This window comes from Cygnus atratus, chromosome 11 (genome assembly GCF_013377495.2).
Source record: "Cygnus atratus isolate AKBS03 ecotype Queensland, Australia chromosome 11, CAtr_DNAZoo_HiC_assembly, whole genome shotgun sequence".
Lineage (NCBI taxonomy): Eukaryota > Metazoa > Chordata > Aves > Anseriformes > Anatidae > Cygnus > Cygnus atratus.
The window spans coordinates 10,922,263-11,202,626 of NC_066372.1; the positions used below are offsets into that span (position 1 = coordinate 10,922,263).

The 280,364-nt window shown below is 48.4% G+C and overlaps 12 protein-coding genes, 8 non-coding genes and 1 pseudogene across 31 annotated transcripts; 6 read left to right on the forward strand and 15 right to left on the reverse strand.

Moving 5' to 3' along the window:
• Positions 1-9,937: 9,937 nt before the first annotated feature.
• SEC11A (SEC11 homolog A, signal peptidase complex subunit) lies at positions 9,938-155,574 on the reverse strand. Of its 2 annotated transcripts, XM_050713117.1 has the most exons (7): positions 155,557-155,574; positions 18,635-18,725; positions 18,424-18,533; positions 15,855-16,004; positions 12,040-12,159; positions 10,384-10,441; positions 9,938-10,224 (listed from the first exon to the last, which is right to left on the reverse strand). In XM_050713117.1, the coding sequence occupies exons 2-7, from the start codon at positions 18,683-18,685 to the stop codon at positions 10,174-10,176; spliced, it is 540 nt and encodes a 179-aa protein (XP_050569074.1). In that variant the 5' UTR covers positions 18,686-18,725; positions 155,557-155,574; the 3' UTR covers positions 9,938-10,173. The 2 variants fall into 2 exon arrangements, with proteins under 2 accessions (XP_050569074.1, XP_035422636.1); XM_035566743.2 differs by lacking the exon at positions 155,557-155,574 and having other exon boundaries at positions 18,635-18,767.
• Positions 18,912-60,877, reverse strand: ZNF592 (zinc finger protein 592). Its single transcript, XM_035566737.1, has 10 exons — positions 60,777-60,877; positions 59,739-59,850; positions 53,413-55,751; positions 37,677-37,855; positions 33,102-33,278; positions 32,154-32,313; positions 27,511-27,789; positions 25,998-26,110; positions 22,115-22,250; positions 18,912-20,804 (listed from the first exon to the last, which is right to left on the reverse strand). The coding sequence occupies exons 3-10, from the start codon at positions 55,741-55,743 to the stop codon at positions 20,277-20,279; spliced, it is 3,903 nt and encodes a 1,300-aa protein (XP_035422630.1). The 5' UTR covers positions 55,744-55,751; positions 59,739-59,850; positions 60,777-60,877; the 3' UTR covers positions 18,912-20,276.
• Positions 76,440-104,718, reverse strand: LOC118258134 (mucosa-associated lymphoid tissue lymphoma translocation protein 1-like). Of its 3 annotated transcripts, none has more exons than XM_050713109.1 (15): positions 104,569-104,718; positions 103,458-103,561; positions 102,857-102,975; positions 102,368-102,521; positions 101,534-101,712; positions 99,947-100,043; positions 97,637-97,663; positions 96,615-96,818; positions 91,659-91,836; positions 88,011-88,085; positions 87,277-87,404; positions 86,874-87,005; positions 86,595-86,746; positions 80,258-80,383; positions 76,440-78,721 (listed from the first exon to the last, which is right to left on the reverse strand). In XM_050713109.1, exons 2-15 carry the CDS (start codon positions 103,465-103,467, stop codon positions 78,395-78,397), a joined length of 1,908 nt encoding a protein of 635 aa, XP_050569066.1. In that variant the 5' UTR covers positions 103,468-103,561; positions 104,569-104,718; the 3' UTR covers positions 76,440-78,394. The 3 variants fall into 3 exon arrangements, with proteins under 3 accessions (XP_050569066.1, XP_050569067.1, XP_035422629.1); XM_050713110.1 differs by lacking the exon at positions 104,569-104,718 and adding an exon at positions 103,974-103,992; XM_035566736.2 differs by lacking the exon at positions 104,569-104,718 and adding an exon at positions 103,729-103,890.
• On the forward strand, positions 111,002-145,208 carry ALPK3 (alpha kinase 3). The gene is given in 14 exon segments (XM_035566784.2): positions 111,002-111,034; positions 111,036-111,241; positions 124,270-124,391; positions 131,399-131,516; positions 132,776-133,805; positions 136,913-138,917; positions 139,889-140,036; positions 141,497-141,624; positions 141,896-141,931; positions 142,039-142,313; positions 142,653-142,741; positions 142,974-143,191; positions 143,392-143,440; positions 143,603-145,208. Coding segments are annotated over 14 exon segments (4,779 nt in total). The 3' UTR covers positions 143,925-145,208.
• Positions 145,633-156,848, reverse strand: LOC118258106 (sodium/nucleoside cotransporter 1-like). The gene is made up of 18 exons (XM_035566683.1): positions 156,826-156,848; positions 153,663-153,753; positions 153,491-153,588; positions 153,294-153,385; positions 152,670-152,859; positions 152,172-152,313; positions 151,303-151,416; positions 150,832-150,909; positions 150,429-150,509; positions 150,001-150,081; positions 149,742-149,867; positions 148,414-148,544; positions 148,039-148,207; positions 147,661-147,858; positions 147,139-147,220; positions 146,535-146,633; positions 146,063-146,174; positions 145,633-145,769 (listed from the first exon to the last, which is right to left on the reverse strand). The coding sequence occupies exons 1-18, from the start codon at positions 156,846-156,848 to the stop codon at positions 145,652-145,654; spliced, it is 2,025 nt and encodes a 674-aa protein (XP_035422576.1). The 3' UTR covers positions 145,633-145,651.
• TRNAH-GUG (transfer RNA histidin (anticodon GUG)) lies at positions 155,536-155,607 on the forward strand. Its single transcript has one exon. It is a non-coding gene; the product is annotated as a tRNA-His (tRNA).
• Positions 156,065-156,136, reverse strand: TRNAH-GUG (transfer RNA histidin (anticodon GUG)). Its single transcript has one exon. It is a non-coding gene; the product is annotated as a tRNA-His (tRNA).
• Positions 156,849-166,666: 9,818 nt separating the features above from the next.
• SHF (Src homology 2 domain containing F) lies at positions 166,667-185,328 on the forward strand. Of its 4 annotated transcripts, none has more exons than XM_035566716.2 (7): positions 166,667-167,149; positions 174,860-174,989; positions 176,008-176,226; positions 177,658-177,795; positions 180,652-180,823; positions 181,159-181,278; positions 184,548-185,328. In XM_035566716.2, the coding sequence occupies exons 1-7, from the start codon at positions 166,667-166,669 to the stop codon at positions 184,732-184,734; spliced, it is 1,449 nt and encodes a 482-aa protein (XP_035422609.1). In that variant the 3' UTR covers positions 184,735-185,328. The 4 variants fall into 4 exon arrangements, with proteins under 4 accessions (XP_035422609.1, XP_035422612.1, XP_050569070.1 ...); XM_050713113.1 differs by lacking the exon at positions 166,667-167,149 and adding an exon at positions 167,265-167,331; XM_050713112.1 differs by lacking the exon at positions 166,667-167,149 and adding an exon at positions 167,438-167,563.
• A 7,683-nt stretch (positions 185,329-193,011) lies between these two features.
• LOC118258148 (mitotic-spindle organizing protein 2-like) lies at positions 193,012-204,456 on the forward strand. Of its 6 annotated transcripts, none has more exons than XR_007708747.1 (7): positions 193,012-193,177; positions 193,259-193,404; positions 194,738-194,885; positions 195,024-195,108; positions 196,402-196,567; positions 196,904-197,534; positions 197,624-197,741. XR_007708747.1 is itself a non-coding variant. In XM_035566761.2 (7 exons), the coding sequence occupies exons 1-7, from the start codon at positions 193,047-193,049 to the stop codon at positions 204,348-204,350; spliced, it is 912 nt and encodes a 303-aa protein (XP_035422654.1). In that variant the 5' UTR covers positions 193,012-193,046; the 3' UTR covers positions 204,351-204,456. The 6 variants fall into 6 exon arrangements, 5 of the variants coding, with proteins under 5 accessions (XP_035422654.1, XP_050569071.1, XP_050569072.1 ...); XM_035566761.2 differs by lacking the exon at positions 196,402-196,567 and adding an exon at positions 204,193-204,456 and having other exon boundaries at positions 197,503-197,534; positions 197,624-197,835; XM_050713114.1 differs by having other exon boundaries at positions 197,503-197,534; positions 197,624-197,834.
• Positions 204,457-207,230: 2,774 nt separating this feature from the next.
• Positions 207,231-207,302, forward strand: TRNAM-CAU (transfer RNA methionine (anticodon CAU)). The gene has a single exon. It is a non-coding gene; the product is annotated as a tRNA-Met (tRNA).
• A 285-nt stretch (positions 207,303-207,587) lies between these two features.
• On the reverse strand, positions 207,588-207,661 carry TRNAI-AAU (transfer RNA isoleucine (anticodon AAU)). Its single transcript has one exon. It is a non-coding gene; the product is annotated as a tRNA-Ile (tRNA).
• Positions 207,662-207,788: 127 nt separating this feature from the next.
• TRNAM-CAU (transfer RNA methionine (anticodon CAU)) lies at positions 207,789-207,860 on the reverse strand. Its single transcript has one exon. It is a non-coding gene; the product is annotated as a tRNA-Met (tRNA).
• Positions 207,861-213,836: 5,976 nt separating this feature from the next.
• Positions 213,837-214,799, reverse strand: LOC118258107 (olfactory receptor 10A7-like). Its single transcript, XM_035566684.1, has one exon. The coding sequence runs from the start codon at positions 214,797-214,799 to the stop codon at positions 213,837-213,839; it is 963 nt and encodes a 320-aa protein (XP_035422577.1).
• Positions 214,800-231,458: 16,659 nt separating this feature from the next.
• Positions 231,459-232,437, reverse strand: LOC118258108 (olfactory receptor 10A7-like; annotated as a pseudogene).
• A 6,685-nt stretch (positions 232,438-239,122) lies between these two features.
• Positions 239,123-251,537, forward strand: LOC118258109 (olfactory receptor 12D1-like). Its single transcript, XM_050713045.1, has 4 exons — positions 239,123-239,141; positions 241,471-241,503; positions 241,643-242,573; positions 251,468-251,537. Exons 3-4 carry the CDS (start codon positions 241,645-241,647, stop codon positions 251,535-251,537), a joined length of 999 nt encoding a protein of 332 aa, XP_050569002.1. The 5' UTR covers positions 239,123-239,141; positions 241,471-241,503; positions 241,643-241,644.
• LOC118258110 (olfactory receptor 6B1-like) lies at positions 247,012-247,986 on the reverse strand. The gene has a single exon (XM_035566686.1). The coding sequence runs from the start codon at positions 247,984-247,986 to the stop codon at positions 247,012-247,014; it is 975 nt and encodes a 324-aa protein (XP_035422579.1).
• Positions 251,538-254,098: 2,561 nt separating the features above from the next.
• On the reverse strand, positions 254,099-254,170 carry TRNAQ-CUG (transfer RNA glutamine (anticodon CUG)). The gene has a single exon. It is a non-coding gene; the product is annotated as a tRNA-Gln (tRNA).
• A 1,119-nt stretch (positions 254,171-255,289) lies between these two features.
• Positions 255,290-255,361, reverse strand: TRNAG-UCC (transfer RNA glycine (anticodon UCC)). Its single transcript has one exon. It is a non-coding gene; the product is annotated as a tRNA-Gly (tRNA).
• A 430-nt stretch (positions 255,362-255,791) lies between these two features.
• TRNAM-CAU (transfer RNA methionine (anticodon CAU)) lies at positions 255,792-255,863 on the reverse strand. The gene has a single exon. It is a non-coding gene; the product is annotated as a tRNA-Met (tRNA).
• A 2,779-nt stretch (positions 255,864-258,642) lies between these two features.
• On the reverse strand, positions 258,643-259,581 carry LOC118252049 (olfactory receptor 5V1-like; the record flags this gene model as incomplete). Its single annotated transcript, XM_035554858.1, has 1 exon — positions 258,643-259,581. A coding segment is annotated over one exon (939 nt), but the record flags the coding sequence as incomplete, so codon positions are not given.
• Positions 259,582-272,524: 12,943 nt separating this feature from the next.
• On the reverse strand, positions 272,525-279,014 carry LOC126913106 (olfactory receptor 11L1-like). Its single transcript, XM_050712972.1, has one exon. It carries the CDS (start codon positions 273,894-273,896, stop codon positions 272,958-272,960), a length of 939 nt encoding a protein of 312 aa, XP_050568929.1. The 5' UTR covers positions 273,897-279,014; the 3' UTR covers positions 272,525-272,957.
• Between the last annotated feature and the right edge of the window lie 1,350 nt (positions 279,015-280,364).

Consider the following 280,364-nt stretch of genomic DNA (forward strand, 5'->3'; position numbering starts at 1 on the left):
GACAGATTCTGCCAAATTTACAGCTCCACGACTTTGCAAGGGGGTGCTGGCTTGTGGGGGAGGAGATGCCTGAGATGACCCAGTTCTCCTGGGAGGTGGCACAGGGAAGGCTTATTAGCAATGCCCTTCTCAGGTTTTACTGCTGCGAAAGAGAAAAGGTCTCAGGGAGATTCATTCCTCTGCCACAGCAGGGGGTAGAGACAAAACTGCAAATGTAGTTTTAATGTTACAAGAAGAAAAAAAAAACACTGATATGAAATACTCCTGCACAAGACATGCATACTTCTTAATTGTGTGTGTGTATCCCTGGATGCCAGCTGGCTAGTCAGAAGGTGCAGACCTCCCCCAGCGGCGGCTTTCCTGTCATTGTGGGATCCCTTTCTGTCAGGGAGGTGTGCCGTGCTGATGGGCCTGCAGGCCAGCTAGGAGACATGCCCTTCCAGTGGGTCCCATTGGGGAGGCAGCTGCCTCCGCCAGCCCCGTGCCTGTGTGTGCTGGAGGCCCTGGGCCGCAGCAGGGAATCTCGTGCCTCTTTCTCCCCACGCTCCTTCCCTGACTCTCTGCAGCCGGAGCTCTCCACTGGATGTTCTCCTCCACCAGGAGAGCTGAGGGAAGAGCCAAAAAGCCCTCAGGCTGCTTTCCTGACGTAGCTAGGTGGCTGTGACCACAGCTTTGGCTCTGATGTCCCATGTCACTCCTCACAAGCCCTGTGGGAAGCTTTCACTAGCATTTGAGCTGCCTGGGGTGATGTGATCCCCGTGATCCCACCCTGGTCTGATTTTAACTAGATACAGTACCAGAACCGACACAGAACTTTCCTCCGTTTTAACTGGCAGCTGCAGACTGCACACGTTATCTCAGTCAGGGTGCAAGAGGAGGAACAGGTATTTCTGATCCAAGGTTGCTCTGTACAACCCCGGCTGCACCACTGCCTCCTTGAGAAGGCAGCAGGAGAAGGCAGGGCAGTTGCTGCTGCAGCCAGTGCTCCAGCTGCACACGCAGGCTTCTTACCCCTTTCCTCTTGCAGCCTGTGTTCCTCCTCCAGTACCCTGCGCTGCCACTAAAACATAGCTCAAAGCATGTTGTTTCCGTTTTAAAGTCACCCATGGATGCAAAAGTGCTGGAGATTTGTGGTGTTATCTGGGAAGCAGAGCTCGGTTCCTCTGCGAATGCTTTGGTGCTGCTGGCTCCATGCACGTGCAAATGATTCTTCTACTGCTTTCCCCCCAGATACCAAGGCTTTACTGGGGCAGCTGTGGTGTGCTCAGCCCAGCGGTCTTGTGGAGGAGCTGCACAACAAAGGTGTGTGGAAAATTCTCCGTGTGGCAGGGTCCAAACCCAGCAGGACTGGGTCTGGCACTTGCATCAGCTGCTGTGTCACTGCACGCGAGCAGCAGCGGGTTAGAGCGAGACAAGGAGATACCTGTAGGATTACGGAGGATGAAGCTGGGGATGAAGTGATACCAATTACAGAGAGGGCAGAGAAACAAGTCGTGGGCAATTACAGCACCTACTGAAGTGTGACAGGGTTAAGTCCTGCACCTGCAGGGCAGCGCAGTGCTTCTGGGAGATTAACTGAGAGGGGAAGGCAGCCTGAGGGACAGGGACTGTCACCTTCCAAGCAGCAGGAATCAGCACAGCATTTCAAACAGCGTGAAGGCTTTTGTTCTGATCTGATTTTAACTAGGTACACAACCAAACTGACAAAGATCTTTCCTCTTTTTCAGCTGGCATCTGCAGGTGTTATCTCAGCCAGGGTGTGAGAGGAGGAATGGATATTTCTGATCCCCACGCTACTGATAAGGGACTGCAAGGCACAACGTTTCAAGCCAGGCTTGGGAAAGGCTGGGAAAAGGAAAGTGGGGAGCTTTCCCATCAGAGCATAGTAACAAATGCTCAGAAACTGACGGTACACTGTGTTAATTGCCGAGTACTGAGGCTTGGCCAGATGGGGTGTGGGGAGGTTTAAGTGACACGGGCCCACAACCCTGCTTTCAAGCCGGGGAACAGCTGCCCAGGGGCTTGGTGCAGGCTGGAAGTGGGAGCACGATTCATGGCAGCTAGTGGGGTTTTATGGAAAACAGTTTGTGAAAGTGACCCGAGCTCACTGCTTGCTGAGCAGCTGCGTTGGTGCTAAAGGAAGCTGTGCAGGCAGGGTTTGAGAACACCGACTTCAGCCTCTGCAGTGGTCTTGTTAAAATCGAGCATGGGGCTGGGGTGAGCTGGTCACACTGCAGCAAAGTCACTCCCTTCCTGAGCAGGCAAGAGGGCTGCTTCCTCCATTGTCACCATGAGACTGAACAAATGCAGCTTGAGAGGTGGCTGCAACAAAAGTGACCTTGTTTACAAATGGAGACCAGGTTTCCTCAGGGTGTTTTAATCTGCATCGTCTCTGCAAAGAGGTGATGTTGTTCCTAATTCAGGAAAAATAACTGGCACCTACACCTGAGGGCACCTGCCTGGGGAGGCATGGCGACCCAAACTCCTGTCCCCAGCCACCAGCCTGGTGTGGTTTGTGATACATTTTCTGCCTCTGCCTTCCTTCAGCTTTGGCGTGTAGAGCTGGGCTCCCCAGGGGCTGCACACCCCTCTGCTGCGCAGCGGGGCAGCCAGTGCTTGGTGGCAGTGGAGGCTGGAGCCTGCTGATGGGACAGCCTTCGTCTGGGCCCTGCTGGGACCTCCAGCAGTTGGGAAAGGAATTGTCACGCCAGTGCTCCTCCGTGGCTTGCTCTCTCAACTCAGCAGTTCACTTTACCAACTGCTACCAGCCGCCAAAGAAATCTTCCCAGCTAATATATTAAAAAAAGGCAGTACAAATTCTATTTTAGAAATTGATTTTGCCAGCAAAGGTCACCACACTGGCTTCCGCAGGTGGTTGCCTGTCAGCCACCAGCTTCCTGCAAGTGCCTTGCAGTGGAGCCGGGAAAGGACAGAGGTGACTCAGCATACGCTGGACTTCTGATAGATGGCTTTGTCCGTGAGGCAGCGTGTCTGCACAGAACTCACCATCCCCTTTCCCAGCAGGATTAACCCCCAGGGCTGGGCTAGAGCAGCCTGCAGGCAACTCTCTGCAGCCCTACATGGATCCACACCCTCCAGGAGCTGTTCCATCTCACCCAAAGTAGCCTAAAGTCTCTAAAGATCCTTCAGCTTGCACCGTTGGCTCCCCCTGATGCCTCCAGTTGGAGGAAACAGAGATGGTCTGTTTTGCTCTCTATTTTTCCCTAATGATTCTCACTTGTGATTTATTTTCTCGATGGCTACTGACCACTGAAATGACATTTTCATAGCACAGTCTGTTACAACCCCAGCGTTCCAGATGGTAACACTTAACTCAGAACCCGTTGTTTTATAAATAGAGTTAAAATTGTTTTTTCCCCATGTGCACCATTTTATATTTATGTACATTAGAATTTCATTTTTTTATTGCCCAGTCTCTTTGCACAGTTGGCCTTCATCCACACAACCCTGAAAAACTTTGTATCAGCACCAAACTTCAATATTTGCCTTCTTTTGCTGATCATTTTTGAATATGCTGAGCGCAGTCCCTGCACAGCTCCCTGGTGTTTTCTGCTACAGAAACAGATTGTTTCCTCCTACCTTTTGTTCCTTACCTTTTAGCAAAGGATTTCTCCCTCTAAAGACCTCCCCTCCTATTCCAGGTCTGCTTCCTTTCTTTAGGAGCCTTTGCTGATGAACCTTGCCAAACACCTTTGAGAAATGCAGGTGGATGGTCCCAGTGGGCTTACTTGCCCACACACCTCCTGAATCCTTCAATGAGCTCTAAGCTTACTCTGACAAGAAGTCCTACTTCTTTCCAGCCCACAGATCTGGTTTATAGCCTGCAGATCCCCATGTCTCCAGCCCAGCCATCTCTCTGTCCCCTGGTGCCATGGTGGATTTTACAGGACAGGTATTTGCCACCGCTAATAGCTTGACACTTTCAGGTTTGTGTCCCATCTGAGCCCACGCGCAGCTCCATCCAGGCCTGGGTCTTTGTTGTTATTCTCTCAATCACTGATTTCTTCTGCAGGTTCTTCTACTGCTGGTGTCCAGAAGCTGATGGCAGCACACTACACCTGGGGTGTCCCCTTCCTTATCAAAGAGCAATGTTTGTCTGTGTAGGGCTGATGTGAGTACTAACAGACCTGTGAAACAGGCGCTAGTAAAAAATCCTCCAGATGCACCAAAGACAAAGCAAGTTTTCACCAGGGAAAGCATAGCTACCTTCCCATAGCTATGCAAAACAAACGTATCAAAAAACTGCACAGCTAAGAAGGCCTTGCTAACACTGAGCTAAGAGCGGGCAAACTTAATAGACCAATCTGGAAATGCCATGGTTCATAGGGTTTAAAGCAAGGTCCATTTTGTGTCTTCGCTATTGAATTACACTTTGATACTTTGGCATTGACTAATGCATCTCCCAGTGAGGTGGCCAGTCTGGCCTGGGAGGGACTCTGAGCTGGAGAGCTCCAGAAACGCAGTGCAGATGCTCCCAGGCCCTGCAAATATCTACTGGGCAGGCAAATGCATACTCAAAACCGATGGCTCTAATAAAAAACAAAGAGAAAAGGCCTCAAATCCCCCTATACGTCTCTCTCAGAGCTCCTGGTGCCAATAAAACTCTTAGCAGCAGCTACATTGTTTCGGCTTCCTCTTCACTGCTGCTCCAAAGCCAGGTCAAATTTAAAGTCCTGTCGTATGCCCGAGGGTCTGTTTTGATGCATTTGTCTCTTATTTACAAAAGATTAAATCCCTCTGTTACATTCATTCTTCCACAGGCAACAACTGTTGTTTATAAAAGATAAATCTTGAAATCTCGCACATCTTGTTTTCAACTCTTTTTCAATTTTCATTAAAGCAGTAAATGAGTTGTGGTTTTCCCTGAGGTTTCCCACTCACTCCACACCCACTGGACATGGTACAAATAACGGCTTTGCAAGAAGACTTAGAAGAAAATCTTGTTTTCTTGCAGGCAAATCCAGGCCTAGCTCAGAAGTGTCCCAACCAGAATTACGTGGCAGAAGTCTGACATCCCTGTTTGACTGAAGTGAGGCTTAGAGAAATTAAATTGAAGTTCATTTTCTCTACATTATTTTTACTTTTGTCTCTCTGGAAACTAAAGCCCTCCAAGGCTGGTTTCTATAGGAGAATGAGAGATTGGAGAGGAAAAGCGATAGCAAGATACTCAGCAGAAAGTGCTCCAGGAAGTGCTTTTAAATTATTAAAAAGAATGAGCAGAAAAGTCAAGAGATGAGGAGCTCGGCAGAGAGAGCAAGAGCTAGCGAGTGTGTCTGCGCAGTCCTGGATCACAGGGGGTACATTTCTAATCTGTCCCTAATTAGGCAGCTCTCTGTGCAGAGATTTGATTTCCCCCAAGGTTTAGGGAGCTCTGCTAGATCAAGCATTCAGAAGACCTGCTGGAACTGAACATGTGCATGAACTGCCCTGTGAGCAGGACAGCTTCCACTCCTAACACACGATGTGCTCAGCCAGCAGGACCCACAGGCAGGCTGTGCACCGTGGTGAGGTGGGACTGTGCGCAAAGGAGCATTTGTTGCAGGACCTAAGAGGCAAGTGGGGCCAAGGACACAGCACCAGCAAAGCCACATGAGGGGCTTCTCATGGCTGGGCAGGACACCAACAGCGGTGGAGCCACCTGGCTATGGCTAAGAAGATCCAACAAGATCCACCTTGCTCCTTCCCACACGCTGACTCCAGATCTGCTGTTTTCTGGTGGGTGAGTAAGTGGAGTGGCTGCGTGCCTAGGGCAGAAAGGGATGGAAGTATTGCAAGGGAGGGCAGAAGGTAAAGGAGACAGGAAGCTATTAAATTGGCCCAAGACACAATGTAGGTGCTGTTTCTCTTTTCCCAGCAGCCAGAGCTGAGACATGCGGACCAGTCATCTACTACACATCAGCCAGCACCAGGATCTGCTGACATGGATGGGAACTGAAGGCTGTGCCTGTCTGGCATCACCCAGGTGCACCTGGCAGTCGGAGGACTGGAACCAGGACATTCCTCATCTGATTCAGCCACTGAGTCACCCACACCGTGTGGGTCCTCAGCTGGGGAGATGGACGCATCTGCTCTGCGTTGGCACAGGAGCTACCTCTGAGTGATGAGCTCTGCCTAAGCCACCTCTCCTTACTTGGTACCTCTGCTTAGCTTGTCCCAGGAGCTGCACGGTGGGTTTGCGGTCACGCATTTCTCTAGCAGGAAGCTGTCTTCTAACCATACACAAACAAGGCTTTGCCTTGCAGAGTCTTCTCTGAAGAACTAAGGTTGACCTCTTCTGGTTATAAAGGCAGTAAAGCCACTATGAGATCACCAGGTCTTTTTAAAGAAAGCACGCAACCAATCACCTTACAAATCCAACCTCTAGAACCACTCTGCTAAGCAATACGCCGTGGCAGATCTAGATAAAAACAGGGTAAAGCTGATCACTGCTTAACCGACAACCATGCATTCAAGCATCATAAACCTACAAAGACAGCCTTTGTCTCAAAGAGCTTCAATTTTCAGCATGTTACTCCTTCCAGCTCACTTCCCATCCATCGTGCTTTCGCTTAAGCATTCAGTTTTCATTTGAAAAAAGAGTTCACCAACAGAATTCTAGCAGTGATCAGAAACACTCCAGCACTGCTTTGCTCTGATGAGACAGCTCCTGCCCATGAAGGAATCTGTACATTGCAGAACTGTGCCCTGAACTGCGGATGTGAGGGAGCAGTAATTAGGCAATGACATTGTCTACCAGAAAACCTGCTCTGTTTGGCTGTAACCACAACAGAGCCTGTGGCAGTCTTAGACCTGGTGGATTTTTTTCCCTTTTATTTATTTATTTATTTTTGGTCTTTATAAACCAGACCTTTCAACACCCACATACTTTACAAACAAATCCCATTCCTGCTGTGACACAAAGGTCTCCACGTTTCCTAAGCCGCCCTGAGATCCTCAAGTCTCAAAGGTTTTGCTGCAACCGGCCAGGCAGCTTCACCTTTAAAAGAAGAATAAAACTGAAATAAGACACAAAGACACAGCATGTTCTAGCAGCAAAACCCCTGGCTCTGCGGGAGCACAACAGCACTCACCAGACATTTCAGCATTAGCACCCAGCTGAACCAGAGATCCTGCATGCTCCGTAGCTTTTCTGCTCAGCAAAGCAGAATAAGAGACGGGGACAGAGCCAGCAGCAACTCTTTGTCATCCTGCCCCCACGTTCCCAGTTTCCAGCCTGTGCAGGCTCGTCCCCAGTACCTTCCCTTCTCACAGCGGCAGGAGAGACATTACACGGATGCGGGATGTGATGTGGGAGGCAGTGCGGGAGCTGGTGGGTGTTCGAGCTGTGAGTGGATTAACTGCTTATTTATCCTCGCTCTAATTAGAGTCAACACTTCATTTCATGACTGCAGATAACACAGAACCACGTTGTCAGCTACACTGAGCTGAAAATAGGCAGAACACGGGCCATAGAAGTAATTTCCCAAATGGCCCTGACAAACACTGAAGCTGGGGGCTGCAGTGGGAAATACTCCACCCTTTACCCCAGCCACCCTGCGTGTTTGAAACTCTTCCTGCTCAATTACACCGTGTGGCACCATGCAAGAGCAAGGCTGGGAAAGGCACACCTTCCTGCGAGAGCCCAAGCGTGGCCTTGCACCCACGTTTGCAAGGAGCATGTCCTCAACCGCACTGACTGCTGACACCTGCTGCCAGCAGCCCGCAACGCCAGCGGGGTGACCACGCCACAAGCAGGACAGGTGTGTTGTTATTTCCAAACAACTAAAATGACCACTTCTCATCTCTCGGAGCTGGGATTCTGCAGATGCTCTTTCAGAGCAAATCCTTACTTCCCCTACAATCAGAATTCCTTTGCATTTTAGCTTTTTTTTTTTTTTTTATTAAATTCTCAGTGACAGTAATACAACTGCTTCTGTGTGCTCAGGTTTTTGCAAAAGGTGTGAAAGCGAGAGGACTCAGAGAACAGCACCTGCAGCACTTTCAGCAGGCTTTCACTGAGAGGTGTTGATTAGCAGACTTCAGGAAAGCTTGACTCCGTCCTTTATATGATACCAAGTTAAAACAATCTTTGCACAAAGCAATTCAAGCCAAAAGCAAAGTGGGGAACAGAGCCTCAGCTTCAACGCTACCTGCAGATGCAGAAACGTTGCTCCAAGTCCTCAGGAAGGTGCTCAGCAGCCCTCAAAGAGAGATTTTATGTTCCCTCACTGCTGCCTGGGTTTGTCTTTGACAAAACATCCCCTCCCTCACTCCAGCATCTTGTACAAACTGTGTCCAAATTGTCTTCTCAAGGACTCCAACACTGGAGTGGCAGATACGGATTTTTATTACTGAGTAACATAAGTTAGAAAACACAAAGAGCCACAAGGCCCATGGCTCAGTGCTAGTGGCTGGACCTTTTTGTAGACTGTTAGCACTGTCCTAAATATAAGATACTTCCTTGCTGCAGCCTACCCAGGGAACAAACCACGTGGTTAAACCAACTGTCTCTACTCATTTTGGGATACCACAGGTCAGCACAGCTACCGAGTGTTAAACAAATGGCCCCATGGTCACGGCTAACAGCACAATCCACCTCTATAGGTGGCACAAGCCTAGCAAGGTACATATGCAAGAATCTGAAAACAGACCATAAATGCCCTGTTGGGTTTTGTCCTTACCCTTCCTGACTGCTTTTACCCTACACAAGCTGCGTGTGTGACAGCAGTAATCATCTTCAGTGATCCCTGTTGCTGTGCAGTCCTAGAGCAGTCATGAAGAAGAGGAAATAGAGGATGTGGTGAAATGCACCTGAAGTAAAACCTGCTTTGAACTCTCAGCAGGTTTTGTAAGATTGAGAAGAGAGCTGTTGATCCAGGGAGAGCACAAGGGGGGAGGAGACAGGCTCCTGCTGCCAGGGGAAGCTGTCTAGTGAGGCAACCAGTAAGTAAACTGCACAAGGGGTCAGACAGCCTGAGCTGGAGGCAGCAATTGCAGTGCGATCCCAGTGGCTGTTCTCATGAAGATCTGCCCTAACAAAGGGAAAGTAAAGTCTTTCCATAAGTCAGTATAGATAGCACAGAGGTAAGTTATAATGGTCACACACTCCGTGCAAGTAGCACAAATTTGCTTAGAAGAAGATAACTACTGAGCCTCTGCTTTATACCTCCTCCTCAGACTCTCCTGTGACACCACATCTACACAAACACGATCACTAACCAGACTGGGAAGCTCAGAAAACAAGCAATTGCACGTGGCAATGAGTGTTTTCTTCTTTAAAACCTCTGTGCAGTTGGGGTTCAGCCAGAAAGTAGCTTCCAGATGAGCTGTAAGACATGGCCAGCTGTGGAGACCCAAATCCCATTTCCAAAGTGTAAAAAAAAAAATGCCTATTCCATCCTACTAAATCATCCCTGCTAAACAGCTGTGGATATTTCCCATCACAATTCTTCTGTTACTTAGTGCCACTCTGGAAGCTTGTGCACAAAGTAATCCTTTGTCATCTTCTGCCCAAAAGACACTGCAGTCCTTAAGCAGATTATTTCGGTGTGATTTACAGGAACGCAAAAGTTGAACGGATCTACAGCTCAGGACTGCTTATTCTCCAAAAACAAATGAGAGGAGCAGCTGCCCATCTGTAAAGAGAGGACAAGTCAATTCACTGGGCTCTAGGAGTCAGTCTGCAATGGCAAAGCCCACCCCCCTCACAGGGAAGCTGGGCAATAACGAAGAACATGGCGGGCTTATACTGGGCAAGATGCAAAATCTTTATTCCAGTTCTGAATTGGAAAAAAAAAAAGTCACCTCCACATGTCACTACTTGACAGTTCAGTCAGCATGGGGAGAGGTCTTGCCCAGTGGAGGCACAGACTTAGAGGACACAGTCCTGTAGGCACTTGGAGAGGAAGCTCAGCTTCAAAGTACAAACACTGAACAGTTTGGCTTAAACTTTTAATATAAAAACTCACTAAAAATGCTAAAATGTGACAAACGATTGGAAATACTGTGACAAACATTTGCCCTTACGCAGTATAAAACAAAACAAACCCAAACTTGCAAGAAGCTTTGAAATGTATGTTTTCTTCTTCCTCCCAGCACACTGGACCATCGCCTACTTAAAATGTTCCTCTACAAAATCCATGGCATCTTCGCTGCGTACTTCACTGCAACAGGCTACTCTCGATGGACCAGCACAAATAAACCCAGTAGAAAGAGGACTGCATACTGCAAGAGAAAGCAGAAGAGACAAGAGTGTGCACTCACATCTAAAGATGCAGAAACAGCAGCAAACATACAGGGCAAACAGCACTCTGCATACCAAGTTCTCATGAGGTAATTTTAGCTGGGGTGGGAGAAGCAGGGAAAAGATGAAAGAACTCTTACCTTAAATTTTGGATAATCATTCATTAAGATGGTCACTATTCCAATATAGGGCACAAATCTACAAAGATAGAAATAAAAATAAAAAAGAGAGTATTCAAGGTTGCATACGGAATAGGCACTGCCCTGTACAAAGGAAGTGTTTGCTGTACAAGCATGCTTTGTATAGCTGGCTGCTATGGTTAAACATCTTGGGATTCTTCCTGACAAGCAGGGAAGCCACAGCAGCAGGCACTGAGTGGATATGCAACCCCAGTGCGTGTTTTAGCCTCTGCCTTCTTCGGCAGAGGTGCAGAAGCAGGCTGCCTTTGTTCCTGCCTGATGGGGTTCTTTACCTCTACTAACATAACTGGTGATTTTCTCCTATCAACCCTTTAGGTTCTTGGCCCTCAAGAGCTCAATGGCACCTTGGAGCAATCAGACCTATTGAGGTACTGCTGGGAAAAAGGTTACCCATTTCACCAGTGCTCCCTTGCTTGCATCTTCAAACAGGCTAGCTTTCCTGAGGGCCACTGTAAAAGGAGCAGAGGCCTGGCCAAAAGGCAGGTTCCCTTGGATCAAACAAGGCAGTCAATCAAATTGCTCATTATGCGTGGTGTGCTGCAAGGCAATTCAACCAAGTTCAGCAGTCACCACCTGCAGCTTGTCACTGGTCCTGTTTCTCCAGCTCCTTTCAGCACAGTAAATCCACATCCAGGTGCCAGCAGGCTCCTAACATCAACCACTGGAAATAAAACATGGGTGTAATACCGGCTTGTTTTCTGAAGAGGGAGGGAGGGGTAATCAGTATCAGGTTTGCAAAGAATCGATTTAAAATAAATGAACAACAGTGGACCTGCCTTGGGATAGATGGATTTGGCACAAAAACAGTTTAGCTTGTAGAAACCTTAGTGACTGCTATAGCGAAGAGCAAAATCTAAACAGCCCTGAGTCAGCTATCTAATCCCAATTATTCTAATACTCTTGATGGCTAACTAAAGTGACATGCTTATGCATGATCTGGGATGTGAAAAAAAGCTTAATGGCAAGGGGAGGGGTTTTGTTTTGGTTTTTGTTTGTTTTTGTTTTAATTTTAGTGCAATTATCAGGAAGACCAAGTTCTGTCAATATTGTGAGTACTGGAGCTCTTTTGTCTAACTGAAGGAAGGTCCTCAGGAAAAAGGACAACTCTTAGAAGAAAAGGTCAAGCAAGCCATGGAGATTAGAAACAGGTGGTTGTTTCCTCCTATGAGAACGAAGAAAGAAATACTGAGCAAGCAGGCTCTCGGGCCTCCATCAACTGATGATAACCTGTACCACTTGAGAACCTTATCTTGCACACAGGGGATTCCACATTAGAAATTTGGATTTCGCTTCCCTGGAAAGACTCTGACTTGCAAAATAATTTTGATAAAATTCTCATCGTGCCTTAATGCCTGAGCATGCACTGCCTTTGCATTGGTGTCCACTCAATGTCAAAATCTCAGGATGCAGCTCACAGCTTGATGCCTTCACTTAAACAAGCTCAGAACTGAATTACCTTCGTCTTTTAAGTCTCACTGGTACCTTTTGAAATGGTCACAAAAACCCAGCAAGGTGAGTTCAACGAGAGAGGGAGATTAACAGCCGGCTTTGGGGAAGAGCAATGCAAAAAGCTGCAACTTCCTCAATTTCACTTACCCTCTTGCTCTTCCTACTACGTCCTTTTTCTCCAGCCAATGTTGCCCTCGTTTGTACAGCCCTCTGTCATCAACAGCATTATTGTCTCCCTTTGTCAAAAATTTGATGTCACCGTTTTGCCTAGCAAAGATAAGATGGACAGATAAGTCAGAGAAAAAGAACTTTTCAAGAGCTGTTTTAGAGCAAGCATGTTGAGACTAACACAAAGATATTAAAGCAATTGTGTTCTCGATGTTTGAGTAGGATGAAAGAGGGAAACTCTTGAGTGCAGAGGAAAGAAGATTGTTTGAGGGAAAAAAATGCAAATGGAAGAATGAATTCTGGCCCTAGCCAAGCTTTTCTGCAGAGTTTAAGAACAGAACCAGCAGGATGAGCCATTTCTAGTGAAGGTGTAGCTATTGTCTCTTTGCTTTTGACCTCTCTCATGTTGATCCTTCTCGTGCTTTATATACATACGTTGGACTCTGGGCTCTGCACTACCATCCAAAATGTGATTCTGGGGTTCAAGGATATAGCTCTACTCAGCAGCAGTCAGAAGCAAGCTGAAGCTTAGAAATTATTAAGAAAGGGGGACAGAACAAAACAAACAATACCATTATGATACTGTATGAACTCACGATGTGCCTGCATCTTGAATGCTCTGTGTAGTTGTGAACCCCCTACATCCTTTTCTGAAATGGAGAGGAAAACTGGCAAAGGTTCAGAAATAGTTAACGAGGTCTGGAACCATTTCCATACAAGAAGCAACAGACCAGGACTCTTCAGCCTGGAACAGACAGGACTGATGAGAGATATGATGGTAGTCCAATTTAAATGAGCAACTATCAAGCAGCTTTTCACTGCCTCTTCTGATACAACACCTAGAGGACATCAAACAAAACTCAGAGGTAACAAGTTAAAACAAGTAAGAGAAAGTGCAATGCATAACTAACGCAGTGCAAACTAAACCACGTCTCTCTGTGGTGGGATAGTTTGGATGGCAAAAAATTACATCAGTTCAAAAAGTGACTAGATATCCCACATAAAGGAGTAAGTGGGGCCATTAATACAGATCTATCACTTCTTGCTTGAAACCGTAATTTGCAGAAAGCAGGGAAATTGTCACTGCACACTCTCCAGTTTTTAGTTCGTCCTTAGGTGAATTAGTTAGCTTGTCAGAAACAGGATCCAGTGGTAGACAAACCTTTGCTCTCACCCGGAAACAGCTGCTGTTATGCTCTAGCCTTACACACCATGCTTTGCACACTTCCCCAGGCATTTCCATCCTGTTTGCTGGACACCTGGCAATGCTTGTTTTGAAGCAGCAGCTTGTGCCACCGCCCAGGGATCAGCTGGCCCGTCATCTCCCTGTGTCACCCGAAGGCAGATGCTGAGCGGCAGCGTTCCTGTTGCTCGATTCTGTCGGCTTCCTCACAGAAACAACAGACCAAATACAGCACGGGAAAGCAGGCAGACCTTCAGAGCTCCTACCGTTTTCATCACATCCAAATACCAATCTGTGTTACTTGACATGAGAAGCTTGGAAGGGAAAAAGAGGAGGAAAAAAAAAGGACAGATCTCTCTTCAAAGCACATCTGGCTCACAGTGTGGGAACAGCAAAAACCCTAGGAGCTTACAGATAAGGTCTGGAAAAAGATGAAGATACCCAAAGGTGCAGATAATGTAGTTTCAATCCTGAAGACTAATGGTGAAGGAATACAACATCTTACTGAAAAGGTTCAATGCTGTATCACGAACCAGTGTGAGAATCTCTCAGTAGTCTGCTGTCCGAAAGGTGAAGTGAAAGCTGGTCTGGCTTTCCTGCACCAAAACCACTAAGTACATAACTTCGCAGACTCTGTGCTTAGTGATAAAGAATGAACCCCATTTCACTCTGAACATGAAGAAAGGCTAGCAAGTAAAAAACATTTTTGCACTGAAACAATACTGATGTGAACTGGAACCCAAGTTGCCACAAAATCACAGGCAACAGGGTTGTCCTGTTTTCCTTCATTTTGACACTCCTGTTAGGTTTCACATAGACTTTTCACAGTTTTCATACTGTCCATGACTACAGAAAGAAACTGGACTCTGCCTACTCCGAGGACACTCTTGAATTCCAAATTCTCACCAGAAAAATATTCTTCGATTAGTGAGAGAAGCAACTGATACCTCAAGAGTATGAGCTGCTTTCAATGCCCAGCTTCAGGTCACAATACTCATTTTTCAGTTTTATCTTTACTAACCCAAGGATTAGTTTTGGGTTTGTCTTATTTTAAAATGAAAGGAAAAATACAGGAGAATGGCTTGACTTCACAAAATCTAGGACTGGTACTATGGTCCTGTTACATTTTAATAAAAAAAAAAAAAAAAAAAAAAAAGAGACGCTGGATATCTTAAGACCTAGTGCTGAGATAAAGCCAGGCAAAAAAGAAAGGTGGTGATTATCTGGAGACAAACTGTCACACCACGTGTAGATTTCTGCTCCTCCTTCCCATACACTGAGAGCAGAGAGAGGACCCTGACTTTTCTCGCCTCTTCAATCATCAGTCCAAGCAGCAGCACTGGAGCCCAGATGAGGCTTTTGTATGTAACAGGGGAGAAGGAAAGTAGTGTTTCACTTAAAAGCGCTCCCAAGACATCTCAAAAAGTGCATGTGCAGCGTTAGATACCAGATTTACCACATATAATGAGCTTATTTTGATTTTTAAATTAATGGTATTAAAACCAGTACTTTGAAAACTGACTAAACCATCATTGCAAATTTTGGGTGCAGAACAACTCGGTACAGCAATCTGTTCTGTCAACTGGGGGAGATGTCACCCTCTCTTAGCCAAGATTTAAGCTGAACTATTTACACGCATGAAGCTATTTGAGCTTGAAATTGGGTCAGACAAGCGGTCTGCATGTCCCAGTAGCTGTGGCTGCTACAAATGCTTGGGGAAAGGGAACCTCCCCATCCCATCAACCTCATTTGTCTACAGCAACCCTCAAATGCCACCTTTACACATGATTCAGGTGATTCACTAAATCTATGAACAGATCTCTGAGCCCTGGTACTGCTCCAGTCCATTCATAATGCAGCAGGCATTTACTTAGCAGAAGCAGGTGCTGGGATGCCATCCAGTTGTTGCCCTCTTCTCAGAGCTTGCTTGAAGAAAGAGGGATTTGGTTCAAGGTTTAGTTTTCACCCGAATCCCTCATGGGGCTGGCTCATATCCCCCTGGACTGCGCTTGAAGGCCCACAACTGCAGAGAAAGCCTTGCTTGGAAAACCAAACCGGAATGACATTGTTTCAGTCCTTCAGACACGCACCCTGCTAAACATTTTGAGAATGAAGAGTACACAAATAGTGCAGTGCATCTAGAGGCCCTAAGCATAGCAATGCAAAAATTCCTACAGAAACACTCTGCCCCTGTATGAGAGCAGGAACCTGGACCAAAAAAACAAGCTTTGAAATAGTAGTATATGCTACACACAAAATGCCCTTCTTCCATAAAGTTCTACCTCTACAAACAAGAGTCACTTCACACACACAAACCCAGCCACACCTAGAGGAGACAACACAGCAATTTGGGGTGGAAACCATGGCACAGGAGACATTAAGTGACACAGGGAGCTCGGGATACTAGTACAGACTCCCCAGCTTGTGAATTTTGCCAGCTGACCTTCATAAGGAAACCAAAGAGGTTAGATTTGGTCTGTCTGAAACTTCGATGTTACTTCCGACAGCAGGATATCTGTTACTGAACTTTCACCGTTCGTTTAGCCAGGGAGATGAGGAAAAATACAATTAATTAGATAACTGCAATAAAAGCCAGCAAATTTTGACATACTTCTCATGAATTTTCAGGACACGATGGACTATAGGAATTTCCCTTCCTTCTATCCTAAAGACCACGATTTCTCCCACTCTGATTGGATCTTCAATTCGGTTTGTTAGAAACAGGAGATCTCCTCTGTGAAACGCAGGCTCCATGCTTCCACTGCAAAAGAGAAGAGGAGCAATTGAGCAATATTTAAACACTCAGAATCAGGCTTTGGAGTTTATAGTCTTTTAAGAAAGATCTTGCAATGTCCTTAACTTGGACTTGTTAGGAAAAGAGCACTGCCAGAAGTCAGTGTTAAGAACATACCAAACAGGAAAAGCCTTCTGCTCTCTTCATAATAGCTGGGCTGACGACAAGTGGCAGCAACTCTGCTTCTGAACTCTCAGCTCGTAGTGCTACACTGGCACTACTACAGCGGTGGGTAGCATTTTAAATTTTATTTTTTTTACAGGTAGATACACGGTCTTTGTGAGCAAAGCACTGAAAACATACAGGCATTTATATTCCCATCTGGAACAAACAGACAGGCGTGCTAAAAATTTGTTACTGTGATTCATCACTTTGCTTAACTGTCTCATCCCAGGCACTGCTATTCAAGTTATTTTTCTCCTGTCTTGTAAATGGCAATTGTTACAAAATACTTAACCTTCCTAATTCCAAATAAATAATGCAGCACAAAAGGAAACGATGAACTTTAAGTACCGCGTGTATTTCTGTTTTATCACAAGACAGTGCAGAAGCTGCTCTTCAGAAGATAAGATCGCATTGCCGAAGAAGGGATGTGACCTAACGGCCCCCGTCTTACTCACTGGGAGGTGCAGGGCGGAACGTCTCCCCTGAACTTCACAGATCCATCAGGAGTGCTGCTTCCTTTAATTTGTATGAGTCTTGCTAAATGGCACGCTGCAATTAATGCTGATGTAGAAACGCACCGAAAGGCCAACGCAGCTACAGAACATGACCTGTGCAATATGCATGCAGCGCCTGACAGTGCCAGCACCCAACGGCTGCCTGAGAACTCCAGCAACGGGAATTTGTCCCAGTAAGCAGAAGGACACGAATAACAGTGGTAGTACCCACGGCATCATGCTTTTGTGAGGCAATGTGCAACATCTGAAACACATCCACTGACGGTGATATCCCTTATTTTCAGCCACATGTATATGAGGGCATGGCTACAGCTCCCCTTTTCCTGGCACTGCTACAGCTCACAAGAAGGCCAGGGAAACAAATGAGCAGCCGTGAAAGGACAGTTAGTGGATACTTGTGAGGATGCAACGTAACACTAATAACGCTCACTGGGTATTTTAGCAGCAAGCCAGTTCCCATTCAAAGATAAACTCCTCCTCACTGTAAGAGTTTGTTTCCTGGCATCTCAAAGATTTCAACCTCTTTCTACATTAATCCAGACTCATCACATACTTCAACTATTCATGTAGCAGCAACAAGAGAGACAGGCAGGAGGTAACTGCGCTGCGATGTCCTGCTGCTACAGCCTGTACCAGGGGGACTGTCAGCCATTAGCCTCATTGAGAAGGCGAGCTCTGCCACAAACTCCGCTTTCATACAGCGGTGATGCCCCAAGCAGCAGCTCTGTCACTGGTGCCAGGCCCCCTGCTCCAAGGCCTTCCTTCCCCACGTCTGCCTTCACCCACGCTGCCAAGTGTTTTTCCCCAAGATTCAGCAGAAGCGGCTGGGTGGAGCTCCTGACGTATTTCTTTGAAGTCCTCCAGTTTCTTCTGTGTCCCCTTCCTCAGGATTACCCCCGTAACACACGTTTACCAGCTGACAGAAGCAGAAAAGTTAAGATGTTATTCTTACATCAGGCAACACATTCTGCCTACCTACTCCACAGAACCACAGAATGGCTGAGGTTGGAAGGGACTTCTGGAGGCCATCTGGTCCAAACCCTGCTCAAGCAGGGACACCAAGAGCAGGTCACCCAGGTCCATGTCCAGGTGGGTTTGAAGATCCAAGAAAAGAGACTCCACAGTCTCTCTGGGCAACTGTGCCAGTGCTCAGTCACTCACACAGCACAGGAGTGCTTCCTGATGTTGAGAGGTCCTGACACTGGGCACCACCAAGAAGATCCTGGCACCAACCTCTCTGCAGCCTCCCTGCAGCCTCCCTTCGGGTATTACTTCTTCTTCCCTCTTAGAGAGGCTCTTGCGCAGCCAGGTCCCGGCAGCTGGGCTGCAGGCAGGGTCTGCTGCTGCCCTGTGTCTCTAGATAATGTCCTCCAGCGGGGCTGGAGAGCCTGGAGCACCACCACCACGACCATGACCACGACCACGACCACCCTGAGCAGGACCATGACTGTGCCCATGGCCATGGCCATGACCACCACCACGACCATGACCGTGACCGTGCCCATGACCACAACCATGAACGACCATGACTGTGACCACCGTCACGACCATGCCCATGCCCACCACCACGACTGTGCCCATGACCACAACCACGAATGACTGTGACTATCTCCGTGGCCACCACCATCACCCCCACCATGACCGTGACCATGACCGTGACCACCACCACGCCGACCCCCCCGCCCGCAGCAGGCCCGCGGCTGTACCTGAGCACCACCACGATGGGGCTCTCGCTGCCCGTCACCACCATCAGCCCCTTCCAGATCATGAGCGCGGACGAGACGATCATGCCGAAGTTCAGCACCTGGTAGTAGAGCTGGGGGGGGGGGGAGGGGGGGGGAGGCAACAAGGGGCGGCGCGGTCAGCCCGGGCCCTGCCGGCGCCCCCCGCCCGGCCCCGCCGCGCCGCGCCCCGCACCTGCCGCCGGTTCATGCGCCGCACATCGTCCAGAAAGTCCAGCGACAGCATCGCCGCACCACGCCGGGCCCCGCGCCTCTTCCGCTTCCCCCCGCTTCCCCCCGCCGCTTCCGATCCCGCCCCGCCGCGGGGAGGAGACAGGGGCGGCCCCGGGGCCTCACCGGAGGAGGCGGGGACGGGGCAGGAGGCGGTCGCCGCCCGCCCCTCGCCCCTCGGCTCCCTTCATCTCCCCCGGTGCCCCCCCGCCGCCACCAAGCAAGCACGGAGCGCGGGCGGGCACTGTTGGATGCTTTTATTTGAAATACTTTGAAGTAAACATCGTAGCAAGGCACAAACGCCGCTGCGGATTAAATAGATTATGTGATGGCTTGGGAGTGCCCCCCGCTATCGTTACTCTACGTAGGCTACCTCGTAAAACATTCCCTAGGCTAATGTACACAGTATCAAAAAATACAAAGAGTCCAAACTGTTCGTATCAAAACACATTGAGACAAGAAAGTGAGCAATTCGAATGCAATAAGATAAATAGTTCTTAAATTATTTAAACATTGTCATAGTAAACAATAACGAGCAGGATTCTGGCTCAACATAAAAAATGGTACAGGAGATAATTATATTACACGAAGCATGTGTGTGCCGGGGGGACGAGCGAGGGAACAGCAGGGACAAAGTCAATATGACCACGGGGAAATAAACGCCTCCGAAGAAATGGATGACACCGAGCTGGGGGGAAAAGCGCTATGGAAGGGGCGTGAGCCCAAGGGTGAGGTGGCAGCGGGGGCAGCCCGGCTCTGCCAGCACCTCTCCGGGGAACCTCTCCCCACTGAACCCCGCCAGGACGCAGGCACCTCGGCCACCCAGAGACACCGTGGTCATGGGCAGCCCTGGGGGGAAGATTTTCTGCTCTGGGGACCACAACGCCCCGTCCCCATTGCACCTCCCTGGCGCAGAAGCAAAGTGCCATACCCACCCACTCTCGCACAGGATGACAGCGACTGCGAAACTCTCCTTCAGGGCGAGTAAGATTTGTGACATTTCATTAAATTACCTTTTAGAAAATAAGATTGTTATTAGGGCAGTAAAATAAACGGAAGCTGGAGTATAGCTTGAGCCTGTCCTGCGGAACACAGACGACCTCAGATCAGCCAGTGCGGTCCTGACGAGTGTGTTCTGCTGAGACAGCATTATGAATTAAAATGAGTAAAAAAAGGCAGGATGGGAAGAGAAAAATAAGTCATAAATAGGAGAAGAAAGAAAGCGAGACAGGGAAGGCAAGGCAGGGGCTCTGGGCAGAGGCTGAGGCAGTGCACACTCAAAGGAGGAGAGCTCATCTTTAGGAAACTGCAACTGCAGAAAGTGCTCCTTGATCCTCAGGAGTTGGACAAGCTCCAGTGAGGATTCTCGCCCTGCTTTCCCTTTTCACCTCTCTGATCTGGCAGAGAGTTAGTGCTTAGGATGAAATGGCAGGGTTTTTTCTTTTTTAAATTTCCCTTACAAATGGAAGTTAACGGAAAGCAATGTCCATCCCAAGAAATCAACAGAATATTTCAATGATTTGCCCCATCCCCACCCAGTATTTTAAGTAAAAACCCCCGAACAAAAAACCCCAACAGACCAAAAGGGTTTTTGTTTCATTTTGTTTTTAAGTCTTAAGAGACTTCGAATGATTGTTCTGAGAGGTGCTATTAGGACCCTCCACACCACACGTCTGCCTGTGTTCACAAAGAGCTGAGTCAGTTTTGCACTCTTTGCATTTCAGGTATTCTTCCACCGTAGTGTTCATCTCGCCATTATACCCCTCATGTCCGTTCTCATTCATCTCTGCTTGTAACTTCTCCCTTTCCTCTTCTTCCTCCTCCTGCTCCTCCTCTTCCTCCTGCTCCTCCTCCTCCTCTTCCTCCTCATCTTTTACTTTGTGAACGATGAAGAGGTGTCTGTTCAGAGAGATGTGAGACGTGTAACACAAGCCGCAGAACAAGCACTGATACGTGGAGCTGTCTGTCTTGTGCTGAGGTATGTGTTCCTGAAACTCAGTACTGATGTCTGTTGCAAATCCACATTTAGCACATTTCCAATGCGCTTTCAGTTTTTTGGCTGACGGCGCGTCTGAACCTGCAGTGGTCTCTGCCTGACCCAGCTCATCCGTTGCCATCCTCTTTGGAGATCTTGCCTTAAAATGTAAGATGGAAAAAATTACATTATTGTTCGAAACCATGTAAGAATAAGTGTCTTAGGTTGCTGAACTCCACACATGCATTTGAAAACGTCTGAGGGCGAATATATGTATGTATTTTGTTACGAACTAAATAATGGCATGCCTATGGGCTCTTCTTGCACTGTCTTCCCTAACAACACCTAAACACCTCAGGGTTACTACAATGCCTAGTCCATCCTTCATCCCAACACACAGGATCTCAGCTGCTGTCCTGCAAAGTGAGATGGGAGCTCTGGAAGGGGCTGGCTGGGCAGAAACATGATGGGAAGGTGAACTTGAACATTTTCCCCTCTACTCAGGCTTTTTCTTTGTGCCATCTCATTAACTCATCCCCTCTGCCTTATAATCCCGCAGCGTGCTTTTCCTCCCACAAGGATGGCTCGCTCACATATGTCCCTTCATGTGATTCTGTTATCTCCTTATCCAGCAGGATTGTGCAGTCTTTGTTTTGCACACACTTAGGCTTGTATTTGCAGACACAGCTAGAGCTGTATGAAGCAAACTGCCCTAGACACATGGGCTCTGCTTGGAGGAAGCAGCCAGCAGCTCATGGAAGTGAATTCCAGGTTTCCCTTTCACTATGCCTGTGACCACAATACAAATACAGCATAAATACAGAGGGGACTCAGTCTTGGTTGCAGTCCCTCTGTGCTATGGTACTGATGAATGACAAACAGCAGTAATAAGGAAAACCTACTTCTATTGTTAAAGTAAATGGAACAAAGAAACCCAGTCAGGCAATCCTCCACTCCAAATCAACACAAAATAAAATCAGTTGAACATTTGCTGAAAAAAAATTGCATAGTCCTACTTAGGAGGAACACCATACAGTAACATATAGTAAAAAAAACAAGGGAGAAAACAGAAAAATGTACCATGCTCATACATCTAAACAAAACAACACCATGGCAAGGGAAAACGAGTGTAAAAACAGACCTAAATTAGTTCTGGTTACAAAGCAGCCTGGAAAAAGGTCAGTTAGAGACAGGGCCACACATTCAAAAATAATGCAAAATACATTGCAAAATTTGCAAAAATGCAAAATACATTGCCCTGGTGCTGCCACAGCTCAGCTGTGCTTTCAGTTCAAATCACAACACTTCGAGATAGCAACAAACTGTATGGAGTTTACAGAAGAGGAGGGCAATCTGCCCAATGGACGTGAGAGGGCTTTACTGCCGCAAGGCTGCAGCTCGACACAACACCCCAAGTGGACAGCTGCTCGCTAGGTACACTTATTTTTTTTTAACAAAAATATCAGTTACTTCTGCTGCGTCTCTCTCTGGAGCTTTTGCTTTGGCCATCTGGGATAAGTCTGGGTTTTTGATGCCATGCATGAGGCTGATGTGATTCTCCAGCATGAATGGCTGAGGAAATGTCTGATTTTCATCTGTGCAGTACCTTGGAAACAAAAAAGGAAGAAAATTTATTAAGGGAGATGCCCAACTGTTCATTTCATCCTAACAGCTCTTCGTTATGTGCCAAACCAAGAGGTGTCGTTGAAGACAGAAGCTGGTGAGTAATGTACTATTAGATTACCAAAAGAGGCAGCAAATCACCGTTTTAATAATAAAATGTTATCCCTAACAGAAATCTAGAACAGTTTAGAGTTTACCACAGGAAGTATGAATGAGAACGAAAGTAGGACACACATTATTTACAGTACAGTACTTAATAAAAACAGGGATGAGTGGAGATCAGGCCCACTGTGATACATGCCACACAAGCACAAGGTAAATAATCAAGATGGAAAAAGAATGGGATAAGAACAGCTCTCAGTTGAGAGACCTCATGACCTGTGGAACACAGAGGAGCCTTGCAGCAGAACCAGGCCTGCACCCAGAACTCCCACGCACCAGTGCAGCATCACATCCACAAGACCATATTTATCACAGCACACTTAAAATTCTTACAAAACCCCTGCACTTCCAGCCTTGATAACAAGAATCTAGCCAGGAACACTCACAAATGCATCATTTATGCGTAATCGCACCTTAAAACTTGGAAGGCTTCAAGAGGTGCCAGAAACCACGGTGACATTTCAAAAGGAGATGTGGAAGGGTTGAGCCAGCTATTCACCGGCCCTCCTGGGTGACCAAGGTCTACTGCAAGTAAGTGCCAGGTCTCGCAGGCACATAAACCACCCCTCTGCAGCACGGTCAAGCACGCAGAGTAGTACTCCGTTAGCAACTGGGACACCCAAGATGGACTTTGTGCTCTTCTGCAGACTGCCAGCACGACATAGGGAAGGTCCGTAAGCTATGCATTGACCTGAGCAATGAGGCAAGTAACATCAGACTTCTCTGAAATGCACAAATTGCAGTTGAAACGTAGGCAGCAGGGGATGAAAAGCAGCACATCGGAGATTAAGTGTCTCTGGGCAACAAAGACATTTTTAACAGCAGACAAGAAGATGATTACTACTGATCTTCCAGCTTCTCTACTGGATGGAAATTAAACAACTGTCATTAACAATATGAAAATACAGAAGTGCTCACTGAATATTTCCGTTTTTTAACAGGAACTGTTTGGATGATAAATCAATATTTAATAATGATGGAATTCTTCTCCCTCATGAAGGCAAGACAAGAGGTTATTAAGTGGCATTTATGAAAAACAAACAAGTTGAAAACCAAGCGTTCCAGACAGTTTGTACTTAAGACTTGGAAAATAAGAGCAAGTTCCAATAACAATAACCAAGTGCATTATGAAAGAAAATACGTAAAACATCAGAATATTTTGCAATTTGTTTTAATTTGGAATTCTTTTCACTGGAAAAGATGCTAAAAGATGGGAAAAGTTGCTAAAAGATGCTTTCCTAATTATTCCAGTGACAAACTTGGCATGAGGGTGTTTAATCAAATCCACCAGCACTGATTTCTCCCTACGAAGTTAACAGAAGGCAGAGGCCTAAGCATGGCCGCGGGAGAAGGGGAAATCACAGCTTGAAATGTTAGAAATGAGAGGGCAACTACAAGACAGCACACTGGAGTCTCAGAAATACTTGACTAACGGATTCAATAACAAATTTCACTCATTCTTCTGGCCTTCATGTGGAAATTTAGGAGTAGAGGATGACGTGAAGTTAAGGCACCACGACTGATACAAAGTGCTTGGTGGGAAAAAGAAAAACAACAGCACTCAAGCAAAAAGGAAAGCAGCAGCAGAGACGTGATGCGTTACAGAGTGCAGAAAGGAGCCAAAGAGGAATTCAAAGAGATGAAGGAATCACAAGTGGTAGTAATGAAGATGATTTTTATAACAGCACTCTTCACAACCTAAAAGGGATTGAACCAGTTCAGAAACAGGTTTTAGAAAAGACCCAAGGGACGGAGAGTCTTCCGCATCTCCTGGTGTAGAGGCTGTTCTCAGGTCTAAGGCACACAGGCATGAAGGCAGCTGGAGGAGACACCAAGGGCAGACAAAGACAGGGCAAGTAGATAGGGAGGAACATGTCCACAGAGGCTCGGTAATGAGATGCACTGAGGTCAACTAGCTGACAAAGGGAAGACCATCCAGAAGACCTTGGATCCAAATAAAGAGCAGCTGTTGGAGACTCTGGCATAAGATTTTCAAGGAAGAGACCTAATGTGAAGGGTGCTATGATTTCAGTAAGTCTTCCGCTAGAACAATTAAAGAGGGCACCACCACTGTCCAATTACGACTTCATCAGCAGATTTTGAGAAGGAGCAACTACAAACTTGAGAATTAAATACAACCACAATTCACTTGAATTTGTAGCTGTGTCTGCTGTAAATATAGAATGACCACAAACCCTTGGGTAAACTATGGATTCACATGCTGAGAAGTAACAGAAAAACTGGATTCTAGGGTCTGTACAAGTTAACGCATCTAATCTAGTAGGTTGGCACACCCCAGGTAGTTATTTGTACACAAATCCTTCCCAGCTAGGCCTCATGTTCATTTTGATTCTGATACACCCCACTTTAAAAACAACCGATCCAGAGAGAATAGATTTATACAAACCAAGTGCACAAAAAGACCACCTCCAAAGACTCCAAAGACCATCGTCCACAAACTTAAGGCAGAATGAATACGGGGAATACTGGGAGCCAATGTTTTATTTCCTCCAGAGGTTGCAAGTCACAGCACAGTTACAACAAATGGAAAATTTAGAAGTCCTGGCCGGAAAATGGGTTGGGAATTTACTCCTATCAGGCCCTGTGGTGATGCCAATACTTCATCCATTTTTAAAAAAGCTACTGTGGCTCACTATGCAGTCCACAGACAGAGTACACGAGAGATGTACTCTTCAGAATAGGCTTTTAGTAATTTAAGTGCAGTAAAGCTATAGCACACTCTTCAGAAACACTTGCATTAAGCCAAAATTTTAGTTAAACAAAAAAAAATCCCCTACCCTACATCACTGCAAACTTCCTTTCATACACAAATGTGCTTTAATTCTGTGTTTTTTAGAAGTATATCTGAGAACCTGAGACAGGAATCAAGTCTGCATGATTGCTCACTGTATGACTTATTCTGCAACAGTAGATGAGAACAGTTGCAGAGGCAGTTTTGTAACCACTGGGCTCTGTCCTTAACTGACATTGTATTCACAGTTAAAATATGTTCACCGGCAACAACTTTCATTCACTGCTGATTTACATAGTTCATCTGAAGTCTCCAAATCCATTTTCCAATTTTGAGGTGCATCTGCTGAAACAAACCCAGGAAGCTTAATTCTCCACCGCCCTGCAGTTTGTGCAGTCAGTTCTGCCTGTGCAAAGTAGTGGCAAGACCTAGTGCCCTGATTCATTAGCAGTTTACACTTTTTTCCAAGGGGAAGGCACAAGAGTGACGCACAATTACACAAGCCACAAAGCAGCAAAGGATTGGCCCCAGATTTTATCAGCTGTTCCACAAGGCCATGCAACATAATTCTCATTTTGCACCTGCAGATCTCAAATCAAACCTTACCCTAAGTTTCCAAAAGGTATTATGCAGTCCAAACCAAGGACTTATTTTAGCCACCAAGTCTCTCATGTTTAAAATAGTCTTCTCATTCTCTCTCAGTAATTTCTATCCTGGAGTAGATAGGAGCGGACACGATCTATTACAAATGGCTCTGGACTTGAAAGATTAGCCTGCCATTGAGTAGAAATTTGAAACGTGGTATTCAGTACGTACCAGCAAGTGTAAACTTTCTTTGCTGTGTCATGATTATTGCGGATGTGTCTACGCAGACTGTTGGAGGCATTAAATGAGCGTTCACACTGTCGACAGGGATACCTCTTCACAGCCTAGCAGAAGAACAGAAATATCTTTTAGTAACAGGGAGACAAAAGGTACTGACCGGATTCTAACTTTCCAATCCTGTACATCTGGACCTTACCTCTCAGGTGCAAAATATTCCTCTTCCACTGATAAAGATAATTGATATTTTGGGGTTTCACTTACTCAGCCCAACAGTTGGTTAATTATAAAAACCAGGACTAGTTAAAGCATATGCTTGATTTTTTATTATTATTATTTTTAAATGGGAATTGCATTAGATGTTTCTGCTGTGGGCTCATTTCACTACAGGACCCTCTGCAGAATTAATTCAGGGGAAGGTCCCTTCTTACCCAGAAAAAGGCAAGACCCCAGTGCGAAGTACAAATCTGCCAAGTCTACCCTTCCCTCTCCTCCTAACTCAGAAAAACAAAAGGGCAGGATGTTAGAGAGCATCACACAATATTGCTCGTTATCCATTTATGATACCCATGTTTTCCTACACAACTCTGCCTTGTAGCTAGCCTTCTCCTCCTTTCCCTACAGTCCTTCATATAACCTGTGTGCATTCCATTTAAAATCTCCTTAGACTTTTTAAATAAATACATGTATTTATTGAACTGAAATATTTGGCAAATCTCCTACACCTATAGAATTCAAATGGCACTCTCAACCTACCCTAATCTTCTTCTCTTGATATTTATCAGGTGGACAACCTAGCATTCCATTCCCCCAGTCAAGCTAGAAGGAATCAAAGACAATGATCCAGATTTTGACAGCCTCTGCTCATGGGACTCAAAACAGGGTGACTCAGTACATCAAACAAGATGTCCTGATGCCAAAGTACTACGAAATCTGGTGCACACAACATCTTGGCCTGTGTTCTGCAAGCAAGTTAAGAATTAACTTGACAGAACTAGGTCAAGGCAACACAAGGCCTGAGCTGGATAAAACCAACAAAATTGAGATTTATGGTTCCTATAATGATACCTCTGCACACTGCATGTATCTGTTACAGAAGTCTTCCCCAATTAGATGTACTGTGATATCTACCAAATAATATGGTGTCACTAGAGAGGAACTGTATGTCCTTCTGCAGCTTTGTTTAGACCAGACTGTTGAACCAGCAACTGGAGAAGACACGACTTTCCATCCACTTACCCAAACAACGAAGCCTGGCATTAGATGTAGTGGGAGAAGGAACAAAAAAAAAACCAATAAGGTACACAGGTTGTAGAGTATATGATCAAGGACAGAAAGTATGCTTACAACAGGCTACATCGTTTTTTTCTTCTGGCTCTGTTCTTATTCCTCAGTGAGCTGGCAAACAGATTATCAGTTTCTTTTTGCCTCAAATATTAGTGATTATCTGTCTGGTTTGCTAAGAATTTTGTGTTGCCTAGCTGAAGTGTTTCGTAAGAGTCCTTACCCTTCCATGACTTCTCTTCATGTGGGACACGTAGGTTTCCCGATCAGGAATCCACTGTGAACACTCCTTGCAAGTCCAACCAGTTCTTCTCAGTCTGGACTTGGATTCGGGATTGTGTCCTCCCATCCTCATGTCCTTCCTCGGCAGAGACAAGTGGGAAGTCCCATTGGCTACTGACAGCTCCTTTGGTAGGTTATGAACCTGGTTCCTTGATGACTTCTCAGACTTCTGGCGAAAGCTTAAAAGCTCCTCAGGATTCTGGGGGACTCCATGAACACCCTGGATAACAAAAATAATCAAATCAAACATAGCATTAATATATAATTTGTATTATACACCTTTATCTCTAAATAACACCTATTATCTAAATAAATAATTTAAGCCCCCCTCCAAACGCTATGTTAATGTCTTACTGTTGTATATTGTCCCATTTCCCCTTGAAGCTGGGGAAAGCACTGCAGCCAACAAGAGATTTTCCCAAGAAACATGAAGCTTCTATTTATGTTTCCTGCGTGACAACAGCAGCTCCTTGGTGCTGTCTGTTTAACATTTTGGATGAGCTCTGAGAACTCTGGTTAAAAAGGGAAGATGTAATGAGAGAGAAATGCTAATTGTCATTATTTCAAGAGCCTAAGCTCTAAAAACACATTGCTTTGGTAAATGCTGAGTGAAACGTTTGCTGTTATCTTGGGGGCTCCAAAGCTGCTTGATCTTTGCTCAAGGGAAGGGAAGAGACAACCTCTCAGTTTCTCCAACCCTATTTTCTTTAATTCCACAATGCTTACTGCTATTTACATTTTCACAGTTCAAAACTTTGCTCTTGACAAATAAAAGCAAGCACAAAGCCAGAAACCAGCCTTATATGGAATATGTTTTCAGGCTCTTTGGTTGTTCAACAGGCCAAAATCCCTGTCCCCCAAAAAGTTATTTTAACAAAGAAAATTGAACATAAAGAAAATAATCCAGAATTGAAGAGCTGTGGGAAAGCAAAAGGAAATAAAATAGCAACATACCAAAGAAACCTCAAGAAATTCCCCTAGGAACAACAACAGTTCATCCACACAAAAGGATAATTTAGAGGTTTAATTGTGCACAGTAATTAATAACGGGTAAGGTTTCAACACACGAAGGCCCCAGGCCTTTGGAAGTCTTTCCTTGGGTTAGACACCAAACACAAACTTCAAAACACAAAATCTCATCTGAGAAGACTGCGCTTTGCACCTGATCCAGCTGCTGTCCGCAGAAGCTCCCTCACGCAAGCGCAGGGCAATGGCAGCTGCTCCGCAGCATGGCCAGCTATTTAGGGTAACATGAACACTTCACCTTTATCCCCATCTGGAACTCTCAGGAGTGTTTTATGAGCAAGGAGTACATTAGCACCCATTACTCCATTCCTCCTATTATTACACCACTGGAGGAAAAAGAAAGGAGCACAGAAAAGTGAACTGACTTCACTGCAGAATCAATAACAGGACCCAGACCTTCCAACTCCTCTTTTATGCTTTAACAAGGGGAAGTCAGGAAAGATGAGAAGGCACATGGTTTCGTTGTTTTTCATGTGGGCACAAATCAGACAACACCTCCTACAAACGCTATACTGCATAAAGGACTGGGATCAAACAGGAGAAGTGACGGGTTAATGCAATTACTACCCTGCCACAGCCAAAAAGCCTTTTTCAATTAAAATCTCAAAGACATGCTGATGGCCAAATACAGCCCGGTGGTTAAAATGTTTTACAAGTTTTGTACTGTCGATGTCAGGGTGCTGGTGCACAAACTGCTGCAGGCAGGTCCCTGGGCCTGGCATCTGCAAATGAGCTGCAACAAGCTGAGTACTTCAGCTCAAGCCCAGCCATCAGCATCGGGGCTGAATGCCTCTTTGAAGGTCCCAGCCTTAATCTCAACTCTGTTTTCCCAGCTATAATACAGGAAGATTAGCAATCATCAACTTCACAAGAGGGCTTCAAGTTTTAATTCATTAACACATGCAAAGACTTTCCAGATTTGCAAGTTAAAGGCAAAGGGGGAGAGAGCAAAGTAGTAGTTTTGAATGTTTTTCTCTTTTAGGAGTGAGCTAATGAATCTTCTGGCTTTTTTAAGTGCAAGTATAAACAAAGTCACGAATTAAAAAAAAACGAAAAACAAAAAACATGTCACTGTTTTTTCTAATCAAAGGGAAATAACACTTTGCAAGCTCTTTCTTCAGAATGACACCAGCAAGTCTTCCAAGAGGATTTTCACTCCAGTGTTGTTAGATACCGTGCACAGAAGTATACTGACTAAAACAACAGGAAAGCGTGGTGCTCACATTCATGGAATAATCGAATCTGCAAGCCCTCATATGCATCCTGCTAAAAATCACCACCAAATGGGCAATAACATGCTTTTCATACATGTATCATAGAATCACACAACGTTTTGGGTTGGAAGGGACTCAAAGACCATCTGACTCCACCCCTCTTCCGTGGGCAGGGACCCCTCCCACCAGCCCAGGCTGCCCAAATCCCACCCAGCCAGGCCCTGGGCACTGCCAGGGATGGGGCACCCACAGCTTCTCTGGGCAGCCTGGGCCAGGGCCTCACCGCCCTCCGAGTGAAGAATTTCTTCCTTACATCTAATCTAAATCTACCCTCTTTCAGTTTAAAGCCTTTACCCCTTGTCTTATCCCTACACCCCTAACAAAGAGTCCCCCCCATCTCTCCTGCAGCCCCTTCAGGCACTGCCAGGACACTGTGAGGTCTCCCCAGGGCCTTCCTTTCCTCAGGCCAAGCACCCCCAGCTCCCTTAGCCTGGCTCCATAGCAGAGTGGCTCCAGCCCCTGACCACCCTCGTGGCCTCCTCTGACTTGCACCAATAGGTCCATGCCCTTACGCTGGGGGGTCCCAGAGCTGAACGCAGGACTCTGGGCGGGGTCTCACGAGCGCAGAGAAGAGGGGGACCATCCCCTCCCTCCCCCTGCTGGCCACACTGCTATTGTTGCAGCCCAGGATGTGGTTGGCTTTCTGGGCTGCAAGCGCACGTTGCTGGCTCATGTTGAGCTTCCCATCAACCAACACCCCCCAGGTCCTTCTCCTCAGGGCTGCTCTTGATCCATGCTCTGCCGAGCCTGTGTTTGTGCTTGGGTTTGCCCCAGTCCCCGTGCAGAACCTTGCACTTGGCCATGTTGAACCTCAAGAGGTTTGCACAGGCCCGGCTCTCAGGCCTGTCCAGGTCCCTCTGGATAGCATCCCTTCCCTCCAGCATGTCAACCACACCACACAGCTTGGTTTCATCAGCAAACCTGCTGAGGGTGCACTGTCCATGTCACCAACAAAGATGTTAAACAGCACTGGTCCCAATATCAATCCCTGAGGAACACCACTCGTCACTGGTCTCCACCTGGACACTGAGCTGTTGACCACAACTCTGAGTGCAACCATCCAGCCAGTTCCTTACCCACAGAATGGTCCATCCATCAAATCCATGTCTCTCCAATTTAGAGGCAAGGATATCATGGGGAACAGTGCCAAATGCTTTACACAAGTCCAGGTAGATGATGTCAGTTGCTCTTCCCTTATCCACCAATGCTGTAACCCTGCTGTAGAAGGCCACCAGATTTGTCAGGCATGATTTGCACTTAGTGAAGCCATGGTGGCTGTCATGAATCACCTGTTTTCCATGTGCCTTGGCATGGTTTCCAATAGGATCTGCTCCATGGTCTTGCTGGGCACAGAGGTGAGACTGACTGGCATGTAGTTCCTGGATCTTCCTTTTGTCCCGTTTTAAAAATGGGTCTTATGTCTCCCTCTTCCAGCCACCTGGAACTTCACTGGACTGCTACAACTTGTCAAATACAACGGACAGTGGCGTAGCAACTTCACCCACCAGTATAACCGGACTACGAATGGCAGTGAAATTTTGCTCATATTGCATTGCTTATTGCAATATGAGCTATTACTGTGGGAGTGCAGGTTTGGAGCGCTCTCTGGACCACCACTTCCACCAAGTTTTTGGGCTGACCCAGAACTATCAATCTTCAGACCATCTCCTTAAGCATGCCATGCTGTGCTTGGCCTGCCATGGAGCGGTGCCAGCAGGGACACACAGGGCAGGGGACCCTAATCCCAAAGGCTGGCAACTCCAGGGCAATTATTTCTGCCTTGGTCATTCCCATCTCGTGATCCACTGTGATTTTGCAGGCAAGTGGAGCAGCTGGGGAAGTGGCCAAAGAGCCAAAGCTCTTCTTTTTTTCTGTTTGAGTATCAGAAAGGGGTGATCCAGCTTTTCTTATATAAATCCAGCAATACTGTGAGCAGAGAACACTTCTCCCTGCCTCCCAAGCAAAGATAAAGCTTCCTACCAAGTTTAATCACTTCCTTGGGTTTAATATAGAATACTTGAACAATCAAAAAGATTTACCTGTAGAAAGTAAGCCTTTATCACAAAGCTAAATTAGATATAGATGAGAGTAACTGCCTGCAATATTACCAACTAATTGCTCAACTGATGCATCCAGATAATACTGTAAATTTTTGCAGTCTATTTTTCCACTATTGCTCAAGAACCTTCCGCTTCTTCAACCAATTTCCTTTAACAGTTGACACAAACTCTACGTGAACTCAAAAACTAGGACCTTGTATCAGTAAGTGGTGGGAGTTACCTACCTTAACATGCTGCATTAACTGCTGTTTCTGCATATACACCAGCTGACACTGCGGACACTTAAACACGCCCACTAACAACTTGTTGGTATTCTGCTGAAAGTGCTCTTGGAGCAGCTTCTTCTTGTTAAAGACAGTCTCACAAGAACATTTGTAGATCACCCTGGAACAATTTAAAAAAGAAAACTCACTCTCTCTTCGTTAGTTATCTTGAGAAGACAGCAGAAGAAGTTATCTCAGCAAGTTAACTTCAAAAAGGGATGGGCTTCTAATGAGGGCTGCGCTCTCAACGTATTGTCAACATACACCCACGTGGACCACCAAACCATTAACTCAACTGGGAGGAATTACAAAATGCCCCAGGCACATACCACAGCTTGCTAAAAATAAGTTTACTTATACGCATAACTACCTACACGTTTGTGTCAGTAAGTGCAGACGGAGGGGAGCAGACTCAAAAGTATACTAGCTACACATTACTTTCAATCCTGCCTTTCCACGGTTCCTCCCTTACACATTCTTGGCACTAGCTCAGGGCTTGATACAGAGTGGAAAAAACAGGAGGTTTCTCTCCAGTGATTTTTTGGGGCAACGCTGCATGGCACAGCTTTTTCTTCCCTTTGAGTGCCAGATTCAGCAGTTACCCTGGAGCCATCTACCACGAGGTGCCACTCTGACTCCTGCTGGACAAAGCGTAACAATTAAGACCCTTTTAGAGATGTAAACAAAACCTGGAGCCCAAACTCCTCTCCCCCTACCGGAGCAGACTGCATTCGTATCAAGGAGAGCACGCTGCTGTTAGGAACAAACCTCTGCCAGCAGACAAAGTGGCAGCTCTTTGTCTGATATGAGGACAGAAACCAAAAAAAAGGAAAAAAAAAATGGGATGGGAAGGGGGAGTTCTGGAACTACCCAGCAAAGGAAAAGAACAGATAATAACAAAATACTCACTGAGTCGTCTTGTGAGGCTCTCCTGGGTGCTGGCTGGTCATGTGAGCCGTGGTGCTGTCCGCTGACTTGAAGGCCATTGGGCAAAAAGAACACTTGTGGAAGACTTCGCAGTGTTTCTCATGAATGTGCACTTTCAGCAATGCGAGGGTCATGAAAACAACGCCACAATGGATGCACCTGGGGGACACATGAAGAAGAAGTTGAGTTACAGCTGAAATATTGCTTCCAAAAGGCACACACCAAGGGAAAGCAGCACAGAGGGAGGCAAGCACCAGGCTATGGCAGGTCCTCATTTAGTCTCTTCAGTAACAGCACAGAAGAATCAAGGAGGAATACGATACAGGAATTCACAAGCTGGGCAGATCTTACAAATTGGCAAGTGAATGCATATATAAAAGAAGCCTTCAGAGACTACAATGATGCAGAAAGAACAAAGGAAGATGTGGTACAGCAAAATGCAGTCCTGTATCTCTGAAAGCCAATTCTGTTACAGGTGCAAACAAAGAACTGCAGTAGAAGTATCTGATGAGGTCTCCAGGTAGTAACAAGCATCATAAACAAAGTTAATCCCCAGCACACTCACACACACACACGAAGATTATTCAGCTAAGAAATCTTCAGTAACCCTGCACAATTGCTTTTCTCATACGACACTAAGCAACAGCAAATGATGACAGCAACAGCAAAGGTACTGAAAACAGCAACAGAAACTGATTAGGCTCATTAAAATCATTAAGACCCAGGTGCTGCCTGGATATTGCTTGTCTGGGAGCTGGGGGGACGCTCTGGGAGGACTGCGACGAAGAAGCAGAGGTTGCAGGTGGAGCCAGAGGATTCTTCTCGGCAGCCTAAAACAAAGCCCTGGGGCCAGGAGGAGGGCCAGGGTCACCCAGCACGCTCCTGTGACAGGCCTGCCCCGAGATAGCAACAACTGCCTGCAGCCGCACTATATTTAGGCTTCAGTGCTCCTCCCGAGCACCCACCCTGCTGCTGGGAAGCCACATGCCGACACTTCAGGGGCACATGAGGATGCAGGCACCTGCCCTCGCCTGCGCCAGCTGCAGGGGTCACCATCCCCATGGCAGCACCCACTCCGGCCCTGGGCCAGAATAGCTGCTGCTAAGATTCAGTCAAAACGAGCAGCAGCAGAGCTCTGCTCAAGCCAAACGCTGCACGTCCTGACTGCAGCAACGAAGGAACTTTCCCGTGAGGAGGCCGGCTGGGCACATGTGGGGCCAACTCTTGTGCTGGTGGGATGCGAAAGGCACGTAAGGGGTAATTTCCTCCAGCGAGGCTGGAGTTAAGTTGCTTTATGAATGTTTTTTTCCTTCGTTCTGAGGTTTGCCGTTGGCCCGTGGTGCTGTTAGCGTTCATGCGTTCAGCAGTGCCGCGGCACAAACGCCACACCAGCGGCACCGCCGCAGATGGACCCCAGCTATCTAGCAACTGGAAGAGCTCCAAGCCCGTATCAAAAACAAACAAGCCGCTAGATTATCCTTCCCTCCAAATGAGCCTCCCGACAGCGCTTAGGAAACCAGTCTGCGCTTTGAAGTTGTACTTCAAAAGATCCTTAGGCAGAAGCCAGCCCAGAGGAGTCGAACCCTCTCCCCCCAAAATACACACAGAAACACTCTTTTCTGGAATTTAGAGAGGGAAGCGGTGACAACAGCTGGTATCGTCCTTGGAAAAACATGAAAATATTCTGCTTGGGTAGTTCTGCCTTCGAGCCTGATCCTCAATCATGTGAGCCAGGGAGAGAGACTTCTATTATAGTAACACCAAGAACCCTGTTATTATGGAAGAATAAATTTCCAAGTATAAATGGGAGAAAAAGCACTAATCCTGCCAGTAAGCTCTAGCTGGTACACCCAGGAATATTCAACAGGCTTCTTCTACAAACACTTCCCGAATCAACAAGAAATGGTTCTGCATTATGTTCGGTTTTGGCAAGCACTAAAGACTTCATAAAGAATTAGGGATGAAATAAGTTCTAACTTGGGGTCAAATGATCACAAGTTAATTTAATTTACAGTAAATGGAAGTTTAAACAAAAGCCACTTTGTAATCAAGAATCCCAGTGCCAGAAGGACAAACTCTGATAAAGTAAACTAATTAGCAGAGCAAAGTGGATGGAGGATGTCAGAGGCTTGCCATGTAATTTCTGTAAATTACAAATTCTGCTATCATATCCCAAGCACGGGGGAATAGCTTGCAAGAGAAGACTCCAGGATAGCCTCAGGGCAAGGAAGGGTGGCGTACAAGTCTTGGAAAGAATCCTGTGAGAGGAGATAAGGCTACAAGATGTTGTTTTAACCTTCTGAATATTTCCTACACTGTCATCATCCAGCCCCTGAACACTCCTGGTGGCACCGAGAAGGAAAACGGGTACTACATGGTGCCACATCTGTGGGGACAGCTGGACAGTGCTTGGAACGGGGGGGAGGTGACACTTGGAGCCAAGTGGAAAGCAGCATTTAAGACAGTCTTGTTAATTTTAACATTAAACTGCAGAAGACCTTTCCCATCTTCAGTGTAATCCACACGTAAAACTCCAATTCAAACAACCCTACTCCAAACTTCACTGGATGCATTGGGATATCAGCAGAAAAGAAGACAGAACAAGGACTGATCAGAAAAACAAAACCAAACATATGTATCAGAAATTCAAGAAAAATAGATATATATTGTGAAGCAGCAAAAAGCTGAACTGACCCTGGAGAGGATTTAAAAGAAATCCTTGACTTTGCAGTTCTGCAAGTAACAAAAACAAAAAGAAAAAACAAAAGTCCCTACGTGACCGTACGACAGATGCCACGGATTATCTAGATATCGTTCTACAACTTGAATTTATTTCTTCTGTTTTCAACAATGGCAATGACATCAACCCCACAGCAGAGACAGGAAGGGTAACAAGGATGGCACAGCCAGACGTTCATCTACTTAGTGGATTCAATTTTCAGAGGTGAACTTCAGAAGACACAAATTGGAGAAGTTAAAGAAATTTAACTTCTAGAGAAATCGGTTAAACCTCAAACACCGTAAGTACCATTCTTGAGCTCTGTCTTGTTTTGGATCTTCATTACTGTCCCTAGCACAGAAAGCAGATATTTGCTTATGACATCTGTAGATGGATGGAAGCTGGCATTGCTCTCAAGCATTAAGGAGGCATCATAAAGATATTACCGCATACATCTGGAATGAATAATGTTTAAAAAAAATGCAAGGTCACTTAAGAATCAGGAGCAACCTCTGCTGTTGGTTGCTGTTGACTGTGAGCCCGTTAACTGGAAACAGAAGAGAAAGGACTAGCACTGGATCCTTGCTAAAAGAGCAAGCTCAGGCCAGAGTAACCCTGTGACCCATTACTGACCTGGGCATTTCCAGAGATGGGGATGCTACACAAGTGGCTCAGCACAATGAAGCTATGCCTGAATTTGGGATTCTCAAGTGCCAGTGAAGTACGAACAACTACATTAAAACCACAGCTAGTCTTCTGACATCTACTCCCATTCACATTTTTCCATCTCAGGGAAAAGTTTGTTTGTTTGTTTTTTCCAGCATTCTTCCTTCCCCCTTCTCACAAATTAATTCATTTGTCAAAAAGCCTCAGTATCAGAGCCATTTAATTTGCAATGGAATTAATTCTTCATTGTGGGCTGTGCACCCTCAGATCAGATCCCACATAAAAAAAAAAAACTATCTGTTTATAATTAAATTCAGAATCAGCTGGATATGTCTCTTGTCTTCATGGTCGAAAGAAAACGCCCTTGAAAACTTAAGTGTGATTTTAGAAGAAGCCACACAGTGGAAGCTTCCTGAATTTGTAATTTAAAAGAACAGCTCCGAGAGCAGAAATTGCCCTACGCACTCTACATTTCATAGTATTTAACAGTAATCGGAGAAAAAACAGGACTTTAAGGAATCTTGAAAGGTCACCTAGTCCATCGTTCATCTCCTGAGCAAATCATCTGCATCTCAGCATGAGCCATATTGCAGCTGAGGTGATCTATACATACAGAGCAGGAAAGGCTTGTAGGGAAAAGTAATGTCTTTTATTAAAGCAATCAATTTGGCTGGAAAAAAGACAGCACGAGCACACACACACACCACCTTGGGAGCCTTCCTCCATTTCTCTCAGCTCATGAGAAGCATTTGCAGAGTTCTAGGGACATACAGCAAAATAATCTGTGCCTCTCCTGTGAAGGCACACATCCCTCAGTCCATTATAACTGACATATATATAAGTTCTACCCTTAAAGAGATTTAGAGGATTAAGTTTTGCAATCTTTTTGCTGTAAATATCAATCCTGAGAGGACCGCCTGCAACTTGAAGTTAATATAAGCATCTTTCAACTTAAAGCTGCCTCAAAATCATTTCTGTGCTCAGAAACCTCCCCTTAAATTCTTTTAGTCATTTCCCGTTCCAAATGTGTTTCGCCCCATAGAGAACCACGTGGTCCTGTGACACATCCCCTTTTGTTTCTGCCACAAGCAAGACACATTTCCAAAGACCTAAATCCAACTTCCCCCTCCCTCTTGCCGCCCCGGTGCAGACCTTCTGGAGCTTGCACAAACCTGAATCCGACTTTGCGGGAGTAATGCAGGCAGTTCTCTTTGACGTGAGTCTGGAAATAGGCAGAGCGGCAGACGGCCCCGCACTCCGGGCAGCAGTACGGGGACTTGTGAGCGTGGATCCTCTGGTGAGCGCAGTAGCTGCACTGGTTGGGCAGCATCATCTGGCACACTTGGCAAGTCTGATGGAAGAAAGGTTATGTTACGTTATTTATTTATTCTCTATTTGCTTTCCCTCCCCCTAATTCATCCTAGAAATCTTTCAGGTTTAGGGGAAGCTCCAGCACGTTCCCCTACCTACCTGGCATTAGCTCTACGACACACTTTGGCCTGCCTTTGTCATCTTTTTCCACAACAAACCTAACAACTTTCCTAATTAGCCATTTCAAGTGTGTGTATCCATTCTAAAACCACACCCTCTATGATTTATTTTCCTTTTTTCTTCTATAAAAAGAAAACAAAAACTTTCAGCTCTTAGCTCTGAAAACCCACGCAGTCACTGCCCTCATTTCAGCATTACGACATTTGAGAAGGAAAGCACTTTCCTCAACATGCCCACGTCCTGCACCAAAATCACCAAAAACGCAGACAACCTCCCCTATACACTGGCTCAGAATGCTTACCACTGAACGCAGCGCAGTGCTGACGTGCCTTCCCTACCAAAACCACATTTAGGTCTCCTGCAAAATTTCTTCTAACTGGACCAAATCTGAACTTTTAAAGAACACGAGCCACGTGTGCTATGACATCCTTATAGGTGCTTCTTGATAACCTTGTATTGGAAATGATGCAAAGACGCTTTTTCTCCCTGTTTCTGTGCCTCTTATGAAATCCAATTTTTTCTTCCCGCTGTTAGAAGGGCCACACTTAATAGCAATACAGATCTGCAGAACAAGCATCATTTACATGATACATAAAGTTCAGTACCATAACAGTATGTACATATGAACAGCCATAATAGATACCTACCTTCCGATCTGAGCCCTCTAGGAGCTTAAACTCTCTTCTGTCATTAATAAACACATGCAAAATTATTCCTCTGCTCCTAACTCCAGCTTAAGAATGAGCTACAGCAAGCAGCTAATTATGGATTATCGAATTGGATAATTTAACTGCATCATTTCTTCCACTCCAGTTAAAGAAGGCTCTGAAGAAGGGAGTATGTCTTCGTGGCCAAGTGAAGCTTTTAATGTAGCATGTGCACACACAGGTGGACCAGCCTAAGTCCTTCAGACTTCACTGCTGGAAACCAGGGTAGAAACCTGGGAGAGAATCCCCTAAATCTGACAAAAAGTAAAATAAAACCAAATGCCGCGAGGGTCAACTATGTTTTCTACACCGTTGCTACTTCATGGAACATCTCTGATGCTCCAGTACATAGTGCCTATTAGGGAATTGTCAAAAGTACTGCAGGTATCAGAAAACATCATTTATAATAAAATGCAAAGCTACAACAAATCCAAAAAGGATTTTTATTTTTTTTTTTGGAGGGGGAGGGGGGAATAAAAAATTAGGCCCTCGAGGAAGGAGGAAACTTCAGAAATTGCCAAACTATCCAAAAGACATGATTTGAGATGTTACAAAATAAATTTAAAGCAGAAAAGATTTTCATAGGAAAGAGAAGAACGGCTGGAAGGAACTATATCGTAGAATCCCCATGCAGACACCCAAACCTAAACCACATTCAAGGGTATTTTAGCCCTTCCCAAAATGCCCTAATTTCAGCAAGGAACAACAGCACTACTCAGCCATGGTCTGAACCCATTAAATATAAATGGCAATGGGAAAATGGGAAATTAAAATACCCCCAGGACTTCTAGGCAAGGAATATTTTAACTTCTGAGCTCAACTTTAAATTCTCCAAAGCGCTCTCAAATCACCAAAGAAGAGCTACAAGTAGAAACTGATGTTCAGGGCAGTCTCAGCTTTCTTTATTGTCTTTTACAGAATTTTTTCTAACCGGGTTTCGATTTGCAGTGGGAAATGCCACTTTTTGGTGCTGTTAGAAGAGGACTCTTCAACTTTGATCCCACCTAGTATTTAAAGCAGACTCAGCACAAACACAAGTAGAAAGCACCTTTGCCCTCATGTTGTAGTGAGAAATACCTTCTCCACAAATCCAAAAAACTGCCTTGTCAAGGCTGATTAAATTTTGATTTTAAGGCAGCAAAGAGACAGTTCGGGGCTCACCTCTTGCATCCCAACATGCCCTATCTTGCACCCCTAAAGGCTCCCTCGGCCCCTGGGCAACCAACACACAGAAAAACCTGAATCTTCACTGCCTAGAGTGCTTGTGCTTGATCTGAAACGTGCCCCAATCACCCTTCTGCCTGCAGCATTTAATGGGCTTTGTATCGGGCAGTGCTGCCTGGGGATGCGCAGGCTACACCCAGAAGCAGGGAGCTTCCCATCTACGTGAAAGGCTGTCAACAACCCAAAATATGCTGACATAGGATAGAAATGTTTGGGGGCCAGCTAGCAAGAGGCATCAACGCTAATGGTTATCTTCTTCAGACCCTGCAAGAGCAGGAAGGCTGCCAGAGAGTGCACATGCATGATAGGGGAATAAAAAGCAAGAGTCTGGTGAGGATAAGGAGAAATGAATTTATTGCGTCTACGAATGCCGTGGCAGAAGCTGGAAGGATTCCCACACTGACACCATGCTGCGGAGTGGGGACAAAACAAAAAAACAACAAGCCTCCGAGTTCAGATTGTCTCATGGAAGAGACGAGAATTTACGGAGCAAACAGACAAAATGAAGAGCAATGAGTCACGGACAAATTAGTAATAATAATGAAAACTGTCATCTTTAACCAGCACTACTTGTACTGTACTTGGGAAAAGTCAACACAGCTTCTCCCTCCCTGCTTCATCCAAGTTCTCCAAAGGACTCCAAAACCACAAGGGTAAGGAAGACGTGACCTCCAGATGGGTCAATCTACCTGGATTTCCAAAGAGAGTTTTGCAACGCCCTTCTCCAAAGGCTTTCAAGGGAACTAGCTGCTAGGGAATAAACGAAGAGGACTTATGCATGGATAAATCACTGGTCAGAAGACAGAAACAAACAGCTCTTTCATGGAGGAAGGGCTCTAGGAAAGGTCTGCTGGAATTTGGGCTCTTCAAAATACTCACAAAATATCTGGGAAAGGGAACAAACAGTAAAATGGCAAAGAACGCTGATGATATGCTGGTTAACTCAGAGTATTACAAATAACAACTGGCCACAAAAAAACTGCAAAAAGACCACACGGGACTGAGTATCCAGGTAAGCACATGGCAGGTTACATTTGGCTATCGAATCAAAGTGAGGTACATGGGAAAAAGCAGTCTTAGCTTTACACACGTAGTGACAGCCTGCAAGCTGAGCATTGCCACTACAGGAAGGAGACGCTTCTGAGAAAACATCAGCACAGTGTTCTGCAGCAATCAGAAAAAAAATTATGTCAGGATTGAATAAAAAAAGCAAAAAACAGCATGGGATGAGACAGAAAACATCTCCCCCCTGTACATAGTTCCCACAGTTCACTTCTGTATGAATCGGGGTCACCTCCTTCACTCCAAGATATACAGCGGAGCTGAAAAAGGTTCAGTGGAGGAAAATAAAACCAGTAACTAACACCTTTAAGCTTATTCTCATCCTTTCCTTAAGGCCTGCAAAAGACTTGAGGCCAGAAATCCTGCCATTCAGCTGCCCAGAGGCAGTGCAGGAGCACGTACCCATCTGTTTCAGACCAGGAGCGGCCGCATTTCTCAGGAGCAAAGGGGCAGCCCCGTTTCAGCTCCCCACATCCCAAAGGCTTTATCTTGGAGCCCAAGTGGCGTTTTCTTTTCAAACGCTTCTGCTTTGTACGAGAAATTTTAACTTGGTTCCAGATGTCACATTTTTATCTCTCCCCTAGTTTTCCATGACTTTTCAAAGAAGTCTGGCAGCAATTTGAGACATTCATTAGTCAGTTATTTCTAAAGCGTGTTACCAGGATATGATTTTGAGTTGTGTAATGTCTGCGTTGCTCATATACTCCCATAACCTACACTTTAATCAAGAGTTATTTATTACAAGTTTTATTTAATTCTGGTTCGCCTGCCACACAGCATTCGGGCTTTTCTTTCAGAAGTCACAATCACACACACACAGAAAAATGCTCAGAAGCTCACACACTTCAGAATACTTAATTTTATTCCCATTTCTATTTATTAACATCTTCAGAAGGGAAAAAAAAAACACCAAATACTCAATGAAGTAGAGTTACGGTTAAAAAAAGCATACTAGATCAACTCTTTCAGAGTGCTAACTGCAATCCTGAAGCCAGAAAGGTATTTGTGAATCAGGAAATTTGAAGATAAAGCCCAGTTTTGCTGTGGGAAGTGCCTGCATAGAGACAGCGTCATTGACCCTTCTGCTTCATTAAAACAATTGACTAAATGACTCTGCCTCACATTTGATCCATTTACAAGCATGTTTTCTTCTAGCCCAGCTGTGCACAGCACACCGGATCAGAAAGTCAGAGCAATCTCCCTTTTCACACACAGGCATCACCGCAAAATCCCGGCGGGCAATTTTCCCGATGGTTACAGGCTTTGTCTGTAACCAGCCAGGGCACGATCCCATTAACGCCCCACTGGAGGCTGAACCTGGGGCACTAAACCCTTCGCTTTCACTACTCCTGACACAAACCGAAAGGGAACCAGCTTCAGTGCAAGCAAAGACACTTCACATTGGGTTCAGACCCTCTTTGCTGCTATAGAAAGTTAAGGGATGCCGACAAAATTCACATCTATTTAATGAGAAGCCCCCAGACTCCTTGACGTGACCATTGTGTAGCTTCAGCTGAAAACAAGGGGTCATGCTGACTGCAAGGCATGGAACCTAGGCTACAAAAGAGGAAAAATTTCATAAGGCTAACAACCTCTACGTTACAAAAAAAATCATTAAGGACTCAGAATGAAACAGTTAGAGGGGAAGAGAACTGATATTTTTGGAACACAAGTGTTTTAAAGAGCACTTGTCCTTTACATATTCATACCAAAAATCCCCCACCAGAGGTGCCCCAAAGCCCCAGTCCTTCCCAAATCCAGCCTTTCAATAGCTTTTATTTTTTCTGCTTTAGCAGAACTGAAGGGACAACCAATACTTCTGGCAGCCAAGGGACCACAGGCAGTTTGAGCAGCGCAATGTAGATTAGCAGGATGTTTCTGCTATAAGAAAAAAAAAATAGAAGGGAATTACCACTTAGAGTTAACCGTTAACTTTGCATTAGCTTTCACTTACTGCCTCCCTGGGCTGAATGCCAGCAACCTGCATCCTTCAGCACGGCTGTGTGGTGCTGTGTGGCACGCTGGCTCCGGCAGCCTGCAGCTCCAGCCCTCACCTCCAGCTCCACACCTCCCGCCTCCTGCGGGCACAGCTTTCTGCCAGCCCACCCTGCAGTCAACGTCTCTGAGCAAACCAGATGCCTGGAGGGTGATTTTTCACTTGGATGGTTTCAAGTTTATAATGTTGCTACACAAAATTTTACCTATGCGAGCAGAAGTGGCCAGCAGAGAATTTCTTCTGCAGTCTTTGTGATAGCTAAGCTGTATCCTTCCCCCAGGCTTTCTTTAAATGAACAGGTATCATTTCATTAGCACGTTCAACTTAAAGATCTGAAAAGCTACAAGAGAAACCTAAGTTATTAATTAAAAGAAAAATCTGGAACCGAACTGATATCCTAAGACCAATGCATTCAAGTTTTGGTGAAGGAACATGCAAGTCCAGCCCTAACATGGACATTTTTAACCTAATTAACTCCATACTCTCAGGGAGTACAAAGATACTTCTGTTTCCTTGGTTATAGCTGCCTGTTTTAACGTGTCAGCCTAGAGGGCCAATGCCGCCACGGGAACCTGCCTGGCCGTCAGCCTAAAGGACTTAATTACAATTCAATGCGGAACTTTTCCCTCTATCCCCTCTTCTGCTCGCTCTGGCTCACTCCCCCTCTCCACCGCACGTCTGCTCTTCTTCGTTGCATCCCACCTCCTCCCCTGTTCACTCTCATCAGTGCTCCTGCACCTCATCCACCGCCCAATGCTCCCAAACCCAGCGTCCTTCTCACACCCCCACCAAGACTTACCCCTCCACACACACACCCATAAACATTCCCAAGACACCAGGGTGGTTAAGCCCCAGTCATCTAAGGCATTCAAGTAAAAACTGATTCCCTGGAAGTTAAGGCTCTTCAATAACCACAAAATGTTTTTGCATTTGCAGAAAAATGTGTAGATCTAGGAATTGACAGCTGTAGGAGACAGTGGAATTTCAATGAAAATGAAGTTTCACACTAGTATCCCATGTATAGACAATGCTGCATCAAATAAACTTAATTCTGAACCTTCTCAGTCTGCAGAACTTTTCTCCTGATGTCAGCCATAATTTTAAGAATTTCAGTTTCCACATCTTTTCTTCTGAGCCACCAACCAACCACTCTGCCTCTCGCACTGCGACTCGAAACCTGAACTCCCAGTTACTAAAATAATCCCTTACTGGATGACACTGGGCTTTCACATCCCCACTTTCAAGTCACCAGTACGTCCCCGAAGACTACATGGCACTTTTCCTTCTCCTTTCTTATGACAGTAACGTTAAAGCCCTCTGCTTGCCCTCCACCCTGCAGGGCAGATTTCCACCCATCCATCGGTTGATGCCCATCTGGCCTCTCAGCTCTGCTTCTTTCTTCTCACCCTGCATTTCCTTGTGCTGTGTGTCCTATCAAAGACAGAAGGATAGCAGTTCACGCACCATTTTTGCTGTGATCTTCACCACTTTGCTTTTTCACTGACTCCCTTCCTACTTCACCAGCCAAATATTCGCTAATCCCAACTACAAGATCCCAGCCCTTGCCACAGAAGGAAGGTACGTGGGATCACCTCCCTCCACCTGCAGTGCTTTGCCTGACACAGCCCAGGACACCATTTTACTCCTTGGGCACGTTGCTGGTTCACGGTCACCTTGGTGTTCCTCAGGACCCCCTCCAGGCCTTCTCTGCTGGGCTGCTTCCCAGCTGGGTGCCCCAGCACGTCCTGGGGCTGGGTTTTGGTGGTGCTCCCCAGGGCAGGACTTTGCACTTCTCCTTGGTGAACCTCATCGGGTTCCTGCCAGCCCATGTCTCCAGCCTGCCCAGGTCCCTCTGGATGTCAGCATGACCCTCTGGTGTACCAGCCACTCCTCCCAGTTTGGTTGCACCTGCAAAGGTGGTTAGGGTACAATGTACCCCATCACCCAGACCATTAATGAAGCTGTTCAACAGGCCTGGACCCAGCACTGACCCTTGCACACTGCTAGTAACTGGCCTCCAACTAGACTTTGTACTTGCACACCACCCCTCCAGGCCTGGCTACGCAACCAGCTTTCAGCCCACCGCACTGTTTGCTCATTCAGCCCATACTTCACAGCTTTTCTAGGAGGTTCCTGAAGAGGACAGCAACAACAGCTGCACCAAAGTCAAGCTGGACAGCATACACTGCTCCCCCCTCATCTACTATGAGGGAAGGCCATCCGCTTGGCCAAGCACGAGCCAGCAGCGCACCCTTGCCGGGAAGGCGGCAAGCAGCAGTCTGGGCTGGAGGCAGGGGACGGATCCTGCCCTGCTCAGCTCTGGGGAGGCCATGCCGGGAGCGCTGGGTCCCGTGCTGGGCTCCTCAACACAAGGGAGACCTGGACAGACTGGAGAGAGTCCAACAAAGGGCCATGGAGATGACAAAGGGACTGAGCACCTCTCCTGTGAGGAGAGGCTGGGACTGCTCGGCCTGGAGAAGCGGGGATCAAGGGGAGCTTAGCCATGTCTGTACCTAGCTGAAGGAAGGGTGTAAAGAGGACTGAGGCAGGCTCTTCTCAGTGGTGCCCAGTGCCAGGACAAGAGGCACGGGGTGCAAACTGGAACACAGAAGCTTACGTCTGAACATCAGGAATGCTTTTTTACTGTGTGGGTGACAGAGCACTGGCACGGGCTGCCCAGAGAGGTTGTGGTCTCCCTCCCTGGAGATCTTCAAAAAGCCATCTGGACGTGGTCCTGGGCAACTTGTTCCAGGTGTCCCTGCTTGAGCAGGGGTTGGAGCAGATAGACCCTGAGGTGCCTCCAACCCAAACAATTTTGTGACTCTTTCAAGCAGATCCTAACGAGGCCTAAGTCTGCTCCCCTGAAGTCCAGATTTGTAAGCTGCTTCTTCACACTCTCCCTGCCCTCAGAATCCTGAGCTCCACAATCTCATGGACACCGCAGCCAAGGCTGCTTTTGACCTTCACACTTCCAACAAGCCCCTCATTGTCAGTGAATATGAGATGCAGCAGAGCAATGGCACCCCTTTCACTTGGGTCAGGAGGTTGTCACTGATGCTGTCCACGGGTCTCCTGGACTGCTTATGCCCTCCAGCGCTGCAGATGTTAGGTGGCTGCAGTCCCCCAGGAGGACCCGGTCCTGTGAGCGCGAGGCTGCTACCAGCTGCCTGTACCGGGCCTTGTCTGCCTGTTCTTCCCATACAGTCAACCTGTAGCAGATATCCATTACCATGTCATCCTTACTCATCTTCTCTTTCATCCTAAGCCATAAGCTCTCAGTTACCCATCACCAGGAAGAGCTCCAGGTGTTCCAGCTGCTCTCTCACACAAAGGAGAGCTCTTTCCCTTCACAGCCTCTTCTTCCCACAGCACCTGTATCCCTCCGATGCAGCAATCCAGTCACGCAGGCCATCCTACCGTACCTCCATGATCCCCACGGGGTCACAGCCCTGCGACTGCACGCACACCTGCAATTCCTCGTGTATTCTCCCCGTGCTGCGTGCGTTGGTGCACAGGCACTTCAGAAGGACACCTCCTCCTCGCACCCTTCCCTGCACCAGCAGGATTTGAGACCACCCCCACCACCCGGCCCTTCTGCCCCCGGCGCTCTGCCAGCGTCACTGGTGCCCATATGGAGGAACAACGAGGGAGAAGGAGCCTTCCATCTTGGTGCCAGAAGCCATCAACTTCCAGCCTCACAGCTTCCACGCACCATCCTGCTGGGGACAGACTCTGCCTCCGATCCCCTCCTTGCTCTCATGCTGGTTCCCCTGCGTGCCCCTTCCTCCGTGCTGACCTCCGTCCCCTGGGGGCTGTGGGGCTGCCAGGGCTGGGAGACCAAACGAGGGTGGGATTCTCACCCTGTGTGACAGCAGCCCACACGCTGATTTAAGCGGACCATAGAGCTGCACCCTAACCTCCTTCCTCCCCAGCCTCTCCTCCTCCTCATCTCAACACACTGTTCTGGCCTCAGGCTCTGGCTCCTATCCTGCCACTCATCTCTTTGTCTGCGCTCCCAGCAATCCCTGCCTGCAGCTTCATTCCCTCAATGTGCTTTCACCATAACATCCTCCAACTCTTTGCTTCCATAAAATCCAGAGGGAAAACCTCCATATAAAAACAAAACAAACAAAATCAGCCTTTGCTGGTACCTAGGAACTGCATTAATCACAGTTGGTTTGGGAGAGGAAGAAAGTAGTACTTTACAGGGCCATGAGAATTTTTATTGATTTTCAATCTTCTTGTTTTCCAAATTAAAACATGAACATGCAGGGAAAAAAAAAAAAAAAAAAAGGAAAAAAAGCAGAGATATAGCTGCTTTCTTACTTGCTACTTTACTGCTGGGAGATTACCAGTGCAGCATGTGGTCCTACTAGCTTCTGGCAAGTTTTAGCCAATAAATTATAAAACACTGATTTAAGAGGGGGAAGGAAGAAGAAACAGAAAAGGCAGCCATAAAATTGCTTTTAAGTAACTCTAGTGTAGGTGGTGCATAAACAGGATACGTCATGTCTCACTGAAAAAATCTTATTGGACAAATAAAGAACAACAGAAGAAGAAAGAGGGGGGGAAGAACAAAAGCACAGAGGAAAATTCAGAGGTCCTTAGTTTACGTGTTGTATTTCAAGTCTTAGCTACCTCTGTGGATTTTGGATGGTAACATCAAAAAAGACAAAAAACAAAATAGGAAATATCTCTGGTTACTACTAGATGGACAATTATGCCCAAGAGGGTCAGAAAGTACTTTGAATTCTTGCACATTATGGTGCACTGTTCTGTCCTTGCCAAAAAAAACAAATAAGCTCTGTCTCAAAACCAGTTTGTATCCTTTGTTCGTTACTTCTGCGGGAAACCTTTTCCAGAATTCATTCCTCTTATGATGACAAACCATCTCCCAATTTTCCATGTAAATCTATCTGAGCCTGTTCTCGCATCAACGTTGCCTGTAGGTTTAAAAAGCTCCACTCTGTAAACATCATAGCGAATACAGAGCAGCCTCACACACTCTCACTTTGTGAGGAAAAGCAGACCTATAATGAAAGCATGAGGATCTGCATGGTTTTTGTTCATCTGGAATTTGAGCTCAGTTCCGAAAAGGCTACAAGAACTGTCTGATGCTGACAAACTACAGAGGGTGATCCCTGAGGGGCAACACTTCATTTTTGAAGATTTGATTTCTGGAAGAAAGTGCCACAACCCTCACCTTTAATATTCTGTCTTGTGTGGTACTGAAGGAGACCCATTGTAATGTTTCAGTTCTTTGCCAAGCTAAACTCATAAAGGTCTTTTAATTTCCCCTCATAACATCATCTTTCCATTTTCCCCAGTCGTTCAGTCTTCATTTATTCCAGTTTCTCCCTGATAAACGTGGAACAATACATGTTTCTCCTGGTAAGTAATCACAAGCAGCGACAGGGAGCATTAACAAGACCCTGGCTGGTACTGCAGGTTAACTCGAATCCCTTGCACAAATCGATTGTTCAGAGCCTTCCTGTGACCAAACACATATCCTGATTTTCAATTGCTTCTTCCGATTCCTATGCAGTCTTCATGACCACCTAGGTCCTCCTGTAAACATCCAGTTTTCCCCCCGATGACTTCTTACTCTGTTGGTTTCACAAATTTTACCAACACATTCAGCCTCCAAGGTCCTTAATACGACCATCAGCTAGGATGTTTGAGCTGGATAAAGCCACCCCTAGGGGAGTCCTACAGGCAACCTGTCCCAGCTGCAGTTCCCTCCTTTTTTACCTGATTCTGCTCCAACCTCTTAACTTTACTTCTTCAGTACAGCCGTTCCCCACACAGCACTCTTGTCAGCCATTTCACTGAACATCTGGACAATTAGGATCTACCTATTTCTCCAATCCAAAAATAAATTGTAGAACATGCATATCAGAGTAATTTGGCATAATCTAGCAACTATTTAATCAGACCTCCCCCTCCCAAAAGAAACAACTTGCTCTAGAACATAACACTGCCATAGTCGGACCAAACAGACCTGAAGTTACAAGAAACATCTGCTTCCACTTTTTGAACAACTGGACAAACATAATACCTGCATGCAGCACAGCATCCCGTGTGATCAAAATCCAACCTACCAGATATCCAAGTTTGCATACTGTTTTCTTCTTGTGCTTCTGCAACAGAGGAGGAGTAAATAAATCCTATCAAGTGACGATTGCAAAAATGGCCTCACAAGTCTCCAAAAAAAAAAAAAAACGTAAAAATAACTGAGATCCATTAATACGATCCACTTAAAGCACACATCCAGTAAGTCCTGTTCTTTCTATTTCTGAAATGGATTAACTCATAACTCGCAATCCTATATCCTCACTAAAAGCCAGAGAGCCCACCTTGGTATTTAGCTGCCTTCATCTTACGCATATTCCATATGAAACTAAGTCCAGTATGATTTCCCTGCTGTACTTTGAGTAACTGCAACCATGTAGCCACTGAAAGCCCAAAATGTAATATTACAGTCAAGCTCTCAATCATTTCTCTAAAGGTCTTTCCGCTCCACCTTCTCAATCCCAGCATCATCGCCTTCTCATCCTCATAGTTGCTCCCAATCTCCTCCTTTCCCCACTGTCCGGACCACATCCACGTTCCTCTTCCCTTCCCCAAAACAACCAGGATCCACCTATGTCATTCCCATTTTGGCCTCACCTAGGAAACTCATTTACCTGTTATCAGTCCCATTAATACGGACTTTACCCAAGGCCATTCAGAAAGATAAGACACGGTATTTTCCAAACCACTGGCAGGAACGAACAAACCATTTGCCTTACTTTCCTTTTGAACAGATACAAGAAACATGAAGATGTCTAAGTAATTCAAAAAGTCGCGGTAAGAAATTCCAATTAAAGTGAGAAGTCTTAAGTATCGATACAGGATAAGTTTTCTCATGGAGCGAAGCCAGCTTAAGCTGTGTCCGCTCTCCAATCCAATCATTCCTGCCTCTCGCTGCAGCTCACTTGTCCTTCGGTTATTTCACAGTAGCGTGGAATTGGGTGACTGGAAAGTATCATACTGAAAAAATTAGCCTTCTACTTCTTTTCTTGAACAGCCCTGCTGGATAAGACATCTTCCCTGCCTTCCAAACACGGTGACATTCTTGTTCCATACCAAGCTAGAAAGCTTTTTATTTTCTTGTTTCTCAGGTTATGCACACATTAGATGGGCATGTGTCATAGTTAATAATCCATATTTAATGTCATTTAACACAAGAGCTGTAAAGAACATCAATCAAAAAATCAACCCAGCTTACTTTCCATTTGTCAGGGCTCGCCATCCTTTAGTACAGACCTGGGAACAGCAAATATGCCACTGCCACCCTTTGTCTTCAGCCACTGACCTTTCCCAAGAATTCCCTTTCTTGGGATAATCTGGAACCAGGTACCTGAATAATCACTAATGATAACCTTTAGGCAGTAACACAATGGGGACCTGCTCTGCTACAACCAAAGTTAAAGGGATTTTTTTCTGTTTCTTGAAGCTCTTTAGAATATGTAAGCCAAGCCACAGCTTTACTTTGAAAATATCAAGATACTCAGTCCCAGAATTCAGACACAAGCTCTTCTCCACGCATCCTGAGGAAGGCACAGAGCAAGATACTGAAAAACACCAAAAAAATCCAAAATACTATAGTGCGATTTCTGCTAGCTTTAAGAAATGATGACAATGTTTCTCCATCCCAAAGACAGCTGTTTCTAAATCAACGTCTCAACGCACTGAGAAGAACGTCAGGGACAAAAGTAGTACACAAGAGTTTTTGCTCAAATGCTTAAAATTACAACAAATACTAGATAATTAGTCTCTTGAGACATGGGGATGTGGTTCATGTCTGAGGTTGTCCACAACTGTTTATACCACCTCTGCATGTTGGCATTGTCCCGCAACAGGAGCACGCTCCAGATCAAGCACGAGCACACAACTATGTGCTGAATTCACTGGAGCATACAATATGGAAATTATGTCAGATTTAGGCTTCCACATTACCTGCAAGAGGGCAGAAAATATCTCAGGAGTATTTTGTGGCTGCTTCTACCACCTAAGAAAGTGTTTGTGAAACTAGTTGTTAGGTCATCTCCTGCTCCTACCAACGTTCCTCTTCTTTTTCTGATCTATGTAAGAGTAGCAACCTCAAATAAATGCAGAGCTGGTGGTATCCCTGCCCAAGGGGGCTGGAATTAGATGACCTCTAGGGTCCCTTCCAACCCAAACCACTCCATGAAATGTAAAACCTTCAGCTCCTTCCTGCCCCAAGCACACCATGTCGGCACCTTTTCGCCGTGATGACTCAGAGAAGCTGAGTGTGCCACCCACCTCCTGCATGGACCCCCTCCAAGACTAATTCCACTAACGCTTTCAGCTCTCAGTCCAGTGACACAAAATACCTTGGGGACTGCTACAAGGCAGAGGGACGTCTTCCATGAGCTACTACTAAATCTGGACACAAACAGTAACGGGCATACAGGCCCAAGTCCTTTTTTCCTTTAGAAACAGTCTTGCTGAAACGGATGTTCTGTTGGATAGGTTGGTTTAGGTTGGATATTAGGAGAAATGTCTTTACTGAAAGGGCTGCGCAGCTCTGGAACAGGCTGCCCAGGGAAGTGGCTGAGTGACCGACCACCCATTGAGGTCTTCAAGAAACACGTAGACGTAGAACTTCACCGCATGGGTTATTGGTGGACTTGTCAGTACTAGGCTCAAGGTTGGACTTGGTGATCTCACAGACCTTTTCCAACCTGAATGATTCTGTGATTCTGGGAAGGGCACAGAGCACCAGGGGGTAACGGGGAGCGATGACAGGAGATGCGCTGAAAAGGGACTCTCAACACAACACTGCAGAGAGGATGAATGCACCCCTTCGAGTATAAGCAGGGGAAGACCAAATAGGGAGGAGAGGGCTTTGCAAGCTCTCATGTCCCCTCTTTTTCTAGTTTTTCAACAGTTATATTCAGAAAAGCACTTCAAAAAAAAGATCTCACATCTAACAAACCTAACTCAAAGTGAGAGGCATAAACTTTTCTTGGTTAAGTTATGGAATAAATTATTTGATTACAGTCTAAAAATACTATCAGACATTTGTTCTCTCTTTAAGGAGCTCTTGAATTGATAATCCCACAACAAGAATAGGAAATACATTTTTAATGCCACTGATTAACATTTTAGCTCACTTAGGAGCACTCACTGTATCCCCTCACCTGAAGGCTTTTCATTCCAGACTGCTGACATTTCCTAGAAATGTATTATAGTTCAAAAGCAAGTTATGGTGTTGATAAGAGTACAGTGCTTACTGGTCTGCCTCAGGTAAGAAATGTGATTATGTGGCCACGTCAATCCCTTCTGGCCTTGCTATTTTTCATGACAAAACCATTCAGCCATAATCTATTTTTTGCTGCTGATGAATTTAAGAGAAAAATAACAAAGCATCGAAACGGGGCCACTGTATGCCCATGCTAGTAACCTCAATGTTCCTGGTAGACATTTAACAAGCAAAGGGAGGCTCTGGAGCATGCAGACACCGCAATGGCCATGGCAGAAAACGGTGGTCAAACCCCAAAAGGTCACTTGGTGGCATGGTGTCCTCATTCACAGAACTCATGGAGGAGAGCACTGGGAGTGGAGCTGGCAGCCAGATGCATGTGGAAAGCTTTCATTTCACGCAAAGAAACAAGCAAAAAGGATTCCTCCTCCTGTTCAATTTCAGGGTGGTTTATACTTAAGTGGGATTGACCATCTCCTCTAAAATTAAAAACAAACAGCAACCACAACAAAAAACCCTACACACACACACACACACACCAAAGTGTATCGTCGTGGTATGTAATGAAGAGCATCCCCTTCCTACTCATCAGTAGAGGCTGCTAGCCTCTCAGCTAGTTCCATCCCAATATACGCTTTACCAGTCTAAAAGTAAAAAAAAAAAAAAAAAAAAAAAAAAAAAAAAAAAAACAGCACCAAAAGTTCAAAGTATAAAGCAAAGATTTTGGCACATATTCTAGGAAAGGTAAAATTAAGCTCTGTCAGATTTCCTGTACCCAAGCCTAGAGCACAAAAGCCTGTTCAAGGCACTGCTCAGCACTTGATGTGCTTGCTGGTGATCTCTGATCTCCAACACCATCTTTCTTTGATGCTCAAAGATCTCCATAGTTTCCCTCCAGCTCTTTTCTTGTCAACCCCATAATTAAAGACACTACCCACTTTTTACTGGCAAAGGGTAAAAAGAAGGTAAGCAAGCAATGCTAAGACATCTCTTCGGATGCACACATCTGGGCCCACACATATCCCAAACGCTCCCTGCAAGCACTTTTTTTTTCTTAAACAAAACAACTCATTTGCCACTATGACACCTACTTTTTTCCTAGAGGACAGCGTCTTTAAACTCAGATTTAACTAATAACATTAAAAATGATGACTTACCAGTCTCTCACTATCTTCTGAGGTTCTCTGGTAATGAGCCGCTAAAGCAACGTAATCCTGCGCCTGCTTGTTACATTCTAAACACTTAAGTCCTTGACGGATTAGTCGCAATGGGTCCGTGTACAGAGGCAAAGCGGGCTGAGTGTTAGTAGAAATTCCTACCCCGTTTCCTGAAGTAGCATTGGGTTTACGTGAAGGAGAGGGCAAGTGCAAAGTCTGAGGAGCCACAGATGCTGAAGAGCTTGTAGAAGGTGAAAACATTTGGTCTAAGGAAATTGGTTTCATCAACAGCTGAGAACACTGCATGATAAATCCTTTGCTCTTATGATCTCTTGCATGTTTAAGCAAGCTACACTTATTAAAAAAAAGTAGCATAGTTGAACACTGAGTGCACATGACTTCAATGTGAACGCTTCGCCTACTATAGTGTTGAGTCAGGCTTTTCTCTAAGGCAAATGAATCCCCACATTCCAGGCAACAGTACCCAGAGGCAGGTAAATTAATACTGGTGTCAGGTGGAGGGCTAAGGTTTGGAGTATATATTGGCACCGGATTGGCACTGTGCAGTACTTTGTTAAATGCCTCCACAATGACAGGAGCAGCTTTCTTTACTTGATGCACCAGCGGCACAGACATTTGAGTCACCTGAGGCTGATTCCGCCTCTGCGCCGATGACTTCGCCGTAACAGAAGCAGCAACACTGTGCGGAACTAAATTGAGATTTGCCAAGTGCACAGCTTTGGGAAGAAGGCTGGAGGTGGTCACGTTGGATGGCTGCACCACGATACTCTGCTGCTGTCTCTTGCTCAGCTGCTGCCCAGTGATACCTACTTTTATGGCACCGCCGCTGCAGTTTGGCAGTGGAGATAAAGACACGGCAGATGTGCTGTTTCCAGCAAGATCTGTTTTCATACTATCTGTGTAAGGACTCGCTATGTTTGACAGCTGGATAGCCAAAGCAGCCCCATTTTTGGTTGAGTTCTTACTAGCCTCACTTTCCATAACTGCACTAGTGTCAGGGGAAGGGAAGGATTTAATAAACTCTTCAGCGGATGAGGTTTCTGCAGGTGACTCTTCTAACGATTTACCCAGCTCATCGTTTTCTGGCAAAATTCTAGTTACAGTTCTTTTGATTTCACCAGAGGATGTCTTGATAGTCTTTATTCTAACTTTGGGAATAGCTGGCGGAGAGCCGGCTGCCATGGAAGGCGAGCCTTTCCCACTGCTGTCACTGCACACGCTTCGAGGACTCTCGGGCTGCTTGCTGGCCTTCCTCACCACCTCTAAGGGGCTTCGCGGACTCTTTGGCGACTTGGGCATTTTTGGACTTCCCTTTGTCCCATCTTTAAAAGGACCAGGTTCCTTTGTAAGATTCGGCTGATCGCCTTTTGGAATACAGGCAACCTTTTTGGCCTGAAGAGCTACTAACGCAGCCACGCAGGATGACAACTTTGAATGAGTTGGCTTTAACCTCTGGCGAGGTGGTACTGACGAAGACATGTTCAGATCGGGCACAGACCCTTTATCTTCTCCTAAATTATTGTGAGGGAGATCTCCAAACACCAAGCCTTCTCCAAGAAAGCTATTAGTATCTACCAAGTCCTTGCTTGACTCCACAAACCTCTCTGCTGCTTTGTCTTGGTCTCTCCTGCTCACTTCCAGCCTACTATCTGGCTGGAAGTGGATCTCCATCTTTTGATCCTTTTTACAGTATTGATCAAACATGCTTAATTCAGGCTCTGGTACCTTCCTAAAATGATCTAGTACTGAAGCTCCTGTTGGTATATACATGGAAGGTGGTGGAAAATACGGAGTTTGGGCATGTTTCAGTTTATCACCAATACTGTTCTCTTTGAATGCATCCTCTGGTTCAGGGCTGGAAATCGGGCTAAACTGACTAAACGTTGGCAAAGGCTCTGATTTGGACTGGTCCAATTTTTCAGAGTAACTTCTTGAGCTATCACCATTAATAAAAGTCGACTCAAACTTCCCATAATTATGCACTAAAGCATGAGCCTCTGATGGCAGATCAGACCCACGAAACCCGTTGTGTAGCAGACCAGTCCCCAGGTGATTTCCCTCCTTTTCTGCTTCAAAGGACTCCTGGCGACTTGTGTTCTTCACTATTACACTCACAACAGGAGCATCAGAGGGAGGCAAAGAGTGGGACAAGGACACATTTTCATCTATACAGATTCCCGATGACTTCAGGTGATTCTCGTTCTCCTCCCCAGCTGACGGGATGGTCTCCTTGGCATCAAGGCTTGTTGGATCAGGGATGTCAAAAGCAGCCAAGAGGTCATCAAAGTCTGGGGTTTTCATGTCCCCCATGATGAAAGCTACAATTAAAAGCAAAATACGTTGTCAGTTGTTATGGAATAATTGCCAGAGGTGACTTAGAAATTAAACTTATATTCACATTTTAAAGAAAAGGTACAGCATTGAAGAAGCCTCCAGGGCAGAGTGTAGCTGCACTCCATAGAAGTTCCCCAGGCCTCCAACTTTAGATGTTGACCACACCAGAGGAACCTGGTGTGGTGACTCTAAGAGGAAATGTACAGAGGGTGGAGTGGAGTGGAGACGCCGCAGCCAGGCTCTGTGATAAGATGGGAACTTGAAGGTACATCAGAACCGATAAGCTGCATATTTGCTACCCTGGGCCAACAGCCTGCCATGTTTTTGACAAAATGCTGTCCTTTTGATAAACTTTGTCCATTACAATACCAAAACACACCCCCATCCCAAAAGCTACCTGCCTCCAAGGTGTAACCACGCCTCCCTGGGTTATGCCGAGTACCTCCCTGGGAAACTTAGAAATCTCTGCAGAGTCACTTTATATCTTTTCATGCGTTTGTAGCCAGGCAGTGTTACTCATACTCTCGGTATTTGCACGTGCTTTGCAGACAGTGAATTTATCACCAGAAATCCAAAGAACCTGTGCGTCTGTTGCTTTAATAAATTGCACTACTTGTTAATCTAGCCATGGTAGTTCTCACTGAACATGACCAAACTCTTCAAGCGTGGCCGTGGTAGCTCATGGAACACGACTAGATTAAGGGTGTATTACGCTATTTGTGCATCTGTAATCGTGATGGTTCAGTGCTCTGAATGCGACCGGATTTATAACAACGAATTGAGCATCGCTCCCAATAAATTTAACCTTCAATGCAGTAGGTGTATTTCTCTCAAGGACAAACTTCGTAAGATGTTGATGCAAATGAGTCTTATGTGACAAAAAACACAACTACCCAAAACACTAACACAGCATGGTACAAAGGCTAGGAACACTCTGCTGCAGACACTTCAACTTCCATTTCAACTACTCCAAGATTGACTGTTTACACACAAAGATATTCACTCTGTGGGACCCACCTTTTTTTAAACACAGCTTGCTTGGCACAAAGGTATTCAGGCCAAGCAAGCTCTCTAGGGAGAGGAAAACCCACTCTGGCTCCTCCAGGCCCATCAATGACCAGTATTCGTTCAAACTGCGGCCACCAGGCAATTTTCACCACACCGAGGGGCTCCCACTAGCGTCAGTTCTCAGTTTGTGTCATCTTTACCCCTTCTGCCGTGCTGCTTTGGAGGGCAACATGGGGAAGGAACCTCTTCGACCTGAACTGCTCCTGGACAATCAGCGAAAGCTCAGTTCCCCTCCTGCTCAAGCCGCAGGGGCAGATGACAAATGACAGGAGCTGTTCATCTACAGTCCTGCAACACCATCTCTCCTCTCCAGGTTGTCTGCAGAGCTGCTCCTGGTGTTGCAAGCAAAGCAGTGGGAGATAGCATCCCCTTCACCTCTGGTCCAAACACAACCTTTTAAATGTCACCAAGCCCACGCGGAAGACGTTCTCTCAACCTGATACCTCACTGCTCCAAGAACAATTGTCATCATGAACTTCAACTGAAAAGATTCAGGAGTACATTACTGCCTTTTTTTTTTTTTTTTTTGAGAGCTAATAATCTGAAGAATTGAGTCCTCCTTCAAGGAGGAAAAGCTAGAGGTAAACAGGTAGGCCAAGAGAAATAGGCCTGAAAACTGAGATGACTCTCTACCCTACGCAGGGCAATTTAAATAATACAAGTCTTCAGTAAATATTTCAGTACAGCAGCTCAAAGCACTGTAAACCAAGCGGGGGTTATTTGAAACAGGGGGCAATCCTTAATTAGGTAATGATGCCACCAGGCCAAAACTGCCCAAAGACAAAGTAAAGGATCGCATCCGGATCATAACAAGAAGTGACGTTCCCAGCCAGTTCTCTTCACAAGCCCTCCAGAAGGGAGCGAGGCTTAGACACTAGCCACAGAGACCTACGACAGCAATAATAAAGCTCTGATGAGATGCATGATGAAAACTGACAGCACAGAATTGCTTGAACATTTATGCTCACTACTGTACGGAATACTGGGTTTGCCCCCACATTTAACCAAAACGTTGGTGAAACAGACAGACTTCCCAAGCATTTAATGAGCCATCATCTTAACACATTTCATTTGAAAGCCACATTTACACAACCTGATGTATGAGGGGAGGAAAAGGCCCAAAGAGCACCAAGTAAGCTTGCAGAGCACCAGTTCCTGCTTGGCAAGGAGCACCCACAGGCAAAGTCAGTCCCGCCACACTCACTTGACTTGGGCTGCATCCGCACTGCCAAAGCCAGCAGCGAGAGAGACGGAAGGAGTGGCAAGAGCCCAAAAGAAGGAGGAAGAGCTGAAAGCAGAGGTGCAGGCAGGGAGGAGTAAGCACCCTGGGACGAGGGAGAGAAAGTAGCTGTTTGACACCTCCCCCAACAGACTGGGAGCTGCTAATTGAAGGCTGTTTTCATTATTTGTGACCGGGTTAAAAAAGTTCATCAAACGCCACATTTAAAAGCAAACAAAACACAACTCTTCCTGCCAGACTGCTGGTACATTTCTATTTCTAGAGCTGGGCCAGGAGAAATCACCGCAGCACAGAACAACAGGGCATACTGGTCTTTGAGCGTTAGTTCAGTTGTGCCTACAGACAAGCCCCGGAGGTGTTGCTTTGGTTAATCTACTCCAACACACTTCTGTGGAAATTTACTTAGCTTAAAAGTGGCTCGCTGTGGTTTAGCTTAAACTTGTTCTCATTCTTAAATTAAACCACAAATATGAGTGTCCAGACAGGGCTCTGCAGTAATTTACAAGTCCCACCCCACAGCAAGGTAGGGCAACGGTGCTTTGAGTCAAGTCCCCAAAGCCCAGAGGATTACCCGTATGCTTCAAATCACCAGCACTTGATAATGAGTTTAGAAACATCACAGATTATCACAGTTGGCAAGGAGCGCAGACCTGAAACCTCCCTTTCCTTTGGGTGGGAAAACTTGTGCCAGTTGGGCAGGAGCTAGGCATCGTTCAGCTGCTGAGATTTCTGGCACACAAATCCCTACGCGAGGAAGACATTTTGTTCCATAACCTGGAACGCCCAAGTTTTATATACAGAGAAATCAGCTTGCCAATCACTCGACCCTTCTCTTCTCACCGCCAAACACCTATCCACATCTCTGGATGCATATTTTAAAACACAAGGCAAAATAAATCCAAGGTATCCGCAGCATTACAAAATAAGCTTTTCTTGGAAGAAACCCTGCATTTTCAGATTTCATGTACGTCTTCAGGCCTATAAAAGACCGGTTTATGCCCTTTGCTATTATGAGAAGAGGCCTCTATTCAAGCATTTCTACACAAAACTGCATCTTAAACTTGTCAAAGCTACAATTCCTTAAGAAAAGCAAAGTTGGACGCAAATTCTAGAGACGACCACATATGCATCTTGCCAATGGAAGAGACTTTAAGTGACATAAATTTAAAACTCTGATTAAACACCACTTATTTCTGCTCTTAGACAACAAACGGGACAAGTATATTGAAGAAATTCTGCCCAAACTTTCCATGAACTGGCTTGTGAGGAAAGCAGAAAATAAGGACTTCCATCCTTACTCCATCCTTCCATTGCTAAAGACTTGCCTTAGAAACAAAGCTCAGAAGCCAAGTTTCTCTCTCTACTTGCCTATAAAAGACATGGAGGTTGAGACTTGCAAAGCAGCGGGTTAGATCAGTAACATACGGAGAGAACAAGGACTCACAGAGTAAAATACATGTATTTCACTTTGCAAAGCCAACCGCAGAACAGCATGTTTCTCCAGGAGGCAGGGAACCTAGATGTCTCCATGCCATCCCCAAAATCCATGAACTTGCTGCACGCGCTATGGCAAAGCCTAGGGCCTTCTGCTCTGGCTTAAGCTTCCCAACTCTGCAGAGGTACCTCAGTACTGGCATCTCCCACACACGCGTTATATACAAACCTTTCAGCAGCAGCGTTATTCCTGCGGACTTTGGGAGATCCGCAGCGGCTCCTCTGCAGACTTCAAACCAGCGTGTAACATGCTGCTCAAGGAGGAAGTTCAAGATTGCCACCTAATATGAGTGAATGAAAATGCAATTACACGAGGCTAGGCGTCTTCAAACAATAAATATTCATAAATCCGCAAGACAACAGTTAGGTACAACGGAAAACATCCGCCACTGGCAGCTCCCAGTGCGACTCCGGGCCCAGAAAAAGCAGGCTTTTCCTGGAGGGGGTGCGGAGGCAGGCCGGGACTGCTCGCCAGGGGAAGGCTGGGATGTCAGGAGCAGGGAGCGGGGAAGCGTGGGGAGCACACGCCAGCTGGCAGCGGCGGAGGCAGCCCCAGCCTGCCGAGGAGCGCGGCCGGCCAGGGGCTGTCAGGAGGGAGCGCGTTTGAGGAGGCTGAAGCGCGGCAAACTCCGCCGGCCGGCCGAGGCTCCGGCCAGGGGCACCGACGCGCAGCCGGCACCGGGGGCAGCGCCTTCACGCGCACCCAACTTTGAGCAGCCCCGCGAGGGGACGCGGGGCCGAGGCCGCGGGGGGCAGCGGGGGGCAGCGCTCAGGCCCCGGCCCCGCCGCCCCCGGCAGCGCTCGCTCCCCGCGCGGCCCGCCCGACACAAAGGGCAGGCGGCGGCCGCCCGCCCGCCCGCCCGCCCGCTCGCCCCCGGCCCCGGCCGCCGCCGCCGCGCTGTCAGCCCCCGCCGCGGCCCAGCCCCGCGGCCCCGCACGTGGGCGAGCCCCGCCGAAGTTTGCTCGCCAGGGCCGGGCCGCGGAGGCCGGCCGGGAGCCTCCCGCCGCCGCCGCTCCCGGGGCGGGCGGAGCGGAGCGGAGCGGGGCGGCCCGGAGCGCCGAGAGCCCAGGGCTCCGGCTGCCGGCGGCGGGGCCGCCCGCCCTGCCCGCGGGGCGGCAGCAGCGGCGGCGGCGGCGGGAGGCACCCGCGGGGAGGGCGGAGGGCGAGCGGGAGGGGCGGGCCCCGGCGCGGCCGGGCGGCACTCACCCACGCAGGCGGCTCCTCCGCGGGCCACCGCCGCCGCCGGGGCCCCGCGCAGGCCTCACCCCGCACCGGGCACCAACGGCCGCAACATGGCGGCGGCGGCGGCGGGCGGGGCCGGGGGCGGGGCGGGGCCGGGACGGGGCACGGCGAGACCGCCCCCCCCAACCCCCCCCCTCCCGGCCCCGCGCCGCCGCCGCCGCCGGGGCCCCGCCGCCGCCGCCGCCCCCGCCCCGCCTGAGGCGCCGCGGCCGGGCCGGGCCTGCGGGGACGGGGCCTCGGCCGGGGAGGGACCCGCCTGGCACCGGGAGGCCCCGCTCCGTGCCCGGCTCCCAGGCAGCAGGCCCCGCTTCGAGGCGCTCCGTGCCTCCGTTGTTAACGTTCGCTCGCCAAAACCCGGCTTCTAGAACGGCAGGCTGCTCGTTAGCACCTAATTAATTCCTTATTTTTTTCCTTATTCTACCCCAAACCGACATTTACATAGTTTTATTTATGGTTCTTGTTAGGTTAGTGGGTCTAGACTTCACATCCTCCCACTTGCTTTTCACAAATGCGAGTACAGGGGTGGGTTTTTCCCCTGATCCTATGGAGCTTGCATAAGTCGTTAGGATTTATGGACTACTGATTTTAATTGCTCAGTGACTTCCTTAACTGCTAACACTTTTGGGTACTCGTTATTAAATCCTACAGTTAAAAAAAAAAAAAAAAGTTTATTGTAATGGCTTGTGCTCAATGTTTTCTGCAGTTACAGATAGATTTGGAAGCACCAGTTAGCCCACACCTGGAGCGCTGGGTCCGGTGCTGGGCTCCTCACCAGAAGAGAGCAACAGGCGTACTTCACAGAATCACAGAATCATCTAGGCTGGAAGAGACCTCCAAGGTCACCCAGTCCAACCTCTCACCTAACACTAACAAGTCCTCCACTAAACCACGTCACTAAGCTCTACATCTAAACGTCTTTTAAAGACCTCCAGGGATGGTGACTCAACCACTTCCCTGGGCAGCCCATTCCAATGCCTAACAACCCTTTCGGTAAAGAAGTTCTTCCTAATATCCAACCTTCAGAGAGTCCAAGGAAGGACATGGGGAAGCTGAAGGGCCTGGAGCATCTCCGCTGTGAGGAGAGGCTGAGAGAGCTGGGGCTGCTCGGCCTGGAGAAGAGGAGGCTCAGGGGGCGCTCACCAATGTCCGTAACCACCCATGGGCAGGGTGCAGAGAGGTTGGAGCCAGGCGCTTGTCAGCGGTGCCAGTCCCAGGAGCAGAGGCACTGGGCACAAGCTGGAGCTCGGAAGGCTCCATCTGAACATCAGGAAGCACTCCTGTGCTGTGCAGGTGATGGAGCACTGGCACAGGCTGCCCAGAGAGCCTGTGGGGTCTCCATCCATGGGGATCTTCAAAAGCCGCCTGGACGTGGTCCTGGGCATGCTCTTGAGTCACACAGCTTGAGCAGGGAGATTCAACCAGATGACTTCCAGACTTGCCTCCAACCTCAACAAGTCTGAATCTGTGAAGCATTTTGTGTTAAGGTGTGACTGTGCCATTCTCCTTCTGTTGTAAAGAAAAGCCAGAAATAATTATTGTGTTTGTCTTCCTTGTGACATGACAACCTTACCATCTATATCGCGTACTGCATGTACAGTACTGTTCACATTGCATTTGTTTCTCATTCAGTTAAGTAATTTTGTTTTCCTTGTCCCCCGTCCAGTGGGTAATATATATACATATATTATAGTTAGACGTGTATATATATTATATGTAGACATATATGTATGTGTACACTCATCGCTTCACTTCCTTCATTTCTGAATTGGTGTTATCACCTTTCTCCTTTTGGAGGTGACAGTCAGTCCCTTGAAACTAATGAAAGGGCAAAGGAAGTTGCACTAAGAAAAGAGTTTCAATATCACGACTGGTACCTATATTTTTAGCACGTCTTTTTCTCTATAAAAAGCTACTTGGGAGCTGTAAGCTATAACTACTAAGATAGCTGACATTTCTTATACAATTTATGAAGACCTGCCACAGTCCTGAACACGTTGTGGCTTGCAGGGAAGCCACTGTAATTTGAGTGATTGTGCTAATTAAGAAATACAATGCCAATGGGAATTTAGCTCCATCCCAAATGGATGAGGAGGAAAGGCAGCCATAGAGTGTCTGGCTGAGAGGCTAATTCCTCTCCACATGACAGCAGAAACTCAAAAAGGATTAAAAGATGCTGCAAAGAGCAGCTTCCGTGGGCACAGCTGTGCTCTGGTGGCACCTGGATGGGACCTGTGCTCTGGTGGACCTGGATGGGGCTGTAACAGGCAGCTCCTGCCCAAGGGAATCACGCTTCCTACTACAGTATGAGCTGGCTTTAGGAGCAGGATGAGGAGGAGGATTCAGAATGGGGTTTTTACTGGTCTCCACTCCATCCACTTGGCCAAGGTGGGCTGACAAGTCAAGCAGCTATCCATCCCAGTTTTTTGGGCAGAGAAAGGAAATACTCTTGCAAGTGATGTCCAGCTATGTCTGAGAGCCTCGCTTTCAACTTTTTTTCCTGCTTGAGGTTGTTTGAGCTTGCATTTGGCTTGGCGAGGTGGGCTCTTCCCAGGTGCAAGCTGTGTCAGAGGGTGTGCGTGTGCATATGTAGGCAAGCGGGCTGGCAAGCACGGTGAGACCCATTTTATTTATTCATAACAAACATAACAAAGTCTTGAGCACTCATGCCTAGGCAACTGTCATTTTTCAAATCAGCGATTAATTTGTTTCTGTCAGAGCGTGGTGTTATAGAGAATTACCTTGAGCTGGTTGCAAAACTTGTGTGTTACAAAATTGTAATTAATGTTTCAGAAACTCCAGGGAAGGTTTATTATTGGCAGGGTGAGAACGAATCCCCAGACGCAAACATTTCTCTAAGATAACAGCGTAGCCTTCGGCATTATCTACACGCACACACACAAAAAAAAATCAGTGTAACTTAAATCAAGGTAATTAATTATACAGATGTCATCTGTATGCATTTAAAACCATTTACACCTTTCACTCTGGCTTTTTGGTCTCCCTGACTCCAAGGACATGCCCCAAACAGATTTTTCTCCCTTTGGCTTCTTGGCACGTACACCAACGAGCCAACATGACTCCTCAACAAAGAGCGCCCCGTACAACCACTGATCAACCACCAACATGGAAAATCTTGCCCTTGCTCCAGGTCCATTCCTGAATCAAATCAAAGAGAGCAAAGCTCTGTATCCCTGGGAGTTTGCAAATTGCAGTGAGAACCCTAATTTGGGTTCTCCCCGTTAGATTTTGGGTTTAGAGAAGAACTGTTTTGTGCCCTGCCATTCTTCTGATTCCCATTTACTGGGGTTGGAGATGTGATGAGACTGGCTGATTTTTCACAAGGAGGTTGTAGTCAAGGGCTGCTAGAATAGCATCGTGCAACTTTCCTGTACCAGCTATCACTGGCGCAATATCAAACACATTTTACTACTCAACTAGAAAACTGGAGGAATAACTTCCAGACAGCCTTCTTCACCCATGAGAGCTGCAGGCTCCGGTGCAGTACGGACATGCTCCAAGGCCTGGGCAGGCAAAGTCCCTTGCACAATCCTCCGTGCTGACAGCAGAGACAGTGCAAAGCCCTGCGCTCTGTGTGGCTTTGCCTCAGTGGTGCTGACACAGCCGCTTGTGGGGCTCTGCACCTGATTGCTGAATGTGAACCGGGTGCAGAATGACCTGGCGACAAGGCTGGCTTGAGCTGTTCTCACCTCTGTGCCCCCAGTGGAACAATGTGATGGCAGCTGGACCACTCTACGGACAAGAGAGAGCTGATCCAGATGTTATAAATCTCTCTGGGGAAGAAATTAAACTTCACTACTTCCCCCATCATCTTTCATGTAGTCCCATAAGTGGTCATGTGGGCAAAAATGAGGAGTGGGGCATTGGCACCCAGGTGGGAACCAGCCCTAGTGGGAGCTGCTGGGGCAGGAAGGCCAGACCAGCAGCATCAGAAGCTGCAGCCCACGTCGCTCCTGGAAACTCTCCTGAGCTTTGCCGAAAAGTTTAACCAAAGCTTGAAAAAATGCAAAAAGAATAATTTTGCACGGGCTCCCTGTCCTAAATTGCCTGTAGCATGTTCACAGCATTTTTAGTGCAGTTGTACCTAGAAAAGCATTGCCAAGAAAGCTCAAAAAGTTGCTTTGCACACTCACAAGCAGGAGAGAGCAATGTAGGTGCAGACGTGGGGACACTCTGTGCTGCTGGTGTGGGATTTTCCTCACCAGGGACTGGCAGGCACCTGAGCAGTTTGACCTCCAGCCGTACTGTGCTGGGCAGCTTTGTGCCCACACCAAGGCCTCGTCCCACACATAGCATGGCTGGATGTAAAACCGCTCCCCATCTGAGGCAGGGGCTTCTCCTCGTAGCTAGGGATGAAAACAGCCAAGAGGATTTGTAGCTGGGCAATACAACACCTTCAGCCTCTTCTTGCTTTCCAAGCATTGCCAGTTTCTAGGAATCCCACGGGAGGCAGAAATCCTCCGTGCTCGATCTCTCATGGAATCGCAGGATCACAGCATGGTTGAGGTTGGGGGCACCCCTGGGTCTAACCCCTGCTCCCCTGTCCAGGGCTGCCTCCAGACATTTTTGGAAGATCCCTGTGGATGGAGACCCCTTCTGCCCTGCCTGTAATGCTGCTGGGTTTGGCACCGCCAGCCCCACGTGCTGTGGCAGGGCAGAGCTGTGTCAGCTCGGGGCAGCCCAGCATGAGGCTCGGAGCTCCTCCGTAGGCCTTACCGAGAAAAACCTCGAGCAGAAGGCTGGTGTTAAGCAGCAATAATTACATCCCTGGAGAGGTCACAGCCTTCAGCAACCCCTATCAGCCCTGCAGTACTTGCATGTGAGATGCAAAATCTGTTTCCTAAAAGTTGATCTTCACTTGTCAGTGGCTTTCTCCTCCTTCTTCTCCAGACCTTTGGTTTTGCAGTCCCTAGGGAGAGAAGGACCTTGGGAATTTATCCTCCATATCTTTCCATTCTTGTTTTGCTTTGTCCTTAAATTCAAACCTGATTTTAAGTGAGATTACTGGTGGTGTGTCTCATGTGTCCTGGAGGCTTTCGCTGCTTTGTTTAACAATAGAAGCTATCTTGTCTGTTTACAAGTCCATTATGAAAGAAGAAAGAAAAAAATAATACTGTGAATGAGGACACAGCATCTCATAAGAGGTGCAGGAGGCTGAGTATTTTTTGCTCAAACCAAGCTGTGGTAGGAAAATGAAGAAAGATAGGAAACTAAAAGGGGCTGTGACAAACAGGTTTTTCAGAAAGAAAAAAATAAGAACAATTGTAGGATTTGTTGTGGTGACTTTTATTTTTTATTTTTTTATTTAATTTAATTTAATTTTATTTTATTTTGTTTTGTTCTGTTTTGTTTTATATTTTTAATGCCTTAAAAACACTAGGAACTCTGATGATAAGAAAGCATTGTACTAGCATAGTCAAAAGTCATCTGAAGATATAGTTGTCTACAATAGGCCTCCTTTGACCCCATTAACTGTGGACATTAGAGTATTTCTTGTTCTTTTTTATCCTGTTAGGCATCCACTGGGCCATCAGTTATGCTGTGCTGTCACTCAGGGTGCTAAGTGATGGGCTGTGGTTGCTGTGATATGTCAGTGAAAGACATTTAAGGGTAGGACAAACAAATGTCTCTGGCCTTCAAGAAACAATTTTCCAAAGGTTGAACTCACATTGACTCATTCCAGCGCAGCAGAGAGCTGTGCTAAGCACTCTTGTTGCAGTCTACCTGGAAGCAGAAGTGTTTCCTGCAAGAGAAAATTGTGGAGAGGAGCCAGGAATGAATAAGCTGCCTTGTTTCATTGCTGAATTACAGAAAAAAAGAAAAAAGAAAAAAAAAAACACCTTTTCCAATGAAAGGGCCAAGTAGAACTCATTAAAACATTGATAAAGTCAAAGAGTAAAATTACAGTGGGGTAGACAGGGCAAAATTATAACGCATGGCTTTGAGGTAGGAAGGAAACAGGCAATAAATGAATTGGCCTGAGTGGGAGGTGGAGGTTTCTCAAGTCTTCCCCTGGAGCATCTTGCCATGTCGCATTGCTGCAGGTGACGAACTGAGCTGAAAGCGATCCTGGTGACTGTCCTTTCCATTCCTGTATCCCCTTTCCTTGGGGCATCTCCTCCCAGGCTGCACGGAGTCCTTTCTGAGCATCAGTGCTTTGCCCTCTAACACCACTGCTACCATCACAGTTTCCTACAACCCCCCAGATTTAAGGCACTTTTCAAAGGGGGGGGTGGGGGATGGGGGTAGAGGGGGTTGATCTGGTAGGTCCCGTGTCCAGGATCAGCACCCATTCATCATGGCCAAAACACGTCTGTACTCGAAGCATGGTGAGGAGGGTCTGGAGTGGATGGTGGTCTCTTTTCAGACCTACCCTTCTGCATTTCTCCACAGTGGTCACCAGGGCAGGGAGCAGGAGCAATGCATTGCTCTGCAGCCAGGCTTAGGCCTGTTTTGGGTCAGGCCCTGCAGAGTCAGGGCCAGCAAAAAGGGGTGCACGCTATGCAAGCACTTCAGGACAAGCACTTCTGCGGGTTGCGTGGGGACTGCTGGTGTCTGAGATAGTCCTTTTGATTCAGCCACTTGAAAGGAAGCCTCCAGAGCCTGCTGACATGCTGTGGGATTGCAATGCGTTTGCTGATTTCCAGCTGGAGGAGTTGAGGTGCGTTGCCTGCTCTGACGTCAAAGGCAAGAGCGTTAAACAGGCTCTTGCTCTGTCTCACTGAGTGATAAGCATCCATCACCTGAGGTACTTTAAAGTCTGACAGGCTAAGCATGCAGACCACTTGGAGGGATCGATTTTATGCCTTCCATGAATTGTCTCTTTATCTGAAAAACCAAGATCCTTCAATTTTTCCTCATGGAGTGCATTCTCCAGCATTCTTCTTGGTGTTCTCTATCACATCCTCAGTAGCGCTGTCCCAAAACAGTGCCAAGACTGGACCTCCAGATGAGATCTCACCTCTCATGTGAAGTTTCTAACTTTGACCCTACCGTTTCACGAGCAAGATGCACAAAAGAGTTGACGGTGCATGGGCACCCAAAATTCACTGAAATTTGAGCCCTGGGTGGGATTGCTCCCTGCCCACAGTGCTGCTCCAGGGAGCTGGCTGGAGCTTGGTCCATCTTGCTGCTCCTTGTGATCTTGTGGGTCTCAGCAGTCTTGGGAGGGAATTCAGTGGCTCTGTTATGTCAGCAATGCAATTGAAAGGATGATCTCAAGACTGGAAATGTTGAGTTAATAATTAGATTTCAGGCTTTCTTTAATTAACACAGGTGCCGGGGAGACTCTATTGAAAGATGTATAGGAAAAGAAAGGATGAGAGCAACTCAGCAGCAGTGGGGCTTTGGGAAACAGTGTAGGGAATGAAGGTATTAATTTAGCAGGAGCAGTGGTGGTTTAAGGACATAACTTGGCAAGGGCTGTCTGCCTTCTGAAGCCTTTTCCCTCCTCTCCCTTCAAACACACCAAAACGATCATCCAAAACAGCCTGGTGGGGAGCAGCAGTCACACAGAAGCACACGAAAACTGTCCATGCACTTCTGCAGACGCGGCCAAGATCACGGCCTGTTAGGGTACGATCGAACTGTGGGCTTCCCCTGCTGTGTGATTCTCCAGTCTGGGAGGATTCAAACGGTCTCACTGAAGTTAGGTGAGAAATTAGGTGAGAAAACCAAACCTATTATCTGAATTTGCATAGCCAACGTGCATCAGAAACCCCCCATCGGCAGCAAGCGGTCTGTCCTCCCAAAGCAGCTGCTCTGCGCCGTCTCTGACCTCTCAGGCATGATCCTCCAGGGACACCAACAAAATAACTTCGAAAGAGAGAATTACAACTTTTAGCAACAACATTTACAATTCGTATCTCCGTTGAACCCCAGGAATGCATCCGTTTTGCTGCCCATGCTCTTTGCTAAATGAGCAAATGTTGCTCTTTGCAACACGCAGTGACAGCCACCGTCTCTTTCTCTTTTACAGATGTCATCCTCGCTGTCCTACCTAATGTGCCCCCCTGCTCTCCAGGACCTCTTATTCCTCTCAATCTAATGTGTTAACACAATAAAGTTACACTTAGAACAATTGTTCCCAAAGTACCATCTTCCTCCCACCACCTACACCAAAGGAACCAATAAAAGAATTTTTTAGGAAAAATGTGAATCCCCATCCTACGGCTCTGGCAACCCCCAGGGTATCAGCACAAGCATATCTGCCACTGACTACCGTGAAAGACCCAGAGCAACATGAAGTTTTAGGTGGTATGGGCAGGGAATGGTGTCCTTGCCTTGGCCACATACTCGGTTTTATCTTCTCTTCATCTCTTCCAGGAGAGCATACGAAGGCAGGAGACCACAGCCAAGCATAATTTTGCAGCAATTTTTCTAGATTCCTCGAAGGGCCCAGGGTGGAAGGCCACTCTGGAGGTCCCCACGCCAACCTCCCGCTCAAAGAGAGGCTGCTGACAGAGTGACAGCCGCTTGCTCAGAGCCTGATGCCTACGAGGTTTGTGACCCCATCCCTCACGACAGTGCCAGCCTACAGGAATGCATTCATCAGCCCACACAGAGGCAGGGCTGGGAGGGTTCTCCAGTGAGAAGAGATTATTTCCTGACATTTCTGGTGTTGGAAATTATCGCAGAATTGTAGAATGTCCTGAGTTGGAAGGGACCCACAAGGGTCATCGAGTCCAACCCCTGGCTTCGCACAGGACCACCCAAATTCTGACAGTCTGTCAGTACACTGCTGCTCTCTGGAAAGCAACACGGCTACCAGGCCACCACAAGCCCTCCGCATGTCACTGGGATGCTGTTGGGATGCAAGGGAGTGAATTGGTAAAAATCAAAGGCCTGGGCAGAAAAGCAAAAACAAAAAAAATGGAGGAAAATATGCATCTGGAAGCACCCTCCCAGAGAACAGAGTGAAGGGCACTCCACAGTTACTTCTGCAGCTGTCTCTGTCTCATGAGCTATGCTTCTTACTCAGCCTGTCGCTTCTGCACGCTGTGGTGAAGGCCCGTCTAGACTGGAGGTCGCACGCGAGGACCGTGCCGCGCTACTTGCTCATCGCAAGAGCCGCGTGCGCTCATGCGTGCATCCTAGCACAGGCTCACAGACAGAAGCCTCCAAGAAAGCAATCCAGGAGACGGAGCCCCAGGCTGCACGTGTGGACACCGGTGCGCAGACGTACCGCAGGAGCACGTTGGGCCCATGGGTGCAAGCTCCCAGATGCTCATAATGAAAAATGCAGAAGGGCATGTAACCTAAGGCATCTAGGCACACACATCAAATCCTTGCCAGACGCCCAGGACTCTCTGCTCCGCCAGCTCTCCTCCAGATCTCTAACGTGACAGTGCAGATACGTTTATCTTCTCCATGATGTTCCCCCCCATACTCAGCCCTAGGACTCTGCAAGTGAGCACCTGAGAAGATACATAGGCCTTATACCTGGAGATAAAAGCAGTCACTAAAAAGGCACAAACAAAGGGCATTGTGACTGTTTTGCCATGTCTCCAGTCTTGAGAGGAGGCTGAAATAACCTTTATATAATCCCATTAGCATTTCCAGTGAAAACAACAGCATTTGAGGAGGGAGAACAATGTATTTTCTTATCATCCAGAAAGGCCAAAGGTATTTATCTGATTTAATATTTTATAATTGATATTAAGCAACACAGAAGGATCCGACAGGCAGGCTGGAGATGGCTGCAGCCCTGCAGTGGCATGGCAGAAGCTGCCCTCTACTTTTCAAGTAATGTATTGCCCAGGTCGGGGCACAACAGCCCTCCTCTACAGACCCCACAGAAAAAAAGGATTTCCCTCAAGCCCATCTGTGGCAAGGACCCAGATTCAGAGGCAGACTCCTCCAAGCTCACACTGTCACCACATAGCACTGTGCCAGTGTCACATCCCTGCATGAGATGGTGCTCCAGCCGCTGCAATCCCAGGGGAAGAGAAGTGCTCAGCCTGCCTGTGATCTGCCCTTCCCCTGGTTAGGTACGGTCTGACAGCCCTGGCCAAACTGCTGCGTCCTCGACGGTGGGAAGGGTGAGACAAAATCGAAAGCTGTAGAGAAGATGTGCTGCAGATGGGGGAGGATGAGAAAAGAGGCAGGGCACAGAGGTGGGGGGGGCTCAGAAATAGGTGGTGATGCCCAGCAGGAACCAAGGCACACACCTGAACATCCAGCAACACTCTTCACAATGATGGCTTTGCCTCCAAGGGTAGCAGCAGGTCAGGACCAGCACCCCTTCTCTGGGCCCACTAACTGCTCCATCAACTGCTTGACCTTCAAGCAGAGGCATTACAGTGGGTGCAAGTTGGCCCCACTGATGCACGAGATCTGCGACCGCACAACGCTTGGACAAGTACCTCGTATCTTTCATCTCCAGTAGGGAATGGAAATTAGGTTATTCTTTGCTGAAACATTCTGGAAAGTCATAGCTGAAATCTCTCACTTGCCTCTTCCATCTGTTTATTTTTACCACTTAATAACACGTCTGTCTCGTCAACTATTCCTGACACCATGGCAAGAAAATCAAACTTGGTGAAGACAGCTTTATCAAAGAGACATTAGCTCATCGTTACTGTGTGACACCACGTCAGTGCTTCTCGCATATAGGAAGTCTGGTCTGTAATTTCAAAGAGAGTCTTCCATCTCTTTAGGAGCTGATATGACCAATACATTTGAAATTGTTGATTACTATGCAAAAGGTTATCCAAGCTGTGAAGATAAGAAGCAGCTTCAAGCATTTCAAGGAGTCTCATTTGTTCGGTGATATGCTTTTCTCTTCACTGCCACATGATGTCACAGACCCAATTTCAAGCGATTAGTAACAATGGCAAAGCAGTCACTGAAATAATCTTTGATAGCGGAGACAGCTCTGTGACCATGTGAGGAGGCTGTGCTATCAATAATTTTATCACCATTGATGAAGTCTTAGTATGCAGGCTTTACCATGCCACCAAACCTGCCCCTGCCTTTGCTTTCCAAAGAGGCATGCCAGCACTCTGCAGAAAGATAGCTTGCCTGAATGCAGAACAACCCTTTTAATTTGAGCAGTCTTGGGTTTATTGCCTTCATGGTGGATGACTTCACTCACCCTTTACTTAAAACCATCCTCCTGGCTTCATTACTGAACAATCTGCTTCTTGAGGAGCCTGGAATGACTGAATCTGAACCATCTCACATTTTCAAATGAACTGTTTCACCACCTTTCCCTTGTCTTCTAGACCTGATCTATTTTTATTTTTATTTTTATTTCTATTTCTATTTCTATTTCTATTTCTATTTATTTATTTATTTATTTATTTTATTTTGAAACAAAGTTTCAGAACCAGTTGAGCTGAACCCATGTCCTTGTTTGCCTTTTGGACAGGCAGCAGGGATATTTCAGTCTTGCATCTCCCAGCCCACCTGCTGTTCGGAGTCACCCAGAACATGTATATGCTTTTGGACATATGATCTGGTAGGAGAATCACAGAAGCGTTGGTTGGAAGGGACCTAGTCCAACCTCCTGTTCAAAGCAGGATGATTGCCAGCGTTAGGAGAGAGGAGAACACAGCCGTGGGTGTCAGCATGTGCAAGGCATGACAATTAAAGGCCATCTGGGACATGTTGCCTTTGAGAGTACCACCCGAATTCAACGATTCAAGAGCTCCCTGCTAGTCCTGAGTCTGCTGTCTTTGATTACCATCTTGTGTATGGTTCTGCTGTGCCTATAGGAAGTCGACTGCCACTGCCTCGTATTTCAGAAGTGAGCCTCAGCTCACGAACTATGACAGTGCTTTAGAAATAGAGAAGTTCCTCTATAAGATCAAGTCATTATCTTATTCAATCCTTCTCTACAAGAAAGGGACTGTCACCACTAAACAAAATGATATACTGTTCTTTTGAAAACTCCTTTCCCTGGGAAGGAATGACTAGCTAATGTCTTCAGGATCCTTCCTGGCTACATGAGGAGCTACTTCCAAAAACTAGGGAAAGAGGACTAACCAGGCATTCTCAAGTCTTGCAGTTTGTCAATTCGTTCTTCCATATGTTCTACTACACTACGTGCATCCTTTCCATATGGTGCTGTCAAGGCCCGGACCGACTGGGTTGCCTGCATAGCAGGAGGCTGGAGTAAAAGAAAGACAATTCTCGAGGTTGCAGAATGGTGGGAAAGGGCAGAAAACAGCCTGAGGTTGGCCCATGACACAGAAAATTTCAGCTCAACAGTTTGAAAGCTATAAGCAACAGTTAACAGTGTCTATGGTGGGAGATAAATGAGCAGGTAAGTGAAACAGCTCAACATTCCTCCATATAGATATTTCTCTCCCTAGAAACAGCTCTTGAGGTGTCATTATGCTTTAGCCAGTGCCCCGGGTGTGCTGACACGCTGCTGCATGGCAGACATTTTGTGACCCCGTCTAGGGCTTTCCCTCAGCTCCCAGGAGCTACTCTGGGCTGCTCCCTTGGTGCCCTGCCACCACCCAGACCTGCACATTGGCAGCATCACCCTGGGAAAGCAAACAACGAGCAGCTGCTCTGCATGAAGGATACATTTCCCCCTGTGTTGAAGCCACTTTGGCAAGTCCATGCAACTTTCAATGCTCTCAAAAATGTGGTTTGATTATTGGGTGATCCCGTGTGGAACCAGGAGTTGGACTGGATGATCCCAGGGGGTCCCTTCCAACGTGGGATGTTCTATGGTCCTGTGATCCATCAGTCTCATTTGCACAATATTTACCACTCTATAAGGTATGCTTATTATTTTCACTTTATGCTGACAGCATACATGCTGGTCATTTTTCTGTGTCCTACCCAAGTCATAGCACAGCTTGCAAATCATCTTGGTCAGCTGGGCTGTTGAAGTTATAAGCAGTCACCTAAGTATCACTGTTTCTTACTGGATAGGCTGCAGAACTCAACTCCAGGTGAACACAGCTGGGATGTGAGCTTTTTGTTTCTGGTCCCACTAAGCTGACTGTGCTGAGAGGTGACCCAGGAGCTGGTGGAGGCATTTTTGTCCCTCTGTTGCACACTGTTGATATGTAAGAATGAGAAGAACCTGCCTATGCACTACAGAGGATGGGAATGTTCACAGGCAGGCATCAGTGGATCCCAGGCTCTCTCCTGTGCAGTTTTGATGAGTCCAGTAGGAAACAGCTCTTACCCAGAGCAAACGGGGATGAATCCAGACAGGATTAGCAGCCAGTGAGGGGCTGTTCTAACCCAGAAACAACCCACGTTCTGCCCCACCTCCACACTGCTTCTTGGGTACGTGGCACTAATGCCCCAGTGGTGTGGCATGCTGATGTCTCAGCTACCCAAAGGTGCCAGGAAGATCTGTTTGGCATGGGGACACGCTCCGTAGAGCTGCTGATATGGAAGGCCCAAAGCTACCGGGCATGATATGTTCATCTGGATGAAGAGAGCTGGTGATCAGATGCAGCTCTTTCAGAGGCAGCTCCCATTGCCGACACATGGCAGCAGCAGCTCGTGCCACCAGACAAGAATAGCTGGTGTCCCTATCCTGAGACATGAACCCATTGCTTCTGCTCTCTTCTTATCCCTAACTTGGGAGTTTACAGGCATGATCAGTTCTTCAGGTGCAGAGAGAGCTGCCTTACACTTAGCTCCCTGGCTGAGTCTGGAGAGTGGCTGATCTGGGACAAATCTACCCTTTCATTGCTTCATTCACAAAAAAGCCAGCTGAGACCAAACCTTGAAGAATCTGCTGCCTATGGAAGCACGCCAGGTTCGGGTATATATGCCAGCCCACACAAAACACAATTCTCAACTGCGTGCTAGGCCAGTGATTTTCCAGCAACTAAATAAAACAGACAAAATGGCATTTCCCTGCTTTTTACTGCCTTGTTTTCTCACTCTATTTGGGTGCATCTGCCTTGTTTTGTCAGGAACTGCCAAACATCAGTGGAAAAAAAACTGAGAACTGATCCCAGACAAACCGTGTAGCACAGGACGAGCACATCAGGCTGTTGAGCAAGGTCCTTCCCTTCAACACATTTGTATGAAGAGAGAGGAAAAAAAGTGAAAATTAACCCCCAAATTACTGAACATTTAGATGATGCTATTTTCATCAGAGTTTAATGACTGTTTAAAGCTTCAGTTTGCTTGTTAAAGAAAGCGTAGCAGACTTTGGCAAAGGGAAGGCAGCTTTATTACCTACTTAAATGCTTCAAAATGCTACGCTCAAGTTGTTGTTCTTAGCCCCTGGGCATGAACTGGCCAAGGATCAGCCCCAGGCAGAGGGTGGTGGCCATGGTTGTATGGAGGTATGGAGGCAGAGCGGGAATGTAATTGGAGCTGATCTGGGGTCCCACCTTGCCTGTAGCTGTGCAGCTAATGAAGGAGTCCAGCCTTCAGTGGGTCTCGTAATCCTCGGAGAAACAGACTAAGTCATGGAGTGGTTTTCTCAGTAAAGGTAGCGTGAATTAGATAGACAGGTGAGCCCACCCGTACTGCTCAGCCATAGGATCTGCCCAAGCTTTGACCCCGTAAAGAAATGCAGTGGGATAGCATCAAATTTCCAGGTCTCTAAGCTTGGAGGTATCACCAACTACTTCAGAAAATGTACAAACAGGCATGGAAATCTACTCAAAACTGATGGGGATGCAGGGATAACCTGAAATGACACAGAAAGATGGGTGGGATACGTGCTGTCAGGTGAGAAAGGGATGCAGTAAGAGGAATGGCCACAGGCCGCAGGGTCAGTGCTGGGCCAGGATCAGGATAAGCAGAGGACGACGGTGATGGAACCACAGATTGAAGGGAAAACTTACTGGCACTAAACACTTATCCCACCACAGCATTTCATGTGTACGGTAGGGTACGCTACGGTAGGAATACAGAAACAGCTTCACCTTTTCCTACAATGAATCCAGGCCTGCATGGGAGTGACCATCAAGGTGGCTGGGGATGACCCTGACCTCTGGGTGAAGCAGATGCAGGACCTCCTCGAGGGTGAATGCAGAGTGCTGGCAAGACTGAAGAACAGGCTAATAATGTTCAGCTCACATTGTAGACAAAAATGGGCAGATGGGAAGGATCTTCCAGTTGCAGAGGCTGATCGCTGACACAACTGGCGGCAGGGGAGCAGGCTGTCATAGTCAGAGGTCCAGGATGCAAACTCCACCTCTGCAATTCAGCTTTGCAAGTGCTTGCAGTAACACACTGTCAACTGAGGCACGTGGAAACATGGTGGTAGGGCTGGGCTTGGCTCCACGGTCTCCTGGAAGCAGCAGGAGAGTTGCTGAGAGAGACAAGTCCCCGTCCTACAGTTGGCACCAGGACAGGAGGCCTGCTAAGCCTGGCTCTGCCACCTGAGGGCCACCCTTTACAAAGGTGAGTAATTCACGATGAATGCTGACATTATTTTATCTCTACATTTCATCTGACATTATTTCATCCTATCTAATGGCATTTGATCCACTTGCTAAATCCACACTTCAGTATACAGTTACCTAAAGGAAGCAGTCCTCATGCATAAAATCCTAGAAGACACAGTTCAAAGCATAAAAAGCATTAGGGCAAGATTAAATCACACATCACACCCTGGCACTTAGAGGGAAAAACAAAGACCATTAACTTAGAGCCACATGAAACTATGCATTCAAAAACAGCAAGTGTTTTATTTAGAAAAAATAAACAGCCTTGCTTTGAATGAGATTAACATTCACATGAGATGACATCTGCCATAATTACACGAGCCAGAGACACACTTTGCCCCACCGGTATAGAAGGGTGTGTATAATCCCTCCTTTTGAGTACTGTACTCCTCCTAAATGGCTCCATAGCAATTCCCACTGACCTGTCTTAAATTTCTGCTGGTGTTGATTTAATCTTTGGTTCTCCCCTCAGTTAGTTTATTATTTTCTGGTTTAGTTTCTCTATCAGTCCATCTTATTTAAACTTCATCCTGTAATTTATTTTTTTTTGAGCTTTACTTTTTTTTCCTAGAAGACTTTCTAGACTTCAGCCAGATGGGGCCTCTCTTCTTTCCCTTGGCTCTACTCACTGTGAGGAGAATAAAAGCCTCCTCTGTTCTCTTTGGACAGGCTTCCAGCATTTGTAGGATGGTTTATCTGGAAGAAGCATTTCATATTTTTCCATGCTGCAATAAGCAGTCCCCACTGTACACTGATATGCTGTTATCTTCACGGCCGAAGAAGAACCAAAACTCAGAAAATGTTCTCCCCACCCCTCTTTTAGAACAAGACAGCAGAGAGAGCTCAGGCACTCTTCCCATCTCACCCCACCATCCCTGACTTCTCAAGAAGTCTTTGAGCTCCAAATTCCTTCTGCCACAGGATCACAATTGCCAGAAGAGTTGTCTGGAGCTCTCTGGTAGAGCTCCCTGCTCCAAGCAAGGCCAACTTCCATCAGCTCACCAGCACCTTCTCCAGTCTGGAGTGGACTGTCTCCAGGGATGGAGAACCCACACCTCACTGGGGTCACTGGCCTCTGTGTGCTTTTTGATTGTCCTCCTAGGCCCTTATTAAAGAAAAATTAGAGAAGCAGGCAGGGAGGAGACTGCAACCACTCAGGCTGGGCCTCCTCACCTGTGTTCCTCCCTGGACGGCTGGTTCTCCACAGAAAGTAGTGCTTCAGGCTGCCCACAGTGCACGCACACTGAGACAGGCACTTACAAAACAAAACAAAACAAACAAAAAAACCAGTTGCAGTAATAACTATTTTTGAGGTTCTTCCTCCTCCATCCTGGTCTTTTCCATCTCCCACATGTAGAGATTCTGCATCTGAGAGGAACTCAGGACCACGCAGAATTTAACACCCTTTTATGCCCCAATGTAACATGCTACAAGGGGCATGCAGAAATTTACCTGCCCAGGGGCTACTACTGATGGAAAACCAGCCTCCACTGTAAACATGCACCTGACAGGACATCTGAGCCTCCTTTTCCTAGCAAGCACTCTTCTTGCCTCAAGTATAAATACATTCTGTAGAAATATATAAACACATAATTTAAAACCTGCTTGGACACAAGCAGGACTTGCAAGGAAGGAAACCCCCAGTGCAACCCCAGGAGAAAGCTTACACATTCACACAGTTTTATCTGGGTCCCTTGGTCATTCCTTGTGTCCTTGGCACAAGCAGTAACAGCAGTTGTGGGCTTTGAGATGGTGCCTCTGCTGTAGTGCAGGACTGTAGTGTTTGTGGGTTTCTCAACACAATTAATGCTGCAACGCTTGCTTTCAGGCACTTGCTTCGCAAACTCTGATTCGCAGAAAACACCATCCCGTGCCCTTGACTGTGAGCACTGTTGGGTTCTGTCTGGCAATATTATGACTTGTCGGGTGGCCGGGTCCTCCGCCAGATGTGACAGTGACTCCTTGGTGATGCCTACAGCCTCATGTGGGACAGGGGTCGTTTCTAGCAGGCTTCAGGACCAGATGGGAGAAGCCTTTCCAAAAAAGCAGCCTTGGCCTCATTTGGACAGGGTGATCGCTGAGGCTGGGAAGCAGATAAATTCTGCCGTGTTCAGCACTTGAATAACTGCTGCCTCTACAAGGCAGCCACCCCTCAGCTGCACACGCCAGCCTGCAGGGTCACGGATGGTCCTGCCCGGGGCCAGCCCGCAGCAGTGCCGAGCACAGCTCGCTCAGGCTGCTCTCGTCATTCTCCTCCGGCTCGCTGCTGGAGTTGGAGGGGTTGCTGCTGGGCAAGCTGTGGCCAGCACCTGTCCTCAAGGATGCCTGCTGCCCCTTCGGGTCTGCCCAGGCAGGAGTGTTCTGGTACTTTGGCTGGGCATAGTTCCTCTGGCTGAAAAACTGCCCCAGCAGAGATTTTGGGAGGATTTTCTGAAGGCTTTCACAAGTCCTTTTCTTTGTGCTCAGCTGGGTGTAATGCAAATCCAACTGCAGGACCACATCCACCTAGAAGGGGAGAGCAAAGGACACAAGGTGAATCGGAGACCAAGACTTGAAACAGAGCTTTTTTGCTCAGTCAAAAATCCTGACGGACTCTGCTGGCTGTTCTGCAGGCTCACAGCCCCATGCTGTGGTGTGCTGGAGCAATGCTGCTGCCACAGAAGATGAGCTGTTACATACACTTGTGGCATTCGAGGGCCTGAGCCATGGTTTCTGGATTTCAGGACTTCTCCTGAGATCAGGCCACCTCACTTAAGACCTTATCAGTGCAAGAGGGCGTCACCCCAGGGCACTGGTGCAGGGGAGCAGGAGGGGACAGGGACTGCACCCAGGCAAACTGCACCCACACAAGGAAGGCCATGACATCTGTCCTGGTCATGATGTCCGTCCTGGCCACAGTACAGCACTGCACACACAGAGGGAGGCATGCAAGGGCAGGGATATGAATCACTTATATAAAACACACATCACAGAGTGAAAAATGAGAGTTTAAAACAGCAATGCTCTGCAGGGATCCATTTGCGGTCTAGCACTACTTTAGATCTCTATAAAATAGGGTGAAAAAAAAAAAACAAAAAACAGAAAATAGCAGATTCATGGCAGCCAAATCCCTGAACGTGAAACCCTAGTGTGGGGCTGTGCCTGAGATGCCTGGCTGTACAAAGCAGGGAAATGTATCATGCAGCAAGGAGATTTTTCCTGTGTGCCTGGCAGGCAACACAGGGTCCAGCTCTCATATCTGCATTTAACAGCTTGGGAAGGGTTCAAGAAAAGAGCTCCAGGAACAATCAAGGGCTGAAAGAGCTGCCATATGCCAAGGCACGTACTGTACTCAGCAAATGGAGCTCGCTATAGGCAGATCCACACAGCAGCTCGAGAGCAATGTTCAGGGTGAGCCTGCATGGAGCAGAGCAGATAAGCACCTGGCAAGATCCACTGGCTGGGTGATAGAGGGAGAAAAAAATAAGGGAGAAACCAGGTGCATGCTGCTATTTGCAAAGACAGAATCTGTTGGAAGAGACAAGGCAGGCAACCAGCAATTCTGCCTTCTCATGGTCTTTAAATAGTTTGAGAGTCTTTTGAAGTGTGCCAAAGAGGCACAGTTTGGCTCAGGTTTGGTAGTATCACTGACAGCAGGGGATAAACTCTCCTGCTGCTCAAGCTCCTGGCCAGCCTATGTGCCCATCTCTCAGGCAAGCACAACGCTTAGAGAGATATCCTTCATCCAGAACATTTGGGTTAGTCCTGGCCTCTGCGAGGTTGCTACAGGCAAGGAACAGCCTCTCTGGCCAGACAGCACAGAAGGACAGGATAAACCAAGAGAAAGAAGTCAGCTTTTGTGCCCTGGAGACCAACAAGCTCCTCTAACATCAATATGGGCATTAGACTGCAACACAGGAGGGTCTCAGCCCAGATGCTGGCCACTTTCCACATGGAGCCAAGAGATGCATGGTCAGAGGGGCACAGCCAGTGGGGATGGGGAGTACCAGTTGTGTGAGGGGGAAAGGGAACAGCAGAGATTTGCACATGGCAGCCCTCTACCTGAATTTTCTGTAGTCCACAGAGCTGGAAGATGCAGTCCTGCTCCTCCTGCTTGCAAACAGATGCGAGCAGAGATTCCACTTGGTCCGGGCGGCTCTCCTCCAGGTTGGCCACATCATCCACCTCCTGGGTCAGAAAGACAAAGGAAATGTAAGGAAATTTCAGTGTCAGCTTAGGCCTGGAGGAACAACTGCCCATCAAACATGCTGCTTCTCTACACAGCAGGGACCAGGGCTGGCCTGTGCCCTTGCCACCTGGGCTAGTGGCAATGCTGCGTACCCTAATGGAAGTACGACAGAGTGCAAACAGCAGAAATACAGAGATTTTACACACTTGCCTTGTGTATATCAACGGGAAAACCTAGCCAAACATCCCCTGAGGGCAGCAACAGGAAATCTGTGGTGTAATGGGATTTCCAGCAGTATAGATAGCAGCAACAGCCCGTATCACAACCACCTGTAGTGTAAGGGGTGTGTCGAGGAGGGAGGAAGGAGTTTTCTGACGGCAGATCTGGAGGAAGCTCTGAGCTGTGCTGGGTGCTGAGCTAGCCCCTGCCATCTACAGAACTGTCAATTCTTGCCTAGTTACTCAAACTTTTCTAGAACAGCTCCCTCTCTATGAGATCCTCTTCAGAAACCATCATCTCTTGGAGCCTCCCCTGAACCGCTGCCTGCAAAAGCCCAAAGCAATTTGTTTCTGGCCAGAATACTGGGGGTGGAAGCTAAAATGTTGGATCCCAAGTGCTGGCTGGGATCTACAGGCATCAGAGTCACCTTTGCCTGCAAGGCTGGCAGAACAGGAGTAAACAGTCCATCATCTGTCCGTTGCCGATCCAGCAGGTCGACCAGAGGCAGGCTGAAGAAACAGCATTTATCTCTGGACAAAGCAAAGCCAAATCCCATCTCTGCACTTGGCTACTCATTACTGGAAAGATAAAGAGAAACTGGAGGGTGTTTAGGAGAGATCAGGGCAGCAAATGGAGTTGCAAAAAGGGGGATGGCTGTGCCAACAAAGGGAGGGGACAGCTCACAGGAGGATGGAACAGCTCTCCTGCTCAGGGAGCCTCATCATGGTTCCTTCAGCCAGCATGAACTGAGTCTGAAACAGAAGACAGACTGCAATGCAGAGCACCTTCTGCAAATGAACGCTGCCCTCTCCTGCCCTCTCCTTCTTTGGCTCATCGCATCAGGTATCTGCTCCAAGCTCCCTCAACTCAGCCACTGCTGTGCTGCGCTCGGCAGCCGGGTTAAGCTAAACCTGGAGACCAAACAGAGGGACAAAGCAGATCAGCCTGGAAGCCACCAATGCAGGGCTTCAGCAGGAGGACCGCAAAAAGGAGCAGAGTGCTCCTACCACACCCAGCCAGCTTCACCTCACCTGATGCTGCTGACATTGCACTGCAATGGAAGGACAGGGCAAGCATGCAGTCAGCCCTGCCTTGGGTAAGCCTACCCTGCCAGCCTCCTGCCATGGGAAAATCACCAACTTTTCGAGTTAAAGGTTGTGCCTGTGCTTTCAGTAGCATCTCTGGACTGTTACAAAGGTGCCAAAGTTATCTTTGAACCTTGCTAGACTTCGTAATATACAACATCCTAATAACTAAGAGAAAAATAATCCAGTTCATGGCCAGAATTCCTCCTCAGTCACCTACCACTAGTCTCCTCTCCTCCCCATACGTGGTCTTTGACGTGTCATTCTCCTCCAGCCTTCTCCACAGCTGCCTCACTGTTGTTTCCACAAGCGATTTTTGACTTCTGCAGCCCTGCCTTCCCCAGCGCATCCCCACATCCACAACCTCTGTCCCAGAGTGCCTCCTCTGGGATCCATCAGCCTGTTGGAGCTGGGGTTGGGCCATGTTCCCTTCTTTCTCCTTGCAGCCACGGATGTGCTGTGGATCAGATGACTTCTAAGTGCCTACTTCTGCAATTGCATTACCAGCCTTTGTGGACACTGTGAATCCTTGACGATTAATATCGCAATTTGGTTCACACTAGCAGGGCAGGGATGCTCAGATCTGTTCTAATGCACGGGACTCTTCTCCTGAACATCTATTGTTCTGCATTTTCAAGCCCCTTGCGGCTGGGCTACCCTTTTTTTCAACCTAAGAAAAAAGCAAATATTGCAGATGTGACTAGCAGGAATACAATACTCCAAGTTAAATCTAGGTGCATGAAAAGCCAAGGAGCACCAGGAATCTGGGATGGGGAGAACCACGCAGCCTCCCTGAACGGGATAAAGCCATTCCTTAGCGTTGAACATCCAGATTAGATGTGCTGTTTCTCTCTGGCACAGACTGGGAGAGCAAATGGACCCAAACGAGGACCCAGTGCTCCAGCTTCAGCAACACTGAGGAGAGCCAGAGAGGACTTCACACAAACCTGGGAGCTCTTGGCAGAGTTTTCTGCCCTGCTTTGGTTGCACCAATCATTGTGGACTGACCAGTGCAACTGAGTCATTTCCCATCCCATGCTTATTCTCATGCTTGCTTCTGCCTATGCGCAGGACCTTGCACCTGCCAAGTAACAGCCTTGCTGTCAGATTGCATCTCCAGCTTTTTAAAAAAGCATTTTTTTTGCATCTCCAAATCTTTTTAAAATCCAACCCTGTTTTTTTAGCACATTGCAGTGCTCCCCATGTTACGGGATCTGCACATTAAATAAGCTCATGCTATGGCACATCACTGATGTCATTAATGAAAACAGAAAGTAATGCCACAGCCCTGGTTTTCCAGAAGAAACATATTCAATCACCCTGAGAGTATGAGAGTAGAAAAGTTTTCTGTGAAGTTTAAATGGAGCCCCCCATGCTCCAGCTTGTGCCCAGTGCCTCTGCTCCTGGGACTGGCACCGCTGACAAGCGCCTGGCTCCAACCTCTCTGCACCCTGCCCATGGGTGGTTACGGACATTGGTGAGCGCCCCCTGAGCCTCCTCTTCTCCAGGCCAAGCAGCCCCAGCTCTCTCAGACTCCCCTCACAGCGGAGATGCTCCAGGCCCTTCAGCTTCCCCATGTCCTTCCTTGGACTCCCTGAAGTACGCCTGTTGCTCTCTGCTGGTGAGGAGCCCGGCACCGGACCCAGTGCTCCTGGCGTGGCCTCCCCAGTGCTGAGCAGAGGGGCAGGATCCCCTCCCTCCTCCTGCTGGATCCTGCTCACCTTGGATCCCCAGGGCCTTCTCCACCAGGCTGCTTCCCAGCTGGGTGTCCACAGCATGTCCCTGGGCCGGGCTGGGCTGGGCACTCACAACCTCTTGAACCTGGCAATTGAGTCTGTTTTCAATCTACTTCACCATCCACTTATCTAGTCTGTTATCTCATCACCATTATCTCAGCATGTCTATGAGGAAGTTATGTGAGAGACTGTTAAAAGCCTTTTGACAAAGGCTATCAGGTTATCAGGCATGGCTTCCCCTTGGTAGTCCACACTGTAGTCCACACTGCCTGATTACAGTTGTATACCTTGTCCTTACTGTGTTTGGAAATGGCTTCCAGGGTTATTTGCTCCATCACCTTCCCAGATCTTTACTCTTGCCCTTCTAAAAGACAGGAGGGACGCTGGCTTTCTTCCAAGCCTCAGGAACTTCCATTGACCACCATGAGCTGACAGTGGCCTCGCAGTGACATCTGCCAACTCCTTTAGCACTCGTGGCATAGTTTATGTCCTAGTTTCTTTAAGTGCTCCATGATCTGATTCTCCTCCACCAGGGGAAAGTTCTCCTTGCCCCAGAGTTCCCCTCTGGTGTCTGGGAGTCCTGAAGGCCACTCTGAACAGTAAAGGTACTAAGGCAAAGAAGGTACAGAGTACCTTGTCCTTTATCATGTCCTGTGTCACCAGGGTCTGTGCCCCATTTAGCAGGGGGCCTGTATTTTACTTGCCTTCTTTTGCTGATGTAGAAGCCCTTCTTGCTGCCACCAGATTCAATTCCAGACAGGCTTTGGCTTTCCTAACCCCATCCCTGAATCCATGTGTCTACAGTCCTCCTGTGCCATCTACCCTTCCTTCTACCTCTCGCATTCCTGCTTGTCATGTCTGAGCTCAGTTAGGAGCCCCTGGCACATCCATGCAGGCTTCCTGCTGCCTTTGCCTGCTCATTGGGATTCCTGAGCTTACAGGAGGGAAAAGAAAAAAAAAAAAAAAAACCAGCAACAAAAAAACCCACCAGCTCTGCTGGACCTCTCGTCTCTCCAGGACTGCGTCTCACAGAAAATAGCTCTTGAGCCTGGTGACCTTCAAGACATTCATCTGGGCAACGAGTGACCTAGTCTCAAGGGATCAATTAAAGCCTTGACATACGAGACTCAGAGCTTCTCTGCCGACAGCAACTTGTTATCCACAAGTATATGCACTCTGCTAAATTCCCAGCCTCTGTAGCCTCCTGCGCCAATGACTTCCACAATCTAATTACAATGCACACAGGCAAGTATTTCCTTCCATTAGTCTCCTTTATCATTTCTGGCTGGGTAGGAGTCAGGAAATGGAGAAAAGGATTTTCTGAATTAATATTTATATTCCATTCATAATTACAGACAAATGTTTCCCCATGATGGAATGTATTATTTAATGAGGATGATGTCCCGGAATTGGCAAGGCCAGAGTTTTGGTGGGCCCAGAGATTCAGATACTCTAAATAATATGGGGAGAAGGTGAATGGGGAGACCATTAGGTCAAACAGCTCCAGATCAAGTGACTTGACTTGAAAACATGGAGATTCAACATAAAAGTTTAAAAGAGTAGGCATTTAAACAGTACAGAGGAAAAAAAAAATGGAATGCCGTAGCTCTCAGCATCACTCATTTCCACCTATGTCCTAAAATAGCTTCTCTCTCTGAGGACAGTGAAAATGCAAGACAAGGGACAGGAAAGAATACTACCACTGGACAATTAAAGAAAATGAAACAATGCTAGAAAAGCCCATCATAATTATCTCTGACAAGCCCTACATCAAGCCCAGGCTCTCTGCTGAAGTCACTTTGATAGTCAGAATATGGCAAATGTTATAAAAACTGCCATTTCCTCAGCCAAACGGCTCCCTGGACTCATTTCCCAGGGCTTAAAACATACACCTCACATCACGCCTGCGTTTGCCTGCCTTCAGCCTCCAGCTCCTGCATCTCAGCAGTGTGGCTCAGACAGTCCTCTGGCTCCTCTCAGTGTCCCTGGCAAGCAAGGATGCAGTCAGAGTGCCCAGATCCCCAAAGGAGCCAGGTGCCCTCCTACAGACACCCCTGAATCTCTGGGCTGGTCCCAAGGGTGAGTGTGGGTGGCCTCACTGTGGATGGCTAGCGTGCCATGAACTGCAATCGTGTGATGATGTGCTGCCATGTCAGCAGACACCACTGGAGGTCAGTGTAGGCTAGCACCGCCATGGAGCAGGACAGGGACACGGGATCCTACCACTCCAGCGTTCCTGGGTCCCATTTTTGTCTCCCTAATCCCTCTTGCACTAGTCTGGGACACAGGAGCAAGCAGATGGGTCTCCCTTTTCCCACAAGTGCTGCTGTGGCATGGATACACGCACCCATACAGAAAATTTTCAGGTGTGTTTCAGGAGTTCACAAGAGGAAATGATGATCTGGTTTTGTAAGGGGCAGGATCAGGCTCCAAACCTCCTGCTGGACGCACTGCTCCGCATCAGTGACCACAACGTACTTAGGGGCAGCATCCCTCCATGAGCAGCAAGGGCCAAAAGATCCACCACAGTCATGCTACGCTTCAGCAAAGGGACTACAGAAAAATGAGGAAGATTGTTAGCAAAAAGGATCAGCAAGAGAATTAAATCCTTAGCAATAGCGTGGAGGCCACTGGAAAAGACCACGCTGTGAGCACGGTCTGTTAGGAAAGGCGTGAGAAGGGGTATGAGGAAGCTGCTATAGCTCAACAGGGAACAAGTCCATGAGAATATATCATTGCGTTGAGATATTTTAGCACAGCGGGTTAAGACGGGATCATTCAGAAAGCCAGACCTGCTTCCAAACACAGAAAACAGACAGGCTCTTCATCTCAATCAGATTAAATGCAATAATTTAATCAGGCAGGCCAGAAATCAGTCTGAGGAGTAACTGGTTAAAGGCATTGAAACTGGCACTAAATCCTTTTCACAATGCATTAGGAGCAAGGCAGGCAGTCTGCCAGCCACTGACGTGTGGAAGGAGCATTTAAAGAGCACAAAGCTCTTGCAGGGAGGTGGTGTCAGCAGTAACAGTGGTGGGGATCCTGTTTCACATGGGTTCAGCCTTTTCCAGCCCCTGGAACTCCTCGGGCTCACCATAACCCCCTCTCCCTCTCCTGCCCCAGTGGGAATCGAGGGGAACGGGACCAGCATCTCCCCATTCAAGACTCACGGTGGGCTGGCGGAGCATGAGGTAGGCATCAGTGACATGGGCCGGGGGGTCCTGCAGCTTGGCGCAGACAGACATCACATTGGAGAAAAGGTGTTGGAAGCGGAGCTCTGCCCGCACCCCACAGGGGAACGTCACTGTTTCTCTCGGTGGCTCTGCAAGGGGAAGCAGAGTGGGGTCAGCATTCAGTGCCTCCAGTGATCCCACTGCTGCCTCCCTGCAGAGAGGTGCCTCTGAGGGGCACAGCGACCCCCCTGCTCCCTCCATCCCTGCACAGCTCACCGTGGCCACATCCCCAGCGCTCCACGGCTGCTCCCAAGGGACAGATGGGGTCTGTCAGGGAGCGGGCTTCCTTCAGAGTGTGTTTGATCTCCATCACCTGCTTCCCAGTGACCAAGGGATCCCGGCCAATGTCTGGAGGAGACAATTTAGAGGCACAAGGGTCACTCCAGGTTCCTTACTTGCCACCCTGCCTTTCAGACCCTACATTAGCATCCTGGTCCCACTGCAAGGTTACTAAAACCTTCCATGGGGCATGGCCCGCAACTTGATTTTGGGGGCAGGGGGAGTGTGGGTGTTCATCCTCCCTGTCCCCCTTGCTGGGACTTGGCTTCTGCTGATCTCTCTTCTCATCCCTGCTGCTGAAATGAATGGTTTCTAACTAGGGTTAAAAGCACTCCTTTACCTTCTAACACATCCTCCAACATGTGTGTAACCTTCTTCTCCTGCAAAATATGTTTCTTCAAATATTTCATGAAGATCCCAGAGCTGAACTCCCCATCCTGCAACTCATAGGCTTCCGCATCTTCACTCCTGCAAGGGTAATGATTCATCTTTACCTTTCTGCAATGGGGAGGAAGTCCTGGGGGTGAATCAGAGTTTGTTGGCTGAGTCTGAGTTAGCTCCTCAAGCAATACTGCCAAGTGCTTGACGTTAGCCCCAGAGAGGATGAGAAGGGCACGGGATGGGAAAAAGTAGTGAAAGGGGACAGGAGAAAAGAGCACAACAACTTTTGTCAGCCTAGCTGGGTGACAGCAGCTGAGCAGCCTCTAAGGCTAGCACCAGAACAGTAAGCAATGCTCATCTTCATCTCAGGAGGCTTCTGGTGACCTGCTCATGGCACACATGCCTTGGGAATCAGGCTCAGGTCTAGAAGGACAGATGACAGGAGCTGATGCCACCTTCACAGGTAACCTGTAACTGATAAACAGGCTACCACTAGCAATGTCAGGAGGAAGAGAAGAAGTGTTCAAATGGGAAATGCTGGAGATAAGGGTAAGAGCCAGAGAAAACATGAGAAAAGCAGTCTCAAGCCTCCAAAGCCCCCAGGCATGAAGGCATGAAAATAGCCGGGACAGTGCCAGCTCCTGCCAGTATTTGGGCCTGTGTCACAGTGTGGGCACAGCAAAATACACTTACGTGGCGTAGCCATAAACAATATTGCCCCAGGGCTCCAGCGGCTGTACCTGGGAGAGGGCACACTCTAAGTTGTACCTGTAAGAGGAGATGAAAGTACCAGTCAGTATTGAGAGCAACAGCGTGTGCCTGGAGGGGAGAGCCAGTGTGCTCCACAAAATCCACCTCCTGTGGTTGGCAATAATATTAACACCCATGTCAAATATACTGATGTTACTTGGGCAGCAACCGAAACTAAAGGTAGGAGTCCTAAGAACCCAAACCATGGGAAAACGAGGAGATAGGGCCACCTCTGACCTATCTACGCTGGTAACTGCTCTCCATCCTGCAAGTGAGCCTAGAGCTGTGGGTGCAACTGTGCCTCCTCCCTTCTGAGGCTAGTTTTTCACAAATTCAAGCAGCAGCACACTGCAGAGAATGCATGGGCTTACCATGGTGCAAGGGACTGCTGTCTCTGAAGGACTTGGAGGTGTGCACCGAAGCACAGCTTGTGGCTATGGCTTGACTGCCTGTCTCAGGGTTCTGGGGTGCTCCACAGCTCTCTTCCAGCCCACACACATACCTTCTGCCCCAAGAAACCAAAGCTAACACATGGCCAGGTCTCACTGAGAGATGGGATCAGTACAGCTGGAAGCCCAGTGTTGGTTCTGACACCAGGGTGAGCACAGGCCTGTTATTTTCAAAATCAGTTATATCTGAAGTGATAGTCCTGTTTTCCACCAAAACAGGTGTCCTGGTAGCACCCTTGGCAAGCCTTAGCTAGGAGCTCGCCCAAATCAAGACATATTGGAGAGCACACGCACTGGTTGCTTCTGAGGTAGGAGGTCTACACCAGTGATTTGGAGCTGTTCCCAATCGCACAGGGATAAAAGCCAGGCACAGAGATGGCATTATTTGGTGTTATTCAATTCCAGCATAGCTTGCTGGGGCTGAAGTTGGCATGCTAAGGCGAGCAGAAGGGACCATTGTATTGCCAGCAGCCAGTGAGTTACCTACTACTGGTGGCACAGCCTGTAGAAGATGTTCAATGGCAGTATTCATCTGGCTTGTGTAAGTTTTCTAAAGATGATCAAAAGAGAAAATGTTGAAAAGGAGATACACTTCTAAATATGAACACTGAATGGAGAGATTTATCTGCCTCCCAGGTGCTCCTAAATGAATATAGAAATCTGGGATGCCAGGTCCAAGAAATGAGACATCACATCCCAAAATAAGCCTGTTGTCCACATGCTGGGGACATCCGCCCGAGGCTGCACAGACAAAAGTTGATGCAAATCTTTTGTGATGGCATCAGCAGGCATCCACAGCTCCAGATGCAGCTGGTGCATGCAGCAGAAGTTCTGGCCATGGTTCCCTGCCCCATGAGAAGACAAAGTTTTTCCAAACCATGACTAAACACAGGAAGATGTCTGACATCAGAGAAGGTGGCAGCGCTGCCTCCTGCCTCAGGCCCCAGTAGAGGCTCATTCACACAGCACTTCTCATACAACCCAGTTCTGATCTGCACCCCGGACAGAAGACAGTGTCCTCCTCCTGTCCTAAGCAGCACACTCTAGAAACCTTCATAAATCAGGGAATTCCTGGAAGAGGCAATCGCATCCACCCAAAACGAACACATAAATGTACTAGGTTACACATAGGCTCCTTGTTCCTGGTTCGTCCTGTGCTGAAGCTGAACATCTGCCACCACTTGGCAAAGGAATATGCACTTCTCATTGCCTTGGCATTTCTGATGCCGACATATGGGGCAAAGAGATACTCTGCGTGAGATCCCTCTTAGCACACACACAGCTCCTCCTGCTTCACGGACAGCTGGGCAAGCCACCAAAAGACAACAGCTACCTGCAATTCACAACATCAGTTTAACCAAAAGGGCGTTGGGAAAGGAGGCCCTGTGAGCCCTGTTTTACTGAGTGATATAAACACATGCATTTATGAAATCCAGATGCTTTGCTGAGCTGAAGCAGTGACTTCTTAAGAAAAACAAGCCCAGAAGAGAGCTTCTGCAGCAATCCCCTGTGAGCCCAGGGATAACACCTTCTGCACTAAGTGCTGCGCTTGCTGTGGGAAAGGGTAGAAAAGAAGTGTGAGATTGGGGGAGGAAGAGAGAAAAACAGCCACATAGCCACGCCTAAACATCACAGCAGATCTCACATCGCATCCTTTTCCCAAAGCGCCAGAAGAATTCACGGAGCATATAAACAGCCAGCAACACCAAGGACGGAGGTATCAGCTCTAAAGCCACTTCATGGATTATCGCTGTTTGTGTTAGAAATCCCAGTGCAGTACTGCCCTGCTCTTTCCAGGTGGAGCATTTGACATTTGGGTGAGTTCCTGGCCTAACCTCCGCCCTCAGATTTGGCAGGAGCTGCGCTGATGATTCAGCAGTGCCCCTCAGCAAGGGCTCTCAGCAGCACGGGGCAGGGAATCAAGGCGCTCTGCTCCCACTGTGTGCTGGCAGTAGCAGTGAGACAGCAGGAGGAGAGGGATGCTTCGCTATGGGGCTTTTGGGGCATGTATCACGGGACAGCAAGCTCTATCAACGTTGGCAACTCAGAGCTGCAAAATGCAGGATAAGTCCCAGTGCAACCAGCTTGCCAGCAATTCAAAGCAAGTGTTCCCACCTCTGCAGCTAAAAGATGTCAAAGATCTAATGTCTTTCCAGGGGCTAGCGGTTCTTTCGGGACAGCGCTATCAAAATCTTTACTGTCTTTCCGTTGCTCAGTGCAGGGACCGCAGAAGGAAGAGGGAGAATTTTCTGCCTTTGACCTCCAGGTCCTTCCTGTCCTGTAAATCCACCTCAGGAGCCCCAAATAAATGAAACTATCACAGCTTCTTCTAGCTAAGCCTAACTACCTCTGTTGGAAATGGGCAAGTAGTAACTTTCTGCAGCCCACAAGATGCACCATGGAGATCTGCAGGCCAAGGCAGGATGATAGGTTTTCTACACTGAGAAGAAAAAAGCTGATTCCTGACCTCAGCAGCAGCCTTGGTCCCACTTCACACGATGACTTCAGAAGCCTTTAAGGCCAGTAAAATCAAGTGGCATGGCTTAAAATATTTTCCACATTGCGTTGCACTTTTCTTACTGAGATGTTAACAAAAACACAGCCGAGAGAAAGAGATGAGCTAAATGGCCCCAGGCTGAGCATGCGGGGCAACTCAGTGAGATGACATGGGGACACTGCTACAGCCTGCCTGGTCGGGTGGGTCAGTGCAGGTGGCTGAGTCATAAAAGGCCAATCTGTACTATAGCTACGCTGAGTTTCAGCTAGCGCTTTATGCCAAACTAGAGCCAGCCCTTTGCAGACTGCAGTTGACTTGCCTGAATAGCCTGTATTTGTCAGGCTTTTTCATCCCCCTTCTCTCCAGCACATCTCAGGCAGGATCTGATGCTTACAAAACTGCATCTAGCACGTGACTGACTGTGCTTCCCATGAGACCCTGCAAGACCTGACAGCCTTACTGATTTTATGACACAGACGGATAACCTTTCACAGGGGCCTCAGCAGTGCAACAGAGGACAAACATCTCACGTGGCTGTGCAGGAGCCCATTGCTGAAGGGGGGATGAGGCTGGCAGCTGTTTCCCCAAGCCCTCGAGATGCCACAATCTGCCTGTCCCACTGAGGAAGGGGGAAGAGCACCCTACCATTTTCTGCAGGTGTCCAGCAGGATGAGGTTCAGGGCCGTCTGCTGCTGCTGCATCTTCTGGAGGATCCTCTGCACGCTGATGCAGTTCTCAGGGGCATACGGTTGTGGAGCATCAATGGGGACCATGTAGTTCCTCCCCAGATGTTCATAGCCATGCCCAGCGTAGTAGAATATTGCTGGAAACGAGGAGAGGAGAGGATGAGTCACAGCGCAAACCTGTAGGCCTGTAACCAGCTTCCCATGGCCATCTTCCACCTCCTGCGCTGAAGGGATACTGGCGTGGGACAGACACCAGTAGCACTTACAAACGGAAAACTTAAGCCATGTTGACCTCACAGTTTCAACTTTTTTCAAATCCATTCCCTTCAGCAGAGCTGACAGTAGCCCCAAGAAGCTCTCCTGTACTTGCGGTTTCCAGCAGTTCTTCAGGAGACACCAAAGTCACTGGGTATACATTAGCTAAACTGTAATCATTTGTGCTACAACACATTAACAACCTTTTAAATAAGAAACACCTCAGCTTCCTAGTTTTGGAGGAGAGGCTATCAACAGCTTAGGTGATGGGAAACATTCCTGTGGTTTCAAAAGTCTGCCTGTATTTATACAACTATGAGCCAGTGAAAAATGAGATTTAGAAAGACAGAGAGAGATGAGTTCTCCAGATGTCCAGATAATGTGAACCATGTGCTTCAACAATCTCAAACCAGATACCAGCCCTGTAAGGTGGGAGAGGAGTCAGGACTCATCCAGGCATTGGCGGGAAGTCCAACATCCAATGTGAATTTTGGTTTTGAGTTTTACTCTTGAGCATATGAAACATAACAATGGTTTCTACCTTTACAAGAGACAGCAACATGGGAACACCCAGCTTGGAAAGCCAGCACTGAGGAAGGTGACACAGCCAAAGCTGGTGCTTCTCCAGCCCCTGCACACGTGCTCAGGGATGGGCTCTCCTTCTGCCCAGGGACCCCCAGGTGGGCTGTAGCTTCCCAAAAGGAAGCTGCGCAGTGGCTGTCTACCCCTTCCCAGCACTGATAAAACTGCTTGTGGGATGCTGTCGAAAGACAACTTGGGGAACTGAAATCTGCTAAAAATAGCTCCACGAGGTGACGCAAACAGTTGCACTACCGCAATTGAGGGACAGTGAAGAATGAGAGGTCAGAAATGGGAACAAGCAGCTAAGAGGCAAAAGTAAGAGAAATTCATAAGTCAGATTCCCTCTGACTTATGTAACCTCTCCTCTATTTTCCTTCCCCTCTTCCTGCCCCTGTAGTTTGCAGGAAATTCACTTTGATCTCTGATGCTGGAAGGGATGCAATGAGTGGGGCAGGAGCTGAAGGACTGAAAGCATGATCTCATCGTATGGAGGCCTAAAGTCATCAGGGGTTTCCATTCTCAGGGTACAATGGAAAGTTACTCAAATAGATGTTTTCACACGTGCCCACAAGGTTTGGGTTCCTCTTCTTATGGATTGCCAGCCAGAGACAGAGGGCTCTGACTTGCAGAAGTTTAAAACTTTCATAACTCACAAATCAAAGCCACAGAAGCCTACTCCAAAAAAGAGTATAAAATGGGAAGCATTCTGGAAAAATCAGATGCAGGCATTTCAGGCTTGGACTCTAAAGTAGTCAAGCACTTCTGGCTTTTGTCTGTCTGCCTCCATTTCTGTACATAAAATGGAGGTGATGACATCCTTTACCTGACAGTGTCACTGACACTTGGAAAAACCTGAAATATTACAGAAAAGCCCATAAGGGATCATTAAATCCCCTAACTTTGGGGGTCCTGTTTTGCACCCTGAATACACTGTTGAATGCTCCCTGTGCTATATAAACCACAAAGACTTAAGTTCAAACAGAAAGACAGGTTCTTTATATCAGCTGAACAACTTTGCTGCAAATCTTTCCTAGACTTAATCTCTCTTCCTGAACAGGAACATCAACATTTTGCCTAGAGAGGTAAAAGGTATTTTTTCATTTGTTTGTTTTTTGTTTTGTTTTGTTTTCCCTGAGTTACATTTCAGTGCTCTTCCCACATCTTGTGAGTCAAAACTGCTGATCAGAGACAAGCTTCCGAGTACCAAATTAAAAAGGGGAAGCTCCAGGCACCGCTTATAATACAGGAAATGTCAGCATGCTGCTTAATTAACGCATGACAGCTTATTCCTAGTATTTCACTTGTAACTTTCTGCTCTTATTGCATTTCCGACATCATTTTTTTGACTCAGGACTTTTTAGGACGCTTGAAATAACCACTAGGGAGATTCCTTGTTTATCTGAGGACTATATAATTAGACTATTCAGGGGATGTCTGGGGCCTTCAAAATCATCATTTCTAAGAGGAGGTCTGGAGGAAAAGCAGCCAGATGAGCCACCACCTCCATGCAGTGAATTACAGAAGCCTTTGAATCACCTCCAACATCCAGACATACGATACCTCTGTGCCTAACAACGAAGCCTGGTTTTGTTCTGGGATGGAGAAATCTCAGATGAGGCTCAATAACAAAAAAGCACAAAGTCCAGCACTCGGGCAGGTAACCCCAGGCAGTGCTTTGTCCGGGGCTGAGCACTGATCGAACAGCGACACTGGAGATAGGGACCTGGGGTCACAGCAGACACCCTGCTGAAGACGAGCCAGCACCTGGGAACAGAGCTATGTTAGGACATGCAGGACCAGCAGGGCAAGGGAAGTTCTCGGCACTCTCCTTGGCTCTAAGGAGACCCCACTTAGGTCCTGTGTCCAGTTTTAGGGACTTTAGTTCAAGAAGAAGGTGGAGAAGCTAGAAAAAGGACAGTGGGAGCTACTGAGATGCTGGGGTCCAGGGCCTGGGAAGAAAGCAGGGAGAGATTGGGGTGGGATGGTGACATGGAGGTGAAGGGAGGGTCTAACAAGAGCCTGCAACTGCTGTAGGAGCAATTAAAGAGACAGCAAAGCCCAGCTCTCCTCATCGGCACAGGCCATACAACACAGGGCAACCTCAGCTCCAGAAGGTCAGGAAAGACTTCCCAGGAGGAAGTCTGCCCTGAAAAGGGAAGGTGGAGAAGTGGGGGGCTCCATGCTTGGGAGTCTCCAAAAAAGAAAACACCCACAGGTGGAGGCACTGAGATGTCTCTGTGCAGGTGCACATCCAACACACCCACGTGGATGTACAGGACTGGTTCCCACGTGGGCACCCCTGGGATCTTTGAAGTTTTAACAGGCTACCTAGATTGTGACTGGAACTGCAGCCTCACCACCATCATCCAGCATGTACAAGTTGCATGAAACCTGAATTTCTCAATCAGATCTAGGTGTTTATCCTGGAGCTAGTGCCTTGGAAAATGGGCACATAGGGTTTAGGAGGAGTTGTTGGCTTCCTTGTAAATATGCATTAACAAGACAAGTTAATTTAAAGGACTTGTGCTTCACCTGTTTTTTTAATCTCATGCAAGAAAACAGCTGAAAAACTACTGGAAGATGCATCACAGGGAGATGCAGCACAGTTCAGGTGGAGAAGCCCTGGGGCAATCAGCAGGCAGACTGACCCAACACCCCACCCTAAGCCTGGATGCCACCCAACTACTGCAAGAGTCTTCCACTCAAATACAGTGCTGGGACCAGCCTGTGCCAAGGTTCACTGCCTCAGAATAATAGCAGACCACTCAGCTTAGAAAGCTGTAAAGAAAACTACTATTTGAAGCAGGCTATGCCTAGCAAACACTTGAGGATTATCAAGGTTCAGTAACTCAGCTGTTAATGCTTTCCTTGCCAGTGCACAAAATCAATTTTGCCAGGAAGGATCAATGGCCACAAATGCAGAAAAGCACTGGAAGTTTAAATAAGGCATGACAGCATGAAAGGTTTGCCATTTCCAAATCTTTTTCTTCTCCATTGCTTATGAAAACAGGGGAATTGCCGTGGAAAAAAATGCCGTTTGGTCCTTGTGTGCTACAGATACCAGGTAGGAATGGCAGTGCCTTACACAGACATGGAAAAAGCACAGCACCTCCCCAGGGAGGACACTGGCCCAGGAGAGGCAAAGCCTGAGATGCAAGGGGATTTCAGACAGCAACCACAAAAGGAAGCTGCAGGTGAAGTCATAGGAATACGCTGTCATCAGATGATACACGGCTGGAGCAGCAATAACTGCATGATGCCTTTCCCTGCCAGCTCAGCCTCCCTGAGTGAGTCAGTGCCTCCCGGAACAAGGTAGCTTTGCAATGTTTCCATCTGTGGCCTTGTCCCTATCCATTGCACAACCTCCCACCGAGTGCTGGAGTTGGCCTGTGTTGACTTTTGCTGTCTCAATACCCTGGTTCACCACGCAGCTGAGAGGGTGGTGACAATAAGCACTTTCCAAAGCAGGCTGTGCCTCATGCTGAGGTTTCAAAGAAAAAAACAAACGAACATCTGCCAGGTGTTTTGGGGGTACCCATCAGGCTGGAAGACCCTTAGAAACCTAAAGGAAGCTACTTTCACCACCAAAATCTGAACACCTGCTTTAAGACCCACAAGATCTGCTCTTTGGTTTTATGTTTAAGGAACACTTCCCATTGAAGCCCAGCCCCAAAGCCATCTGCAGCTAGGAATATGTGCTTCTGCAAAAAGGCTGTCAGAGGCTCAAACTGGACCACGAGGAATGAGAAACAAGCAAATTGTGGCCAGCTGTAGCCATGACAGATCAACAGGAGCTCCTGTCCTGGCAAAGGACCAGGTGGGGCAATCAACAATCTCCTGAATTTTAAAACACCCTCTCCCATTCACAATTGGAAGCACTGACTCCCCAAAACATCAGCAGAAACCCATGCTAATTGAGCCAAAGGGTAGCCATGTGACAGTGAAAAACCTGTTCTGCTTGCCTGTAACCTAGACAAAACGTTTACCTGAAGAGAAAAGGTATTTTTTTTTTATATTTTATTTTTTTGCTCCTCCCTTGTATCAACCACTGCTACATGTACATAAACTGATGCCTTACCATAGACTCCTTTTCCCAGGAGCTGCAGGAACCGACTGACTGCTGTCACCATCTCAGCTTTGTTCAGGTCCAGAAGAGAGACAACTTGGAAGCCCAGCTGCTTCAGAAGAACACTCAGCTCAAACACATCTGTGACGGGAGCCATCAGGTTTGGATGATGCTGGTAGCGGTTGTTGCCCACTAAAAGTGCTATCTTGCCTGTAGCTAACAGAAACACCAAGTGAAAAAGCTGTAAGCACACAGCAGGTGGCAAGGTCTCACTTCCTTCGGTGGTGTGAGGACAGGGGAAATTTTTCTCACTTTTAGGCAGGAAGGTTAGACCTTAACCTGTCACGAGCCTGGAGTGCCCTCCAGAAAGCACTCAGCTTTCTGAACGCTTTGACAAAACATGCAAGGCATCATTTTGAAAGAAAGACCTGAGAAGTTTCCATGTGGAAAGCAAAACCGCAGGAGTGGAGGAGGATCTGCACTACTGAGGTTATTTGGCACCAGCCCTACTGTGACTGTTTCGCTTGCTGGCGGCCCCTGGGAGGGGGAAGCTCTCAGCCAGAGGTCCTTTCCCCCCACAGGCCTGAAGGAGGGAAAGCCAAGCCTCTTGCTTTCATTTCAGCCCCCAGCTTCCCCTGTAGGAAAATCAGATTGGCTTTCAGCAGCTGTGGGAGAAGGAGCTTTGCTCTGGTCCAAGGAGGTATTTCAAAGAAGGGAAAAGGCGTTGTGTGACCCAGACTTCATAAAGTCATTTGGCAAGTGTAGAGGTTGAGATTGGGTTACTCATTAGGAATAATCTTACTCCACTGGCTGAGACTGATCAGGTCTTGGCAGGGAAAAAGACTCTCATCCTGTGCCTCACAGCTCTGATCCCGAAAGCACAGAGCCAATGGAGCCTGTGACGATGTGGCCATAAAGGCTTGAAGTGGCCTCTGCAAGAAAAGCACCCCTATGCCCTGCCCTCCCATGCACCCTGGAGCTTGCCTTTTAATTAAGGGAATAATTGCTCAGGAAGAAATGATGACAGTACTCACCAAAAAACTTCTCTGAACGACAGGAACCTGGAAAAGAAAGAGGGGAACGATAAGCCAGTGCTCAGCACTCAGCATCCCAGTGCCAGCCCCCACAACAGGTCTGAAACCTGTTCCCATGGCCCCTGGCAATGCAAAGCTGGATCATGCGGTGCATCTGCATCTCATCCGCATCTGTAGAAGTAAAACAGGCTGCTCCTTGGGCAAGTTTTTCACTGGCTGCTTGGTAACCTTAAAGACACTTGTCTGCTGATTTCAGGAGCCTGCCTGAGCTGGCCTTTGGGAGGTACCTGAAACCCCATGCCAGCAGCAAACAGGAACAGCAAGTGGTTAGAGTTGAAAGGCAGGGCATGCAGGAAAGGAGGGTGCCTGTGTGTGAGTAGCCAGGAAGCCAAGCTGAGAGAAGGGGCAGGCAGGAGAGCCAGCGTGGAGGAGCTGGTGCCTATCAGGACATCTGTGCTGCTTGGATCAGCCCTGCCTGGACTGCTGTGCTTCCCAAGATGCCGGTGCTGCTCCTTCGCTGCAGTGAAAGCAAAGGAAACAGGATGACTCCAGGAAGAAACTCAGTCAACATAAGCTTCAGAAGTGAGAGCTGCTCCCCACAAGCGGGAAGGAAGCTAGCTGTTTGCTCTTGGTGGTGATAATATTCCCAGCACCTTCAACACCCTGGCTTGTCTTTTCCTGCCTTTCAGCAGTTCCAGCTCAGGAAGGCCACCCCAAAATGTGACTCACTTTCATGAGCTTCATCAGCTCCCCTGTCCAAGCACTGCGCTTTGTGGGTGCTGGTGTGCCTGTGGGGCATCCATGCAGGAATCCCACCCCTCAATGCTCCCAGCATGCAGTCTCTGAAAACCATCGCTACCCTGACAGCTCCAGATTTCCCTATTTAAAAAAAAAAAAAATCCAGCACAGGAGAAAAGCCTGAAACCCTACAGGCTCTAAATGAAGAAAGAGCATATTTTTAATTGTATAAATCTTCTGAGTCTGGAAGACCTTTAGCACCTGAACACACAGTGATGATGGTGCTGGTAATGCTCCAGGGATGCCTGGAAATCCATCAGAACAAGCCTAGTTTTCCTTTTCTGCCTCTGACAGAGCCACCTGTTGCATTTTAAAGCTACTCAGCCATAGCATTTTGAACCCAACCCAGTCTGATGTCCCTTTCATGCTGACTGTTACTCCTGGGTGCTGTTTTGCCAGACGCAAGAAGGCAGGGAGAGTACACAACACTCTCTGATTATACAGGACCAGTTTGCTCCCTGGAGAGGTTTTAAAGACAGACTGTAAGGCCAGATGAGAAGTTTATAGCATAGAAAAATCTCTAGATGGAGTAAAGAGCCCACAAAGCTATTCCTGACTCACTGCAAAGGCAGATGGCCAAAGCAGCCATCACACTGGAGGTGGAGCATGCCCGAGGCTCCGGGGATCCATCTTCTCCCCAGGATCCATCAGGTCACACAGCACGCGCTGCAGCAGCCCCGGGCTGCCAGCCCGATGGGCCTGAACCTTCCTGAAATAAACACCATCCTCTCCAGCTCCATGCATCTGAGCACATCACTTCGTCTTGGCAAGGCTGTGCATTAGTTTTAACGAAGGACTCCATTGCAATTTGTTGAGAGATCTACTAAACCCGCACCTCGGCAGGGCAAGAAAAACTGCAGTGAGCATCTGAGAGCGCAGCCTAATGTGGCTGTTTTCCTACCATCTGCAGGACCCAGCAGCATCCCAAGCCGCAGTACAGCCAGGCAGACAGAATGCTGCTTTTTTTCTTTTACAGTTGCCACTTCCCTCGCCAAATCTGAACCCCGTTATCAAGTAATCCCGTTTATCATGGGGCAGGCATCGGCCTGCATTCCCAGCTCAGTGGGGTTTACGCAGCTCTGCTGAGATCATCCAGTATATCCAGGGTGTGAAACTGTGCTCTGCAGGCTGCTCCCGTGACAGCTGCCACAGGACTGCCAGGACACTCCAATGTTGCTGCAGAGCCCCACGCTGCCTCTCCACTCTGAAGTGTCTCATGTTCGGCTCCCCACATCAGTGTTATTTAGAACCAATGGTATTTTTTTGTGTTACTAAAAGTCTGTTCAAGCTGGAGAAAGGTGTGAGTGGCAGAGCCATGCACCCTACTTCTCCTAATCCCACACCCCTCAGCCCAGCTTCCCCTGCACAAAGTGAGCCCCAGGGTAACACCCTGGCACTGGCCTCCTTGTCCACCGGCCTGGCATTTCCAGGCAAGAGCACTGAAATCCTCTAAGTACTTCTCAAGCTAGAAGATGATTTGCAGCAAAGCAGATGTGGGTTGGCTCTGCTCACCTATGTGAATGTCCACTGCGTTGGTCCAGTGCTCTCCATGGCTATTGGAGGCACAGCAGAGGTACGTGCCGGAGTCACTGACTTTGGCGTGGGTGATCTAGACAGACCAAAAGTTAAATCACATTATTTATGGTGACAGTTTGCATCCTCTCAACAGTATCTGCCAAATGCACCCTTGTTTCTGGCATAAAATATATTTTTGTTGCTGTTTCCTGCAACCTCATTTATTGCCTCAGAAAGATATCTAAGATAGCTTTTCCATGACTTTTGTCTTTCTAAGAAGCTCAGCAAGGCCACACGCTAAGGTCTGCTGCAAACCCCAGCTTCTAGAGAGCAAGAATGCTCTGCCCAGATGCCCTCTTTTCTTTATCCAGCAGCCCTGAAACGCTGTGTCATAGCCATACTCTGCCCCATGAACAACACTAGCAGGACAGCACATGGCCAACTTCAGAAGGTTGCCCATTTTTCCTCTTAGGTGGCATTTTCTAGATATCCATCGTGCCCATTGCTCTCTTCTAGCAAGTTCCTAATTCATATCCATCCCTCCTGAAGCAGGACAAGAATGCCAGCAGTTCTGGCTGGCAAGGACCTCTGCAGTTCTCCAGCCCAGCCTAGCCTCCTGCTCAGAGAGGAACTAAAGGCACAAATGGCCCAAAGCAACTGTGGCTCTGTCTAGACAAGTCTTAAAAACCTCTGAGGACAGAGATCTTGTGGCCTCTCTGTGTACAGGCTCCACCACTGCACCCACCCCAAAGTGAAGAATCTATTCCTAGTCCCCATGCTGAACTTCCCTGGGAAAAGATCTGTTTGAGGCCACTGTCCCTCGTAACACCACCTAAGAAGAGCTTGGCTCTCTTTCCACACTTTAAGTGATGCCCCAGGAGGAAGTCCGCCTTTCTTGCACAGAAGACAGCACTGACTAGACAGCACATTCAGCCAGTGACCGACCATAAAACCAGACCTTTTTCTGACTCCCTGACTCTTTCCTGTTGTAACTAACCACTTTTCCTTCTAGCTTTCCTGCAGTCAGACACTGTTCCTGCAGCTCCATCACTTTACACCCGCAGCCCCCTGCACGTACATACAATAGCTGTTCTTGTGCCACTGCAAAAAAGCACAAGAGGCCTGCTGAGAGCCCTCGATGCCAGCACAAGGCATCAATCTCTTATTTCTTACAGAAACATCCACAGCTTTGGAAGAAGCCCATAAAATGTATTCCCTCTTCAACCATAGTCCTTCAGTCAGGGCTATCAAAGCAACAGGAGTAATCTGTGGACTGCAGGGAAACACGGCTGAGCATGAGGTTGTTTCTCAAGGGCTGAAGAGACGGGGAGGACAGGCAAGGAGAGACTGCTTTCTGACCGCATTCACCTGATCGCACAGATCAAAGCATGCCTGAGCCTTTACACGCAGTTAAGAGCCAGGCTTAAGGACTGTGACCTGTCATATCAAGGATGACAACAGCATAGAATTTTCAGCAGTCTCTCCAAGGCTTCTGAAGCTCTCTCACACTCACCGTCCCATCGGGCTTCTCCCATCACCCAGCCCAGTAGCCAAAGTTTCTGAACCATCCCGAGGTAACATTACCCAGAGCTTTTTTTTCTTCTGGTGTTCCAGCACGTTCCCATTGCAGTACCACTGGTAGCTGGGGGCTGGGACCCCCATGGCAGCACACTGCAGCAGTAGTGGCTTCCCAACTTCCACCTTCTGCTCAGTGGGGTTGAGGATGATGACCGGTTCTCCTTGCCAGAGCTGAGGGAGCAGTCCTATGAAGCAGGAACACAAAATTGGTTCCCCATCCATGAGAAGAGAAAACAAGGGTATTTTTGTACCCTGCAGTCTGTGTGCATTGCCAGAGGAGTGAACATTTTCCATCCGCACCAAGAGATGCCATCCCATGGGATGGCTGTAGTTGCAGCATCACCGCTGCACCCTTCTGCAGGGAATCCTTGAGAGCAACACCCACAACAGAACGTGACACACCAAAGCACTGCCTCTTGCTTCCCAGTCCCAAACATGCCCTGACTCCTGGTGATGCTCACCCTTTCCTGTCAAGGGTGCAGTCAACACCCAGAGGTATTTTTGCCAGATTGCCTCTTCTAGTCCCTCTGTCCAATGCAAAACAACACACACCCAGTATAACCTCCCTCTGGTAAACCCATGGCGAGTGATCAACAGGAGGAGCAGGTAAATACAGCTGGGGTTATTGGGATCATGACAGGGACCTGAAATATCCACAGCATGGACACAGTAGTCTGGCTAAGACCTGCAGGCTCACACCACTGGGGCGATCTTTCTGTATAGTGCTTTTCAAGCTGGGAGGACACACTGTCCCAGGAACCACAGAGGACCACTGTAGTGATGTCTGGCAATATCTGTGCAAAGCAGAAAACAGAGAAAAGCTGCAAGACATGTTAGTACCTCTGGCAACACACGGATGGACCTCCACCTTCACCCAGTCAGAGAAGACGGCATTTCTGTAGAGGTCATTGATTCTGCAGGTGTAGAGTTGGGTCTGTTGTGCAGTGATAGGCAAGTCTTGCTTGGTAGCACCAGGAATCTGGCAGCAGACAGACTAAAGGGAAAACACAGGTGGTGGGCAGCGAGTTGCCACTCACTGCTGGGAGCAGAAGGGACCAGCAGGCTCCTGCTAAAAGCAGGAATCCCTGGTTTTGTCACCTCCTCCAGCCACGGGGATACAGGCAGAAGGATGTTTTCTATGGCACTCCCCATGGCACCTGCTGAAGCCCTTAGCATGGTCATGTAACCGCATCCTGTCCCTTCTCCTCTTTTCTCTTCTAGCCTCCTGCTTCCCACCCAGTCTACCCACAGAGGGCTATCTCCACCATGCCGCAGGGCAGGGAGCAAGCCCGACACAAGAACTGGGGAAATCTCTGCTCACAGCATTACCTGGCGCTGACAAAACCACTGGTACTGTAGCAATGTACGAGCCTCGGCTCTGCACCGCAGCGTGAAGGAATAACCAACGGGGACAGAGACGGAGACCGGCTGCTCGGTGATCACAATGGCTACGAAGAAAGAGGTGTGAGTTTGCAACAGGAGCATGGACACAACCCAGGAGGCATTGCATAGGTCACTCCTTCTCCTTCAGAGGAGAAACACTCCAGCATAACCCACGGTGCTCGACCACTCACAATAGGAGTGAGGCCCCCAGTGCAGACAGGGCCTATCCTACCAAGGAAGAGAAATTTTGGAAAATGAGGATGCTTGACCCCCCGTGGGTTGCCACACTGTTTTAAAAGTGGCTTCTGGGAGCTTAAACGCAGGCAGCGGCACCCTGCGGTGCACGTTTTGTGCCGCGGCTGGATGAGCGGCATCGCAGGCGTTTCTTGGGTGCAGCTCACCCAGCCTGCCCAAGCGCCAACCCGCGACCCCAGCATCACTGATGCCAACGTGCTGGTGGCTCCCTGCCGGCGCGGCTCGCTGAGAACCACAGAACACCCCGAGCTGCAAGGGCCCCGCCAGGGTCACCCAGCCCAACACCGCTCACCTGTCTGCATCGCTCTACCGACGCCTCGTCCCCCGCACCGCACCTGCCCCGGCCGCCCTCAGCAGCCGCCGGCCTCGCAGGCGGCTCCTCGCCCCACCGAGCACCTGCGGAGGGGAGAAGCAGCGGCACGAGGTCGTGAGGCGGCCCCCGGCCCCCGGCCCGGCCCCGGGCGGCGCGGCGGAGCCCGAGCCGCCCGCTCTCCCCGCTCCCCTCGGCGGCGGCTTCCCCGGGCCGGGCCGGGCCGGGCCGGGCCGCGGTGCGGGGCTCTCACCTGCCGGCATGGTGGCCTCCGAGGAGCCGCCGTCCTCGGGGGGCAGCGCCGGGCTCAGGCTCCCCGGGCCGGCCGGGCTCCCGCGGGCCCTGCGGAGAGGCGGAGGCGCTCACCGGGGCTCGCCCCGCCGCGGCCCCCGAGCTCCTCCAGGGGCCACCCGGGTGTCTCCCCCTCCGGGCTTAGACCGCGGTGCCGCAAGCCCGGTGCCCGCAGGCCTGGGCCCGGGGACGCGGCCCCGGACTCACCTGCCGCCGGCCCCGCCGCCCGGGGAAGGCCCTGCCGGGCCCCAGCTGCCGCACTTCCGCGCCGCCGGGCCCGCCCCGCAGCCCCGCTCCGAAAGCGAAACGGCGCCCAGCGGCTCCGCCCGGGGCCGGGGCCGGGGCCGGGGCCGGGCCGGGCCGGGCCGGGGCTGCTCCGTCGGGGGCAGCGGCGGGAGGCGCCGCCAGCCGGGCCCCGGGCTGCCCACGGCTATTGTCACCCTGTGCCCACGGGTACCCACACCCTGTCCCCACAGGTGTCCGCAGTCCTGTCCCCGTGGTTGTCCTCAGCCCGTCCCCTCAGTTGTCCTTGCCCCATCCATTCAGGTGTCCTCATCCCCAACCCCTCAGTTGTCCGTATCGCGTCCCCTCAGTTGTCCTCGTCCCCATCCCCACACAAGTCCTCACCATTGTCCCCATGGGTGTCTTCACCCGTCCCTACGCCAACCCTTGCTTTCATCTTCATCCCCACTCTTGCTTCCACCCCCATCCCCACCGCCTCCCTCGCCACCATCCCCACGACCACCCTCATCGCTGTCCTCACAGCACCCCTCCCCTCATCCCCACGGACGGCTGGCCCCACCTCTGTCCCCAAGGCCACAGCCCAGGGTCTCATGGTGGAACCCCAGATGTGCTGTCCCTGCTCCTTCAGCTGGGAGAAGTGGGGCGAGACCCAGCCCGCGCTGACGACAACCTGCCAGGCTGTTTCCGCCGAGAAATCCCCTCCGCCTGGGCTGGGTATCACGAGGGCTCTAGGGGAAGTGTCGCTGGGCCAGCCCACCCAGAGGTTGCACAAGACCTTTCAGGACAGGGCAGAAAGATGGGGACAACTGGGAACAGCCTGGCCCCACAGCCCAGCCCCGCAGGGCTGGTGCTGTGAGCTCTGGAGCCTGGGCTGGGAACTGGCCCTACTCATAGTCTCCGAGTTATTTAATTTTCTACTCAAAGCCCAAACTTAACCTTTCTGGTGAAGGAAAAATGTGAAATTGCTCCCCTGGTTCCTGAAATCTCCCTCCTTGGCCATGGAAATGGGTCTGAGGATTCATTAATAAAGCAGCCAATTGATTTAGGAGTTAATTTCAGAGAGGCCTTCTGAGACCAGAACACTTGTGCCTGTCGGATTTCTATCGCAAACAGTCCTTTATAGCAGGATGAGAGATCCTTCGAGCCCTTCTAGAGCTACAGCTTAATGAAATGAATTACACTCGGATGCAGGCTGTACTTGGAGAAGCAGAATGTACGGATTGTTATCGCTGTGCTGTGACTTTTATTTACACAGTTAGGACAAAAGACAGAATCTCCTCTGCTGCCAGTATCTCAGGTGAGGCTGCAAATGTGTCCAGAACAATGAAATAAAAAGGATTCACCATCATTATATTTCGTTACATTTAATTTTGCTACATGGCCCTATAGCACAACCAAGTCGTGGTTAGTTGCTCTCCCTTGCAGAACGATGCGGTGGTGTTAGAGAAGGTACATGAAGCGTGATGAAGGCGATGTGAGGTCTGGAGTGGCGTCTGTAAGAACAGACTCACTAAACCAAAACTCACCACCTTTCAAAAGACCGGACCAAGTGGAAAGGAGCTGGAGCTGAATCCTAGCTCTGTGCAATTGTGAATGGAGAGAACACAGGGAGAAGAGGGGGTGGCTGTAATTCCCAACAAACTTGTTGTTACTCTCCGATGTGACCAGGCAGGGAATGTGACACAAAACCAATGGGGATTAAACAGGTCTGGGCTCAGGACCAGCGTGGACAAATTCCCACCAGCAGACAAATTCCCACTGGGTCTCTCCCTCAGCTCTTGCCACAAGCACCTTCACTAGCAGTATGGAAGGATGCAGATGGATGTCTGGATGGCAGGGGGAAGCTGTTATGGCTGAGAGAAAAGGGATGGAGAGAGGGTGTGCTGGAGAGGAGACTGGGCACAAGGGGGGACCACCACCATGTGCTTACCTGGGGAAAGAGCAAAGCTGAGCCATGCCTCTCCAGGGATGTGACTCTTCCTGCTGCTTTTCTCTTCAAAAGAATGGGGATGCAGTTTGTAGGAAAAAGCTAAAACCAACAGAATTGGTGGATGGAAGAAGGATGTTCTCCCTCCACATATATTTAGAAATACACCCTACATGTTTAAAATACAGATATTAATGTATTGCAAATGAAGGTTCTGTCTGAACGTGTTCCAGTAGCTCTGTCACATCTCATGCAGAGTCAACATAAATACAGCACAGGTAGCTAATAAAAGTGATCATTAAATTAACCTGAACACTTTCCGTGAGCTAAAGATGACACTTCTGATTGATGCAGTGTCTTTTCAATCAGCTAGAGGTTGCTGCATTCGCCATAGATCGCTTCTTTGGGTTTCAGGGCTAACATCCTCTATTATATGCCTAGTCTGTTCTGCTTGTCCTTGGGTCATTAAAAGCCCTGCCATGGCACATTCTGCATGAATATCTGGTCAAGAATACGTTTTTTTCTGCATGCCAATGGTGGTAGTTTGTTGACATTGTGCTGGAGAGCAGGAAGAAGCCTGTTATTTTAGAAAGGGAGGAACCCATGTGTATGTGTGCAGGATGGGAAAGGGAAGGATATACTGTGTGAGAGGAGTGAGAAAACATCTGTGACGCTTGCTGTGAGTCAGCGCTGGATTTGCAGGCAGAGGACAAAAGCTTTGCTAACAAGGCTTGAAGCCTTGTGGCTGACTGGCTTAGACTTCAAAAACTAAATGCTGCGAGAGCGAGTTTCCAAATGGAGACAGGAGCAGAGGGCACTGTCACTCTGCAAACAGAATGACTAGAGAGCAAATGCTGTAAGAGAAAGCTCTGTCTCAGCAGGGTAACTGGCACAGGAACCATACAGAGCCTGAAAGGGCAGAAAAATATACATTCGCCATGTGTCTAAGGGGAAGGCTCAAACACTGCAGCAGGATTCATTCCACCGCACTTAAGTTGGTCGGTGCTAAACCTGCTCCTGCCACCCAGGTTTCTGTTTGCTAGTGGGGTGAGGTGCACAACCACAGTATAACTGGGGTGAGAAGGAGCACCTCCAGGTCTCTGATTCAGCCCCTCACTCCAAGCAGGACCCGTATCTGCTGCCCAGCATCTTGTTCCATCCACATTTAACTATCTCCAAGGATGGAGATCACTTACCTCTTGGCCTCTGTCGCATTGTTTGATCCCACTCACGGGGCAATTTATTTATTTATTTTTCCTTAACATCTAATCTGAATTGTCCTCCTTGCAGCTTGTCTTTGTTGCCTCTCAGTCTATCACTCTGGACCTCTGGGAAGTGGCTGGCTCTGTTTGGTCTGTGCCCACCCACGAGGTACTGAACACAGCAAGGTCTCCATTTAGACCTCTGGTTAAGATGTAAGCCTAGTTCCCTCAGGCTCTCCTTGTATGGCACGTGCCTGAGATCCCTTAATTGTCTTGGTGGTCTTCACTGGACTCACTCCAGTATATCAATGTCTCTCCTGTATTGGAGAATCTGAAACTGGACACAGTTTCAGCCCCAACACAAAGACTCACCTCTTCTGCACACCCTTCTCAAGATGAGTGTCTTTTCTATCAGGGCAACACCCCGAAAGATAGGGCTCAGTGTGATTGCATGGTGAAATGACATACGTAATTCATATCATGGGACTTAAGTTCAGGTTTCCTGAAGCTGTGGGACCTGAAAGTCCTCCTTTCAGGAAAAGAAATGGGGACAGGAGAATGACACATTGGGCCTCCCAGCCTAGCATCCTGCCTGTCACATTGGGCAGCAGCTGAAGCGCAGCATAGGGTGTGAGGTTGATGCACGCACACAGCACATATTCTTCTTTCATAGCTTGAACACTTCTTTAAGCTTTTTAAAGCAAAGCTGGTATCTTTGTCCTGAGGAAATCTCAAGAGATTTGCCTTCCACAGATTTGTCCTATTTTTTTTTGTGCCCACTAACATTCAGCAACCACAGCAATGTATGGAAGCAGCTTAATGCCAAGGTGCGTAAGGAAGCACCTCTCTTTTACTGACTTTACCTCCTGCTAACTTCACTTGATGCCCGTGATCTTATTTTGATAGACACTCTCTCCCTGTCCCTCAGGACTGTGCGTACCTCTGTCATATACACCTCAGTTGTTCCTTCCAGGCTGAGGAGCCCCAGCCTATGCAGGTATTCTCCAAGTGGCAGCCAGTTCTGGTCTCTGATCGTCCTTCCTGCCCTTCTGTGAGTTGTTGTGTTTTTTGTTTGTTTGGTTGGTTGACTGGTTTTGGTTTTGGTTTGGTTTGGATTTTTTTTTCCCTTTTCTTTTCAGGTCTGCTATATTCTGTTTGAGATGGATTCTTCCTGAGTGGCATTAGCCCATGCAGACCCCACCACTGCCTATGGAAAATGCCTGTCATTGCTTCCTCTGTGAATCATGTTACATTTGTCATCATGGACTTCCATCTGTTATTTTACTGCCTGGTGAGATCTTCAGTCAGCCCTCTCAGACCACCCTTTCTCCCCATATTTCCTAGGAACAAATCCAAAAGTCTGATGGGGTCCATCTCCTTTGCATTTGCCAAGACCAAGTATGCTCTCTGGTGTCACACATCCAGCTATTTACATGCTTGATAGCACAATCACCTGCTACAGAGATCTGCAATAAGCAAACTCCAGTACCTACACCTGAAATGACACAAGGCTCCTTCCAAAACACTGCCCAAATGCAAGATTGTCCTGAGATCTGAGCTAAGAAATGTATTTCACCACGGCTTGAGTGGAGAACTGCAAGTCTGTTCAGGCCACTATAAAACAACTGGATGTATCCAGATCTGGGTTGCGTAAGACCAGAGTATAACTTCTGTAAGCATAAAAAAAAAATTGTTGACCCAGTATACACTGACTCTGACAAGTTAACAGGATCCAAGAAACCTTATATGAGAGAAAAATTCACCTGGGGGTCCTGGCTTTGGATCTGGTGTTGTCTGCAAGTGCTGCTCTACTAGACTGCATGTCTGGATTCCCCTAATACTCCTTGCAACCTTCTCCCCGCACCTTGGCCCACAGATGTCACCACCCTCCCCTCTATGCAGGCTTGGGCATCTGCTGGGCTTGATAACTTCCTTGGGGGCCATCAGTTTCTCCACATGCATATCTGGCTCAAGTTGTAACCTCCCTTTCCACCTGGCTCAAGGTTTGATATACCAGTGACAAAAAGCATCTGAGGTCCAGACTGAGTTATATCAACCTGCTGTTGCTGCACATCTGTGTTGTGGCTTCATGTCCAGGCGTCACCCAGCACCTTTGCTGTTTTTAGTGTCCTTTCTGGGGTTCCTGGCTGATCGGGGCCTGTTGACTTCTCCCTTCCATGTGCCACGCACACTGATACTGTGTTTCCATCATAAACCTCGGGAGAAGTAAACTATCCATGGGACTCCAGAACAGGATAACAGGGCAGGAACGTTTCTGCCTGAATAAACCAGCCAGGGGACCCCAGCCTGGTTCCTTCCAGGGCTGTCACAGGACAGTCGCCAACCCCATGGCCTGGGGGTGGCACCAGTCATGCTGAGAGGTAAGAGACTCATCAGGGAATGCAAGGGAAAAACATGTGGGAACTATGCAAGACTTCATGTGGGATGCTTAGGGGAGGAACTAAAGGTGGAGGAAGGGAGGAAATCAGGGTGGTCTGGGGAAGCACAAGTGTGGGAAAACACAGGGTAGTAAGAGAATAAAAGGGGCTGTTTGCACCTAAACCAGAGTGGTCAGTATGCTTGTCTGGCCATGCCCTGTGCCTCATCAGTGCAGTCCAGCCTGGCTTCTAAATAAACTCCTTTTCCAACTATTCATCTGGCTGAGGGGCTCTCTATTCTGTGTGGATATGTGCATACAGGGGACTAAGTGCCAATAGTAAGTCACACTGGGTAACAAGGATTTGTGTCTGTGATGCCCAGACGAACTGTAGGTAGATGTATCAGAGACCTGCTTGTGTGTGTGCATGTCTCAGTGGGAGGCAATGGGAAAAAGAGGGTGCAGGTGCCAGCTCCTGGCACGCTGAGTGCATGAGCTCAGGTCCTGGAGGGATCCGGGTGTATAGTTGACGCACGCTGTCATGCCAGTCCCTATCAGAGGTCACCTTCCAAACCACAGTGTTTGCTGGGGATGAGGAGCTGGGGATGTCCTGCAGCAAGTGACCCACGCAGCCCTCACCTGCCTCGCTGCTTGCTGTCACATTCATTCTCTCTCCTGCCCAGGCAGGGATCAGCTCAAAGCCTGTTGTCTTTCCCAGTCTGGACCTCTCTGCCACGATCTCGTCTCTTTTGCAGCAATGCCTGCTGTTGTTTTCTTCTTGCAGACTCCAGGCACACAGCCGTGGGCAGACCGCCGATGCACAGCCAAGCTGTTCTATCCGTCAATCCCGCTCCACAGAGAAGCAGTGCCACCAGCGACGTGCCTGCGGCGCTCAATACAACCGCTTGACAGGCAAGATGAAGGTGGAACAAGAGGAAATTCAATTCTATTATGGGTTATGTTTTCATCTGGTATTAAATCACTCTCACTAATCTTTTGTGACGTGTACGCACCTCTTACAGCCCTGTTTCACGCTGTCCTCTTCAGGGAGACTGAATAAATACCAGCACCTTGGGAACCCAGGGGAAAAACAGCTGCCAAAGCGTGAAACGCTCCTGGGACCGACACCAGGACATGACTGCAACGATCGCAGTGCATAGCGCTGCCAGCCAAGGCACAACGATCGTGCCTTTGAAGCAACAAGGCATTTTGCAGCCGATCCTGAGCTACCTTTGAGAAACCCCAAACCCCCAAACTGACCAACATGTTGGGGGCAGGGAGGGAATTACGATAAAAAAAAAAAAAAACAACAACACTTGAACGTTGTGCGCTTTGTCCCCAAAGGGGGAGGACGGGTGGAGGGGTGCCGGGGCCAGGCCACCTCACGCCGAGGGACCCGGGGCTGGCGGGGGGGAGGCCCCCAGGCCCGGGGCCGCGTCACGGCTCCGCCGCCCGACTGACAGCGGCATGTGCGGGGCGGCTATAAATGCCGGCCGTGATTGACAGGGCCGGCAGCGGCGGCGGCGGCGGGCAGGGGCAGCCGGAGCCCGGCCGCCGCCATGGGCTCGCCGCGCCGGGCCCTCAGCAACTCGTACGCGGGTAACGGGAGGCTGTCGCCGCCGCTTCGGCCGGGCAGCGTCGAGGGCGCGGAGGAGGCGGAAAGCGCGGCCTGGGCCTCTCGGCCCAACCGGCGCAGCTACCTGCTCAGCATCCGGCCCCAGAACAGGTGAGGGCGGCCGGGGGCGGCGGGGCCCTGCCGGGGGCGGCGAGCCCGGGGTGCCGCGGGGAGCTGAGGAGCTCTGCTCGCCCCGGCCGGGGCCGTTAGCCCTGGGCTCGCCGCCACCCGAAGCCAGGGAGCGCCCGGGGCGGCCGCGGGGACGGGGTTGAGTGCTGTGGCGGGGACCCCCCCAGGGCTGGCACCTCTCGTGTTTGCCCCCTAAGCGCTGGGCAGGGCAGTGGTGCCTACGGACAAACTTCCAAGGACGGCGGAGAACCAAAATGACTGAATAAAGAGACGCGGGAGCTGGGGAGGTGAAATCGAGCTGTGTTAAAAGGTGGAGCAGAAGGGCTGCCGCCAGCACCGCACCAGGGGCGGAAGGCCGGGCTGGTGTCCCGGGCAGCGGGCGGCCGTCCAGCCCGGAGCCAGGGCCGCACCGCGGGGCACACCCGGGTGGCGAGCGGCTGGAGGCTGCCTGGCGCTCCTGAAGGCGAAGGCAGCACACAAAACTGGAAGTGCCGTGTCTGCCTGCCCCCGGAGACCCTTCCAGGGTTAGAGCAGGATAGCAGAGGCGAGCTGGATCGATGGGATGCGCTTGGGTTCTCAAAAGCGATGTGGTGTGTGTTCGCTGCAGGAGGGCTGGCTCCTCGCTTCCCTGAAGACGGGGGTGTATTTTTGTGGCTGTTGCTGGGGCAGGGGTTGTCAGCATCGTGTGTCTTTTTATAACAGGGCTGAGTTGACTTTCATGCTGTGAAATCCTGACAGACACAAGCTTCTGTCTTTCTTCCTTCTTCTTCCTTTTTTTTTTTTTTTTTTTTTTTTTTTTTTTTTTTTTTTAAACCTCAGAATATTCGAGGTTAAACTTGCCTGCAGGATACTGCCCAGCCCTTTCTGGCTTCATAGTAGTGAAACTGCTTGTGTTATCTACACCAGACTCCATGCAAGGGGCCCGCTGTGCGGGTGCCTTATCTTATTGCCAAAAAGGCATTTCTACTATGTAGATATGGGCTGAGCAGTGACAAGAACTACATTCCTGGGTTAGAAATGGCCTCAGGCAGGAGGTCTGTGGTAGGAATGAGGCTTTGTTCTCAGGGGAGAAGGTATGATAAACATGTTGTTAACTCAGACCGGTTGAGGTTAGTGAATACAAGGCAACATGCCAGTGAAGGCAAAGGTGTTGGTTACAGCATTAGTTGTTCAAAATAAAGCCTTTAAATTACTTTGAATTTGCTATGAGCACTTCTGGACCCGTAAGCTCTTGAATTGAGTGTGCATCTTCCTTATTGACGATTTATAAAATAATCCATTTCCAGCATGTCAAAGGTTGGTGCCTCAAATAATCTGAGATTTGTGAAAATAAATACAGCGCCAAAAGAGACGGAAACATGCTGCCTGGCAGTCAGGTGTTAAAGCTGGGGTAATGCCAAAGTTAAGTTGCCTTAATTCAGTTCCTTTGTGCTTGTATTGTAGTGTGCAATCTAATAGCAATCTGGCTGTGTACCCTAGCGTCTTCAGTACCAAGAAATACACATGCAGCATTCACAACCAACCTGTGACCTCAGACCATGCTTAATGTTGCAAAGGAAATGTGTAATTGAGTCCAGTACCTCCATTCTACAGATTAAAGGTAGAGAGTCTTTAATAAGATGTTGAGGACTTTTGTTTTCCTAGAGCTTGATTCTCTATTCACCCTTCTCCCCCCTCCAATATGTTCAAATTGCAGCTTTAATCTGTTTAGCCATAAGGAAGGGTTCAGCAGTCCTCAGCTAATACTTCCAGTGTTCCCAGCTGGCTTGCCCAGATCCCAGAAATTTTGCTTGAGGCCACTGAGGAAGATGCAGAGTGATGTGATGTGGGCGAGCCTGGCATCTCCTGGATGTGTTGACTCTGCTGCTCAAGCACAGCAATACCGCTCCATGACTGCAAAGCTCCTAGCCCTGAACACCTTGATTTTGCCATGCTAGCACTGTGTGTTGGCTGCGCCGGTTTCTATTTGTAGGAGCCTTATGCTTTTGCAGAAAAAGTGACACTGTACTGCAAAGATTAAATTGGCAGTGGATTCGTTTTCCACAAATTGTCCAATTCCTTTTTCAACCCATTCAAGTACTTGGTCATCAAAGCCTATGGCAAGGTAATTTCATTTTGCCGTTTAACTTCAGTGGCTGCCCCTTCTGTTGTAAGAAGCAGGGAATAGATATTTGCTAAATAGCAAAACTGACCTTTCCCTGTATTTGTGACATCTTCCAGTTTCCTCTAATGAATAGGGGAAGAGTAATATAGAAGTCTTGCTCCGTGCACAGCCTAGAGTATGTCTACAAGTGCAGAAGATTTGAGCGAGGCTGTGTGGAAACTTGCTGTGAAACTGCATCGCTGTCTATGATGCAGGGCAAGGGTTTGAATGAAGTGGGGCTTTTTGTCCTGTAATTAAATAATGTATCATAACAATTCTGGAAAGCGAGTGAGTGGGAATGATGTAGCGAGGAGGCTTTCAGAAAGCAATTATGAATTTAATTAAATCCAGGAACATCTGGAGAGCTTGCCTGGGAGAACTTGAAAAGCAAGATGAGTGATGTGCAGAACAGCAGATAACATTCAGCAGTTTTCTTTAATGCAGAATGTATTTGAATTTGGTGGGTTTGAAGCTGACAAGCATGGGACAAGTGATACAGACACAGAATTGCAGTGGGAGGCTGTTCTGGTGGTTGGAAAGCAGAAATGGATACAATGATCCAAAGAAAATGTGTTTTTTTCAGGCTTCTCTATTGCTGTCTCTGTATGTATTTGTAGAGTGTTTAGCTGAAATACTTGCCTGCTCTCATCACCAATTCCCGAAGGAAATTACTAGAGAGAGTAGTAACATGACAAAGGTACCTGCAGATGAGGAAATCTTCGTGAAAATAAACTGAGGTTAGGAACCCGTACTTTGGGACAACACATGAAAAAGTTTCACCAGCATACTTGCATTAATGAGCCATGTAGAGAATAGTCTGGATGGTCTTAGTTGGCCTCCCTAAGCCCATAGTAGGAAAGTGATGTGTAAATTGAAGAATTCCTGTTTGGAAACTGGTATGTGCTTTTTCCGTTTTTTAACTTAGAGAAATCGTTGGGGTGATGCTATAGAATTCAGAAGAACAGAGGTGTTGAGAATGACTATATTCATGGACTGTCCTGAGTTGGAAGAGACCCACAAGGATCATGGAGTCTAACTCCTGGCTCCACACAGGACCACACAAAAATCAGACCACGTGTCTGAGTGTTGTCCAAATGCTTCTTGAACTCCAGCACACTCAATGCCTTGACCAGTGCCCGACCACCCTCTCTGTGAAGAACCTCTTCCTGACACCCAGCCTGACCCTCCCCTGTCCCAGCTCCATGCCGTTCCCTCGGGTCCTGTCGCTGTCCCCAGAGAGCAGAGCTCAGCGCCTGCCCCTCCGCTCCCCTCGTGAGGAAGCTGCAGGCCACCACGAGGCCTCCCTTTAGCCTTCTCTTCTCTGGGCTGAACAAACCAAGTGACTTCAGCTGCTCCTCGTACATCTCGCCCTCCAGACCCTTCATCATCTTTGTTGCGCTCTTTTGGGCACTCTCTAATAGGCTTATGACCTTCTTATTTTGTGGCACCTCAAACTGCACACACCTCTCAAGGTGAGGCTGCACCAGCGCAGAGCAGGAAAATCACTGCCCTTGACCGCCCAGCAATGCTGTGCCTCATGCACCCCATGATAAAGAATATCATCCCTTTATTAAAGAGAGTATCCAGGATATTTACCTTTTGTGCACTTGAGAACTGGTCTTTTAAGAGGAGTCTTTCCCTTTGAACAGACAGTTCAGAGACCATAAATTACTGGCTCTCCTCTGTCTTCTTTTAATTTATCTGATAACGGACAACGAGGAGCAGCAGGTATGGTGACTTACCTTGCCCTTGCAGTCACCAAGTGGTTCTGTTTGTGTTGTTTTTTAAACTCTTATGTCTTAAAGCACTGGACTATAATTACTTTACAAAGTGAGAGGAAAAGCTGCCAGTCCTGTCCAGGATCTGCCTTAGCTGCATTCATGGGCCATGACTTCAAGAAGTCTCTATTACTGTCCTTTCTGTAAGAACTAGCTGACTTTGGAAGACATCTAGTGCGGAGAGATACTCTTTTTTTTGTAAAAACTTATGACAAAGGCTTCATTTGAGTGCTAGGCCAACTCTTCTCTTGGTAACGATCAGTACCTCTCATCTAGTGCAGATGTCTGCTACTAGGTCTTGTTAAAGCATTGCCTCCTTGCTTAAATATCTTTCTGCTGTCATAGCTTCGTCATATGCAGATATTTATAGAGTATAGTGACATTTCCTCTGATCTTTTCTTGGACAGCCGTTTCTGGCTGTGGTGGCAGTTGAGTTTAAGAGAGTGCCTTGCCATCGTTTTTCTATGCACCTGGCTTTTCTGGCTAAGAACAGTTCCCTATCTTGTATCTCTTGCTTTGCACATAATAACAAATTAAGGTGAAAAGAGCTGTTAGTATAATAAAGTGAGCTGAAAATGCAGGGCTGCTTAGCGCCTGAAAAGCATGGTTAGCTTTCTTAGTTCAGAGGAATTCCCTCTTCAGCAGCTGGGCATCTGTAACTTCTTGTGAGACCTCGCTCTTGGCAATGATCTGTATAAATTCCTGATAGGAAACCCACTGTGGCTTCGGAGAGAATTTGGTGCATCTCTTGTCTAATGGAAGTGTCCCAAATTTTGAAGGAAGCTCATCCAATACTTGCTCAAAAGACAAAAATGAAGGCATTAATGGGCCGATCTCCAGTCTGTAGGCTCCTGAGGGTAGAGGTGTCACTTTCTTATAGGTACGACTGTATGTGCAGTCATGCCTGGTTTGAGTGGGCTCCTTGACAGCTGTATGCTATGAATAATAATCCCAAGCTGTGTTTTCTTCAGTCCTTTCTAAGGTGTCCTGTCCTCATCTGCTAGAAAGTTAGGTAAAGCTGGTTGTGTAGACTGATAAGGCGATAACCTAAGCTGAAAGATCAAGATGTGGAGCTGAACAAACAGTGTCCTTCAAGAGCACTGCTCAGATTTAAAATATATCACAGGTATGAACTTCGCTATTCTCCAGAAACCTCGTAAATGGAGACGTTTCCCAGACCTGCAATCCCCTTTCATTGCGTAGAGGGGGGTTGCGTTGTCTCCTCCAAAACAGAGGCAGATTCCAGGAGAAGAAATTAAAATCTGCTCCGTCTTCGCGCTGTCTCAGCTAGGGAAGGAAGGGCTTGGATGAATGAGGCTGTTATTTCACACTGTCTGTCTCTCACGTCTTATCGCGTCAGCTGGTCTGAGAAGGGGGAGATAGAGGAGCTTTTTGTCCTTCTTGTTTCTTGATGTCTTTCTAGCTACGAGTTAATTTGGATAATAAAGGCAGTGATACTTTGGAGTTAAAATACACAGCATCTTCTGAGTGTTACAGCGGTTGATACAGGAACATGTAACTCAATTTATTGTTTTCCACCTTCCCTGTTAATGAAATCTAGCTCTGAATTGTAACATTCTAGTCTGTGTTCATTTGTCTCGGAGTAAATTACTTGCAGAAAAATACCATATTTCTCCAGCTCTAACATCGATTTGTTTTGTTCTGTGACCTTGACAAGTAAAGACTCAATACATCCATTTTCCAGTCTGTAAAATAACAACGTGTCTTGTACAACTCCGCAGCACTCACAGCTAGTTTATCACCAGATAGCTGATAATTACTGCCACAGTGTATGAAACACAAACACACTTTTTCCGTGTGTGCATGAAGTGCTTGATAAGAAGCGGGACACATGGCAGGAAAGAAGCCTTAAGCATAACCACATGTACATGAAAGCTTCATTGTTGTCTTTCAAAAATCAAAAATGCTTGGCTACTGACAGCTGAGAAAATGTTCAGAGTGGCTTGTGTTTGTCTCAAGTAGTATTAACCTTGGAGGCAGAGAAGTTCATGTGAAATGTTATCCTTGGGAGACTGCATGTGCGAAACATGCCCAGTAATATCACGGGTCAGAGGGGCAGTGGGAGGGAGCGTCTGCACGGGACTGTCAGGGCAGTCCCTCTGTCCTGGGGGTGTTCTGCCCCATTCTCCATGGGTTCTTTTGCAGAGTTTTCTGCAATGCTATTTCCTTCAAAACGTGACTCGGAGGCCTTGGGCTTGCTGTCATTGATGCATTTCTCTGTTCCAGTGCTGCACTGGACAGCTAGTGCAGCTCAATCTTCGTGCTGTGGAAGAGCACTGAAATGTATTAGTGACTGTTGCAGCTCAAGCAGATCCAGTCCATGTCCATGTGTGGATGGAGCTACTGCAGGGCATATTGCAGCGTCTCATGAGCTCCTGTTGACTTCCATATGAGGACCTGAGCTGGAAGGAGAATGCTTTCTTCACCCCCAGATAAAGAAATAGAGAAATGAGGATTTTGTGCAGTGAGTGCATGAGAAGGATTAAAAAAAATAGTGGATTTAAAGTCTGTTTTTAAAGCAATTAACCTGTCCTTCCTAGTGGGGTGATGTACCAGACTAGGGCATCAATTTGAGCAATATTTTTAGTGATTAGGAAGTGAGTGGTGTTGACAGTTCTACCTCCTGCCCTTGCAGCAAGACTGAAATTTGGCAAGTGCATGAAAAATGGGGGAGACCGTCTTCATTTCTGAAGGAAATTGCAAGCAGGTGAAGGGCTAAAACCTATAAGAGGATGATAAATGTCCAAAGAAGTTTGAAAGCATCTGAAAGGAAATCTAAGAAGAGCTGAGGCTGAGCAGTGGGGTGTAATTCTTATGGGCTGGTGCAACAGCAGTTAATAACCAAACCTGTACTTTCGGGGCTAGCTCTTACCAAGCTGTCCCTTACCTCATAGATGAGATGCCTGCAGAGACTTTCCTCCCACCAGTGTTGGGCATGCATGGAGCAGACCTCTCCAACCTAAGCATCCAGAGCCCCCTTTCTCCAGTGGAGAGAAACCAGTGCCTTTAGACCTTGATTCATCTGCTTTAGGCTCACAATAAGCTAAGCTGCTGCCTTCATCCTACATCCCTCAAGCTTGCTCAGAGGAGGTACATCCGCTGTAGATGCTGCATTTAATTAGCAGAATCCTGCACTGTGTACACTAACAAGTCTCTGGAGAGCTGAGGATACGGACAGCCCAATCCCAAGGCATATCAAGCTAGGCGTGCTGGGGCATCTGTCGTGCCTTGCACAGGAGTCCCGCATTTCCAAGTTAATAGGTTTGGTTTAGACTCTGATGTAGTTATGCTGGTGCAGCTCTGTGTGGGTATGCTGTAAACTTAATTAAAATGAAGTGAAACGCCAGCTGCCTGCAGGCAGGGCTGTTGTAGCTGGAGCTTTTAGAATTTGATCTTACTCTCTCTGGGCTTAAATCTCCAGTCTGTTAAAAAAGAAAAAATTTGCTTAGTTCCTTAGCGTATTGAGGTTAAACTTTAGTCAATGCCTGTGCTCTTAATGGTGGTGTCTTTCTTCTTTTTGATAGCATCAAGGCTCCTCAAGAGACCATCAGTCCAATATTTAGCATAATGTTCCAGGACATGCAGTGAATAAAGCCTGGGCTGCGTGCTGTACGCTGGGAATTAAAAGTGCTGACTGTGTTCACTGCTTGATCACGTACGTGAGCAGAAGGGGGTTGTGTCACAGGCACCCTTCATTCTGACTCTTGCCTTTTGAATGATTTGCTTTACGTTGGAGACAAGGCACCTCCCCGTTTGTCTTATGCAAGAAAGCATGATTGAAACGCTGCTTCTGCTTATGATAGCACTCTCCAGCGGCATTTTAGGATCTCCTGGCTCCTCAAGCAATGCCTGTGTCCTTTATATTTCTGGAGGTCAAAAGGAGATGGTTTCCCTTTTAGTGGGTATGCAAAACATTTTTGGGTTCCTTTACTGTTGGAAAGCAGCTCAAAGAGGAATTGGAGCTCTCCTAAAGCGTTGGGCTGGGTAGGAGTGGTGAAGGCAAAGCGATGTGCTGGTCAGTAAGGCAGGTAATGCCAGGGCATGCCTTGTAGTGCTGGAAAGGGCTTGGAGCTCAGAGGGATGCCCCAGGTGCTGGAGCTCAACTGCAAAAGCCAAAGGCTGAAGTTCCTTGGACTTCTCCCATGGACCAACCCACCGCATGCAAGGTGGATCAGGCAGCTGATCATCGACCTGTTCTGGTTAGTGTTTGATGCTTTTTCCAGCCAGATGGCTCCTGATCCACTCATCCTCTGGTGGCATGAACAGCCGTATTGGCACTGGGAAGGATCAGGATCATGTGGCTGGGGGTGGAGAGGGTGAAGCTGCTGCTGAAAGGGCAAGTGCCACCCGTGTTTGTTGGGTTAGAGCTGCTCCTGAGTGGCTGCCTAAAACTTCTTCTGTCTGATCTGTCCTTGCTCCCCTGATCTGAGCAAAAGGAGTCAGTGAGCTCTTCAGAAGGCTTCTAGTAAAAGTCTCTACGCATGCAATTAAAGTGCAGGGCCTTTAAGCTGAACTGCTTTTTTAGTTGTTATTTGCATGGAAGTTCTTCAACCACAGGTGGAAGTGCTGCAGGGTTGGCAGTAGCAGTTCTCAGAGGCCCTCTGTAGTCATTTTTAGGACAAGACTCTGAGTTCTGCTGACTTCTGCACAAGTCCCAGTTGCACAGAGCCCGGATGTGGTAATTTGGGTAGGAGACCTGGAGGTGTTCACCTTTCTTAGCTCTTCATGCTGTCCATCATCATAAAGCACAGCAGTTTGGTTGTTCAGTCGTGCTCCACAGTGTCCCAGGCTGATAAGGTCTGATCCATCTGCATGTACCAGTGTGGGAATGTGATGCCTTACAGCCCACAGGGCATGTCCCCGCTCCAGTCACCTCTGAGGCCATATGGCGAGGTTGTAGTAGACATAATGATCATATATTTCAGTGTGATTAAGTCAGTGAGCTTGCATGCTGCAGACTAGCTGGTACCTAGTTTCAGACTTCTGATTCTTATGTAGATGGACTCAGGGCACAGTCTGATAAACCACTCCTGGCCGCTGTGGGTCTGCACTGAGTTTATTTCCTACAGCCCGCAAGGGCTGCTGCTGCCACAAAATGACAGTGTGGGTATTTGGCTGCGGATGTGAGCCCCTGAAGACACTCCTCTGGGAGAGCTGGTGGCTGTTGGTAAGTAACTCACGTGGGTGCCTCTTGTGTAGGGTTTGGTGTTGGATTTTGTTCCCTGAAATGGCTGATTTTATACAATGTTCCTGCAAAGAAGACAAAACCTGTGGATTCCTGAAAAGTCTGTATTTTATTTTAGTGTTTTGTTTTTAATTTAATTTTATTTTATTTATTTATTTTTTGGCCAGCCATTAGTGACTTGGCTGACAAACCAGAAAGCAAGCAGTGTATAGTGACCAGAGCATTTTCAGCTTCTCCAAAACTCTGGTACCTCTGTCCTTGGAAGCAGGGAGGCGACCAGCTCAGGCCACCTGCTTGCGGGCAGACAAGCGGGTTTGCAGCAGGCTGTACTCTTGAGGGCCATTTAACTGAATATCTCCTGGGTGGAGCTGCCTGCTTCGAGCACAACGCTGCAGATGGTGCATGGAAGGCTCAGGTGCTGCTTCTTGGAAACCTACTTGTATAAATGTCCTTACACTTATTCTCTGCAGTTAACGAATGTTTCATTTTTACAGCCTTTGATTTCAATTTACAATGTGGCTTGCTCGTCCTGGCAGTCAGCCTGAGTAAGGCAGCTGTACCTCCTTTTAATAGGAACTATGACCTGTGCAAAACAACTCACATTAATACGTCTCTGTAACAGTTTATTTCAGCTCCTTTCCGTGCTTTTTTGTCTAATGGTTTTTATGCTGTTTTTTGCTTAGCTTATCAAGCAGCAGATTCTCTCTCTCCAGTTTAGGAAGGTAAAACTACATTGCATTAAACTTCTCTGACCAAACACTTTGCTGAATCTGGCTGCACACGATTAATCTGTAATGCTTTAGTACTAATTAAAGAGAGCCCTGGAGTGGTCTAACAGTTTTATTCTGCATGAATGCATCCCTAATACTTGCCTGAACTGCAGACAGCAAAGTGAATGTTCATTGTAATTCCTGTGGTAAGGTGCAAGAAATATTCATATTCCCTAGCCAAAGGATGGGTGTACAGTTTGTTCAGCTACTTCTTGATATTAAAGTGAGACTTCCATACAGAGACCTTAAAAATTAGATGTTCCTGCCCTGGAGCTTTCAAAGAAGGAATTTTCTTCTTTCCCCATCACCCTCTGCCTTATCATGAGCATCCTCTTTCATTCGGACTCTGCCATGAAATGCACTTGTACAGTTGAACTTTAGCAAAAGAGCACATTTGGAAGTCAGTGGGCATTCCTGGTTTGCTGCAGAAGCAGGTAGAGGATTGACTGTGGATGGAAAGGCCTCTCCAGAACACCCCTGTAGCTGTGGGATTGTTAACCAAAAGGTCAGGAAAAGAAAACTGTGATGAAGAAGAAAACACTTCTGAGATCTTGTTTTCCTGCAGACTACTTTTGTATGGAAATCCCTCTTTAATGTAAAAAGGCTACTGAATTGCTGGTGTCCTCTTCCCAGTCTACAGGGCTTTTTCTGCAGCAAAGATGCCGCTTCAGGAAGGCTCAGAGGAATAGTGGCTGCTGCCTTGTATCAGATTTCTTGAATGCTCTGAATTACTGGTTTAGAAAGCAATTTGAATTGGACAAGTCTTGTTGCAGCTGGAATGAGTCAGCTGAGAGCCCCACAGTGCTGCAGTCTCTAAAATCTGCCTGTGACTAATACAATGGTTTCTTTGAAAGATTAAAGAGACTTTCCAGGGCTCTCTGCCAAGTGAGCATTGGGCAAGTCTCGTCTGATTCATCTACTGTGCCTGTGGAGTCCCCAGCTTCTGGTGATGCTGCTTTCCTAGAGCATTCAGTAGCCTTTGCTGTATTTCTCCTGACTCTGGGATTTGCACTGAAAGGACCAGGCTTACTCACAGCGCTGCAGTGGCATGGTACTGGGATTAAACTTGGTCCTGAGTGTGTCACTATGTGTGTGCACATCACCTTTTATTTTTTAAGATGCTGATCCTGTTGCTCTCTTGCTGGTGTATGAAATGGTCATTGATGCTTGGGACATTTTAACTTCAGTATGTGGATCTAAAAAGGCATTTACTGGTCTAGGGATAGGGATCCTGAATGAAAAGGCCATCAAACCCCAACAGTAACTGCCTTGGCACTGGATTTTCTGCCTTGCTCTTTGGAAATGGGAGTTATTTTTCTCCTGGGTTTGGGGTATGGAAAGGTTTCTCTGCTTTGGCATCCACAGCCCTTTTGTGGCCACATGGCTGGGTAGAGAGTTGCTTGCCAGGACCAGTCTTTGGGGACCATTGATTTCTGCGGAAAGGAGTCCAAGCTGTGGCATCAGCTTTTTACCCTCTGTCCCACAAGTGTGTTTGGATATAGCCAATGCTCATAACCCTTGCTCAAGTCAAGTTTGCAACAGCCCTAGCTGCTGCCCCCTTCCCTTCCCCTCGCCCAACGCAAAGTGCCTGGGAGCTGGGTGAGGCTCGCGCAGCATACCAGCTGTTTGCTGCTCAGGGATTCATCTCCCTGCATCTCTCATAAACTGATGCTGGTGGGAAGCCAGAGTGAAAATCGCAGCACTGCAACCTCCAGGTAAGTTTTCTGGGTGGATGAAACAAGCGGTTGCTGTGGCTGGAGCTCTCCTGGCACCTCCAGCCGTGCGTGCAACTCATTCCATGCTGCAGTGCCTGTCAGCGCACCTGCCCTTGCTGGGTTCATGCTAAGTGTGGATTTTGTTTTCTCCTGAAGCAGACTGCTTCCCCAGCAGGTAGAGCATGAGTAGCAACAGTGCCAGCATCCTGCCTGCGAGCTGGGGGCTGCTTGTGAGGCTGGGGTCTTCCTCATGGAGCCCTCACTATGTGCTGAGAGCCCTTCTGCTCGTGGTGGAGCTGTGTCGGGAATGATCTGGGGGTTTGTTCCACCTCTTGCATGTCTTTAGAAGCTGATCATTTGTGTAAGGAATGTGTCTTCCACCGCTGAAAATGATGTTAGTAGAGCTGCTGGCTACCAGTTACATTGCAATACTTGCTGTTTCTCCTAAGGTCCTGGTGCTTGAGAACTTGGGGTCCTCTCTTACAGTGTGAACATGTAGTGTGTTAATTGCAGAGGAGAAAATGAAAGAAGTTCTTCCCTTCCCAGAGAGCCAGAGTACTATCCAAATGAAGATCCAAGTCGGAATTAAATTCTTTCCCTTTTTTTAAGGAAGACCAAATCTTCTGGAGCCTCTCTTGGTGACGCTCCAACAGGGTTGGCTGTAGGAATACATTTAGTGCCACCCCCGAATAGTATTTAAATGACTGGAGAATCTATGATTCATTTTCATGAGCTTCACAGATGGTACTGGCTATTTGGATGGTTCTGGCTACTTGCTTGTCCCAGCCTGAACTTTGGGGGCAGTGCATGGACTCATGGAGTACGTAGCATGAGTGCCTACCCGCAGCAGCAGGTGTCAGCTTTGGATATAGTTCCGGAGCTCAGAAGGGTGCAAGCCAGGTTCAAGTGCCACGTGTTCAGGAGCCACGTTCAGTTCACACTTGGCCTGAAACTGCAATATAAAATCTTCACAAATGAAATAAAATCCCAGTAAAGAGCACAACGCTTGAAATGCTGATAGTGCAGTATCAGGACTGTGAAGCTAACTTTGTTAGTGTCTTAGTTTGAGCCTGCTGGCTGATCAAAGGAACGCTCAACTGTAATCCAGAACTAAAATGATTCTTGACATTCATTACCCTGATAGCTTCATATACAAAGGGGTTGTCTCCCAAATGACACTTTAAATTGACAGAATCATCTTAGGAGTGAAAAAACAGTCAAATACCATGCCTCTTGACTTGACTTGTAAAAAGCCTACTGTAGGGATGATGGGAGGGAAGGAGGGCATCTGTAGCAAGAACACAGCACAGACATATTTCTGAGACGAGATAGGAAGGGGGACCCTTTGATTTCTTTCCAGTACTTTGGTCTCTAAGAAATGCTTCTTGAATCTTCCAGGAGCACCTTCTGCGCAATCATTTCTCAGCTGACGGAGGAAACCCAGCCACTATTTGAAACCACTATCAAATCCCGTTCTGTGTCCGAGGACTCTGATGCTAGATTCACGTGCATAGTGACAGGTAACAGTGTCTTCAGTGAATAACCTGGTCCTGCCTCACTTGCTGGACTTGTGCTAGTTAAACTCTAGAGCAAGTGATAACAAGGCAGCACATAACAAGCCCAATGTTGTCAGGCTGCCAAGTAAAGATTCAGCAATTGCATGGTGATTGCAGATGATTTCAGCTTTGATGTAAGGGGGGAAGGTGGGGAAACACTTGAGATTGTAAAGAAGCAAAGGCATAACGTAACATCTTAAGCAGAGCAGATTAAAGACCAGAAAATGGAATATGATGATTACTTCTTGGGCCAGTGACATTTTATCGTCCTAATCTCTGCTTCTTTCCTAATCCTGGACTCCATAACTTAGGAATGTGCAGTTCTAAAGACTAAATCTGTTATACTGGAGCCACCTTCAACTCTGGTTGCTGGCTGTAAATTTGCATTGGTGACAAATGTCTGAAATAAAGACCAGTTTCTACCCAGTGAGCTAAAATCTAACCCTGAGCAGGAATGGTTTAGGCCAATAAGAGGGGAAAAGGGGGAGACTGAAAAAAGAGGGTATTATGGTGATGGGGCATGGCAACGCACTGGTATAAAGGCACGCAACTCCTTTGCTGGTGAGCTTTTGTCTTTTAAATACAGGGATGCTAAAACCTTTTTTTCATAGTATTTCTGTTTATGACACTGATCCTTCCTGGTATTGCATATGTTACTTATTCAGACAGGTTACTCAGGGAGAGAACAAGCTTGCACGTTCTGGAAGGAGGAGGTTATCTCCAGTGAGCCTCTTAGTCACAAGTACCACAACTTGCTTAAGATTTAGGGGATCTGGTTTGCCATTATAAAGATGCTGTAAATAAGCTGTATACAAAGACGAGCATACTGAAGCACTTCTCTGAAAGACGCCTGCTTTGAATTCTTGGCTCTTCTCATATGATACACTTGTTTTACAGGTCTGACTTTCTGAACTTGCAAGGCTACAACTGGTACATTTACTTCATTAATGCTTAACTTTAGTAGACCACTTCCTGCTTCTGTGGTAAAACTGGGCTGCTAGGGATGCCTCCAAGCCATGCCCTTCAGTGCTTCATTACAAGGGCTTTCCGATTGAAGTTATTTAAAAGGAGAAGCTTTACATATTGTGCAGTGGCATGTAACTCACCAACTTGCAAGCCAAGAGTATCACAGGTCAAAAGCTGAGTGATGTTTGGATGCGTTATGAAATCCTGAGTAATAGCAGACACAGTTCTCTCCTCCTCCTTGCCTGAAAGTGGGCAGGTGTGCGAACCCAGGGCATGCCTGCTTCCTGTAGAGACATGCAATAGCACTGCTTTACCTTTCAGGATTTCTTGTCCCTTTTACAATGCCTAGTCCTGGCTTAAGTCTCCACCAGCTGCATTTTGGGGAGGACAGTTGCATCTAACAAGCGTTGTTTCTTCTGAAGTCCAGATGATACTTTCAGCTCCGTGTGGGCCCTGCTAAGGTGAGAGGTGCATGTGTGCAGCTGAGCTCTAGTTCAGTTCTAGTTATACTGGAAGTTGGCTGTCAGGGTAGGAAGTGCACTGCGCATTTGAGGACAACAACCTGGGTGTGATTTTAGGAGGAGAGGGGAGAGATGCTTCAGTCAGCCTTCTAAAGGCCACGTCCATATCCTTTCCAGCATCTCTCCTGGAATAGCTGGGGAAACTCTTCACTGTGCAGGAAACATGCTGCCAAGGAATAACTGCGTCTGCTTGTACCAAATGGAAGTACATCTACAGACAGACATGGTCTTTCTCCTGTCTATAGCCTTTCCTGTGGTCCGCCCTTGCTGTCTGTAGGCAGGAGGCTGCCTTCCTGCTTTGGCTGACCTCCTGGTGCTGCGTAGCACAACCTGACGTGTTACACCAAGTTGAAAACTTGACCCGCTACTTGTCTCACTTCCTAATAAAGTGAAGGAAAGCATCAAATGAACACCTTCAGCATGTAACCTGTTGCAGTATTTTTACACCTAGTAAATTAGACTGGGGAGCATCTTTATGCATTTAAATGAAGAGACGCCCTTCCCAAGTTAGGAATTTTCACAGAATAGCCCTTAAGCAGCTTGGACCACCTGTTCCACTTTGAATGTCTTGCATGTGGGCTGCTCATCTTGGGATCTCTTTGGGACAGAGGGGCATGAGGTGGAAATCAAACTTCCATTGTAAAGTCTAATCAGGAGTTCAGATATCTCCCCTGCCATGATGTTTACATTCAGCTGGGAGATACTACAGGGAGAAAGGAAGTGGCAATTGCATCCCTGGCCAGTGACCAGTGTGGAAACAGCTCAGTCCTACTGCTGTGGCTGGAGTCCAGGGACACTTTGGTTCATAGCCTTACCGGAGGCAAAGGGCAGACTGTCAGCTGCTCCTGTTGTGACTCTCAAGCCCCATACACAGATGCGTGACCTACAATAACATCTTAATATTTTTTGCTGCTTCTTGACTGATAACAAGTTCCAGGGCAGTCCCACATCCGTGAATACCAGAGACTCGCTGGTCACGTCCTAGGAAGGCAGTGTTTGAAGAATCAGCCTCCAAATTTGCTGGGAGCTGCAAGCAAGAAAATAAGTCTGAGGCAGACTTCCTGATGCTCTTGGGTGGTCACACAACCCCTCCTTTCCTCCAGCACTGTTCTGCCTGCTACCAGAGTGCCTAATAAGTCTGACGTGATTGTTTTGGGTCAAATCATGCATCAGTTATGACATATTCTCATTTTTTTAGACAAAATGAGTTCAGCCTTTATTCTCTGAGAATAAAGGGAACAGCAACGCTTCCTTTTGTTGTGTGATTTCTTACAGAGCAGAGCACACCCTGCTTCTCTGCACCAAGTGGTTTCCTTGGTGGGTCTGGCTGGACTTCAAGACCTCAGGGGTCTCATCCCGCAGATCCTTTCCTATCAGTAGCCATTGGGCTCTTCTCTTTAGAGAGTGCCCTTTACTGAACGTAGCGCTACAAGGATTTTACAACTTTTCTGTTATACCCTGTATAGGGAAGGGCGGTGCATGCTGATGAAGTGTAGGGGCTTGGATGAGGGGGCCTGGGTCTGTAACTGCTTGTTAGGGAGCGAGGCAGTGACTGCCTCCAGCCAAGGCCGTTACGTCAGTACTAGGGAGTGCCAGCTTACAGGCAGTGCTGTTCACTTGCAGCGCCATTTCAGCCCTCCTTAAGCAGGTTCTACCCCTCTGACCTTGCTGCCCAAATCAATGGCTCAGGAGCTCATTCCCATGGCTCGTTCCGTGGGTCAGTGCTTGTGCTGAACAAGTGCCCGGCCTGGTAATTCACCCGCGCTCTGCAGATGCTGGATCAACGCTGCCATCTGTACTGTGGCACTTGTGCAGGGTGGCCCATCCCCAGAGGGGATGGGAACAAAGCAAAGTGGCCAGAATCAGTGTGGTTTCATCACAGAGCTGTGGAGAGGAAAGCGCCCTGCCTGCAGCTTGGGGAAGGGGGCTGGAGGTAGAGCGGGCGGGCAGTGGAGTGGATGGGGGATGTAACGAGCACCAAGGATTTCAACTTGTTGCGTCTGTGGGAGCCCTCCTAGGGAAACTTCTGTCTCGTGAGAGGAAAGTGCTTGGATCAAGGATGTGTGGAGAGACACAGGGGCTGTGAAGAGGGGTGGACGGGTGAGTCTGAGGAAGGGGTAGGTGATGAGCAGAGGTGGGAGATGCAATGCCTGGGTTTGGGACAGCCAGCAAGAGAGAAGAATGGGGAGCAAGTGGCACTCACAGGCCGGGGGCATGGAGAGGTACTTCTTTTGGTGAGCGTCTGTCCCCCTGTCAGCATTACTGGAAGTCTCCTAGCCTTGGGTAGGGATGGTGGGGATCTTTAAATTCATGAAGCCAGAAAGGGCCAGATCTTAGTGTTACTTTTCCTCTCCAAACTGCCTGAAGCCCTCAAATAGCTTGCGTAGAGCAGAAACAGAAAACCAAGATTATGTGCAATTGTTTCCAAACTCTTTTCACCTTCCCAAGTTTCAGAAGCTTAACTTCCCCCTCCTCTGCCCTGTAAAATAATAATAAAAAATTGCTTTAAACATACTCTCTGAGTGATTTTGGATGGCTGATTCAAGAGCTGTTTTGGATAAGGTCACAAAAGCTTTGAAGGCTTCCCAGACTTTAACAGCTTCAGGAAAAAGAGCGTTTGATCTAAACTTGGCAATTTCTCCATGAAAAATCCCTGCTTAGAAGGTCTTCCAGGCCGTGCAGTGCAGTGCCTGGCTGTCACGCTGGAGCAATGCCGCCGGAAGACACACTTCCCAAAAGCTTTTGCTGGGTTTGAAGACACCCGGGGAACGCGGCGGGAGCCTGCCCTCCTCCCCAGGAATGTGTGGCACCTTTCTGTCTGTAAATGCGGGCGCTCGCTGGTGAATGCAGCAGACCAGCTGCTGGCAAATCCCTCTGAGCACCAGCTGCATGGGGGCTGCGAGAGGGACAGGCTTGGGGCAGGAGAGTGCCTGGTTTGTGAATGGCTGCTCCGTCTTGAAAGGGGCCGTTTGCAGCCGCCGCCGCGCTGTGGATGGATGTTGTAGCTGCCGGCATGACCAGTGGTGCAAAGCACCTACCGGGGCCAAAGCCTACCCTAAATTTATTAGCTTGTCTGACAGAAGATGGATGCCTGTGCCTGCAATGCCAGCAGCAGCTCCCCTCCCCAGGCAGGATTAGGCTCCCTGGCGTGCCCATCTCACCATCCCCTGCTTGACTCCTGTTACAGCCCCTGGGGAGGGACGGCTGGCGGTCACAGGCAGGCAGCCGGGCTCTGCTGTTCCCAAATGCTCGACTGGGCTGTGTGTGGGGTCGGGAAGCCTTTCAGCTTGCGGCTTTCCAACCAGTGCTTGCCTGTAGCTCCATTTTGCTGCCAGCTGGGGTGTTCAATGGGGGCTGGTCCCTCGCTTTGTGGGCTGGCACGGTGGTAGCTCCTGGTGGGGAGCAGGTAGCCTTGTGTATGCAAGTGCAATGAGCCAGAGAGAGTTCAGACTTAACAGAAGGAAAAGCCTTTCATCGAGGCACGGTGCAGCTATAGAAATTATCGTTCTTTCCGGCAGATGTCAGCTGGGAATGGGAATCAGATGCAGAGGCCACGGGGGGACATCACAGGACTTCTTGGAAATGATACCTTTGCAGTTCCCAGAATGAAGTGCTGTGGTGGCTGTTCACACAATATTAGGAAAATCTACCTGCCAGCTAGCTGTGCTAATAGCCATGGGGGCCCCCTGAAAGTCTTGTGTGCAAGACAGCCCTTGGGAAGGGTAGGATTGCCCCGGATGAAGTGTGAACTGTGTATGAAAACTATTTTGTTCCTTGTCCCTGGAACAGAAAGGAAAGAAACCACCATGGGCTCGTTCGGTCCACAGCTCTGCTGCCAAGTGTAGTCAGTAGCTAATATTTATGGAAAGTATAAGCAGCAGGGTCAATCCATGGTGATTCCTTTGCTAGGATACTCTTGTGGCTTCCTGCGGTTAGCAGTTTAGGGTTCGTTCACTTCAACCACATGTATGTGAGGGTCTAGGGGAGAGCTTTGCATGAAGGGCTTTGGGGAGAAAGTCATGACTTGGCTCTCTGCAGAAGAGGAGGGAGCACTAATGAACACTAACCAAATGAAAACCAGAGCTGCTGATGGCAGCAGTGGAGGGTGAATGAGGCAGTGAAGGGTGTGAGAGATCTAAGGGCAGTGAGGGTGGAAAGGGATTCCAGAGGCAGTGCAGGGTGAGAGACCTCAGTGAGGAAAGGAAGAGAACAGAGTAAAATCTGGGCTGTGGGAATGACTGGGTCACAGGGATGGCTGCTGTTCTCATCTGATAGCAGAGCAGGAAAGGAAAACTCCTCCAAGAGTATTTCCCCAGCCTTATTCTGGTTGGAGCAGGATAAGTCCTTGGAAAGGCCAGAAGATGGTGGAGAGCCCTGATGAGTGAGGAGATGGGAACAGGGAGTGTGTTGGAAAGAGGATGGTGAGGAAAACAAATGATAAATGGGGAGGAGATTTGGTACATCCTGGTTTAGCTCTGTCTGGTCAAAGGCGTTTTGAGTCAGCCAACACTAGAGCCAATTCATGCTGATGAGTCTTTGCTCCCACTTTTTGCTCCTGCTGTGGGACCTTCTTTATGGGAACAGATGTAAGCTGGGCTCAGGCATTGCTGCAGGTTCACGGCTCTTCTGGCTGGTGCAAACAGGAGGCTTCTCACCCTGGAGATTAAAAGAGTCCCAGCCAGCCCTGAAATCTGTGGGCTAGCCATTGGGAAGCATCCAGGAATGAACGGTGGCTGCTTGCTCAAGCAGTTTTTCCCTGAAAAATGCGCTGCTCCTGTTCTGAGCTAGCGCTGCGGTGGGTGAGAGGCGCTGGCTGTGGCCAGCTCTGGTCTGTGTGCTCACCCCTGGTGATCCACCACCGCCGAGTGCGGTGGGGAAGGTGGCTGAGCGCCCAGCTCGCTGGCCAGCCAGTCACACACGTCATGATGTCATTCTACGGAAAAGGCAGGTGACATCTGTTGTCAAGTGACATTTGTAGGACACCAAGCTGGCTGTGATGCAATCAAGGTTGCTTCTGTTCAATGGAAACTTTTGGATCAGTTTACAGGCTGTGACACTTAGCAAAATGTTGAGGGCTTCATGGAGGGGCGAATGCCTGTTTTTTAACCTTAGCCTTAATCTCATCAAAACATGCCTCTTCACCTAAAAGTGACAGTGCGCTCACCTTCTGCTCCCAGCCAGTGTTACAGGAGATGGCCATGTGATTCACTCTCCTCTGTTCAGGAATGAAGTGTTGGGATTTTTTTCTCAAAAATAGACCTATTCCTAGGAGTGATAAAAGACTCGGATAAGCCCATCTGTTTTCCACTCACAATACTTTTTCTGCTGTGTGATTTAAAGAATGCGATGAGCCCAGAATAACACATATCCTGTTCTGCCAGAGCGTTTTGTTTTGCTGATGATTCCTTGTCCCTGCAAGAGCAGACTTGCTGTGCGGCTGGTTGCAGTGTTCCTCATGCTGATGTCCGTCTGTCTTCTCCGCAGGGTACCCGCAGCCAGAGGTGACATGGTACAAGGATGATGAAGAGATGGACCGCTACTGTGGCTTACCTAAGTATGAGATTTTCCGCCATGGAAATCGCCACACCCTGCAGCTGTACAAGTGAGTAAGGAAGCTGGAGAGTAGTTGGATTTGCTGGTGGGAGCATGTTTTCGTGACTTGGAGAAGCTGGCTGTCAGCAGTGATCCCCCCCAGTGCCAGTGCTCCCCATTGCAGTGTTCCCAGCCAACCCTTCCCAGTCAGCTCTTCACTCTGATGACTCCCAGATCACATCAGGATGAGGTCCATTACTGCATCCAGGGATAGCAGCCATGCTGGAAGCAAGAGGAAGGTCGGGAGAAATTCCCCTCCCTGGAGCCTTCCAGTGCTGTAACAGTGTGTGCTGTTGCTGCAAGAGACGGGAGCAGAGTGTTAGGACTAACCCCAGGTGAGCGAAGGGAAAGCACTGGCTACATCCAGGATGATGATGATGGTTCAGGGATTAGGCAGGATAAGGACAGAAGCAGTTCATACAAGTGTCCTGAGCAAGGACAAAAGAGGGAAAAGGGCTGTAGCCCTGCCCCAGGAGGGCCTTTCCTAGCTTCCACTGAGAGGACAGGGAAAGGAAGGGCTGCTTTGGCACCGTACTGAAAGAGTCGAGGGCCTCCCTTATTCAGCCCAGGCTACCAGCTTCCTTTAACTTTAGACAAGGACTGTGTTTCTGGAGAGCCAGGGACATTATGTCCTCAGCAAGCAGAGACCTGTTGCAGCTTGAGTCCTGGATTTGGGATGTCAGACAGAGACCTGTATTGCTGATAGTCCTGTGATCCTTGTGATTCCAGCGTGGGCTTTTCTGACGCTCCAGGTTTCCACGTGGCTCAGTTCTTGCAGGAGCGGGGAGCTCCGTGGGCCAGGAGTTCCAGGGGGCGAAGGCAGAGGTGTGCATGTACTTGTGCCTGCGAAGTTAGGTGAGAAGGCTCTGGTAAGGCAGCAGGATAGAGGAAGAGCAGGAATGTAAGAAGCAAAGTTAGTCTGTGAAAAGCTGAGAGGAGAAGATCTTGTGGAAGAATGTGGCTGAGAACAGTCAGGAAGCATGGTGTTGGCCGTTCCTCCTTCATCTCAGCCCTCTGTTACCAGAGTTAAAGCCCAAAGGGAACTGGGCACTGGTTTACATCCGGGTTGCTTATCTGTTAGTGCTGAGAGCAGGCAGAGCCTGGGGTGGAGGCCAGCCCCAGGCCTCCAGACCTACCGCAGGCGCCTTGGGCCAACATCTGCATCTTCTGGCCCCTCTATGGCAAGAAGTGGGAGAGGGCATGTGTGTGTACGCAGCTGTAGTGCTTGGGGAGGACGGGCAGGTCTCATGCAGAGCTTTTGGTTTCCAGGTGCCGAGAGGAAGATGCAGGCATTTACCAGGCCTCAGCTAGAAATAACAAAGGCATCGTGTCCTGCTCAGGCGTGCTGGAAGTGGGAACCATGACGGAGTTCAAAATCCATCAGAAGTGGTTTGCCAAAATTAAGAGAAAAGCTGAAGAAAAACTGCGAGAGATAGAACAGAGCAAGAAACGAGGGAAAGAGAATGTGGAGGTGGAGAAGAATGTGCAGGGAATGAGCCCCGATCGGCTCCAGAGAAAGCGGAGGCTGGCCAGGGATCTGAATCTCCGGTCGGGAGCCTCTCTGTGGGAGAAAGAGGATGCAGCAAAAGTGCATGTCGGTGATTCTCAGTCCAGATTCCACGAGGCTGAGTTGAAGGAACAGTCAGTAAACACGATGACTGGCTTACCAAACAAACTGGTAGCACCTTTGAAAGCAGAGGTGACCACCAATGGAGATGCTTGTTTGGGAAGTGCAGAAGAGAATGGGAATGGCTTTCTTGCGTACATCTACGAGACAGTGGAAGACCTAGTGGCTAAGCCAATGGCCAAAGACTCCGCAGCTAAAAAGAAAAAGAAAGTGGAGGATGCTCCAGCAGCAAAGCAGGAAGTTTCAAAGCGAGAGGAAAGTGGGAGAGACAGGACAAAACCCTCAGCAAATCCAAGGTTTGCCCCTCCCGTCCCCTTACGCAGGAGTGCACATCTGAGGGGGGCAAATGATCAAGAAGTGGAAAATATTCCAAAGATCAAAGAGTCTGGGAAAGCTGTGAATCAGGATGCTAAAATTAATGGTGATGTGCACTTCTCTTTGAAAGAGATGTATTTTGATAATCAAGTGAAAGCAGCAGCAGAGAAGGAGGAGGCAGGAGCCAAGGAAGAGGCTGCGAGAGAGGCTGCCCTGCAGCCCGCGGGTGTCAGCAGGCAGACAGAGGGTGCTTCACCATCCTCAAAGGTGTCAAAGGCAGGACCTGCGCCACCTGAGGGAAGGAAGAGCCAGCACACAGCACAGAAGTCGGAGGGACATAAAGCCGTCGGTCCAGAGGTAACTAGAACAGATCTCAGCCAACGTGGTAGTGGTGCAGCACCAGCCCTGGGAGGCTGTGTGCACCCCAAGGGAGCTGCTGCTGCAGCTTCGCAGGTCTCCTCCAGCAAAAACACCCAGGAAACTGTCTGGGATTTGTGTGCCCAAGTGGCAGAGCTTCCAGCTGAGCACCCCATCTCCGAATAAATGTCAGACGAGGTGGCGAGGAGAGATGTACGTCAGGCCCTGCGGCTGGACAGCTGGTTGGCGAGCGGCCCGGGGCGTGCTGCGAGCTCTCCAGTTTAATCGGCAGCCTGACCTCATGCAGAATGCTTCCAAATCAGTTAAGCAGGGAGCTGTGAATGGCTATTTATAGCTGGGGGTGGATGCCTTGTGTGTACGTGAGACTGATGACATCTGTTCAGTTTAGCAATTGAGCCTAAGCTTCAGCCGGCGTTTAATGAGCCCCCCATGCAAATGAGCGCAGCGTGCCAGGTATGCCACGTGAGCTGTGCCGGGCAGGGCATTGAATTTTGTTTACAGTGCAACATGTATACAGTAGATCTGGGCTATTTTTTGGCTCTCCCCTGTTGGAAAAACTCTCTTGCAAGACTCATTGTGGTGGCCATGCAGAGCCAGAGCACCGCACCTGCTCCTGACCCTCACTACATCTTTTAGTCAACTTCTATTTTTGTCACTTAACCGCTTAACCTGAAGCATTTTCCATAAAAATATTAGACTGGAGGCTACCAGTTTTTTGTTTGTTTGTTTGTTTTGTGTTCTTTTTTAAATTGGATGAAGCCTTCTGTGGTAAAGGGTTCTCTGAGTCCAATTCGCAGATGCCATCAGGATCTGGCATCTGAGCAAGGGTAGGTGCACACTCTCAGTACAGACCAAGGCTATCGGGCGATGCACTCTGGGTGTAGCACGTCTCCCTCAGTAGGTAACGCAATACGTCTGGATGTGGGGACATCCATGGTATGGAAAGTGGGACTGCCGGCTGCTCCAGTAAAAAACAAATCCTTTCTTCCTCTTCTAGATGTCTTTAACCATAGATAGGAGCACTTTTTATTCTCAGAAATATGCTGCTTTATGCAGTGAATTGAGTGTCTGGGTCCTGGGCTCAAAGCAGTGAAGCCCACTTTAACCCATCAGCATCACACATTGCTGCATTAATTATTGCTGTGTGTGTAAGCCCATGGAAAAGCAATTCTTTCTCTCTCTCTCCTGCATTATTCTGCCCCTTGCTCTTAAGGAGGGTGGAACTTTGTGTATGGCAGCCAGGCTGTCATCCCTCAGCTTTTGACAATACATCAAGGTATTTTCCTCTTCAAAAACCCACTCACAGAGGAAACCTGTAACTTGACAGCTAGCGTGCTTTTTGAGCAGACAAAAAGCTTTTGATTTGAATTTGAATGCTTCAGCTAGTTAGTGTTGCTGGGGGAAGTATTGAGGCTTTTGTGTGACCAAATAAGCCATTTTAAAACCCTTTGAAGCTGACTCCAAGTGTGTTTGAGAATACTTATGCTCTCCAGGACAAAGATTGCTTTTTATTTTATTTTTTAAATCTTTCCCGCAAGCCAGACAGAGCCTTAGCAGTGTTTTCCTGGTTTTGGGACCTATCTGGTCTTTGTGCTTAGGACTTCTCTTTGAGCTGGATTTATCTGTAGCAGAAGAACTTTATAAAACGTCAGCCACTAGCCAGGTTCTGAACATCCACATGCACAAGGGCAGAGGTAAAACTGGGTTTGAATGAAAATCACCCTTGCAGTAGTTCTTGTATAATTTTGAAAATGGTGTTTTTATCGTATTTTTTTTATGTGCCCCTAGTTTAGGTGTTTCACAGTTACTTTAGGAGAGGTGCTTTTCTAAAAAGCCCCCAGCAAGCTCTTCTGAATGAGCTTTAGTTCCTGTGCCTCCAAGCCCCAACTCCTCTTCAGGCAAAGAGATGCCTCCCTTGGCAGCACTGTGGCACAGAGCTCACTCTGAGCGTCCATCTGTGAACCTTGTTTTCCCCAAGCTTCCTCTGTGTGCCGTGATCCTTCACACTCTTTGCATTTGAACAGACGGACTGAGGCTGTGCAGTGACCATCCCCATCCCTTTCTGTGCCACTGAGGACCAAAAACTTCAGTCCTAAGTATGAAGTGCCACAACCCTCTTTACCCATGGACCTCATTTTGGAGGCTTAAAAACTCCTTCAGGAGAAAAACTTGAGCAGCTCTCATCCTCTGCAGGCAGGACATCTCTGCAGAGATGGGGAGGACAGGCAGGTCTATATATAGGGGATGGGGAAGCTGTTGTATGACTGCCCCATTCCCGTGCTTTTGTCCTGAAGCTGCTAGCTGAGCACCAAACAGGCACAGCATATATCGGCGGTATCGCTACCTCCCCTGAGCCTTATCCTACAGAAACAGGTAGTGTCCCTTGGCTGGAAGAGTTCACCAGATCTCCTCGGGATAAAGCTCAGCCATCGCAGTGGGCAGCTCGCTGAAATGTCTGCTAGTGTGCAGCTGCAGTCGGAAACATTTGAGCTTCCCGAATGTCAAAGAAACAGGATGGTCAAATAGCACAGATAACGTCAGGGTGTACAATTTCGCTATAAATCATTTAGGCAGCCTCATCCAGATACTGTGTGACATGCCGATCGCCCCATCTCAGAGTGGAGATTGCAGATATAGTGTCAGGGGAGTACTGACTCTTAAAAAAGAGCATGAATTTTATACAAGGTCTTAGCAGTGGCTGTTGAAAACGGGAAAGCGTTGCTCCTTGGAAAAGGGCTGTGTTGAAGGAGCTTATATGTAAAGCCACTGAGTGTTTTCTGAGATCTGAGAAGCAGATCTCCTGCCTCTTGGTTGTACTGCTGTGTGTTGAAAGGCAGCAGAGTTGGAGCTGACAATGAAAAACCACTTTGTGCAGTGTGACAGGGTGCTGTGGGACTCACTACCATGGGATGATGGCGAAGCAGCAAGGCCCTGGATGAGTGAGTATCAGCAATACCAGGTTTGCACAGTTAAGATTCAGGATTCAAGCAGAGGCTGGGCAGTGCTGCATGGTACAGATGGACCATAAGCACCACTGAGCAGACCCAGACAGTAAAATAATGTTTCCCGTTTTCTTCTTTTACTAGGTTGCAGGAGCAGTGGGACGGTGTGCTAGTGACCTAAAACATCCAGTGTCTGGCCCAACAGTAGATACCGGTCAGCAAGCCAACAAGTTAGAGGAGTCCAAGAAGGAGACTCCGGTTTGCCAGGAGACCAGGGGGTCTGGAAAAAGGACGAACCCCAGGCTGAGGCCTCAGGAGCCACCAAAGCCACCACCAGCAGACCACACACAGCCCCACAAGGAGCATCCTCCCTCTAGGAAACAGTCAGAAGGACATTCCCATACTCTTGAGGGCAGAGAGGCCCAACAAGGACTGTCAAATCAAAATGTCAAGAGCCAAGGTAATAAAGAGCCATTGCCAAAGAAACTGAGTCCTCCAGAGCCTGGAGAAAATACTCCTCCTGAGCAAAATGCACATCAGACGATGGTAAAGGATGGGAAGAGCAAAGAGGCAGGCTTAGAGACATCTGGGAGTGAGCCCTGCACAGAGGCAAGAGGGAGCAGTGTAGCAGAGTCATCCCCTGTGGTGGGAGGGACACGTCTGGGGCTTCGGGAGACTGAAACACCAGCTCCTGCTTCAGTACGAGTGGCCAAGGAAGAGTCGTCCCCTGTGGTGGGAGGGAAAACTCTGGGGCTTCGGGAGGCTGAAACACCAGCTCCTGCTTCAGTACGAGTGGCCAAGGAAGAGTCGTCCCCTGTGGTGGGAGGGACACCTCTGGGGCTTCGGGAGGCTGAAACACCAGCTCCTGCTTCAGTACAAGTGGCCGAAGAAGAGCCAGTCCCCACTCTTGCAGCGGGGACGTTGGCGGCACAGGAGGCACTGCCTGCAGCTCACAGCAGTCAAGGGAAGGAGTCTGCTGCAGGGGAGGCCCCGTCTGGAGCCCAGCTGCTGCCTCCTGCGAGCAAAGCCACGGAAACCAAAAAGGCAGATGGATCTGCCCCACAGGAAGAGTTTCCAGCTAGTGCTTCAGGGGAGGAGAGTGCCAAACAGGTGCCTGTAGTACCTCAGAGGAAGGAAGGAGCAGAGCAAACAGGTGCAGCTCCAAAACAGGAGCCAGCAGCACCTTCGGGCACTTTTGAAAGAGGCACTGAGGTTCAGCCACAAGCACCACTGGTCCTGCCAAGCCCCGAGAAACCTCAGGAAATGACTTTGGAGGAGAAGATGCAGCACAAAAACCTTGTTTCCTCCTTGAAGAGCTACCTCCTGCTGCTTTTAAAAATGTCAGATAGCAGCAACAGTGACACAAAAGAAGATGCTGAGCCCAGGGATGAGGAGCAGCCCACTGCAGAGGAAGCTGCGCTCCCAGAGATAGGCATTGCAGGCCTGAGCCCCCGCACCTCAAGGAGAGTTTTGGAGAAGGTACAAAACAACCAGCTCTTCCAGACAGCAGAGAATTTGCCTCTGACACCCAGGACAACCAGGCGGATCACAGGCCTGATTCATGAGGAATTTGTTACCAGCAAAGAGATGCTGGCTTGCAGGCCTGTGCCACCAAAGAGACGTACAAAGGTGGCTCCTGAAGCAGAGGGGTCATCCCAGCTCTCTGTGCCATCCATCGTGGTGGGCAGCATGCCAGCAGCAGGAGCGGGACAGCCTCCTAATAACGCTCCCAATTTGCCTCCAGTGAGCCCTGAGAAAGAGAGCCCTAGTGACCCTTTGGTTGCGCTACCTTGTGCCACGCCAGAGGAGCTTGCTTCTGGGGCGCGTCGCAAAATATACCTGCCAAAAACGAAGCAAGCTGGGGAGGAAGAGGAGGCAACCCCGGAGAGCCAAGGGCATGCAAGAAGCCCTACTGTTTCACCGCGGCAATCCAGAAAGAGCGCAGCCCTGTTGCAGACACCTGCCCAGGCTCCATCCCCTCCAGCAGAGCAACGCTCGCCAACCCTCATGAGGAAGATGGCCACGTTGGAGGTTCCTAAGCTGTATGATGAACCCACAGGTGACAGCAGCAATGATCCCGAAGTCCCTGAAGATGCTAAGCTAGAAGGGCAGCCAGCAGAATCCAAGAAAGCAAATAACCCATTTAAAGGTAAGGAAAGAGGTAATCCCCATGCAGCACATTTCCCTGTTGCCTATGAAGGGAGCCTGGCCAACCAAGCTGGTGAGAGCCACCTGGGGCCATGTGAGTTTTGTGCATTTGCAGGGTTTTCAACATTGTCTTTTGTCCGCATGAAAGCCCAAAGTGTGCTCCAAGTATTTGCAAAGTCAGATGTAGCTGGGTAAGATGGGCCAGATGCTCATCTGCCCGAGCACAAGAGATGCACAAGCACATCTGCTGCCACCGTTCCCTGCCGCAGTTAGCACAGAGGAGTCAGAGGAAGGCCAGAGGTAGTAGCGCTGAGACTGGCTGTGTCGACAGCCTGGACTTCCCAACCCAAGGGAATGACAGAACTAACTCTCTTGTTCTTGGCCAGCATGCCCCGTTCCTCATGGTGCCTCGTGCTGGTCAGGGCTCCAGTGGGTGTAAGCAGGGTGCACATGCCTCTTCCGCCTCTGTGGTCCATGCTGATGTGTTCCCTGGTGGCAATGACTTAGAAAAAGCTTAATCCTGTTGTTGAGGTGCTTGCAGGAGCCAGCTGATAGCCTCACTGAAATCAGCACTCTTAGAATCATAGAATCACTTAGGTTGGAAAAGACCTCTAAAATCATAAAGTCCAGTTCTTGCAAAAGTAAGGGTAACCTTACTGAATACCTACCTTAGTAGATAAATGTTTCCTCCTACATTGCCTAGTGTTCTTCTGCTTTGCCTCTGGCTGAGCCCCACTAGGCATTGCAGTGCTGTGCCGTTGAGAATATTTGTACCACTTACATCCCATCATATTTAGAGCTCCGAGACCTTCTCTGGGAAGGCAACGTTGTACCAGGCGACGCTGTGCTGATGTACTTGTGATACCCACCACCTAAGTCCGATGCAGCAGCGCTGGGGTAGGCTGGCCTGTCCCCAGAGCTGCAGCCAGCATTGTGTGTCTCACCATCAATCTCTTTGCACCCTGTCCTTAGCTCCGCAGGTGATTCGTAAGATCAGGGCTGAACAATTTTCCGATGCATCAGGAAACCTGAAACTTTGGTGCCAGTTCTTCAATATTTTGAGTGATTCTAAGCTGATGTGGTACAAGGACGAGATCCCTGTAGCAGAAGCACAAAGGAGGTAACCTGCCAGCTCCACTTCATTGTAGTCCTTGTGCATAGCCCTGGGTTCATGTGTTAAATCCAGCTCTGGCCATTGTGTTTACTGTGGTAAAGGTGCCCCTTTTCTTAAGGCTGCATGGGAAGCTCATTGCATGGCACGGTATGTTGTGAACTTTATTTGCTCAGTGCCCTGGGAGGGAGGATTGCTCAGACAGGGAATTGCTGCCCTACTTGTCCTATTGATGCTTCATCTAGAGTCTGGCTCAAGGGCTGATGCTTTGAGTCACGGAGCCCAGGGGAGGGCAGGGGCTGATCCAGACCTTGGAGAGTGCAGGGAAAGTGTTGTGCCCATCTCAGAGCTTGAAAGCTGGGAGCAAACTACAGAACTGGGACCCCAAGTGATACAGGGGAGGGGAGGGCTGGTAGCTGTGCTGGGAGGGCCTGTACACTGCACTTCCATGCAACCAACACTGGCAAGCACCAAAGGAGAAAAAAGTAGCTCTGGTTTTGCTCTCCCTACCCCTTGGCACTGCCCTTGCACAGGAAAAGAACTTCTGTGTGGCTTGTATCTGGGATGCTCCTTTGGGTGTGTTATGGAGAACAGCTTGTGCTCAAGCCCAGGTGAGCTCTAGCTTGTGTGAGAACATCATCCACATTGGATGAGATTTGCCTGATGCCTCTAAGAGTCATGTGAGTGAGGATCCTTTAAAATGGGCAGTCAGAAAGAGATGCTTCTGGGGCACCAGTGATGTCCTGCGGCAGATACTTGAGCTGAGGCAGATGGACTAGGAGTGTCCGTTTCCTTCTAGCTGAACAGTGTGGCCAGCTCAGCCGTGGGTCTCGGGATGAATGTCTCACCTCCTTCCTCTGCAACCTGTTATCCCCTTGCCAGTTCACGCTGGCCATGCAAGGCAGAAATGGGCTTTTGGTTCTTGCGGGGAGCAGTCTGCCTGGTGTGCTGCCACCTTGGCCAGGGGATGCCAGCCCAAAGCTTGGTTCTGCAGGTTCATGTTTTATTGGTTCCTTGGAAAGGGAGAGGTTGCAGGATGGGGAGTAGCGTCTGCCCTCACTCCTGAATGGCTGAAAACGTGGCAGGAAGCTGGACACCTCTGTGTTTGGCTTCCAGCTATCTCATCCAGACAAGCATTTATTAGCCAGATACAGCCCTGACCTAGCCACACTCAGAGGCAACCACCTTTATCAGCATGTAGCCCAACCCTGGCCAGAGTTTGCAGGGCTTGCCTGGGAGATGTGCACATCCGTGAGTATGAAGGGCAAGCCTCCTGATGCCGTGAGGTGCCAGGGGAGCAGCTAGGATGCTCCTGCCTTCCTGCATGCCCACAGGCTGGCTTCCTTTCCAGCCCTCTGCCTGCCCTCCAAAGTCAGCACGGTGCCCACCGCAGCGCCCTGGCTGGTGACGGGGCTCCAGGTGTCCCCATGCACTGCATGAGGCTGACACCTTGCTCTGATTTCTTCCAGTGCTGGCGATGAGGGCCAGGCAGCCTTGGCCATCGTGCAGGCATCCCAGAAGGACTGCGGGGTCTACCGCTGTGTGATCAGCAATGAGTACGGCACTGACTCCACAGATTTCCTGCTCAGCCCGGAAGGTAAGGAGCCTTCAGCAGCCTGGTGGGCTCTTACAGCTGCCAGGGTGTGCGGTGGGGTGGCATGGCGAGCCACAGGGAGGGTTTGGTGCTGGGCTGCAGAGCGGGAGCCCTGCAAGCCACCTTGGCAAGGTGCATCTGCCTCCACGTGCTGCTTTGTGAGCAATTCGTGCCTTCCTCCTTGCCATCCCTCCGTGTGGAAGTGTGTGGGCCCTGAGGCAGGATGGGATCCTGGCTGAACCCTGACTCCTCTCCTGCTTTGTGTCTCCTCCAGTGCTGTCAGGATTTATCTTGCGGGAAGAGATCGAAGGTAAGGGTGATGTGCTGACAAGCTGCTGCCCCCACCACCCCACCTTGCTGTGGTGTGGGCAGGACGTGCCTGCGTTGTCCCTTCTCACCATCTCTTCCCTCCACCAGTTGGAGAGGAGATCGAGATGACGCCCATGGTGTTTGCGAAGGGCTTGGCTGACTCAGGCTACTGGGGGGATAAGTTCTTCGGGCGTGTGGTGAGTGAGGACATGGAAGTGGGTGCTGGCTTCCTGCGCAAAGCCTGCCGTGCGAGAGCCATCTACGGCCTAGAGCCCATCTTCGAGTCCGGCCACACCTGCGTCATCAAAGTGCACAATTTTATTGTCTTTGGGACCAAGAATGAGAACAGCCTCCTCGAGAAGAACTATGATATCACCATACAGGTGGGCACTGCAGGCTGGCACTCTTGTGGGGAGACCCCACTTTTTCCCCATCTGTTGGCACCATGGTCCCCAGCTCTATGCCTGCTTTCTTTATTTCCTTCCAGTTTTTGAATGCTTTGGATGGGTCAAGCCATATCCCTGTGGGCTTCAGCCCTTCTCTCTGAGCAACTCAGAGCTGCTCAGAGCTTTCCTGACACTTATCCTTTGACTGCTGGGACAGGGGAACAACTGGGAGTGGGCCCAAGGGATGCTTTCCCAGGAGGGGGGTCCCAGGGCTTTGTTGCAGGCTGGTTGGCACAAGGAGGGACAGGGCCCTGACTCTCCTGCTTGAATCTCCAGGAATGTAAAATCCAGAACTCTAGCCGTGAGTACTGCAAGATCTTTGCTGCTGAGGCACGAGCCGTCCCTGATTTTGGAGCAGTGCCTGAGTAAGTAGGGTGCTGCAGCCCCTTGGGCTTGACAGTGGGGCAGAGCTTCTTGGGAGATGGTGGGAGGGTTCTCCATGGGGCACTGGGGACATACCAGAGGGCAGCAACTTCTTCTCCTACTCTCAAGCAGGAGACGTTTGGGGGGAAGGCAAAAGCCAGAGACTGATGTGTGGATCTCCATTTGCTGAGCTGGGAAAGCTGGTGCTTACCCCAGCTGTGTGCTACCACACAGGATAATTCCTCTGTACCTGATTTACCGACCGGCCAACAACATCCCTTACGCCACGATGGAGGAGGACCTGGGTGGGCCCTGTGAGCAGTACTGTGTCACCGAGAGAGATGGCAGCTTGGTGGCACGAGGCACCTCGGAGATTGTGCTCAAATGCTGTGCCTTCCAGCATTGGGTATACCAGTGGACGAATGGAAACATCCTTGTGACTGACATGGAAGGTAAAGGGATATTCCCACCCAATTCCCGTGGCCCTTCACCACTCATGGGCTTGCAAAAGGAGGAGAACTAGCCCCAGCCTTGCCCTCCTGACTGTTTCCCGATGTGCCTTGGAGCCCTGCTTCAAGGGTGATGAGCTGCCCTTGGCTCCAGTGCCCATCCTTGCCTGGGCAGGGACTGGTTGTCCTCCCTTTCATTGCAGGAGTGGGCTGGAAGATGACCAATGTGCGGATAGCTACCAACCTCAAAGGGTGAGTGACCCTCCAGATGGTGGCATAGGGTGGCCTCATGCTCCCCAGCTCCGCTGCTTGCGTGGTGTGGGGCACGATAGTAAGCGCGGCCGGGCTCCATCCTCGCCATCCGGTGGGACGTCTCTGAGCACGAGGTGAGGCTGAGTGTGTCTGTGTTGGCAGGTACCAGGGGCTGAAGGAAAGCTGCTTCCCCTCCCTGTTGGAGCAATTCGCAGCCACTCACCAGTGCAACCATTACTGCAGCATCCTGGGCCTGAAGACTCTGGAGCCAGCCAAACCCAAGGGCCCCAAGAGCCCCTCCACAGGCAGGAAATCAGCCCAGTCCAGCCCCCAGCTTCCGAAGAAGGGGATGGCGAGTCCCCAGGGCACCCGGAAGGCTACTGTGAGCCCCAGGAGCTCCCGGAGAGCAGTGGAAGCAGGGGAGGCCCAAGCAGCCTCCAAACTCAGGTCTGGAGAGGGCAGCGGGTCTGGTTGCCCGCAGTAGTCGGAGCTGCGGCCGTGGGAACCCCCACTCCGCCCACCAGCCCAAGCAGCCGGAGGGCAGCGTGCGACCGCGTGCTGCAGCTGCTCTCATCCCTTTGCTCCTGCCCCGGCTCGTCACGTTTGTGTTGTGTGGTGTGTGCTAGCGCAAGCCACTCGGCTGGCTTCGCAGCAGGGCCGGCACAGCTGTGGGCATTGCGGCACCCACCCGTGGGCCCCCTCTCACAGACCTCTCTATAGAAGCTGCGTGGGGCTGTGCACGCCCCTGCACTGGGACTTGCTTTCCACTCCTGCCTCTTTCCATTTGGCTTGCTTGAACTGGTGCATTCAAGACATGGGCCGTCAGAACAGCTGCCTCAGGCTTTGCCTATACCGTGCCTCATTCCTGGCGGTGTCCCAGGAGCCGACCAGGAGTATGGGCTCTCCTCCTGGCTCCCAGCTCTTTTCTGCTCCCCCAGCACGTGTCACCACTCCTGTCCGTCTTCATGTCCTCCGTAAAGCCCAGACAGTGCTCGGTGTCAGGGGTGTGAACCAAACCAGAGCCTGACTGGTCCTTTGCATGCTGATTTAAATTGTTTTGCTGCAGTGGGGTTTAGCGGTGAGCTGCAGCACTTGTGCTTGCCTGCTGCTATTGCTTGGGGTTCTGGGGTGCAGGCCAGCCCCGTGGCAGGGTGCTGGTGTCAGTGCCAGCAGCTGCATGGGGCCAGAGTTGCACCCCTCTCCTGGCCTCTCTGGCCGGGTGGGTGCTGAGGGCAGTGGTGCTGCTACAGGTAAGGATGCTCTACCTCACATGGGGCGCCCAGGAGTGGGGCATTGCTGGCCGCGTGTGGTTAGCGTCACCCCTGCTTGGCGCAGTTACCCCAGTGGCAGTGTCTGCCCCTGTCCCTGCTGCCCTGGTGCCAGACAGAGGTCAGTTCTGGGCCCCAGGGCCGTGTGCTCTGGCCGTGGTGGGAGGCATCGACGAGTGGGCAGCGGTGCTCCTACTGCGAAGTAAAGCTCCCCACAGTGGGACAAGCCTCCTTCGTCTCACCCCATCACCTTCCCTAGGGCTTTGGAGAGGCGTGCTGGGTGACAGCAGTGCCACACCTAAGCATGGTGAGGGTGGTGGCATCCGAAACGGTGACTCGCTGCAGCCTGGCAGAGGAGGGAAGGGGCTGGGCTGGGAGTGAGGTATGCTCCAGTGCCCTGGTGCTGTCGTCAGATCATTGTAAAATAATGATGTACATACATGGCCGCCTTGGCAAATGGGTGTGCTCGAGTGCAATAAAGTGAGAAGGACTGGCCTGTTCCCCGGCGCTGTGGTCGCTATGGAAAAGATGAACCCAAGCACGGCGGGACGGGGAGGCTTGTGTCTGGGGAAGGAAGCAGCTTCAGCTGACAGCTTTACCCCATCTACGCCTGTTGTGGGGAGAGGAGAGGGGCTGGGGCTGGGCCCGGGCCCTGAAGCTGGCACCTGGTGAAGGCTCGGCTTGCAAGGTTTGCAGCAAAAAACAGCTATGGGGAGCTTCAGTCATGGGTACGTACAGCCTGAGGTTTATTTTGGAGCAGTTCCCCTGTGTCCAAGGGGCCAACACCCAGGGCTGCTGGTTGCAAGGTGCATGGTGCTGTCTTTCACTGGAGTGGAGAAGACCAGACACACATATCCATGCTGGTTTTTTTCGTGCCTCTGGGACTGGCACGTGCAGACCCCGATGTCCCTTTGAGCCGGCAGCAGCCTGTGAGTTTCAGGGTTCACCATGTGCAGGATGTGTGGTTGTAGTGCCCGCAGCACTGCATCAGGCATTGCACGCTTTCCGCCTGGCCATCCCAGACTCCAGTGAAGGAGAGTGTCCCATTCTCCAGCACCGTGCTGAAAGGAGAGAGAGGCACGATCAGGCCTAGAGCCACCCTACCACCCCCATCCCAAAACTGATGGTTCAGAGGCTCACGCCGGGCTCCTCATCCTCCCAGATGAGAGAGCCAGAGAGCTGGCTTGCTGGGTGCCGACTGTGCCCAGCTGCCTGAGGGTGAAGGAGATGGGATGTGCGTGCGAGCTACACGAGCCAGTCCCATCCCAGCCCTGTCTGCCACCCCCATGCACACGGGTCCCCAGGCAAGACCACATAGCTCCAGACCCTTCCCAGGGCCCGGCCACACACCTACCTAGCAAAGAGTTGCTTGCAGCACGTGTATATGGGGTAGCTGGTAGAGGTGAAGTTGGTGGTGCTGAGGAAGGTCACGCAGTCGCTCACCTCCTTTGGCATGTACATGAGGCCTGCGGGACAAGGCCTCGTGGTTTGGTCTCTGAGGGACCACACACTCAAATCCCACACCCTGACCAAGCTTGCACACCCAGTCCCATGCACCACATCCTCCCAGCTGGCTGCAGCAGTGGGAGCTCCTCACAATGCCTCAAAATCCACCCTTGAAATATCCCAGTTGCAGCCCAGATGAGGGTGAGGAGCCCCAGCAGAGCAATGGGATTTGGGGGATGCTGACAAACTGCCACAGCAGGGAGAGGGCAGAGGGTTTAGAGGCCCTGTCAGAGCCATGGGGGCGGCAGCCAGCCTTCCTACACCTGCACCAGCATTCGTAGGGGTGTTCAGTCCTTTGCCCGTTCTCCCCAGGGACCTACCTGCCAGGCAGGAGTTGAGCATGGAGACGCAGATGCCGGTGAGCAGGGCTCGCAGCACAACGGAGGCAAAGTCGCCCTTGCGGTGGGGAACAAGGGAGGCTGCGGGGACAAAGCAGAGAATAGGGCAAGTCAGATCCTTGCTCTGCTTCTGGCCCCAGTCAGGGACACAGAAGAGACATGTCCCAGGTCCCCATCTGGCTCTGCCATCCAGTGCCCTGCCCAGCCACGCTGGTGTAACATCGTGTTTGGTGGTCCTGGCCATGGCCCAGCCTGTCTGCCCAGCCTATGGTGGGGGGTGTTGGCAGAGTGCCGTGCCCGCCCTGCACCCGTGAGGGATCAGTCAGAGCCCTTTGGGCTGGAGTCTCTGTTCCTTGCTTTGAACTTTGGATTTTGAACCTCTGTTCATGGTGGCACCTCAGCTTGTGGGACGTGCAGGTGACCTTGCCCATGGTACGCTGCAAAATCATCTGTATCTCATGTAAGTCCCATTCCTTAGCTGCGTGCTATCAGAGACTGAACGCTGAGGCTTGAAGGCAGCAAATTCCTTCCGCCCACAGGTCCCATTGCCCCATGCCCAAGCCCCCAGGACATGGGTCACACTCACTCAGGCCTCCCAGCATGATCCCGATGGAGCTGAGGTTGGCGAATCCACAGAGTGCAAAGGTGCTGATGATCTCAGCACGCTCCTGGAGGGCACAAAGGCAGGGGACAGTCACCTCAGCCCAGCAGCAGCCCCACAGCACTCTGTGCTGAGCACCATGTTGTAGCTCCCAGCCCAGCTAGCCGGGATGGAGATAAGTCCCCACCCCAATCCTTTCTACTTCAGCTTTTTTTTGGCAGCAAGGAGGCAAGGGAGGGACAGCCTGCCTGTGGAAGAGGTCGGGCTGGCACCATGGGGGAGGCCCTACAGCATCATGATCTGCCCTGCCGGAGAGCAGAACCAGTGGGACGTGACTTCAGTGGGTCCTTCAGGATGACCCCGAACCCAGTAGTGAGTGGACTCTAGTCTAGTTGGCTGTAGGTGTCCTCCCATCCCCCTAACCATCACTCCCCTGCCAGGCCCCGTGCCCTGTTTCAGCTGGCTCCATCACTGCCCCGTGCCCGGCGGGGTGGCAGTTGCCCTCACAGATATCCACTGCTTCTGGCCCCCGTTCCACTCCTCCAGGCCTTCCAGCCGATTCTTCTTGTATGTGGCCAGCTGCTGGTATGCCACGAACTCGTTCAGGAAGATCTTGATCCCCAGGAGCTCGGCCACCAGTGGTGAGTCTGCCCAGTCTGCCCCCATGAGAAAGGCCACGGGCATGAGGACGTAGGAGCAGATCATCTGGGAAGAGCGCACCAGGAGGGAGCAACGCAGAGCTGAGCCTCTGTGTAGCCCCCAGCTTGGGCACCCGCTGCCAGCGTTTGCCAAGCACCAGCAAGGTGAACGCTAGGCAAGGAGGAGTCTCAGCAGTCTACTGAGGCAGCGGGCAAAGGTGGGGATGGGCAGGGGATTTGGGAATACCTGAAAGGAGAGGCCTTTGATGTCCACCATCTCCCCGAACCAGAGTAAGGCAGCATTGATGAACTCCAGCACCGCCAAGAAGGCAATGAGGTTGGCTGCGATGTTGGCCACGAGCCCCACCGAGGCAGCAGCCCCACTGCTAGCAGCTTCCAGGATGTTCTGCTCTTCCCTGGGAGAAAAAAGACCCAGACAGGCTCACGTGGCCAGGCACCTCCAGTGTGAGGTTGGTCTTGCTCTGTGGATGTACTGTGCTGTCTGCATGCCACAGGGTCTCCCAACCTTCTGCCACCTGCAAGACCCGAATTACTCCCGCAACTTCCCTGCTGTGGCAGGATGTGTGCGACCTCACTGCCCCATCCCTCTGCTCCCACTCACCCACTGGAGATGTGGATGCTTTCTTTGCCCTTGAACTTGGACTCTTCCACTTCAGGGTAGACCAGTTTGGACATAGCAAGGGCACAGGGTGCAGCCATCACGGAGGCTGCAATCAGTGATGCTGCGTCTATCTGCAACAGGCAGACCGTGGGCTCAGGCGCTGCACCTCCGTGCAAGGCTGCACAGGGCTGCCCCAAGACATGGCCAGCAAGGGCCAGCAACACCTGGAGCAGTGCAGGGCTCTCTGTTTGCTCAGGGTCGGAAAGTGTCTCTGCATTTCCCATCTTGGCCATTGAGGATGTGTAGGTCTGGATGGAGACATTGCTGGAGCCGCAGCAATCATAACCTCAGAGATGTTAATCTGTTGTTGTCTGACTTAATCTTGATGATTTTTGTCCCCTCCCTGTCCCTTTCTATCATTATCAGAGCAATAAGTTGTGCAACATTGTGAACTTCTACCCCCGACGAACAGCCAAGCTCCCAGCAGGAGCAGCGTATTACCATAACAGCCTTGTCTCACCCCTCCCCTGCCCTCTGCGTGGCAATTTCTCATTTCTCTGTGCTTTCACCCTTGGCTCCCTCCTTAAGGAGCTTAATTAATGTTTAAATAGCAGTAGCTCAGCCAGAAGGTCAAGGGGAAGGTTTATTCCCCATTATGGAGCACTGATGAGGCCACATCTGGGCACCATGTCCATCTCTGAGACAACGATGAACTGGTGAGAGCATTCCCAGAGGGCTGCGGCACAGGACAGCCAAGGAGATGCTGGAGGAGCTGGGCTTGTTCGGCTGGGAGAAAAGAGAGCTGAGCAGGTGGGAGCTGCAGTTCCCATGTACTTAGAAGGGGGCTGAAGGGAAGACACTTCTCAGAGGTGCCTGGTGAAAAGGTGAGAAGCACAGTACAGGTTGCTGTGGGGAAATTCCTGCTGGACATAAGGAAAAAAATGTTCCCAGTGAATTGGGGCATCCGTGGGGCAGACCAGAGAGGTGTGGGGGGGTAATGATAACCTGGATGAGCACCCTGCTCGGGCTTTGCCATTACCCAGTCTGGGCAAGAGGGTGGACCAGAGACCTCTAAAGGGGTCTTCCAGGTTAAATTATTCCCTGATTCAATGAGAAGATTTACCCTGATTGCTGTGGGAGGGTCCCTAGCAGAGCTCTGGAGTTTTGGCGAGGCCAGCAGAGGTGAGGTGAGACTGGGCATGGAGGCCCCTTGCCCCTTATGGAAGAGGACCACAGTGGGTCTTTTTCCCCCACAATCTGAGGGCAGTTCTGGCATGTCAGGACCCCTGAGCAGGGAAAATGTGGCTTATATCTGCCCATGCACTCACCCCAAAGGATATATAGGCTCCCATCACACTGCCTGCAATGGTGGAAAAGCCCCCAGTCATCACAGCATGGATTTCTGAATAGGTCATGTCTGCAAGGTACGGGCGGATGAGCAGTGGGGCTTCGGTCTGTGTGAAAGAAAAGCCTCTGTTGTCACCATGCAGGGCTGTAGGTCTCCTGGGAAGGGAGGAGAAGACCCTTCCTCTGGGGCAGGCTCAGCCGCAAGGACTGAGGAGCTAGATCTCCTGCCCAGAGCCTTACCTGTCCCACAAAAATGTTCCCCGCCACGCTCAGGGTCTCAGTAGGGGTGGTGCCCATTGAGATCTGAAGCAGCCAGGAGATCTGGGGAAAGACAAGGCCACTGTGTTCCCAAAGGCTCCTGACACCCTACCACCCACCCTGTGAAGCAGAGCACTGTTTGGTCCTCCAGCCTGCCCTTGCCAAGCTGCATGGTGGTGATCTCCAGAAGTGCCCAAAGACCAGCTAGCACCATCAACCCCAGGGCTGGGCTTTCTCAGGAAGATGTGCACAAAAGAGGGGTCCTGTGTCTATCATTTTAGCAGGACAAGTCAAACCAAATTAGTACCATCCCAATTTTCCAGGGACATCCATCAACTTTTCATTGTGGCTGCAGAAACCACCAGGTCCTTCTTTCCACCACCATCACAGAGCTAGACACGAGGCCCTACCTTCAGGATGAGCCACTGCATGGCACCGAGGTAATAGAGGATGGACATCACACAGCTGAAGAAAACAACGATGGGCAGAGTCTGCAGTCAAGACACCAGGGTGCAGGATTAAAGGGGAGTTGAGCAGCGCATCTAAGTACACTTGGGGACCAGGCTCCCCTGCCACATGGGCTGGGCATAGCATGGTGTTGCATATTCAGCCCACACTATTGGGGTGCCACAACACTGGGCCAGGCCAGCAGGAGGGACAGGGACCAGTATAAATTCCCCATGGCTCTGAGGAGGTCCATGGGTGGGAACAAAGCTAAGGGAGACCCATCCTTGAGCTGGTTGAGCTCTGGACAAGGCCAGAAGAAAACCAGGCTCTGCCTCTCCCTCCCCACATCCCATTCCCCAAGCTGACCTGAAAGGCAAAGACTTCTTCAACGAGCGTGTTCCCGAAGACAAAGACGGAGCCAGCTTTGGTGTAGCCCAGGAAGATCTGCAATTGGGGATGTCATATGGTAAGAGGGAGATCTCCATGAGCTCTTCCCCTGACGTCTGTCTTCTGCCTAGCAGGTGACTGCCCCCGCAATCCCACAGCTAGATTCATTGCCCCAGCAGATAAAGACCCCGTGAAACTTAAGCTGGGGATAGTGGTGGGGTGTCCCTGAGGCACGGGGCACTACTCCAGCCTGCAAGGGACACTGTGCCAAAGGGCCTGGGCTGTGCCACAAAACCAGGAAAGAGCTGGCTTTTCTCCAGTCTCAACAAGAATGCTGGTGTGCATTCCCTGCTGCTCCTCCAGCCCATGCCACGCTCAGCTCTACTTACTGGTCGCAAGGGGAGCTACCTGGAGGGCTTAAGCATGGGATGGGGTGAGCAGAAACAGTACCTGGATCTGGTCACCCAGCCACTGGAAAGCTTGGATGCCAGGGGTTGTTCGGAGGATGAAGAGTCCAATTACGAATTCCAAGGCAAGACCCCAGAAAACAGCTCTCCAGGACACCTGGGGACCAAGAGTAGAATGAGGACCAAAGTGTTACCAAAGCCTACAGACTTACCTCTCTGGCTTCCTGCCCTTTCAGTGGCTCTTGGGTGATGGTCATGGGGATGCTATTTGTCAGAAATCCCCTCAGAAGCCAGGTTGGTGATAGAGGAACGAGACAAGTTGGTGGGAGTCAGGAAATGGCTGGTGAAATGTAGCTTTCCAGGCTTGCCAGGGAGGAAAAGAGCAGTGGAGACCTTCTTGTGGTAGTACAGACCCCCTAGAGCAAAACTGCCTGTTCACTAACACTTTGGAGGAAGGGGATGGAGGGATTGCCCAAAACATTGAAAAGGGCTGGATTGGAAACCCCTGGGACTTCAATCACTTCTGCCCCTCCACCCACAGGCACCTGAAGCTCAGGTACGGGTCTGGTGCTGGGTCTCTGGGTCTGCCCCAGTACTAAAGACATGGTGGAAAACAGGATGGGGGTACCACGGGGGAGCCCTGGGTTGAGCAGCAGGCAGGAGAGCAGTATGGTGGCCTTGGGGCTCCAGCCATCCAGCCTGGGCTCTGCTCCCCAGGCTGTGGCCAGCTCTGCCCAGGGGCCCTGCTGGGCTTTTGCGTCCTCCAGGGAGCCTGTGGACTTCTCCCCTGCTCCAGCCATGGGCCATCAGGGGATGATAATGGGAAAGAAGCATTTGTTCCCCACATCCTCCTCAGCTCTCAGTGCTGGGTGGCCACCTCTTGTGAGGCCATGCCACACCTGAAACACATACTGCGCTGTGGTGCTTGGAGAAGATGAACAGAAACAGCAAAATAAAGCAGAAGCCAGCTAATGAGATGAGCTGCTCTGGATTTCTGGCGGTGTCCAAAGCCAGCCACGTGACCAGGCCGCCCAGGAGGACCACGCTCAGCAGCCTGCAAAGTAAATCCCAGACTGTCACAGAGAGGAAGTCCCCATGAAGGCAGGAGCTAATTGTGCGGGAGATGTGACCCTACGGGACATGCATCTGATGAAACCTGGGGCTCAGATGCAAATGAGGGGTACAACTAGCCATCAGGCTACTGAGGTAGAGAGGTGGTGGCAAGCCATTTCTGCCATGGCTTTTACATGGCAGGGTCGTGCCTCATCACCCATGAGGTGCCTGCACAACACTAGGGCACATGCCCAGTGCCACCAGCTATCGGTCACGCCTGCCCCGCTCTGGCCGGACGACCACAGGATAGGGGACGCAGGCTCTGGGGAAATGCGGCCCTGTCTCTTCCTCACTCACCATTTCAGCCATGGCCAGGACTTTTGGAAGCATTTCTGAACGGGGCTGAGGAGCAGCAATACCTTTGCCCCACAGTGCTTCTTGAAGAGGCTCCATAAGATGAAGAAGACAACCACAGCAGTTATGATGAGCAAGGCAAGGGCTCGCTGGAAGTTGAGCCAACAGGCCGCAATGAGGTAGCACAGGTAGGCTGGAGAAGGCACGTAGGGGGTCAGAAACATCAGAACCATAGGGATTCACAATACTAACTGTGGCAAACAATGAGGTCTGTTTCCTCAAAACATCCTTCCCTGGCCACCCTTGAGGCTCTTGTTTATGCGTGAGGAGGATTTAGGTAGCACCACCTGAGCAGCCAGGCTCCTTGGTGACAGCATCTCAGCTGTTTGGGTGCACACGGAGTGAGAAGAGGCAGAGCAAACTCTTTGTGTAAGCAGAGAAAGGGGAGGACAGTGAGGTGCAGGTAGCTCATGGACAGGAGCAGCGGCGTGAGGGGGACTTGGATAATGGGGCTGGTGAGCATAGACACAACCTCCATGTGAGCAGTGGTGCCTGGTGCTCAGAGGCTGGGGGCAGAGCCAGCCCAGGGGATGTGGAGATGGGGTCTCAGTGCTGGGAAGTCCTCACCTGCTCCAAGGATCCCCCAGAAGACTATCCGCAGTGTCTTGGCATGAGCCTTGCAGAAGCGCTTTGCCTTGGATGCTGGCTGCAGAGCCTTCCTGGGGAGAGTCACACACCATTTATCCCGAAGATCAGCCCAATTTCAGACTTGCTATGACCACTGGAAATACTTTACGTGCATGAATCTACAGGGGTTATCCTACCTGCAGTATGAGGAGACTCTCCCTTTCCCTTCTCCTCGCCTTTCCTCCTTGCTCCCACCACGCGGACCATCATGGTCCTCGTGGAGTCTCTCCTCACCCTGGAAAACATTGTTAGCTGGAGCACCCCAAGCTGCTCCTGTGGCCCTGTGGGAGGGGAAGGGGGGGGGTTTACCAGGGATTCGAAAGCTGGGTTGTCTATGCCCTTCTCAAGGTTGTCCAGGGATATCTGGTTTTCTTCCATCTCCAGGTGCGCTATTGCTTCACTGCATTAGAGAAACAGCACGGTGAGGGACCAGCTGGCCGGAGAGAGAAAGCTGGAATCAGTTCTGGGAGGGACAAATATCTGACCCCTGTTGACAGTTTGGGGTCTCTGAGGAGAACACCCTTTGTAGTTAGCATTCAGAGCATCTCCTGCACCAGCAAAGCACCAGACCATCCCGTGGTGTCCTCAAGCCATGGGGCTGGTGCGCTGGCTTGCTTGTTCTCCTGTAACTATGGGAGGGTCCTTGCTCTTCCATGCTTCCAAAGAATTACAGGAGAGGATTAGACCCCAGCAGTGCTGCAGGGAGAGCTAGCACCCCTCCTCCAAGGTGGAGAAGATGTTTGCAAAAATGTTGTGGGGGTTTGCGAAAAATAAGAGTGGTCGCATGTCCCATCAAGAGCTCTTGGAGCACCCGTGTCCTTCAGACGAGGATAAGGAAGGTCTTTTCCTGATAGTAACTAGTACAGCACAGGAGTGATGGGTAGGAGTAAACTGTGATTTGCATGGGGACTAGTCCTAAAGGAGGATTGTACTGGGAGAACTGGTCCAGCAAAGTTAGAAGAACCAGTGTTCCCACCAGTGCAGGGCTCCTTGCAGCATCTCATTTGGCCACCCGACCGCTACCTCTACCTGGAAGAAGGACAGGGGAAGTGCAGAGAAGTCACAGAGAAGGCAGCGGGTGACTGCAGGAGCACTTTTGCGTGAGGACAGAGGGAATGGCGAGGAGTCCTTGCTCTGGAGGTGTGCATGTCAGGACGGCAAGGACAAGGTGGAGAGGGAAGGACCCCTCCAGCCCAGGGACCTCCCCCAGCACCTCCCAGTCCCAGGGTCTGGGGACCCCCTCGGAGCTTCCCCAGTGCTCCCAGCTCCCCCCAGAGCTGCAGGCACTTGCACCCTGAGGCAGGGGGGGTCCAGTGCCCACTCCCCCCCCCATGGCTCTGCTGCCTTTTATTTTGCCAAGGCCTCCTTGGCCGCCCTCCGCCCTGGGAGTGGTGCCAGGTGGGCAGGCAGACAATCAACACCCCCCTCCCATGCCCCCTGTGCCCCCTGTGTGGGGACATGGTGCCCCCCACGGTCCCTGCCCGGCCGTGGGACAGCACAGCCACGCGTAGGGCCCTTGTCCTTGTCCCCCACCCCAGTCCCTGAGCCCGCTGGGCCCCAGTGCTCACCCGCCAGCCCCGCAGCTCCGGCCTGGTGCCGTGCAGTTACGGATTAACAGCTCAGTCCAAAGAGCTGGGTCAACCCATAGCGATAGCTCGGCTCCTCCCGGGCTCACGCCCTGGCGCCCAGCCCTGGCCGCACCGTCAGCCGCGAGGGTGCTCGGCGGAGCACGGCGGGGCGGCCACGGCAGCACCCTGCGGCCAAACCCCTGCGGTGCTCCCGTCCCAGCGGGGAGCTTTGCAGGAAGCAAGCTGGAAGAAGAAATGCCAGGAAAAAATTCTAAAAGGGCGTTAGGCAGAGGGATATGGCGGCGCAAAGTTGCATTAGGCAGAGGGACGCAGGATGGACGGCCAAAGCCTGGCTTGGAAACAACTTTTCGAGGCAGGACGTTGCAGGGTGCACCCCCCGCGGGCATGCACGGCGCCGGCATCACCCCGCTGCGCTGAGTGCCCGTTGCCGCGGCCAACCCCGAGCACCAGCGGCGGGGGTTTTGCACCTCCCCAGCACAGGCCGCGGGGAGCCCGGCCCCCAGGCGCTGCCTGCAGGGGGCCCCGCCCGGCCCCGCCCCCCCTGCGCTTAACAGCGCGCCCGGCGAGCTTGGCGCCCAGAGCCCCGGTAGCGCGCCGTGATCGTATAGTGGTTAGTACTCTGCGTTGTGGCCGCAGCAACCTCGGTTCGAATCCGAGTCACGGCATCGCCCCGGCGGTACCACGGCACACGGGCTCCGATATGTTTTTGTTTTTTTTTTTTCTCATTCCTCTCCTTTACCAACGTGTGCCAGCGCGCCCATTCGCATCGCCCCCGCCACACGGACGCCTTGCACGCCCGTCCCGCTCGGTTCCACAATTTTCGCTCGGGGGAGCCCCGCGGCGGTAACGCGGCCTCGGGGGCCGGCGGGGGGCCTGGCTCCGGTCCCCGGCCGTGCCCGGCAGCTGCGGCAGGGCCCCCGGGCGCCTTCCCCGGCCCGGCGAGGCGGCGGAGGGAGCCGGTGGGGGTAGCGGTGGCGGGGGGGAGGGAACGAGCGAAAATTGTGCAAAAAGCGGGGCGAAAGTGTAAATAGGCGACGCGAAGGGCGCGCTGGAACATGTGGGGAAGGAGCGGAATAAGGGAAAAAAAATCGGAGCCCGTGTGCCGTGGTACCGCCGGGGCGATGCCGTGACTCGGATTCGAACCGAGGTTGCTGCGGCCACAACGCAGAGTACTAACCACTATACGATCACGGCGCGCTACCGGGGCTCTGGGCGCCGAGCTCGCCGGGCGCGCTGTTAAGCGCAGGAGGCGCTGAGCTCACGGCGGGGCGGGCCGCGAGGCGTTGCCATGGCGACGCGGGGGGGGGAAAGGGGCGGCCCCCTCCTCCGCTCGGCAGTGTGCGCCTGCGCGCCCCGCGCGGCCGTGCCCTCAGCGCCGTGTGGGCTGCTGGCGGGGCCGGTCGTGGAGCGTCTGACAGGGTTTTCACGTTCATAACGGCCATCTAGTTCTGGTTGAATTTGATAAAACCAAGGCTCACAACAAAGGAGCTCTGCATCAGAGGAGGCGCTCCTGTCACTCCGTGCCTGTATACCAAAAGAGCTCGGAGGTGTGAAGGGAGATGGAACGGGCCTTTTCTGGCCCCCCTTTGCCCGTGCCCATCTCCTTCTTTCCTCAGCCTCTGCTGTTAACGTGTCCCAGGCCCTGGTGTATGTGCTGGTCCCTCAGTGGCAGTGGGAACCGCTGCGTCTCCACAACACCAAACCCGGGAGCTGGTGGATGAGGGGCTCTCTGGTGGTATCTCTGAATGCCCCGTGTGCCTGGGTGGCTTTTGTCCACCTCCTGCCCCAGTGCTGCCTTTCACCTTCCCTTGTCTGCACCCAAAGGGTCCCAGTTCACCCTTCCCGCAGGGCTACAGTGGTGCTCCTGCTCATCTGTGGCCAACCTTGTCACCATCTGTGTCCTCATGCTGGGCCTAGAGTGGGTGCAGCATCCTGGTGTGTGTGTCTGCTCTCATGACTGGCGAGTTTAACGCTGTCATCAGCCCCACAGAGACACGAAGATACGAAGACAGGACAGGCATCACTGAGCAGTGGAGATGGGGTCATCACAACCCGTGAAACTCAAGGCATGGGATAGTGGAGGGAGAAGTCCTTGTCCTGTTCTGTGCCTGGCCCTGGGCAATTGCTGTGTTGGACCAGCGCGGCTGTGGTGGGGAAGAAGCAACCAAAAGAGAAGGTGGGGTGGTGTGGAGATGCAGAGCATCTCTGGCAGGACATGCTGTCTGTGCCTGGTGGGGATGGAGGACCTCCAGCGATGCACGCAGCGAGCAGGGGATTCCTCCCTGAGCGTGGTGTCCACCAAGGTCTTGATCCTGGTTCTCGGCCTGAGCTGGGTGCTCGCCCGGCTGCATGCTGGGTGCTGCACACTCGGTGTGCATGGTGCTAGTTTCTCTGCAGACAGGAAGGAGGTGGCGGGGCTCATGCTTCGGATGCTCGGCTGTCAGAATAACAATGATCTCAGCTGCTGGAACAGACACCACCAAGATAAACACTGTGGTGATAAGGAGGAATCAGCCAAACATGGAAGTGATCAGGGAGGTGGCGAGTGGATGTGGAGATAAGTGCCAGGGCCTGGCAGGTGTGGATAAGGAGGTGTGAAGCTGCTGCCACCCATCACTGGCAGTGGTGGGGCTGTCCCAGCACAGCTTCCTGCCCATGGGATGCCTTCCCCAGTGGGATTTGGATGTGAGCACTCCTAAAGAAATCATGCCGGGTTTTCAGGACCCCAACAGGTTTTTTACTGTGTAGTTTTGTCCACAGGATGTTGCTGATCTCCCTGGGTGGTTTGGACCTGCCAAGGCATGTAGGGGAAAAGGGGCGCGTGGTATGGGGGGACTGTCCATCTGCAGGGTGACCTGGTCCCTTTGGCCTCTGCTCAGCACCTGGGCAGCATGCTTGCTCCAGGCAGGCTCCTGAGCTCTGCCCAACCTCTGTGTCCCTCGGTGGCTTTCCTCCACGCCATCTGATGCCTGTGGGCTGTGTTTGAAAGGATTTTAGAGGTGCCTTCAATGTCAAAATGCTGGTGCAGCCAGGCAGAGCACTGCCAGGCCCAGACGTTGCCACTCCATGGCACAAACATAAATCTTCCAGCTGGCACAGGGACAAGAGCAATTCATCACCGTGCGGCTGTCTCAGCTGCTCTGCCCCTACAGTGGCCTCTCCAGCTGTTCCCTCCCTGGGGCAGCCCCCCACCTGCTTTCCCCACCTCAGGGAGGCAGAGCCTTCCCCACTGCTGCCTCTTTCAGTCCTGAGCCTGCCTCAGATCCCCAAAACATCCCCAGGAATGGTGCTGGTGCCCGGGGAAGCAGGAGGGATGGCCAGTGCTGTGAGGAGGAACTCCAGCCTTTCCTGGTGATATAGAACCATGCACTGATGCAGGCCATCACCATCGTACTCATAGGCCGAAAATGCAGCTTAAAATTTGCAGGGTGCAGCAGCAAGGAGAAAGGTCTGGGATGATTTTGGAGGCAAAGGTTAAGGTGGGATTTGGGAGGTGAAGGAAAGCACGTCTGTGAGCTGTGTGAGCAGTACAAACAACCTGACGTGGTTCTGTCCCCACCATCCAACTCCCCATTTTCTTTTAGCTCATAAGATGTGTGCTGAGAACTGAAGGAGAAGGACTCAGGCTTTTCTTGATAGGAATTTTCAGCTGTGGTTCTCTTGAGAGGCTTTATGAGCCCACAACAGTGCATGAGATGTTCTCCTGGTTCTTCCAAGCCCTGACTAAAAAGACCTTTTTCCAGTTTAACCGTGCTACATAGGGCAGGCAAACAGGCTACATCAGACTGATTTTGTGCTTTGCTCTGTTCTGGGATCTCCTTCCTTGGCTCCGATCTCCAGAGATCAAGGCAAATGGTCCCCAAAATGCATGGAGTAGGGATTCCCCAGAGCTGTTGCTTCTGACCTGCAGGGAGCACAAAGCTCCTTGAGCCCTTTCACGGTGGGTCCAGCCTCCAGCGGGAGCTGGGATGTGATGCCAGCATCGCAGGGGAAGGCGAGCTGCCCCACAGCCCCACATAAATGCTGCCACGTGTCTGCATCTGCCCTGCCTGGCTCCAGCTGCCAGCCTGAGCTCTTGCTCTGCCTTTGTCTGCACCACAAGCGGAGCCTCCTCCCGCAGCAGGGATTTACAGCCTGCACACAGCCACCTCTCAAACCTTCTTTGTGATGCTGAGCGGGGCAGAAAACAGGCAGGCAGCACTGCCAGGCAGCCCGCCCAGTCCTCCTCTCCTCACCACTTGCACTCCCCTCTGAATTCACCTTCATTTTCTACCTCCTACCCCTTTTGGAGACGTGGGGCCGGGCTGGTGGCAAAACCACCTGTATGGGGGAATGGCCCCTGTTTTGTTCCTGTGCACCGTTCCTATCCTCCTGCTGGCTGATGACAGCCCTTTTAAGAGATACAGGGGGGATACCAGGGTAGTTCACAGCCCCTAGGCGATGTAAAGCCAGCGAGAGCATCTGTCTGGGGAAGGACTCAGTCCTGTGAGCATGGCCATTGCAGCTGGATTAATCAAACCCACCATTAACACTTTCCTGGGGCTCACAGGTCCCCTGCCAGCCCCCAAGCACTGGCCTCCAAGCAGCACGTCACTTTGATTGACCTGCAGATGCTTGGCTCCTTAGTTTGCCCTGCCTCAGATCGATGAGTGCAGGCGGCTCCAATCAATTCCACTTTACTGCTTGCTATCAGGCTCAGATCTGCACTCTCCCAGCTGGTCCCAGCTTCCTTTGTTTGTTCAGGAGAGGAATTTGGGTATCTCATCCCATTTGCAGGCTGCTGTGCCCTTGCAAGGCCAAGCCCCACAGATGCAGATGTTCCTCTCTGCCCTCCCCACTGGCCCTCAGGACCCGGTGCTGAAGGGGGTGAATTTGTGCTGTGACTTGGAGCCCTAAAAGAGTCAGCCTGGCTGGGGAGCGTGAAAGCAGGTAGCTGGATGAGGCCGTGATATCTGCATAATATTACATGGTTGTTGCCACCAAGCCGGCATCTGGCATGAGGTTTCCCTGCCACGAGCCTGGTTTTGCTGGGGAAATACCAAAGGCAGCTGCAGAGAGGCCCTCTGGCTTGGCTCCCCATCCCCAAGAGCACCAAATGTGGCTGCAGTTCTCAGGGGCTTGAGCCCATGCACAGTCATTTTAAAGGGGAAAAAAAAATAAGCCCAAAGAGTTTGCACAGTGGATGTTTGGAAATTTCCCTCGATCCCGTACCTGGCATTTGTTGGTGAGAGAGGCAATTCTCACACCGTGCATAAGTCCTGAAGTCATTTTTCTCTCGTCTCTGTCACCCAGCTTTCTTGTTGGCCAGTTTCCAGGGTGCAGCGCCTGGATTTGTGGAAATGAAGCTCCCCACGGCTCTCCACACCTTGTCAAGTGTTAATGAAATAACGGATCACACCGAAGAGCGGTTGTGATGCTCATGGCCATGGATGTGCAGGGGGCTGTCAGTGCTGAGAGCAGAGGCAGAGAAGGTGCTTGGAGCCGCTGGGGCTAGACCAATGTATTTCACTGGCAGATGTCTGTCAACAAGTTGTCGACTCTTCTTTTGGTCAATTAGCATAGTTTCAATTACATTATCAACTGCATAGTGATTTATTTGACAGAAAGGCTGGGGAGCTGCAAAAAATATCTGCCAGAATTTGCCCCACTTGGTAAACGAGCATGCTTTGGGCATATCCAGCCTGTCTGGACGCAGCAACCAAGCGGCCCAAACACTCTTACTTATCTGGGTCTGCATCACTTGTAGATGCAGAGATGTCCTAGTTAATGATGCTTGGGAGGAGAAAAATGTCACATCATATAAAGGACTTGGCATGGGCCCCTGTTCTCCATTGCCTCCTCCAAGCAAATTGCTCGGTTTGGGCTCTCGCCACCCCTGTGCAACACAGTGCAGCGCGCTGGGGCGAGCAGAGGCTGCAGAGCACCTTGTGCAGAGCATTCCTGCTGTGCCAGCCTGCTCCCTGCCCTCCCTGGGCACCCTTAATAATTTAAATTTAATAATTTAAAGCAATATATACATACATGTTTATATTTATATATATAAAGCGCCTATCACCGTATTGATAAACACTCTTTGGAACCACTCCAATGGCAGGGGGAAGAATAGGAGTTGGCCTATGAGTACCTCAGCACTTCTGTTTCCAACCAATTCTTAAGGCTGAGTCTGTGGACCTCCTGGACTCTTTCCAAGTTTCAGAAGATCACCAGACAGAAATACATGCCCGTTATAAATATATCATGTCAGTTTGGGGGGAGGTGGGGGCAAATTTAGAATGGGTAAAGGGGAGAGAGAAAGGAAGAAGACATCTTACATTTCCAGTACTGCAAACAACAGTTTTGACCTCACACAATAAGTCAGTGGACCTTTTAAATAGTCTTATCTAAATTATATCTATTCTAAAATCTCTACTCTAAATACAAAGACTTTCTTTCTGTGGATTTGTAGTGGGTTTACGTGGCAAGGTTTTGGTAGCAGGGGGCCATAGGGGTGGCTTCTGTGAGAAGGATCTAGAAGCTGCCCCATGTTTGGTAAGGGCCCCACTGCTGACCAGAGCTGAGCCAAGAAGTGATGTTGTTTTGTGCCTCTGTGAGAGCATATTTAAGACAGGGAAAAAAAAAAAAAACACGCTGCGCCACACAGCAGCTGGGAGAGTGAGAGGAGTGAGGAACAGCCTTGCAGGCGCCAAGGTCAGTGAAGAAGGAGGGCAGGAGGTGCTCCAGGCACCGGAGCAGAAGTCCCCTGCGGCCTGTGGTGAGGACCATGGTGAAGCAGGCTGTCCCCCTGCAGCCCATGGAGTACCACAGTGGAGCAGGGTTCCATGCTGCAGCCCGTGGAGGAGACCACGGTGGAGCAGGTGGACCTGCACCGATGGAGGCTGCGGCCTGTGGAAGACCCCTGACAGAGCAGATTCCAGGCCGGACCTGTAGCCCGTGGAGAGGAGCCCACGCAGGAGCAGGTGACCTGGCAGGAGCTGCTGCCCGTGGGGGACCCGTGCTGGAGCAGTTTGCTCCTGAGGGATGGACCCCATGGTACGGACCCATATCTGGAGCAGTTCTTGAAGAGCTGCTGCCTGTGGGCAGCCCACGCCGGATCAGTTCAGCAAGGACTGCATCCTGGGGGAGGGACCCCACAGCACAGGGGATGAGAGTGACCGAGAAGGAGCGGTGGAGAAGCGCAATAGACTGACCATAACTCCCATTCCCCCGTTCCCCTGCGCCACTTGGCGGGAGGAGGTGGAAGAGGGTGGATGGGGGGAAGGTACTTTTGGTTTCTTTCCTTTATTTCTCACTTCTCTAGCTTGTTAGTAATAGGCAATAAATCTTACTGTCTCCCTATGCTGATCCTGTTTTGCCCGTCACGATAATTACTGCGCGATCTCCTCGTCCTTATCTCAACCCTTGAGCCCTTTTCATCGTATTTTCTCGCTGTTCCTCTTTGAGGAGGGGGAGTGAGAGAGCGGTTGTGGTGGACCTTGGCCGCCCACCCGAGTGAAACCACCACAGGATTTGAAGGATTTCTTTCTGTGGATGTGTCTGGTCTTGTTCCTAAACCACATAGCATCTGCAGCAGCCCATGGAGGGAGGGTCACTGTGCACAGTCTCCTCCTCATGCTTCTCTCTCGACTACCGCTCTCTCCCCACTCAGCCAAGCCGTGTAGCTCTCTGCCCTGTGCTCCTGCTCATATCTTTTCCATGCCAAAGTCCCAGTCCATCACACACCCCACGTGCAGAAACCTTTGTTCATCCTGTCACCCTTCCCTGCACATTTTCCTGTTCTGCTGTGTCCTTGGGATGGGGGGACCAGGACCAGACACAGCGCTTGAGCATGGGTACCTGGGACTGCCCCAGAGGATGGTGGCACCTCTGATGTTGTCTCTACCTATTCCTAACCTTTTCTATCAGTTTTGATTGAGAAGTTTTGCAGTTCTGGCCTCTGCTGATTGCTGAGGGTACGTTTTCACAGCTGTCAGAGCTTCTGGTCTCAGAATCCATCACTTTAGACACTGAGGCCAGGGTTGGTTTCTCCATGTGTGTCACTTCACTGGCGCTGGCTTTCATCTTGTTTAGTTGCCAGGTTGCTCAGGCTCTTAAAAGTCCTCCTGCAATTCTTAGCACTCATCCACAGTATCCAGAATAATTCAATATTACTAACAGATTTTGTCACTTCTCCACTGATCTCTCATCAAACAATCAGCTTGTAGAAATGCAGATGACCTCAGCTGGATCTCCCTCAGGTGCCCACTGCTTTTTCCATGAAAGCCACTAGCTTTGGAAGAAAGAAACTCCCTTTAAAAGAGCTGTGCTGACTCTTTCCCAGTATGTCATATTTATCCATCTGTCCCCTAACGATGCCAGTTTCCTACTCCTTATGCCAGTTTTTGTTCATTTGCAGAGAACAGATGTGTCATTTATCAGTCTGTGGCTCCCTGGCTGCCTCCTTGGAAGCATTTTTAGCGTCACAGTCTCCACCTCCCAGTCCTCATGTCCCTTGCTGTGCCCAGACCTCAGGGAAAGCTATGCATGGCCAGCAGCTGTAGCATCCTCTTGGTCCATCTTGGTTTGTGTGGGGTGCTCCCACAGAGAGAAGGGGCTGGAGATGCTACAGGCATTTCTAAGCTCTCGGAGGAGGCTGCGTGGTTTTTATTCAAAGCTGCTGAAGAAGCACCTGAAGATTCAAGGGGCTGCACACTTCCCTGCAAGCCAGGGGAGATACTGGTGTCAGGGGTAGCAGCTGACCCAGTGCCTGACTCAAGTGACATGATAGTGAGTGTCAAATGCCAAATTCAGCCCCCACATCATCTGTGGGTGAATCTTCTTCTGGCACCTCCTCCAGAGCATGCAGGAGCAGAGACATCACCTGAGTCACCAAAATCCAGAGTCATGAGTGGGGCACCAAACCCAGGCCTCTGTTGGCTGTGGAGCCTGGGGCATGCTGGGCTGTGTCCGTGCAGGCCAGGACTAAACTGGAAGGGAAGGTTTACTGGGGCCATGCAGCCGGGGCCCTCCTTGACTCCCGGGAGGGTCCTGTGTCTTGTTCTTGCCCTGGGGAGCCAAAAAGGGCTCCCATCCCCAGCTGTGGGTGAGCCCAAGTAGCACTCAGAGTGGCTGAAGCAGCTCCTCACACCACCAAGGAGGACGGATGAGGGCTGAGGACACAGGCAGCTCTCCACAGGGCTGGAAGGAGCCTGGAAGACTTTGCCTGGCTTTTTCTTCCTGGCTCATGCTCCAACCTGCCTGGGAAGTGTTTACCCAGGAGAGAGGGCCATGCTGTGAACTCCAGCCCAATGACAACAGAGAAGAGCTGGACCCTCCTGAGATGGAGGTAGATGGTGCAAGATGGAGGCTGGGAGCAGAGCTCCTGCGGGTGGACATCCTTCCCTGAGGTCCATACAGGCCACTGCAGGCAGCCTTCTGTCTCACCCATTCATGCAGCCTGTAAGCGGGCCAAAAATCATTTCTGCACAGCCAGGGCTTTTTCTCCTCCCAGCTGCAAACAGTGGCCCCACTGCCATCCTTCCCTGGGGCTAAGTGGGCCGAGGGCAGCACAAGCATCCCGCTGGGGGCCACTCACCACGACTGCACGGGAAAGCAGATGAAATGTTGAGTCTGGCATGCAAGCGTGCTCCCTGGTCCTCTCCCATCTGCCAGTCCCCACACGAGCAATGCTACGTGACAGCCATCTGTCACGGCAATGCGCCCGGCCGTGGGGACTTGCAGGCAGAATGGCATCAGGGCCACGGATGTGGCACCAGAGCCAGCCTCTACGGTGCAGGCATCAAGCCCGGGTTCCAACATGCATCAGAGACGACGGATATTAACAGTTGGGGATTGGAGCAACACCAGCTGCAGCGAGAGACGCAGATGGAGCTCGGCTTTGGCAGTGCGAATGCAGAAATCTGTCGCTGCTTCTTCAGACCTGAAATGCACTGCTGTGAATGGAGAGATGTCGCTAGTGTCTCATTGCGACTGCAGAAAAGATATGAGCAGCACATGCCTGTGCTGAGCCTTGTGGGGTGTAGAAAGTTCACTTGGTCAGCCCCTGACTGCCCTTTAAATCTCTCCAAGCACAAAGATGTCTCCCAAGGGGGCTCTCACCCCAGCTATGGTCCATTCACCCTGCTGCCCTGTGTTGCTGTCTGGGCGGTTTGGCCTCATCCCTTAGGAAAGGGAAGATAACATCGTGCTCAAATCTGAAGGCTCAGCTGTGTCCTGGGATATTCCTCCTTGATGCCCCTCCAGGCTCTGCTGAAGCCTCAGGTGAAAGCAGGATGCCCCACAGGGCCGAGACGTGAGAACGGGCCTACCTTGTGCCAGGTGCCCACCTGCCAAAAGGTATTTGGAAGAAAAACAGCCCCAGCAAATGGTGAGGAGGTGCTGGAGCCATAGGTGTGCTCAGACTGCAGACCTTCTTCCACTCCTAGCACGGCCACAATGCAGCTGCCTCACCAAGAAGGGAGCGATGGGAGGGATGCGACAGCACGGGACGGGAGGGAAGGACCTCTGCAATTCCTCCAGTATGGCAGTCATTTAAAAAATAAAATAAAATAAAATAAAAGACATCACAGAGAGCTAGATCCCTCCTTGGTCACCTCTCAGGGGATGCAGAGCGTATGTTTTCCAGGCCTGAGGATTTAACGAGAGCCATCGCTAACATGTTGCTGAATGTTCTCCTCGGCTCCTGACAGTCCGTGGAAGTACTCTCACTCTCACGTGCCATCAAGCCCTGCATCCTGCTTCCTTCCAAATGCCGGACAGACAGATTTATTGAGAACCTCTGCCTTTTCTGCATTTTAATAACAATTCCATCATCTCCATCTGCCAGGATTTAGTTTGCTGCTGCTAGAGTGTAAATGCTGCCTTGGTATTCGCTCTGTTCCTGGCAGTTTTTCTCCTCCTGAAGTCTTTCGTGTCCCGCGTTCCCCACTATGAAATTTCTAATTTACTTCTAACCACAGCTGCTGAGCTGTGTCCCCGTCGGAGGCTCGGGGACGAGCCGCAGCGGTGGCAGTCTGTGGGGACAGTGGGTGTTGGGGAAGGGGTGCGGAGGAGGATCCAGGGGCGGAGGTCCGGGGACGGGGCTGTGAGCTGCTACCGAGGGGTAGGAGGCCACGGTGAAACAGTTGGTCCTGGGTCTGCGGGCGAGCAGGGCTGGTGATGTGTGTGGGCAGCTCCGACCCGCCGCTCGCCGCCTCCCCGCGCAGCCCAGCCCCGCACGCCCCGGCCCCACCACGCGGCCCGGGGCCTCGGCCCCTGCCCCCTCTGCTGCTGCCATCTCTCGCCGGCAGCCACCCCGGCGAGCCCAGCGGGCCCGGGCCCGGCTGCGAGGCTTGCGGGACTTGCTCCGGGGCAGCCCGGAGCGCGCCGAGGGAGCGACGGGGCCGGGCCCCGGGGGAGCCCCGCGGCGCCGACCGAGGCCGTGCCGGCGGCGCGGAGCCGAGCGCAGCTGAGGGGAGCGGGGCGGGCCCGGGCCGGGCGCCGCGGAGGGCGGGCCCGGGCGCAGGGGGAGCGGGGCGGGCCCCGGGGGAGGCGGGCCGGGCGCGGGGGGAAGCCGGGCCGGGCGCCGGGGGAGCGGGGGGGGAGCCGGGCGCGCAGCTCGGCGCCCCGCTCGGAGCAGCCGGCGCCGCGGCTCCGGCAGGTGGCACTGGCCGCCTCCCTCGGCCGCCTCCCCCGCTCTCCCCCCCGCCCGGCCCGGGCTCCGCCGCCGCGCTCAGTCCGCCAGTGCCGATGCTGCTGAGCGGAGCGGCGGCCGGCTCGGAGCGCGGCGCCGGGGCCGGGGCCGGGGCCGGAGCCGGGGCGGGCGGCGGTGCCGGCGGGGCCCCGCAGTGCGTGGGCACCATGGCCCGCTGGCTCCGCGAGCACCTCGGCTTCCGCAGCGCCAAGCCCGCGCCGCCCGCGCCGCCCAAGCCCGACTACCGCGCCGGGCCGCCTCAGCCGCCCCCGCCGCCGGGGGGCGCCGCCGAGCCGCTGGCCGCGGCCCAGCCCGACATCGTGGCCGCGTACCGCCTGCAGAAGGAGCGCGACTTCGAGGACCCCTACAGCGGGGCGCCGCCGAGCGCCGCCCCCGACGGGCCCCGCTACGTCTCGCCCAAGCACCGGCTCATCAAGGTGGAGGCGGCCGAGAAGGCGCCCGCCAGCCCGCCGCCTCCCCCCGCCGCCCCCGGCTCGCCCCCCGCCGGCCCCGAGCCGCCCGACGAGCCGCCGCAGGAGGTGAGTGGCCCGGCCGCGGATCCCCGGCGGCGGGGCGGGCGGGAGCGGGCAGGAGCGGGCTGTGCCCCCTGGAGCAGCCAGCCCCCGGGGGGGCTCCTGCCCTGCGACGTGCCGGCCGGCGGCGGCGGCGGCGGCGGCAGCAGCAGCAGCACGGGGGCTGCTCCCGGGGCTCCCCGCGGCAGGTACACCGCTGGGTGTGCGGGCTCAGGCCCTGCTGGCCCCTCACACGGCCTCCCGCTGCCTTCCCCCTTTTGCTCCCTCTTTGCAGCCCGGTGCTTGTTGCTCCACGGAGGCGACGACCTCCCAGCGCAGGGAGGCCCCACGCAGCTCGGGACATCTCCAGAGGCCCGTGACGGTCGGACCGGCCGCCCTGGGCCTCCTCCTGCCCCGCGTGTGGCGGCGCGGATCTCCTCGGTGAGCCTGCCAGGGCCTGCCCAGGCTGTGCCAGCTGCAGCCGGGCTCCTCGGAGCTGCTTTGTCAGGAGGCGCCCGTGCCTCTTTGTCTGACGCCTCAGAGCTGCCTTCTCGGGGTGAGAGCAGCGCTGGGTGCTGCCCGTTCCTCCCACTCCGGGAGCGGGGCCGCTGCGGCAGGCAGGCTGGCGAGGAGGCCAGAAAAGTCCTCGCCAGGCAGGGGACGGGAGCAGGGAGAGGCTTCCTGCGGGAGGCAGGAGCCGTGTGGCACCGGGACCCTGCCGAGGGGCAAACCTCGAGGGGCCGCGGCCATGGGCACTGGGCCTCCTTGCGGAGAGGCTGATACGGGGACTGCGCAAATAAAGGCAGGAGGGCTCAGTAGCGCCCGTCAGCGCCACAGCCTGCAAGATGGGGCTTGTCAAGTGAACTTGACGAGATTGCAGATCTGGCTGATGGAGGGAATTGTTGATACAGTAATCACAGACTCGGGCTTGGCGTTGCCTGACGTGCTGAGGAAACACACACCGAGCAAAATCCGCTCGGGAGTATTTTACGCAGATGAAGAACTTGTAGCTGGCGGATCTTTGAAAGTTGCTCTTAATGAGCATGCGCTGCTGGGAGGTTTCCAGAGGGGCCCGTTCAGTTCCCTGGTCCTCCTTCAGGTCCTCCCATGTTCCCTGCTGCAGGCAGCGGAGGAGGAAGAGGAGGAGGGTGCTGGCAGAGGGCACTGAAGGTGCTGTTGCAGGGGTTTGTTTTGCTGAGACAAGCTCCTGGCACCTAGATGATTTTGAAAGGGACCAGGGGAAGGCTGTACTTCTTGGAGGGACATGGGCTCTGGTATGTGAAGGGCTGAGCAGGAACTGTGTGGAGTAGGTACTGCTGGCCAGTCCAGCCACGCCTGGCTCGGGCTCCCTGGGCATCAGAGCACTGGGGTGAAGCTGGAAAGCTCAGTGAAGAGCCAAGAGCTGGGAGGCATCTGGGGAAGCCCAGCTAACAGTGGGAGGCTGAAGAAGACCCTTTGTTGTGTCTGTGGCAGACAACGATTAGGTTATCTCCCAGTCTCATGCGTGCCTCTGAGGGGAGGAGGTTTCTAATTCTTCAGGGCTTCGGTAGGTGATGGACAAAGGCAGAGCTCCAAAGGCCGGCTGAGACAGAAATAAGGTAGGAATATTTGATAGGGCATGCAGCTAGTCATTGGAACAATTTCCCTGGAGGAGCAGGGGAGCGTTCACCACGTGGAGCACTTCTGCTGGGCCTGGGCACCCTTTCTGGCTCCCATCTGCTGGCGTTGAAGTTGGGCTGGGTGGTGGGAGGATTCCCTGGCCCCGGCAAGGGCATGATGCTCACGGTGGTCCTTTCTGGAGGTGGTCCAGGGGGATGGAGGGTGCCTGCTGGATACTTGCTCTTGGTGACAACATCAAAGTGTCCTGGAGCAGGGAAGGCACGTCAGGGCTGGGAGAGAACCCTGATGAGCTCTTTATGCCAAAATGGGGTTGTGGCAGGCTCGGTGCTCCCGCTCTCAGAAGGAGGTGGTGGGCCCTGTTCCCAGCTCTATTCCATGTCCGCAGTGGGAAGCAGGACTCCAAAAAGCGCTCGCGTGTGGGTCCTGAGTTGTGGTGATGTTGAAGGTGAAGGGCGAAGTTTAATTATAGGTACAGGCAAGGCTGTGCTGGAGCAGAGAGGTTTTTTGTTAAGAGTTACACTGAAAAGCACGCTAATAAAATGTGCCGCCCTTCCAAGCGGGAAGGACAAGGAGGGCCGGAAGAGGAAGGAGCAGCCACTGGCTCGTGGCTGTGTGGGCAGGCTGAGGCAGTGTGGGTTGTGGCACAGGTGCTGCCTTGAGGCAGGGGGACCACGTTCCCTGGGAGCCCTGTGCCTGCGTAGTGCCGTGCCTTCCCTCTCTGGAGAACTGAAGAAGGGGCAGGAATGTGTTGGCAGCAGCATCCCTCCTGCCCCAGCCACGAGTATGTGCTATGTGATTTGCTGTCATCAGGTAAATCATCGGGTCGTGCTGCGTTACGTGGGGTTTGCAGCATCTCGTGGGGACATGCTTAGGGTGAGCCCTGCAGTAGCTCCCTTCCCATTACAAAAGCTTGCTGGAGGTGGCGGGGACCAGCAGGGGTCCTTCAGCAGTCCTTGCCCTACAGCAGCAGACAGTGGGCTGATACCACTCGCCTGTGCAAGGGGGACCCTTGAGATGTCTTCCGTGCCGCATTTGGAAGAGACACAAGAAACGATGTCACCAGGGCTCCCCTTGATGCACGTGGGTGAGGTTCAGCCTGTTCTCAGTGAAGGGACCTCCTTCATGAGAGTGTGGGGGCACCATGCCTCAGCCCCGGGCACGACGCGCTTGGGGTTGGGGTTGTTTCTCTGCACTGTTGCTCCACATGCGGCTTTACCCATGTCAGGGCCGGAGCCTTGCTGGAATGTTGCTTTGTGTCATGCCTGTCGGGACTGGCCGGTGGCTCTTGCAGTTGGCCCCGTGCTGCTGGCTGCAGGCCAGACCCTTTGCAGAGCACTGGGAGCCTGTCCTGCTCAGTGACACCTTACTCTTCCTCAGGATCCGCCTCTCCTCTTCGAGCTGCCGCACACCAGTGACGACGGGGACGAGGTTGTGCGGCGCAGGGATGCATGGCTTCGGGCGCTGCCAGTTGCCTGCGGTTTGCCAGCGTTCACTCGCAGTGTGATTAGGGTCAGACCCAAAGTCTGGGGCTCCAGATGCAACGTTTGTGCTCAGAGGGCAGGGTCAGTACCGTGGGGTGTGGGAATGGCTGGCCAGGAAGCTCCTGGGCGTGTGTCTTTCCTGAGAGAACCTCCCCGAACTGAGTCATCCTGCAAGATGCTGTGCTGTCTGCCGCGGGCTCCCTCCTCCTCCTGTGCCCTGGGTGCAGCCGTGTCTGGCTCCTCAGGCACGGAAACCGACCCTTCTTGGACAGCCAGCTTTTGGTTTACCTAAAAGTGTGGCTTTGGCACCCACTAAAAGCTGAGCGGCAAGGTGATACCTTTGGGAAAAGGTCCTGGGGGTAAAACTGGGGAGATCTTGCACCCAAAGGAGATAATGAACTGGGTTAAATCAGAACTCAGAGTGCCTCCAATGTGAAACACGGGGACTTCCTAGGGAACTACAAACACACGCATCTCCAGCCGCTTGTTTATAAAGTGAAGGATCTGCCCAGGTGTCCTCTGGCTGGAGACAGACCTCTATATGAAGTGGAGCGTCTTGTTACGGCAAAAGGCAGTGGCAGGAAGGACGTTTGTAGGTGAGGTAGTGCAGAGCCTCAGGTCTGCCCTGGGATTTCGGTGTCTGAGCCGCGATCTCTCTCTTGAGGAGCTGCTGTCTGTCCCCTTCCCTGGTGTGCTGTGTAAAAACAGTTTTAACACTAGAACCTGGCCCTTACCTTTAATTTTGGTTTGTTTTCCTTTCATACAGTGGGCATAAATAATAGAGTGAGACTAGCCTCAGTGCGGCAGCGGGGATCTGGGTGTGTGTTGCCGTGACAGATTAGTGCATGAAACGTACTCATGGGCACAGAGGGGACGTGTCAGGGGGGTCCAGGTGCTGATTTGCCCAGCTGTTCTCCAGCGGATTGCTCTGCACCAAGAGCTGTCCCGTGGTGTTGGCTTGGCAGGTCAGGCATGCCCTTTGCACCAGAATTATTTCAAACACAGCAAAGGCTTCAGCCTATGTATGGGAGGGAGCAAGTGTGCATCGGGGCTTCTTGCTCTGGGGCCCCGCACCGTTCATGATGTCCGGCGCTCGGATTAGGAAATGTCAAAGATGCAGTTTCCCAGGCAACCTTAATTCGGCCCCGCGTGCCGGTGCAGTGGGATACAGTCAGCAACTGCGTGGTTGCTGCAGTTCGTCCTCCAAGAGCCCTGCCTCGCTCTCAGCGCTGGGTGTGCAGTGCTCCCCTCCAGCCTCGGTGCCTGCGCTGCGTTGCCACTTGCTTGGTGTTGCACCCTGAGTGTGCCTGCTCCTGTGTGTGGTTTGCAGTTCCCTTCTCAGCTTTTCCGTGCCTTGCCTTTTTGCCGTAGTGCCTGACCATTTCAGATATGGAAGTGTTTACGTAGCCCTGTAGGCTTGACTCTTACCAAGAGGTATCTTTGAGGTAGTGGAGGAATAAAGCCAGCGTGGCAAGAAAAAACACCAAACCCAGGGAGCCTGGGGACTCGAGCACCTGATCTGGGCCGTTAGTTCTGTGCCTGACCTAAGCCCAGCAGACCACATCTCACCTGCACAGGGCCATCTAATTGCTGCAGAGCATCTCTGCGGCCCCCTGCAAGCAAAACACCCAGTTTTAGGACGCTTGGGCTCTCAGCAGAGATGCTTTGGATTGGACCCCACAGTCCTCTGGACCTGGAGTGTGTCCCTCCCTCCCCAGGGAGCCAGACCCAGGCACCCAGGGGGTGCAGAAAGGGCTTTCCTCCTGTTAAGAAGAGCGAACGCTGCGTGCGGGGGAGCCTCTTGGCTGCAAAGCTGCTGTGCTGGCGCCCTGTCTTGTCTGAAGCTGCTCTGTTCATGGGGTAGAAGAGGGAGGGTCCAGGACTGGTGCCAGCAGCAAGCCAGGTGTCTGTCTATCTAGTAAAACACATCTAGGAAATAGGCTTTGTGGCAGGTTTTAATGCAGGCGGGTTTGGCTGAGGACAGGAGGAACGAGCAGGCAGCCCCTTCCTGACCCCGGGAGGATCAGCCTGCTGCGTTCACAGCCCTGCAGCCACCTCGGAGCCGGGGAGCTCTTTGTAAAGGGCGAGCGCTGAGCACGGTGTCCCTGAAGGCACAAAACCAGGCAAACGTGGGCGCTCGGTTGCTCCTTGTCGGTGTGCCTGGCACGGCGAGCCCCTGCCCCTGTGCACGTCGGGATGCGTGTCCGCGTGTTCGTGCCTCCCTCGGCACTAGTGCTTGTGCAGATGAGCTGTCACCGGCTCCGGGCTGCGCTCTGCAGAAGTCCTTGCAGCAGAGTGGCAGGGTTTTTGCGGCTTTCCGGGACGTGTGCTCAGCCTGCGGGATGCTCTTTGGAGTGGCGGGCACCAACCAGCTCAGTATCGCCCAGGCAGCATCCGACTTGCAGGCTGAGCCCCTCTCTGCCTTGCAGAGGGTGAGGGTGTCCAGAAAACAGCTCTTTGAGGGGCTTCTCGCAGGCAGGCATTAAAACAAACCAGGATTTCAGCAGCAGTGCCGGCTTGCATTTGCGTTTCATGCGGATGCCCCTAGCCCATGCTGGGGAGGGAGGGCAGCTCGAGCAGATGAGTGACTACAAAAGCCGCTGGCAGCTCTGATTTCCCTGGGCGGTTTTGCCCCAGTGGTGGTGAGCAAAAGGCTGCAGCCCTTGGGCTCAGTATTGCCCCTGGATCCCATGGGGCCCTGCAAGCCTACATCACCCTTGGCTGAGGGAGGCAAAAGCAGCCACAGCAGATTTCCTGGCTGTTCCTGGAGCCCCGACGTGGCATGCTGGCACTGGGCCCTGCCTGCAGACGTTTTGCTCTTTCCATCTTATCCAGAGAAGCTGATGCTCTGAGCAGACATCTGCTGCTGCTGCTTTCACACCAGTGCTGAGCAGCGTGGGCATTGTCTCGCTGCCACATCTGAACCCTCGCCGTGCATCCATCCAGGGTGTCTGCAAGCCCTGGGGCTGGCCGTCTTTGCTCGGGGGATGATGCTCTGCTGTTTGTGCCTCATTATGGCAGGGCTGGGCTGGGAGAGCTGCCCTGGGGTGAGTGAGAGCTGCCCGGGAAGCCCACAGCCCGCCAGAGGAGGCAGGTAGGTGATAGAGGAGCTGCCTCTTTCCTCCCGCAGCCTGGAGAGATGCAAAGGCTCCAGGCAGCACGGAGGTGTTTACAGCTCCAGTTCCTGTCCCCTTTTCCTGCTGTGTTTTGTTGCTCGAGGCTATTGTCAGATGCTTTTCACAGGAAGGAGGAAGAGGGGTTTTGTTTTAAACCGATTACGGGAGCCTGAGATTAATTTGCAAGCCGCCCAGGTCAGTACGGCTGGCTCTGCCCGGGGCAGCAGGGTGCAGTGACGCTGGGCTTGTGGGGACCAAGACCAGGATGGGTTTTGGCTGCTGCCACACTGTGCTCAGGTTCATGCTGCAGAATGCTCAGCAGAGCCAGCATTGTGGTCAACAAACCTTGCTGGATGTCCCAGCATGGCAGGTGAGCTGGCAACAGACAAGATGCTTGGGTGTGCTCAGACCCACCCAGAAATATCTCCTTGGCCCTATTTTAGTCCCAGATGCTGGGGCTCGAGGTGGCACGTGCAGCTCCTGGCTTGTAACGGGCTACGGCGTTGCGTGATGGGAGCGCTCCTGCCGGGAAGCCGCTGAGATGCTGGGGCAGGAGCGTGGCTCTGGGGACTGGTGGGGACCGAGCTCCAGGTCATCCCTCCTGTCTACCACAGGATTGTGTCTCCGTTGCTCGTAAGGACAAACCTTGGTGGTTTTTTTGTTTTGTTTTGTTCTTGTTTTCCTTGAGATATTGTGCCTGAGAGGCTCTTGGTGCTGTTTTCTGCTTACTCCTGGTTGCATGGAGGAGTCCTATCCTACATCACTTGGCATGTGTGGAGATGCTGCAGGGTCCTGGGAGAGGAATGGAGACGAAGGTGCAGGCTGTTCGCAGCCCTTTTGTTAAGGGACGTCTCCAAAGGAGCCTGCAGGAGCCCTGGAAAATAACCAGCAAGCTCCCAGTTGTGCCGGCTGACACCCCTGTACTGGGATCTGGCCTGCTTTGGACGAGAAAATGCGGCTGTGCGTGGGGAGCTGATGTCAGTGCCTTCGGAGAGGACCTTGCTGGGGCATCCGTTCAGGCGCTGGCGGCTTTGCCGGTGCCAAGCCGCTGCTAACGGAGGAGGCTGGGCCGCCTTCTGCTCTGCTTGGCTCCGGCCCAGCTTTCGGGACAAAGGCTGGAGCGTTTCCACCGCTGAGAGCCTCGCGCGGGTGCCTGGAAAGCTGCCGGCTGCCAGCACCTGCTCGGCAGGGCTCTGGTGCTGCGAAGCCCACTCAGCGCCCTTGTTCCAAAAGAGGATACGAAAGGGGCAAGCGAGGGGTGGCAGCAGCCATGTCCCAGGCCCCCGGTGCTGGTGCTCTTTACCGTGGTTGCGCTGGCGATCCTGGGCTCCTGCTTGCTTCACTCCCTCTCCCAGGACTTGCGGCACGAAGGCACATCCGTCCCCCTTCCCTTTGGGGCTTGGGGTCCCGGGTGCCCCTCTGGCTTCTCCTAGCAGAGCTCGTGGTGAGGTGTGGTATTCGAAAGGGATTCAGCTGATCCCTGCCCCCCCCTAAACTTTTGCTTTCCTCCCCTTTTCCAGCTGGCTGTGCTGGAGGACTACGCAGACCCCTTTGACGCTGCACAGGTGGCCGGTAGCCAGGCAGGGCTGGAGAAGGTGACGGAGAATGATGGATATATGGAGCCATACGAAGCCCAGAAGATGATGGCTGGTAAGGTGGAAAGCTTTGCGCGAAGGCCACTGTGCTCTTTGCGGCTTGGGTCCCTGCTGCTCTGTGAATTTGGTGGCCACTATGCTCTGTTCCTTACAGCTTGAGGTGGCACCAGGTCGCCCAGACAAGGCTTCTGAGGGCTGGCTGGCAAACCTGTGTGATTGCTGCAGTGGTGCAACAGCTACTTTGCAGCCACATTTTCACAGGTTCATGCACGTGGGATGGGCTGGCCATAGCCAGAGCACTTGCGAAGGCTACCCAAGCGTTAAAGGCACCTCGATACTTCTGCTTGCGGTGCTGCCCGTGAGGCTAAGCCAGGAGAGACATGACATTCGATGCATCTGGCATAAAACAAGACGGATGTGGGAGCTGTTTAATTCGGTTATGACGGGTCCAGAGCGTGCCATTGTCTGCTGCAGCAGCAGGGTCCCCAGCGGTCTTGTTTATGGCTTGAAAGCAGGCGAGGTGAGAGCACGCACTCCCGAAGGCATTGCTCTTACTGCTGCAGCGCATGCAGGGCCGCTGTGCTGGCGCGTCTGCTCCAGGCTCTGGCTCTGCTTTGTAGTCCCGTGGTTTTCCTGGAGCAAATGGTTTCTGGAAAGCTCGCATGGCTTTTGGAGGAGACTGTTGCTTTTTTGGAAAAATCAGCAAGCGACAAAGAGTCTTGTGTCTGCAGAGAGGCTTCAGCTTTGCTCAGGGGAAGGGCATTTTATTAAACCAGTCACACTGGATGTTCAGGGGAGAAAAGCAGCCGTGCTGCTTGTGGGGACTTATTTCCTGGGATGGTCTGTCCCCGTTGACCCCGCTTTGCAGGGAGATACTGCAACGTGGGGAGAGAAGGCATCCTGGTGCTGGGGACCGCTTAGGACCCAGCAGCTCTGCTGCTTGTTTAAGGCACTTGCTGGAGGTTTGGGGTCTGCTCCATCACCAATGCTCCCTGTGTTGCCCTTGGGTGAAACTCAGCCCTTGGGGATCATGGCCAGGTGAAAAGTTTGTGGTCCCTTCCCTCTTCCGCTAGAGATCCGCCAGAAGGGCCTGCGGGAGGCTCCATCCCGGCCACTGCACCTCTACGACACTCCCTATGAGCCCGTGACTGGAGGGCTGGAGGCAGACAGCGACCGCCCCGCCTGCCCCAGGCCCAGGGAGTCCCGGCTGCCTGAGGATGACGAGCGGCCTCCAGAGGAGTACGACCAGCCCTGGGAGTGGAAGAAGGAGAGGATCTCCAAAGCCTTCGCAGGTGAGCCAGGATGGAGGCAGTGGTAGTTGTGTAGTGTTTTGCAAGGGGGAAGATGCGTCCTTGGTGTGCCTTTATCCTTGTCGGATTGGCAGTGTCAGCCTCCCTGTTTCCATGGCTCGGGGAGCGCTCCTTGACTCGCAGTGGCTACTTTTCTTCAGCAGGGCTGGGGGGAGTGGTGAGGGAGCTGCCTCGGCAGCCTGTCCGCTGCTCATCTCCGGTTGCTGTTCCCCTTACTGCCTGATCTGCATCCCTGGTGCAAGCTGACCTCCGTCTCCCACCCCAAACTGCAGGGCTGGGGCTCCATCCTCAGCTCAGGCAGAGCCCTCCTCCTTCGGGACTCCCTTTGTGTGGACAAGAGCTGGGCACCCCCCCAGGAGCCTTTGGCCCCGCAAACGTCCAGCCTCCTGACCTATTTATCCGTGTTGCAGGATCGATTGTGTTTGTGTTTGTTAATGAGGAAATCCATGCTGTGCATTAGCGCTGGCTCCTCCGCCAGCACTGGCTAATTGCCACGCTCTTATCTAGGATGCATTTTAATTGCAGCATTGTGCGTCCGCGCTGCTGCCAGCAAGCACAAGGCGCTCCAGACAGTGTTTGTTGGCGCTGCGCGGGGATGGCGGTGAAGAGGTGTGGAGATTTGGGCTTGGGAGTGACTCCTCACCTTTTGGGTGAATGCGTGTGCCAGACCGGACGCTGCAGTGTCCGGTTGTGCCTATGGGAGGCCAGGACCTGGGTCCCAGCACAGTTGTGCCAAGATTTCAGCTTCTTGGGCTCTGCTGTGAATCACTGGGCCGGGTTTGTGTGGAGGGGTCTGCGCTGCAGATTCCCTCGATGCCCCTGGGTGGAGGAGGTGTGCTCATGGGTCTGCCCCATGCGTGGGTTCTGCCCGGGCTGCTCCAGGTTTCCTCTGAGTCTGGAGGAAATTTGCACGTGGCGAAGCAGGTTGCGGTGCCATGGACCTGCAGTCTGTTTTCTCCCGGCTCCAGAGCAGGTCCTGCTATGGCTTCTGGAGTGTTTCTCCTATCCTGAGAAGCTGGGAGCTCTCTGCTGGCCCCTCTGCCAGCCCCCTGATGGGCACCTGGTACTGGCATGAGGCCAATCCATGGCGAGCAGAGTCTGCACCCCCTTCTCTGCCGCTGCCGCAGCCTCCCTGCAGCCCTACGGTCATGGACAGCAGCTTGTCCTCGGGTGGCCTGGCTGTCCCCAGGAGCTCTGCTGGGGTACTGGGTACCCCTGTGTGTGTCCCAGCAAGCCTTGGCTGGCATAGGGCCCCTGGGAATTCAGACCTTAGATCTTCACCCTCCCAGCTGCTGTCCTTCTCCCTGGGCTTGGTGTTGCTGACTTTTTTTTTCTAAGCCCTCTCTTTCTCTCTCTCTTTCTCTTTCTCTCTCTCTTTCCACCCTCCCCACCCTCATCCCTCCCCTTATCCAGTTGAAATCAAGGTCATTAAAGACCTGCCATGGCCACCGCCGGTGGGACAGCTCGACAGTGGTGAAACCCCCCCGGACGGTGAGGCTGGTGCCCCCGGCCCCCCGCAGCACGGCCAGCAGAACTACGAAGACGCCAACGGTGGGTCTTGCATGACAGTGGGGTGTCCGGGGTGGGCTGTGGCCAGTGCCCGCCACAACCCTGCCCTGCTGCCTGCCAGCACTGGGACATTGCCACGCTGGAGCTTGTCTAGACCTGGCAGGGCTGCCTGTGGATGGATGCTGCCGGCTCTGTGCTGAGCAGTGCAGATCCACCCTCCTCCTCCTCCTCTTCCTCTTTCTTCTCCTCCACCTTTCCCCAGCTCCTCCTGGCCCCTTGCTTGTCCTGCGCAGGATGCCAGACCTTTGTCCTTGCCTCTTCTGTGCCTCCTCCAGTTACCTGATACCTCCTTGCACATGGTAGTTGAGCTGCACCAGGGGATTATTCGGTGGCAGAGCTATTATCGTCTGCTTTGTTCTCTCTTCTTTGCCTCCAAATTCCCATCAGATGGCTGCTTTTACTTTTTTGACAACTGCTGAGCATTTAGCTGATGTTTTCTTGTGACTCTTAATACCCAGGTCACTTACAGGCATGGTAACCACTAATTCAGATCCAACCACTGAAGTTTGGGGTTGTTTTTTTTCCCCAAGTGCGTCACTTCATCATTTAGCACTGCTCTGTTTCATCTGCTTTCTTTATTGCCTTGCTGCTCAATGGCATGGGATCCCTTTGGATTCCTGGCTCTCGCTTTTGCTGGCCTGAACAGCTATATCTCCCAAGGCACACTTTGTCATCTCAGGTTCGCCTTGTAGCGAGGCCCTTTTTGCACACACTGAAAGGCAGAGCCCCTGGCGAATCCCCCTTGGACTCTGCTGGTTGTCTCGCTTATGAAAACCAATGATTGCTGCTTCTCTTTTGACCCATTATTAATTTTTAAGGACCTTGCTCTTACGCCATGGTAGATTAGTTTTTGTTTTTTTTTTTTTTTTTTCCCAGCAGCATCAGGTAAGGGGCTTCTGTCAAAAACCCGCCCGGGCTTTCAGGGCCTTGTTCACGTGCCACCGCTCTTGCGGAGAACTGGGATGGATCTGTGAGACGTGGCTCTGTTCTGCAAACCGACGGCTCTGCCCCGGTGTGCCGTGCCGCCTGTGCGTCACTAACACTGCTCCTGATAGGCACTGCGACCTGCCAGGTGCAGATGTCTGATTTCCTTATCTGCAATTACCCAGGTCCCTGCAGAGCTTCGTAAAAAAAATCGTATGGCTTTTGCTAAGTTCCCAGGTGGGTTTGAGCACGAGGTTGCATGTGACTGCTGATTTTGCTGCGTGCTGTAGGGATGCCCCAGAGCAGCGCGGCTGATCTGCCAGCGCCGTGTCCCGGTACTGTCCCAAATGCTCTCTTAGGGATGCTACAGGCTGAAGTAATCCCAAAAAAAGAAAGGTCTAATGGAAATTTCCTGCTCCTCTTTGTACAATAAATGCAGGCATCATGAAGAATTAATTTCTTTGCTACACAGCCTCTGCTCTTACCCCATCGTTTTTTATCCCCACAGTCACTCTGACACGCACCCTGCTCCTGATGAACACATCAGTTTGTCATTTTTCCTGGCTTTAGCAACACAAATTCTCGTTTTTATTTTGATTTGCTTTGTTGTGTTAAGTTTATCGTGCCAGAGTTTTGTGTTATTCTCTACTTTGCCTGTCTGGGGGTGAATTGAACTTCTTGAAGGATGTCTTCTTACTCCTAGGGGCTTGTTTTTAATATCCTGTTTAATCATGTGCATGCTTCTGCTGCTCTCTGACAGGTGCAATGTATTTCCTCTGAGCCTCCAATATGATGACTTTGTGCAGCCAGCAAACACTTCAGTGTTTTGATTGTCTGCCTTTTTAACGATTGTCCCAATTTTTTAAGGTGATGAGTTGAAATTGAAGTCTGGCTGTTATGGGCAGGAGCAAACCTCTGCAGAGGCACGGCTTGCCTAGCCGTAGTGCTGGGCACTTCTGCCCTGAGCAACTCCTGGGGGAATTTAAGCTGTGCTAAGCTGTGGAGGTTGTGGAGGGCTGACAAAACCATCCCAAACACGCCCACCAAGCAGCCAGGGCATCCCTTGGGCCGGGGTCCCGCTTGTCCTGGAGCTCGGCCACCCCCAGGGTGTCTGTGCCTCTGCGGCAGCAGCCGCCGGCAGCCTTGCATCAGGGCAGTTCTGACGGATCGATAAGTAATTTGTGCGAGGGGGCTCTCCTTGCAGGGGAGCAATAATGAACTCTCTGGAGGAGGGAGAAACAATATTATTAATGCTGAAATCATCCTGCACGGAAATAACATTCAGTGGGAGGCTGGGTCCCCAGGGCACATCTCAGTTAATCCCTTGCTGGCGGCGTGCGCTGGACCACTGCGGTTCGTCGGTGTGCAGGGTCGTGTCAGGGAGGCATCTCTCAGAGGAAACGTCTCCCTTCCCCTCCAGGGATTTTTTTTCCACCACAACAGAGGTGGAAATGTGTCCCTTGTTTTCAAACTGCCTGCCTCTCCTTTAAGCTCCATCTTCCCCACTCCTCTTTTTTTATGCAAGATTGGAGAGCCTCTCAGTACTAATTTTCTTGATGGAAATGCCTAATTGTATGCCGCAGCCACTGAATCTCTTGTTACATTAGCTACACCTCTCTGTGTTTATGAAACCTCCCTGAAAAATATATCTAGGGGCTCAGGAGCCCAGTCTGCACCAAGTCCTGACTTGATGTGGATGCACACTTAAGCATCCCCAGATGCCACTGGGAGCTGCCCTGCCCTTTTTTTAGAGCAGGGCATCAGGGCAGTGAGAGGGGACCCAGTGATGTGACGTCTCTGGCCACCTCCACAGCCTCCTGCTGTGTGGGGAAAGCTGGCAGCATGGTGGGTTTATAATTAGTCCAGCCCGTCAGCCTGTCCCCACCGCCGCTGTGATGTCCGTCTGTCTTGCAGGGCCATCGGAGGGGCTGGGGTACGGCCGCACCTCGCCCTGCAGGGAGGAGAAGGCCAGGGCTGGCCTCAGACATGGCACCAGCAGCCTCAAGAGCACCAAGATGCTGAGTGCGGAGCCTGGCCCCTTCCTTGGGGAGAGGATTGACCCTGCCCTGCCCCTGGAGAGCCAGTGGTGAGTCCTGCCTGCTCTCCCCCTGTCCACGTTGTGATGCTGCAGGGTGGCAGACCTGCTTCTTGCCCTTGCCTTCTACCCTGGCACCATGTTTTTCCCACCTGCTGCTTCTCCCTTCTGCCCTCCTCTGAGTCCTGCTGTCCCCTTGTGCCCTCCGCATCCCCCAGGCTGCCCCGCTGTGAGCCCAGCAGCCCTTTGTCCCCCAGCCCCAGTGTTGCCACCCGCATCCTTTACCCCCAGCACTGCGGCCGGCATCGCTGCTGCTCGGGGCTCAGTCTGTGCAGGCTCTGTCGTGCCCAGGGTGTGCACACAGCTGGTCCCACTCCTGCCTGCAGCTGGTACCACGGGGCCATCAGCCGGACGGATGCAGAGACGCTGCTGAGGCTCTGCAAGGAGGCGAGCTACTTGGTGCGCAACAGCGAGACCAGCAAGAACGACTTCTCCCTCTCCTTGAAGTGAGTGAGTCCGGGTGAGCTGCAGGGCGGGTGCCCCTTCGGGGCCGTGCTGCTCTCATATGTGCAGCACAGGTGGCACTGCCGTGTGGCACTGAGCGTAAACGCCTGGGCGAGGGCACCCAGAATAAGGTGATTGCCTGCAGCAAGCCCAGCCCAGAAATATTCTGCCTGGGTTGATGGTTGCAGGCTCCCTGTAGGCTGTGCTCAGCCACCAGAGGTGGCTAGGTGGTGCAGAAGGTGAGCCTTAGGCTTTGGGTGGTGGCTCACATCTGGATTTGTACCCGTATGGTGCTGTTTCACATGCATCCAGCTGCACTCTGCGGGGGCACACACGAACTGGCTGCCGGCATGCCTGTGCCCCCAGCGCTGTGGGTGCTTGGCACCTGTGGGTGGGCGCATGGCTTTGTGCTGGGGTGCCCACGTGAGTGGGGGCCTGTGCCGTGGGGAGAGGGGGTGGCTTGGACACAACTGTGGGGCAGTTTCTGCATTTTTTTGTGGGATGGCACAGGCTTTTGACGTTTGGTTTGGTGTCTGGCAGAAGCATCTCTCGGGAAGACTTGCAGAGCTAGAGGCAGGCTGCTTTTCCCTTGGCAGTGCTAGTAATCCCTCAGACGGATAAAATGATGGGCCTTATTACTCACTTGAATGTGTCTGATTACAGCTTCCAGCTCTGGCTTTTTGCTTCCCTCCATTCGTAGCTGAGTTTTATGAGAAAATAAAGTCTGTACAATCCCATTATTTATGAAAATGTGGGTACCCATCCCTTCCTCCCCAGCCCACATAACCATCGAAGCTTTCGCTCAACCACATGGTAGAGAGGGCATTGCGCTGCTTTGGTTTCTCAGCAGGGAATCCTCACCCCCCACAGCACAGCTTGGTTTCTGCTTGGGTTTTGGAGGGTAATCTTAGCACCTTCCCTGGGTTTTGCAGCTTCCCTGAGAGCCAAAACTGCATGAAGCATTGAGGTATGTGCCCAGAGCAACTTGCTCAGCTCTTTTGGGAGTACTGGGGCAGCCTGAACTCCCCCAAAACAAAGCTGTTCTTGTCCAGCAAATGATGATGGATTAGGAAATACCTTCTTGCCCTTCTGCAGGATGAGTATATTAGCTCTCTTCCTGGCAAGCATGAAAAAAGTATTTATTGAGCACTTCAGTCATCGCTGCCCAACAGCAGCCCACATATCCCTACGCTTTTCTCAATATATTTTAAGTTTTCCCAGTGGTCTCTGTACCTGCATTTCTCCCTGGCGATTTCAGCCTCCCCCATTTATTTCCCAGTGCCACAACTGTGAATTAGTTTGCTCCGTCTCTCTAGTTTTTATGCTTTACTGCTGCCTTCAACGCCGAAGTAGGGCAGATGTTTAGCTGAAAAAAAATCATTCTTCCTTCTGCAGTTGTAGCTTTTAGGTCAGACATCAAGCTTTTTGGAAGAGCTCCCTGTTTTCATGTATTTGTTAGAATTTTTACTGACGTTTTAATTTTCTCAATCATTTTTTCTTGCCTTGGATTGTGAGCTCCTTTGAAGCAACAGCTTCTAGTGGCCAGTGAGTTGTGTTTGAGAGGTGGTGTTGGGGTTGGTGGAGCTTCCTCCCTTTCCAGTGTGGAAAGCACCAATACTGCACATTGCTCCCTTTTCATTACCTCTACAAGCCAGTCATCCTTTCCCACCCCCCCCCCCCCCCCCAGTTCTTCCTACCCATCCTTAGCCTCATGGCAAAAATGGCCAAGTCCTCTTCTCAAATGGTGTGGGTGGGTAGGATGTGGCTTTGCAGCAGTGTGCTTCTGCCCACAGGAGACTGCATCCCATCCAAGAGCTGCTCAGGCGACGTCCACCAGCCATGCTTGCAGAGAGCACGCAGCCTCAGGAACATGATTTCTACTGCACTGCCTTTCTCTATACAGCTTTTTCAAGGAAAATCCCTAGGGATGCTCTTTATATAGCTGCAAGCTGGTTGCCTGCATCTCTTTTTTTTTTTTTTTTTTTTTTTCCTGAACTCTTTTTTTCTTGAGGAAGGAGGAGCAGCTGAGGAGATGGTCTGAAAGGAGAGCTCAGTGCTGACCTCCAGTCCTTTTGTGCTGCCTTAAAGGAAAATATGCACAAAAGAGAGCAGCAGGAGCATGTCAGGTAGCTGGGAGGTTTAACCCTGCCGTGACAGGTCTGGCTGGGCCACCCCGTGCTGCCTGTCACGGGCAGGGCTGTACTGCCTTAAATGCCCAGAGGATGATTGCCCCGTGGCTTGCCCCTCCACGAGAGGGGCTGAAGCCGTGGTGCGGAGACCCAGGGAGTGATTTGGGCAAAACCCAGCCTGCTTTACCTCTTTTCCTGCTCCGGACCTGGCACTAATCCTGCACTGGACTCCTAACGGGGTGCAGCACCTGCGGGCAGCCGTGTGCCGGTTGGCAGCGTGTCCCTGCCGTGTGTGCACGCTGCCGGGGGGGCTGTGTGCGGTGCAGCCCCCACAGCTCCACTGCTGGGGTGCAGGACCCCCCCCGGGTCTGCAGCCAGGGCGCTCCCAGCAGCACGGCAGCCCCCCGAGCCTGGTCCCTGGCAGGGAGCCGCCGTGCCGCTTCCTCTGCTGTCCCCAGGGGTCCGGCTCCCTGCTGATCAGCTCCTAAATGGATTGCAAACCCATTCTGCTAATGCAGCCGCTCTGTCCATTACGGGCACCATCTCCTGCCGGGGGGATGGGACTGGCCTGCGCGGAGCTGGAAGCGGCTCAGCATTGCTGATGAGGTCCTGTCTGCTTTTAAGTCATCAATATTTTGCCGTAATGTGCATTCCAGACGCTGCAGACAGGCTGTGGCTCTCCTCGGAGACGCAAATTAATAGCAACAGGGCCATTAGCCCGTCACTTGGAATCAGCGCTCGTGGCAGTATCTGCCTGCGCAGCCGCGCATGGCTCGGTGCCCGTGCTGTGCCGGGAAATGGCCTCGCTACGCTGAGCAGGTTTTATGGAGCCTGCAGTGGTGGTGTGGAGTTGGGGGGGCCTGGAGAGGGGGGGCGTTGCGTGGCTGGCCACTGCCCAAAGGAGAAAATCCTGCTTTGCCACAGTAAGGCTGGCCAGTGCAGCAGTCCAGCTCCTCCTGGCACAGCTGCTGTGTGAGCCAGGGTGGTTGTAAAAGGGGTTTTGCCACAGGTTAAAGGGTTAAAACGCTGCCTCTGCGTCACCCTGTGGCTGCAGGGATGAGCTGCCCAGCTCAGGGGAAGGAGCTGGTGGAGGGGTGGGGGCCAGCTGCCCCCCCTAACCCTGCCTTCATCTTTCCTTGCAGGAGCAGCCAGGGCTTCATGCACATGAAACTGTCCCGGACCCAAGAGAACAAGTACGTGCTGGGTCAGCACAGCCCACCGTTCGACAGTGTGCCGGAGATCATTCACCACTATGCCAGCCGCAAGCTGCCCATCAAGGGGGCCGAGCACATGTCCTTGCTTTACCCGGTGGCTATCCGCACCCTATAGTCCTCACCCTGCACAAGCCGGGCTCGAGGCTGGGTGGACCCAAAGCTGGCCCGTCTGCAGGGCCGAGCGCTGCGGTGCCAAGGATGGGCTCTGGATCAGCGAGCTGGGCACGGACGGTGCTATCGGGGGTCGCAGCAGCTGGACCCCTCATCCAGCTCCCTCGTACGGTGGTTCCTGTGTGCTGGTTTGCCTGCTGGGATGATGGCAGGGGGGCCCAGCACGAGGAGCTGAGCAGGGTTGGCCGCCTGCTGCCCTCGCCCCCTCCGGGAAGAGCTTAGGAAGCAAGGACTGGAACTGGGGCCATGGAGAGGACCTGGGGGGAGCAAGGTGTGGGAAAAGGGGGAGAAAGCATCCCAAGATGTGTCCTGAGGGTGCCTGGTCCTGCCCACGTCCTGTGAGGGAGAGGACAGCCCTGTGCCCACAGGAGAGGAGGCTGGTGCTGTCCCTGGCGGGGGCACGGGGTATGAGTGAGGCCCGGGGGGCAGGTGCTCGGTACTGGTACTCACTGCCATCGTTTGCCAAATGTATATAGTGACCGGTCTCGGCCGCACGTGCAGCACCACTGCCTAATAAAGCGGTGCATGGTCGTCTCCTGCTCCGTGGTGTCCCTGTGCCCTTGCCCCGCCACCTGGGCGGGTGATCAGTGTTGCACTATGCCATGCAAAACAGCAGGGAAGGGGATTTTATTAAGCAAAATTACTTTTTTTTTTTTTTTCACTCCCTCACACACAGAGGCCCATGCACCTGAGTGGTCCAGCCAGCTTACTCTCGTACATGGGGGACCAGGGACACCGCTGGTCTTGTCCTGGCAATGTCTTTGAGGTCCTTTGTGGGCAGCAACGAGCTGATTTTCGGACGTAACTGTTATGCCCCGCAGAAAGGGATGCTCTTTGGGATCTTTTGCCTCCTTGTTTTGTTTCACCCCTTGTAATTAGGCAAAACACCTGAATTTCACAGGTCTGTTCTCTGGGCATTTAGTAGCTCCAGTCCCGTTCTTCGTCTTCCTGGCACCTTGTCTCTGGGCTGGTTTGTTCCTCCTCTTCCTATGGCTGAAGTTACATCTGGTGCTCTGCAGCAGTTGCTGCATACCTTGCCTTTTAACCTTGGTCCTGGTGGTTGCTTGCTACCATGCCCGTGCACATGTATTCCCATCTGGGCTTCGTGTTAAGCTCAGCTTCTCCATGACGACCCTGACAGTGCGTTCCCTTTCCCCTCCTCTCCGTAGGGTGGCCCTACCACATGCAACAGAGGGGCTGGCTGGGGCAAGTCCACTGCTGGACCAGCAAAACCTTTTGCGTCTGCTGAGCATCGGCAGAGCGAAGCGCTGGGGCCGTTGGGGCCCTGCCAAGTGGCCGTGTGAGAAACGATCGCCCTCCCCATCGCCTGCTCCCAAGAAATAACTGGTCCTGCTGGTTTGCTGGGGGTATGGAGACGGTCTGTGGAACCGTGGGGACTTAGTGTGGGCTCTGGGGTTTTCAGGACTCGGTCTGTAGCTGGGGGATTGCTGTCCCGTCGCAGTTTTGGGCTGCTCTTGGGGCATTGCGCGGGGCTGGCGTGCTCCCTGGAGCCTCCAGAAGCTGTGGTGGTTTGTTCCCGGATGTTCAGCCTCCCCCGCTCCCTAAAAGGCTGCGGTTTGAGCTCATCAAGCGCTCGGTGTCTGCTTCCAGCAGTGCTTGGCTGCTGGCAGCCCCTGCTGCCTCTCCCCAGCCTTTTCCAGTGGGGATGGAGTTTTGGCTAGAGGGTTTTTTCTCCTGGCCCTGACTCTGCGGGGGCTGGCAAGCACCAGAGCCCACGGAAAAGGCTGGAGGTGCAGGAATACATTTGCAGAGATGCTCTTAGATGCCCTTGTTGCATTTAAAAGGTGTCAAGGGGCCCTTAGCAGTCCCGCTGTGTGCTGATGGCCCCAGCGCAGTGCTTGTCCCCAGGGGGGATTGCCCTCTATGACTGTGGCAAGGAAAGCAGAGGCCACCTGAGTCTGTGCACCCAGGGAACAAAGGCACAGGAGAGCCTCACCATGTGTGTGTTTTTTTTTTTGTTTTGTTTTCCTCTTGAGAAATGGTGGCAAAGAGCAAACAGCCTGATGGTGAAATCCCACCCACGCAGCCTGGCTGTGTCTTGGGGGTGTCCCTGCCAAGCGCACAGCAACTTCTGCGATTATTTCTCTGGAGCTGGTTTAAACAAGGGACAAGGTGTGACTAGACTGGTGTTCAATGGACACTCATGGGTGTGTAGGTCCTGGCACCCCCCCCCCCCCCCAATCATTTGCCCCCGGGGACTTCTGGTTCTTGCTTCAAAAGGCTGATCACAGTGGAGGATTTTGCCTGTGGTGTTTGGCCTGTTACGCCGAAGGGGGATGCTGGGGATGCCTCCCTGAGCTGCAGGGAAGGAGTTGACCTGTACAACCACCCCAGTATTTCACATCAGGCAAGGAAGCAGCTCAAATGGGGCCTGGCACCTACTCCTGATGCTGTGGAGGGGAAGGCTCAGCAAATTGGCCTCCCAGGACCCGGGAATGGGAAGAGCAGAAACTTTTTTTTTTTTTTGCTTGAGTCCAGCTACTGTCTCTAATGCAGTTGGTGCTGTTGCCTCTCGTCTTTTGGCTGGGTACCTCTGAGATGCATCTCACTCCATCTTCCTTACCACACCACTATGGGTAGTTGGGAATGGAAATTACGTCCTTCCTCAGCCCTCTTCGTGTTAAAGAAGCCCAGCTTTTCTAGCATCTCCTTGTACATCGTGTTCTCCAGCCCTTGCCATCCCAGTGACCCTCTGCAGGCCACACCTCTGTACTGTACCTTCCAAGCAGGGTTAGCCTTGAGGTCAGGCCAGAGTCAAAGGATGTTTTGGAGAGAAGCAGAACTTCCCTAGGCCCAGCTAGGCTTTTCCCCCTCTTCACAGCATTCCCAGAAGGTACTGGGCAGCAGGCATAAAGAGGGCTTCCCATTCACTGCGACGTGAGGACAGCACCTCAGCCCAACTGGCTGCCCCTCACACAGCAGAGGAGATTCTACAGGGAAGGGCGTGCAGAACACAGAGACATAGCAAAGAGCCAGCCCGCAGCTTGACATCGGGTCAGTGGCTGGACCTGAGCTTCTCAAATCAAGCAGATCCATGCAGGTCCTGTACATTTTGGGTCTGACTTGGGGATTCCCATGGGAAGTACGTTGCTCTGGACTTAACTCTGGGTCTGGCCAACGTGTTGCATCCTCTGTGATGGGAGCTGAACTTCAGGGGCTCCCCAGAAAATTTAGATGGACTGAATCCCTCTTCAACTGGTACTTTAGTGCTACATTTGCTCTCCTGTGGCTGAAATGAGTGTTGTTTGGAAATAAAAGTGGGACAGGCGTGTAACAGGGCTAGAGAGATGACAGGGGATTCCCATTCATGAGTGTGCTCATGCCCAGGGTGGACAAAGGCCTGAGAAGCCTGAGGTGGCTCTGAGATTAACCCCACTGAGGGCATGAAGGTGGAGCAAAGACCTTCCTTTGTAGCAATTCCCACCCCACTTGTTGTCCCAGCAATCCCCCATGCCCTCCCAGCTGCCTCTGTTCCCCATCCCTCCTCCCTGTCAGTGAAACAGCTCTGTCATTCATCGCCTGATCTCTAGTCCCTTGCTAAGCCCTCCATAATCGCCAAGCTGTTTTAGCATGCTGCAGGCCCTGATAATGAAAGAAGTTTGTTTTGTAATTGGATTAGTGCTGCTGGGAGCATGCTCTTGCACGGTGGTCGGGTCAGAGCTGGCACAGCCCCCGAGCCCTGTGCTGCTCCGCCTGGTTTTGGGCCAGCTCAGGGCTGCGCTCACTCCTGCACAAAACGTCACTGGCCAAAAGACAGTCTTGCAGAAGGAAGGCAGCGCGGAGGGGTGAAAGGCTGATTCAGGGCAGAGTTTGAGCCTGCCCTCCTTGGAAGCTGGAGTGTGTTTGCTGAAACTCCGTTACAACCTCTAACATCTCCCACCTGCTGGGAACGAAGCACACTGGTTAGCACCAAGCCTTGCCTGGGTTTCATCACCCTTCCCAGCATGAGCCGTCAGGGCTCCTGAACGCCTCACCAATAACCGGCCCTTGCACGGCTGGGTAAAACCCTCAGATGGGTGTAGGGAGTTGTCCATCATCCATCCCCCCTCCCGGCTCCCCTGGCCTGGAAAAGCCCCTTTAAACCCAAGTCTAGCGATTAGTTTAAACCCCAGCCCTCCCAGCAACGCCTGCATCACTTGAATGTCTCTGAAAACAGTGCCCGGCATTCTGTTTCCAGCCACAGCAGTCTCCAGTGCTGCAGGAGGAGGATCAAATAACCCCAAAGCTCCGCTGCCAAAGTTTATAGCAAAGTGGAGAAAATTGTTCCCGATCCCTGCAGGCTACCAGCAAAACGTGTGGTGTAGCACATACGTAGCGCACACATGCATATGGCACGCACATGGCCCAGCTGAATGCCTCCTTTCAAATCTTGTGGAGACCAACTTATTTGACACAAGGGGCAGGTTTCAGCTCCCAATTCAGAGACCACCCTTGCTCAGTCCTTTTGGTGTACTTCCCCAGCATCATCTCAAAGCAGCTACTTGCTCCTGGTGCCGTTTAAAAATTGTTGAAAAATATCTGTGCTTGGATGCCTCCACCTCATTTTCAGTCTCCGCTTGTGATGAGTTCCGCCCTTTTCCTTGCACAATTTTGGAGGGATGTCTCCAAACAGCATGCTTGGGCAGATCTTTTAGGTGAGATCTTCCCAGTGCCTTGCTACTGATGCAGCTGTGTCCCTCCCGAAAACTCACCCTCACTCACCCCTGAACTGTTTGCTGTTCGTATTAGTGGGGTTACTCTGAGACGGGGGGCGGAGAAGTGCTAGAAATATCTCTGCTCAGAGACACTACTGTTAATACAACCCATCATTTATTTAATTAGCTGGATCCTCTGCTGTAACCATAACCATCACTTCCATCATTGGAAACTGGTTCCTATTGAGTGGCAAATCAAACTTTCCTTAACTCCAACCAGCCTAAACGTGCTGCATCTTCTTGTCTAAGAAGTCAATTATGAAAGAAAAATCATTATATTAAACTGATGCAATGTATCTGTGAGAAATTCTGTTTCCATTTGCCTTCCTATCTTGAAGGATTTCCTTCAAAACATGGTCAGAGCCTCACAAGGTTACGAAAGCCTATATATATTTTAGTCTCCCTTTTCCCTATTCTGGATGTGGGAGGCACATCAATTTCTTTGCTATTTGAGCTCTATCCAGGTAATCCTAAACCTGATCCTTCTTTCACAGTGAGATGACCTTGCTCCTTTCCTCCTTGCTCTCACACAGCACCTCCTGGTTGAGCCTCATCTCATGCATTTGAAGTGTGTCCTCATCTGGTGGTTGTGCCTCAGGCACTCTCTCCATCACATCTTGTTCAGCCTGATGACCTGCACAGCTACAAGTCTTTCATTTCCAGGATAAATTTATGCATACTGAATTTTTCTCCGTTAAATGGCAGTGCACAGCAAGTCCTGATTTGTGTCTGTGTGGGACCGATGGCTCTGCACATGCGTGTCCTCTCTCACTGTTCATGTTCGGGGTGGGCTTGCTGTGTGGGTACAGTGCACTGTGATTTACTGCCCATATGCAGCATTATAGCTTCTCTGCGCATGCACAGCATGTCCTGATTTACTGCACGCATTAAGGGCTACCTCGCTGCACATTCACAGCACGTCTGGTTCTAGTGCCTGTGCTCAGCGCGCTCTCTCTGACCATGCATATATAGTATGTGCTGATTTACAGGGCAGGGTCTTCCACCTCTTTGCCTCATGTAGAGTACCTTAACTTGCTGCTCGCGCATGCCACTGCCTCTCTCCAAGGGGAACAGTCTGCCTGATTTGCCACTTGTGCACAGGGCAGTCTCAGATTTACAGCGCGTGCGATGGGAAGCCACTCCATGTGGTGTAGTGTGGCCTCCATGTGTTCATGACATCCAAATTTATCACGTGTGTTAGTGACGGGTCCTGGTTTCCCATGCATGTGCTGTGCAATCCCTGTGCAGGCGCAGTGCAGTGCTACTTTCTCTGTGTGTGCAAGCACTATCACCGTGTCCTGACATCTGAGCACCCCCCCACTTCCAGCTAGCAATTTATGGTAAAGTCTGGGGGCTCTGTGCTGCACGCAATTCCCTTTTCCTTCCACACACATGGGCTGTCTGAGACGTCTCTGCCCATGACCATCTGCCCTGTCCCTCTCATAACTGTGTCTTACAAGGGCTGAGATGCAACCTTGCACCACCACCCTTGGCTGCCCTGGCTGATGGCCTGCTCTGGAAACCATGGGCTGCAAGGGTGTTAAAAGTCCTACCAGAGGTAGCGGAGGGTGTCCAGCAGGTGTCATTTGACCAGAGCTTCGGGTGCCACTCAGATTGCAGCTCCAGGAACTGAAGGCTTTTCCAGAGGATGTTTGTGGGCTGCCAATGACTTCCTCTGCAGACCTGTTGGCTTGGTAGAGCAAAAGGGGAAAACTGTCCTATCAGAGACACCAGAAGTGCTTCAGAGAGCAGAGGAGACCATGCGACATGTCCAACAGCCCAGAGGAGACTGCTGTCACTCAAAAAAAAATTGCAGAACATGCCTATCCAGGGTTACACCAAGGAAAGTGAGAAGTTGTGACCCACAGCTATGACCTACGACAGCCCATGAGGGAAACATGGGAGAGGCAGGATCTCCTATCACTTGCCCTGGGAAGGTTTCCACCCCTGGCTGTGGTACTGGCAGCCAGAGCATGCAGGGAGAGCTTTCAGCTCCAATTTGTTGCAGGGAAGGTGTTTTCTGGTATTCTTTTTTTTTTTTTTTTTCCAGAGGGTTGAGCTAAAAAGCATCCTGCCCTGTTCTGCTGTGACTTGTAGCTGAGCTCTCAGATGCCACATTAGAAGTAGTCCAGGTGGGATCAGGAAGGGCTGGGGAGTGCATCACCTACACAGTGAAGGCTCTTGCCCTTGCATTTGACTTCCAGCCATTCCCACAGTGCTTCCTGCCTGAGCAGGCAAGAGAGTAAGCACGAGGACATCACCCAGTCTTCTCACCAACACAGACCCCAAACTGCCCCACTCAGCTGAAGGCCCTTCCAGAAGTCCATCGTTCAGGGCTACCTCATGCTTTGCAGCTGTGGCGCTGCTGGTCCACAGACAGCATGGTAATTCACACTGGCAGCTGCTGCTCCTGCTATCAGTGCTGTAATAATTGTCCCCGCTGGGCTGGTCCCGCTCAGGGCCATTAGCAGCAAGATCCTTCTTTTATCATCATACGTCTTGTTCCTGTCTTGGCAGCTACAGTAAATATCTGTCTGTTACTGAGGGTGAACGCCTGTAAGGACACACGGTCAGGTCACCCTGTGGTGGGTGCTGATTTTTACACAGTTGCAGCTTTCTTGGGGTGCAAAGCAGCAGCGTACGTCTCCTGTGGCTTACTGCAGGAATGGGCTGGGGTCTCCTGTGGCGGTGTCTGGGGGTGACATCCCTGCATCGTGCCCTCGCTCCAGCTCTGCCATCCGTTCATCTGTGCAGCTGGTCTGTCTGCGGTCTCCGCCTGCACGGAGGTGGGGGGAGTGGGGTAGGCGATCTCCCCTGATGGCGGAGGCGATGCTGATTTCCATTTAGATAGAAGAATTTCAATCTCAGCTTGACGTCTCCTCGCAACTCAAGACCCAAATTTCCAATTTGCTTCCTCACACGAAGCCAGATGCTCCCTGCTGGCTTGGGAACTGAAGCATGTTAGAGGCACTGGAGCCCTGCAAAGGTGGACAGCCAGGTGTGTGAATGCGGCCAGTTATCGATATTCAGCCCCCTGGGGCAGCTGGCACACATGGCTGCACGGCTCCTTGCACACACCCCAGTCTGCTGCCCTGCCTGGGGCCCAAAGCACTCCCTTCACCCATAAGCCTGCCCCCCGCAGCTCTTGTCCAGGGTAAGGGGAGTAAAACCAGCACCCCGAGCCGGCCCCCACAGCGCAGGATCCAGGTGGCTCAAGAAAAAACACGGGAAGAAAGTCGGCCATGGGGGCGTCCCAGGGGGCTGCCTCCCTCAGGCGCGTGCCCGCAGGTGGGCACCTCACAGGGTTCACACTTGTGACCGTCGCCGCGAGGCCACGGCCACCAAAGCCCTCCAGCTCTTCGCCACAGGGGGGACGAGGCGAATCGGGGGCCCACAGAACCCTGCCGAGCCTCCGCCGGCGGGGAGGACGCCGCGGGGCCGGGGGCTGAGGCGCGGCTGCCCCCTGCCGGCCGCGGGCGGCGGGGCCGCGGGGCGGTGCCGGGCCGGGAGGGGCGCGGCCAGGCGGCGGCACGGGGCCGCCATGTCGGGAGCGGCGCTGGGCAAGGTGGCGGCGGCGGCGCGGCCGCGGCGGAAGGTGCTGAGCGCGGAGGAGGCGGAGCTGTTCGAGCTGGCGCAGGCGGCGGGCAGCGGGCTGGACCCGGAGGTGTTCAAGTGAGCGGCGGGGCGGGGCGGGCGGCGCGGGGCGCGGCGGAGCCCCCTCCCCGGAGCCCCCCGCTGACGGCCGCCCCGCAGGGTGCTGCTGGACCTGCTGCGCATGAACGTGGCGCCGCTCGCCGTCTTCCAGGTGCTCAAGTCCATGTGCGCCGGGCAGCGGCTGCCGGCGGGCAACGAGAGCGGAGCCCCCGCCGCGCCGGTGCCGCTCCCCGCCGACAGCCGAGGTAGGCGGCGGGCAGGCGGGCGGGGGCCGGGCGGGGGGCGGCGGCGGGCCCTGACCTCTCTGTGTCTCTCCCGCCCAGAGCCCCTCGAGGAGCCGCTCGCCTTCGCCTCCGCCCTGCGGCTTCCGCGGCCCGCCGGCGTCCGCCCGCCCACCGCCGCCGCCTGCTGCCGCCCGCTGCCCCGCTGCGTCTCCGCGCCGCCCGCCGGCCGCGCCGCGGGCTCGGCGCCGGGGGCTCGCCCGATCGGGCCGCCGGCGGCCCCGGGGCGCGGGGTGAGGGCCGGGCGGCAGGGCCTGCGGCTGCTGGCGGCGCGGCCCGGCGGCGCGGCCGGGCCCCGGGGGCCGCCTCCTCCGCGGGAGGCCCGCGGCGCCCGCTCCGTGTGAGGCGGCGGGGCCCGGCCGCGCCTCCCGGCCCGAGCGGAGCCCCGCGGGCGCTGTCACAGCCCGGTGTTTACCCGCGCTTCGCTCCTTCCGCGGAGGGAGCAGCTCGTGAGCAGCGGGAGCGGTGCGGGGTGTCAGGAAAAGGAAGGAAGGGGTCGCTGAGGTGACTCGCGCTGGGTTTCCTACGCGCGTAGGCTGGCGTCCTGGCTCGCTCCTCTGAGGCTTCCAAGCAACCTAACCCCCCGAATATCTAATGCCGCATAACGCTGTTTCGATTTTGTATTTAGCTCGCGGAAACACGAGTTTCTGGTATGCTAGGAATCACTGAAAACAGGAGCTGTGGCGCTTCATCTGCTCCATCCACGTGTAGTAGCACAGCAGCTTGTGCTGCTCACCCGTCGGGTTCCTGTGCCCGAATGAATGTTTTTTTTTTTGTGGGAATGTGAAATGGAAAGGGGAGGCTGGGTGGAGCTGTCAACTATAGCAGTGACTGCTTTGGAATATAATTATTCTTACTGCTCTGGCCTCAGAGGTCAGTGACAAATGTAGCCCTGAAGCTGTGCCATATTTTTTCCAAGCCAATTCTAATAAAACTTTATTCCCTCTACTTTCTGAAGTGGCTTTTGGCTGGTAGTGTGACACATCTGTGGGTTACTTGTAAAAGGTTTGAAAGGCTTAACTAAAATAAGTCTACTGTCACAAAGTTTAAATTCACTGCGCAGGAGAGCTCTCAATTCTTTTGAGCTTAGTAATGTGGTAAAAAGGGGTAATGGCCAAAACAGCGTGGTTTCATGGATGATTTGCATGGTTGCCAAGAACAAAACTGTATGCTGAAAGATAGGTTTGCTTCACACCTCAGGATTGCATGGGGGTTTGATGGTTGCTCAGTGGGAGTGTAGAGGTGGATGAGGTCAAGCTGAATTTTATTGTTGTGTTCTGTTTTCCCTTCCTCTCAGTGTTTCAGGGCGAAAACTTCACTGTAGCTGATGAGTATATGTTGACCCGTGAAGAATTCTGTAGTAAAACTGAAAAAGAAAACTTTTGCCAGCAGCCACTGTGTTGGGAACACAGAACGATGGAAAAAAGAAAACCTTGGCTGTCAGTGTAGGTAATGAGTAAGGCTGAGGGCAAGTAAGGTTCTCCTGTCATGATATCGTACTGCAACTTAGTCTAGTCTCACTGCTGAGACTGCGCTGGTGATAGGGAGTGCTTATTCTGTACAGCAGCTGGCTGTGCTTGCAGGCCTGTGTACCTGATGGTGCGTCCTACAGAGAGCGGATCTGAAAGGCAAGATTCACTTGAATATCTTCAAGCAGTCGGTTTCAGGGTAAGACTGATTATGCACCTTCACAGTAGCAGAACCTGCTACTTCTAATGTGTATTCCATATGGTAAATGGGTGCAGTTCACCTCATTGAGCAGCTGGGGGTAGCATGGAGGCTGAGGAAGTTTACTAAAGCCTTAACTGGAATTTGGGTGTGAGATAAGGTGTCCTGGACTCCCAGGACCTGATGGTTCCTCTTTCTTGCTGAAAGAGGTGTTCTTGATTAAAAGTTTCCTGGTGAGAGGATGTGAGTGGTAAAGAGAACAGACTTGCGTATGAGATTTTTAAAGATGCACAGAGGAAAAAGACACCTGGCTATTTTTCTGGAGCAAAGTGAGAGGGGCACAGCACTTGGATATTTTAAGAAAGCAGCAGCTTGCTGTTCCTTGCCACACTGAGAGGAAATGTCTCAAAATAAGAGAGTAGCAATTCTGAACAAAAGATGCTTTAAATCCTGCTCTCTTGTTCTAGTTTGGTGCTTCAGGTGTGACGGGCCCTGCAAACTATGAAGGAACTTTGGGTGATGTGTTTGTTCCTGTTTGTCTGTTAATATGGAGTAGCTTTTCTTCTCTCATAATGCTGTTTAGTACATAGTACTTCCTGTAAAAAACAAACAAGCAAAAAAACCAGCTTCTTCTAATACTGGGCCACTGCCATGAGCTACTTCTAGCTAGTTGTAGGCTGGCTCCAGTTTGAAATGGTTAGATGGTGACTCTTCTGTTAATGAGCATTAAATTCCTCAAGAGGAAGTCAGAAACCCTATGGTAGAGTTGATCTGCCCTCAGCAGTTGCCTTCTACAGCTAGAGGTAGTGCAAATACACTAAAGAGCCTGAGTTTCTAGGACTTAACATCCATCTTGGGGTCTTAAATCAGTTTTCCCTTCATCAATCCAGGATGTTCATTCTGCATCTTTAAGCAGAGCATCTCCTGGTCCAAGACATGCCCAAGCCTGACTGCATTCTTACTGTCTCAGGCCCCTGGTGCTGCCAGTCCTTAAAGTCTGTAGTTTCTCTTTAAAATGACCACGTTGAAACCCTTGAGGACATTGTGACGAGCTGTCTGAACTGAGGGTGAAGTGTAGTGAAATTCAGAGAAAGATGAGGCTAGCTCTATGTTGCTTATGGTAAATACATTTTTAGTTTGGGCTTTTGTGCTTTATTTCACGTTTCTGCTTTATTTCATGAGTCTAACACATGTCTTCAGGGCTACATAATGCACTCTGATCACTGGATTGTATGTGGCTTACTGAGACAGGAGGATCACTCCCATTAAGCCACAGCTTTAATGTTCTCCCAGGTACCTGCAGAGAATGCTGGCCTTGGATTTTCACTGAGCTGGTGCTTAGTACTGGTGGTAGAGGAGAGCTTTGGCCTCCTTTCCCAACACATTCATCCCTGGCCCAATGCTGATGGGCAGTGCTGTGCTTCTTTGCCAGAAGGTTTGGTCTTCCCAGTTGTGTCAGGTGTGTTTTTTATTTTATTTAATTTTCTGGAAGATTTTGCTGCATTAGGGCTCATAGCAGTAGCTGACTTTAAATGAAGATTTCTCGTTTTAGTTTGTCAGCCTAAGTGACTTTGTCATCACCCAGCACCTCCTGATGATGAACAGCAGCTAATGCCCCTGTGAATAAATTCACCACTGAAAGCCAGATCTCTGGAAATTCTTTGGGCAGAACTTTACATCTGACAGTGTTTTATCACAATCTTAGTCCTGCATCCTCACTTCTTTGAGTATAAGATGTGCCAGTGAGATCTCATTAACATTGAGAAGAGCGTGTGTTTTTTTTTTTTTTTTCTAGACCTCCTTGTGAAGATTTATTTCTGTCCCCTCTCAGATGGGAGATGTTTGTGCTTGCAGTGACTCAGTCAAGGAGGGGCTGTGTTAATGGAGTGCCTAGCCTGACTGAAGATGGTCCTGAAGTGCAAGCTAACAGTCTTGTGCCACCTTAACTGCAATTTTGTACAATTCTGGCTATCTTATGTCTGATACCACAGTGCAGTGTAGGCACCTGGAGCAATGTGCATGGAGTGTTGGAGGAAGATGTGTGGGGTTCGCGGTTGAAGGTCATGAAAACAGACTTCCAGAGAGAGGCCTCAGTTTGTGGGAACTGGTAATGCAGTAAAGCAGAACTGGACCATCAGTGCCAGCCTTGTCTGTGTTTCCCTTGATCACATGAGGCTGTGTTAGGATTTGAACTATCTGCATGTCAAGGCAGCAGCTTGTTTTACTGAAGCTCTTAGAGGAAAGGGTGTTGCTGACATACAAATCCCTTTAAAATCAATGTATCTTCAGGCTAATTTTCTCTCCTTAAATTGGAGAAGCAAGTAGTTAGCTCAAACTGAAGAGGAGGAGGGATCAGGCTTCCTCATTCATTGAACTTTCTGGTTCTGAACACAGTCCATCATCAATGCCTCAGTTCAGGAGTTGGGGTAAGTGTTAACAGGGTGACTGGGGGCGTCCTCTGGGCTGGATCCATTCTGCAGGGGTTTTTGGTTTGCCTTGCCTTCTTTTCCTTCAGGAGCTGCCGTGGGGAAGGGGAACCAAAGCTGTATCTGCTGTTGGCCCTGCCATCTCTTGTTGGAAGATGCTGCTTATTTTTAAGAAGAGGATGGCGTGGCTTCTGCGCAGGACAAGGCGTTTGGAGATGGGAGATGCCTCTTCTGCATAGCTGGGACTTGTCTGCTGACGTAGCCAGAGCTCCTTGCGCTGATGCAGAGAACAGCAATTGTTGTACATAAGTTTGCCCAGCTGCTTTGCACAGTGTCGTTCAGCTCTGCATATCTGCTCTTTCTCCTGTGCTTCCTCCTTTGTCAGAAGACAGACAAGTGGCTGAAGTAATCCAGGTCTCACTAAACATCAGCTGAGTCTGCTTCCTTCAAGTTCTATCAGTAACAATGAGATACCGGCTTAAGCTTCTCAGCTCATCGTGATACGGGGAGGTTTTTTAAAGCAGTTAAAAAAAAAAAAAAGACTTACTCTGATAAGCATTGCTGGGGGTAGGGGTAAGAAAGCACATAGCTTTCCTCCCCTCACCCCTGTAGTTATTTCAGCTTTTTTACAGCTAAGGCTCTTAAGCAACAGGGGATCATAGAAATGACTTTATATTATGTTTTCCATAGAATATAACAGTGGCACAGAGGTGTTTGTTGGTAACAATTCATAACTGCCTCAAAATTACTGTTTGACTATTAGACCATCCATCTGGCATACTTAGCTAGATACAGCTTCATGCAAGCTGCATTCAAAACTGGTCATCGCAATAATTGATTTGGGAGAGAAAGAGCTTATTTTAAAAGGAAGGGATGTTCTTTGGGCAATTTCTTCCCATAAATGCAAGGGAGAGTTGTGCACACCCATTAGGACAATGGTGTTGGGTTTAGTTTAGACTAGGCATTTGTATAATTTGCTGTTGTGTACTTAAATATGGCTTTATGTATTGTTCCATGCTTGCTTTTCCCGTCAGCCCACCTCACCCTCAAGCCGCTGGTGATTTTTCTGCAGTTTTCTACCCCTCTATTAACATGCATTTGTCAATGCCCTGCTCTTTTTTTTTTTTTCCTAGACTAGTGAATATTCTTTGACGGTCCTCCTCTTTTCACTTCCACTATTTTTTCCACGTTTTCCCACTCTCCAGCCCAAATGCTTTCCATAAAGTTCCTTTCCAGGGCTTTGCCCTAACTATTTTTTTGTACCAAATGATTTGTTAACATAAGCTTGCTTTTCATTGTGATCTCGCCTGGCTTATGGATTTTTTCAGGCTGTATGGCACCAGTGCAATCTCGTAGTCTGTGCAGGAGATAGAATGCTTTCCTGATTAAGAAATGATTAAGAAACTTCTCAGCTTTTTGCTTTCTTGGCTGGTTAAAAAATGTAGTTCCTCTTCTCTACCAGGGAGCTACCGAATCTTCGTATGACCAAAATGCAGATGACAGTGAAGTGGTTATCCGTAGTTGCAGAAACAGAACACACAGCTTTTATTTTCTTTTCCTTGTCCTGCAAGTAACTTACAGAAAGTCTAGGCTGTTGGCTGCAACACTCTAAACCTGATGTAGACCTAGTCTTGAAAGAATAGGTGGCTTCATTACCTAGAGCAAAGTATTTTTGTGGAAATAATGTGCTCTCAAAACTGAAGTGTAGACTTTATATTTGTCATTTTATTGAATCTTGTGAGTGGGAAAAATCTGTATTGGATGCTGTGACTCACCATGCACTACTGTGTTTTGGGGGAGAAGTCTATAACATATTCCTTCCCATCTGAGTAACTTTTTTTAAAGGGGAAAAAGGCATTACCAGGGATGTAATTTTTTTAGGTGTCCTATATTATTTGCAGTGCTACACATATAGTGGGAGCTTGATATCAACTTAGCAAATAATTCAGTTACAAGTGTATGGCAGTGTCCATTGCAGAAGCTAGCAGCTTTTAAACAGACTATGTTTCAGTGGGAAACACTGTTGTAAAATTGAGTTCCCTGAAATATTGGGATCCCTAGAGCAGCCTGGGTTGTCCTGTGTAATGTTTTTACATATGCTCTGGGTGTGATGGTCATGGATCGGCAAGCTAATGCACGTGGATTATTAAAACCAGGACTTGTGGCATTGACCGTGCTGCCAACATGAACAGGTAACAAAGAGCGTTGGTCATCTCTGGTCAGTGTAGATGTCTCTTCTGTCGGGTTTCCTGTGCAGGAGGTTTACAGTCTTAGAGAAAGCCGTAAGGCTTTCTCTGTGCTGGATTCTTGAGCTAACTCTGTGCTGTACTGTGAGCTAACTATCACTGTGCTGGGATAATTTTTAGTATACCTTCTGGGGATTGCTTCCAAGCTCTTTTTCTTTTTGATACTCTGTCTGTGTGAGGCAAAAATTGACAAAGAAATGGGATTTAGAGGAATACTCTAAGTGCCAGACTTGTCATTTGACTTTGGCAAAGTAATGAGATGTGAGTTCATCATGAGCAGCAAATCATTCTTTTTCTCCCCCCTCAACCAACCAAAAAACGCCCAGGAAATCTTGACTGAATAAAGTGCTCTGAGAAAAACAAGAAATGTTTTCTCCATCTTCTTTCTATAATCTATGTGCAAGAGAATTGGAGGAAATGACTCTTCCATGTGTGGTGATGAAGGTCAGCAAAATGGGAAACAGATGGGAACGGTATGGTTTCAGACCTGTTCATAGAGTTGCCTCGGAAGAGACCCAGTACAGAGGTCTATCAGACTTGGGGTGTAGAGGGAGACTGCTCTATGCCTTAACCTGCCTTCAGACATCTCTTTTTGAGGGTTCTTACCCAGTGTGTAAAACTGAGGTGTTTGCATGCCTCAGGACACTTACCAAATGATTTGGCTACAAATGTGTGGTTTGTGTCCATTACAGAAGCTAGGGGCTTTAGAACAGGCTACAGTTCAATAGGAAACACTGTCAGATTGTATTCCCTGGAAGTTATTGAATAGGATCTGGGATTTATGTTAATTTCAGCTTGTTTTTGTAGTGCTAGTAATGAAGTTGAATACCTAACCTGTTTCAAGTGAACAGGCATGTTAGAGAAGAGAGGTTATAAGTTCTGTGCAGGTGAATTGGGGGCCTGTGTAGGTCGCAGGTTACTTTGTGTTCTCTTCTTTCTACACATTCTTCTTGCCAGGTAAGTGTGAAACTGTGTACTTTCACATGTAAGTGTGAAAGAGAGACAGTGTGTGTTCAAATAATGATCCATTGCTCCATTTGCCTTAATGCATACTGAAGGTCTTAGAAAATGACTTTTTTGCATTTGAAAACTTATTTTTCCTCTTCCTCTGTTTCAGAACTAGTTGGATGGATTTGTTGAAGCCCCTTTTGCCAGTTGTACCTGGCCTCCTGACTGTGTCTTCTCAGCGAGGCTGCTGTAGCTGGGATGATGTTTTAGTCAGTGTGCCTTGTTGTGTATGAGCTGTTACAAATACCTCGACAGCTTTGGAGGCCTTGAGAACCTGCCAGTTTGTGTGGTGAAGGACTGAGAATGAGAGCCATAAGTGCTTTGAAGAGTGAGGTCTAGCTGCGGCTGAGATTTGATTTCAAATTTCATCACTTCCTAATCATGAAAAAAGTCCCATCGCTGTGCCAGCCACCAGTGGGTGGGCAAAAGTTTAGTCCTTCTGGTAACCACGTCAAGATTGCAAGATTCCAATCTTACAAGCTGTTTTTTTTCATCCAGATTTGAGTCTTTGTTCATCTTGGAAGGCCAGCTGGATTCCTGTGCCTAATGTAAGCCCTACTGAGAGACAGAAACAGGAGCAGGACTGTGGAGAATTTAAATCTACTCTAGCCCATAGTCATTGCCCATACGCTGGAAAGGAGGTGTTAGAGATTATTGCAGCCCTGACATGCTAATCCTCCCTGACTGCATTAGAAATAAAGATACTCAAAGCAGCACCTGATGGCTTCTCCCTCTTTTTCATGCCAGAGGGAAGAAATTTTGCAGTTCCTGTTACTGCTCAGAAGTGTGAAAGGATCCCCTGAGGAAGGTACAGAAGATTGAGGAGAGAGTAGACTGTAGGAGAAGAACTTTATATTTCCAATTCTGAAAGCATACTTGGGGTTCCTTTCCTAAGTTTGTTTGGTCTTCACTTGCTTCCTGCTATAATCAAAGAGAGTGTTTCTTCCCTCTTCCTCTTAAGACTCTCTCTTCTTGCCCTGCAGGCTCCTCTCTTGGTATCTGGTGAAGGTTTGGAGTGGTGGTGGTCTCCTAGAGGTAGCTGTAGCATTTTTTATTGCATTTTTGTTAGAGGTGTTTGGCATTAATGTGTTCAGTGAGCAGCCTATGCACAACTTGCACTGGTCTTTTAAAAGCAAAGAGAGCTAGCGGTCAGAGGTAGGCAGTGCACACACATCCATTCCTCTCAAACTATGTAAGGTTCTTGAGGAGACGCACATGTAACTGCTGCTTCTGGGGTCATCTTTGGGCAGAGGGGTTACTGGAGAAATCTCTCTTTTGACTTGTCTGTTGCATCCGTAACTACTTGGGCTACAGTTGTTCTGGGACAGCCAGACACCTTCGAGATAAGGGCATCTTGTGTCAGCGAAGTAAATGGCAGTGGAATCCTTTTGCTAGTCTGTAGTGCTTGAATTGCAGAGGGTAAACTTTTTGTGCTTTGCACTAGTGGACCCTTATATTCCTGATAGTGGAAGTTCACAAACCATGTCTGTTCCTGCATGCTTGATGAGCTGCTCTTGTCCAGTGCACAGGCCTAGAGATGATGCTTTCAAAAATACAGGTGATTTTTCTGCTGTTGGAAGTAACTGGTTTGTTTTAGTGTGATTTCAAGGCTATGAAGATGGAGGGCATGTTTTATCTGAGCATAGCTTTTCTTTACAGAGTGAATCTTTCTCCCCAAGTCATTTCAGCTAGGTCAGAAGATCAAGGACCTGACTCCTGGTAGCACTTAACGGTACAGTTGTTTGTATATGCACATGGTTAGAGTTATCATACACAGGCTGGGAACCTGCACTCTTATTTGATATATGCATGTGAGGAAGAGGAGAACACTCATATAGAGATGTACTGGACTGCTAAAAGCATCATGGTGAACTCTAATGCTTTGTTTGAGATGTTAAGAGACTTTTCTCTTAAATACTGTGAGATCGTGTATTGCCTTTGTGCAATTTGTTTGTTTTCATAGACAGCACTTGCATTAGTAAAACTGCTTAAGTGCTTACAAGCTTGAGCTTTACAAAGAAAAATTGCAAGGCTGATTGGCTGGCTTGGGCTGATGACTGTTGGCAGATCACTAGTGTGGTTTACAATAATAGATTTTTTTTAAGAACGCCTGATTTGGCTGGGATAAGTGAATATATTTCTTTTTCTACCCTAGTTTGTCAAATTTTACAGATGTGAAGGGGCCACGTACTCTTATCTAGAAGTTTACAGGTTGTCCTTCCAGTAATGTGAGGCATTAGTTTGTAGTATTGATGGGAGTGCTGTTTTCAGACAGTTACTCCAAGGAGAGACAGGTCAGTTTAGTAAGCAAAACAGACACATCTCCAGTGTGTGCCCTGTTGGCAGCACAAATCCAAGGTGATCCAGATGGCCATGGAGACTCTCATGTGGGGAGTAGCTATTGGCATTCTGCAATTTGCTCTGACATGATTAGTAAAATGTCGCTCTCCATTTTAATTGCATGCATGTAACTATAGATACTCAGGGAAAAACAGCTCACTGGATTTCTTGTGTTTTGTTTGCTCCTTACTATATTCATGTTTAGTGGTGCTTCTTGGTGCTTGCTGTCTTTAATAAAAGCCATGACTATCTTGAGCACTTCTACATAATTTCTTTGTTCTTTATTTTTATCTTTCCTAATGCAAGTATTACTTCTCATCTGAAGTAATTCTCTCTGCCAGGAAACATCAGTCTTCCTCACTTTTCCCTTGCAGTCACTTGTTTGCAGCACCTCTTAGTCTGTCAGTCTTTCTCCCGTGGCTGAATCTGGCAGGGTGGACTGTATGCCCCTTGCTTCCTTCAACTTGTACCTTTCTACCCATTGTTGTCTCTGCTGTCATATTGCATTGTAGAGATGGTCAGCTGCACCTACAGAAGGGCAGCTCTGTTATCTTCTGAACCCAGTAAGAAAATCTGAGAGTAACTGATTTTGTATAGGCGTCTAAATTCCTGGATACCCCAGAAAATGATAGGAAACCCAAACTTGCTCGTCGAATTACAAGTGATATGAGTAGGAGATTTTCTGATCTGACACTGACTGCAGGCTTTAGAAGGAGGTGGGCAATGGCGCATCAGTTCACTTATCCCAGCCTTGAGGTGTTAGGTGCTCTTCATGTTTTTGAATTGCTGTTTGCCCTGCTGGTATTCCTGTGCCAAATGAAAGCAGGTATTTAAAGAACAAAGTGGCTGGTTACTTTGTATATTAAAACTAATAATGCTCCTACTGCAACTTATTTTGTTCTTGTGGCCCTGATTTCACAAACTTGCTTTCTGTGTTGGATGCTGGATACATTTGCGACATCTAATACAATTTTGCCTTTAGCATGATTTCTTAAACAGTTGCAGCTTAAATGCTGCATGGGTGACACAGGGCTGACACTAATGTATGCATTTCATTCATTCAGGGAGAAATAAAACCAGTTCTGCTGTCAGTGGGACCCAGGTTATAGCAGAAAGGAGCAGCAGGGAAGGATCTGCCCAGAGGATGCCTCGGCAACCAAGTGCAAGCCGGCTGCAGAAAGCAGGAACATCTGGAAAGAGCAGTGGAGGCAACAGTAACTAAGACCTTGGCACTGATGTATTTTGATGCTTGAAGATGTATATAAACTGTGCTTGTAAAATTGTGTTGTGTGTATTAATCTGGCAAACATGATTTGTAACACATGGAACGTAGCTGTTGTTTCTTATTTCCAAAATTCTGCTGGCAACTGCTGTGGTTTAAACCAGCAGGCAGCACAGTACTACACAGACATTTGCTCACCCCTCTCCCACCTGCAGGGGGATGGGGGAGAGAATAAGGGGGAAGAAAAGTAAAAAGCTTGTGGGTTGAAATAAAGACAGTTTAATAGGACAGAAAATAAATATGTACAAAACAAGTGCTGCACAATATGGTTGTTCACCATCCACTCACCAATCAATGCCATTCCCTGAGCAGTAGTGTTCCCCTCCCTCCCCCGGCCAGCCACGCCATATTGATTGCTCAGCATCATGTCATATGGCATGCACTATCCCTTTGGCTGGTTTTGGGTCAGCTGTCCTTGTTCTTTCCCTTCCCAGCTCCTGGTGCACCTCCAGCCTGCCTGCTGGCAGGGTTGTATGAGAAGCTGAAAACTCCTTGACTCAGTGTAAGCACTGCTCTGCAACGCTTAAAACGTCAGCATGTTATCAACATTATTCTCATCCTAAATCTAAAACAGCACCACACCAGCTACAAGGAGGAAAATTAACTCTGTCCTAGCTGAAAGCAGGACAGCAGTGCAGACTTCTAAGGATTACCTGAAGGGCGATGAAGAAAGAGGTGGGAAGCCTAAGAAGACCTGAAGTAATGCTCAGGTTGCTCCAGGCAGGTTATGACTCATCTTATAAACCAATGCGTCTCACTGATTCCTTCCCCAAAACTTGGTTTGGTATATTTGCTCTAGTTTCAGCAGCAGAAAATCTGTTTGGCTGAATTAAGAGGTGAGATAAGTGCTGAGCTAGGTCATATATTGTTAAAGGAAGAGCCTTAAAATGATTGTAGCTTGCACTGGAAACCTCACTGTCTGATGGGGGTATGTTCTTGGACTTTAACTGATGGTTGCCCTATTCACTTCATGTGCATGCTCAGGTGAGTTTTAGCATTTTAATCTGAAAACCACTTTGACCCCTCACGTAGTGTAATCATGTAACATTTAGTTTTTCTAACGGTGGTAAAGTGATTATTCATTTTTTAAAGATACAGAACCCTTTGCCTAATGAGTCAGGTTAAATGAGGGCATTGTGCCAAACAAAGGGAGAAAATAGCTTCATCACTTTACAGTAAGGTACATGCAAGTAGCTAAAACAGGTAAGTGGATTTATTAGTGTTAAGTGTTGTCATTCATCATTCCAGGGCCTATCCAGGCAGTGGAGGTATGTGCTATGGCCTAAGTAGCTCAGGAGCTGTTAGTGAAATCCACTTCCCTAATTAGGAGAAAGTGCCTCCATTCTTGGTGGGGGATAGGTAACATTTCCAAGAGTCATGGAGCTCTCATGAATATTTTGGACTATCTGTCAGTCCAGCACAGTTATGGGGTTTTGCTAGTGTTGGTACATGTATGAAAAACCTTTTGGAGAACTAGCTGTGGAAGTCATGAGTCTGCAACCCATCTATGGAGATCAGAACTTTTCAAGGGTCGGAGTTAGAAATGGGAGTGAATTAGTTAATATCTTGCAGTAGTACACTTTGAAGGAAATCCAAGTGAGAGTTTATGAGCTTTCCATCATTGGCAAGGTCTGGGTATTTCCTGCTGTGATCTTGCAAGAAAGTGCACCTATTCCCACCCTTACATCCCCAGGAAAAAACATCTGAAACTGAACCGCGCTGCCTAGTAGAGGCATATGTATTGGTTATCCTAGTTGAATTTGCTGGTAAAAGAGAGCAGATGAAGGGCTGCTTTTTCCCTGGAATACGAGTGAGCAGGCTTGAGATATGACTCAAACTCTGTGAAGTACGTTGACCTGCTTTGAGAATAAACAGTACCTAACAACAGAGGTTTTGCCTGCAGGGTCACTGCCTCCTCTCTCTTTAGTTCTGTGTCTGCATTTTTTCTATTTATCCTGCTGCAGCTCAGGGTACCTCCTGTGTTGTACCTACCCACCTGCTTCCAGGCTTCTACAACATCCTCCTACTGCATTCTCCTCAGTCTTGTGGATCATCACTTTTCCTTTCCTGATGTCCAGTTTTCCTGAGTAGACTCTCCTGTTCTCCTTTCCATGCTATCAAGCTGAAAAAAGTGTGCAGTGCATTCTTTTATATTCGTTTTCTTCAAAGCTTTTGCGCAGGTGAGGCACAGTGACTCCCTGCTGTGGGGGACAGCTTGACCTGTTGTCTAGAGGAGTGTGCTGCTTGCTGGAGACCCAGATCTGGGATGTTTTGGAGGAACTACTAAAGCTCACCTGACCCTCTTGACTTAGGAAGGGAAACTTATCCAGAGGCCAGTTGGCATAAGAAGCACTGCAGTTGCCCAGGTCTCACCTCCAGTGCAGCAGGCTGTGATGATGACTTGGTGATCGTGATCATATATTTTTCAGTGTCACCATTGCTTTTTTCCATTTTGACAGTATTCGGTACTTAGTCGGGTATATGTGTTGCACACTGATTAGTCGCTGACTTTCTGTGCAAAGCGATTTTTGACATTTTTCCGCTGCTTGTATGAGCACTGTTGGCTTTAGTATGCAGTGAACATTGTCTTTTTCAAATATGAATGAAAACCTTCAGAAGGATAGTGAGAGACCTGAGCGAAAATGAGGGACGAAGTTCTCCCGGGGAACATCCCTCAAGGAATGTAAGAACATCCTCAAAGGCTGAAAAGAACAAGGGAAAACGTGTGTGGAGAAAAAAAAAAAAAAACAAAACAAAAAACAAAAAACGGGACTTATTAGTACGTATATAAAGGATTGGGGAAAAAAACTTACACAGATCAGCAGAGTGGCGCAGCGGAAGCGTGCTGGGCCCATAACCCAGAGGTCGATGGATCGAAACCATCCTCTGCTAATGTTAGGTTTTCTTACTAGATTTTTTTATTTAATTATGTTGTCATTATTGTTATTATTACACGATTTTTTCTATTAAGTGATGGATTTGTGTGTATGTGGCTTTTTTCTTTTTTCTTTTTAATTTAGAACTGTCACCCTGAGCTGCTTTCCCCACGCGTCCTGTGTGGCACGGTGCTGGTGCTGGCCCTTCCGGTGCATTTTCTGTCGGTATCAGCCGCTGGCCGAACGCAAACGAGACCGGGAGAGGAAAAAGGAAGAGAAAGGAGGAAAGAAAACTCAACTGTGGCCCGTACGGGGATCGAACCCGCGACCTTGGCGTTATTAGCACCACGCTCTAACCAACTGAGCTAACCGGCCCTGTCCTGGACGTCCTTTTTCGGCGCCACTACGAGGCCTTTTCCGGGCTCTGCCTTCGCAGAAGATGTTGCTGGGGGGGACAGCTCCCTCTGTCATCCTGGCAACTAACACAGCCGTACAAAACGTATAGCAGAGGATGGTTTCGATCCATCGACCTCTGGGTTATGGGCCCAGCACGCTTCCGCTGCGCCACTCTGCTCCGGTCTTAGGTGGTGTCGGAGTTGTACATCCACCTTTCTGTGGTTGTTGCTGCTTTCGCTGCACAGCCCGAGGGGCGCCCTCATGAGGTGGGGGATGCTGCAGCGGTATAGTCCCGTGGGGCTCAGTGAGCAGCGTGGTGCTCTCACCCCAGCAGCACAGCCACCCAGCGGTGCGAGCTGACATAACAGCCCTGCTGGCCTTCAAAACCGGGCGAGTATGAACGAATGTGTGGCTGTCCCATGTTCTGTGAATAACAACCTTGAACATCTCCTGGGGACTGGGATCAAAGTCCCCTGGCATGTTTCAGGTGAACAGCAAAAATGCCTATCAGTGATCTTCGTCTATTTTCTGGACAGCCTGGTGTTAACTGCCATCCCAGTGTTGGCTACTACTGCCTTTGCACAGGATTTTAGGAAAAAAGTTAATTATCTTATGCAGAACGTTAAAGAATCAAAGAATGGTTTGGATATAAAGGGACCTTAAAGATCATCTAATTCCAACCCCCCTGCCAGGGGCAGGGATACTTTCCACTAGACCAGGTTGCTCAAAGTTTCTCACAAATTTTGGTTTTGCAGAAATGGCAGTTTGAAGAGTTAACTTAATTGTTTTTGGAAAAACAACAACAACAACAACAACAACCTTCCCCCATCCCCCCAAAAACCAAACAAACCACCACATACATACAAAAGAGAACAACAAACCTGGACTACTCAGCACATCACACACCTTGTATCTACCTTAAAGCACATCAGTGTATTCACAACAGCTCCATGTGTGCAGAAGGAAGACACCTCAACAGTGCTGCAGTTTGGCTCCTCATACTGAAGGAGAAGCTGGGACTGTTGTCTACATGGCTCCCCTGGTATGAAGCCTGTTTGGCCTTGTGGTGGGTTTTTGGCAATGACTGGCCAGCTTCCTCCCTCCTTGCTCTCACAGGTCATTTCCAATGTGTGCAAGGAAGTGGAGGGGGCCTTGTGGGGGGGTTAATGCTATACAACATCTGTGGTACACAGATCTTCTGGTTAATCCATTTCCTCTTTTTGTCTCCTGGGATGACAGACCCAAAAGTTGCCGACTCTATCAAGATGATCAGGCATCTTGTGAAATTTCACTGCTGCACTTGGTTGCTAGCATCTGGTCAGTGGGGTAACAGACCTTTTTCTGGAGCCAAAGATAGACCCTTCACAAGTCACATGTATGTCCTCTGGGTCTGCCTGCTTAAACTACCTGGATGTGCAGGACCTAGAAAGACTAGAAGGGCTCTGGGCCAACCAGCTGCCACGTACCATCTCACAAATGCTTCACCTTCATCACCCAAGGAGGCCAGCCAAGCACTTAAGAAGGGCTTGATATGCGTACTAGAAACTCTGGCTCATGGGGCACTTGCTACCTGGCTGGTGAGACTCTGGACCTTGTCCCTGTGGGTGTATGTAAGTATTGGCTATGCACCAGGGCCATGCTCAGAGAGTGGGACCTCTCATGTTTGTGTCATGTCTAAGTCCAAGACCTGGGTCACTGGAGAAGCAGGTACAGACTGTGTATAAGGGCAAACATTTTGATCCTGAGGACAGTCAAGCAGGGAGCAGGTTTTGCAGGAAGGTAGTGTAGTGCCTCTCCTTTCAGGATCTGGATGTATGAATCCAAGAATAATGTGGTCTGATCCCAAGAGCTGACCCTGCTTTGAGGATGAGATGGGACTTCAAAGCTCCTGGGGCCCCTCCACTCATCTAGGGGCTATTCTGTCTCAGCCTGTGTCTATATGCCCTTCTCACTCATGGGGGAGCCCGCTGGCTCCTGGAGCCCTTGCCCGTATTCTTCCCTTAGAGCCACACTGTTTGCTCTGTCTCTTCCCCACGACAAAGTGCCTGCATTCACCAGTACTCCACACTTCTGCCACTTGCTGGAGCAGCATCCCTCATCTTAGATTTGAGTCACTATATAGCAGACGTTTGCATTTTTTTCTGTTCAAGATGGACAGAAGATGGACACACATCACGGAAAAACACTTGGTGAACTGAAAGGACCTGTATTTCCTGTTTAAAATGTGGGAAATTTCCATAATTTTCATGTAATTTGTGCTCTGTCCTGTCCATCCCCTCCCCATGCACCCACGCCAGTTCCATATCTAAAACTCATTTCTCCCCAAATGTCCCTGCTCAAACATGTGGCTGGTCAGTACAAAGTACAGAATCATAGAACTCTTTGGGTGGGAAGGGACCAATAAAGATCATCTAGTCCAACCCTCTGCCATTGGCAGGGACATCTTTCACTAGATAAGGCTGCCCAAAGCCCCATCCAACCTGGTCTTGAACGCTTCCAGGGATGGGGCATCTACAGCTTACCTGGACAACCTGTTGTGCCTCACCACCCTCTGAGTGAAGAATTTCTTCCTAACATCTAATCTAAATCTACCCCCTTTTAGCTTAATAATTGTTATCCCTTGTTCTATCACTACATGCCCTTGTAAAAGTCTCTCCCCATCTTTCTTACAGCTCCCCTTTAAGTATTGAATGGTTTCCCCAGAGCCTTCTCTTCTCCAAGTTGAACAATCCCAACTCTCTCAGCCTTTCGTTGCAGCAGAGGAGCTCCATCCTTCTGATCATTTTTGTGGCCTTGCTCTGGACCTGCTTGAACAGGTCCATGTCTTTCTTGTGCTGGGGGCCCCAGAGCTGAGCGCAGTACTCCAGGTGGGGTGTCACGAGAGCAGAGCAGTGGGGGAGAATCCCCTCCTTTGACCTTCTGGCCATGCTTGTTGTTATGCAGCCCAGGATACCATTGGCTTTTTGCTAGTATGCACTGCCAGCTCATGTCCAATTTTTCATCTACAGTACTCTCAAGTCCATCTCCACAAGGTTGCTCTCAATTCATTCATCTTTCAGTCTGTACTGATGTTTGGGATTGCCTAACCCAGGTGTAGCACCTTGCACTTTGACTTGTTAAACTTGTTGAGGTTCACATGGGCCAACTTCTCAAGCCTGTCCATGTCCCTCTGGATGGCCTCCCTTCCTTCCGTCATGTCAACTGCACCACTCATCTTGGTGTTGTCTGCAAACATGCTGAGGGGTGCACTCGATCCCATTGTCTATGTCATTAATAATGATATTAAACAGCACAAGTCCCAGTACAGATCTCTGAGGAACACCATTCATCACTGATCTCCACTTGGACACAAAGCCATTGACCACAACTCTCTGGAAGTGGCCATCCAGCCAGTTTCTTATCCACCAAACGGTCCACCCTTCAAATCCATATCTCTCCAATTCAGAGAAAATAATGTTTTATAGGATACATCCTGATGCTTGCTTACGTATGCAGACACCTCAATAGATAATTTCTGTTCTCCTAAGCTTTCTTTCTTTCTTTGGGCATTTCCTAATACTCCCTCTGCTCCTTTACCCTCAGACTGTTGAGTCCAGGCAACATGGAGACAAGGATGCAGAGAAGAGGTATGAACTCACATTTGCAACCCAAGTGTCCACTGTCAGCAGTCCTTCAACCCTCTGCAGTGCCTTCCCAATGGCAGGGCCTGATGTCAGACAGAGCTGTTAAAGCCCTTGTGGGAGATGGTCTCTTAAAGACCCACAGGAAACCACAAGTTTCTTGCCTCAAGTGCAGGATGTAAGCCATGGTGAGGCCCAGTGTATCTTCCACCAATCACTTTGCCAGGGTGTTCCTCCAATATTTTGACACACAGGCAAGTCATCTGCAGACACCCTTGCATCTACAGCCTTGTTCCTCCCATTGCACAGCCTAACAGCCCAGGGAAGTCCTCCTTCTCAAGGGGGTCACAGAATCACAGAATCACAGAATCATCTAGGTTGGAAGAGACCTCCAAGATCATCTAGTCCAACCTCTGTCCTAACGCTAAAAAGACCTCCACTAAACCATATCACTAAGCTCTACATCTAAACGTCTTTTAAAGACCTCCAGGGATGTTTGACTCAACCACTTCCCTGGGCAGCCCATTCCAATGCCTAACACCCCTTTCGGTAAAGAAGTTCTTCCTAATATCCAACCTAAACCTCCCCTGGCGCAACTTTAGCCCATTCCCCCTCGTCCTGTCACCAGGCACGTGGGAGAATAGACCAACCCCCACCTCTCTACAGCCTCCTTTAAGGTACCTGTAGAGAGCGATGAGGTCTCCCCTGAGCCTCCTCTTCTCCAGGCTAAACAACCCCAGCTCCCTCAGCCGCTCCTCGTAAGACTTGTTCTCCATACCCCTCACCAGCTTCGTTGCCCTTCTCTGGACTCTCTCGAGCACCTCCATGTCCTTCTTGTAGCAAGGGGCCCAAAACTGAACACAGTACTCGAGGTGCGGCCTCACCAGAGCCGAGTACAGGGGGACAATAACCTCCCTAGACCTGCTGGCCACACTGCTTCTTATACAAGCCAGGATGCTGTTGGCCTTCTTGGCCACCTGAGCACACTGCCGGCTCATATTCAGCCGACTATCAACCAGTATTCCCAGGTCCTTCTCGGCCAGGCAGCTTTCCAGCCACTCATCTCCCAGCCTGTAGCGCTGCTTGGGGTTGTTGCGCCCCAGATGCAGGACCCGGCACTTGGCCTTGTTGAACTTCATACAGTTCAACATACAGGGTCCTCTTTAAGATAAGTCTTCCTGGGGGTGCCTCTGCTTTATCACTCCACTGCTGCACCCCAAAATGCTGTTTTCCTTCATAACCATATTCCCACACTGCACAGATGGGGCTGGAGTTGCACCATCATTTGCTCTCTGATATGGTTGTGAGCTGTTCTGGAGTAGTTCTTCCTGGCGTTGGTTTGCAACTCTGTGACACAGCAATACTCGCTTCTGATTGCCTGTGGGATCACCATGGGGATTCTCAAAAGCCATCTGGATATGGTCCTGGGCAAGCAGCTATAGGCGACCCTGCTTAAGCAGGTGGGTTGAATCAGATGACCTTAAGAGGTCCCTTCCAACCTCAGCCACTGAGTGATTCTAAGATCTCATGCAGCAGGATCCCTAACCACCTCCCATGCAGTCAGAGAAATATCACAGTTGTGTGTCATCCTCCCCCCGACCCCCCAAAGGGCTAAAGGGCCATGGACACTGGATTCAGTTTCTTGACACTCTTCTGGAGTGATAGCTGGAGTCCTTTTGGGTTACACCACAGTGCTTAAGCATTCCTTAACTATGCTGCAATATAGGCGTGATCTGAAACCTCCTTGTCTGCCTGAAATCCACAGGGTTATCTGCTACATTTGGACTGGCAGAGATATCACAGACTTATGGGAAAGTCACACTGTTTTGCACTAGAAGCAAAACAGGGTGATGTAGGACTTTTATGGCACTGCTAGATATCTGTCTTCAAGCAACCAAATCAAGTTTCTTTCAGCTGTTCAACCAAATCACTCCTTAAATGCTGATGATTGTGCTGATTAGATTGTCATTGACTTTGATGGGGGTGTAGGTGCTGACTTACCTATAGATATCTACAGTCAGATATCATAATCTTGAACTGAATCCCAGCCATATATCCAGTCATCTGAATCTCTCTACTTCATTTTTACTCTCTGTTGGAAGTAAATTATGTCCATGGGACAAGCAATCTTTTGGCATATTCTTCCTAAAAATATGCAATTTTGTTTTCTGACTTTGATGGTACTTTGCTACCCATTAGGTTTACGTATTTTGGAGTCATGTGTTCTTATGACAGTGATTTATTTTATACATGCTTTAAAACTGAACAGTGTGTAGAAAAAGGGCGAGAGGCCTAAACATATTGTAATTAATATAATGAATTAATGGCTTATTTCTGTAGTCTCTGTAATGTTTTGGACAGTTACATTAAACATAGTATTTATTCAGTACATAGAGAATGTACATTTCTCAGTATTTAAAAAAAAAAAAAAAGAAAAAGATAAAATGTCCAAACTCCTTACAGACTTTGAGGAAAACATTAATTCTTTGATTTTATCCTTTCAAGTGCGAACAATTTTTAGAAAATAAGTGAGTCTATCTGGGCAGATCCATCTTGCTGAACTGTCTCTTTCCAAACGTCTTTCTCAGAGCATGCTTTACCTCTTTGTTTCGTAAGCTGTAGATGATTGGGTTCAGCATAGGAGTTACTACTGTGTAAGAAAGAGCCACCAGTTTCCTGCTCTTTACCAAGAGTCTGGACTTTGGCTTTAAATGTATCAAGCCAGTTGTGCAGTAGAACAGCGTCACCACCACCAGGTGAGCAATGCAGGTGAAGAAAGCCTTGCGCCTTCCTTCAGAAGATGGCATTTGGAGGATGGCATGGATTATCTGGATGTAAGATGCTGCTATCAAGACAAATGGAATCAAAACAATTACTACAGTGGCGATGAACACAAGAAGCTCGAATAAGTATGTGTCTGAACAGACCAGATCTAGAACAGGAGCAATATCGCAAAAGAAATGCTTAATCTCCTTTGAGCCACAAAAGGGGTAGCTAAACAGCCAGCCAGTGAGTCCTACAGAAAGTGGAATACCAGCAATCCAGCATGCTATGACCATATGAAGACACACTCTTCTGTTCATTGTGGTGGTGTAGTGCAAGGGATGGCATATAGCCACATATCGATCGTATGCCATGGCTCCTAAGAGGAAACACTCAGAAGTGACAAAGAATATGACAAAGTAAAGTTGCAGGGCACAAGCAGAAAAGGAGATGACCTTTCTCTCCAAGAGCAAATCCACAAGCATCTTGGGTACTATGTTTAATGTAAAGCAAATTTCAATTAAAGCCAGGTTTTTGAGAAAATAGTACATGGGGGTATGCAAGGCAGGGTCAGTGGTTGCAACTAAAATGATGAGAAAGTTCCCTGTCATTGTGATTAGGAACATCAAGAGGATTCCCTCAAAGAGGAAGACCTGAAGAGTGGCAAGGTGCGAGAACCCCTGCAAGGTGAAGTATGTCTGGTTTTTGAGACCCAGTTCTTCGTCTGCTTCCATGTGAAAGAACAACCCAGCCTGTATCAGCCAATAAGAAAGACATGAAGAAGAAAAATCTTTATAGGGATGAAGATAAAATAGTGAGTGTGTCTGAAATCTGTTCCATAAACTAAGTGGGATGAACAAATATAGATGGGCATATAACATTTTGAGAAGCACGCTAAAAAAAGTAAAATATCATAAAAGTAAGGTAATAAGAAAAACAGTGTGCTTAAGTGCAGAAGAGCTACGATTTTCTTTACTGTTTTCCTACTTTCCTTTTTAATTAAGCTAAAATATTGCCACATCTACATTAATTCAACCAGTATTTTCTCAAACATGTTTTCATCAGTAGTTCATGTATTTTATTTTCTGTTTGTGAAATGTGAGTTTATTTCCTACTGAACTGAAATCTAAATTCTCTGCTTTACTTTTGGAAAAAATATTTTCCCTTATTTTCACACATATATACATATATATGCATAACTAAATTTCAAATAAATAAAGGACAATAAAATTGTTGATGGTACAGCCATACTTCTGATAGCTTGAAGAATGGACAGAATGCATACTTTTGGTCTCGTCACTGCTAAAATAAAAACAATGACCTGCTAACCTTTTTTTTTTTTTTTAATCTATATTGCTCTTTATTCAGCTCTACTATCAGTTGTTTATGAATTCAGTATTCTAAGAAACTTTCCTCTTTCAGTTAATCTGCAATATATCAGTCCTTATTTGTCCTTATTTAGCTAATTGAAATGTAGATAACCATATTCAAGATAAACATTTGAAGTACCTTTTCTGTTTATACCAGCTACAATAGCAAGTCAGAAACCTATACTGTATTTTTCATTGAGTCCAGTTATTTTCATTGGTGTCCCTATCTGGGAGTGCTTATTGTTCTCTATTTATTAGCACAGAAAGGAGCAGCTACAGGAACTGCAGAAAGCAATATTAGCTGAGAAAGATCCTACCTGACAGCTTGAACTTAAGGCACCCTCTGACATGCACTTTGATCATCAGCACTGTTTGACCTTCTTATGTTTCTTCACAGTAAACTGGAGTTATAAATCTGCATTCTTATACAACACAATCCCTTTCAGGATGTTACCATCTTGACCTGTGTTCCCTCTGATCATTTTAGTGGCCCTATTTTGAACTCTCTTCAAATTATCCATCTCTTTCATGTACTGAGGGACTCCAAAATGGGACATCTTTCTCCACAGGTGGCCTCACACATGCAAAGCAGAGGGGAATGGGTGCTTCCCTTGGCCAGCTGGCTGGCTTTTGCTAACATAGGTGGCTAGGTGGCTATTCCTCTCCACTGCAGGGATACCCTGCTGGCTGACGTTCAGTTTGCCATACGCCAGGACGCACACATCCCTTTCTGCAGAACTACTCCCCAGACTGTCAGTGTCAATCTGATTCATCATTTGTGCCAGGGCCATGACTTGGCATTTATCTTCATGACATTCCTGTGTATGGACCTTTTCCCCTATTCCCAAATTGCTGGCATCTGGAAACTCGCGAGGATGTTCTCCTCCATCACATCTTCCCAGTCACTGACGGAGATGTGAAGAAACATTAGTCTCAGTATCAGTCCATGAAGAATGCCTCTTAGAGCCAGCTACCACCTAGACTCATATTGTTGAATGTACCTGTGAAAGCTTGATGGTCCAAACAGTTTTTTTTTTTTTTTCACTCACCAATTAGTTTTTTCATCCAGTTTCTATCTTCCCAATTTGGCTACAAGGCTATAGTGTCAAGAATTGTTGAAGTCATTAAATGACATCCACCACTTTCCCCTGTAGTCAGTCATCTCATCACTATCACACCCACTCTGAGCTAGTCATCTCAGTGTGATGGTCAGGCATGACTTATTTTTGGTAAATCTGTGCATTAACAAATCCCTTCTTTCCCTTCATTTTCTTGGACGTGGCTCCCGGGAAGATTTGCTTCATATTCTTCCCTTGGGCCTGAGGTGAAACTGACATTCCTCAGATCTTCCTTCTTGGCTTCTTGGCTTACTTGAAGATGGACACATTTTTTTTTAATTTTTTTTCTGTCACTGGGAAACTCCCCCAATGACCTTGACCTGTCAAAGACGACAAATAGTAATCTGGTAATGACATCAGCCACTTCCCTCAGCACCCTCCACTGCATCCAGTCCCATGAACTTCGGTAGGTTCAGCTTACTGAAGTACTCTGTAACCTGATTGTTCTCTGCTATGGGTAGCACCTCCTGTTTCCAAATTGTGCAACTACTTTGTTTCTTTAAAAAATATTCTTTTTCAGAGCAAAAAAATCTGTCTTCTTACAAGGCATTTTACTGTATGATCAAGAAAAACTCTTGTGTTATTTCTGCAAACATCTGTATGACAAAACAGCAGCTGAGAAAACCATTTAAATTTCCCTTATAATCTATGAATAGGAAAGAGAACTCTCAGATGTTCTTTTTGTTCATCCTTTGGAAGTAATATCTCTCTTACATCTCAGTTAGTCTTAAATAATATGTAAATATAAAAATATTTAATAATATATATATAATAAATATGGCTCAGACATTGTATGCATTACAAATATCTAGAGTTTTTAGATGCATGCTATTCTGCCCTTTAAAAACAAATTATTTTTTCTTGAGCCATCTATATTAATACAATTTTTTGACAGTTTTTGTTACCAAAAAGTCCAGAAAATACCCATATACCTCAATTTTCATGAGAAGCCATCTAGAGCTTCTGATATGACGCCTTTGTTCGTGAGTTCAGATACTGGGATACCTTCTTCTGCCTTTTGGGCAACACTTCAAGTCTGTAAACAGTTTCATGTAGGATCCTGAAGGGACAGTGAGGTTTCGCTGTTTTGAACTACATTTTATCTTATATTGCTTTCTGAGATCGCAACTCCTCTCTGGATTCATTACCAAGTATACTCAGAAGACAAAACACCTCCCTTGGTATTGCAGCAGATGAAGGACAGTTTAAATTAATGAAAGTTATTATTTTTTAATCTTAAATGCACAGAAGCAATAAGTTTGTTAAGGGAGATATAGAGCAATTTGAAGATGGCCGACTCCTCCAGTTGTCCTGTCCCAGGACTTTTTCTGCCCAGCCCCTGATGCCCACCCTGGTGCCCGGACACCCTGAGCTCTCTGCCCAGGCTGGGGGATGTGGCTGCCACTTTCCCCTTTTCAGGTTCAGCTGGTAGCAAAGCTGAATGTTGTGTCCCAGATCCACACCAGACAGACACAGGACACTGACATGACAGGCCAGAATGGCTGCCCTAGTCAAGGGCTGCCTACAACGACACACAGGACTCTTGTAAATGTAGACACCAAGAGTCAAGACCCTTCCCCCTCTGGCTGGTAGAGATAGAAGTTTACTAGTGAAGGCACACACAGAGCATTCTCCAAGTTCACAAGCACACGTGCATTTGCAGATCCTTTGAGTACCTGGCACGGCCCCTCTGTCCACTCAGCAGCCCTGCCCATACTCCTGGGCCCCTTTACCCCCTTCACAGGTCACCTTCTCGATGGCCAGTCCAGCTTGAAGTTTGCTGCAGATGCACACGCTCACACAGCTGTCCCTCAGGCACACCATGTCCCTGAGTCCCCCTGAGTGTACCAGTACAGACCCCCCTACCCAGACGCAAGGCCCCCCCCACTTGCTGGCTGGTCCAGCTTAAAGTTTGCTAGTGAATACACACACATACCCCACGCACACCAGGTTGGGGAAGATACAGACACTCAGTCTGCCAGCAGCAGCAGGCAGCAGGCACACGGGCTGTGACCTGCGGCCCTGTTCCAGCCACTAGTGAGGAGTCTGTGCTTATACCAGTGTCCTGAGTAGCTGCTTTGGGAACAAACACCACTCCCGCCCCATGGCTGGGAGTAAAAGATTCACATTCACTCCAACTACTGATGCTAAGACCTCGGTCACTCTAGCAGCAGGCACCATAGGGCAAAGGTGCCCGTTGTCTGGCTCCAGTTGCTGGCAGCCAGTCCACTCACACTGTTCCCAGCAACTGGCACTCCAGGCTCAAAGTCTGTAGGACCCTTTCAGATCCGGAGAGCTCTGGCCCCACCAATTCCTGATGTTAGGATCCCCACGTGCTCCAGCAGATGGCACCAATTCCACTTGCACACACACACACACAAGTCCCACCACTGACTGCTGCTGAGACATCCTCACTCGCTCCAGCAGCTGACACCACAGGCTGGGGTGCCTGCCCTGCCTTGACCTGACTGCGGTAGCTGGCACTTAGGGTCATGCAGAGTTTTTGTGACAGATGTATAAATATTAATTAGCTTTCTGGATAGACATTACAGTAAATTAAGTGATATAGACATTTCCGGGCCTGGTTAATTTGACCTGTTTATGTGACAGATAGATGTCACTGAGTTCTTGAATTAGGAACTCTGATGATATATATTACCCAGACATATAAGCCAGACATATAAAATAGATCAGATGAACGACTTTCAAACAGTTTTTTCTCACTTTCTTCATTTGCAATTGAGGAAGACCAGACAACTATCTTGGATATAGACATCTACACCACAGATATAAGAACTAAGAGTAATCTATAACATAACATTAGTAAAGAACTGGTCTATCCACTATAAATTGAGTTTCATCTTATTCTGAACTGAGTTTCAGCTGTATCAAATGAAAAAAAAAAAAAAAAAAAAAAAAGACAAGCAGGCTGACAAGAAGATATCACAGAATCATAGAATCATAGAATGGCCTGGGTTGGAAGGGACCTCAAAAATCATCTAGTTCCAATCCCCCTGCCTTAGGCAGGGATGCCACCCACTAGATGAGGTTGCTAACCTGGTCTCGAATACCTCCAGGGATGGGGCATCCACAACCTCTATGGGCAACCTGTGCCAGTGCCTCACCACCCTCTGAGTGAGAAACTTCCTCCTAATCTCTAATCTAAATCTCCTCTCTTTTAGTTAAAAACCATTCCCCCTTGTCCTGTCACTAGTTTATTGAGCTAAGAGTCCCTCTCCATCTTTTTTATAAGACCCCTTCAAGTACTGAAAGTTTGCCATGAGGTCACCCCAGAGCCTTCTGTTGTGCAGGCTGAACTGCCCCACCTCTCTCAGCCTTTCTTCGTAGGAGAGGTGCTCCAGCCCCTTGATCATCTTTGTGGCCCTCCTCTGGGCCTATTCTAACAGATCCACAAGCTTCTTGTGCTGGGGGCCCCAGACCTGGACGCAGTGCTCCAAGTGGGGCCTCAGAAGGGCAGAGCAGAGGGGCACAATCACCCCCCTCGACCTGCTGCCCACTCCTCTTTTGATGCAGCCCAGGATGCAGATGCCCTTCTGGGTTGCAGGCACACACTGCTGGCTCATGTTGAGCTTTTCATCCACCATAACCCCCAAGTCCTTCTCTGCAGGGCTGCTCTCAATGAGTTCTTCTCCCAGTCTGTACTCACGTTTGGGATTGCCGCAGCTCATGTGCAGCACCTTGCACTTGGACTTGTTGAACCTCATTAGGTTCACGTGGGACAATTCTCTAGCTTGTCCATGTCACGTTGGATGGCATCCCTTCCTTCTATTGTAGCAACTACACCACTCAGCTTGGTGTCATGTGCAAATTTGCTGAGGGTGCACACTTGATCCCACTGTCTATGTCATTAATAAAGATATTAAACAGTACCGGTCCAAGGACAGACCCCCTGAAGTACACCACTCATCACAGGCCCCCTGAGGCCATGATTTTATTAAAAGACATGATTTTATTATGCCAGTTGCATCTTTATCTGTAAGACACAGTAATTTGTAAATGATGAGGCACTGAGAAAACTGAATAAATTCCATATATGTAATATGAGACAGTCCTTTCCTAAGCTTATTATTTCCCTACCCTGGGAAACCAACTGGGTCACTCAAGTTTCAGAATTTAAGAAAGCTTGTGTGAAGATTGGCTGTTTGGGAAACTGGTGATGTGACTTCAAGCTAAAACCACAGGTCAGATGTAAGTAGTTTGTAATAACTTGCCCTGTATTAGCATAGCTGGGTTATCTGCAAAGGACCATAAGTCCAGAGCACAGAAAATAGGACTTGGGGTTTGTTCCTACAAGACAGTGAAATAAGCCAGAACACAGAGATAAAAAATAACATGTATTCATCCATATTTCTCAGAGAAGAAGAAAACAGTCATGTCCCTGAGGCTTATCAATTATTACTGAAACTGAGGAAAGATTATTTGGATTTTTTTTTCACATTGCCAAAACATTTCAAGAGTTGGAATTTTAAATATGCTACTAGGATATAGAGATTGGATCCAAGGATTGATTTGAATGGTGTATCTTTACATACCTGCATGGAAAACAGTTTTTAAATTTTTTACATTGCATTTCTATATTTGCTTTACCCAAGCTTCAGCATGGTATCAGTTACAGGAAAACAAAATCAAACCAACTTTACAGGATTCATGCTCCTGGGATTTGGTAATTTCCCTTCAGGCTCCTCTCTTCCTTCTCTTGCTGGTGATCTACATGGTGACGATGGCAGGCACTGGTCTATAAAAATATAAACTATTGGAGGTAATTTCTTCAACAAGCATATGGTCATTGATGTGATGATTTGCCTAGTCACAAGTGGAGCTGAGTGGTGGTTTGAAATACATATACGTTTTTGGTTAAACTGAAATAAGTTTATTACAAAAAATTGTAAAACTAAACAAGTTTATTTAAAACTAAACAATTTTGATTAAACTGAAAACATCTTTGTCATGTTTTTAAATTATATCAATTACTTAGAAGTCAAAAGCTGCAAGAATTAAAAATATGTTGTATGACACAAAAGATGACCTGGGCCAAATGCTATGTGATGTGTGTATGAAGGACAGGATTCAGCTGCCTGAATGTAGAGATATGGTGTCCTTTAGGTGCTGTTGGGATGCCTAGCTGGACTACACCTACTGCTCTGAAAGCACGTAGATCCCTCATAAGGCACAGGTCATTTTTCCCTGCCTTGTGAACATGTCATGGATGTCTGAGTGCTTCTCCTGTACTCTACCTGCCCATGCCAGAAGGAACTTGTGGCAGTGTGGGTGAGAGCTAGCCTGCTCTACCTGTCCAGGTGTTGGGTACCACTTCCTGAGGAGGCGCCTTCAGCACCTTGGCAATACTTCCCCGGGGACAAAAATGATAAAGACATTTGTACCTGTGACTCTATTTAGTGACTCTATTCTTTCAGATAGAAAGGAACCTGAAAATTAAAGGTCTATGTCTGCTCTCACCACAATAGATTGGGTTAACTTGAAGGTCATGGAAAAAAATAGGCTTTGCCAAGAAGGGAACATTCAAACCCATCAGTAGTGCCAGTGTCCCTTCACCAATTACTTGGGGATCAGGAGGAAGCTGCACACTACAGGTGTGTGGCCAGAGATGGCCACCTTTTCTACTATGGTTAGCCAACTAAGCAAGAAGAGCTGTACCTATGCCAGGAATGCAAAGGCTCCTCAGAAGTCAGTGGAATGCCACAAACACCTCTCCTGCATGTGATTATATAAGTAAAGTGGTATACGATGATTGAATGAATTGTTTTCCAGTGTTGACAAAAAGGTGACTGAAAATAGGGTTCATATGACCTAGTTTTATACGTAGAAGTTCAGACCCCGAGCTCATTCCCTTGGCTCCCTTTATGACTAGTGGTGATGAAGAGTCTTCTCTGGAAAAGTACTAGTTTGCTCTTCATATCAAACTATTCTTCATAACTACTGACTGTAAAGGAAACTAGGATAACTAGCTCAGAGCTTGCATATCCAATTTTTATGTCTAAGAATGCAGTAAATTAATCCAATATCAGTAAGACACTTACATTTCAGCTTTTGGTTCCCTTAATATACAACAGCCAGAAAAAGGTACTTTTAGGATGAAATTAGATGACTAAATTATGTCTTATCTAGGAGGAGATGAATCTAATACCAGGTTGTGCTCTCTGTACTGACTTTATCTAGTCCAAAAAAAAGGGAGCTAAGGGCCAGATACAGACACCTATGCCACAGATATCCCTACCAAATTAAATAAACCTTCTGAATTAGTCAACTAGACTTCCCCTCTCATTCCCTTGGTAAGCAATAGACATGCCTCAAGAAAGATTGATCCCATTGTAACTTTCAGGTAGCTTATAAGAACTGACAAGAAACTGCAGACAGAATCGTGTGCAAAAATATCCGAAAGCCCTGATTTTCACATTGATTTTAAACCTGGAAGTGAGTGTAATGAATCCTCAAAGTAGTTTCCTATTTTATTGTTGCTGCTCATTAGCTTTAGTGAAACAATACACAACTGTCTAGATTAAATACCAAACCTTTGGGTACATATACAGGATTCAACTTGTCCATCTCTTTGCAACTAGTTCCCTCTGGAACAGACAAGCCGTGCCCTTACTGCTGCTCAAGCTTGTATTTATTCAATAGTTTCTTGTAGCTTTTTGTGAATACCAACTATGGCACTGTTTTTCAAGTTTGCATGTTGGTTCCCATTGCTGTCTGAAACACAGCTCACTGTTAGATCTTTTTCGTTAATTTAGATAGCTTTGCTTTCGCGTGTATCTGAATTCCTCAGCACAAACCAATCTGCCTTAACACTGAGTGAGGCCTGCCTTAACCTGCCTTCAGTCCTGAGACATTTAAATGTTCTTTAATTTCCGTTTCTGTTTCCTAAGCTTGTGCTAGGATGGTGTGTAGAAGAGGCAGGTTCTACAAACAGAATTATGTTGCATGTAGGCATGTGAAGATGCAAAATCTGCTCAGATACTTTGCAAATGTACTTTTATTGCGTTTGTGGACTGAAACAGAGAGAGAAATGTGGTTTCCAAGCAAGCTGTTGCAGAATGTCTCTTATCTGCATTGCAAGGGTAGGTGGTGGATGCTGAAATTCAGAATCTGGCATCACCTGCAGTAGCAGCTTCTGTAAGCAGACCTCTGTGAATTTTGCAGTTTACTGAAATAACCGTGACAACATCTTGGTTCATCTCATGTTAGCTTCTTCTGCTATGATAAAACCTCATAAGTGTGCAGGGATCTTCAGAACTGTTGTTATTCATTCCACAGAAGATAAAGGGCAGAGTCAATCTCATGGAGAAGGCATAGGAGCTACTGCACTTTCATCTACACTAGGCAGCCTTATGCAAATGGTGGTAAACACAGCTTCGGCAGAAGGGCATAACTAACCCTGGAGTTCTCCAGTGCAAATAAGTGCAAATACAAAGACTCCCTTTATACAAAGACATTCTCACTTCTTAGGTGTGATTCATCCCATCCTTAAGTAGAAATATGAAATAATCTTCTCTAATAATAACATCCTCATTTCATTTGCTAAAATTTCTTTCATATAATCCAATATATGCTGTACATTGTCTTAGAATCCCATTCCTTCTGTTTATCTCACCCTTCAACCGTGTGTGTTTTGGGAATAATTATAGATGCCAGAATAGTACTATTTTTCTAACAAAGCTTTAACCTGGGAAGATACAATTTGGATTTTAGATGGGAGAGAAGCTAATATCCTATGAATGTGACATATTTCTTTCTCACTTTTCTGAAATGTTTTCCTCTGACAACAGAGACAAAAGTACTAATCAAGGTATAAATAGACAGCAAAATCAGAAATTGTTTAACTGAAATATTTACTGTGGAATTTAATGGTCATGCAATCTGAATCGATACTCCTATTTAAGTTAAGAAATATGAATAGAACTGATGAAATAGATCAGCTGTAATTTTACTGTATGTGTAAGCTTATAATAATAAGCTGTAATTTTACTGTATGTGGTGGAAATTTGAAATCTACATCTTAAGAATTCTTTTTTATTGGGGAGGAGAAGGTTGTTTCCTGCTGAAATCTGGATATTGTGAAACTTTCTAAATAAGGAAATTAAAAAAAAAAGAAGAAGAAGAAGAAAAGAAGAAATGAAGAAAGATAATTGATGTCAAGGAGAAGTTTTAGAAAAATATCCATAATTATATGTCTTAGGTGGGCTGGTGAGGATTTTGGAGCAGTCCAAGCCTTTGCAATCAGGATGAAGATATCAGATGAGTAGTCAGAGACCAGGTTTTCCTGTTTCCTGAAGAAGATGGTCCCAAGGGAATTGCTAACAGTATGAGTTAGATGATTCTAGAAAACAGTGTCCTGTCTGCTTGGCCTAGCATGTTCATTAACAAGGCAGGAATACTGTCCTTGGGGTAAGCTGTCTGTCTAGAAGCCGATGGAGAAGTGTTCCTGGAGGATATTCAGATAGCAGACACCAAACATTGTAAGAATTTTAACAAAGACGTGCAAGATCCTGCACCTGGGATAACATGACCAAAGAGCCCTGTACACCTTTTCTGAAAGTGACCTGGGGGTCCTGATGGACAACAAACTGAGTATGAGTCAGCAGCGTGCTGCTCCAGCAGCAAAGGCAAATTAGATCCTGGGCTGCATCCAAAGAGGCATTGCTAGCAGAGACAGAAATGCGATCATTCCACTCAGCAATTGTCAGGCTGCACTGGGAGTACTGCATCTAGTTCTGGTTCCCACAGTTCAGAAAAGATGCAGACAGACTGAAGACGATCCAAACGAGGACCATGAAGATGATCAGAGGGCTGGAAAACCTGCCCTATAAATAAAGACTGAAGGAGTTCTGTGATTCTGAGTTAGGTCTTTTCACCCTGGAGAAGAGAAGGCTTAGGGAGGACCTCATCATAGTATTCCAGTACTTAAAGGAAGGCTACAAAGAGGATGAAAGCTCTCTCTTCACAAGGAGCCACATAACAGAAGACAAGAGAACAACAGTGCTGCACAAGCTGCACTGGGAGAGGTTTTGTCTTGATATGAAAGAAATTTTTTACAGTGAGAACAATCAATACTGGAACAACCACAGGGAGGTGGTAGAATCCCTGTCACTGGAGATTTTCAATATGCAATTTGACAAGGTGCTAGATAATCACTTCTAGGCTCCCTTTTCCCATGAAAGGTTAGACCTGACAATGAACCTTCTGAGGTGCTTTGCAACCTGGGCTGTTTTATGATCTTAGGATTTATATGTGCCTGCAGGTGACCACAGCTGTCTTTTATGAGTCCCCAGGATACAATTCCCGGACTGCAACACTATCACTGGTTGTATTTTGTCAACTCTGCTTTTCTTTTTCTTTTTCTTTCTCTTTCTTTCTTTCTTTCTTTCTTTCTTTCTTTCTTTCTTTCTTTCTTCCTTCCTTCCTTCCTTCCTTCCTTCCTTCCTTCCTTCCTTCCTTCCTTTCTTCCTTTCTTCCTTCCTTTCTTCCTTTCTTCCTTTCTTCCTTTCTTTCCTTCTCTCTCTCTTTCTCTCTTTCTTTCTTTCTCTTTCTTTCTTTCTTTCTTTCTTTCTTTCATTCTTTTTCTTTCTTTCTTTCTTTCTTTCTTTCTTTCTTTCTTTCTTTCTTTCTTTCTTTCTCTTTCTTTCTTCCTTTCTTCCTTTCTTCCTTTCTTCCTTTCTTCCTTTCTTCCTTTCTCTTCCTTTCTTCCTTTCTTCCTTTTTCTTCCTTTCTTTCTCTTTCTTTCTTTCTTTTTCATTCATTCTTCTTCTTTCTTCCTTCCTTCCTTCCTTCCTTCCTTCCTTCCTTCCTTCCTTCCTTTTCTTTCTTTCTTTCTTTCTTTCTTTCTTTCTTTCTTTCTTTCTTTCTTTCTTTCTTTCTTTCTTCTCTTTCTTCTCTCTTTCTTCTCTCTTTCTTCTCTCTCTTTCTCTCTCTTTCTTTCGTTCTTTCATTCTTCCTTCCTCCCTCCCTCCCTCCCTCCCTTCCTTCCTTCCTTCCTTCCTTCCTTCCCTCCTTCCTTCCTATTAAACCTCCCACCAGAGATTTAATACTGGTCTGAGATGTCTTTTCTGAACTGTCTGCAGATTCTGAGCTTTCTCAGCTAAGACATATTTATTGTCTGCAAAAGATGAGTTAAAAATCAGCCTAACTTGAAATACTCCATCCTTTTTTCTGTTTATGATTTGCAAGCTGTGCCTTTATAGAATCATAGAATATCAGAGTTGGAAGGGATCCACAAGAATTATTGAGTCCAACACCTGGGTCCCCAAAGGACCATTAAAAAAAAAATCAGATCACATGTCTGAGAGCATTGTCCAAATATTTATTGAACTCTGGCAGGCTCTGTGCCATGACCACTGCCCTGGGGAGCCTGTTCCATTGCCCAACTGCCCTCTTGGTGAAGAATCTTTTCCTGATATCCAACCTGAACCTCCCCTGTCATTCTGTGGTGAAATAGATCAGATTTCACTTGTCTCAGAGGTTGTTATTTGATGCATACATCCCTAAGATTTGTGAATCCAGGCCCAAAGACATTGTGGGCAGACATTACTTTTAGACAGTGACAGAAGCCTGGAACTGCAGTTTTTGAGCACCCACATCATAACATGTATGCATTTTGCTCTGAAAACAATACTCTCTAGTGGAGTGGAACTCATAACCTGGTCTCAGACAAATAAAATGTTTACAATGGCCCCTTGAAAGAGTCATTTCCAGAGGTGAATTTAACATCCCATTGGGGACCCATGTAGAATTGTGATGGCAGTTCATTGAGGAACACTGGCTGAGCTGGGCACCTCTGAGGTGGGTGGATCTGGGTGGGCAGTATTTCAGGGAATTGGTCAAGGCTTTGGGATGGGGAAGAGGGTATGATGTAAAATGGGAGCTGAGTGGAGCTGGGTGGTAGGACTGGGACAACTGGGACCTGAAAGTTGTTATAGGGTAATACCACATCACCTGGGAGAAGATGGTCTAGCCATCCATTTCTGGAAAGCTAGGGAAATGGTCTTTGGCAAGTGGAAGTTTAGGGGTTGCAGGGGCAGTCTACAAAGCACCACTGAAATAATGGGGTCTGGTGGGGTGGGAAATCGGCCTGGGGCAGGCAAAGCTCTATGCGGAGAAGCTGGCTACCATCTCTATGAGGCTGGACTGCTGGGGGCCTGCAGGTTAGGCTAGAGGTGTATCAGGAAAACTGAGTCTGAGGGCTCTGTTTCAGGACTGAGCATCAGTGTTCGAGGCTGGGGAGCATAGGGAAGGAGGGTAGTCCCACAGCTGGGATAGCAGTGATGTGTAGGCCAGACGGATACCAGCTGTGTGGGTGTAGGAGATATGGGACAGGAGTCACAGTGATTGTAGTTGACGAGGAGCATCATTGGGCCATATTGTGACAGGGAGGTCTGTCCCTTTCACAGACCCTTGGCTACTTTTTCCTGCAGCAGCAGGGCAAGCAGGAAGAGATCTTTACTCAGACACCTTTACTGTGCTGCCTCTGCACCCTCCTGGATCCTGGCAGTGCAGAGGCAATCTCCTCTTCATGCTCCATGCTGATCAGAAAGAAACCTCAGGCAGGCAAGGGCTGCAAAAGTTGAGCATCCTTGCTCCTTTCTTTGACAGGACACCTCACAGGGGCTGCTTCATGAAAGCATTTTTTCCTTCCTTTCTTTGCCTGTAACCATGCTCTGTTTTTCTGCTCTAATCAGCTCCTCCCCAGAGGGCCATTTGGATCTCCTGCAACAGCTCTATCTCTAATAGCCTCAGAAGGCCCTATTAAAACTTCAGGAAACTTTACTCCTGAGTTTGCCCTTCACACTCTGTAAATATTACCTAATGGCTTATTAAACCAAGCAAATAATAAGTGTCCCCCCCCCGCCCCCCCCCCCCCTCAATTTTCTGTACCATCATTAGAGAGCTAATAGGAGAAATCATATTTGAGAAAGAGTTTTTCTAGACTTGAGGTTTTCAATAGGCACGTGACACAACAGTGCATTTCTTGTTTTATATTTAAGCCTAATGACATTAAATTAATAGGTTCCAAATGAACTTAATAAATGTCCATTTCCAGCAGGGGCTGACACTGTCAAAATTAACCTAAACATATTTGTGGTCAAGCATCTTGTGGACTGTGTGCCTTCAGCTGTATCTTTCAGAAGACATGATGTTATCAGGGATGTCCCTGTTGACATCTCCTTCCATAGCAGAAACAACACTGCATTGCAAAGCCTGTAACAGCTCCAATTCCCTCCAGTGCTGTTCTGCACACTCAGTTGGGATGAAAAAATACATTTCTGTGCCAAAACTCATGATTACTATAGAATTATCAAAATGGAATACTATTTTACAACATTGATTGTAAGATATATGAACAAAATGAACTCTGTCTGCATTGCTAGACAGAAGACACATGAATCAATACATACATATGAACACCCTAATATGACAGAGAGAAGATTAGAGATGGGAATTAGTGATGATACACGCACAAGAATTAAACAGACAATATTAGGTAGTACAAATATCAATATGATGGAAAAAAATGTTTAATAGGTAGACAGGCAGGCAAATAGACATTTGTATAAATAGAGAAAAAGGCAGAAGAAAATTCAGTTGATATTTAGCCAGATAAAGTATTAAGAATACAAACGTATCATGTACACAGAGACATTTTTCTTTAAACAAATGAAAAATATAATTATACAAGCATAGGGAATGTTTGTAAGATTCTGGTAAGTTTTAGAAAATCATTCTGGGCAACAAAATTAATGGATTAAAGTCCAAGAGAGATATTGATGTTCATTATTTTTTAATATTTTTAATTTCCAAACATATTTTTTTTCTTTTAGATTTGGGCCGATATGTATATTTTAAATAAAAGGTTAATTTTAAAACATTAAATGGATATGAACAAGCCATAACATTTTGTTTCAGGATGAGTGACAGCAAGTGATCATAGCCCAAATTAAAATGGGGAATGATCTGACTTGTCAGGAAACACAAAAATGAGCAGGTGAATAGACTAGATAACCCCTTAAGGTCATTGCCAAGCTGCTTACTCCAGCATGGCTATAATTGTAGCCCACACAAGGGAACTTTCATGAGCTTGTATTACTGCTAGTTGAAATTAGAGATTTTCCTGGTATTTTCAGGAGGGTTGAAATATTTTGTTCTTCCTATGTTTTTTCTCTGACCTGAGGATGAATATAGGACTTAAAGGACTTGCCTTGCCTGAACTGAGAGGAAAATACAATGGGATGTCTGCAGTGATCAAGGCAGCTATGGTCTTGGGCAGGATGGTGGAGAACTAGAGCAGGCCTTCAAGAACTAAGTCAAGATTCCCAGTGAATGAGAGCATAACAAAACCAGAACAGTGGTGAGGACATTTCTAGTCATGGTCATCATATAAGTAATTAAATGCAATAGGAAAAGAGGAATGAACAGTTCAGACACATTCCCCAATCCCAAGACAATTAATTCTGTCATGCATTATTGATTTTCTTCCTTGTCTTTTTCCATACAGTAGAAATTTTAAGCATTAAATTGTAATATAATCAATGAATAAAGTACTGTTTACTTATAATTCAACGGTGTGGAAAGAAGGGGAGCTGAAAAGAGACTATGTGGGTGGCATTGTGCTGTGCAGCTGTGTTCTCTGTGATTGCAGTTAAGGGAGAAGGACTGCCTTGCCTGTTGGGGCTTGGCTTCGAGTAGATGATGAACTATTCCTTTTTGTTCACACTTCCTCAACCTGCCTTACTGCTTTAAAAAAAGAAAAGAAAAAGAGCAACTCATTATGAGTGATGGGAAAACCAAGCTTTTTAGACTGTGTCTCAAGCTGAATTGCTATGTGCATAGACAGATATATATGGGGTTTCTGCCACAAAATAAACCGAGGGTAAGACACTTCTGTGGGAAGAGAAATGCGGAAAGCCTAAATTTGGATGGTTAGATGAACAGACCATTCTGTGATGGAAAAAGCTGGATGGCTCTAGGGGAAAATGCTACTTCTGGTCAAAGAGAAGTAGATGTAAATTAGGTACTAATCACACAAATTGAAGGAGACTATGCTGCTCAGATATAAGCAACACCAGAATTTGTGTTGAACTTAGAAATAAGCAGAGAGAAAATAAAAGCACAAACCATATTTCACTAATGAACACTCCTTCTGGCAAGCCAGAACAAGATTCAGACAGAAAGTATCAAGTTCAATGAGTTAAACAATCCCCTCACATAACTTTCTTTCAGCCTACATGAAAAGGGAAATAATTAAAACAAAGCTACTGCAGATAGCTGGCAATGTTTCAGTTTATCATTTCTGTTTTAAACAGGGCAAGTTACTTGCTAGTTGCAAAAGAGAACTTTGTTCTGAGAGAAAGAAAATCAAATCAAGTCTAGACTTGAACCCAGTCTCTCCAATCAGTGGGAAGGAGAATTCCAGGAGACAGTTTCTGTCTTGCAATCATAAGGTACTAACTTGTTTCTCAACTTATTTCAACTCCCCCTTTTATTCTTTTATTTTTTTAATGGGAAAAATTTCCAGGCTATCACTTTTCCTTTGATTGAGGAGGAAAACTTTTTTTAAGGTAGTGGCTTTTCAAATTTATGGACATAAGTTATAATGATGGGGGATGATTATAACTTTATAATGAAGATATCCACTTTTTGAATATTCCTATTCTTAGTCAGGTTTACTTAGTTGTTTACAAGACCAGAGGTACAGTCACAATAATTTATTTTGATATGCTGAGTAAAAAAGGCTTGATATTGAATGGATTTAACAGTAAAGTATTGCTAAAATAGCACAGATCCTTTTGAAAGGCATTTAACTTAACTAAAAAATTCCTTAAGAATTTTTCCTAGGGAAACACTTATTTCCTGCACAGATACAAAGAATGCCTCACCTGGACGGAGAAAAGATGGCTGTCTGCTTCCTAAGCAGCCTTTTGTCAATGCATCTTCTCAGGCTTTGCTTAAGTTTCTGATTCCTCAAGCTGTAGATTATGGGGTTAAGCATGGGGGTGACAACTGTGTAAGAGAGGGCAACCATTTTCTTCATATTGGGTGAGAGGCTGGACTTAGGTCGTAGGTGAATGATGCCAGCTGTGCCGTAGAAAAGAGTTACTACCAATGGGTGAGCTGCACGGGTGGAAAAGTCCCGCCTCTGGCCCAGAGGTGAGGTTATCTGTAGAACAGCATGGATAATGTGAAGGTGAGACATAACTATCACTGAAAAGGGAACCATCGCTATCATGACAGTAGCAATAAAAATCAGTAGTTTAAACAAGGCTGTATCTGCACACACCAGCTTCAACATAGGAGAAACATCACAAAAGAAATGATCAATGTTGTTTGTCCCATAGAAGGGTAAGGTAAACAACCATATGGTGAAGACCAGAGCAACAGGTACACCAGTAAGCCAAGACCCAACAGCCATCCTGAAGCAGAGATCCCTGTTCATCATGGTGAACTAATGCAGAGGGTGGCATATTGACACTTGCCGATCATAAGCCATTGCACCTGAGAGGAAACACAAGTGACAAAAAGTATAGCACAACTGGGTTGCAGGGCACAGGCTGTGAAGGAAGTAATTTTTCTCTCCATCAGCAGAATCAAGAGCATCTTGGGCACAGTGCTCAAGCTGTAGTAGATTTCTGTCAAGGCAAGATTCATTGGGAAGTAGTACATGGAATTGTGTAGGACAGAGTCAATGGTTGTGATCTCTGCAATTAAGAGTTACCTATAACGATGCACAGGAACGTGATGGAAATCATTATGAAAAATAGGAGCTGCATCTTGCCATGTAGGGCAAACCCCAGAAGTAAGAAATGAGTGACAATGGTTTGGTTTCCTGGCTTCATCTCCTCAACAAGACCCATCCTAAAAGAAAACAGCAAAAACAAACAAACAAACAAAAAACCAACCAACCAAACAAACAAAAACAACAACAGAAAAACAAAACCAACCAACCAACCAAACAGACAAAAAACAACAACCCCCCCCCCCCACACACACTACTAATAGATTAGTAGCTTAGAACAGACTTATGGTCCTGGAAATAGCTACAGTTGCAAGTAAGATGAGGCTTAAAACATGAGATGAGGCTTAAGATTGGGTATGACAATGACCCCAGAGTAAAAGAGCTCGGTTGGGGAACCTGTACAAGCACATCTTCAACAGTCACAGGCTGAGAATCATCTCTAAATTAGGTGAAGAGAAAAGAGACATACACATTTCTAATAAACATTTGGAACTTATTTTATATAGAAAGAAGTAGATACCTCCAAAGTGCAGGTCATCTTATCATATGGGTGACATCTATGATGAGCCAGAATTTCACCTTTGGATGGGCTGGATGTCTCTCCGTTAACTTCGGTGTCTAAATGTCTAGAGTCACCTAAATGTGAACCAGCCAACTTAAAAACAATTTATATTTAATGAAGAGAAATATAGCATAATACAGAAACGCAATTTATTTGTAAGATGAATACAGAATAGATCAAGTCAAGTTTAAATTTATAAAAATGTTCACAGAATCACAGAATCATCTAGATTGGAAGAGACCTCAGACACAGACACAGACACAGACACAGATTTCTAGGTTGGAAGAGACCTCAAGATCATCGAGTCCAACCTCCGACCTAACACTAAGTACTCCACTAAACCATATCACTAAGCTCTACATCTAAACGTCTTTTAAAGACCTCCAGGGATGGTGACTCCACCACCTCCCTGGGCAGCCCATTCCAATGCTTAATAACCCTTTCGGTAAAGAAGTACTTCCTAACATCCAACCTAAAACTCCCCTGTCGCAACTTTCGCCCATTCCCCCTCGTCCTGTCACCACGCACGTGGGAGAACAGACCAACCCCCACCTCACTACAGCTTCCTTTAAGGTAACTGTAGAGAGCGATAAGGTCGCCCCTGAGCCTCCTCTTCTCCAGGCTGAACAAGCCCAGCTCCCTCAGCCGCTCCTCGTAAGACTTGTTCTCCAGACCCCTCACCAGCTTGGTCGCCCTTCTCTGGACTCGCTCGAGCACGTCCATGTCCTTCCTGTAGCGAGGGGCCCAAAACTGAACACAGTACTCGAGGTGCGGCCTCACCAGAGCCGAGTACAGGGGGACAATCACCTCCCTAGACCTGCTGGCCACACTGTTTCTTATACAGGCCAGGATGCTGTTGGCCTTCTTGGCCACCTGAGCACACTGCTGGCTCATATTCAGCCGACTATCAACCAATACTCCCAGGTCCTTCTCGGCCAGGCAGCTTTCCAACCACTCATCTCCCAGCCTGTAGCGCTGCTTGGGGTTGTTGTGCCCCAGATGCAGGACCCGGCACTTGGCCTTGTTGAACTTCATACAGTTGACCTCAGCCCATCGGTCCAGCCTATCCAGATCCTCCTGCAGAGCCTTCCTACCCTTGAGCAGATCGACACACTGTTCCAGTGTGCGCCCACCCTCTCGGTGAAGAACCTCTTCCTGATGTCTAGCCTAAACCTCCCCTGCCTCATCTTGACACCATTCCCACAGGTCCTATCACTGGTGATTAAGGAGAATAGATTGGTACCTGCCCCTCCACTCCCCCTCGTGAGGAAGCTGTAGACCGCAATGAGGTCTCCCCTCAGCCTCCTCTTCTCCAGGCTGAACAGGCCAAGTGACCTCAGCCACTCCTCATACATCTTCCCCTCTAGTCCCTTCACCATCTTCGTTGCCGTCCTCTGGACACTCTCCAACAGTTTTACATCCTTTTTGTGCTGTGGTGCCCAGAACTGCACACAGTACTCGAGGTAAGGCTGCACCAGCACAGAGTAGAGCAGGACAATCACTTCCCTCGACCGACTAGCGATGCCGTGCTTGATGCACCCCAGGATACAGTTGGCCCTAGACTCTGTCCCATTGGCCACAACCCTCTGTCTTCTTCCCTTCAGCCAGTTCACAGTCCACCTCACTACCCAATCGTCCAGACCACAGTTGCTCTGTTTAGCTGTGAGGATGCTGTGGGAGACGGTGTCAAAGGCTTTATTGAAATCAAGATAGACCACGTCCACTACTTTTCCATCATCTGTCCACCTGGTTATGTCCTCATAAAAGGCTATCAGGTTGGTCAAGCAGGACTTCCCCTTGGTGAAACCATGTTGACTGCCCCTAATGACCCTTTTATCCTTTATAGGACTAGAGACAACGTCAAGGATAAGTTGTTCCATCACCTTACCAAGGATGGAGGTGAGGCTGACTGGTATACAGTTACTCAGGTCCTCCTTCTTGCCCTTTTTGAAGACTGGAGTGACATTTGCTTTGCTCCAGTCCTCAGGCACCTCTCTCGATGCCCACTACTTACCAAAGATGATGGAGAGTGGCCTAGCAATGACTTCTTCCAGCTCCCTCAGCACTTGCAGGTGCATCCCATCAGGACCCATGGACTTATGGATGTCCAGCTTGCTTAATCAGTCCTTAACCCAGTCCTCATCAACCAAGGCAAACTCCTCATTTAATCCAACTTCCTCTGGGGCCTCAGGGGTAGGGGGATTCTCAAGACGGTGTGCGGCATTATAGACAGAGACAAAGAAGGCATTCAGTAACTCCGCCTTCTCTTTATCTTCTGTCACCAGGGCACCCACCTCATTCATTAGTGGGCCAACATTGCCTCTGGTGTTAGTTTTATCCGCAGTGTATTTGAAGAAGTCTTTTCTGTTGTCCTTGACCCTTCTTGCAAGGTTTAATTCTAAGGAGGCCTTAGCTTTCCTAGTTGCCTCCCTACTTCCTCTGACAACAATATTATATTCCTCCCAAGTGGCCAGCCCCTTCTTCCATGATCTGTAGACTCTCCTCTTCCACTTGAGTTTGACCAGCAGTTCCCTGTTTAACCATGCAGGTCTCCCGGCTCTCTTTCTTTCTTGACTTCCTACCTTTTGGGATGCCCTGATCTTGAGCTCGGAAGAAGCAGTCCTTGAATGCTAACCAACTAACCTTTTCCTTCAATTACCTTGTCCCATGGGATTTCCCCTAGTGATTGCTTGAAAAGGCCAAAGTCCTCCCTACTGAAGTCCAGGGTTGCGATTCTGCTCAGTATTCTGTTCCTGCCACATGAGATCCTGTACTCCTCCTTCTCATGGACACTGCAAGCAAGGCTGCCCTCAACTTTCATCACTTAAACCAGCTCCTCCTTGTTAGTGAGGACAAGATCCAGCAGCGCTCCTCTTCTAGTTGGCACATCCACCATTTGCACCAGGAAGTGATCATCAGTACACTGGAGGAACCTCCTGGACTGCGGATGGCTGGCTGAGTAGGCCTTCCAGCAAATGTCAGGGTAGTTGAAATCCCCCACAATAATCAAGGCTTGTGATTGCGAGGCTGCTATCAGCTGCCTGTAGAAGGCCTTGTCAACTTCCTCATCCTGATCTGGTGGCCGGTAACAGACACCCACAACAGAATTCCCCATGCCAGACTGTCACTTAACTGTCACCCACAGACTCTCAACTCACTCCTCATCCACCCCTGGACAGTACTCAATACAATGTAGTTGTTCTCTCATGTAAAGAGCAACTCCACCACCTCACCTTGCTGGCCTGTCTTTCCTGAGCAGGACATACCCATCCATGACCACATTCCAGTCATGTGAGCCGTCCCACCATGTCTCTGTAATTGCCACCAGATCATAATCTCCAGACCAAACACGGATTTCTAACTTCTCCTGCTTGTTCCCCGTGCATTGGTGTACAGGCACTTCAGGGAGCAAGCTGAGCATGCCGATTTCACCCTAGGGGGGTGGGAGGTCTCCCAGTCTTCATCACTGCTAGAGCTTTGCCCTACTGGTGCAAGCCCAGCTACAACCCCATCCCCTTTGGATCTAGTTTAAAGCTTTCCAAATGAATCCTGTTAATTGCTTTCTCAGAACCCTTTTGCCCCTGTGAGATAAACCTTTCCTGCATATTACTGTCAGGCTTGAAGTCTTATAAAACCAGCCATTATCAAAGAACCCAAAGCCTTGCCTGTAGCACCAGTCACATAGCCAAGCATTTAGACCAGATCCTTCTCTTCCGTTCCACGTCATCATCCCAGAATGTAAGGAGGGAAGAGAAAATAACTTGTGTCCCAGACCCTTTCACCAACCATCCCAAGGCTTTCTTTATTCCCCTCAGACTATGGAATGCAGCTTCCTCCCCACCTGCCCAGAAGATCAGTAGTGGGTAGTAGTCTGTTGAGCACACCAGGCTGGGGAGTGTCCTAGTGATATCCCTAATCCGGGCTCCAGGTAGACTGCAGACTTCCCTATGATGAGGGTCAACTTTGCACATCTGGCCCTTTGTTCCTCTCAGAAGGGAATCTCCTAGTACAATTACCTTTCTTTTTCTTTTTCTCTTTCTTTCTTTCTTTCTTTCTTTCTTTCTTTCTTTCTTTCTTTCTTCTCTTCTCTTCTCTTCTCTTCTCTTCTCTTCTCTTCTCTTCTCTTCTCTTCTCTTCTCTTCTCTTCTCTTTTCTTTTCTTTTCTTTTCTTTTCTTTTCTTTTCTTTTCTTTTCTTTTCTTTTCTTTTCTTTTCTTTTCTTTTCTTTTCTTTTCTTTCTTTTCGGAGGCAGTCTTGAGGCATGGTGTTGACTGCTTCTTCTGATGTGACCTCATAGGTGGGCCTTTGACCACAATCCTTGCCTACCTCTCCTTCAAGATCCAGGGCCTCAAACCTATTACAGAGAGGCACCTGGGGAAGCGAGGTAGGTATGGAGGGGGGTTGCCTGGGACACTGAACTGGGGCTCACTTCCAACCCGCCTCGTCTTTTTGGTCTCTTCCATCTGCCCAGCAGTGCCAGGGCAGGGGCTCCATCACCCTCTAGGGGGCATCCCACCAGTGCCCTTCTCTCTGGCTCACCAGGGAGTTACTCCACCAATCAGTCTCCTGCTTACATACCCTGATGCTCCTTAGTCTTTCCACCTCCTCCTTGAGCTCAGCCACCACCGGTGAGCAGACCTTCCCCCTGAGAACAGGCGGTCTCCCCACTGCCCTCCCCTGGCAGTGGCAGGCTCGGGCACTCCCTACAGCCAGAGGCCTGAACAGCCACGTCTCTGGGCAGGCCTCTGTCTGGCTAGCCACAATCTTTTTGGAGTGAGCTCTCTGCCTAGTGGACACCATGGTAAGTGTGTGATCTTGCAGACTGACAATAGTTGGTGCAGAGGTCCCAGGCCCTGACACACCAGCTACACACCAGTGTGCATGTGCTGCTGGCTCCTCCCTGTTTGAGGTGTCCAGCTGCACTTCAAAGGCACCACCTGCACCCCTCAAAGAGGCCTCTGGTTCCCAAGCCAAGTTCCCAGGCAGCAAAGGCCAAATTTCCAGGCCTAGTTCCCAGACTAAGTTCCCAGGCTGAAGGGCATTTTCACCTGACAGTTTTTAGCAGCCATTTTATGTCTGTTTTCTCATGATGGTCAGGTTACCTCCATAACTGCTCCTATTAGGGGCTAGGTGGACAAAAAATTAGATGTGTGTCAGCAGTGTACCCTTGCTGCAAGAAAGGCCAAGTGCATCTTGGGCTACACTGGCACAAGCATGGACAACAGACAGATAAAGGGTGGGGATCATTCCCCTTCTGAGATCACACTTGGAACAGTGTGTCCAGTTTTTGGACTGCCCAGTACTGGAAAGACATGGCCTAGTGGAGTGAGTCCAGTGGAAGAACACAAGAACACCAGGGTGATTAGTGGTCTGACACACCTGGAGGACAAGGAGAGGCTGGGAGACTGTTTTTTTTCATCCTTAGGAAGGGAAGTCTCACAGATCTTGTTGCTGTCTACTACTACATGGTATGGCATAGGTGTAGAGAAAATGGAGGCAAATACTTCTCAGAGGAGCACAGTGATGGGAGGTGATCTGTGTGAGTCGAAACATGGGAAATTTGAATTGGGTACTAGGGAATACTTCTTCACCCTTAGGGTATTTGGACAACTGAACTAGTTGCCCAGAGAGTTTGCTTAAATGTCCTCGAAATTGTTGAAAACTTTACCGGACAAGACACAGTGCATTTGGCTTGTTTTGATCAGGGGAAGGAGAGTAAGCTTGCCGAGGTTCTGCGTGTCTACAAAACTACTCTGAACATACTGGCTTTTAAAACCCCAAACCAATCTGGAGCTGAGCTGCCGGGAGCTTTATAGAGGAAATGTAAAAGCCAAATTCCTAGAAAGACGCATCTTTGTGATTTAAAAGTTTCTGTAGGATTTACACCCCCACGTTTGAACTTCTTGAACTAAAATTGAACATGTTATTTATGTAAGCAGCTGCAACTTTTCCATAAGATTGAAAATTAAGCTTAAGATGTGATTTTTTTTTTTGACTACGTGTCTAGAAATTCCTTCTTATCTGTGAAATAACAATAAAAATAAAACATCAAAAATCCTAACAGATCATAACAAATAGAACACATACTTGGTTTCACAAATTTGAATATTTGAAGGAGATTTAGGAAATGCAGTGGCCCAAACACTGCTCCAGTTCAGCTGAGGTTGTCATCTGCTTCCACTTTTTTTTCTTTAGTTTTGCAGGTGACTCATACATGCATTATGTTCAGGGAGTGCTTGGTTCTTTGTTTTGCAACTCAGCACTGAATCACAAAGCTAATCTCAAGAGACTGATGAAAGCAGTAGGAAATTTATTTCCCCCATGATGGATATTTTGTACATTCTGAACATGATAAAAAACAAACAAACAAACAAAATTTTTTTTTCCCCCCATCAGAAATTTCTAGTAGAGTTTGGAAAGCTTCCTCCTTATGTCTTACCTGAATATACATGGAAGTCTTTTTCATCATGGCCACAGTATTAATCTCTCATCTAAAAAAATAAGGTATGAAAGAAAATAGCAGGACAGAAATTCTTAATCTTTGAATTCAGAAATTCAGAATAGGTTGTTTTGTCCTCAGCTTTGTTTTCTGGCTTTCCCATTCCCTCATGGTCAGAGAGCTCTACTACAATCAGAAAAATACTGATTGGTGGTGATGTGAGGCTTGTGCAGAAAAAAAAATAATTTATACAGTTGGAAAAATAGGCAACCTTCAGCATGCAAAGACTTTTATTTGCATTTATACTTGAGCAAGTGTCTTCCCCACATGCCTGAAAAACAAAAATAAAAACCAACCAACCAAACAAAAAACTTTGGGACTTCCTCCACCCCTGGAACAAACAAACAAACAAACAAACAAAAAACTTTGGGACATCTGTTTTCCTTTGACTGGATGTGTTTCTCCATTCACTGGAGAAAACATTAGTCAGCATCTGTGAAATAGAAGGGAAATGTTAGACATAGAAGAAAAAAATATCGTTAAAGGAGTAGAAGAAAGTGATTAGATCACCTGTAGTTAACTGAGAATAACAGGCAGAATCAGAGGGCATTGTGGGACACACCTTAATGGAGTGATGTTTTTCCCCAGATGGATTTCAGTGAGAAACACTTCTATGCTTAAAGGATGGCAAATAACATGTAAGAAACTGAAGCGTTTGTATTTCATAGAGAATAACATCTCTAACTCTTCAAATGCAGGTGACTAACATTTTGATAAATCTAGAACAATATTAAATCCAATGTTTCAAATATATATTATTCAAAAGATAATGCTAAAAGTATTTTTAGCCAAATATGATCAGTTTTTTAGAGTGGATGCCTATATGCAGAAATTACCTTAGGCTACATGCTCGCATTCTTTTATTATGAAATCATTTTAAAAGTGTTTTGTTAGTTTATTGTTTTCATGCTAAAAGGGTAAGCTAAAGTAGCATGAGAAAGAGAGTGACTGGGTTGGAGATATATCATAATGACTTCTAACAACTACTTATTTTCAATAAAATATGTAGTGGAATGACGAAGAAAGGCTATGAAATGTATCTATATGTGTTTTAACCTTTACAAGAAATATTTTGAAAGTAATATTTTTTCCATTGTTTATATTCATCAGTATTAATCATTGCTATGTTCAATACACAAAGAAAAATTCTCATCTTGCAGAATTTGCAGTCTGTACTTTAAGCTAGAAATACCTGTGCCTATCTGCCCTAGCAAAATAATTTCGGGACTTTGCTTTTTATTCTATATGTTCAGGAATTATACATAGTGCTGAGAAAACTTACTTGAAACAAAAAAAGTGAGAGCATGTGCTTGCTCACTTGCATTTTAAAAGACTAGAGATACTGACAGTACTGATCATTAATGTCACAGTGGGGGCAGTATGATCAGCTTTCAGTGTGATGAGCAAATTTGGCTAAGAACTTGCGCTAGCTAATTTGGCTCCTACAAACTCACTGTTGCTCCATCACAGTATTGTAGGAGATCAGATGCTGGCTTTTGTTCCATTCATGTGCTGCTACTCAACAAAAAGATGTTGTTTAGGCAAAATATATAGTTCAATAACAGAGACAGCATGTGATCACATGCTAAGGCATCATCTTCTTTTATTGACAGTGATGTACAAAAGAAATGTTGCTTATTTTATGGAACCTTGGAGCACCTTCTGGTGTCTGTTTTTGATTTAAAAAAATGGAAATTGCACATTTTTAAAGATCAAAGAACTATCTGGAAGAAATAGTAACCATTAGAAATGGGAAAGTTGAAATTGGCTTAAAGAAATGTAGGCACAATAGTAAAAAGAAAGCATCAAGAGTGATTCACATTGTGAATCTTTATGAATTATGAAGCTTTATTGATGAGATTAAAGGTTATAGCAGGGAGTTACAGATGGGCAGAACTGAAATATGAATGTGGCTGAAGGTGAAGAAGCAGCAGTGTTTCATATCTTACATATTGTCCTTACATATTCTTCCATATTATGCACAGATGGAAGTTTTTATTTTAATGTTTAATCTCTGTAAATTTTTCACTTTTTTCTTTGTTTTTGTTCTAGACAGAAATTAGAAGACTGTACTACAGTTACTTTTGTTTGTGTTAAATTCTTGTGTTTGTATTCAGCTTTTGTGTTTGGTTGCATATATAATGTTTTGCTCTTTCCTTCATTTGCTTGTATTAAAATAGCACAGAAACAAATAAGTATTGTAATACAGCATTTCTCACACTGTGAAACCTTGACATTTTGCCTTTGCTTCCTATTTTTCTAGCAATGCTGAACCACACAGAGGTCAGTGAGTTCATCCTTTTGGGCCTCACCGATATCCAAGATCTACAATACTTTTTCTTCATCTCCTTCCTGTTGCTCTACCTAACTAGTCTTCTGGGAAATGGTGTCATTGTGACCATGGTGATATCTGAGCCGCGGCTCCACACACCGATGTACTTCTTCCTGGGGAACCTTTCCTGCCTGGACATTTTTTACTCTACAGTTACTGTTCCCAAGATGCTGACTGGTTTTCTCTTTGGGCATCAGCCTATTTCTCTTGCTGGGTGCTTGGCCCAGCTCTACTTCTTCCACTTTCTGGGCAGTACGGAGGCTGTGCTCCTGGCCACCATGGCTTATGACCGCTATGTGGCCATTTGCAACCCACTGTGCTACACCCTTGTCATGAGCCCAAGGACTTGTCTGCTGCTGGCTGTGGCCAGCTGGTCCATTGGTTTTGTACATGCCATGATGCATTCAATTATGACCTCTCAACTGAGTTTCTGTGGGCATAACCAAATTCATCACTTTTTCTGTGATATCAAGCCACTGTTGAATTTGGCTTGTAGTAGTACCAGCCTCAACATGATCCTCCTTAATGTTGTCACCACATCTATTGCTCTAGGCCCATTCATTCTCATAGTCCTTTCCTACCTATACATCGTCTCCTTCCTCTTCCAGAAAGTCCAGACTCAGGAAGGAAGATGGAAGCCCTTCTCCACCTGTGCCTCTCACCTTACTGTTGTGGCACTAATGTACATACCACTGTTCTTCAATTATACACCTCCATCCTCAAGCAGCTCCTCTATAACGGACATGCAGGTGTCTGTCATGTACAGTGCCATCACCCCGGCTCTGAACCCCTTGATCTACACTCTTAGGAACCAGGAGGTGAGATCTGCCCTGAATAAAACATTAGGGAGAAAACTCTCCTGGTGGAAAGTGACCTAAAACAGGAACAAGATTCAGAATGTGGTTACTCCACCATTCATATTTACAAGAGAAGAGATCAAAAGGATGCTGTATTACAAGAGACTAAAAAAATCACTCATTATCTCATGTAGCTCAGCACATTACAATTTAATTGCTTAGATGTAAATCAGGGGAGATATTTAAGGCCTTGATCTTTATTCTGTCAGTGTAGATGTCTTATTGTAGCCCATCTAGTCTCCAGCATCCGATACAGAAGCATGTTTGTCTCTTGCAGGATATGAGCTAAAGCTGACAGTCCCATTCAGTAGTCCTGGATAATACAAAGTATTACATTATTACTTGATGGCTATGTTTAGGAAGCTGAATGACTCTCCTCACGTCCAGACACTCTGTATATCCCAAGAGAGCTAGTATGTGTTACATTTTGGGTGTTGCATAGACTGAGAATTTTGCCAACATTTGACTCATCTCTTTTTGGGGGATCCATATCTTTTCATTAAGTATAAGGGGAGCCTTACTAATGAATGTGTATTTAAATGTATGCTTAAAAATGGAGATGAGCATGAAGTGTACATTTTTAGACAACTACATCGAGACCTTTCACCTGAATTCGACTCTCCTGCTTATCTTCTACTCTTCTGCCCATCTTACTTACTCCTGACTGTGCTAAATACTTTCCTCAAGATTTCTAAAAATGCTGACCCCCAACTTCTAAAAAAGGCATCATGAACAAGGCAGACGTTCTCGCTGTCATCACACCGAACCCATCACACTGAACAGTCAACTAGGAATTCCGCACCCACTCTGAGCACTCAGATGCTCCTTCCAGCACTCTTGGACTTTAAGAACAACTGCACCTGAGGCAGACAGAAGACTTGACAAGGTTTTTTATATACACTCAGAAGAAATGGTATGTTGTGGCGTAATGTTTTGTGACAATGTATGTAGGAAGATACAAGAGAGATTTCAACACCAGCTTTACTGCAATGCAGGGTGAATAGGAATGAGCAGGAGTCAGGTATATAGCTAACATCAGCACTCGGACGTACAGTCCATGAGTCCATGAAATTTTTTTTTTTTTTAGCTGGAAGGTTGCGAAGGAACTGTTTCCCTCCCTGCAAGACCTGCCTGGTGTTCATTTCTGCACTGGTGCAGAAAGAAACTCTAAATCTACACCAAGCTTGCAAAGGCTATATGTGTGCTGTCTTTGAGAACAAACCAGAGAGAGATCTCAGCTACCAACTTGGTGTGCAAACTGGCATTTGCCCAAAAAATGATAGTTTGCACCTCATGGAATAAACTACCTGTAATCACATGGCATATGGTTAGATCTCTTTTGGGTCACATCTTGTAAGCAGCCATCTAGCACAACCCCAAAAATGTTGATGTTCTTATTTAAAATTCTCAGTTCAAAAAAGGGAGTAGTTTTTTTTTTTTTTTTTTTTTTTGGCCAGTATCTCTGCCCTGTGTCCCTGGAGGTAACATGAAGAAAGGGATAGGGTGTTTGAGAATGCCGTAGAAAAGAAATGTGGGAGATTCTTACTGGTTATGTAAGAACTCAGTGCCCTGTGATAGGAATGGAATTAAAGAGTGATACAGTGTAAGGTAGTCTATTCATCTTTTTGCAAAAGGGTAGAGGAAAAAAGGGAAGTTTGGAACCATGTATTTTTTTCATGGACTAGTTTCCACCTACTGGAACTTTCTATTTTGTTTTTGCTGATGGTATGTCGTGAGTATATACTCATGCTAAAGCATTTGGAAAACTGAATTTCAACTGCATGTTATGAACAAACTATATGAATCTTCATCACCAAACTGAGCCTGTGATTATTGCTATTGTGTTGAGACTAGGAGACTATCCAAACCTCTACAAAAGTCCACACTGAACATCCATGGACTTACTTAGAATTGTATAATCATAGAATGGTACCCAAGCATTGGTCAATGACAAGAACAAATGAGAACACTGTTGCATTATAATCGACGGATATTGATTTATCTGCTTTATCTCATATAGCCAACTTCAAATTTGATGAATTTAAAGAGATTCTTAGAGCTGTTCTCAAGTATGTATTAAGAGTAGCTGCATCCAGCGTATTCCTGCAGTCCTGGGCAGGTGAGTGGAATGATTGCTCTTTATCCTGGGGTGTTTTTACCCTGCTGCAGCTAAACTCCACCACAACCACTCTCTCACTCCTCCTCCTCGAAGGAAAAAAGGGGAGAAAATACAATGAAAAGAGCTCAAGGGTTGAGATAATTGGGAGACCACCCAGCAATTACCATCACAGACAAAACAGACTCAGCATAGGGATATTAATATAATTTATTGCCTATAACTAGCAGACTAGAACAGTGAATAAATCAAAGCAAACTAAAAAACTTTCTCCTCATCCACCGTCTCCTACATCCTCCCCCCAAGTGGTGCAGAGGAATGGGGGCTGCAGTCAGCCTGTAACACTTCATCTCTGCCGCTCCATTGTTGCGCTCTTCCTCTGCTCCAATGCAGGGTCCTTCCCACAGGATGCTATCCTTCGCAAATTGATCCTGTGTGGGCTCCCCACAGACTGCATCTCTTCAAGAAATGCTCCAGTATGGGTCTGTACCACAGGGTCCATCCATCAGGAGCAAACTGCTCCAACATGGGTCTGCCATGGGTGGCAGCTCCTCTCCACAGGCTGCAACTCTGGCTTGGAGCCTGCTCCTGCGGGGGCTCTCCATGGGCTGCAGCCTAATTCAGGCCACATCCACCTGCTCCACCATGGGGTCCTCCACAGGCTGCAGCATAGAGAACTGCTCTGCTGTGGTACCCATGGGCTGCAGGGGGACAGCCTGCTCCACCATGGGTCTCTCCACAGGCCACAGTGGAACTTCTGCTCTGTGCCTGGAGCACCTCCTGCCCTCCTTCTGCACTAACCTTGGTGTATGTAGAGCTGTTTCTCACTCTTCTCTCCCAGCTGCTGTTGCACAGCAGTTTTCTTTTTCCCTTTCTTAAATCTGCTCTCACAGAGGCGTAACCAACATCGCTTATTGGCTCGACTCTGTCCAGCAACAGATCTCTTTTTGAGCTGCCTGGAACTGCCGTCTATCTAACACGGGGCAGCTTCTGTATTCTTCTCACAAAGGCCACTAGCCACCCCTCCAGCCCCTCTGCTACTAAGCCCTTGCCATATAAACCCAATACCTGTTTCCATGCCCTGCTAGTAGTGAGCCTGAGCATAAGTTCCCAACAGGTGCATGTAAACACACACGCAGAGCCACAAATGGATCAATATGGGTAGGACACTATATTTGACAAGTCTCCACATAACACAGACAGCATGAATGTGGATGTCTTATAGCAGAATATCCCCTTCATGAGTTTATCTGTCTACTAGACCTTTGGTCTCTCCAGTTTTGGTCTCTCAGGCCCTTGATGTTTTCAATGTCTGGCATCCAGAGCCACGGTCCCTTTGGCAGCTGGACTTTGGACTAATGGGCTCTCCGTGTCTTGTTTCCTGACCTTGGTCCCTCTAGTTTTAGACCCGTAATCTTCTGTCACTCCAGAATCTGTTTTTCAGGCCTCTTGTCCTGATCAATGTCTTTATGTTTACTACCAAATCACTCACACATATGCATATGCACACATAAAAAGGGAAAACTTGAGGCGGGACATAGACAATCTGTCTCAAGGCAGGACATTGTGCAAAGAGGTTGGAGCCAGGCTCTTTCTAGTGATGCCCAGTGACAGGACAATAGGCAATTGGCATAAACTGAAACACAGGAGGCTCTGTCTGAACATTAAGGAAATCTTCTGTACTGTGTGGGTGACTGAGCAATGGAACAGGTTGCCCAGAGAGGTTGTGGAGTCTCCCTCCTTGGAGACATTCAAAAGCCATCTGCCTATGATCCTGGGCAACTGGCTCTAGTTGGTCCTTCTTGAGTAGGGGGGTTGGACCAGGTGACCTTCAGAGATCCCTTCTAAACTTGGCAATTCTGTAATTCTGTGAAAGGAAAGCAGTTTAATAAAAAGGCAGGACAGCTTGTGGTAACTGGGTACAGTGGTTGACCAGACCAGTGCATATGATCTTTTATTTGCTCATTTTCCTGTGTTTATCTCCCTTTATCTTCCTTTGGCCATTTCCCTAAACAAACTGTAATAAATCCTGTAATATCCCCAATTCTTTTATTTAATTCCAGACTTTCCATCCATCCCCAGGCTTTCCAAATTCTATACTCCCTTATGCAATAGTCCCCTTTATTTTGCATAGCACTTGGGGAAGTTCCTGGGACTATGGCTCAGTCATTCACCTTTGATGGTATTAGGGATGACTGATTCAGAAGGATCAGGTTGTCAGCATTCTCCACCCTGTCATTGTTCCTCTGATCACAGTCTGTCTGTTTTGAACAGACATTAGCCAGATATCCTTATAGTGTGCTTATCAGCTGCAGTTTATGCATAGCTTATCCTTGCATTTGGGGAGAAGTGATGGATCTGGAGACTTTATAGATACTGATTTTTTCAGAAAGAACTTTTTTTAATGCTCTCTTCAGTTCCTGATTCCTCAGACAGTAAATGAAGGGGTTTAAGATGGGAGTGACAATAGTATACACAGCTGACACAAGCTTATTCAAGTCATAAGGATCGATCTTCTTGGGCCGAGCATACATAAAGAGGGCAGCTGAGAAGAAAATGGTGACCACAGTTAGGTGGGAAGCACACGTGGAGAAAGCTTTCTTCTTACTTTGGGTGGTGGGGATATGCAGGATTGTCGTGATAATTAATAGGTAGGAGACAATAGTGATGGAGAGAGGAACAAGCAGGATGAATAAGGCCAACACAAAATCTACCATCTCTGCCACTGACATATCAGTGCAGGCGAGGTTTAGGACTGGGCTGATATCACAGAAAAAATGGTTAATTACCTGGGGACCACAAAACTCCAACTGAGAGATGAAGGAGATCTTGATCAAAGATACAGTGAACCCACTGAACCAGGAGAGAGCTATCAGGTATATACACGTTTGGTATGTCATGATGACCAGATAGCGCAATGGTTGACAGATAGCCACATAGCGATCATATGCCATGGCAGAGAGAAGGACACATTCAGTGCACATGAAGGAGCTGAAGAAAAATATTTGGGTCATGCATCCCACAAAGGAAATACTTCTGTCTTCAGCAATGAAATTTGCCAAGAGTTTGGGGATAGTGACTGAGATGTACCAGACCTCAATGAAGGAGAGATGACCAAGAAAAAAATACATGGGTTTGTAGAGCTCATGGTTTGTTTTGATTAGGGAAATGATGACCACATTCTCCATAACAGTTAAAATGTATGTCAGTAGTAGTACTATGAAGAACAATACCTTCAAGTCCATTAGGGCTGGGAATCCTAGCAAGAGGAACATGTTGATCTGGGTAGAATTCTCTTCCATAAAGAGAAGTGCAGAGCTGAGTCTTGGAGATCAAATACAGAAAAGGAAAGGGAAAAAAGAAAGAAAAAGAAAAAAAAAAAGAGAGAGCAGAATATGGGAAAGAGGCTTGAAAATTAAATGCTTATTTCTGCAAAAATTAAACACATTTTCTTATCCCTAGATAGGATTTGTGTGATTAAGCTTTAGATGACTACCGTGTAGGTTTCTCTTTCAGTCAATGAAAAGAAACAGGCAGTTTATCTGACCTTAGGATAAGATAAACCTCATCAAAAGTGCAGGTTCAGTAATAACAAGGAAAATGTAGATGACTAGTCCAACTGTAAGCATCCCTGTAGAAACCATTTAAAGTGCATTCTGATGAGTCTTGCCCCTAATTCCTGAATTCATTTTAATTCTAGTTTACTAAAACTTTCGTCAAATTTTCAAAAGCATTAATGAGAGATAGATAAATTAATCGTCTTGTCTATTGGATTCAGGCATCTCAGAATTGTGATCCTGAAGTTACTGGAACAAAAGAGCTGGTCATCCCATATCATTATTTTTTCTTGTTAAAACAGTTTGCATGTAGAATGCTTATTTTTTTGAAATATGAAGACAGAAGAATTGGCACATTGTTATAAGATAACGTTGAAAATACATTGATGGAACATTTCCTGGGAAAGTAAGAAATTCAAAAGAGTTTATTTCATCTCTAGAACAAAAAAAAAAAAAAAAAAAAGTACAGAAATTTTAGTTTGTGGATAGTGACCACTTTTAATTTTATTTTCTTAATTTTTTTTTTCATGAGAACTTTCATTATGAGTCTGTGATATCCTTGGGGAAAAATAATTTTGATGAAGGATATTTTTTGCTAATTAAAAAGAAAAAAAATGGCTGAAATAATTTGAATTAAAATCTCTTGCTAGTTTACAGGTCTGAATCACAAAACCCTATCAGACTTTATCCTGCAAACCCACTGCTGCAATCTATATACACCCACAGAACGTGTAACACTTTATGTTGTGACAGATGCATCTTTTATGTCTAATTTTGGATCCATTTAATTCATTTTAAAAGCTGTTTTTTCTCCCCATTAACTGAACTGTATGATTCCTCAATGATCAGCTAAAATTTAGGTAGTTACACTTTTCAGATCAAGCCAATTGCCTTTAAAAAGGACTCAAGAACAGTAATCTTATTAGCAGCTGTAGTCATTTTATTGTCATCAATTTATACGCAGAAAGTTCAGAGCATCACCAGGACCCTGTTAAGTCCAAAACTGCTGGAAGAATGTATTTGGCACTAAAACCTGAATTGAAATAATTGCTATTGACTTATAAATTAATGACTTATATAAGTAATCAATTTATAAAAATGACTTATAATTGTTTCAAAGCACTACCTCATTATTATTAACATTAAAACATTGATATTATTGCTCTTTTCAGTTCACAGTTTTGCTTGAATATAAATACAGTATAAATATATATCAAAACATAACTTGTATGTATAAAAATCACTAAACAGGATTTAGCATTTTTCTGTAAAGACGATCACCAATCCAACTTGTCTTATTTATGCCTGGTATGAATATATATAAACCACTTCTCCAAAATTAACTCATTGGGTGCAAGAACTTACAAGACTGAGACTTGAGGATGTTCACAAGTAAGACTGAAGAAGACCAAAATTTGAGGCTGAAAATCAGACAATCAACTGCAAAGTGGTCCCATCATTTGATGCATCTCCAGATTTTGTGTTCCCTTTTAGTCCTTAAAGTCATGTATGGAGGAGAAATCAGAAGTGTCTTTAAGTAGCCATGGTTCTATAAATTTAGGTGAATTTCTGACAGTTTAGACTTGGCTGTGACTGCTTTTTGTATACAGGAGCATAATTCTACACAGTGGCCTTTGAGACCTTGTCAGAAAGTTTTCAGATTGTTCCCAAAAGATTCTGTCTCTGGATAGATGACTGTAGGTTGTTTTTGTGTTTGTTTTTTTTTTTCCTCCCCTGCCATGTTAAACACTTGTTTCATGTCTTTAAGTAATTTCAAGTGGCCGAGTAGTTGTTGCATGGGCTGGAAAAAAAAATATCTTGGACCAGTGATGGGCCATGCACGTCAGATTCCTGTATTGCTTTACATTTCTTTCAAAATGTGATCACATTATCTGAGTTGCAGATAGATAACAAGGGCTTCATATGTGTTTGAGGGAGGCAGTAAGGGCCAGAGAATGATGGTATCCAACCAACAAGAATAAACTCTCTCACAAGGCCTGCACAGATTTCTTGTGCTGTGCAGAAGCAGGATGGGTGCTGTGGCTCAAAATCCAAACCCAGTGTAAATTCCAACAACTGTTATTGCTACTTTCTTCTCTTGTATCTAAGAAAGGAGAAAAGCATTGGGAACAAAGATGAGAGGAAACCAGATCCCACAGAACAAGACTTCAGTGCCTGAATTCACAGCATGTAGAATAAAGATTTTCTAATGTGGTGAATGCAGTTCTAGTTACAGTGTAGCTGACCAAAGCTGTAGTCATCACTGAGCTTTCCATGCACCTATGCCTAACACCTTGCCACAATGCACTTCTGGGACACCTGCATAGGGCTGACATATAATACAGGATATGTGAGAACATTTTGCCCTATTACGGAAACCTACAGCATCTGAGTTTTACTAGATTTTACTAGTATAAGGACCTCAACTAAGACCTCTGAAGTAAGTAAGCAAGCTCTGGTGTAGCCTGAATCACTCCCTAGGGGCCCACTGACTGTTTTGTCTAGATCTCATAGAATCATAGAATCACAGAATATCCTAAGTTGGAAGGCATCCACAAGGATCATTGAGTCCAGCTCCTGACTCCACACAGGACCACCCAAATATCAAACCATATATCTGAGAGCCTTGTCCAAATGCTTCTTGAAGCAGGTTTGGTGTCACTTTTGTGGGGAGCCTGTTCCAGTGCCTGACCACCAGTGAAGAACATTTTCCTAATATCTAATCTGAATTTCCCCTGATGCAGCTTCATGCTGTTCCCTCAGATCTTGTCACTGGTCACCAGAGAGAAGAAATCAGTGCCTGCCCCTCCACTCTCTTCATGAGAAAGCTGTCGGATGTGATGAGGTCTCCCCTCAGTCTCTTCTCAAGGCTGAACAATCCAATTTACTTCAGTCAGTCCTCATATGTCTTCCCCTCTAGACCTGTCATCATCCTTGTTGCCCTCCTTTGGACATTCTCTAATCGTTTTATGTGCTTCCTATATCATGGTGCTTAAAACTGCACACAGTAGTCGAGGTGAGGATGCACCAGTGTAGAGTAGGATGAGACGATCACTTCCTCAACTGGTTAGCAGGGCCCAGGATGCCCGGCCCAGCTTAGCAGCACAGCACCCGACCATGGCATCGCTTGCTCTGTGCCATTGGGCTCCCTCGAGGTTTGCCCCAAGGCCTCAGCTCTGACCGCTCCCAAAGGCAGCACTCTCTGCACTGGGCTGACTTCATTCAGGCCACGACAGATCCTGAAGTCATCACCGAGTGGTGCTTCTCTGAACTCAGGAGAGATGACACAAGTGTGATTTGTGCTGATTGGACCAGCTGTTGTCAAACAGCTGTTGTGGTTTAACCTGTCAGGCAGCCAAACAGAGCAATACAGAGCTGTTAGCTCACACCCACCCTCAAAAGCTTATTTGGGGGAAAACGGGAAGTGAAGTCTGTGAGTTGAGAAAAGACAGTTTATTAAGACAGGGAAAAGAATAACAATAACAATAACAATAAAGAATAACACATTATTATTATTATTTCTAATAATGTATAACGCAAGTGATGCAGAATGCAATTGCTCATCACCCGACTGACCGATGCCCAGCCTTTCCCCAAGCAGCCAGGGGTTCCCCTGAACCCCCGGCTAGCACTTCATATATCCCTGCCTCAGGATGAGGTAGATTTTTTGATCATGGAATTTTCTCATAGCCTCTTGGGTCCACAGTTAAAACACAGCTGGCCTGGGTATGTCACCCTCCCACTTTCTTGCAGATGGATACCACCTGATAGCTGCTCGCTAGCAGGTTCATGAGGTGGGAAGCTGAAAGTCCTTGGCTTGGTGTCTTGCACCTCTGCAACAATTTCTCTCTAATGAGATCAGCCCATAGGGAATCAGAGAGACTTTTGTCACCTAATCCAAAGTTGGCTAGCCTTCCATCCACTAGGAGGTTCCTCTGTCCCAGGTACCTGCCAAAGCTGGCATATGATATCCACCCCTTATTCCATACCACATGGGTCATGGGGCACTTGACTTCATCTGTTTTGGACAGCTGTTTGTTGTCTAGGTACCTATCAATTACCTCCACATGGCTAATTCCCTTCAGCTACCGGATATATAGCAACCATGGTAGTGATTTCCTGGTTGACAAGATGTTATTGAATTGGCTTCCCTCACCTATTAATTCCAGGCTACCCCTTGAGGTACACAGCACTGGGGCCTCCCATTCTTTGCAATGTACCCACCAAGATGATCCAGGTCCCTGGGCAAAAGCAATCCCTGGCTAACACTGGGATAGGGCTTGCCTTTTCCTGATGCAGGAGTAGCCCAGACTTCTTACCCAGCATGTTTCTTACGTGCACTACAGGAACTTTATCCCCTTCTACAGTGGGTAACAGGTTTGATTCCAGGTCCAGCTCGGTTGGCAGATCCTCTACTGTTGTGGTTTAGCCCGGCTGGCAGCCAAACACCACACAGCCGTTCGCTCACCCTCCCCCCTCCCTCTCCGGGATGGGGGAGAGAAACGGGAAAGTGAAGCTCCTGTCCAATCTTCACTGCAGCGATTTCTGCTTTGGAGATGACAAAGGCTGATCTTGGGGTCTGTGTTCCCTCCCTGCTACTCTGTGTTTCAGCTTTGCCTCCCTCGACGAGAGATGTCTTGCTTCAGACCCTGTGTCCCATCCCCCTGCGGTGCCTCTGGCCCAACCCCACTTGCAAGCAGCTGCAGTGAGCCGTGTGTCGCCCGGTGCGCTGACTCGACGGTTGTCATTGAGGCCTCCCCGGTCGTGGTGACCCTGCCGGGCCCCATCCTCACCTCTTTCCCTCAGAGCACTGCCGTGGGATCCTCTCTGTCAGCTGCTGTTGGCAGCTCCCTCAGCACTGGGGGGGTTCCCATCTCTTCTGGGGGCTCCCTTGGTCTGGGGGGGTCAGGGCTGTGTCTGCCTTCCCCACTCTGCCGCTTCAACTGCTGAAGCGCGTGGATCATCCCATTTGGGGCAGACATCCCTGAGACGGATGGGCCATTCTCTCTGCCTCCCTGAACCCTGCAAACGCTCTTCTTGGTCTCTGTACTGTGCCACTGCATTTCTACCTTCTCATTAAAGACCTTGTGCAGCATAGCTGGAGACTCGTGGTGGTCTGTTCTCTTCCTGCCTCCATTAGCTCCTCACGCCTCAAGGAAAGCATTGCAAGGAAAGCTTACCTGATTCTGCTGGAAAGAGAGGAGGGAGAACCTGCCTTCCCTCAGGGCAGCGAGCATGTCCCCAGGCAAGAGACAGACAAGATGTCCTGCAGAGACCCTGCCAAGCTCAACCACGCTGTGATTCTGTCGTGAATGATGGAAGGGGAGGCTGCGAGAGCAGGGACTGCTTAGCCTGCAGAAGAGAAGGCTCAGCGGGCATCTTATCCATCTGTCTAAATACCTGGCGAGGGTAGGCTGGGCAGGTGGGATAAAGGAGAGAGAGGCAGCCTCTTCTCAGTGGTGTCCCCTTGAGGTGACAAAATGCAGCGCACACCAGATTAAACCCACTAAATGCCACACACAGTAACTCTCTACTGCTGCAGGGAGGGTGGTCAAAGATGGTAATCAGGTGTTCATGGGTGTTGTGGAGTGTCTGTCTTTGGAGATAACCAACATGCCACTGGCCATGGATCTGAACAATGTCTTCTACTCGAGCGGGTGCCAGGGCTCAGTAAGCAAGAGGCACGGGTGGGGCGGTGTGGGGAGGGTGGGGCACGGGGCAGGAGGGTAATACAGAGGAGGAGGAGAGGCAAGCAGGAAGACTGAAGTGAAAGAAAGCAACAGAGCTCATAGGAAGGCACTGGGCTCGTAAGATGAAAGCACAATGAGGAAAGGAGTCTGGGTGCCAAAAGCTGCAGAGGTCCCACTGAGATTTAAACTCAGATCGCTGGATTCAGAGTCCAGAGTGCTCACCATTACACCATGGGACCCTCTGGCCATGTGCTGTGTCCCTGCTGTGAGCAAGTGATGGAGCATAGCACGAGATTCAACAAAGGGAAGAGCTGCCAGGATGACACAACACACCCTCCTATGGGTTGCACAACGTCGAATGCCTTCTTCCTCTGATGGCACTCAGGTGCCCTCTCTCCTGACATCCTAACTCTTTCCACTGGAAAAACAGCAGGCAAAACATGCCCTCTCCCATGCCTGCGAGTCATTCCCCACGCTTGGTGCACTGCCATGGCTATATGGACGTCCCTGACCTCATTCCACAGCAACTACCATAAAAAGGTGTGCAACGGAAAGACAGGAACTCTTAGAGAAACGAGTCTCCATCCTGGTGATCACCGGATGGACGTGAGGTTGGAGCCCTCATACCGCTGGCAGGCACACATGGCTTCTACTTTTTGCTGTACTTCTGTGGAAGGGGAATGACGGGAATAGGTCGGGGCTCAGAGTGCAAAGAAACATGCCTGCAAAGGTGGCAGAGTGGTATCTCCTGAGTGCGGAGTGTGTATCTCCCTTCCTTCTTCCCAGGAACATTGTTGCATCCACTTCCAGTTATATTCAGAAGGTCTAAAACATGCCGGAGTCTCAGAATAGTATGGCAGTGGCTCTGCGCGCAGCCTGGGGACACAGGGATGTCGAGATGTGCAGTCCTGGCTACGACTGTGCAAAAGAGTATTTCAAGCCCAACCTCAGAGGAAAGATCATTCTGCTCTGACAATGGGCATTGTACACACTAGCATTCTCTCTGAAGCTGAAGAAACCTGAAATTTGACCAGCCAGCTCCACAGAGATGCCAAATACAGAGGATGAAGAAGAGAGTAAATTCAGTCAAGTTGGTGTGACTTCAGAACACCCAGACAGGCCTTTGAGCCATAAAGGACAGCCATCCACCTGCTGCAGCACCAAACTGCTTCAGCATTTCTCTGCAGCACCCTCGTCATGGGGGTGTCCTGGGAGAGAAACCAGGCAGCACCATGCTCTGGGGAGGCAAGGAAGGCTCGATGCCCCAGGGCACATGGCATTCAGATGTCAGGACAGAAATGGGGTGGTTTTGGAGCACGACACACTGCTTCTGCAGCCTGGCTGAAGAAAAGCTGGGGTGCGTTGGCCGGGAATCGAACCCGGGTCAACTGCTTGGAAGGCAGCTATGCTCACCACTATACCACCAACGCATCTGTCTGCATGCCTCCCTGAGGCTCCTGCAGCTCACCAACTCAACGGCCTCCTCCTTCCAGCCACCCGCTTCTTCAGCCTGCGGGGGGCCCCTGCCAGTCTGTCTCATTCTGGAAGACAGGGATGAGGCACAGCTACCAGAAACACCTCTGTCTTCTCCGTCTTCTGCAAGGCCCGTTGCTGCCTCCCTGGCTGCTGCTGCTGGCGCTGCTCTCCATCGGCTCTGACGCAGGCTGCCCGTGCACGTGCTCTGCATGTGTAGCAGGGGGGGTGCAACCGTGACAGTGTCAGCATAGCTAGCAGAGCCGCCAGCGTATCCTGGGCAGAGTTGAGGGCTGTGGTATGTCTGCTGCTCCACGGCAACCTGGCCTGAGAGGAAGGGCCGCAGTGGCACAAAAGCTTGGGACAGGAGCCTGCAACTAAAGGCTGTAGCAGAGGATGGTTTCGATCCATCGACCTCTGGGTTATGGGCCCAGCACGCTTCCGCTGCGCCACTCTGCTCCCCCACAAGCCCCTCTCCCCCCACCTCACCCAGCCCTGCCTGGTGCGCCCTGACCCAAACCCGCAGCAATGGGGCGCCTGCCTGCCTGCTTTGTAGGCTGCCCACAACCTGCTCTCCACACAGCTCACCAGGGCCGCCACCATGCCCGCAAATCACGCTGCCCCGTGATGGGGGCTGTGCCCCCTGACAGACAGCGCCCTGCCCCTGCCTGTGCTGCGCTCCCCTGCGGAGCATGGCTCCTCCGACTGCGTGACGCAGCCCAGCCCTCGCTGCTCCCTGACAGACACAGGGCTGTGCCCGCCACCGGGCAGGGGCCTGCCAGGCACACACGGAAAGCCCTCAGCCCCAGCCCTGTAGAGTCCTGGTAGAGCCTGTCATGGGGGATGAGGAACGAGGTGGCCATGCTCAGGCCTGCATGTTTCTGCCTCTGCCTGCTGCTTCCCTGGCCTGTCTTCATGCCCTGGCACACAGCACCCAGACACACGAGACCCCCTCGTCTGGTCACCAGGCGCGTGGGATAACAGACCGACCCCCACCTCGCTACAGCTTTCTTTAAGTTATCTATAGAGTGTGATAAGGTCACCCCTGAGCCTTCTCTTCTCCAGGCTGAAGAATCCCAGTTCCCTCAGCCGCTCCTCATAAGACTTATTCTCCAGACCCCTCACCAGCTTCTTTGCCCTTCTCTGGACACACTTGAGGACCTCGATGTCCTTCTTGTAGCGAGGGGCCTAAAACTGAACACTGTACTCGAGGTGCGGCCTCACTACAGCCAGAGCCAAGTACAGGGGAACAATCACTTCCCTAGTCCTGCTGGCCACACTGTTTCTTATACAAGCCAGGATGCTGTTGGCCTTCTTGGCCACCTGAGCACACTGCTGGCTCATATTCAGCTGACTATCAACCAATACTCCCAGGTCTTTTTCTGCCAGGCAGCTTTCCAACCACTCATCTCCCAGCCTGTAGCACTGCTTGGGGTTGTTGTGCCCCAGGTGCAGGACCTGGCACTTGGCCTTGTTGAACTTCATACACTTGACCTCAGCCCATTGGTCCAGCCTATCCAGATCCTCCTGCAGAGCTTTTCTACGCTCAAGCAGATCGACACACGCACCTAACTTGGTGTCATCTGCAAACTTACTGAGGGTACACTCGATCCAGATCATCGATAAAGATAGTAAAGAGAACTGGCCCTACCGGCCTCCAACTGGATTTAACTCCATTCACCACGACTCTTTGGGCCCGGCTACCCAGCCAGTTTCTAACCCAACAAAGCGTACGCCAGTCCAAGCCATGAGCAGCCAGTTTCTTGAGGAGAATGTTGTGGGAAACAGTGTCAGAAGCCTTACTGAAGTCAAGGTAGACCACATCCACAGCCTTTCCCTCGTCCACCCAGCATGTCACTTTGTCATAGAAGGAGATCAGGTTCGTCAAGCAGGACCTGCCTTTTATAAACCTGTGCAGACTGGGCCTGATCGCCTGGTTACCCTGCAAGTGCCGTGTGATGACACTCAAGATAATCTGCTCCATGAGCTTCCCTGGCACTGAGGTCAAACTAACAGGCCTATAGTTTCCCTGGTCTACCCTCTGGCCCTTCTTGTAGATGGGCGTCACATTTGCTAGCTACCAGTTGACTGGGACCTCCCCTGACAGCCAGGACTGCTGATAAATGATGGAAAGTGGCTTGGCCAGCTTTTCCACCAGTTCTTTCAGTACCCTCGGGTGGATCCCATCTGGCCCCATTGACTTGCGTACATCTAGGTGCCGTAGCAGGCCACCAGTCATTTCCTCGTGAATTATGAGTGCCACAATCTGCTCCACATCCCCTTCCACCAGCTCAGGGTACTGGGTATCTAGAGAACAACTGGTGTTGCCACTAAAGACTGAGGCAAAGAAGGCATTAAGCACCTCAGCCTTTTCCTCGTCTCTCGTCAGTAAGTTTCCCCCTGCATCCAGTAAAGGATGGAGATTCTCCTTAGTCCTCCTTTTCGTGTTAATGTATTTATAAAAACATTTTCTGTTATCTTTAACAGCGGTAGCCAGATTGCTACTGGCCTACTCCAGTAGCCAGAGTAGGAATGCAGTAAAGGCAATATGTGAATAAAAGCATGAAGTGAAAAAACAAGTGATCTGCTACTACAGACACAACTGATTTCTACAGTGTAATGGTACTGTGGAAAGGGGGTGCCTGCTCCTTAAAAGGGTATCAGTTGTAGGACTGTTCAATTCAAAAAGGGATAATAAAAAAAAGGAAGCAGAAATAAATAAGAACATACAGACACAAACCTGGCCAACAAATGATATCAGTGATAAGAATCAATGACAAGAACAGACATCGTAGGTCATGCTAATTCATAAGGATTTGTGGAAATGTAGAAATGCTACTTTCAGTGAGATGGTCTGATTGAGGACCTTGTCAAATGCAATAAGAAGGAAAAGAGGGAAACCATAAACAAATTATACAGAGGAACAAACTTGAGAGGCAAACATTGCCTGTGGAAGTCTGTGTGACTGTGTCAATATTCTTTGGGATAAGTGGTTAGCTTTGCTACCAGTTACACTTGCAAACGGGAAAGCAGCAGCTGTGTTCCTTGCCCTAAGTAGAGACCCCACGTCTGAAGGGCACCAGCCTGGGCTCCAGAAGCCGGGCTGGAAGGAGTCTTGGGTCTGAAGCTGTAGGAGGTAAAGGCTGCTCTTACCATCTTTTAACATATAGGACAGATTGTTTCTTTATAGCTCCATTTTAAAAAGTGCATTTATTTGGAATGTATAGCTTAGAAGTAGTTACAGTGATTGTGAAATTTTCATTTTCCCTAGCATCCTGCCCAAAGCTGTTTTCATATCATTATTTTTCAGGCTGTAGATTATGGGATTTAACATGGGAGTTAAAATGCTGTACTGGATGGAAAACAGTTGATCTAGAATGAGTGAAGAACTCGAGCTGGATTTTGTGTACTGAAACAGAGCAGTTGTGTATAGCAAAACCACTATGATGAGGTGGGAGCTGCAAGTGGAGAATGCTTTCTGCCTTCCCTTTGCAGACTGTATCTTCAGGACAGTAGAGATGATATAGATATAGGAGGTGAGGGTGAGCAGGAAGGAGCTTGACCCAAAGATCACCGCAGAAGACAAAAGAACAATTTTATTGAGGGAGGTTCTACAGCATGCTGCAGAGAGGAGAGGGGGCAACTCACAGCTGAAATGCTTAATTTCTGTGTAGTTGCAGAATTGTACATTTAACATTGGCAGTGTGTTTATAATGGAATGTAAAAATCCCATTGCCCATGCACTCCCCACCAGCTGGCTACAGAAAAGTTTGTTCATCGCCTCTTGGTAGTGCAGTGGGTTACAGACAGCAACATATCGGTCATATGCCATTGCTGAGAGCATGAAAATTTCACTACCAGCTGAAAGAAGGATAAGGGACATCTGTGTAATACAGGCGCCATATCCAATGCTTTTCTGCTTCACTAGGAAATTCACCAGCATCTTAGGAACAGTGGTGGTGGCATAACAGATGTCTATGAAGGCTAAGTGAAAAAGGAAGAAGTACATAGGGCAGTGAAGGTGGGAATCAGTACTTATTACAACCATGATCAACATATTTCCAAAAAGAGTAATAAAATAAATAATGGAAAAGACAAAGAAGAGGAGGCTTTGAAGACGTGGGTTACTTGTAAGTCCCAATAGAACAAACTCACTTGCACTTGTTTGGTTTGCCATTCACAGTATGTGGCCTGTAAGAGCAGAAATAAATGATCATGTCAGCAAGTGGAATCAGGATTAAAGTTACACTAATTGACACCCAGGTAATAAAGAAAGGCAAACAGACAACCCAGTGGAGTTTTGAGTGTTAGCAGCAGTGGGTGGGGTGCAGTCAGTTTCAGTCCTAGCTGAGAAGAGAGATTTCCAACAGAGGTATGCAGACAGGTTTTGATGTAAGCTGTCCTCCCCACTGAGTCCAACAGGAGTTTCCTGCTCAGAGTGCCTTTCAAATTCCACACAAGGGGGAGGCCTTAACAGCTAAACCTGGGAAAGAGGACGTCCTTACAATGCACTCACTTCTTTAAGGTATGTTTTCCTCTTGACAAACAGGTTTAAATCCCAGATTTGCCCATGACAAAACACAGCAGCAATACCAGTTGCACCAGTCTGTTCTGCACAACTCATGACCTTAACTTTGAACTAGATACTTTATGCAAGGTTGCTTCAGTTCTTAGTTCTTTTTCACAGAATCACAGAATCATCTAGGTTGGAAGAGACCTCCAAGATCACCTAGTCCAACCTCTGACCTAACACTAACAAGTCCTCCACTAAACCACATCACTAAGCTCTACATCTAAACATCTTTTAAAGACCTCCAGGGATGGTGACTCAACCACTTCCCTGGGCAGCCCATTCCAATGCCTAACAACCCTTTCGGTAGAGAAGTTTTTCCTAATATCCAACCTAAACCTCCCCTGGTGCAACTTGAGCCCATTCCCCTTCATTCTATCACCAGGCACATGGGAGAACAGACCAACCCCCACCTCGCTACAGCCTTCTTTAAGGTACCTATAGAGAGCAATAAGGTTGCCCCTGAGCCTCCTCCAGGCTAAACAACCCCAGCTCCCTCAGCCGCTCCTCGTAAGACTTGTTCTCCAGAGCCCTCACCAGCCTCATTGCCCTTCTCTGGACTCACTCAAGCACCTCCATGTCCTTCTTGTAGTGAGGGGCCCAAAACTGAACAGAGTACTTGAGGTGTGGCCTCACCAGAGCCGAGTACAGAGGGAATTTTGTGTGTTTCTAGTGTGACTCGGGGCCAAAATCTGAGATATCCGAAGACTGTGGCTGCAAAAGCCACAGGCTCTGTGTTCTGGACATAACACTGGTCTGGACACTAACATATTTAAGGTCTCCTCTTCAAGCCAGATGTAAGTGGAATTTTGGAGAGTTACATACTTTGATGCTTGCTTTCTGCCAGAGGGGTTTACCAAATAACAGATAATTGTATTTTCTATCAGAGAACTTCCAAGAAATATTTCCTATACTAATACACTTTTCTAAACAAAATTTGCTGTTACACTATCTAATACATGAGAGAAGATTAAGCAGGAAAAGCAGTAATCCAAAATGTAATCTTTACTCATCTGAGATGGTTGGTAGTCACATAACTGAAGAGAGATGTTACAAGCTGAACTTATATATGATGCAACTACATTTTAGAGGTGGTTTCAGCTTAGGAAGTAGTCTAGAAAGCTATCTTTGCCAATGATTGAGATGGACCATATTTATACCTTTCTTTGGTAACTTGTAGAGTTCAGACTCAAGTTCTTAGAACCAAGTATCCTCATCCATTTTGTATCTTCAACATCTGAAGAAGCAGAACTACACTATGGCTGAGTTCCCACTTCTTCCACCTCGGTCCTTTCCTTTAGTTTGTCTCTCTAAAGAGACAGATGGATCACTCCTGAGTTCAGGCAGAATCAAGCCGTACTTTTGGCATTCAGGGATATTAGATCAAAGAGTGAGCTTTATCCCAGAGCTATCATGATAATATGTAAACCTCAAAGAGCTTCACAGTATATAATGTATGTTCTACAACACAGCAATGTTTTTTGTTTGTTTGTTTGTTTTTGTTTAAAAAACCTGTCAGGCATTCCAGAAAATGTCAAATTAAAACTATATTTTGCTCAACCATTCCTATTTTGAAAGCTAACATGAAAAAACGAACAGAATGGTATGGTGAGAGAGTTAGGTCAGCAGAGTAAAATTGATTTTGCAATTTGATATCAAAGGTCTATACCCTTTCAGTCTTCTGCAACATTGATAATACTAGTCAACACATGCAGACTGTCATTTGAAACCCATTAGGAGAAATTTTGTAGTGTTATTCGCTTGGGTTATATTGGATGTAATATCGTTACTTTTACATTTATATTATCCCCACATCTATATAAGACCTTAACAAAAATCATAGTACCATGACAATTTATCTTTTTCTTTGTGAATTTTAAAAGAATCCTGCAGCTTAGTTGTAGCAGAAAGTAGGTAAGACAGTGGACACTAGCACCTTTAATAGCAAATTCATTCTACCTGTCTCAGACATACATTCTGAGTCACCCCTGGAATGGGCAGGCTGATTTCTTTGGCTATACAAAGAGTCTAAATGCTGAACATGAACAGATAACAAATGGAAAATTGAAGTCAGATGAAATTGATTCCATATCTACCTTTAAATTTTAGCAAAAGTTTCGGATTTTTTTTTCTTTAACTATATTTTTAATAGATTGACTTTGTTATTTCATACAAAAGGCAAACAAAACCAGTCCATTAAATCTAAAGAATCTAAAAATCTAAAGAAACTATCCATAAACAAATAAAAACCTCTTAAGAATGAATATAAACTGCTGGTTTTTTTACTCATTTTTCACTGATGGCAATAGCAGTAGTGGAATGCTGAGCTGCTTTGAATCACAAGCGTGGTGTGCATCCTCATTCAAAACTTCTGCAGAGTTAAACTGAAAATAACTTTGCTAAGTGTACAGAGCCATAGCAGGCTTACACTAGATTTTTTTTAATTTTTTTTTTTTTTACATACACATGCAGGGACATGATTATGTACTGTTTTGTCCTGCCACTGTCTCATGGTACTGGGGAAAAAAATGCACCTTTACTGAATTATTTCTTTTGGGATTTATGTACACACCAAAGGAATAAATTATTTTCTTAGGATTTCTTTACCTGTTTCAAATTCTTGTATCCTCTCCCTGGAAAGTATATTAAAATGCATAGGATGAGTAGGTTAGTACAAAATACCATAATGGAATAATAATAAAATTATGTCCATACATGTATATTCCTAAATCCATAGAAAAGAGAAAAATAACAGTGAACTGACCTACCTCTAATATTAAAATCATGAACAAATTAAAACTGAGTAGACAGATTGACAGAGACACACATAACTGTGGAGATTGAACTAAAGGGTATACATTAAATTGATACAGTTCCTTCCTCTTTACTACTTCTTGTATTAATAGAACTGTTAGACAGAAATTATAAGTTAATGTTTCTAAAAAGACAAAGTAAAAAAATCTTGAAGTGCTCTCTCTTGCCTCTGATCTACTTATCTAGTCTTCATCCTCCCTCTCAATCTCTGTGTATTTAAGTCTAACATTGTACTTAAAAACATGCAATACAGTTTACCGCAGGAAAATAAATGCTTCTCCTGGCTCCTGGTTATGTACTGTGGAAGAGTCTGTTATACGCTTCTTTTATAGCTCCTCTTTTTTCATATGCCCGACTCTGAATTCTTAGCCTTACTTTGGGAAGCTTAAATATTTCCTGACTTCCTCTGGGAAGATTATCTCTTGTGTATGAAACTGTTAATATTTCAGGCCAGTAGCTAATGAGTTTTTTTCAAGACAGGAAAAATAATAACAATAGGCTATTAGTTAGTTTTTTATATTCCCAGTGTTGCATATTATAATGCCTTTCATCAGACATTCTGTTTTGAAGACTGCTGTGGTATCTGTATGATACCAGAAAAATTAATTTACTGATACTGGTAACACAAACTGCGTAGTAAGTAATTCTGAGACCAAGAGAAATCATCATATGTTGGATGTTTTGGTTGAAAAAAAGAAGTCAATTAAAAGCAGTGATAATTAAAATTACAAGCATCCCTCCCAAATAATCTGAAACTAACTTCACATTGTGGGTCCTTTTATTGATGATCTCTTGTATAAATGGTGGACTCTCATAATCTTTGGTGCCTACAACACAAACAGGTGAGACAGCTACTCAATGCCCCCGTATCTTAATGTCCATATACAGTTCATATAGAAATGTGTAATCATACACAGTGATTGCTCATCTTTATGTCGGGTGTTTAGCTGAGAGTGAAATGAATCATGTCCCGGTAATTCATTTTTACATCATATTTGGAAGAACTAGAGAAGTTGCTTAGGTATTGGTGCCCATAATCTGGACATCTAAGTAGGAACAGATGCATCCCATCTGAAAGAAATACTGTACCTCAGCAGTAGAAAAGAGGTGACATAGCTTCCTTTTTTTTTCTTTTTTTTTTTTCCCTAAAAATTCTTTTTGCTTTTTATAAAAAGACTTCTATCCTGTGCTTGACTTTCTGTAATTGTGTATATTTTGCTTAGAGTGCCCTAGAAAATAATTATTGATTTTTATCCCCTTTTAGCACCTTTGCAACTGTGGTCAGACACTCATCCATGGGTTTACCACAATGTATGCAACTGAGATAACATGTTTGTGGTGGAATGACTTTCAGGACAAGTGGTGTTTTTCAGTAGTCTCTGCTTCCTATTAAGCATGATGCAAGGATGGATTATAACATCACATGTATCAGAATAAAAGTTTGTATTATTGGAACCCTGGATAGAAAAAAAAGAAAAAAAAAAAAGACATGGCAATGAGCACCTATTCAGCCATGCTTTCCTCCAAAATTTCCTGGTTTTGTGAAGAACCTGTGATATTACTACTACTACATGACAAGTAAATCAAGAAGATTCTCAAGATATCTTTTCTCTTTATTGTCAATTTTAACTTGTTTCACAAAGCTTTCATTAATCTCTATTTTAAAAGAATGTATTGTAATTAAAACTTCTTAACTAAACAGAAAATTTCTTTATTCCTAAATCTGAAATCAAATTCTTAAATATTAATTCATTGAATTCTGAATAACTTCTAGGTAGATGGGTAGATGAATATTCATGTATGTAGGTGGATAGACATAAAAAGGAAATGGCAGATGATTTTTTTTTCCTTTAGTGTGTTTAAAATCTCTCTTATACAACACTATCTCCCCCTGAGTCTACTTCAATCATGCAGGCACACACAAAGTTCCCACCCCTAGAAACCCCCAAACTCTACAGTCTCTTTGGCAGCTGGGTCTCCAGCAGTCATTGTCTCCCATAGTCTGACACTTAGATGTACACACACATAAAGGCATGTGTGTTAACCTATGAAGATCTTCTTGGATAATTTAGCACACCTAAAAAAGTCACTTAAGTAATAAAAAAATAATAATTAAAAAAAAAAAAAACACACACTTTTGTGCTATCTAAGACCTATGGAATCAACATCCTTTATTTTGTTCCCTGTCTCAAGCCAAGCCAGACTTCTGTCCCTGTATTTTGGAATTGCCTGCTTCTGTGCTCTGAATCAAAAATGATCAGCACTGATGAACCCCATCACTGTGTAGGTTGCCTTTCTGGGCTATAAACAGAAGTGTCTGTCTCCAGGTCAGTTTCCTTTATATAAACCTCCAGCTATATGTTTTCCCTCAAAGGCTTGGAAAGCTACAGTCTTTACCTCTGTCTTCTGTATTGTAATGCCTGGGCTGATCAGCTGGGAAAGTATCAGCCCCTAAATATGAGCATTCAAGTCCTTGTTCAGGAGAAAGCTTAGCTGATTCTTGGCCATGCAACACATTTGCAGACTTGAGGAAAGAAGTGCAACACCAAATACCATGCATGCACCAAATACTATCCAGTAGGATAGCTTGAAAAACTGGCTATCCGAAAACAGGATTAATATTAGAGGATGAAGGGCTATCAATCACTGGATTTTTTATTCTAGGAATTACCTGGAAAAGGTAATGGGAGGCAATATCAAACAATGTGGCCTTCACATCTGCCCTGGAAAATGATTCACTCCTGCCTTCCTTGGCCTACTAGCAAAGTCTATGTTTCTGCAGTCTCTTCCCAGGCACACAACAGTCTATCATGCCCTCAGCTGGAGGGAGCCATGCACACTTGGGAAGCTATTGAAATACTTGCTTTTGAAGGCTTCTGGGTAGACCACAGACTCTGGAAACAGGACACTGCAGCTAAAGATGGACTCAGAGGATATGGAGAGCCGAGGAGCTAGGCAGTGCTATGCTATACCTTTGTGAATGTGGTGGCTTATGCCTGAAGCAGAAAACGTCTTCCTCTCCCTTCTCCCCCTGTGGAATAATTGCCTGAGGTGACTTAGAAATTAAATGTATATTCACATTTTAAAGAAAAAGTACAACATTGAAGAAGCTTCCAGAGTGAAGTGTAGCTGCTCTACGCAGAAGTTCTCTAGGCCTCCAACCTCAGATATTGATCACACTGGGGGAACTTGTGTGACTCTAAGAGGAACAGCATGGAGTGTGGAGTGGAGTGGAGACAACACAGCCAGGCACTGTGATAAGAACTTGATTGCTCTTGTAGAATATTGCCAGGCTTGTTGACATTGAAATACCCAGTGACTGTAAATCAGCAGAGGATTGCTGAGACTGTGTTTGAGCAGGAATGTGATTCAATTAACATGCAGGAATGTGATTTAATTAACATGTAGGAATGTGAATTGATTAACATGCATATCTTGTTCATCTGGCCAAAGTACAGAACAGTTGTTGGAGATTCGCAATTGAACAATGGGCCTGGGAACATCAAACTGTTGACTGCAACTCTTTGGAAATGGCCATCCAGACTATTCCTTATCCACATCCATCTAATCCATGTGTCTCTAATTCAGATACAAGGATGTAGTGAGGGACTGTATCAAAGGCTGAATGAAGATGAAGTACACATTTTCAGCTGACATGAGTGCATCTCCTTCCCTTACTGCACATACCTTCACTGGGCTGCTGAGTTAATAAGCAGGTCTTCAATTGATATGGAGTTAATTTTCTTATGCATGAGGTATCTTTCCAATTACTGCAAGTGGAGAAAAGGGGGTACATCTGAGGCACAGCTCATTTAATCTGTCTCAGATATCTATTGTTGATTATAGTCTTACTCCTAATAGCTGGTAGTAGAGTCAATATATGTATGTTTTCTGTTGTTCCTTGTTTTACTGCTGCTTGCACCCCTTATTTTATCAGTGCATGAATGCTAAATCTCTTCATGGGTCCCTTCTGGCATGTTCCCGAATAAAACTCAAATGTATTTTACTGGTGTCATAATTCCAGGGATATCTTGATTAACAAGGGTAGGACCACACCCTGTCTTTCCCATCTTGGTTTAGTATTCCAAAATTATATATCAAAGCCCTATACCTTTATTCCACTTATTTTTCTATCTAAACAATAAGCATGGGGTGATACATTACGAGCTATGAATTTGAGTATGCACTCGAAGCATTGCTACTTGGAGCAGATCTCAAGTACAATGTAAAGAAAAGTAACTAAGAAAAGAACATAAGTTAGATTAGCTTCATCCTAATATTGTAACATATAACACTATTTGAGCAAGTCAACTGAGGTTCAGTTGCCAAAAATGGACAGTTCAGATATCCAGTTTTCCTTACCAAATAAATATTCTCGTTGTAAACGAGATGCATTAGGCTTAGGCTTTTGTGATGGTGTATATATCTCCAGGAGTTATGAAGAAAAACTGGTGACTAACTCTAGTGTACATTGAACTGGATGAATACCCTTAAAATGACAGTTGTATATGATCAAGTTTAAAGATTCTAGACCATTTTTATCTTAATATACTTTGTATCTTTGTAGATGACAGAGTCTGTGGGACCCTCCATAGATCTGTAGAGGACCCTTCAAGTACTGACACTAGGACCCCCACTCATTCCAGAAGCTGACACTAAAGTTCTCAATCACTGGCTTACTGGCTTGAATAGCGGGCACTAAATTCACTCACACTGTCCCCTTCAGTAGCTGACACTTACCCTTTCAAATCAGACACACACACACATATATGCCTACAGTCACACCAATTCCAGTCCCAGTACCTGGTTTGGGAATACACACTTCTCCCACCCCAGTGGCTTGGAGTAAGGAACTCCATTTGCTCCAGTAGCTGGCACTGAGACCCCCACTTGCTCCAGTAGCTGGCACCACAGGCCAAGGGTGCCAGCACCACAGGCCACTGGGATGACCCCAGTTGCTGGCAGCCAGTTCACTCACACCAATACCCCCAGCAGCTGGCACTCTGGGCTCAAAGTCTGTAGGACCCTTTCAGATCCAGAGAGCTCTAACACCTCCAGTTCCTGAATAGGACGCCCGCTCACTCCAGTACCTGGCACCAATTCCACTTTCACACACATAGGTCCCACCAGTGACTGTTTCTGAGACCCATGCATTCATTCCAATAGCTAGCACCACAGGCTGGGGTGCTCTTCCCCAACCTTACTGCAATATCTGACACTCAGGTTCACTCACCGATATCCAGGTCTTGGCAGTAGCTGGTGCTTAATCCTTACAGATCATGTACATTTTGGAGAAAAAGTGCAAATATACAGAGAGATAGCTAAGAAAAGATTTAATGAGAGGAAGATATAAGAAGATAGACTGTGGTGATCAGGTGTAGTGCTTGGCCAGACAAGCATACTGACAGATCCCATTTTACATACAACCAGCTTTTTTATACCCATTTGTTTTTACCTATCCTCCCTTTTGTTCTCCTGATCCCCCTTTTCCCTGAACTCCTTCTCCCCTCCCCCCCCCCCCAGATTTGTAGACATCTGCAGTTTCAGCACTCTCTCAGTTTGGGTATCCTTGGTTCACAATCTTATCAATTGCAAGGTTCATCCTTCCTGGAAATAGCACCTGTAGCTTCTTAGCTCACCAATTAGTGACTGAGGGGTCTTTGTCTTATGATTGTCTTCCACCTTAGAAGTTCTCTATCAGATAACCATTCTGGAATAAACATTCCTACATTGTCATGTGCTCTCATAAATCAGGGTGACTGACCAGACTTGATTCCCGTCATTGCCTCCTTTTTTTGTTTTCCCTTGTTGCCTTGGAAAAAGGGCCCTTGACCAAATACCCTTAAAGAAGCAGACACTCTTGTTCTGCATACCCTTACATAAACAACTCCAGTGCCCTCAGCTATTCCACAGAATTCTTGTTTTCTTCATCAGCTTCATTGCTCTCCTCTGAATGCATTCCAGCAAATCAATGTCTTCCTTGTAGTGGATCAGCACCCGTCTCTGTCCATCCTGCTCAGATTCTGAGGGACTGTTCCATGTATGGGGACACTGATGGGGAAACTATGTTTTCATGGCTGAAGAACACGCACCCATTTCTGGAAAGCTAGGGGAATGGTCTGTGGCAAGTGGAAGTTTAGGGGTTGCAGGGGCAGTCTACAAAGCACCACTGAAACAGTGGTGTCTGGTGGGGTGGGAAATTGGCCTGGGGCAGGCAAAGCTCTATGTGGAGAAGCTGGCTACCATCTCTATGAGGCTGGACTGCTGGGGGCCTGCAGGTTAGGCTAGAGGTGTATCAGGAAAACTGTCTGAGGGCTCTGTTTTAGGACTGAGCAGCAGTGCTTGAGGCTGGGGAGCATAGGGAAGGAGGGTAGTCCCACAGCTGGGATAGCAGTGATGTGTAGGCCAGACAGATACCAGCTGTGTGGGTGTAGGAGATACGGGACAGGAGTCACAGTGATTGTAGTTGAAGAGGAGCATCATTGGGCCATACTGTGACAGGGAGGTCTGTCCCTTTCACAGACCCTTGGCTACTTTTTTTCTGCAGCAGCAGGGCAAGCAGGAAGAGATCTTTGCTCAGACACCTTTACTGTGCTGCCTCTGCACCCTCTGAGGATCCTGGGAGTGCAATCTCCTCTTCATGCTCCATGCTGATCAGAAAGAAACCTCAGGCAGGCAAGGGCTGCAAAAGTTGAGCATCCTTGCTCCTTTCTTTGACAGGACACCTCACAGGGGCTGCTTCATGAAAGCATTTTTTCCTTCCTTTCTTTGCCTGTAACCATGCTCTGTTTTTCTGCTCTAATCAGCTCCTCCCTGGAGGGCCATTTGGATCTCCTGCAACAGCTCTATCTCTAATAGCCTCAGAAGGCCCCATTAAAACTTCAGGAAACTTTACTCCTGTGTTTGACCTTCACACAGTATTTTTCTCACAAGGTCTTGGTAGAGTAAGGACTCTATAAGCTTACTCTTACTTCTGACTCTGCAAGTAGTCAGAAGGTATCTAATAGGAGAAATCATCTTTGAGGAAGAGTTTTGCTAGACTTTGCAATTTTCAATGAACAAATAATGTAACAAGGTTTCTCTTGTTTCTCATATTTAAGACTAACAAAGTTAAATTAATTCACTTAAAAAACTCATCATCTTTCAGTCTTTGTGGTCAAACATCTTGTGGACAGTCTCTGGTTACTTTTTTTCATTAGTGGCTCTTGTAACATCTTCCTTCTCACCAACCCTTCCCACAGCAGAAGTAAAACTGCATTGCAACTCCTGTGTGAGCTTCAATGTCCTCTGCTGCTTTTCTTGTGAAATTTACTGGACATGCAATCAGGATGATTGATCTTTGTAGTTGCCAGAACTTATATAATTTAGAAAATGTATAGGATTTTATAGTGTTTTGAAGATGACTTTTCAATTATTTTCACATGACTGGAAAGTGTACCAACACGGCAAACACTGGTCACATAGCTACAGATTGACAAATGATGACAAAGTGCACAGACAGATAGATGTGGGTGCATTAAGATGAGCAGAAAGATGATTAGAGATGGGAGTTAATGATAACAGTCTTTGTCAATGTTTGTTCAAGAATTAAAATAAACAATTTACATGTATTGTGGTTGGAAAAAATATTGGTAAGTAGACAAAAAACAAATGAATATATTATTTTATGAAAGGAAAATTTGACAGAAGTATACTTATTATTTGATTAAAACATTATGAATATCTCAGTGTGATACTGAGACGAAGAAGTCATCAAGTACATCAGCCTCATCTCTTGTCACTGTGTTTTCCCCCACATCCGATAAAGGATAGAAATTCTCCTTAGTCCTCCTTTTCTTTTTTATGTCTTTATAAACACATTTTTTACTGTCTTTAACAGCAATAACCAGATTGAACTCCAGTTTGGCTTTGTCCCTTCTAATTTTGTCCCTGCACAGCCTCACGACATCTTTGTCGTCCGCCTGAGTGGCCCACCCCTTCTTCCAAAGATCCTAAACCCTCTTTTTCTTCTTGAACTCTAGCCAAATCTGTCTGAAAATAATGAAACGGCTGATCTAATATCTACTTTATTTGCATTTTTTTGTAGTTGTACTATGATTCTGAGTCACTGTGCAAAAGAAAATTGTATGGAAAATCACAGAATGATGTAGTTGGGAAGGCATCTCTTCGACATGCACTGGAACAGACTGTGCACTCTCTGCCCTTGAGCATGTCAACACTTGATAAGAAACAGCCCAGAACAACCTGGTCTGACTTCATAGCTGACTACTTTGGACAAAAGGTTGGACTAGAGACTGCCCAAGGTCTCTGCCTACCTGAATTATCCTATGAACCTACGATTTGTTAATTTCTGTGTCAGACCAGAGTAGTTAATCATTCAGGTGTTGCAGATAGGTGGCTGACAAACAGAAAGGAATGCAAAGAAAATTAATTCCATAGTTTCGAATTAGAGAATGAAGGCATCTACTTGCATGCATACCTTTGAGAGCTTTTTGTGAAAACCTCCATTAAAGCAACCTTCAGAAAAATGCAGGCTCCTTTTTTATCCTGTTCTCTGTCTACCAGCCCCAGATGGATATCCTGATCATCTTAAGGCATCTTAGACAGGAACTAAATTGAAATCCTACTCAGTATCATCAGTCTTTATAGAGTGCCATTCATCTTATCTGAAGTGTATACCTGGGAAGAAAATTAGCTGCCTAAAAACAGGCATTTATTGTCATTGTGAATGCCCTACAGTGCCCTGAATGGCCTCCACCTGTAACTCCAAAAAGGGGTAGTCTCTGACTGATCCAGTGTTGAGTCTGCTAACCAAAAGATTTATTCTGAAGCATCTAATAAGTCACAAAGATATTACTAATGGTTTCTTTTTATGCACCTGAGTTGCTATCCCCAATTAACTGTGATTTATCCTGACTTGATTAGGGTAATGCTCATAACTTCAGGTCGTTGAAGTCAGGCAAGGTTATTCTCACTGCTGTTTGCATTGAATATCTTGTGGCTATGGTGGTAGTCTTGCTGTCAAGACTCTTGTGCAATTCTGTCCTTGGCACCTAAGCACATAGGGCTCCAGCCAGGGCAAGTAGAGAAGGCCAGGGTACAGACAATTTGATTGCTTCAGATGCAGACAATAGCAAGAACTCAATGGAGTGCTTGCTGTAGTGTCTTTCTTTAGCAGAACCATGGCAGCTGTATCTTTTAGGCTGTTCTGACTCTTTGCAGTCCCTATCTCTATGTACTAAGGACTTCTATGATTCTATGACTTCTAAACTTGTGAGTCCTCACACAGGTGTCCACATGCAGGGTAGATACCTAAGCTTTCATTTCTGTAAGTAGAGTTTCAGGGGATATATCAGATGCATAAACATACGGGTCCAAGAATTTTAGGGTCCATAGATCATTCAATGGAATAAAGCAGCTACTGTAGAAAGATGGCTTCTCCTATGGCTTCCGTGACATGACTCATAATCTCCTGCAGATGCCTTAAGTAGTCCACACCTACTAATATAAGAGTATAATTTGATGTCTCAACACCTGAAATATTCCTTTAAGGAGAAAAGAAAGGAATAGTATCCTTCAGTTAAACCATATTAACTACTCATAGCATGAAATTATTGTAAAGGAACAAAAGAAAATGTACTTTTCAGATACCTTTTCCTCATGACAGGCAATTACACTGTTTCTATTTATGTCAATATATTTGTTTCACGTACCACACATGAAACACAGAAAAACTGCAGTGGCATTTATTCTGAATCAATAGACACATCAAAAATGGTCAAGAGAAAAACGAGCTAACATCTATAGGCAATGAAACACATAAATAATACACAAATTTTAACCTTTATAAGCACATATGAAACTTATGTATTTGTGCCTGTGCAGTAACAAGAATATAAAATGCAATTCAGATAGTAATTATAAAGTTAATAAAAAGTAAATGAAATGCTGGGTAAATAGAGAGGGAAAAAGGAAAAAGAAAAAGAGGAAAGTGAAGCATGAGAAATATGCCAGGAATTATTTTGGTTAACAGTAATAACTGGCTTGAATTATTTTTTATAAAAACAGAAACAACTGTTACTGTAATATGTTATTAAGATAACCTGCACTGCAATCAGAATATAACAAAGAACCTGGATAACAAGAGTCAGAGTTGAAGTCTCCCCAGCTTACAAAGCATGAAGACGATGGTGTCTGATGACTATTTTTTGCAATGCCTCTTTGAATCCTTTGTTTCTCAAGCCATAGATGACTGGATTCAGAAGGGGTGTCACCACTGTGTAGAGCACAGATACAGCCTTGCTGAGCTCTGAGGATAGGCGGTAGGTGGGACGGACATACATGGAAATCATTGTACCATAGTATATAGTGACAACCATGAGGTGTGAGCTACAGGTGGAGAAAGTCATTCTTTTTCCAGAAGTAGAGGGGATCTTTAGGATACTGAGGATTATAAGTAGGTATGAGACAAGAATCAACAGAAAGCAGCTGGAAAGAACCAGGAGAGAGAGGATGAAGATGACAGCTTCTGTTACAGTGGTGTCTGAGCATGACAGCTTCAACAGTGGAGAGATGTCACAGAAGAAATGATCAATGAGGTTGCAACTGCAGAAATGCAATCTGGAGACCATCAAACAGGGGAGAAAACCAGTGAAGATACCAGTGATCCAGGAGCCCACAGCCAGACGAGTATAAGACTCAGCAGTCATAGCCACAATATAGTGCAGGGGTTCACAGACTGCAAGGTATCGGTCATATGCCATTGCTGCCAAGAGGTAGCACTCAGTGGCTCCCAGGGTAATGAAGTAGAAAAGCTGTGCCATGCACCCTGAGAAAGAGATGCTCTTCCTCTCTGCCAGTAGATTGGCCAGCATCTTGGGTACAATTGTGCTGATGTAACAGACCTCTAGGAAAGAGAGGTTCTTGAGAAATTTGTACATGGGTAAATGAAGTCGTGGCTCCAGTGTCACCACTGAAATAATAATGAAGTTTCCTAAAATGGTGAGAATATAAATAACCGAAAACACTATGAATAGCAGGATCTGGTACTGTGGGTTGCCTCTGAAACCCAGTAGCCTGAATTCCAGTACTGCTGTGTCATTTACCATCTTTTGGAAAAAGACAGGATTTGTCTGTTAAGAAAGTAATCAGTATCAGAATGTGATAATTTTAAGTACTGAAGTTGTTCTTTATAATGATTATGTTTCTCAAATAAACATTTTGGAGCAGTATCAAAGTCACTACTGATCTGACCTTCCATTCTGCCTTCCTTCCTTACATCCTGTTCTCTATTCATCCCAAGACAGATTTTTGAACATGTATTTCGTGAACTTCACATAGACAGATACAGAATGAATTGCAAATGGTCATGTAGACAGCCACTCTTCACACTTTCACATAACGATATGTATCTTTTCATAAGGATATGTATAAAAAATTGCATAAGTAGATATAATAGATATCATTCATACTAATGCATGCTAAAAAATAGTACATAAACTTACACATATGAACTCAGACAGCAAAGATCTACTGTTCACTGAAAGAATTCATATACACAATCAACAGTAGTTATTACATTGGTGATTTTTTTTTAAATAATGATTTTAAAATACTCATATACATGGTCCTGTTCAAATACATCAAGGTAACACATAACACTTTCAGAATGCTTTGCTACGGCAGGATACAAACTTCCACACAGATTCAACAGCAGTCATATAATTTCTTGTTAAATACTGTGCATAAAGATAAAATTCCTGCCTCAGGAATGGAAACCATAGTGAATAAACTATTATTACAAGTTGATTAGGCAGAATGCAATTCATAAGAATAATCTCAATTTTCCTTACCCATAATAAAGCAGATTCATATAGTATTTATCTACTCACTTACATATGAACCACTACACGTAATATTGAATATGTGCCCGGTTTCTACTCAGACCTTTTCCAAACTACGAACACATTAGGTACTGATGAGGTTTCAGTCTGTGTTCAGGTCCTTCTCTCAGATTGGATTCGTCAGTAACTAACATGTTTCAGGTTGAGGCACACTTAATGACAGTACTGGAAAATCGATTACCTGATGAATTTAGTCGTCCTTTACTCTGTAGTTAGAGTTTTATTACCAATCTCCTACATTGACTACAACATCATGTTAGATAGAAACCCTTCTAGAGTCAACTACCTTTTGGTCAGTCTTGACTTTTATGAAGACAGGCAGACACAGACAAAGGTGGAACTGTACCAAGCATTGATTTCAGTCTACTAAGCATCTCTGGGGAGTAATGCCATGGGTGGAGACACTCCATAGAGCACCCTAGCTACTACTGCAAGGCTGATGACACATCTACAGCCTGTCAGTAAGAGGAAAACTCCCTTTGTAAAAACTGCATCCAGAATTCACCAGAAACATTATAGACGCTTCAGCTAACCAAACCATGCTTTCTAAAAAATCTCAAATGTAGCAGCTCAAATAACTGTAAAATGAAATTCTATTGTGAAAAAGAAAATCATTTTGAAGTACATAAAAATAATTGAAGATTTTGCTCTGGGACATTTTCACAGCACATTTCATCCAGGTTGTGTCTTTCTACTGCATCTTCTGAGTGACACTTTGGGAAAGCTCTCTAGGCAAAACATATGTTTTGGTGCTTGTTCGCCACTTATGGGCTTTCAAGGCTCATCTTCATAATTTCTGATTGCCTTCAAAGTGTTAAAGGGGAAAACTAAAAAGAAAAATAAATACATAAAAAAGAAACAAAAAAGACTTTTTGCTAACTTATTTCCTATTTATGTTTTTTTTTTCTTCAGTCAGAAGGTATCTAGAAAGAGTAAAGCATCAAAACATACTTTCTTATTTCTTCAAACATTTTTTTTATTCTTTTGAAAATGGCAAGCTTACTGATGAGGGAAACTTTAAAGAGACTTTTCTCTTGAGTTCTTCACCTCCAAGTAGAGTTAACAGTACAAAAGAGATTCATTGGAAGGCTGCAATGAGGTCTTCTCCAAACCTTCTCTTCTATAGACTGATAAAACTCAGTTCCCTCAGCCTTTCCTCACAGGGCAAGTACCCTAGCCACTTGGACATCCTGTGGCCTTCCACTGAATTTTCTCCACTTTGTGGATATTTAACTTGCCTTTACTGTGAGGCTCCAAACTGGAGGCTATATCTATATGAGATCTAACAAGTGCTGAAAAAAATAGAGAGGGGTAATCTCTTCCCTCAATCTACTGGCTATGCTACTTTTAACACAGTCCAGGTACTTTTGGTTTTTACTGTCAGGGAATACTTCTGGGTCATGTACAGCTTGTTGTATGAGACTTCTGCAAGATCTTTTGACCAGTGTTTATCCCCAGTCACTTAGTTCATTTTACTCATCCCAGATTTGGTGAACAATGTAAGGTTATGGAAAACTCCAAAGAGATCCTTCTCATTCTAAGATAGCTTCTTGAAGTAGAAGAATATAGCTGTGAATGCTGCTGGCAGGCAGTTTGTGTGGGGCAGTTCCGGCAGGGCAGGGAGGAGCGCAGGGAGGATCCTCTCCTCCCTTTAACACCTCCCTTTCTCTTCCTCTCCTCTCCTCTGAGAACTCTACCTTTTATAACTTAGAATTCACCATGGTGGGCACCCATCGCAGCGGCCAGGTGCTGTCTCCTGTTAAGCTTTTCATCCACTAGAACCCCCAAGTCCTTCCTGCTCTCACTGAGTTCTTCTCCCAGTCTGTCCTCATGTCTGGTATTGCCCTGGCCCAGATGAAGCACTTTGCACTTGGACTTGTTGAACCTCATTAGGTTCATGTGGGGCCACTTCTCAAGCTTGTCCAGGTCCCTTTAGATGGCATCCCTTCCTTCTGTTGGAAACTTGCTGAGGGTGCATTCAATCCCACTGTCTATGCTGTTGATAAAGTTATTAAACAGTACTGGTCCCAAGAGAGACCCCTGAGGGACACCCCTCATCACCAGCCTCCACCTGGACATTGAGCCATTGACTACCACTCTCTGGGTGCGACCTTTATGTCAACTCCTTATCCACTGAATAGTTCACCCATCAAATCCATATCTCTCCAATTTGGAGACCAGGATGTCATGTGGGACCGTGTCAAAGGCCTCGCAGAAGTCCAGGTAGATGACATTGGTCAGTCTTCCTTTGTCAACTGATGCAGTCACTCCATCGTAGAAAGCCACCAGATTGGTCAGACACGATTTATCCTTGGTGAAGCCATTCTGGCTGTCTCAGATCACCTCTTTGTCTTGCATGTGTCTTGACATTGCTTCCAGGAGGATCTTTTCCATGATCTTTCCAGGCACAGACGTGAGGCTCACTGGTCTGTAGTTCCCCAGGTCCTCCTTTTCTACCCTTTTTTAAAATGGGAGTTGTGTTTCCTTTTTTCCAGTCACTGGGGACTTCACCAGACTGCTGTGACTTTTCAAATATGATGGAGAAAGACTTGGCAACCACATCAGCCAGTTCCCTCAGGACCCTGGGGTGTATGTTATCAGGACCCATAGACTTGTACTTGTTTAGTTTCACCAGGTGGTCTCAAAGCCATTCTATGATTCTACAATTCTATGATTCTGTGATTCTATGATCCTTGTAGGTCACTTCCAAACTGGGATATTCTTTGATTCTGTGATTGTACTGGGTCTGGCTGGGATGGAGTTATCTTTCCCTTCAGCGGCCCATACAGTGTTATGCTCTGCACTTGTAGCTAGAACACTGGTATCACACCAGTGTTTTGTCTATTGCTGAGCAGTGCTGGCACAGCATCAAAACTGTCTCCAAAGCCCCCCAGAGCCAGTAGGTAGGCAGTGGGCGAGAAGTCGGGAGGGGACATCACCAGGGCAGCTGACCTAAACTGATCAAAGGGATATTCCATACTGTATGGTGTCACACTCAGCAATAAAAGGTGGGAAGGGAGAAGGAGGGGAGTGGCTCTCATTATGAAGACATCTGTCCTCCCAAACAACCACTACGCATATTTAGGCCCCGCTCCCCAGGATATAGCCAAACATCGCTTTTTGATGGGAAGTAGGGAATAATTTTTTTCCTCTCTTTCTCTCTGCCTCCACATGGCCTTTGCTTGTTTTTTTCTCTCTTCCTAAATTATCCTTACCTCAACCTCTGAGCCTTTTTTTCTTTCCAGCATACTTTCTACTTTCTTCTCCCTCTCTGCTTCTAAGGAGGGGGAGTGAGAGAGCAGTTGTGGTGGAGTTTAGCTGCCCAGCAGGGTATAACCACTACAGTGATCACCTCACAGGGACAGGACATACCTCTTTTCCCAGGACCATCCCCAAAACTGTCCTGCAGTTCCTCCTTTTTCTTACAGAATTTCTGGCTTGTGTAGGCTGGGGAAAAAAGGGAGGAAAGCAAGCAAATTGGTATTTGTCACTGAGCTCTAACATTTGGTATCTATGGTATGTACCAATTTCTGAAGCTGTTGCAAAGAAGCCAGTGCAAAGGTTGAGCTGAATCCCCTGTGTAAGGCACCTTTGCAGGCCGCGACAAAGGGACGAAGTCTTACACTTCATAGGTTCAACAGAAATTTCCTGCTCACTGATAGTATTTCCTTATCTCACATAACATTTTACCTACAATCTGTTTTCCTGATCGGCAGGAGGAGGAGGGGTATATCTGTTGTGTTGCATCCTCATGTCCATCATTACGTTGCCAGAGAAGAATTTTCTTTTTTGGCAAATCCATGCCAATATAGGGAAGCTTGTAAGGAATTGTCCCTTTGGCAGTCCTGCCTGCCATTCTTAAAGACAACATCTCTGGGCAGATGCTTCGTCTGTCAGTCCTAAACCCTGTCAGTGTGCAGCTGTCCCACAGAAGTAAGAAGGATCATTGCTCACCCTTGTAAGAAAGAGTCATGAGGTGAAGCTGTCTATGGGAAGAGGTAGATAACATCTGCACCATGCAAAGATCCTACTGCTATCAGAACAGAGTTGCTGGAGGCTCTACAGCTCAGCTCTACTCTTCAGCTCAGGGATGCTGAAGTGTAGCTCTCTGTTTTAGCAGGGTCTGTGCCACATGGCCCAGTCTGGTCCTGGAGCTACTTCCCTAACAGGAGGATGTTAAAGAGCTGCTGAGGACAGCACCATGCTTGGGGAGGGAAGGGGACGCAAATGCTTGGCACTACCTACAGGGAAATTAGCTCTTGCTCAGGAGCCAGAGAGGAAAGGAGGCAATACAGTAGAAACTGGGTGCTGTGAAAACAGTCTAGCCTGATCTGGTTGGGTGGCTGAGTCACTGAATACTGCACAAGTGTAGTATGTCTTGCTTGACTAGGAAAGAAGGGAGACTGCTTCAAGGGACATTTATAGTCTATGTGGCTTCACTTGTGCTTCTGTTACTTGGGATGCCTAGGAAACAAAAACATGACTGCTATTGTTCTTCACACTTGTGTGTGTGCTTCCGGGACCCAACCACAGATATGCAGGACCTAGAGACATCACAGAAAGGTCACATCTTCTGGACAGGACTGCATATGTGAATGACTGAACCTAACAAGATTGATTAAACAGATTTTGCCTTGCTGCTTTGGAGCCAGCAGTACCTCAGTTGTGTACCCTTTCCCCTCAGGAAGTGGTTAATGTGCTTTTCAAAACAAGGGGCAATTTTTCTTCCATAGTGTGATTTAGTCATTCATTTTAACCACAGGATCCTGCTTCAAGCAGGCAGCAGCTTGAAGCTTACGAGAAAAAAGTTAACTGGGACGTGTGTGTAGTGGTTTTTTTGTTGTTGTTGTTTTTGGTTTTTTGACTGCTAACCAAACTTCTAGGTTATCTGTCAAACCAGCCCACAGTATTTCCTGTTGGCCCCTTCCCAGTACTACTGGTAAGTGGAAAGTCAGTATCCTGTTTTCTCACCTTCTGAAATCTGTACCTTCATTCCTTATTCTCATATTGACTATTTTTCTTTTTGTTACAATCAAAAATTTTGAGCCTGACTAATTTAAAAGGGCGTGAATAATTAAAATTCATTTAAAAGCAAAGCCAAATTTCTTAGCCTTCCTGAAGTCTTTTAAATGTGCCAGGCAGTATTTCTCTTACCCTGTGGAAAACCCAAGAAAAACAATTTTGATCTAAGGGAAATATATCTTGTGGTAGGTGATTTCCTAGTTATCAGTGGTCACTGGATAGGACAGTTGAATTTTATCAACTTCCACCGAATTTTCAGAAGTAAGGACACTGTGCAAACCATACAACACTTCAGCATAATAAAATTTTATTTTGATCTTTATTAAAAAACCTAAAATATTGGCTCCATATACCTGACAAAGAGAAGAAAGTTTCCGGAGGAGCAAAGGAAAATCCTACTATATATCTGTGTAACATGAGTTCCTTCAGATCCAGTGGAAATATGTTCACCTACACTAGAAAATTAGCACTAATAAAAGCATCTAAAAATTAAAACCATATAACGCTTCCTCTCTGCCTGGGATCCCTAAGCAGTATGGCATTACTTTTGTAGACAGTAATGTAATACGAATAGAGATGTTACTTTTAAAGCATAGTAAGTATAAAGCTCAGTTTTAAGCTTTCAAAACTATCTAAGCACCTTGGGTACTT

Coding starts and splice junctions, on each gene's coding strand:
- SEC11A (XM_050713117.1), bottom strand. CDS start 18,685: ATGCTGTCGCTGGACTTTCTGGACGATGTGCGGCGCATGAACCGGCGG. Junction 18,534..18,634: donor GGCGCATGAACCGGCGGCAG/GTGCGGGGCGCG, acceptor CCCCCCCCCCAG/CTCTACTACCAGGTGCTGAA. Junction 16,005..18,423: donor CCCATCGTGGTGGTGCTCAG/GTACAGCCGCGG, acceptor TCTCTTTTGCAG/TGGAAGCATGGAGCCTGCGT.
- LOC118258110 (XM_035566686.1), bottom strand. CDS start 247,986: ATGGAAGAGAATTCTACCCAGATCAACATGTTCCTCTTGCTAGGATTC.
- ZNF592 (XM_035566737.1), bottom strand. CDS start 55,743: ATGGGGGACATGAAAACCCCAGACTTTGATGACCTCTTGGCTGCTTTT. Junction 37,856..53,412: donor CAGAAGATAGTGAGAGACTG/GTAAGTCATCAT, acceptor TTCTTCCATCAG/ACTTGCCAAGTGTGCCAGAT. Junction 32,314..33,101: donor GAGCCTCACAAGACGACTCA/GTGAGTATTTTG, acceptor AAATTGTTCCAG/GGTGATCTACAAATGTTCTT.
- LOC118258134 (XM_050713109.1), bottom strand. Junction 91,837..96,614: donor CCTGGGAAAAGGAGTCTATG/GTAAGGCATCAG, acceptor CCTCGTTTCCAG/CAATATTCTACTACGCTGGG. Junction 87,006..87,276: donor GTTGGAGGATGTGTTAGAAG/GTAAAGGAGTGC, acceptor TGTCTCCTCCAG/ACATTGGCCGGGATCCCTTG.
- LOC118258148 (XM_035566761.2), top strand. CDS start 193,047: ATGTCGGGAGCGGCGCTGGGCAAGGTGGCGGCGGCGGCGCGGCCGCGG. Junction 193,405..194,737: donor GCTCCCCGCCGACAGCCGAG/GTAGGCGGCGGG, acceptor CCTTCCTCTCAG/TGTTTCAGGGCGAAAACTTC. Junction 195,109..197,502: donor TTCAAGCAGTCGGTTTCAGG/GTAAGACTGATT, acceptor TTCTGAACACAG/TCCATCATCAATGCCTCAGT.
- LOC126913106 (XM_050712972.1), bottom strand. CDS start 273,896: ATGGTAAATGACACAGCAGTACTGGAATTCAGGCTACTGGGTTTCAGA.
- LOC118258107 (XM_035566684.1), bottom strand. CDS start 214,799: ATGGAAGCAGACGAAGAACTGGGTCTCAAAAACCAGACATACTTCACC.
- LOC118258106 (XM_035566683.1), bottom strand. CDS start 156,848: ATGAGGACACAGATGGTGACAAG. Junction 148,208..148,413: donor AGCATCCACATCTCCAGTGG/GTGAGTGGGAGC, acceptor TTTTTCTCCCAG/GGAAGAGCAGAACATCCTGG. Junction 145,770..146,062: donor TGCAAGCAACTCTTTGCTAG/GTAGGTGTGTGG, acceptor CTCTCCTTTCAG/CACGGTGCTGGAGAATGGGA.
- SHF (XM_035566716.2), top strand. CDS start 166,667: ATGCTGCTGAGCGGAGCGGCGGCCGGCTCGGAGCGCGGCGCCGGGGCC. Junction 167,150..174,859: donor CCGACGAGCCGCCGCAGGAG/GTGAGTGGCCCG, acceptor CCCCTTTTCCAG/CTGGCTGTGCTGGAGGACTA. Junction 176,227..177,657: donor GATCTCCAAAGCCTTCGCAG/GTGAGCCAGGAT, acceptor CCCCTTATCCAG/TTGAAATCAAGGTCATTAAA.
- LOC118258109 (XM_050713045.1), top strand. CDS start 241,645: ATGCTGAACCACACAGAGGTCAGTGAGTTCATCCTTTTGGGCCTCACC. Junction 242,574..251,467: donor TTAGGGAGAAAACTCTCCTG/GTGGAAAGTGAC, acceptor GACTTCATTCAG/GCCACGACAGATCCTGAAGT.